This window comes from Acipenser ruthenus, chromosome 18 (assembly GCF_902713425.1).
Source record: "Acipenser ruthenus chromosome 18, fAciRut3.2 maternal haplotype, whole genome shotgun sequence".
Classification (NCBI taxonomy): Eukaryota; Metazoa; Chordata; class Actinopteri; order Acipenseriformes; family Acipenseridae; genus Acipenser; species Acipenser ruthenus.
The window spans coordinates 17000599-17233594 of record NC_081206.1 but is presented as its reverse complement, the minus strand read 5'-3'; the positions used below and the strand labels follow the sequence as shown (position 1 = coordinate 17233594).

The 232996-nt window shown below is 39.1% G+C and overlaps 3 protein-coding genes across 8 annotated transcripts; 1 reads left to right on the top strand and 2 right to left on the bottom strand.

Annotated features, from left to right (window-relative positions):
• Nucleotides 1–906: 906 nt before the first annotated feature.
• Nucleotides 907–11950, bottom strand: LOC117424506 (DDB1- and CUL4-associated factor 4-like). Of its 3 annotated transcripts, none has more exons than XM_058991343.1 (14): nt 11715–11787; nt 10187–10286; nt 9834–9922; nt 9501–9658; nt 8674–8756; nt 8023–8125; nt 7235–7378; nt 7021–7070; nt 6271–6350; nt 5687–5779; nt 5274–5371; nt 4774–4950; nt 2446–2560; nt 907–2052 (listed from the first exon to the last, which is right to left on the bottom strand). In XM_058991343.1, the coding sequence occupies exons 1-14, from the start codon at nt 11734–11736 to the stop codon at nt 1826–1828; spliced, it is 1539 nt and encodes a 512-aa protein (XP_058847326.1). In that variant the 5' UTR covers nt 11737–11787; the 3' UTR covers nt 907–1825. The 3 variants fall into 3 exon arrangements, 2 of the variants coding, with proteins under 2 accessions (XP_058847326.1, XP_034783185.1); XM_034927294.2 differs by lacking the exon at nt 11715–11787 and adding an exon at nt 11846–11950 and having other exon boundaries at nt 908–2052; XR_004547904.3 differs by having other exon boundaries at nt 1917–2052; nt 4728–4950; nt 11715–11795.
• A 917-nt stretch (nt 11951–12867) lies between these two features.
• On the top strand, nt 12868–66682 carry LOC117973864 (zinc finger protein DPF3-like). Of its 2 annotated transcripts, XM_058991341.1 has the most exons (10): nt 12868–12982; nt 35601–35761; nt 36425–36532; nt 40683–40810; nt 42692–42787; nt 43086–43158; nt 45857–46000; nt 52291–52419; nt 61186–62035; nt 66221–66357. In XM_058991341.1, exons 1-9 carry the CDS (start codon nt 12951–12953, stop codon nt 61347–61349), a joined length of 1035 nt encoding a protein of 344 aa, XP_058847324.1. In that variant the 5' UTR covers nt 12868–12950; the 3' UTR covers nt 61350–62035; nt 66221–66357. The 2 variants fall into 2 exon arrangements, with proteins under 2 accessions (XP_058847324.1, XP_058847325.1); XM_058991342.1 differs by lacking the exon at nt 61186–62035 and having other exon boundaries at nt 66221–66682.
• A 20520-nt stretch (nt 66683–87202) lies between these two features.
• Nucleotides 87203–215271, bottom strand: LOC117973932 (regulator of G-protein signaling 6). Of its 3 annotated transcripts, none has more exons than XM_058991338.1 (18): nt 214954–215271; nt 211028–211128; nt 122899–122998; nt 114061–114111; nt 113045–113151; nt 111419–111470; nt 110039–110103; nt 107689–107765; nt 107464–107545; nt 106366–106440; nt 105384–105482; nt 98659–98720; nt 97697–97807; nt 95410–95535; nt 94548–94734; nt 93593–93682; nt 91093–91146; nt 87204–89668 (listed from the first exon to the last, which is right to left on the bottom strand). In XM_058991338.1, the coding sequence occupies exons 2-18, from the start codon at nt 211109–211111 to the stop codon at nt 89618–89620; spliced, it is 1473 nt and encodes a 490-aa protein (XP_058847321.1). In that variant the 5' UTR covers nt 211112–211128; nt 214954–215271; the 3' UTR covers nt 87204–89617. The 3 variants fall into 3 exon arrangements, with proteins under 3 accessions (XP_058847323.1, XP_058847321.1, XP_058847322.1); XM_058991339.1 differs by lacking the exon at nt 214954–215271 and adding an exon at nt 211717–211823; XM_058991340.1 differs by lacking the exon at nt 91093–91146 and having other exon boundaries at nt 87203–89668.
• Nucleotides 215272–232996: the final 17725 nt, after the last annotated feature.

Here is a 232996-nt window from a genome sequence, read left to right as displayed (position 1 = left end):
TTTAACCGAAACACTTAACTGAGGATATTAAAATGTGGCCCTATATTAAATACATTTTCTGGCCACATATATTGTAGACTAGGGCATTTTTTTATTTTACTTTATCCTCAAATTATTGTAAATTACCAGAATCAACAACATACTAAGCCCCTTTAACACTGGCATGCTCTACCCGGGTCAGGACCCGGGTAGAGCATGCCAGTGTCATGCGGGTCGGCTATGCGATTTCACACTGCTTTTGATAAAGCAGGGTTGACCTGGGTGACAGACGCAAGTACACAATGTGCGTATCAATGCGCCGGAAGCAGCTAGTTACGGACACTTCCATCCAAGCTTCTCTGGATTGAACCGTCGGCCCAAATGTTGATTAGAGCAAATTTTTCTTCATCCCTGCTGCAATCTGGCTCATGCTGTGTCTTAAGCAACAAATATATGGTCTGGACCCAGGTAGGAGTGCCACAAGAAAATGTATCAATGATAGGAGGCCATATGTCCCATCATTGCTTCCTAATAATGGGTTGATCTCAAAACAGTGTCTAGTCAGGATTTTAAGGAACCCAATGATTTTGTATCATGTTGATTTTGATTGAATGTTTAAATCCTGGGGCATGACCCCATCAAGATGGATCACATTGAATAGGGTGGTGAAAAGATGACACTACTGAAACACAAACTGATTGTCTAGAAGTGGTGATAAATCAGAATCAGGTCTTAGAAAGTATGATCAAGGCTTTTTTTTATTGTTATAGTTAATTTGAAGAACTGGTTGCAGCACATCTAAAACCATAGGGTGTAACTGCTTACAGGCTTTACTGCAGGTCAATAGAGGTTTTGGCTTCAATTGACATTACTGATTCAATGAATCCTTGAGTCACATTAGACACACCCCATTTACACTGTATCGGACGTATTATTGAAGCATGAATTCAGTGCTTGCACCCCACTCACAGCCTGTTACTGGAATTTACTCTTCACCATTTCCAGTAGCTCTGCATCATTTAATTGGTCATTTCACTGAGCCGCAGCTGTAGTTTTGCACATTAAAAGCACTTTTAAATCTTTCAGAAACATTAAAATTAATATGGTTTATTTATCAACTGATTTGTACATGGGGGGATGACCATACTGCATGAAACATTTTATTTTGTAAAACAATTGTATTATTTATATAAGGCCAGATAAATGCACTACATTGCAGCCTCTACCCAGTTAACATTGCTGTGAATTGTTGCTAATAAAAGTTACATTTGTCCCATCTGATCAAACTGGTTCTTGTAGAGCACCAGAGTATCTCCAAGGCAGCAGTATCACACTGGATGAATGGGAGATCAAAAGGAGGAGAACATTCTTGACATCCCTTTCAGCTGTGCTGGGTTCAGCCGGCACTGAGAAAGCATCTTTGTTCTCACAACATCGCTTGAGTATGCTGGACAGTCATCAGAACAGGGTGCTCAGAGAACAGTTTCCAGAATGGGATGTTGGATAGTGGAAACGCAGCAAATAGGGAAGTGGGCTAGCCCTGTATCTCTCTGTAAACTGCCAGAGTAAAGGGGACAGGAGGAGTACTGGAGATATCAGCAGCTCACTACAGGTATCTCAGGAAACCAGTTACTAAGGAATTGTACCAATACTTCCAGCTGCAGGTTTATCAATTAATTTAGAAGTCTTTTATTTCACCTGTAAAACTGAGACACTGCTTACTGTAAATCTGCCAGAGCAATGACCAACCCAGTGCCTTCTAGACATCGCAATAAACAAAACCCCACATCCATTTTTTTCTTTAACAATTTATTTATTATTTTTTTTAAAAACACAGTCCATTTCATTAAGCGTCTGCCCCTCGCTGCTCCTGGTAGTCCGAGTTGTATGAGAAGTAGTAGAGGTCCTGGCTCACTGCCATGAGCAGCCCTGGCAGGCCCCTGCGGCCCCCGAGCTGTGAAGAGAACACCACACTGGGCACAGAGTCCTTGCCAGCCGGGTGGGGAGACGGGATGGTCCGCAGCAGCCGGCCATCTCCAAGACTCCACAGCCTCGTGTAGCAGTCCTGACCAACTGCAGAGAGCAATCAACAACAGTAACACACACCATCCTGTCAAATTTCCATGACCTACATCCACAGTACGTAAAAATGCAAGTGTATGGACAGGACCCTCCATATTACACCAATTTTATATTCTACCAGTAACTTGTATTAAATGCTCCCTGGTTTTATTGCAATTGTGTAAGTGGCTATCTAGATAGATGCAAGCGTGATACTGATACATACTGGCGTCTCTACAATATGCATCCCCAGCTAATCATCTCTGAACCTCCAACCATTTATCCTGGATGATTTAAAAACAGGTTCCCATCATCTCCACAGACAGATCTGAGTGCACTGTTGTTCTGTAAACAGGAATATTTCCTGAAAAGTGAAGCAACACGGCCGATGTTTGGGGTCCTCACCTGCTAGAAGCAGCCCCTCTTGTTCGTTCACGTGGACGGGCAGGTAGGCATGCTCATTGTGATGCCCTTCGTACTGCTGCACTGCTTTAGCCATCCGCAGATCCCAGAGCTTTATCTGAAAAATTAGAGAGCAGGAAGAAGGACAAGTAATTCAATGGCTTCAACCTTGAGTTCCTGGAGAACACTGGTTTACTTTCAGAAAACTGAGTGGAAGTCTAAAAGAATAGCATGTCACTGAAATACATGCCTCAGCTGTAAATATAAAAAAAAATGAATGAAGATGAGAAGACAGACAGACAGACAGACTTCATATACCCTAGATTATGATAACACCATAACTAAACAACGATCTTAGCATGTTTATCAAAATTGGATAAGCACTTCTCTAAAAGTAATAATGTGGGATAGATGGAACGGCTGGAAGGAGACAGCCAGCCTACATAAAGCTCTATGTTTTGATACTATCAATAAAGTCTGCTAAACAATGCCCTTGGTAAGTTTCATCGCAACTGGATAAGCATACAAAAGCCTCCTTTGTATCCGTTGACAGTGACATGCATCTAGAGCAGGGGTACTGTACCTCCAGTCTCCAGATTAGCCAGCCTCTAAACATTCACAGACTTAATGAACTTATAGTTCAGTGCTGTCCATTCCTGAAAGTTAGACATAACACTGATGAAGGAGGCACTGCTAGAAACGCTTGTCTACTTATTAACAATCGTTAAACCAGGATATATCCTTGGCTGAAACATCTTTACTTTGTGTCTCATGCTTTTATCTTAGACAAAAACCTCCAAACGTAGTCACAAGCTTTTCTGAAACCCTTGCTAATAATCGGATCCGATTTCTGTAGAAAATTTGCATTGCTTTCACGTCCGTTTGTGGTCTTCATTTTGTTCTGCTTCAGAGGAAATTAAACCCTGCCTTTGCAAACCTTTAAGCTGCAGGGGGTTTGCTTAGAGGAAAGGTTTCCGCAGCGAGGGAATGCAAATCACAGATTGCAGTTTGCTGTGTGCCAGCAGACTATTCAACAGATACTGATACTACAGGAACTCACAGAGCCCCTTATTTATGTGTTTGGAAAAAAATGGATTCAATCAATTTAACAGTCAGTTGCTTTTAAAAGCATCAAGTGACTGCTGTAAAGTATCTGGCAGACACAAACAGTTTGACGAGGCTTTGGAAGCAAAATACACTCACTCATCTCCAGTCTTGTTAGTTTAATAAGAAGGTTCTTCTCTGTCTTGACGGCTTTGTGATCCTACTGAAGAATTGGAGCTGATCAGGAGGGAGAAGGCATTTTAACCCTTCTGGACCTTACAGCTTAACCTGACCATGTGACTGTTAAATGCACACCAGTCCCCAGTGGCCTGCGTTAAATATGTAAAATGTACTGCTACACACACACAATTATATTATATATATATAATTACACAGAACATTTTACTAGTAAAACTCAGGGAAATATAACATATCATGTCCAAATCTAAATAAGGCGTGAGCAGGAGAGCATCTTGGTAACATGAATCCGTGCGTTTCTGCACTTTTGAAACACACATCAGCGAGTAACCAGTCAGCAGGAACCTTTTTATGAAAATACATGTTCGTGAACCCAGTCAAAAAGATATGCTGGGGAGCTGTGACTTACAGCCATTCTGAGAATGTGCACACATGCATATGTGAATAGAACAGAACACAGACTAACGCTCATATTGTGCACATGCATTTGTTTCAAATTTGTGCAGTTTCAATAAAGCCAGACCTTAATGATCTAATAATCGAAGTGCCCAACGACACTGCTGTTTTCAATCTAGAACTCATACACGTATTATTGTTCTAATGACTACAGTATTTTTTTGGCTGCTTGACTGCATGTACACTTCCTTATTGGAGGAAGAAGTTTCAAAGTATAGGCTTGGCAACACACGCTTTCAATCAGAAGTCGGCAGGGCCACTCTTTAAATGAAATACTGTTTCCAGGTTGATTTCTATTTTAGGTTTGTGTACTGTACAAGAAAGTTTATTTTTGGCGATGTACCGGACTGCTTTTTTGATGTAATAAAAACAGCTTGACTCAGTCGTGCGTTAAAGAATTCCTGACAACCGGCCATTTCAATAAACAAAAGTTTCAATAAACAAAAGGGAAGTTTCTAACCCTGAAAAAATGTACCAGGAAAAACATATGTGGGTAAGGGTTATGCAACAAATGTGCGCTATTTATATCCTCTAAAAGAGCCCTGCTGCTTGTGTACAAACGTTAAGAGTATCCCCCACTTCCTTACTGTATTTTTGCCAAGTGTGTAAGGGTCCTTTCTGAAGGGGCCGTACCTTCCCCAGCATGTCGGCTGCGATGAGGTAGTTGTCGTCCTGCAGGATGCGCACCGAGGTGATGGCAGAGTCCTGGTAGAAGCGCACCCCCTTCCAGCCGTGCCCCCTCCTGGCTCTCTGCCGCAGGTCAATGCTGAAGATCTCTCCCGTGCGACAGCCGTTGTACAGCACCGGAGCCTGCAGAGGCACAGACATGCTTTTATAACGAGAGAGCAAAAACAAAGACTCCCTCACAACACCACGCCACACTGATTCAATTTACATTACAAATAGTTTTTCAGAATACAGTTAACTTAAACGCTGTTAAAGGTCTCATTGTACTAATTAACCTATGTCGACAATGAATAATCACACTATTTTTAAGGCAAATTAATTTCATGAGCGTATTAATAATGACTAATACACATCTAGTACTGGTACACTGAAGTAAGGCATTCAGCTGTTACACCCGTACAGCCCAATGTGTCCTGTTCTGTGCAGTGCCAATGCCAGTCTCTTACCCGCAGTGCAAACTGCTGTGCCAGCACGTCACTGTTGATCCCGTAGGTCTGTCTGCGGCCCGTCACAGCGTCCGTAACAATCACCAGTCTCGATAAACCTGAAAGAGTTTTTAAAAAAGTATACTTATGGCACTCATCCATCTGCACCATGAAACCTGTCTGTAAAACCTCATCTTGTTCTCGTATCAAACTGGGGCTGCCGCCAGTTCCATCTGCAATCAACAAGACAATCTGCAAATCTTCAGTAGGTCACTTTCTCATTCTAAGAGAGCTGGAGAGATTGATTCCTGCCAGCAAGTGAGCAGCACTCCTGGAAAATAACTGGACTCATTTAAAAATCGTTCCCAAAGGTAGATGGAAACACAGCATAGTTTCCAGCAGAGGGCATGTGAAAGGGTTTCATCAGTTCTCACCTGTGCTGAAGTTCTTGTCTGCCTGTGGGTTAAGGCACCAGGCACAGGACCAGGCTGTTGAAATCTTAAAGCTGCAGAGCATTCCCGGCTGATCTGAAAGACAAAACAACACACTCTGACACACTCTGACCCCTTGCTTGCTCACTATATCCATGAATTGAAAATCCTGCTTTCCAAATCAGGTAAAATACATCAATGAGTAATCTGTCCCATAAGTCTAGCGGTACCCTGAAGATTGTCAAATATCCAAAGGATCAAAGTCCATTAAAACAGGTAGGATTTATTCACTCATTTCACCCCTAAGAAAATGTATTTTTTCAAAAGGCGACTTCCAAAACATTACCATATTGACTTACCATTTTTGAAAGCAGGGTATAAATGCCCCACCCTAGTTTATATGCATTTTTTCATCTGCCTCAATATGTTTGTGCAAATAGAAAGTGGTTTCAGGTATTCCTATCAATGTGAGAGCTTCAGAAGATCTCTGTTTTAGCACAATCGAATCCGCACATTTCAAAGTAAACCAATCGCAATATGTAAAATCCATAGCAGAGCTGCTTAATGTGTCTCTGGACAGCACTTACCTGGATTGGAGTTGCTAAATAAGGAAGCTGGTAGCAGGCTGACACAGCCGGGGGTATCTGCGACGCCCACCAGACAAAGCCTACAGGGTGAGTTAGGGAAAAAAGACCTTTCACAATCTCTGGCACTAGGGGGACCTGAATTTGGATGTATTGCACTGTAGTCTAAAATGTGAAACATCCAAAAGAATGTTAACTAATGCAGGATCTAGAGAATAAACATCACCTCTAATTGATAAGGCGAAAGGCAACTGACACGAATTATCTGACACGGCTGCATAAGCAATGAATATAGCAATATTAATTTCTATGTACATCCAATTTAAGGGATTTTTATTTTGGTAATCTCAAATCAAATTAAAAAAAAGCAATACAAACAATATGTGCACATTCTGCTTTCAAATTAGGTTCCAGGTCACTTATTTCTAGTTTTGAATCCCTACTAGTAAGAACATACTATAAGAGCATAAGAAAATGTACAAATGAGAGAAGGCCAGTCGGACCATCTATGCTTGTCCGGTTCTTAGCATGTTTAATGTCGTAGATAAAAAAGGCAACAGATCTCCTGGTTCTTTGCTCGTCTATTTTTGTTTTGTAGATTTTTTTTAAAAAATACATCACAATAGATTAAAAGTGACCTACAACATAAGAGAACCTACTGTACATATCCTGAAAAACAAAAAACAAAAAATCTTCAGGACAACAGAAAGTGGGCTGTGACACTGTGATACTGTTAATAAACCAAAAGGATACAGAACGTGGGAGTCAGGGTGCGTTACTGATGCCCAGCAGATGGAATTCACCTAAAATACAGAAAAGAGTTAAACCCGTTCCTGACTGCAGAGATGGAGGGACAGAAAAACAGAAGAATGAGCGACAGATATGGAGGTGAGAGATATAAAACAGAGAGATCAAGAGAGAGGCAGAGACAGAGATAGAGACAGAGATAGAGACAGTGCAGAGCTACCTTGCGGTTGGTGAAGTAGAGGTTATCACACATCTCCACGGAGAGGGAGCCCTCACTGCAGCCCTTGAAGTTCATGATACCGTACTTGCAGCCCCCGTGCTCCACGTCATTCACAGTGAACACGCGTTCGCAGGCAGAGTCCGCCTGCAGAGAACAGAGCAGCTGCTGTCACACAGCAGCAAGCAGCACCACACTACTGCTGGGCTAAAGAACATTCTGAGAAACTGGCCTCAAAGATCGGATTGACCCGAAACTTACTGAATTTGTACGTAACAGCACAATTATGATAATTGTATATGTTCATGAAAAGAAAGATTACAAATCCCTTTATAAATCCCTTTATAAAACAAAAGAGAACAAAGACAGAGCTGATCATATTTATTACATTAACTGTGATATACAAACACTAACTAAACTTGTTTTAATAAAACTAATTATTTTTCTGTAAAAATATCTAATCTCATAGTTTCCAAAGATTTTGTTAAAATTTGTTTTGTGAAAAAATAAGTCTGGCAGTGAAAGATGTATTTATATATTTATTTATTTATAGAAATAACAAAAGATTTCACACAACAGATTTAAAATCTTTATAAACCACTTGAAATTAACAGTAATAAAATGGTTGGTCTTTCTTTGTTTTACATTAAAAGAATATGTGTAGCATTAGTTTATATGGGAGGAATTTGATTAAAAGATGGTTTTACATTGCAAGTGCATTACTGTACAGTGGGTGGTGACCCGGTCACAGAAGGGGCTTTGTAAATTGCTGCTGTTGCTTATGAACTCACCACGATGAGTTTGAAGTTGTCTGTGTTGGGGCTGCTGGAGTCTGAACTCTGCACCTCCAGCTTGTGCCGTCTCATGCTGCTCACCTTCAGTTCATGGATCAGCCTGAAAGCAGAGGTTTAAGGCAAGGAGACCACTCTTAGAGACAATCAGGTCTTAATACTGCAGTCGCCCTCTTACTCTATGTTAATTAGTGCTGGAACAACTATTTGAAAATTCAAAAGAAACATTGCTTGAAATATATTCAGTGGAAGAAATGATCATGTTTGTATTTGTATCGTATAACAGAATTTATAAATAAAGCATAAATAAAGTCTGAAACAAATAACACACATTCTACTGTATTACGGCATGTTTTTTTTTTTGTTTGTTTTTTCCCAGCTAATTGAAAACATGATAAGCCCATGTTGATCCTGGCACTATTTTTTATCCTGCTGGCATTTGCCCCCTAGCCTGGGTGACAAGCCCATTGTTAACAATACAATCACACACTGCTAAAGAATTCTCATCAAATTCTAGTACTTCAGCGCCACACGTAGAAACATGCTTTTAAATGTCTGCTAACCAAGAAGTATTCTTTACACCTTGAAACTAACAAGAGTTCTAATAATTACAGACATATACTGGTACATGTAAATATCCCCGTTTTTTACCTGCAGTACGAGGTCTCTGGTACTAAACCCAAGTGTCTCTTCTGTAAAAGTATTGTGGAGTTCAAACCAGCCCGGGAGCTTTTCTGCAGGGCAGCAAGAAAGAAAAAATAAAATAAAACAGTGTTAGTGACTTCATCTATAACTATAAAACACTCAGAGGTATTGTAATTGTAATGCTAAAATAAACTTATGACAAACAATGACAAAGGATGACTTATGTCTGTAACTTACATGCTGTATCCCCCACAGAGTACACATAAAACCTTACATGGTTAAGTATCGTGAAGAAGGAGGTCATGGCATACCCATGCACAGCTTCATGAAAAGCAGACAAATGGTTTCCAAGACACAGCCTCACCAGCTCAGCTAGTCAGGTTAACTGTAGGTGTAGTGAAAAGTTGGGCTACGTAGCTATACCAAGCTTTGATGTCACCATATTTTGATAATGTCACTGCATTTGACTCACAGCTGCATGGCACAGTTACATAGGGCATGATGCCCCTGTAGCATGATGTCATGTCATTCCCCTCATAGCAACCTCGGTGTCTCCACTATATATCCTCCTTGCTATGTATTGTTCTCTTGGAAATCAAATGTAGTGCATAATTAATTAGTGAAAAAACAAAACTGAACGTGACAAAACAGAATATTAATAAAGTTATAAAAGTGAGTAAATGTGCTCAAAATAACCCCTACAAATGTGTATATGTAACTTTGTCAGATCAAATGACCTGCATTTTAGTAGGTCATCTACAAGGCTTCATCATGTGTTGTGAACCATCAGGCTGGTAAATACTGCTGTAGTGAAATGCCCCCTCTCCCCTCACCTTCCTGGGCTTCTCATCCTCCTCCAGTAGCCGCATCCTGCGCCCCTCCTGCTCCTTCTGCTGGATCCCCTCCCTGGTCAGAGGGTTGCAGTTGTTGTGTCCTGGGAGAAGGCGGAAATAGCGATTCTTCTCAGGGTCAAAGTAAAACCCAGGGAGCTCTGGAGGATTACAGAAAACTCAAAGATTAGGAAACAATGCGCTTGATTGTTTAAGAGAAATCTTGGAAACAGCTTTAACAGGAGGCTGTTGCAATGCGTAGCAGTGGTCCTGTCAAAATAAATGTACACTGTGTAGGGGAGAAGAAGAAACAAAAAAGAAAAACAACCACCTTACCTGGTGCCGGTGAGCTCTGGGACAGGCTCGGGGAGGCTGTTTCAGGAGAGGGTTCATTCTGGGACGTCCCAGGACCACCGCGCTCAAATCTTAAGAGAGTCAACAACAAAATGGATGAGATGAAGTACCCTAAAAAGTTCACGATTTGCATGCATAATAGCCATGCAAACATGTTAACAGTGCTGATAACTGGCTTGTGACAGAATTGTTTCAGAGAGGTATAACTAGCGTACAAAAATTGGGACGACACAAAATGTTTAAATGACAAAACTTTTTTTTTTTTTTTTCTGGACGTTTCAGACAAAAGCCCTTCAGCTGTGTGTACACACACACTGTAGCTGTATTCCTCAGACCTGTGGCTGGAGCGTTCCCTTTGCCTGCCTGGATTGTGATGTCGTCTTTGATCAGCTCTTCCCCAGTCTCCACGACCCTGCCAGTTGCCTCTCTTCATTCCTGCACAAACAAGATTAACATACCAGGGGGCTTTAGAGGCTCATGCATCTTAATTGCAAATTGGCCACCTCCTGGAATTAGACTCATAGAATAGTTTACCAGGTATTAATAGATAAAACACACAAAACACTAAAAAAATAATTAGTTTCTGCCATGGAGAAGATGGTGTGTGAGCAAAGGAGTATCCTCCTTTGGCCCAATAGTCTCCTCTCGTTTCCAGATCTATCAATCAAACTATTTTTTTACAGCGCCTTTCATGGCAAGCCACCCCAAAGCATTTCACAATCAAATAAGTAAAAATGCCTATGAAACAAGACCAAATAATAAAATAACACATTCTAAAATGATGTTCTGATTATTTCATGAAACTTAGCTGGTGCATCATCATCTTTCCAATAGTGTCCAGGGGCAACATTAAGAACTGATCCATAGTAGTGCACATGAATGACAAACAACCATAGCTGGTATTGATAAAAACAAGTCTAAAAGTCTAAATGACAACACACTACCAGAGCACAGCCTAAACACATCCATGGTATTTACAAGCAGCAGAGAGACACCAGACAACAACAGTTGACAAAATGACTGGAATCCACCATATGTAGTCAATACACTTTAAAATGAGCCTTTAAAGTTGCCAACGTTGGCACACGGTTGTAGTACCAGTTTGACATGTTACTATACAGTAAGACGGTTAGACAGACGCACAACATTTGAGTTCATATTACAGTATAATTATAAATAAGTACAATAGTGGCCACAACCCACAAGTAATTTGAAACGTGTTTATCAATCTCCACCACGTGTATTTACTGATGGGGAAAAAAGACACTTATTTACAAAAAAAGTCAAATGTTTGGAGTTCGTTTGTCCTCGAAAGTGTGAATATTGTCAATTTGATGGTTACAAAAACACAGAGAAACTCGCTGGTTTATCGTAACAGAGGGCTACACACGGTATGTATGGTATGTATACCTCAGCTTGATTCTGAGTACGATACAGCATTAACTAGTATTTATGAAAACAGAATGCCAAATCTGTTTTCTAGTGTAGGTGCATAAATTCGCGGCAGGAGACTGGCACAGCGTTTTGTGACCAGCAGCCACGGTTTGAGGCGGAGAAGTGATCAAAACGACGGTCGTATAATAAAATTGTTAAAAACACCAAACACAAAACGTAAATCACAAACAAGTCAAATTACATACATCTCTCACAAAACTACCGTACTTTTTTACTGCAACACATAAGTAAGACGTGTGATATATTAATAAACATACATAAACGCTAAAAGAAATGTTAACCAGACATATATTTGCTTAACACTATATTATTGATATTTTGTAAGTAGTACTACACGGGATGAACAGAGCTTCCCTCCGTGTTTATTACATTATAAATACAGCCGTTTAAATTAATTAATTAACTCACTAAACGGACACCCCATAAACATTTAACTTTAACGTGTACAACAATGAAAAACAAGCATGAGCAGTGTTTCGATAAATATAATAAAACAAATAAATACTCGAAACACATTAACAGCTGTTTTCCTGTATTACCTGCTACAACGCTGCATCCACGTGACTATTAGTCCAGCCTTTGATCCCTCATTGGTCCAACCTCAGGGCTCTCTGGCATATTCTGGCTCTGTGATTGGTTCCAACTGGTAGCAATTACAGCAGCGACGGACTGGTAAAGTTGCTACTGTCAGGGCATATTAGATTTTTTAAAGGAACAGTAGCCTGATTTATTAAAGGTTAATGTACCTCATGTCAATGGGCACCAATCTCAATATCTATTAGCAGTCACTGTAAACTTGTATTATTGTTTTAACAAAGGACATTTGGAAATCCGGAGAGGGTTTTTATGAAAACAGCACCTCATGTGGACAACCTATTTATTGCATGTGCGAAATGCATTCAAGTGTGTGACATATGCGTGACATATATTTCTGATATTGATAATAATAAGCTAATGTGACATTTTCTTACACGCTTTGTATTAGACATATACGCTGCACTCTGTATCGAAATGATTGATTGAAGAACCTCGAGTTTAGTAGTCACGGGTTCTACCACTTTCATATGACAAAGCAACAAACGCCCTTGTTCCTGACCAGAGGGTGTTGTAAATTGCAGAGTCTATTGCTGATGAGCAAACATACTTTATTCACAGACTGTAAACAAGAGGGATGCACCAGCATTTATTTTTTGTTAGTTTGTTTAAGTTTTCACATTAAAACACATGTTGGAAACAACTAGAGTATTTCAACCAGAACAAAAATCTACGAAACCTATTTTTTTTAAATATGTAAACAAGTAGATCTTTGTAATTCGAATTGGGAGGAAAGGTTAAAAAAACAAAGAACAAAAACAGACTGGTATTTTGTTATCTTGTCTGTGATCTTTATGGCAGTGAAAAGACAGCAGCGAGCAGTAAAAATTAGCACCTTGTCACTTTAAGAGCCGTACATTCAGTCTGCTTTATAAAAGCAGCATCCCCTTGAAATGGGTTTGACAGCTTTGCCTACAGGCCCCGCCCTATCTTGATATACCTAACCCCAATTGGCTAGTGGGCCGGGTTTTCCGTTGCTGGTTGGCTGGCCCCCTCGATGGGCTTCTTCAGAACTCCGAGACACACAATATTGGGTTACAGTGTAGCAAAATGGCGACTGTCATTCACAATCCCCTCAAAGCGTAAGTAATTCTTACAAATTAATACAATAATTATTTTGAGAACTTTTCTGTTTACGTGTATGTACAATCTTTAAAAAACAAAAGTAAATTTTATTTTAGCAATCAAAACAGCAGTCGAGCGATAGCATTTTATGTGAACGTCTGAATGCATTTTTGTGTGCATCTGGACAAATATATATTTTTTAAAAAATATATTTTTAAAATACTTTTTAACACTAGGTGCGCTAACAATGAACAGCGTGCTCAGATGTTACGCATGAAGTTTGCATACTTTTACAGAACTTCATTAGGTTTTTGTAATCTAATATAAATATTTAAATGTGATATATAAAAAAAGCGATACAGTTATCTGCTATATAACTTAAACAATTCTGGTTGTTCTTTGCTGGTTTGTTTTTTTACAAATAACGTCATGCATTGTACATCCATTAAGTTAATACACACACTGTGATTGCTTTTAAATCTGTTTTATCTGGTGTTGTTTTCTAAAGTATAATTATGAATCCTTTGCATTAAAATACCGATTCACTTTTATGATACGGAATTTGGGCAGTTCTTTAGTGCGCTAAATTATCGCGTTTATTTCAAATCAATAATGCCGTTTAAACGCCAGCCTTCTTAACCCACTGTTTCATATTGCAGGTCGGAGTTATAATGTATCTTTATCCGATCCGTGGATCAGTGCGGCGTTCATTTCTAAAAGGTTTACAGTGAATAAAAGTTGAAACGGCACCAGGTCGGGGATATTACGAGTAGGGGCACTTGTAAAGAAAGATCAAATGTTAACAAAACTGGTACTTTTGCACAACAGTACATATCGATATATATTCAGTATATTAGCAGTTTAACTATCTCTACATACAAAGAGAGGGAGGGGGGTAGTCAGCGAGGGGGACTGTTCTCTCTGTGTGTGTGTGGGAGGGGGGAGGTGGGATATGTGAGTATGAGATATAGTACTGCTTTAAATATGTGTGCATGAATTATGCATGCTGTGTGCTTAATATTGAACAGCCCTTCACATGAAGAGCATTATAAAGCTACTTAAATTAATATTAAACAAGGCACGAGTAGATCAGTTTCCATCCCCTGGAGTTTACTGTGTGGTGACTGTGTGGTCCAGTGGTTAAAGAAAAGGGCTTATAACCAGGAGGTCCCCGGTTCAAATCCCACCTCAGCCACTGACTCATTGTGTGACCCTGAGCAGGTCACTTGATCTCCTTGTGCTCCGTCTTTTGGATGAGACATAGTTGTAAACGACTCTGCAGCTGATGCATAGTTCACACACCCTAGTCTCTGTAAGTCGCCTTGTATAAAGGCATCTGCTAAATAAAAACAATAATAATAATAATATTGTAATTTATTTATACTATTTTACTTTTTGTATTTTTCTGTACATTGCAATGAAAGGATTGCCTGAGGTTCTTGACAACCCTTTATTTAATTGTGACAAAACTTGGTTAAGACAATCTTTAGCACATGTTATTGAGAGTATCAGCTTCCAGGGGTCTATATTGAGTACAGTACATTTTCGGAACATTTGCACATTGTAATGGATCTCCTCCTAGCCACAATACTACTGACATCAGCATAAGGCATGTACTTGCCTCTCCACTACAGCTGAATGGTAAGACTTTTGCCTTTGAACTTGAGATTCCGTCCAGCCCTTCCTTTTCCATTCATTTCAATAGGCTGAGATGCCAGTTGTTTTCAGTGGCGCCCCAGATTGGACTAAGAGGAGATCCATTGCATTACTACAGATTTTGGAACATTTGAAATGTTCTGGTTTATTTATTAAACTGATATACTGTACCAGCCTCTTTATTCATCAATCGCTTTATTTGTTGTTGCTTGAATAGCTTATTGCATTCTGTATTCAATGTCAAATGTGGAGCACCTCTTTAGTAATGTAGAGGTTAATTACACGATTTTCTGAAGGTTAGTTTTGCTCATTGCGTGAGTTGTTTCCCTGACTGTGCTAGGGTTTGCCTCAGTCAGTAAAGCTGCATTTCCATCAGCCACTGGCATTGCCTTGAAAGCAATGTGAAATGGACTTGTTCATTTCCATCAGAGTCAGATTAAGATCAACTAGGACTCTGTCAGCCCCAGTTAGGATTGTGGGCTGGCAGAACTCAATCTCTCCAACTCGCACTGATGGTGGAAGTTACCCAATAAGTGTCCAATATGAAGGGCTCAAGAGGTGGGAGTAAATCTCTGACTGCAGAACAAAACATGTAGGCTTAACATGAAGGCTGTGACTATTATACTGTCAGGGAAATGTTGGGGATTGGTGAAATAATTTGTAAATAGCAATCACACAAGTCTTTCAGCTGTTTTTGATGTCCAAACGATTTTCGGTGAAACCAAAATGAAAGATTAAAACCAAAAAAACGAACGGCTGAATGGGACTTACCATTATTACGCTGTGATAAATAAGCTCAGTACAGTTTTACTGCATCATGAATACCAATGTATTCTATAGTTAGACAATGTAGCAAGAATAAAATAATGTATAAATAGACATTCAACTTAATTTAACCCCATTGTCACCGCGGTCAGTTGTAAGTGGCAAATCACATTGGAGTAGAACTGCAGCTCATGTGATATATATATATACAGTACTGTGCAAAAGTTTTGGGCAGGTGTGAAAAAATGCTGTAAAGTAAGAATGCTTTCGGATGGAAGCGGCTGCTGTGCTAGTTTGAAAATTGGACTGAGATGAGACTGAGTTGCAGATGGAAATATGTCTGGAGTGTATGTGGTACAGTTTAGTTTACTGTACCAAGCCCTAATAGAACCATATGCCTAATGTGAGGAATTGTCAGGACCACAGGGTGTCAGCTACAGCACTGTAGTTGTTCAGTTTTAAAGACCTCAAAGGCTTTTGATTTGGAAAGGTATATTTCATCTCCCCATTGTATGACATGCACATTGTTACCTCAATTGTTGATTCACAATTCAGGTCCGCAGAGGCTTCTAAGAGCCAAGGTTTTGTTTCAACCAAATCCAAAAACATTTTTGAAAGAAATGTATTGAAATTTGATGCACACAGAATAATCTCATCAGACAAACTATAGAGAATAAGTCAAAATATTTAGGTTGTGGTTGAAACTAAAACCAAACTAACTGGTATCCCAAAGGATTAGATGTGAGAATTGTTTTCCCTCACAAACCTAAAACCGAATCTCGCATATAAAAAGCACTGTAATTGGTGTTTTACAAAGAAAGGTCTCAGCTGTCAGCCAAGTGCAGCATTTTATCCATGATCAAACGCTTCAGAAGGGACATCCTCATCACAAAATAGGCAAAGTAACTGTCAGAACTGCTTGAGGGGTGGAGACAAATAGAGGAATGACACAAATAGAACTTTCCTTTTGTATTGCATTGCTGAGGAGAAAGATGCATTAATTCTGCCTGTAAATACGAGGGTCAAGGGGAGTGGATCTTTATGCTTCAATTGCTGTACCCGAATTGTTCTGATTTATTATCATTTTTTTCTTCTACAGATCTTTGAATGTTTGTCCAAGTGTGGTACGGCATGCTTTATTTCAGTGCATTCATGTTTTATTAGTTTGTATTGGAAGACAGTGGCGTACAGATTGAATGAATGTGGTGTTCTTTCTGTTATTGTCCCCTGCTGGGGGTGCATATCCCTGGTGATATAGCTGATGCACCCATATATCAGTCTGTCTGTCCATCTTGCATAAAGGGACACTTGTGAAGTTGTGGATTGTCAAAATATACATAGAGGCATCAGTCTATCCTACAGTATATATAGAACTGCTTATCCAATTGTGATAAAACTGCTTGCATTTTCTATACAGCCTTGAGAATATCAGCCATGTCTGTGGATGTCACACTTACATTTTAGTTTACACAGTAGTAGGGGTGTACATTTTTTTGAAAAAAAATACACACAAAAGAGTAGAATATAAGTTGTAGGATTTTGGTTTTATTTAACAGTGAACACAATCAATCAATCCGTGATTAACAGGGGCGGATCTAGCGTTGTAGCTTGACTGGTTCACTAAATTCTTCAAGGTGCACAAAAGGTTCCCTGTGACCCCACCTCACCTCAACAAATTTATAACATACGTTAAAGGGTAAGCTTCACCCTATATACAAACTTTTGCGTGTTGCAAGAACTCAATATAACATTTTCACTGACAATATTTTTTTAATTTTTTATTTAAATGACTTGTGGTGATCAATATAGAATGACAATGCCTGAAATTGATCAATAATTCCGGAAATTGCCGAGCACGCTCCGAATGCTTACAACGTTTCAGTGACGTCAATTTGAGTACGCGACAGACAAGGAAATGGAGTCCAATACAGAAACTGATAGCAATACCAGCGACAGGTATTCAGATTACACGAAGATTCCCAAATGTCTGAAGATGGGAGAAATGGTAATGGAGCAGTACCTTACCGGTTTAAACCGGTAGCAAGGCCAAATGTTTACATCGATAATGTGCCAGTGAGAAATCAACCATCACCAGACTTGGTAATAATGATTGGTAAGCAACGGCACAATTTCAAGTTGTGGTATCACGTCAGACGGAAGCTGTTATTTTAAGATATGTTAATTGCAGGATGAGATGTTATGATTTTTTTTTTGTATTTATTTTTAATTACCGCATTTTTAAGTACCAATGATAAAGCGCCTTCTAACAATCTGAATTAGATCGCGTCTCTGCCCATTTCACACATTTGTATGTTTACCATACGTAGCTAAACAAGTGACAAAATAGAATATTTAATCTTGTTTTTTATATCCACAACCCCTCCAGCTTCAGCCCTGATCATGAAATAAATTATCCTAAATGTGCAGATCCGTGATCTACTCATATTAAGACGGTTTATCATTATCATTTTAAAGGAGAGATTAGAAAACAATGAGAATGAAGGACAGTGGCTCCGGGTCAGCTATGGCACAGACCCCTAGTTTTTGTTTGAGATATTCAAATTGTATATTTCATGTATTTAATTACCTTACCCGGAAATACGTTTGATTTATTTGCAGAACCCCATTGAAAATTGAATGCAACTTTTAAAACTGTCGGGCGAGAAATGCTCTCTTGTTGAGAGATCTTTCAGAAATGCATGGATGCTATGTCCAGTATTATAAGAGTTCCCACAGAACTGAATAACAAACCGAAAATGCTTTTGTACAGTACAGAGCAAAATACCTTCACCGTTTGATAAACAAGCCGGATCTAATGCACGCATCTGCAGTACACAGCTTGTTTGTTCTCAAACTGATGTCACTGGCAGCAGTTGCCAGATCACGTTGTTTTTTGGTTGGGCTGCTCAGGAGAGACTTCAAATCCATTTTTATCAGAAGTTAAACAAAAAAATATAAACAATGTATGCATTTTTAGAAAAGTATTATAACATACTTTATTTATATGTTGTCAACAAAAAAATGTATTTTACATGCTACTTACACTAAGGAAATGTTCCTTTCAATGCAGTTTGGAACACATTTATTTGCTAGTAAATTTAAGGAACATACTAAGAGTACAACTATAATAAGAAATTACTGGAGTTATTGAAATATAAAAATAACTTCTGCCTGTTTTTTTTTTTTCCCTACTCTTTCTCTAAGTTGAATTCAACTCCTGATGTACAGGTGTTTTAGTTTGTTGAATCACAGAATCACTGCCAACTATTACTGCTGCTTTGTGGAATTCAGATTTTTCTTGATGTTCTTTCAGTTTTGTAACTGCTGAACTCCAGGATTTTGAAGGATGTGTACAACCTGTCAAGTTTCTCTGCATTTCTTACTGTTTCTCTACCAAAACACATGCAATATTTACAGTAGGCGCCATGAAATTGTGCAAAGACAAAATATGTTTTTTTCTTTTTTCTATTTATATTATATACTTTTTTTAAACAGTGTACAACATTTTATGGCTATTTTTCCTCATCTAACATCTTGTCCCATGATCGTAACTGGAACCCTGCTGCAGCAGGTGATCCTGGTTTCATACCCTGATGGGTTTTTTTTTTGGGGGGACGGGGACGGACAACATTCTTTCCCTGCACTACTCTCACTGAAAACGATAGGTTGCGGATGCAACCCCGGTTCCCTGAAAGAGAAAATAACCATCAAGGTATGGGACATTGCCGGCCAATCCCTACTGCCTGACGGCAATGTCCCATACCTTGATGGTTATTTTCGACTTGAAAGAGAACTAAATACATAAATGAATTCATACATAAACACATTGCCATGAGATTTACAGTCTGTATTTTATTTTAAAATGAAAATAAAATACTGTACAGATTACCTCATATATAAGCATTGCATTTCTATCATTATAAACAGATTTGACAATCTTCATGTTTCAATAGTTTCACAAATTGATGGATTATGCATGTCCAACAAATAACTAATGTAGCTTCTATTCAAATCTAGTTTAAAAAAATGTATATAGTATAAATCTTAAATATGTAAATATGGCAACCTAGGTTAGCAACACTAAAATCGAAAGAAAATAAATCATTGCTAGGGAAAGTTTGTCTTGAAATGCTTCTAAACAGTAAACTTCACGTTTTTTTTTAATTTTTTTTTTTTTAACATCCCAACAAGTCTGCGCTTGACCACAAAATAGATTTATAATGTTCTAAATTACACAACACATTTTTTTGTAACCAACTAATACCTTAGCGACTAGGGTGTTTTTTTTTGTTTTGTTTTCTTTCAAACTTTACTAGATTGCTGCATTTAAATGCCAGGTTCATGTATTAAGAAAGCAGTATCACTTATTTGCTAATTTACAAAAAACATGAATAGTACCTTACATTTAAAAGATTAGCCTGTGCATTACCTGAGGCTCTCTTGGCAGCTATTTCTGGGTTTCTTGGTAACCAATAGAAGATCAGCTTTTTTCCACAGCTAGCCAATGAGAAGTGATAGGGTGGGGATGTAAACACTTTTTAAAATGGTTGTGTGTAGGTGCTAGATTTCTGCAATTCAGTTTATAGAAACTTGTGTGGGTCTCTATAAATATACCCAGAGTGTTTATCTAGCAACAGCACGAAAATATGAAAAATAAATAAATAAACACTATCCAACGGGCAAAGTATAATGGCAAAACTTGTTGTCCTGGGCGTCAGGCGATATGAATTGCACACCTCTGCAGTAGATTTATGTCTACTTGTCTGTTGCCAAATAGCTCACATTTTTGTATACTGTCATGGACAGGAGGCACATTCCTGAAGTATTTTAGTTGTGTTTATAGCACACTGGGGGGGGGGGCATTCCAGTCACATGGTAATAACAGTTTCTGAGCTCAGTGCAATGTCTTTTAACCCATGTGATGATTTGAAGCAATGAGCGCTTGCAGACCTTCATCTAGAGCTGCAGAACTCTGATCGGTTCATTGAGGTCTCTCTGCGTGCTGTATCCTTCTTAAAGCTGAAGTTTTACATCAATATATACACCATATCATTCATTTTCTGTATGTTTGCAACCATTCCATTGCTCTTGAAGTCCAGTTTGATACATTCCCACATGGCAGTTTCTTCTCTTGGAGGACAAGCATCCTTCCCCGTGCTTGTGAGAAGTAGCCAGGCTCCTGCTGCGACTTGCAGCAGCCGGGTGTTATAAATGACATCTTCTAACTCTGTTATAGTCCTGAAAGCAAAGGGGAAGTTGGGAATTGTCTGTTTTGTCTGATGTTTTTGTTGTAGATAACAAGATGTATCACCCATAGCTATTAAACACCCAGTTTGAATTCCGAAAGAAACTTCATAAATTCATTGGCAGACATTTTGGCTAGAAGTCTTACGGGATTCAAAATGATAAATAAGGTTTTCTTGCCTCTTATTAGCACTAGAAACCTTATCACTGCCATCTTTTTTTATTGTGCTGAAGATCTGTTGGCTCTTTGCTTGTTTTTGATACTTTGCAGTAATAAATGAAAAAGTTGCTGCTGCTTCCCTCACCTAAACCCTTTATGTGTTGTAGTTCAAACTCACTGCAATGATATGTGACCTACAGCAAAGGCACCACGATGCAGCAGCGCATCTGTACCGTTACACTTGAAATCCTGAATTAACTTAAATACAAAGAAAGAACCAGATGATTCTTAGCTGATTTTATAATTGTATGAGATCTTTAGTTACAGACTGAATAATAGAGGGAGTTGACAACAGGGGCACTCTGAGAAAAGATGGTTTCATGAAACACCCCCCCCCCACACTGAGATACTGCAGCATTGCTGGAGCTCAGGCCGGTAGCACAGTGGGACTGCGCTGAATATTGGACTCCTCACCCGTGAACTGTCGGTTTTATTTAATGTTCGCCTCAGAGATCACTAGCTTACTAATACTGGGTTATTAGCAGTCAAATTCTGGGAAAGTGTTTCCTGCATTTGTGGTTGATGATAAATAAACCACATGTGAAGTGGAAAATGGTGCCAGGGCAGGTGTAGTGTGCATGCAGAGTTATTCATGCACAACATGGTGAAACTGTGTCTGCAACAATGCCCATTTCAATTAACTATTTGTTCTTCTGGTGGGTGAACAAAACACATTTTAATTAGTATAATTTTCAAGGTTATTTCAAGAGGTTTCCAGGGGCACAGGGCAAATGAATAATGTAAGTCATTGAAGAAAGGGGTCCACTTGGGCTAGAGTGACTTGCATACTTACTTTACGCACAAGCACCAATGGAAGAGCCCATCTTGTGAGGACAGCTTATAGCAAAGAAAATGGTGGATCACCTTATTCATTTTTACTACATTAACTGCAAGTGAAGAGAAAAATGGATTCTGTAGTTCCAAATCCAAAATGGTAACATTCCGTTTTCTCTTTTGAAATGTAATCAATACAGTGACACTGCCCCAGCGCTGGATCTAAATGTGGGTAATTTGCAAATCTTTTAAATAGTAGTAAAACCTAAATAAAATCGAATTTAACTGAAAATCTATTTCATTTTTTAAAGAAGGCGCACAGAAAAAACGGAACCGGCTTGATATGTTAAGTCATTGGATACCTAAATTATTCCTGTTGGAAAGTAGTATTTTTCTCATAGATTATAATCTAGTACAGAAACACATTGAAACCATGCAAGTGCTGCCCCTTTAAGTGAAAGAGAAATGCAGATTAGCTGTGTCCCAGGATCTGCGGCCCATCTGCCCAGAGACTCTGTGAATTGATAGAGGTGCTGGGCATTAGCTTGGCTCCCATCTGCTCTGTGTCTGGGAGTGTGTGTATGTGCGTAACTCCCCCCTTTTTTATTAGCAAAGACCTTTTTTTTTTTTTTAAATCACCCACATTTAACTGAAAATGTCTTAAGCTATATGAAGCGTTGGACATGAATGCATGAGGGTTGCCCACTGTAGAATTTATAATTTTTATATAGGCGTTTGCTACGCTTAAACAAAAAAAAACATAAAACATAATACTTCCCTTAACAACCAAACATTAAGTTACATTTTTACTGTCTTCTGCCGTAGCAATAGAACCCTTGCTGTGATCAGGGCTTTAAGATTAAACATGCACACAATTCAATTTACTTTTACAACTACACATTAGGCTGTTCATTAAACATGTAGGCTCAACTCAAGAAATGTCAGCAACTCAATTAATTAAGCAGCTTATTCATTTTCTGCTGTAACTTGAACAGTTTAATGTCATACGCTCTGTGTTGCTTACTAAATGGGGTGTTTGAGCAATGTAGAATTTATTCACATGGTTTGTGAATGCTAATTCACTTTCTGTGTGAATTCAGTTGGTTCCTTCCTTCATTGTGCTTCTTTGAATCTGGCACAGTCAGTGAGTCTCTAAGTGTAAACAGTACAGTTGAGTTTGTTGTCATAGCCACCTTACCAATGTTGATTGAAATCCAGTGTTGCTTTAGTTTTTAGTGGTATTAATACAGGGATCAATAAAAATCACTGTAGTTAAAGGGTCTAGCGATGTTTAAATAAACCAATCACTGCTTCTACATTGTTTGTTGTGCTTCATAGTGGTTGCTATTCCTTTTGCACCAGGCTTGATCATTAGAAGTTCTGTAACGTGTGAGAAACTAAAGTGTTGTGCTTTGCAGAAAACAAGGTTGATCTGGTGCATTTTTGGTTTAATTAATTACACAGTTTTCTGTTCTCGTGAGCGCTGGGAGACAGATCTCATCAAGCGGTCAAGTGCAAGCAGCTGGGCTGTAACAGCAAAGCAAGTTGATACTGGAAACAAAATGGCTGTGCTGCTGTGACTCCTTCAGCATGGCTTGTTTCAAATTCTAGGGGAGAAATCACAAAAAAAGCACACTGTTTTTCAAATTTTAATCAATAACCTAGAATTTAAATGGTCAGGTGTCAGATTGTTAAGCATTCTCCATGCCTCCTAAAAACCATTCATAGACCATGCTTTACCATACTTGCTTATATTGCTGTTTTTTTTTTTCTACTGATGGTTAATCAAAGTATATAGGGCACATGAGTGCTGTTCAGATCCCCTGCTTTCCCCTTCCCCCTGCTATTTGTGTGTGAGCTGAGAGTGCTTGTCAGAATTGCCTGTCTGAATGGGGTGCTTCTGGTTAAACTGAGCTCTAAGCACTGAGGCTGCCTGGGGCTGGCTGTGCTGCTGTAGGACTTGTGTGCGTGTTCACTTGAATTAGAGGTGATCTTCCATATTAGCGGCTCCAGTTTGCATAGAGACTGGATTTGAATGAATGGGACTCTGTGCTGTTTGAGATAAAAGGAATGTGGCTTTCTTTGTGTTCTCTCTCGTGAAACCTTGCTCTGTCACAAAGAAAACTGAACTGAAGAGACCAGAGGTGCAATGGAAAATATGACAGTCACCAAGTTATCTTTTGAACTACAGAATTATGTTAGTATTCAAGATGGAAATAAGTATGGCTGGCTATTGCTGTATAATCGGTGTATCTGTATAGCTGTCCCCGCCTCTTACAGAGTCTTCTTGTGTGCAGTTTGGTGTTCACAGGAAGACCCTTGACCAATGCAACCATTGGAGCTTGATATTGCCAAATCTCAGAAGCAAAGCAAGGCTGGGCCTGATCAGTAGTACTTTGATCGGCTCCCTCCATAGAAAGCACTGAACTTGGTAAAATCATTTCTATGTTGAAATAGCTGACGATGATCTATTCTGGGGTACCAAGATATTTAGTAAGCAAACGTTCTGGGTGGGGCAGAATTGGCAACAAATGACCCACCCTTATGCTCCTCAAACCCACTGTGGTGCTATTCTATGAGCCCTAAAGCGAGCACTTTGCAAATCTCAGGGAGCTAAACAACAATCTGTTTCAAATCTAAAGGCTGATGTTTTACAGTAAATCAGCTTTAATTGCAGTCTGCATCCGGTTCGTTGGGTGTTGCCTAGATTAGGTACTGTATGCTGCTGCTGCTGTTGTTTTCTTCTCGTCTACAGCAGCTGGGTGTTTCAGTTTAGGCTCAGTGTTATTTTGCTGCAGATTGCTAGTTGTGGCTTCCTGGTCTTGGCTTTGAACCGTTAAATGAGAGTAGCAGCTTCAGCCCTCTTTCGTTTCCCCTGCCGGCCGGGGAAACAGCAGCAAACACACTGGGCTGGCTTTCAGCAGACTGCTCCCCCACACAGCCCTGTGTTTCTCTCCCTACCCTTTATGGAGTGCTTACTGCCTAATGGCTGAGGCTTCTCTAACCTGGTCACATTTAAGAGTGTGGAAGACAAAAGTAGTTTTAATTTGCACTATTTGAAACTTGTTTTGCTTAACCGCATTTACAGTTGCTTAAAAAAAAAAAATCCCCCCTACACACTGATCTCCCTCACATGGATGTTAATTCAACTTTTTTTTTTGATAATTTAGAATGCACAATTATTTTACGCCTGATTTTCTCCCCAATTTAGAGTGTCTGATATTTTTTTCTCCTCCCATATTACTTATTAGAGACCAGCCTGAACGTGTTTGCCAGAGCTCACTGCATGCCTGGCCAGTAGGGTCCGCTGTAGCGTGATGACAGTACCTTCCGGTTTTGCCTTCTTAGCCCGTGCAAGCGCCAGCGCTAATGTGGCAGTCCCTCCAGAATCCCCAGCAAAGACCGGTGACTTTGCACAGCCAGGACACGATCCTGCGCTCCCCTGACTCAGACTCACACTGCACGCCAATGCGGACGTGCTTTTACCAAGTGAGCCACTGTGTGCAACAAAGTGTCTGAACTGTAAACTGTGATCCTGGGTCTTTGTTAGCAGTTAAACTACCTGCAGCTTGTTGGGTGCAGTTAAGCACCTAACAAGCAGCAAGCAGTGGCAGTTCCTGAAAATGGGGCAGTGATGAGAAATATCTGAGGGAGTTGTCTGGGGACGCAGAACATGTCTTCTGATGTGTCGTGTTATTTGACTAGCTATAAGGGGCAGTGGCCTGTTCCTCTTGGTTTTTCCCTTAAGTTTTCCTTGAGTTTAAGGGTGTTGCAGAAAGCTGCTTAACATATTTAAGTCAGCACCCTTGTTGTGGGGAAAAGTATCCTCAAGTGTTATGCTTAAAAGCAAATTTGAAGGTGTTTTATGCAACCAGCCCCAGATACTGACTCAGCTTGTGCTAGAGGGTGCCAGGATACTGTATGCTGAGCGAAGTACCCTTGACAACTTTGATTGTCTCATCCATCAATACAATCGCTGGATTCGCATCTCCACTCGCCCTCTGTGACATGCATTAACCCATTTACGGGAATCCTAATCGATGAAAGAAGTGCACTTTTCTGATTGATTACCTGCTATTTTGCAGTAGCACACTGCAGTTGCTTTTATTATATATGATATTATGGTTAAGGCTGTAGCAGTAATAATCAGAATCCTAGACTGCATAGTATTTTATTCAATATTTAGCCAGACAATTAACTGTTTTATGAGGAACTTGCTTAGATTTTTCACTCTTTAAAAGTATCCTGAGGCATTGCAAACCACTGCATTTCAATTCTGCAATTGAAAATAAATCCAAAAGGAAGATACAGAGTAAAAAACTAAATCAAGTCTAATTTTAATCTTGAGAATGTGTATCTGATAGTTTAAATGGTTAATAACCATTTCTAAAGAAGGTTTTATATATTAAACGTAGATTTACAGCCTTATTATGGTACACAGTTCAAATAAAGATGGTCTATAGAGAACCCTGTTGCAGGTACGCAGGGTTCTTGTGTTGTTCGTGGTGACATGTAACCCACACTGATCCCCCAGACAAAGGCTCAGCTATGACCAGGCCTTCCAGCCAGGTGAGCTCTGTGACGCTAGTGGCGTGTAAAGAAAAGAGATCACAAATCAGTATTGTTTGGGAGGCTTTATCCCAGGCAGTGGGGAGTCTCGGAAGAATGCCCACGATTTCATAACTGCACTTGTAATCTGCTTGGGAAACTCTCTTTAGGCTTGTAACAGACAAGGAAATGTAAAATTGCTACTGATTCGTATGCTTGTTAATGTGACTGGTGCACTGCATGTTTCTTCCCTTTTATCTCTTTTACACGCTTTTGATGTATTTAGCCAAAACCAAACATGATTATCGACACCACACATGGTGCAATAAAACCTAAGCCATGCACAAGATGGCCAATGTGGCTGGCTTAATATTCTTTAACCTTAGTGAGTCTGCTCTCAAGAATAGCCTACAGACAGTCATTGCAGTTAAATACTATTTAACTAATAAGGAATGAATAGCCACTATAAGCAGAATGTAATCAATGCTAAAACATATTTATCAGAGTCAAGTCTCATTGGTGCATTTACCCAGATCTACAAACGATGGAATAATACTGTCTCTTAATTTCCAGGTCTTGTAAATGTAGCCTGCAGTATATACTTTACTATACAATAGTTCTGTGTCGAACACGTGTTTTTCATTGTATGAAAATTATTCAAATATTCTTTCATTTTGAATGAACTGGAAAAAAATATATAATTCATACCATACCACAATCTGTCAGAAGTACCCCAGTATTACCGATTTAAAGAAAGAGAGCTAACGCTCTTCTGTGCAGTAAGATGTGTGATATTTATTTCAGACGTCATTTATGCATTGGTTTCCTTTGCCTCTTTCTGAAACTGTCATTTATAAATTCATTTAAATGAATGAATCCGTACGTGGTCGTTTTCGCCCTCAAATACATTTCAAGCAGTGTTTGTTTGAATAGTCAAATATCCCAGCACTACTATACAAACAAATAAGAACAGCCCCCGAATGCTGAGAAACTGAATCCAGCCCCCAGAGAGGCAGAGGTCTGGCTCTGTGTCGCCAGAGCCTGCAGAGTCATACACCAGCCTGCAGGGTCTGACAGCAGCACTAAATAATTTAGTGTCAGGAGAAGTAATGAGTATGTAATGAGTCTGTGCAGTGAAGCACTTGTTCACAAAATGCTGAGAGGTGCACAGAGCACCCCCCCCCCCCCCCCCCCCCCATACAAATAAAGCCCCCTGACTGTGATGGATTAGTCTGCTTCTTATTTCCTGTGACATTTACATGTTTTGTTCGCAGTTTTAAGAGTGTTTCTGTGTCAGCCCCATTGCATATTGAACCATATTTTTTATTCCATAAACAATATAAATCAGTCATGCTTTATTAGCTTGTGATGTATGTATGTAATCAAATACAATATACAGTACAGTGCTCCCCCTTTTAAGAGGCTCCTTGTGAAGAAGATCACCACTCTCTGCTTGTTTATTTTACTCCGGAGCAAATTGTTTGTTTTAAATTAAAATGCCATTATTTACAAATTGCTGTTGCCTCTTGGGGCCTAATTTTAGAAAAATTATATCAAAGGCTTGGTTTGGGCATCTTTTAAAAGGGGGGGGGGGGGTCCATGTTTCTGGTGCTAAAGTAATTGTTACAGTTCTTTTATAAGGGGGCTAGTGAGGATGAGAGTGCTTTTAAGCAAGGAACTGGATTTTAGCACTCCTTTAAAAGGGGAGGGGGTTGTGATATTGTTGATAGTTTTAGAAAGAGGTTAGAAAATTGATTTAAAGCTTTGGTTAGCACTTTTGAAAGGATGGCCAGTGATTGATTGTTTGGGTTTAGTAAGATAACTGATTTTAAAGCCATGGTTAGTTCTCAGGATTCTTTTTTTTTTTTGTTGGTTAGCACTACGTTCAATGTGGCCAGTTGTGAATGTTGATCATGCTAATCCAGTAAGTAATGTCTTTTTATCAAAAGTTGGGAATGCCTTCTTGATGCTGTCTGGGCATGTATACTTTGTCCTGTAAGCCCAGGGATTGAGGGATATTTAATGCCTGTACCTGCAGAGAGCGGAGCAGAAGTCTAGTGATTTATAGACTTGCCCAGGAACACAGTCAAGTCAGGAACTCGGGCATTTTCACACGATTGACTCCAACTGAGCTGAAAAAGAGGAGGAGCAGAATAATAGATCAAAGAGAAAGAGAGAGGGAGCAGCTTTATCTGAGAAAAATCTGAGCTTCAAATCCCATTTTAATGTTTCCTTTAATTAAGGCTTTAAATGTTCAATTGAATACAAGTTTAAACCTTTTGTCTATACAAGTCATTTACTTTAACTATTATAAAATGGCTTGGATAAATTAAACTCTGTGATTGGCTGAACAAGATCACATGACCGTGCAGTGAGACAATTCTTACTAGGGGTGAATCACATGTTCTGTTTTTTAGCTGTCTTTCCTACTGTGGATTCAATGGCTTGTAGCCTCCGTTTATGTAAAACACTTTCAGTATGTTTGTCACAGCTTTCTTTTTGTTTGTAATCCACAGGAACATTACGTGCTGTACAAAACTGTGCCACCACTTTCATGAAATGTCCCCTTTGGATATTTTTCACTTCTCTGCTTAGCAGTGATATTTGCCACTTTGCTCACACTTGCTGTCGCCATTTTTCAACTAATTTCACTCCACAAACTTCCACTCCACTCATTTGCACACTTGGTCGCTCTGCTACAGATCTTATTGACTGACCTACATAGCTACACGTGAATGCAGCATGCGTACACAACCAAACAATTTACACATACTCGCAGGTTTGTATTTTCAGTGCATAACATACTGCGTTCTAAAGGAAATAAAGGAAGTGCCTAATCAAATGTGTTTTTACATCCATTTCCAAGATTTCACTGACTTATTTCAAATTCACAATTTCCGTGACCTCCGTGACAAAATCCTAGCCTTATGCATGACTGCCTCACTGACTGTCTGGGAGATTCTGGAGAAGTTAAACTAGGGTGGAGAAGTGACACAGGCAGCATGTTTGGAGGAATACAAAATAAAGGTGCAGTGTGCGATGCATTGTACCAGGGGAAGTGGTTTCAAATGACAACTTATCAAAGTGTATAAAACATGTAAATAAGCAGTTATATTTTTAGTTTTTCTTGTTTTTTTTCTAGTTTTCCTCTGCAGGAAAATAATACATCCAAACTGCACTTTGAAAAATAACCATGAATAGTAACAAAGAAAATATTATTTGCTTGTAAAGTGATTACATAACTGCTAACGTTTAGCAGATTCTTCCTAAACCAGATCAATAAAAAAAAAAAAGAAAAAGAAACTCTTAAATTACAAACCTACAAAAGCTGCAAATGTGTAGCTTCTAAAGACAAACATAGGAACAATTTTGCACTAGAAGTAAGATACGTGCAATAAAATGAAGTTTAAAATCTGATTTGTTTTCTTTTTATAAAATCAATATAGAGTGATTTTTTTAAGCACAGTAACCCACTCCAGAATGTGTAGTAAGACCCATCTTGCTGTACTTCTGCGTGGTTGAAGGCATTCAGCCTTTGGCCTCGTGCCTCACAAAGCACCCAGGCGTGTGTAAGATATGTCTTGCCACACACTTCGCTGAAAATGTGTCAAAGAAAATTGCCAACGAATCTACAGTAGTATGCAACTGCTCCTTTTGCTATGTGAAAGTCAGTTTAATTGCTGATACTAACATGGCTTCATTGTTAGGAAGAGGGGGACATGGCATTTTGAATTCATATCAACCAGATAGGAAATGTTTTGAGTGTAAAACCTTTTTAATTAGCACAGCTTCATTCAGTAAGCAGCTTGGATGCAAAAAATAACAAGTTACTGAGAGTTGGGGAATGTACATGCATGTAGGTTATTTACTTTTCATTACACTGATGGCTAGGAGTTTGTCTTTCCAGAGATGTATGTTACATTACATGTTTACAGAGCAGACCCAGGATTAGACCAAAACTGGAACCCCTTCAATGTGTAGCACATGACTGATTCAATCACAATACAAATTATAGTGTTATACATAAGAGCTGCTGTGTTTTCACTTTTGCAAGTCCATATAAACAGCAGATTGAACCAATAGGCTGTGTCATCAGCCAGTAGATTTCCGTCACTAATTACCCTGAAGGAATTAGAGCAGATAATCAGGGGTGACTCACGCCCTATTGACAGTGTTAGATGTAGTGTGCATATAGTGTGCAGATCTGGGTTGAATGTGACCTCTGAATGCAATTATTTCATGTCTGAACCAACCATTGCGTGAAATTGTTTAAAAATCAGACAGGTTGTTCTCATACACTCACAAGGCAATTGCGTATACTTCTAGCCTGTTCAAATAGATTTTAAAATAAATATTATTTTAAATAACGGTTGTCAACAACACCTATCCCAAAGACTTCAGAAAAGCAGTGGGATGGCACAGTGTTCAGTGAGTTTCTACCTGGACAGGAAGAAAGCAAAGGCAAGGGCTGCTCTACCGTGTGGTTCCTTCAGAGGCGTTTGATGGTGAAACAGATGAGAAATTAGAACTTCAACTGTTCAATGACGAGGGGAGAGGCGAATATGGCACTGCACTGATGGCATTAACAATTCAATGTTTGTTCTGCTAAACTTAGTTTCCTTAACTTGGAAATGGTTAATACTGAGGCAAGACGTCTGACCATGTGTGAGGCTGATTGAGACAGAGCCTTTGCAGCAAAGATTCTGCAGTCACTGTAGCTTATGGAATCCAGCATTGCCTGCCAGTACAGCCAGCATCATCAGGAACTCTGTGTCTCAAGATAATCCAGAGGAAAAAACCTGTCAGTTACAGAATTAATCGCAGAGCGATTCCCATTTCTGCTGCTTGTGTTGTCATTGGAATAGGCACACCAATACAGACCTATAGAAATGTATTTCTATAGGTCTGTATTTTATAGTCATCGCAATGCTATTGCCAAATGTAAGCAATATTTCTATGCAGTATACATACTGAGATGATATACATTTAAAAAAATGCCTTCATGTTGTTGATAGCGAATTCTAGCAACAATCTGAGGACCTGTAAGGTTTTGTACAAAACAGAATTACGGGCGCAAAAATGCAGCGATGTCAAAGTGATTTCTAGTCCAGTGGGCAGGCAGCAGAGATTCCTATTGAGTAATTGAGGTACTGATGTGATCTCTGCCCAGGGCCTGACTGGGGCCAGCCTGAGGGCAGCAGTAATTTTTTTTAGCTGTCCTCAAACCCTCCTTTCCACATTTAATCAAGCACATACTGTATCTCTCTTTTAATCTCTTTGTGCAGATTTATTTCCCTACTCTATTTAATGCAATTACAGGGTATTTGAGTAATGCAGAGGGGAGTCCTCCAAGAAGCTGGAACAGAGACAAAAGAGAGCCCTCCCCTGCACGGTGGAGACCCCTCTGCTGTGGGTGTGCCGGTTCCAGCGAGAGCAGTGGCATGGAGCTTAGCAATAGGAACATGCAAAAAGCTTAAATAAAGACCTTCCTTTGAGCACCCTAGCTATGTAGCACCCTTCTATTGAATTAAAGGTGTAGTACGGGCTCCAATCCCTAACTGTACAAAACTAGAACCATTATTAGGTACCATAGTATAATTCAAGGCCTCTCAAAGCTTAATATTACATTTTGGGAATATTTAATACCTGTTTAGTAAACTTTTTTGTCTGTGTTTTGTAATCACAACTTAGAGCAGTTGCTTAGTTCAGGTCACTGTGCCAGAGACACTGATGGCTTTCAATGGAACACAGACTAGCTAAAAAAGTGACCTGCGTCCAGCAAATTCTGCAAGTGGAAATGGGCGTGTGTCGTCCAGTGTTGCAGGTTTCTGATTGGGCCGCTCTGCAGCACTAGTCTGTTGCTAGTTGCAACACGTTTCACACGTCTGCAGACTTGCGATCGGAGTTGTGCTTGCTTTCTGGTGCTGGTTCCTGCAAACGCTGACACGTTGATCAATGCAGACACTGTGCTGAGGGCCGAGCTTGTTGCACAGGCCCCTACTATCATGCCCCTTGTGAAGTGACTGAAATCATTCAGGTTTCCTGTTGTTGTAGCTGAACAGCTCTTGCATAGTTCCAGTGGAACTTCATCTGTCCCAATACTTGTTTGCATTCATTGCAGACTAGAGATTTTTTTTCTATTTTTACTTACGTTCTCCAAGCAGATTTTTTGCATATTGAGCTCCCTTTTAGCACTGCAGCAGGTTTGGTGTTTTCAATTAGTATTTAAGGCCCCTATAAAAATAGTTTCGTTTCACATTGGGTATGGCAGAGGGGTTTCATTATTATTTATTGGTGTTAAACAAACAGAGCCGCTGCTTCAGTGTAATGGTGTGGGAACAAACAAGAATGAACTACCATGAAGAAATAGCAGCCGTGAATACAGCAATCAACTACAATCCACTACAAAGCAAACAAGTCTTGCATGTACTAAATTGTACTTTACAGTAAATATTTGTTAAGCTTGATACTAACTTAGACATTGGAAGCTCCTCCTGCAGCAGGACTGTGTCTGTTTGGCTTTTACTGTAAAGTGTAGCTTTTATAGCATTGTTTGTTCTGAAAAGAGAAAAATACCTAATACTAGAAATAAACAATTACCAGCTGACAGCACTTGAATTTAAATTCCAGAGTTGGAAATTTAATTCTGCATTCTCAGAAATATAAAAGTAAATTACTAAAACTATCCTTTCCCTTGGAGGGGTATTTCTCTTGCCCCTGGAAGGCAGTGTCTGCCCTGGAGCCCTGCGTGGTGACAACTCCCTTCCCTCTCCGATTCCCTGGGAGAACACTGCAGCTCATTGTGTCTGCTCTGACCTGGAGGTTGGCTCTTTGTCCGAAGCGACATTCCAAACATTTCTGTGCATCTGCAGGAGCAGGGAAGCTCAGATCTAATCAAGGCGAGGGAATGGATCTCTCTCTCTCTCTCTCTCTCTCTCTCTCTCTCTCTCTCTCTCTCTCTCTCTCTCTCTCTCGTAATGTATAAAACTACGGATATTAAAACTTAGTGTAAGTGGCTGCATACAGGTACCATATATATTCAAATTAACGCCACCCTTGAATAAACGCTGCACTCAGTTACCAGATTTGTAATAGATGCCACACTCTACAAGTAACAAATAAACAGGAAACAAATTTACCAAGGTCACCACCCTCGAAAACAGTACTACTGCCAATAAACACCACCATCGAAAACCGTACTATTTCCAGTAAACGCAGCCCTTGAATAAACATTGCAGCTGTTTTAGGCAATTTAAAATTTGAAGATATTCAGTATGTTTTCCCCTGCCCTGCTATGAAGTGCCACCCATCTGCTCCCCGGCACAGACCCAGCCCCCTCTCCCAGGAGATCCCTTCGAGAGCCCTGCGCTCTCTTCTCCTTTCAGAGCTCTTTTATAACCACTCCTCTCTCGCCCACCAGGAGAAATGATTACAGCAGCTTTTGTTTCAATAGCAAAGTAATTAAAAGCAATACATTAAAACAACAAAACACATTGTAGTTTAGTATGTGTGTGAAGGCAGTGAGTTTGTGAAACACAACTGCTGTCAAACCAAACAGAACTGCTCTTCTGTCAAGGAGGTAGTGGAATGGCTTTGCTTTAATTTAGAAATATGTAGTGATAACCTAGGCTTTAAATGCAAAGGGTGGCAAGTTTAAAACATTACTGCCTCAACTGGGTTTAATATATGTGTATATATTTGCTATGTGACTAAATTAGTTCAGTAGGTTTTTCATCTGCTTTTTTGTTGCAGATTATTTGCCTACATTCTGTATTGCTTACTAAATGTGTAGTGCTGTTGTAGTAATGTAGACTTAACTAATTGTAGCTATAAAAATAATTCCATGAATCTTCTCCAGTTTCCACTTCCATTAGCTACATACTGTTGGTCTCAAATGGGCAGTATTTAAAGAAACCCACGTTATTTTCACTTTAAAACAGACATCTGGTACTACACTAGGTTGAAGAAAGTTAGTTTGCTTTCCCTCCTTGTTCATTTCACCCCAGCAGTGTCTTCTGGGTCAAAGCATGTTATTGGCTGAAAGCATGTCAGTCAATACAGGGGAAGCAGCTGGTTGGTTATTGACAGGAAAAAAAGCCAGTGAAGGTATGTGGACAATTTACTGTCCAGATGAAATGACCCAGGAAGTGCAAGGCAGTTAGAGATTTATTTAACCTAGTGTACCACATTTCATTAAAGTGAAAAATACATTTTGACTAAAACATGTGTTTCTTTCAAAACTGCACATGTGAGACCTATGTAATGAATGGATGGCAGTGGCAGAGAAAATGTATAGAACTATTTTGTTAGCTACTTTTGCTTTCAACTGCAGAACTAAAGTGTAATCTGTACAGTTTAGTTTAATGCAGGTATTATACAACTTTACACATGTTTCTAAACATGCCATACCATATTGTATTCATAATGTTGTGTGATACAGCCCTCTGAAATTTCTGTGTATCAGATAGTTTGTATCAACTGTGTGCAGAGCATGGCAGCTGAAAGCCTTGATAACACTGCTCTTTAATCGAAATCTACGAGACTGCCAGCAGGCAGCCAGGGACATAGGGAGTAAGAAGCTCAAATAAACACACCCAAGGCCTTATAAGCAAAGAATAGTTCAATTGATCCCTCTGAGTCATAGGTCAGTTTAACTACAGTGGTCTAGCTGCAGTCAGGCATGAGATCAACTGAATTATAATTACTTTAATTAAGAAGCTGAAGATTGCTGCGATACGATGGCTCACACGAAGTAAGAAAATAGACAGCTTCACCTTGAAGCCCAGAACCTCAGGATAGAAGGCATCTGGTGTTTTAAAATTCAGCCACAGTGTCTTTTACAGTCAGTCTACAAAGGCAGGCAAGAGCGCAGCAGTGTCCTGAACCTGGGGGTAGCTGTGTCTGTCTCCAGCATTCTTAAATACGCAATTCTGTCCACCCCCCACTCGCACAGCAAGCATCCCACCAAGGAAAACACACTCCTCCATCTGCAACTATTCCATCTGATGAAAAGAAAATACATGACCTTGTGATTAAATCTGAGGGACTGGGAGAGGGAGGGAGGGAGGCAGTGTGGCCTAGTGGTTGGAGCGGCAGGACTGGGAGGGAGGCAGCGTGGCCTAGTGGTTAGAGTGGAGTGACTGGGAGAGAGAGTGGAAGGCAGTGTGGCCTAGTGTTTAGGACTGATGGACTAGGAGGGAGGCAGTGTGGCCTAGTGGTTAGAGCTGAGTGATTGAGAGGCAGTGTGCTGTAGTGGTCAGAGCCGAGTTACTGGGAGGCAAAGCAAAGGTGCTTTAAACTTTAGCGACAACTAAAGATAATAAAGTTACCGTGTGTCTACTGTGTGTGTTAAGAACTGAATTGCCGTGTCTAATAATCTAATAATTAGCATACTGATTTCCATTGTTGACTGTTTCCTCTCTCTGCAGCCTGGGTGATCAGTTCTACAAGGAGGCTATTGAGCACTGCCGCAGCTACAATGCCCGTCTGTGTGCAGAGCGCAGCGTGCGGCTGCCCTTCCTCGACTCCCAGACCGGGGTGGCACAGAACAACTGCTACATCTGGATGGAGAAACGTCACCGGGGACCAGGTGTGCACAAGGGAAGGGGGCGGTGTACTTACTCCTCCTGCTTCATTGTTAGGGATAAGCTTACCAGCTGTTTTCATAAGAACAGAGACTAACAGTTAACCGCACGGATGAAGGCAAACTCTTGTCTACCTGACTTGATTATAAAGTCGAGGTAAAACTAAACGTAGACAAAAGGTTCCATAAGAACAAAATGTTTGTTCTGTTGTTTATTGAATTGTGTGCGTTCATTCTTTAAGTTGACATAAAAAACAGGGGCTGGGTTTAAAGGTCATCACATGGCGTTCTGGAACGAGGTCACCAGAGATGGAACAGACAGATAGCATTCCACTACCAGCTGGGAATTTATCTGAGAGCTAGTTACCGACAGGGGAAATGATTGAAACCGCACACAGAATGACATCAGAGGTTTTAAAAAAAACAACAACAAAAAAAAAAACACTCAATGGCATTTTGAATTCTTTAATCTTTTATTATAGCAATTAGCAGAAGCATGACTTGTGTGGTATATATTTTTATATTATATATTACTTCATCAGCCCAAACACTACATTTTTCCATTCTGGTATTGAATAATTACCAGCACTTCAATGGTAATATAACAGCAGTTTGAAGCTCACATTGTTGGTCGTGTGTGTGTGTGTGTGTGTGTGTGTGTGTGTTCAGGTCTGGCGTCTGGACAGATGTACACGTATCCGGCTCGCTGCTGGAGGAAGAAGAGACGATTGCACCCACCTGAAGACCCCCAGCTCCGCCTCTGTGAGCTCAGACTGGGTGAGTGAGGGGGTGGGGGACGGAACGGATGAGGGAATGGAAGAGAGAGTACCAGGCAGAGCAAATAGGTGGTAGAGCAAACATATACACTAGAGTAACTAAGTTGAAACATGTTCCACCCCCTCGATATAACTCTACAGGTGCACTCCGCTTATAACCAGTGAATTCTCTTTACAGTGTATTCAAGTGAAAAGCACCTGCATTTCAATGGGAAGTTCTTCTGCTTAAAACGGACTCGCTTATAAAGTAAATGCTGTATTTTTACTGCCTGTAACGTGCTGCATCTTGGGACAGTAAACAAGTGGAAAAAAAAAAAAAATGAAGACAACCGCACAAGCTTGTGTTGTGAAAACGCCTCTGTGCAAACGGTTAGAAGCTTAGACACACGCATCAATAGAGAGAGCAGGACAGGGGGTTGCTGTAGAGAGGCCCAGTGTGCAGGCCTGCCCCAGTCCCTCAGACCACAGGTGAAGAAAGGGCTACACTTTGATGTGACACACAGCACAGTTAGACCAAACATTTCCACATAGCTTAAAGGGAAACTCAGTATTCATATGAATATTGGATCTTAACTGATGTATCATTCTTCTTGTTCAAGAGTAAGAGGTACCACACTGAGCAAATGTAGTATTTCTTATCATCTGGGGGTGTTGCAGGGGAACAGGTTAATGGTGTGCTGGGGCTTTAGAAATGATTCTGAGAGCTCAATTTAAGGACACAGGAGTGCTTTAAACTTCTTAGTTTTAAAAAGTCACAAGGATGCGATGACTGACACAGAAAATGATACAAAATGAATTTTTTAAACTGCAATAATATTTTACACCCATACCAAGTTACTCTGTAAAGGTAGTACATATTTCTAAGAAACTTCACTGATAAAATAGTTTAATAAGACAGGGTCTGGTTAACTGGTCTGCCGTGTCAAGTGGATTTATTTTTCCTACACTGCACTAGTAGTTTGCAATTTCTTCCATCTAGCTACAGTGTATGTAGAAGGCCATTTTCAGGTGGGCAATATGGGCAATGCCAGATTTGCCCAGTTCTGTAGGCATCCTGAATCTTTTTGGATTTCCTGGGTGGCTAAAAGCGTGTTGGCCACTCCCCCAAGCTTTGTGCTGTCTGCAAATTTCACAATCTAATGATCCCTTTGTGAAGCTTTATAAGGCACAGTCGTGACACTGTTTAATGCAGTAGGAAGGGTACAGCTTGAGAGAGGTTGTTTATAACACAACTGAACCTATTCAGTATAAAAGTGGAGATATTGAAACATGCTTGTTTTTTGTGCTGGTGTGTTTTCTTATTTGCAGTACTGCCCTATTCATGAGGAATGTGTACTAGCGGTTTGCTTGGCCCTGCAGCTCCAACATGACTCTTTTTCTCTTTGTCCTGTCTCCTGTCCTTCAGATAAGAAACTCGAAGCAGCGGTTGTAATCTAACCTTGAGTCTGGGTGATACTGCTAGAATCAGGAGTAACACAGCTTGCGAGAAGCGTTTATTTTTAAATTTAAAAGCATCAGCTTTTTTTTTTTTTTTGCAAATTAGAAACCTGGGGAAAACCTGTGGGAAGTCAAAACAAATATTCAAATATTCGAACAAACACTGCTTGAAATGTATTTGGTTGCAAAAATGACCGTATTCGTATTCACACAAGAACAGAATTCATGAATGACTATATCACAAAGATAGCATGGAAAGGAAACCAATGTGTAATGTGACATCTGAAATAAATAACACGCATTCTAATGTAGGTGAAGGGGTGTTGGGGTTATTTTAATCCCAAGAGCAAATTTATGCTTTTTTTCCCCAGCTAATTCAAAATTAAAGAATATTTCAATATTTACATTTTGAAAGACCATTCATGAAAAGCCCATGCTCATCCCAGCACTAACATAGACAGTTTCTCTCAATGGGACCAATTAAAGAAAATGAATACGTAGTTTTTGGGGCCATCTGGCTCTGGAGGCACCTGTCTATCAATAGGTATTGCCGATACTTTTTTAATGATTGCTCTGATTTTCTATTCACAGCCTTGATAGGGGAATTGTATGTCACCTTTATTATGCCAGTGTTACTGGGGTGTTTTAATAAAAGATGCCTGGGAAACACTGTGGAGCTAACCTTGTGTGATTGTGGAATCCGTTGTGCTGGAACAGTCTATTTTCAGATTGATTTCCCGGGGGAGAGCTGTCTGGTCACTGACAGCTGAAAGTCAACGAGCACAGACACAATAGCAAGGGCTGCTAGGCTTCAGTATGGCTGTGCATTTAATAAAGAACGCATACTACACAGGCCAGTGTGTGTTGAAAGGGTGTATATCTTCAAATGTCATTTTATTAAAGGGATTGTTGCTGTTTTCTTTTAGCTGGTTATTCCTCTAAGTTTATATATCCCACAGGGTATGGAACTTAAGTCCCACATAATTAAACTGGGCATCAAAAAATAATAAAATTAAATTGGGCATTGGAGAATTATTTCAATTCAGCAACACACACACACATTATTGTGGTAGAGAACAGTGTGTGAGAGAGACGGAACTACTAACTTAGCCGATAAAAATGTTGAATTATTAGATTGATCTCTTAATCATTTTTTTTTTTACCTTTATCTTCCCCTCTTCCTGTTGTTTGCAGTCATTACGTTCTGTCACTTCAAGATTAATTATATTCATTATTATTCTACCTGGGTCTAAAAAGTCTCTTGTAATTCTTGTTTAATCGGGAAGCACAGACTCAGAACAAGCACTAAAGGCTGTCCAAGCAAGCTCAAAGCCAGTGGGTATTTATAGCATAAAAGCAATGATTGTGAGCACCATGAAAGAAATAACACCAACTTGAAAAGGGTGTTTGAAGCTACACCGGCACCCTTTCATAATACAGTATCTGCTCATTCACTTTGCCAGTCTGTTCAGTGGGGATCATTCACACCACAGCTATCCTTGCTGTTTGTACAGAAGCCCTGGGTTGTACTTGAATACTAATGCAGTAACCTTTCCCCTCTCCAGCCCACGGCAGGACACAGAGGGAATTCGTTGACTGTCTTGAATCAGATCTCAGTCCCCTGGGGGTGGGGTGCAGCTGTCTGCACCTGGGCCAGTCCTAATAAAATGACACATACACACATGCACAAGTTTAAACATGTATGAAAAATTATGTTTACGCTACATGTATTTATTAATGTGAGCGCCATCTTTAAACAATATCATCTTTTAATATTTATCACATCTCATAATTCTAAACATACTGAAGACCTGAAGTCGTTTAAAAGTGCCGCTCACATTAACAAAAATGGGTGCAGAGTAGGAACAATTACCTTAAAGGGGAACTGTAATGCAAATGAATATATAACCATTTCAATAGAAAACATGTTAACTAAAGCTTTTGACACATTTTCAGCCTCTCCTTGAGCAGTATATCATAAAAACCATTAAAATAAATTTACATTGAATGTATTGGAGCTCTCTTCCATCATGCTTTGTGTGACATCCTGTCGTTGACTCGCTCTATAGTCACACATAGTATTCTATTGAGTGTATGTCCTGTTCCTATATTATGTAGCCATGGTTTTGTTATGGCTGCCCTTTGTTGGTTTAAAGGCTTAGGCACACAAAAATACTTTGTTACTGTTTTTCCTTTTGTTATTTTTATACCCGAACGCTTTGCATTCCAACATAATTCACCCGGCCGACGTTCACTGGTGTGGGGGGCTGTCAACGATATGACGGAACAGCGGCGCCAGAAAGGATACAGTATGGCGACAACCTGCATTTCCAGCTGACCCAGAAAGCTGACAAAAAAATTGAAATACTGGCCAAACGCTTAACTTCACAAAATTGGCACAGCGAGACGTATTTGTTATGTATACAGAGCATTTAGAGAGCCTTGTTATTTTGAGTACAGTTCCCCTTTAAAATCAGCAAACTTGTACAAGTGGGTCTCTTGTAATTAGAGAAACATGTGGTAAAAATGAGAATGTGGCAATAGACAAATTTAATTTCTGCAAATATATCTTATGGCAGTTCAGTTAAAGGTGAAACAACTTCCCTTGTAAATATTTCTTGTCCTTTGGCTTAACTTCGAACTGGGGCCCCTAATGTGTGTTTGCTGTGTCTGAATGAATCGGTAGTGGTTAGTTTCCTGCTGCTGTATTGCAGAGGGAGAGCTGCCTCAGAGGAAGGAGGGCCAGCCGGCTGAGGGGACCACACTGGAGGCCCTGCTGAGGGGAGAGGGGCTGGACAAGAAGAACAACTCCAAGGACGAGGAGAGCCTGCTAGAGATCCAGGTCAGACTCCCCAACACACTCCCACACACACAACAGAGACTTGGATGATACAAGACAGGAACTTGCTAGCATGTAATTCACCTCTCAGAGCTGTGAGGGGAAACTCTCATGGAGCCTGCCAGCCTCTTCGTATTCCTGAATAGACCACATTGCATGTGTTACAGCACCACGGTACCATTGCACAATACTATTTTGAGGAATAAAATGAAGAACAAATGTCCCACCTGGCCATTCTGTATTGGTTGTCAATAGAACACATTTTGGGTGATATGTGGTTACAATGATCTGTTCAGGTCCAGGATACCAAGCACTCTAATAAGTGTGGTAAGACCCACACCCCAGTTATGGGGTCCCTACTTGCTGTAGGTTAAATACAGTTTTGTGTGATAAACAAGTTGGGAAAATGAACCTTTTTTTCTGTAACTGTTGCTGGCATCGTGCCAGGCCTGCTCTATTTGCGCCTTGTCACTTTGAGATTATATTACATGATCAATGTAGCGTAACAGGACACACATCTTCACAGAGTGCTCTCTGGAGTGGTCTGTCCGACAGGAGTCCTGTCATGGATATAAAATGTAGCCTTATCGCTGTGTAAACTTTACAAAATACATCGTCGGGATCTGCTGGGGATTCATACTTTGCTCTTGGTTTTTTTTTCCCTTCGTTTTTAGTTTTCTTTTTTTTTTTTGCTGGCAAGACACTACCGTGCAGCTGTGCAGTAGATTGTGCTGGCACTTTGACCGATCTAGCCTATGATACATATGTCTATGGCAGGCAACTAGAACTGAAGGCAGCTCCTGAAATTGTACTGAAACTATTTGTGTAATTGCCGTAAGAACCACAAAAAATGATTGCAAACATTATACAAAGTTAAGAAACCAAGACATTCACTGAGCTTTACTACATTAAAAGTTTAAATCAAAAACACAAAATCTTCTTATCCAAAATAAGTACCATGCTGGTCCTTCCAGCACGAGTAGCAATTGTGTTTTGTTTTCTTTCTTTTTCTCGTCTCTCTCTCCCACACGTTCCTCGTCTCTCAACACCCACCACCAACACAAACAAGTACAATCTTGTATACATGTGGCCATGGCCGGAGGACACTATGAGGACACTGAGATTGTGTTCTCGGCTGTTTTTTTGCATCATTAATGCTGATGCTCATGTAAGAATTCTGGTAAAGTACGAAAGACTCCTTAATTTTCTCTGTTGGTTTGTAGTGTAACATAGATTTGGAAGTTGAATAGTAAATACCAAGCAGTCATATAAATACTGCCATCTATAGCTTAAATCCTAAGTTTGACTCGGTAAAATATCAACTGTGGTTGTGACACAGCATGTGGCCATCTCGGAACTAGCCATCATTTAATCAGTTCGGAGATGGCCACATTCTGCACGGGAGTTTTAGTTTGCATGGTCGACAGCCAATTTGTCAATAAATCATTAGCCGCTGACCACGCATTCTCATGGGATGTAGTCTGGCAGAGAAGAGCTCCAAACATCACCCCTGCCAAACCACATCAAACTAACATGATAATAACACATTGTGTTTTTACCCCAAACAACACCTTTATTTTTAAATCATAATACAACAATAAACCATTCTTTTTTTCAACCCATAACAATACATATATCAGCAGGGCTCTGCCCTGCCTTATATTTACATGCAGGGCTCTGCCCTGCCACACCCCTTCTAACATGTTTAAAATAGATACTTAGATAGGAAACGTAACATGGTACAATTATGCAAGCAGTGACTGAGGGCGTATGTGAAATATAACCAGTGTATGTTGTCAAGACTCAGTTTCAGGAGGCTGTATCACGGCAGGAGAAGTCATTAGTGTGGCACTGTGTAACCTCGCCCTCCTTTACTCCCTGCAGAGGGTTCTGGAGGCTGACGAGAACGGAGATGGTTACCATGACGACGACGATTTTGAAGTTGACACTCCAAAGCGAAAACACAGGACCAAAGGACGAGTGAGTATTACCTTGAGAATGAGCCTGCCTGCCTCAAAGACCTACTCTGGGTTGTGTTTCAGTCCCCTTCTCAAAAGGTACCACTAAAGGAAGCTATAACATGGCGCCTACTCATAACCTAAAAGGAGCTCTAACAACAACACGTTGTCTTTTACTTTATTGGGGATGTCCAGGTTTTTCAAGCACCCCTGTAGAGTCAAGTTAGTGTGCAGTGCGCTGTCCTTGCTGTGAATGAGAGAGGTAGAGCTCCCTTCAGTATAAGCGCTGGTGAGCTGAGAGCTGGTGTGTTGTTTTGCAGGGCCGTGGCTCAGGCAGGAGAAGGGCGGAGGCTGCAGTCATGGAGGACCAGGACAAGCCCTACGTGTGTGACAGTAAGTGATCCTGCACAGTGCTGCTGAGGCCAGACAGGGCCATTCACACTGCACGGCACGGCACAGCACTGCAAACAATACCCTCACTGACACAATATGGAAAACTACGTCTTACCATTACTAAATAAACAAATAATTATCCTGCCTCAGTGGCACAGAATGGGCTGGCTGTAGCTGGGTTAGAAACTCAAACTAGCCCTGCACTCAATCCTGGGATTCAGATTCAGAACTCTGCTTGTTCTGAAAGTTCGGAGATATATATATATATATATATATATATATATATATATATATATATATATATATATATATATATATATATATATATATATATATATATATATATATATATATATATATATATATTACTGAATCACCTATCAAACATAAGAAAGAAAATGAACCAATAGTTCAACACTTCACAAAAAATAAACATAACACGAATGACCTAACATGTTTAGTTTTAGAAGAAACACCATTACATAATGTGCAATATAGAAGATATAGAAAGGAATAGTAGATTGTTACATCATTTAACTATGAAGTAAATCGCATCACAAGCACATTAATAGATTTAATTAGAGAAAAACATTATTGTAGTTATCATGGCATCAAAAGCCTATAAGGACCTCTACTGTTTGTTTTCAAAGACATTATGTTAAACATACTGAAATGTTGGGAAGTTGGCTCATTTGATATAATATTTATTAATGTTAAACATCTTTAACATTTTTTTATTTTTATTTTGCATACTTTGATCTCAATCCACATTTCTGTAGTATATATCAACTGAAACTAAATACACCCTAGGAAACATTTATCTTTGTCACCATTCATTTAACAGAATCGCTTCTCATGCAGGTGTTGAATCTGTGTAATGTGACTCTCTCTATTCTGCTTGGATTTTATAAAGAAAGAGAAGGAGGAATAACATCTCATGTATTCCTGGCGTGGGGCTACACCACAGGGGAGTCCGGCTGTTCTTTTCTATTGCTCAGTCTGCTGTTCTGCCATTCTCAAAATATACATTTATATACAGTGACCATCTGACTACAATATCCAATTGGCATCGCCGTTCTGCCTTGTCTGTGTGGTTTCTGGTAAATGCTTTTCTGATAAAACTATGGTGAGGCTTTTACACCATATGTTAGAATTGTCATTTTCACAATTTTTACCATCTCCTATACTGTGTTTAATTCAATACAGTTTTCAGTTGTTGCCTCTCATTATAAAGACGTAAGAAGCCGTTAAAAACATATATAAATATTTTCTGCTGTTTAACAAAACTAGAAAAATAAGAGAGAATGCAGGAGGCATGCATAGCCAATAGGATCTATTAGTACAGGAGGCATGCATAGCCAGTAGGGTCTACTGGTACAGGAGGCATGAATAGCCAAATAGGGTCTACTGGTACAGGAGGCATGCATAGCCAAATAGGATCTACTGGTACAGGAGGCATGCATAGCCAGTAGGATCCACTGGTACAGGAGGCATGCATAGCCAATAGGATCTACTGGTGCAGGATTTAGGGATTGATAACCCTTAATAAATCTCTGAATACCCCTGGATTGTTTGGAGCAGTGTCGGTTTATCCGCCAAGGGGGTATAAAAATGGGTTAAACTGGTAACTGAAAGGTCAGGCTGAGGGGGGTGAAGTGGCTTTCGAAATAGAGTTGGCATTTTTGGATTTGCTTTTTTAACACATTTTCCCCTGTTGTCGAAGTAGCTCCACCCTACCCTACCCTATCTTACTCTACCCTATCGTTCTCCTAACCCCGGGCAGTCAAGATTGTTAGTCTGAGCACAATAAGCATGCATTGATTTAGATTTGACCTACTCCACCCCTATTTGTAGTCCCAGCTGTCTTAATTGGGTAGCAGCCAGAACATATAAAGAAGGTCATTTCATCTGTCAGTAATCATGCAGAAATGAGTTAGAGAGGGTGAATTCTGTAAGTGATTACTCAAAAGTGTTCCCCGTCTCCTGTTTCCAGGTAAATGGGACACTATCTGCCACGTCCAGCTTGCAAAAACTCCCACTAACATCTAGCCTGCAAAGCCAAATCATTTGTTACCTGAATTACATCTGACATTTTAAAAGTTTGCAGAATAAAAATGACTGGAATATTTCCCTGTTTTCTTAATGATTTGTGTAGTTACTCATGTGTCCCTGCATGCATGGTTAGAGTAAACCACTGCCATATAGAAGATATGACTGAGCCCCTGGGAACTGTCCATTGTGAGAGTTATTATTATGCAAAAAACAATTGTAGCTCAGCAAGTGGAACATCATCATCCCTTGATATTGTACTTGCCTATACAATTTTTTTAAAGTGACAGATTCCTACAGTCCCTTGGTTCCAGTTACAGTATCTAGGAAGCACTGCTGCTCAAGACAATCAGAAGTTATACTTTTGCTATCCATTATTGAAGTCAGTGAGTCATGCAGGCAGGGTGAAGACTCAGCACTCACATTACTGCTATATACAAAACAATCTACATCGTTGCACTTGATGTGTCCTTTCAGGACAGGTCCACCCATTATCATGGGAAGGGGACCATGGGTAGTTGGTACACATTTTGGTACAATCCAAGCTCAGTTGGGCAGGTGCTGTGGCACTACAACCAGGGATGGACACAAGTTGTGTTTGTGTTCGCTGTGCAGTGCTGACGACCCCCTTCCTCCCCTTCCTTTGCAGTCTGCGGGAAGCGCTACAAGAACCGCCCGGGTCTCAGCTACCACTACGCCCACACCCACCTGGCAGACGAGGAGGGGGAGGTTGAGAGAGACGAGGAGCCAGCGCGCTCCCCGCCAGCCCCTAAGCGCACTGACAACCACAAACGTAAGAAACCCCTTTACTGAGCCCCTCGCGCTGGGAGGAACAGGCTCAGCCGTACCCCCTGTTCTCCAGGGAGGCCAAAGCAGGTCCATAGAGCCTGAAACACTGGGGACAACCAGAAAATGGATCAACCTGCACTGGTTTGTGGTGCTGTGATGCCTGTTTTACTCCACTGACACCAGTTTCTTAACTAAATATACCTGAATTGATTCTTTTCAAAATATTCAATGCAAATAATTTGCATGAGCAAGCTATCTCACTTTGAGTGTGGTACCAGTCTTGCTAAAAACCAGGGTGAAATTAACCCTTCTGCATTTCGAGATACCACTGCACTTACTTAAGTCTTTTGCCTGTTTTTGAAGAGAGGACAGTTATCTGTTCAGGGATACCAAGATGTAAGCAAGCAAGCAAGCAAACAAACAAGCAAGCAGCAATTGCAGAGTGGGGTAAAAACAAGGCTTTACATTTTTTTGGTAGTACTCAAGAGGTTGCTCAAGTGCTTCTGTTGGGCTATGGAATGGCTGTGGAAGTGAGGATGCATTGAGACTTTCTCACTGTAGACAAGTGGCTGGATACCGAGCTTGTCTTTCATCAACAGTGCAGATCCATAACCAATCAGTGTAAAATAGAGCGAGAATGCACTCTTAGCAAAGTAAGAGTTGCTTCTTGGGTGGGTGGGTGGGTGGTGGGGGTTACGTGGCATCAGAATTGTGCCCCCTTGTGGCCCCGAGACTCACTATGTCTTGGTAGATCAGAGCAGACTTTTTTTGCAAGCGGTCATAGACCTGTATTATAATGCGTTAATCTATGGACTGCAACCCATAGGTGATTTTGCAACCAAAACCTATTGTTAAGAAAGGATATGTGATTTACATTATGCTAAAAAATGATACCACTTTTTAATTTCATTGAAATGAAATAACACAATGAAACAGAAATGTGTACTGGACAGGCCTTGAAAACTTGTCTTTGGCCACCTTGGATCTTCCAGTTCATTGTCTTCTTCTTCTGTTGCTTTTAACCTGTTGTTGTTGTTGTTATTTAAAGAGTAAGCACTTTCAAATGTCCTTTGACTTGCTGTTTTACATTCTCATTTTTGATCAGCCTTTACCTGGCATGGAACTTCCTTTGAGCTTGTCTGGAGAATCCTTAGTGTCTGGCCTGAACAGCCTTCCTCATTACAATCTGACCATGTGACAATGTGACTTATCAACAGTGGAGTTGAAAAGTCACACTGTCACATGATGTGATTGTAATGAGGAAGGCTGCAATTAGGATTCTGCAGACAAGCTCCAAGTCAAGTAAAGGCTGATGTAGAGAATGAGAACTCCAGAACCACTCAGAATGATTGCAAACTCCATAATGAGGACATGTAAAAAAGCAATTCAAATGACATTTGGTGCTGATTACTCTTCAGGAGTCTGCTGAGGCTGTGTACAGTCTGACAGGTGCTGAGTGACTGGAGCAAAGTTTTACTAGAACTGAGAGATGCCTTCAGTCTCACATCTTCAAATCACTGATAAATAAAAAAAACCCTGCGCCATACTTACAAAATATTTACCAGTGTCATGAGTTTAATGTTACAGAAGAAGCAAGAAACAACTAATGCCCCATTTCCATTGCCTGATGCTTCCGGCTACGGGTGACCACGGCAACCCAAGCGGCTGAACCCAGCTATCTGCTCAGGTTCTGCATCTCATACTCGATGTAGCCAATCTGGCTGCAAAGGAAGTGTGTTATCCGGTAGCCAGGAGGTACATGTAGAGAAGAAACCGACAGGGAAATCACTACCATGGTGGCTGATTTAACGCAAGCTGTGTTGCATTCACCGAAAGCAAAGAACTTTGTTAAATTGTGTCAGATTTTGTCGGTTTCTTCAAAACAAAACGCAATGCGATCCCGAGTGACCTTTGGCACACGGCAAGAATTTCCAAGGTTGTCCAGGTTTGGGGGGAAAAAAAAGCACTTAAACGCCCTTTTGATTTCGGCAGCTAGCCAATGAGGCATAAGGTGCAGGCAGGGGCTCTTCATTTCACATCAGGAGCTGCATATTTAAAGCTTTTTAACACTTTACAAAACTGCTGTTAATGCTGGTAAAAGCTTTGTGAATAGTGCCCGGGCTGTCTTGGCATAACTGTTTTTAGATTATGGATGTTTTGAATTATTTTGTGTTGATCTCGTGTTTGTAGGAGTGTGTGCATGTATTTGGTATCCTGTGTGATTTCTTGTGTGTATAATATGCTTTTATTAATTGCTTTTGTGTGAGTGTTGTTTATAACTTATTGCTTGCTGCTGTTTCCATGGGACCTCCTTGTAAATGAGGTGGAGGTCATTCCGGTGAGTGGAATTTTAACAAATAAAATAAGTATTGTACCAAACCTTAACACCTGGTGATTCACTTATGTGGAGAGTACGTGTGCTTGTATGTCATTTTTACACATCTGAAGAACCACTCCAGTTGTGGTTTATATCTGGTAATGACATACTCTACCTCAAGTGATTGGAAGTGGGGGATCAATGCAGGTCCTTACTGGACTGGGTATGGAGATCACAGGTTAGAAAGCTGTGCTGTTTTGTCTCTGCTGTGGATTTGCCAGGCAGCCTGAAGCAGGAGTGCCCTGGATAGACCATTGTTAAGCAGTACTGTCACTATGAATAGCCTCTTCAGTTTACACCACTTTCTTAATTACGGAGAGCTTTGTTCGAAACGTACAGTGCCGTTTTATCAGTGATACTACATTATTTTTATGGTTGCATTCAGTCAAACTGTCATTGGAGGGCAAGCGCCGACTACACACCTTGTTAAAAAAAAAAAAAAACGCTAGCACAATTGGACTTGTGTAACATTCAATTCCAAATCTGTATAAAAGTATCCAGAGGCCACAGTGACTTGGTGATCATTTTAATCGATATGTTCAGCAACTGAAGAGACAGTTGTGATGTATTGAGTCACAAAGACACCAGCACAGCAATCCCAGTACTCGTTTCTTTAGCGGTTTACATTAAAGAAAACCTTCTAGAATTGACATTAATACAGAAATGATGGAGAATCGTATTTAACATAAAGCGTCCCATATAAAAATAGTTTGACAGACTAACAATGTTTAAATACATGCATTATATATATAATATATATATATATATATATATATATATATATATATATACACAGTACTGTGCAAAAGTTTTAGGCAGGTGTGAAAAAATGCTGTAAAGTAAGAATGCTTTCAAAAATAGACATGTTAATAGTTTATATTTATCAATTAACAAAATGCAAAGTGAGTGAACAGAAGAAAAATCTACATCAAATCAATATTTGGTGTGACCACCCTTTGCCTTCAAAACAGCATCAATTCTTCTAGGTACACTTGCGCACAGTTTTTGAAGGAACTCGGCAGGTAGGTTGGCCCAAACATCTTGGAGAACTAACCACAGTTCTTCTGTGGATTTAGGCAGCCTCAGTTGCTTCTCTCTCTTCATGTAATCCCAGACAGACTCGATGATGTTGAGATCAGGGCTCTGTGGGGGCCATACCATCACTTCCAGGACCCCTTGTTCTTCTTTACGCTGAAGATAGTTCTTAATGACTTTCGCTGTATGTTTGGGGTAGTTGTCATGCTGCAGAATAAATTTGGGGCCAATCAGATGCCTCCCTGATGGTATTGCTCGATGGATAAGTATCTGCCTGTACTTCTCAGCATTGAGGAGACCATTAATTCTGACCAAATCCCCAACTCCATTTGAAGAAATGCAGCCCCAAACTTGCAAGGAACCTCCACCATGCTTCACTGTTGCCTGCAGACACTCATTCGTGTACCGCTGTCCAGCCCTTCGGCGAACAAACTGCCTTCTGCTACAGCCAAATATTTCAAATTTTGACTCATCAGTCTAGAGCACCTGCTGCCATTTTTCTGCACCCCAGTTCCTGTGTTTTCGTGCATAGTTGAGTCGCTTGGCCTTGTTTCCACGTTGGAGGTATGCACCCAGTAGATGGGTGTACCAGGGTCCCACTGTTTTCTGCCAATTCTGAGCTGATGGCACAGCTGGACATCTTCCGATTGCAAAGGGAAGTAAGCATGATGTGTCTTTCATCTGCTGCAGTAAGTTTCCTTGGCCGACCACTGCGTCTACGGTCCTCAGCGTTGCCCATTTCTTTGTGCTTCTTCAAAAGAGCTTGGACAGCACATCTGGAAACCCCTGTCTGCCTTGAAATTTCTGCCTGGGAGAGACCTTGCTGATGCAGTATAACTACCTTGTGTCTTGTTGCTGTGCTCAGTCTTGCCATGGTGTATGACTTTGACAGTAAACATGTCTTCAGCAACCTCAGTTTGGCTGTTCCTCACCCAGTTTTATTCCTCCTACACAGCTGTTTCTGTTTCAGTTAATGATTGTGTTTCAACCTATGTATTGAATTGATGATCGTTAGCACCTGTTTGGTATAATTGTTTAATCATACACCTGACTATATGCCTACAAAATGCCTGACTGTGCAAGTGTACCTAGAAGAATTGATGCAGTTTTGAAGGCAAAGGGTGGTCACACCAAATATGGATTTGATTTAGATTTTTCTTCTGTTCACTCACTTTGCATTTAGTTAATTGATAAATATAATCTATTAACATGTCTATTTTTGAAAGAATTCTTACTTTACAGCATTTTTTCACACCTGCCTAAAACTTTTGCACAGTACTGTGTATATATATATATATATATAATATATATATATATATATATAATTATAAAAAAAAAAGCAGCAGCTCCAGTCCACTTCACTGTACACTTCACAACTGACACTTCAGAAAGCACAATGCTTGAGCACTGATAAGCTGAAACTGTTCCTTTTCAGAAACTGCTCTCCTGTAGACATCTTCAGGTGGCCATAGCTGGGTTGCGGTTGCTGTGCACTGGTAATTTAAAATCCACTGCAGACAGTGTCTGTGGTAATATACCTTACATTCTGTATTTCACAAGGTAACTGCACTCTTCTATGTGATGTTAGGTCCCCGGTATGAAACTCTTTGATCTGTGTAGTGTTGCATAATTACTGAAATGTTGCAGACTGGAGATGGGGGGGGTGGTTCTTCCCCAGCAACATTTCATTTTGAACTCGACTTCAGAGAATTGAGCAGGAATGACAGGGAGTCGCTCGTGAAGAGTCATGAAGAGTTGCTGTACAGTACTCTGCTACATGGATTTGGTGTTTGTATACACTCCTGGAGCCTACTGGCAGTTCAAATGATCCAGGAACTCAGAAGGAAGTAATATATGAATGGCAGGTATTGTATATAACCCATAAAAACATGACACAAGGACTTAATACAAAATGCGTGCTGCTCTGCTTTCACCAGTGAAGTCACTAAGCTGGTTTGAGGGTGTGGCGGGTGGGGGTTCTGCAAAAGCCTACCCCCTCAATTGAATGAACTTGTAGCAGTTGTCTAAAAAAATCTGTAGTTACGGTATACCTGCTTCTAAATATACTGCAATTAGGGGTGTTAACTAAGATTAAAGATTTGCACATTGTCCAAGTGTTAAATGAGCTAAATATCACCTAGAATTTTTATGATTATAAATGTTGTACACATGTCTTCTAACAGAGATATTAACAGCACTCTTTTTTGAAGTCCTGCTCGTAAGGGGTTTTCTGGTTGATTACAAGCATTATAATGCTCAATTTTTATCATGTTTGAGAGTCCAACACCCCTAACTGCAATGCTTTTTAGACCTGATTTAAATCACAGTGAAACAGAACAAACAAACAAAAAAAATTGGCTAACCCCTCATAACCACAAGGCCAACCCGCCCTGCCACAAAACCAGCGACGCCACTGTGTGTAACTAAGGGTGATTTTATAATAAGCTGGCTATAGAAAAAACAGGCTGCGCTCAAGGGAGTTTCATAAGTGTTTTATGATATCTCACAGACAGGGAGGCAACGCTCCATTGGTCTCCATCTCAAATAGTCGCAGAGTAGCACATTTTCCCTGTTTTTGTGGGCCCTTTTTAAACGTTGCAGTACAAACTGTGATGAGTTAAGTGACACTCTCTTGTGTGCTGGCCATTGCTATTCATCACCAATGATACTAAGCAAGTTTGATTGTCGGATCTGCATGAACTGATTTGTGAATGAACTGGTGCGCACAGACTGCTTTTAACTCCCGATGATTCGTTAACATGTCCAGTTGACCCCGGTCTCTTATGGCTTGGATTATGGAGCTGTCTCATTGCCCCACAAGAGACTGGGTCGTCTCTACTGTGGGTCCGATAACAGAGCACCCCTCTCTGTCTCTCCCACAGCTCAGAAGGGCCCAGACGGGACCATCATTCCCAATAACTACTGTGATTTCTGCCTGGGGGATTCCGGCTCCAACAGGAAGACTGGCCACGCGGAGCAGCTTGTCTCCTGCTCTGATTGCGGCCGATCCGGTGAGTCCGTCCTCTTCACTCCCTCCCTCCCTCCCTCCCGCAGTCTCACAGGGGCTTTAGGAAGAGCTGAAACTCTTAAACGTCAAACTTCTTCTGAATTTCACTTCACCGTTTAACCATGGTAAAGCACGAAGGTTAGCCTTAATTTAAAAAAACATGAAAAAATACAGAGCCCACATATTCATGGCGCTATTCTATGGTGCTATTCTTGGTGCTATTCATTCAAAATACCAGACATAGCGGAGCTCCTCCTAAACTTCCCACTTTGTAAATGCATGTTCATGTTCAGTGAGCTTTTAATTTAAAACACATTCATTTCACTCCTCTGGAAAGTTTCTGAAAATGAAGTTGTAACTTTTTATTGTGTCTACTGTAGTGTACTGTATGTGTAAAGAGTACAGCTATTTTTTATGTACAATAGTTTTCTATATAAATGTTGGACAAATAATGTAATCGTTGGGTGTGTTTGGTTTTAAAAAGGACTCAGGTCTACTTTTCACTAGAAACACCAAGTAAGAAAGGGCATGCTGTATAATCAAGATACTAGATCAGGTTAGAGATCGGACAGTTGGAGGGCTCTGTGATTAGTTGCAAACACTTCTAACATGTTGAAGTTTGAGTGTTTAATCTGGAAGGTCCTACACCTCTAGTATATTTAGTGAAATACCAGTGTGGGGACATGTTTAAAATGATTTCAAATTTAAGATGACTGTTGCTGCTATTCTTTTATTTCTTAAAAGCTGATAAGATTTCTATCTGGCACTTCACTAGAGGATAATTCTGGAGCAAAATAAAATTCTACCTGACACAACAAAGGAGAGAACAGTAGAATGGGTTTGATTTATTCTGGATGATTGTTAATGGATGCATACATACAGTAGAAACATACAGCAAATACTTTTTTGATTTCTTTGCATCTCTTACAGGCATCAGTATAAAAAGGCAAACTAAGTTAATGATAATTCTTACCAGCACCAACATTGCCATATTTTCCAGCAATGTTTGGTCTACTGCTGTCCCATGAGTGTGAAGTACAGTGTATTCCCGGGGCTGCAGCAGTATTGTTCTGCAAGCTGCAGGGCTCAGGGGGCAGCTCACCGCTGTTTCTTAGTGCCCTTTGATTTTGTATCGGAGCCAGCTGAGCAGTTTTGAGCTGTTCTGCATTCGAATCAGGAGGAATTTAAATAGCAAGATGATCAGACACTGGGTAGGTCATAAGGCTGTTCTGGTTTGAGTGTTTGAACAGGAAATACAAACCCTAAACGAGATAGCGCTATGTTTCCGAAAATGTCCTGTTTTATTAGGATCTTCTTTTTCCAAATCATTTCTGCATCGATTGCATTGTAAACCACTGTAACTGAATACTGTAGATCTGACATCCTGGCAAACTTTAAAATAGAAAAGCTCAATAAAAAGTGTTAATTAATTAATACTAAATCAAGTACAAAACTGCTTTTTTCATTGATAGCGTTTCTGATAGTTTAAACGTTTAATCTGTTAAAGGTAGATTTACAGCCTTTAATTCAGGAACATGAATCAAGTGGTACGTTTGTGTGGCATAGACAAATTCTAGTGTTCTCTGTTAACACAATGGATCAGATTTCTGTAGTTTTCCACAAGCTCGCTGTGGTGTTCCCTCTGCTTTTTTGTTTTGGTTGTTGTGGTGATTGTGATTATGAGGAGACTAATTATATGTTTTTGCTGATGGCTTTTTCTGTATTTATTGTAACAATGTTAGAACCAACAGTGAATTTGGAGTTGACAGTGCTGGTAATTATTTTCCATTTTTAGGCGTTTAACTCGTGGATATAGCTACATCTGAAGAGTACAATGAAAACTAGATTAGTGCAGTACAGTCTCCTGCTTATATTATAGATAACCACATTTCTGAATCTGATTGTCCAGTAATTGGATCTGAACAAGATTTAATGGACTGTGTACTTGGATTTTATTTAGTCCTTGTACAAGGTGTGGCTAGTGTGATAATTACTGATATGACAGAGATAGAAAAGTTTTTTTGTTGTGCTCAGAATAGTGTTGATTATATTCCTGCTTCAGATTTGTGCGTTTGTAATATTTATCTATAACTAGTACACACACGTTTGTGGAGTTGTGTGCAAGACGGCCCTTTGTGGCAGGGATTGTAAGTCTGCTACAAAAAGCAGCATTGAAAGAAACCTGGAACATAAAAGCTCTGTATGGTCTTTCATTTGGACCCACAGGACTGAAACTGACACGGCAGCTTTACATGCAAACATTACTGTTACCTGATTGAACAGGCTCTGTAAATCTCTATCTAGAACCAGTAAGACAGTGCTCTTTGTTACACCTGGAAACGGTGTCTTACCTGTATTATTCACCACATACACAACAATCAGACTAGTGCTTATTTATTTTCAAAGGAAATACAGTGAACAGGGAAACCCTGCTGATTATAAGAACTTGGTGATAGTGAGTTCTAGTACTGCTGTGTGGATGCTGCCCTGATTTTTTGATCTGAAGGCAGCCCCAGCCTCTCTTTTCCAAACGTGGCCAAGCTCGGAAGTTGTCCTGCATCAAAAGGTGTGTGGAGGGGGAGAGGGAGGGGGGAGGAGGATTGTGGGATAGTATTGTGCTGTGTTTTATGGAAACCCCTAAATACTACATTCAGAAAAAAAAAAACACTGTCCTAGCAGTGGATGCTGTAATTGAAAGAACGTTTGTCGCTGTCTTTATTTTCGCTCTACATACAATCCCGCACAGCACCCAATAACAATTTCTGGATTTTAGAGTTAGCTTAGATTTGTTAAAAGAATTTCCGTTTCTATGTTCTCTCACATGCCACCTCGATGATCTTGTTTGTCCAAACTCTTCTTGACAGCCATTGCAGAAGTGAAAAATCGCTTGCAACGTGTAGCTCTGTACCCTTGTCAGCTTTTTGTCCCGCACACACCTCCCTGCTGCATGATCAGGTAGTACCTTTGTGGCCAGGTCTGGCCTTATCGGGTACGATATAGCAAACCAGGCCAGAAAAAGCGGCCGCGGACGGCCAAGTACGGTATGGCCAACAGTGGAAACACACTATTTTAAGCTTGTGGAAATGGTGGTGTGCTTGCTTGCACTGTTGCAGTTGCTGCTGTTTCATAGAACAACACTGTAGGCTTTGTCCAAGCCAGACCAGTTGACCCTTTTCAGATTAGTGGTTTGTACCATACTAAAATGCCTTGAACAGTCTTTCCTTACCTTTTCTCAACAATGGGTAAGAACTACTTCAATAAAACAGAGGCCGCTGTAAATGTTTTACTTATTTATGATAGAATTAGAACAGTGAAGTTTCGATTCTGCAGCTGCTATCGGCATGCACTATCTTGTGACAACATAGTTTGGATTGTAGGATACTTTGGACTATGCGGGTGGGGATTAATGAGAGCCTATTGTACACAATATAGATTAGATATTTGCCCTGCCATGTATTGACTAATTAAAACAAGGGCTCTGGTTTAGAAAAGGGAATGTGTTGTAAAGTAAGAGGAATATTCCTTTTCAGTGTGTTTATGGGGAATTGTTTTAAATACAGTCCATAGAAGCACAGTTTGATCTATACAATGCCAGAACTTGTGCACAGTCAGGACAAGAGTCCCTTAGAGAAAGGAAAGCTGGGGAAGTTAGTGGATTACGTTACTCTGAGGGCAAAAGGAATTGAATACAATTTGAAAGACGACAATTGTGAAGTAAATTGACATGAAACAAGTGCAAAGGCAAGAGAGGAAAACAATAATTGTAATGATATAAAACTAACAAGCAAATGGATTATCTACTCCTATACACTTCAAAATAGAAACCGTAGTCCCTTTATTGGGGAAGTCACGGCTACGCCTTGGAGTGTTTTTGAACAGTCAATACACAACAGCTCCTAAAAGGACTGGCTTGAACAAAAATATTTAACTTATTTAACTTATTTTATTTTCAAGGGAACTTTACTAGCTACATTAATACCCCACAAAACCTCACCTGTAAACATTCAACAGGAGTAAAAAGTTTAAACACGTTTTATTGTAGTGAAAAAAAAAACAGCAAGGAAAATGTCTATAGTTTGTTTTTCTATTTCTTAAATGTGTATTTGTTTAAACGCTGCACCATAGCCCCGATTAAAATTTATTTTTGGCCTTTATTTATTTCTGTTTAGTTTCTGGTTTTCTCTCAGTTGTGCACTAAAGATGAAATGCACAGTCCCCCATCCCCTATAGATCCTGCAGTATAGTGTACTGGTGGCCTGGCTTACACCCTGCATACCTTCCTCTGTACATGTGATAAGCCTGCACCAATTTCCACAGGAGACTGTGAACTGAGATGAGAGAGCAAGAGCTCACGTGAGTGCAAGACAGCATGTTCCCTGGGAGACGCTGTGGTTTTCCTGCTCACCTCACACTGCTCTCCAGCTACTAACCTGCTGTGAGCCTGCAGGAAGAGAGGGCGTTCCTACACGATAATATAGGTCACGACCGCATTTAGATTCAAAGCTGCAGGTGATAGAGACACACTGTACTTGTACAAATATCATATAAGTGCTGATAAAGTGTCTGCCTTGGTTTCTGATCTACCATATACAAGTGCTTGTTATTTCACAATTGGATCACTCACTATCAGGCCGCTGTTATAAATATTACATGTATATTATTATTTAAAGACCCTACACTAATCTAGATAACAAAATAGCAAATAAGGGTTTCAGGTTCTGAGCAATAAAACACTCCACAGCAAATGAAACAGATGTGTGTGTATAAAGAAAAGTAGAGGCAATTAGTTATTTTTAGTTCACTTACCCCATTGCAGTGTTTAGCTAATAGACACCCTCTGTTATTGTTACCCCCATGTGAAGAACCTGTTTCATTTGGGCATAACACAACACACACAGATTTCCATGTACGAAAAACAAAAAGAAGGAAATGAAGAAACCCGGAATGCAAATGTTTATCCACGAATCTGGTTCTAAAAGAGCTCTGTTTTGTCTAAACACCGTCTGGTGGATATCTTCCGCTACTGCACCTAGCAAAGGTTCAGTACGATTTGTATAATGAAACCGAGGATAAGGTTTCAAGCACTTCACACCATTCACCAGCTTGTCAGTAGTTTGCTTTGCAGAGGTTTTGCTAATACATTCATAGGGTCCAGTGCAAACAGGTGTACAGGAAACCATTTCCATCAGAAAACAGCTCAGCGGAATGAAAGTGGTCCATTTAGCTTGATGCCTGCAAAATACAGTACAAGCAATGCCATTTGCAGCCCCCTCTTCACAGGAAAGCATTACATATGTATTATCAATTAATACTATTGCAAGTACTTCCCACTCGCACTCCCTTGCCCCAAGAAAATAAACAAAACATTCAAAAGTGAATGATTGCTGGTGTTTGCCCTTTTTTGGTTCATAATTCATAATGCATTGTAATTGATGAAATCATTGATATTACATATTAAAATCCTGCAAATAACTGAGTGTATTAAACAACTTGCACAGAAATTAGGTTTCATGTGTCAAGTTAACAATTTGAGTCTCAATCAGATAACTGTTTTCTCAGTTTAAAAACTTGAGACTTATCAAATATTTCTACTGATTGCTTCAGTTATGCTTGTTTCAGCATTCAAGTAGTTGAAATCAAGCTGAATGTACCAGATCCATTTCACTATCAAATATATCTGTTTATTTAATGTAGCTGCCTGCTAGTGTGCATGTGTATGTGTCTTTGTGCCTGTGGTTGTGCCAGCATGCACACAGGGATGATTTGTCATGTTGCAGTGCTGCTGTGGAAAACCATTCCCAACCCATTGTGAAGGATGCTGTCTGTCATGTTGTGAAAATCATGCATTCTGCTGTTCATAATGTTCATAAACAATTCTGCTCTTCCTTGAGATGAATGATGCCCATATTACGCAATTCAGTGCAAGAACGCCAAACACTTCTTTTAGACTTGAGGTGCACTGCAGTGTTCTCTCGAGTCTGAATCTTGTTGCATATCACTTAATGCTTCCAGCAGACAGGTTTCTGTGCTGTGACTGACTTACTAGCCACACATTTTATACAGTATGTTAGTATCCTACTATGAAACAATGAAGGAAGCAGGTGTCATTTTTCATTATATCTAGGTCTGAATCGAACATGATGCACCCATATGTATGTATGTACATGGCGTGTATACAGCAAGATTATTGTCTGTGCATGTCTGTGTGTCTGTGTGTGCCAGCTTAAAGCAGCCCCACTGACTTTACCAATGTTTACAGGGGGAATTTAAAATGGAACTGCATTGTTCTTCAGTTTACATTTTATTTAAATGTTTTGCAAATCACTCATTCACAAACAAATATCATTGTTCTTTTCGTGTTTCTGTTCGTTTTGGTATGGAAATGAAAGCTTGGTATTTTATTAGCTTTTTTGTTCTCAACAGCAGTAGGGTATGGTGAAAATCAAATGAATACAGAGTCTCGGAGCACACCAGGCAGCCTGTCACTTAATGCGGTTTGGAACTTGCTGGGGCGAAAGCAAAATCTACTCTAGCAACAATTAGTTGAACTCTTTTTAAAAACGTGATAAATACATAAAGACCTGAGACGTGTTAACCCTTCTTCTTAGCGTTAGCAACATGATATCCGATTCATTGATTAATTCATTGAATATCTCTTGGTTCTTTTGTTTGATTTTGATTTATATGCATATGTACTGTTGCTTCCTAGTAGATAATCACTTCTGGTGCTGTGTATAAAGATTCATTCCAGTGTGACCTGCCGTAAAGGTATTGCATTGTGTTGGGAAAAATCTACACGTGTTGAAAGTCAAGCAGAGAAACAAAAGATCTTCTGTGCAATAATGTTGCTATTGTTAATAAGAAAATAGATTTTATAGCATGGGTTAGGACTCTTTTAAAACGGCAGACAGACTGGAAAGCAATAGAGGCTTTACTCAGGGTTAAAAAAAAAAAAAAGTAAAAAATGTGGGTTTGGTGCTCTGTGTTTCCAGTTCAGAAGGGACTAGCGTATTACAGTTCTGTGTGTTTCTAGCCCTTTTTCATTCTTTAATTGGTGTCTGTATTTATGTGTGATGGGGAGCATGTCCTTTGCTTATGGAGGTGTCTGGGCTGTTACCCTGTAGAGCACAGCAGCCACTTGTGCAGTAGATAGAACGAACAGCAGTGACTGGCGGATTCACTGAGTGATTGACTGTTTGAGTGAGACCATGCTGTAACACAGGTAGCACCTAATAGGGTAGGGTTGAGTGCAATGACTCGTTTTTAGAAATCCAAAGAAAAGCAATTGCTTCCACTGATGCAGAGCTGCATTGTGACATGAGTTGGACAGTTTAATGTTAATACAAACCATGAACAAAAGCCATAATAGTAGCACAGTATTTAATGTTGGATTTGGAAATGTCACATTTTTTCAATTTTTGTCAGTACTGTATATGGAAAACTACTAAGTGGTTTGTAATTCAATATGTTAACATTATTCAGCAGGTTTCATTCGACTTTATGAAACAAAATGTGTTCATTGTATAGGGTGTTGTGCAATACAAGCTGGTATCCACTCCACTGTAGGTCAGTGACTGGCTGAGTGGTGTGAAATGAGCTTGTGTTTTGCAGCACTGTGTGCGATGTTTTTTATAATATATAGTTAAAGAAGAAAAACTAAACAGTATCTACTATATATTTTATATTTATTATTACCACAAAACGTACGCATCTCAGCAAATTAGTACAATATAATTAAAACCCTTTTTAAAATTGTTTATGTACTAAACTATATATAAAAAAAGTGAAAATCCATGCAAATCCTTAAGTGGCCTTTTTTTGGGGTAAATATATGAGGGTGATATTAACACATAGGCCTATCAATTGTCTGAGTGACTGTGTAAAAGGGGAGAACCAGACATAAACAGAGACCAGCAGGCTTGTGTGCATCTGCCTGTACTTTATTTAAACAGACAGCCTTGTATTGCACTAATTCATTATATATGTAAATAGAGCTGCCACGTGTAATCTAATACAACATCACTTACTTGTTAGCCTTAACTAGCACGGGCAACATGCTTGAGTGGGCTAAATTGCTATATCCTTTGCCGGTAAAATCTGTAAAACTTTAAAATAAAGGGCCTTGAGTTTATTATATGTTAATGTGTGTCTCATTTTAGAGCTTTCTGCAACATTTCTGGGTGTGCCTGACAGTTTATAGAGAGATTTCGCTGGCTTGTTACGGCATAACACTGATGACTACAAAGATTCAGGGACAAAGTCTTTTGGTGTGTGTCTTTTTTTCCATCTGCAGTATCATGATTGGGGAGGGAAAAGGGACAGCGTATATTGTCTGATTCTCTTTTTTATCAGCATTCATTTAAAAAAATGTAATGGCACTGTGTTATTTTTTTTTTTGTTTTTTTTTTTTTTTTTTTTAAACAAATAGCAATTACAATATTTGGCCATCTGGTGGCACTGTGTTCTATTAAAAAACAAACGGTTAAAGTTAAATATAAACATCTCGAAGGGGAAAATTGAATAGAAATATATTTCTTTTTTTAAGATTTAAAAGAAACCATTGTTTCAAGTGTTATTTTTGAAACAGTCCATCGTTTTTTAGTTTGAGAATGCTGCCCCGCTATCCTTGTTGTCATCTGCGTTCCTGCTATTGCAACACCAAGCATGACTGTTGGGTGCACCGTGAGCGATCAGGCCAGGTTGACTGCTTTAGTAGCTAATGCTGTGTGTTGCTAAACCCCGGTGCTGATATATTCATCATACATGTCAGCTGCCCATGGCCGAGGGACAGAGGAGAGGAAGACGGGCTGCTGCACGGAGGACTTGTTTGGGGCCACCTCGGAAAGCGACACCTCCACGTTTCACGGCTTTGACGATGAAGATTTTGATGAGCCTCTATCCAATGGCAGCATGGGCTCCCCCAGATGCAGATAGAAAATAAACGGAAAACAAAAACTCTGAAAAAGTCTGCTGCTGCTTTTTTTTTTTCTTTTGAAGAGAATGCTTTTTTTTTTTTTTTTTTTAGTGGACAATTTATGCTGCTTTTTTTTTTTTTTTTTTTGGAGCCTTAAGCTTTTTTTTATTATTATTTGACTCTGCGGAAGCAATAGAGGGACTGAACGCCACTTTTGAGGAATGATGATCCGCAGCCAGTTTATTTAATTTAATGTAATTTTATTTAATACAAAACATCCTGATGCTTTTAGTTTGAGTTAAATGACATTTAAAAACTGAAACCCTGAAAATGTGGATTGATTTGTACAATATGTTGTGGTAGAGAAAGCAACCAGCCTGTGTGAAAATTAAAAGAAGAAAAGACTTGTTAAAAGACACGGAAACTAAATTAAATCTGTTCCATTGGATATTTCTGAAAGAAGGAGAAAAAATAATAGCCTTGGCGATCCCCACTGGCAATACTGCAAGGGGAATTGGATTTCAGGAATTTAACAAAAAGGTTAAAAGAAGATTCACCACTAGAAAACCCACTTGAACTCTGTCCGATTGTGACCACCTAGCGCAGCCACAGAGGATCCTAGGAGCTGGGGATGAGGGGAGTCGGGGAGGGGGGGTCAGGAGACCCTCTGGCACTGTGCGGGGAGCACACTCTGGAAAGCTGAAAGGTAAGTACCATTTACAGCTGTTTTTGTTCCTTCAACCAATAGTGAAACTACACTACAGGGCACTACACATGGCTTTGAAACCGGTTATGCAAGATAACTGCCCCACAGAGTTTTCTGTTGACATGCCTGTGTATCAGCCTGCTAATTGGGGTACCTTGTATATGAATTCTGGTACCTGCAGAACAACCAAATTCAACCAATCAGAGCAGGGCAGTCATCATGCCACAGGTGAAAACTACCAGGACTTTAAATGCCAACTCGCTTTAAATGCCAACATTAACACAAGCATCTGAAGTGATCCAGGTTAAAATAAAACCTAAAAAATGTCATCTTAAACACAAACATTTGTTCGGTTTGGGACACGTGACTGTCGCTGTGGTCAGTTATCTAACAGGTAACGACCACTGCATTGGAAATCAATGCTTAATAGTTTCCGGACTGTACTATAGTATTTTGTGATATGGATTGTCCCCACTCAAGTGTCCCTAAAAGATCTTACTGTTGGGTCTGCAAGTACCAGAAGTCCAGTTAGCAGGGAAATACTCCACAAATATTGTTATTGAGATAATTGGTGACACTGTTTCATCAAAAAAACAATTTAAAAGACTGCAGACTAGCCTATATTTAAATTTAAGATACCAGCGTGACCACGTCTCTACCTTGGGTTAGATTCCAGAAACTTCACATTCAACTTTCAGTTTAGGATCCTCGAATTTAGAAATATTAAAAGAAGTTTAATAAACTCAATGACAAATGTTTCAACTGAAAGTCTTTTTCGATGTCTTCAGCACAGTGAGAGAGACTTCTAATTCAAGCATTTGTCATGGAATTTATTAACCGGAATCACAGTAGTGTTCTAAAGCACTGTGAAACCCAAACACATTTTTCACACACCTCTAGTTCCCTTACATTACAGGTGAAACACAAGACTGCCTTAGACTGATTCCCTTAGACTCCATGCTTCCATGCTGTTATCATTCAAACAGTAATGTCCTTACATTTACAAACTCCCTGTAACCCATACCAGAGTCCCAATTCCAATTCCCATTTACATTCCCTCTTAATCAATTACAATTACAATTCCATGTCAGGTCCTTCAAAGGAATTCCTTTGGAGGAATTTGAATTTGAATTGATAAAAAGGGAATTGGAATTGGGAATTGATTAAAAAAAAAATAATAATTGGAAATGGAATTTGAATTGGAATTGAACAAAATTAATTGTCTCCAAACCTGACCCAGACCTTCCACAATATTATTATTGTCACTTGGGGGGGTAAACAACACTGGTGGAGAAAAGGTATTAGTCACAGAGCGAAAGAGCTCTAGAGTTCAGTTGGCAGACGATGCTCTTCACTGTGTCCCATAGGGGGCGCAGTGCGAGCTGCATTAGCTTGTCTCTGCGCTGTATAGAAGGCTGTTCTTAGTGCATCATTATTATCCCAACAAGAGCAATGCTGCTGCAGCTTTAACAGTTTATTGACATGTGTGCAGAATTCCACCAAGCCCGTCACCACTTTACAGCTTCCTGGAATAGTCTAGAATTGAAGCAAATGGAAATCCAGCAAACAGCGAGTTAAAGCAGCTGAATGGTAGAAAACAGCGCCCCTGCTGGCCACAGTAGTTGTGACAATGTGGAGCGCGGATTTCATTGTGACTCATGCCTTGTTCCCACCCTTGCTGTTTAACCGGATTAGCATAAAGCTTTTGCTACTCATATCATTAAAATACACCCAGCTGTGAGGAAGTGCCAGTGCTGTGCATTCACACACTGCTTAATCAATTCAAACTGAACGGATACAACTGTTACACCTGCTTCTCATTCACATTAGCTAAGGTTCTCTATAGCTGTTGAAGGCCATATACACTACCCTACCAGCAAAGCAATGAAAGTCTTTGGTTTTAGTCTATTTCAGAATGCGTGTTTCCTGGATGAAGTCTTTACACATTTTATTTGCATATAAACAGCTACACACTCTCAAGTGACTCTCTGAATCACCACTAACTACACTTTTCCATTTATTTTTTTATTATTTTTAAAAAGTGTCATTTTAAGCTAAACCATGTGAATGTGAAATTAAATGGGGAGATCGTATTCTACAGGGGTCTAATCTCCCAGCCTTGCTTTGTCAGGGCTTGAAATAAAGTAAATCAACACTCTTTCTACACAGTAGATCTTCACGCAATTGTTCTGCATTACTGTATAGCAGTAAGAAAAAGGAGGGTTTGGAAAAGGAATGCAAACTTGCAATGCCTGGAAAGCCTTTAAAGATGAATGCTAGTTTTCCTTTGTCAGTTCCAAACTACACATGCCAGAATGCCCTCCATATATATATATATATATATATATATATATATATATATATATATATATATATATATATATATATATATATATATAATATATATATATATATTTACCATCAACGCAATTATTGGCTCTTTACAATTTTGTTGTGGTTTTACAAATGAGATTATTAGAACTCAAGATTAATGTTCCAGGCAGCCAGCCAGCGATACATGATTGTGCTGTCCCCCTGTAACTGTGAACCCAGCCTTTTTTTAAAAAGAAACCCCTTTTCAGAAAGAATGAAAAACACCCCAATTACACACGAGGACATTGTGGTGTTTATTTTAATAGATTCCATTGCATTCCTTTTCGTGGTAACCCTACATTTACATAGGGACATTTACACACGTTTCCATGATGTTGGTAACTTATTTCCTTCATTACCCTGTTCTATAGCAACACTTAGTTAAACGTTTCACTCACTGTATACTTGTGTTTTAAAGAGGAAGCTTCAAATTACTTTTTGATAGTATTTTTTTTTTGTGGTGTTTGCAATTACTGAGTGGAGTTTTCTTCCCCAACTTTTTGGTATAGTCTGTGTTAAGGTGCTGCTCCTCAGTTCTAGACATACTGTGTGTAACCCAGGCTAGATCATCCAAGTACCACTATAGAAGTAAGAACCAGTGACACAGTCTAGACCACCCAGATTGCCGCTATAAAAGAGCCAGTAAAGTATAAAAGCTAGGCTAGAGCACCCAGAGTGCTTTATAGAAGCAAGAGCCAGAGTGCTGTGAAGAGAAGGAGTCTGTAAGGATCTTTTTTATATTGCTGCCACACATTTCAGTAACGTATAAAGACATGATGGCTGATCTAGCCTGGGTTACATATGTCCATGGCAGACAACTAGAACTGAAGAGCAGCTGCTAAAGTCAGGTCAAAGCACCTTGACACAGAAAATATCATGCACAACATAAGCACAGGAGACAAAAAAATGGGATTTGAAGCTGCGAAATAAAATCAAGTCTTAAAGATGCTGGCACACTTTTTTGAACAGTTTGATTGATAGCGCTGTAGAGCAGGGAAGCAGCACTGTGAGTTTTGATTGAATTCACACCTTAACTATCTCATGCATTGTTTATTGTAAAAACAGATCTCCCTCATTCCATCTACACATATCTCTATCAAGGGATCATGTAAAATCTGTTCAAGAGGTCCAGAAACATAAACGCAGGACCAATGCTTAAAGTGTTTGTAGTTAACCAAATCATGTCAGAAATCTTACTTCATGCACTTCCGTTCACTTTGTTGGTCTCAAATGTGCAGTTTTGAAAGAAACACATGTTAAAGGAAACAACTTTGAAAACCAAAATGTTTGGTACTACACTTGGTTAAAGAAATCTCAATGTTGCAAGCTATGCTTTCAGGTAGTGTTGCACTTCCTTGATCATATCACCTGGAGAGCTAAATTGTCCTAATCCCATCCTTTCTTGTTGTTAATCAACCACCTGCTTCCCCTGTTGACTGACATCCTTTCAGCCAGTAACATGCTTTGACCCAGTGGACACTGCTGGGGTGAAATGACCTGGAAAACGCAAGGATAACAAGGCATGGAAACAGAGAACTTTCTTTATCCTGGTGTAGTACCAGGTATCAAGTTTTAAAATGAATATGTATATTTGATAAACTATGTTTCTTTCAAAGCTGCACATGTGAGTCCTATGTAAAAACTGAAAATGCATGATTAGTAAGATTTTAGAGTCATTTTGTGGAACGTGTGTATTCTTCTTTCTGAGCTAGTGGAAGCTGTGAGTTCAACACTGAACCCTCTCTGTTGATGGTTTGATTGTGTTTTTACTGTTTGCCCATCCAACGACCATCATCCCCCTTCACTCCCTAGGATCCAGCCAGCTCCAGGTTCCAGCCCCCTTGCCACAAGACGGAGGTGCAGCCCCCCGCTCTCCCCGCCTCCCCCCCCCCCACCCGGACCAAGACCCCAGGGAGGAAGACAGCCGTCCAGCCAGCCCCACATAGCAGGCGGACCTGCCCGTTTGACTGCTTCAATAGTGCAATACAGCCATAGGCACCACTGAGGTTTCAGGAGGACAAAACCAGTTGAACTGGGAAATTCAAAATCTGGAATAATAATAATAATAATAATAATAATAATAATAATAATAATAGAAGAAGAAGAAAGAAGTTGCAATTTATATTTTGGGTATTTAATTTACATTTTAGAAAATGTGCTGCTTAGGGCAAATAGCTTGTTTTTATTTTTTGTTTTTGATTTATGTTGGTGGTGTACATTTTCTGGGTTTTTTTGTTGTTTTTTTAAAGGGAAAATAAATTAATTTAAAAAAGATATACTTTGTAAGTTTAATAAAGGACTGTGCCTAGGGTCAGACATGAAGGAGGGTTCAGCCCACTTGTTGTTTTGCTGATACCTGTACAAGGTTGAATACTGATTCAGTTTATTTGGCCTGTGTTCATCTACCTGAAGCAAACAATGCAGCATCAACTTGGTATACAGAACAAGTGATGGTGTAAATCCTTTAAAAAAAAAAAAACAGGACACATTTGGAAGTTGAGGCAGATTCAGGTCAGAGGGTAGGAGACACTTTGGGTGTCTGGAATGGGTTGCTGAGCCATAGCCGTACCGCTGATTCACTGGGATGCGTCTGGATGCAGTCCTGGGATCAGTTAGCTGGAATGGGCGTCCGGTGCCCCCTCTTGTTCACTTTTTCAAAAGCTACTAGTAATAAAGCAGCTGTGGGAACTGGCATGTTGGAATGGTTTGAGATCCGCTCACTATACTATCTTGGAGTGTGGACTCCACTCCCTATTGATAAGAGTGAATGGTGTCTTAATGGTCACATTAAGAGGACTGGGTGTGTGCTGATTATCCATGAATGGGACATGAAGCTTTCACAGGTGTGAGTGGCTAGTCCGTCACGTAGGCAAGAATGGAAAAGAGAAGAAGAGAAAAGAAAGAAGTAGTTTCTGTCAGTATTTCTACATTTTACAGTGTTGTTTAATAGTTTTGTGTAAATGCTGAACGTTGGGGATCCTTCCTTACCGACCTCTGTTATGGCTACAGAATGCAGGGTGTAGTATTTGTGCACACTAGTATAGGACAGTTTTTTGAAATTAATTATAATTCACATTTTGCCAAAAAAAGAGAAAAAAATCAAGATCCATTTTATCCAGGTATTAATTTCTGATTCATCCATCTGACAAGGTTTATTCAGAGCGAAATATTACACTGCAAGGATCATTTTCCAACACTGAGGAATCAACCACCTCTCCCTGGTTCTCCCCTTTGATGCAGCCGTATTTCCATTATTATTATTTTTTTTGGTGTACCTATGAATGGCCATTTTATATATATATATATATATATATATATATATATATATATATATATATATATATATATATATATATATATATATAATGTACTGGTATGTAAATGAGGTAAATATGACTGACGATAGACAATGTGGATGAGGACCAATTCATTGTTGTGTATTTATTGACTTGTATTGTTATGTGAACTGCTTGGTGTATTGTTATATGTATGTTGGGTAGTTAAGTCTGTACCTTTTAATAGGGAGCTTACCTGTTAATACAGGGAGGGGCTAGAGAGGTAAAAGGCAAGTTTGCAAACTACCTGTGTCAATAGTTGACAAGTGACAAGTAGGTCAAGTGACCGGAGTTAAAAAATAAAATAAAAACACGAACCTAGACAGTTAAAAGTAAGTTTATTTTTTTTTTATCATGTATTGTCTGCACTGTATATACCTGCTTGGGGATTTCATTGCAACGAGAATAAACACTTGAATTTTAAAAAAACATAAAATACATCTTGACTGAACTTTTTGCTTGTAATCTGTGTGGTGACGGCTTGGAGATACGATTCCCCTGACAAATTCCTTGGTGCTGGAAAATGAACTGTGGAATAGAGATTAAAGTGAAAGTTTGCTCTGCGTAATTCGTATCATGAATTATGTTCTGTTTTTTAACGCATAAACGACAGTAACCTAATTATGTTCCCCCGGTAGAGTGCTCTCGGATTAATCATGCCCTTGGCTATAACGTGCATAATTAATGTCTCCTCATTTTTTTTACAGTTTTACAGCTGTATAGTTACTTTCTGTGTATTGCATTCCTGTATTTGATTTGCTGCACCATGCTCTCTCTGTTATCCAACGCAGTAAGCAAACAGCTTGCATAATCTAACAGTGTGATGCAACTAATCAACTAAAATGTAAACAGAACAGTAAAAACACACCTTCAGTAACAGGTACACCATTGACAGCCAAGAGGCTTACTGTTTCAATTAAAACAAAGTCTCATTGACTCAACACAGCACATTAAAGCACAGAAACAAAAGAACAGCAGTAACACATTAGAAATCTAGATCTGTACACATGCACGCAGGCAATGCGTTTTTTATTTTATTATGTACAGGTTTGCACTATTACAGTACCGCACCAAATAGGATTTTACATTTAAAAATAAGCCAGGGCAGGCACTACACATGACTGTACTTTGCATTCATTTCCCACCCGCTGTATTCTGTTTATATCAATGCATATGATTGTCCTTTTGCATTTAATATTTCAGTTTTACAGTACTTTTTTTTTTTTGTTTTATTTCATACACAGGGTATTTGGTCCAGTGTTCAGTAAATGTAATCAGTACCATAATGTGCACTGTGTTTGTTTTATTTATGCCCGATTATTTTAGTATAACGCTCCCCACAGTATAACTTTCCCTGCCCCCTTTAAGCAAGTTTTATATATAGAGGATATGCCATGGCCCAACTGAAAATATGGAATTTACACAGGTCGAAGAGGCTGATGAGTAAAAATAAATCTGATATTTTCAGTTGGGTCATGGTATATTAGATTTGTTTTTAAATTGGGACTGTGTTGTGTCCTGCAATGATTGATTTGTATTGGTTGTGTGACAGAAAGAACTGTGTTTCCCGGGGGCATGGTTGTGGGAATGGTGTCTTTTTGAAGCTCAGTTGAGCTGCGGTGGTTGAGAAGGCAACATGCCCTGTACGAAGTGGTGGATTTGCTCACCCAGGCCCGAATGATGTAAAAAGACGTGTATTTCTAGGTCAGGTTGCTCTGCTTCACTGTGGTTGTTAGGCATGCTGTCTACTTTTGGAGCTGTACTACTTTTAATGTGGTTTGTGTCTTCAAAAGGGTTCAGAAGTCTTTGTGAGGGACTGTATTGTTTGTTCTCGTTTTGGAGTGAATCCTGTGATATTTTAAGTGGTTCAGCCATAAATTTCCAAACTGGCTGGTTTCACAGACCCCAATTAGCAATAACCTTAGACTACCTCACCAAAGCTAATCAGGGCCGGTGAAACCAACATGATGAATTCTCTTTATTGCCACTCACATCCCTAAAACTGTAGCCCCAGGGTTTGGGGGAAAAAAGTTGAAACTTGCACGCCAAGGGCAACAGTTTTCCACTACAAGGTAAAAACTCCAGTCAATTTCTGTTTTAATAAACCTGTGATGTTGAATTGAGTAACAATTGAGTGACATCAGCAGGCAATAGTTCTTAGACTATTGACTGCTAGAGTGGTCAGTTTGTAACTTTGTAGCAGTAACTATTTTTGACCATGTGACCATGCATTAGCCAATTGGGGTGATTTAATAATTTGTGCTATAGCCCAATAATCGCCAACGGTCAGTAGTCGTAGTACTATTGACGGCTTATGTCACAGGTTTAATAAAACCCATAGTTACATTATAGTGAAAACTATTGCCCCTTGGGATGAAAAAGTGACATCCAGTGGCATATATATTCTTCAATAAAACCTTCAAGTCAGTATTTGTATATTAAACACACAGTTGACGTCTTTTTTCAGATTTCAGTAAGATGAGATGAGGTTAATAAATGTGATCTGGGCTTCCTGAGCGCATCCTAGAAGCACTTCTATTGCATACCTGCTTTGTTTTGGTGTCTGACACATTTTTGTTGGTTTTATCAGGTCCTCAGCTTGGAGTGAGTGGGTGTATGAGTCTGTGTGTGAGTGTTCGGTGGGGGGTGGGGGGATTAGTTAAACACTGTAAAGCATTGCTGACACAATTCAGTAAAAAATTAAACTATTTAAGACTTCTTACAAGCCCATAAATGTGATATCCAACTTGTTTATTTCTGGTTTGTCTTTTTTTTTTTTTTTTCTTTGGTGGAAAAAAGAAAGTGCTCATGAGTTCTGAGTATTAATGTCTTTTGAGAATCTAGCTCATGATCTTTTAAATAAAGCAAGTTGCTGTGAATGTACCAGTTTTAGGAACTAGATGTGGCGCTCCATCCCAGAGCTTGCCTTGTTAATGTTTGTGATTTAATATCCCAGAAGGATACAGCAGTAGTACAAAAACAGTAAGGATTTAGACTGTGAGTCTTTGTCATTGTCTTTTGTGTTAGGGATATGCAAAGAAATGAAAGTGAAGGGTTGGAATAATGCTAGGTTAGATGACCTTGGGAGGTCTAGTATAACAGACTATGTGAAAGCAAGGCAAGCAGACTGAGAGTTTATTTAACCTCTGTTAAAGCTGCTCAGCGCTCGCTGTTTCTTCCCTTTGCAGTAGCTACAATACTGCATTCTGTTGGTCCAAAAAGGTCCTAAAAGTACATTTTACTTCTAAATGTGCATTTCAGTGTGGTTTAGGCAGAGTGCATAAAGCATAAGAGATGAGTATAATAAAGCATTACATTATTGATAAAGCATAGAGCACAATTAGCTACATTCCCTACTCCCCTAATTAAACTGTATTGATGACCCTTCATTTAAAGTATTTAGAGCTTATCAAATAATTCCATAATCCTTACATGTTGTGCACTTCCATTTGCTGTGTAGGTGTAAGACAGACATAGCAAACATGAAAAAACTCTGTTTTCTTGCCTTGCATTCACATAGTCTGTTATACTAGACCTCCCAAGGTCATCTAACCAGGAGAGTAGCATTATTCCTACCCCTTCACTTTCATTTCTTTACATATCCCTAACACAAAAGACAATGACAAAGACTCATAGTCTCAATCCTTACTGTTTTTTTTTTTTTTACTACTACTGTATCCCTGATGCTAAACCCTTGTGTGGTCTCTTTTTTATGGCAATTCAGATTTAATAAAATGCCTTTTAAGACCTGCATGGAACCCCAACATGAAGCCCTTGAGTTCTGGAACTACTCCATTTTCTGCACACACTTGTCATACAGGAATCCTAATACAGCACAGCTTCCTTTCTCTGCTGCCAGCTGGCTCCCCATTGCTTTTTGCAGAGTTGTGGTTTACTGTCTATCTGAGCAGCAGGCAGGTCTAGTGCTTTAGCTGCTTTCCAGAGCCTTGCTGACTGTGTGCTGCACAGCGGGTCGGTTCAGAGTCGCATAAAACGCACATGCAACTCCCACCTGAGATACGGTCATTTCTGTGCTGCTGCTTCCAGTCAGGCAAACACCAAGCGGCTTTACTGTAAGGCTAAAACAATATTTAGTATCCCTGACATCAGCAGGCACGTGTAGGTTTTTGGCCAGTGGATTAACAGCAGTTTTGTAAAGTGAATGGGACTATTACGGAGGACCAGGCTCACAGTGTCTACAGTCGGCATGCAAGCTGCTCTTTGAAATGCACAGGAACAGGAAGTAATGCACAGCAAGTACAGGTGTGTTGCTGCTTTTGGTAACAGAAATTTTAGCAAAACATTTGCTCTCCTTCAAGCAAAAAACTCGCTGGCTGCTGTAACTAAATGTGTTTCGAGCAGGCTGTGCCTATTATACTCACAAAACCCTTTTTGTTTTGATAATTTTGTTTCACGTCTTCGTCTTCACTTATGACCCTGCTACAGCACTATAAGTTTGACTAAAGCACTTAATTACTTTTCCCCATTAACTTCCTGTGAATGTGTTACAGGTAATAGGACCCCTCCTAAGCCCAGTTAGTAGAGAGTTATATGAAACTGACTGTCGATGTTATGTCTACATACTTGTTTAATGCAAACTGGAAAAGTCTTTGCGTGAAAATTTTGTTGTAACAAAAATAAAGAAAGAATGAGTCTCAGTTCTGTGGCTAGAGGATTGATTGTTTAAGAAAGTAACTGGATAGCTGCACCATTGACTGCTTGAGAAACTCACTTCAGTAGAAATATCGGAGTTGCGTCATGTTCTCACTTTGATAGACGCATGCGTTTGGTGTGTGTGTGTGTGTGTGTGTATATGTGTGTACACTATGCATGTGTTTATGTAACACACAACAGCTTGTATGAATCATCACAACAATCTCACTTGCCCACACGTTGCATTGGTGTAAATACCAACATACTGTATTTTTAATATATAAGTGAATGTGCTGGCTATAACCAGGAAACACCTAAGGGCTAGGCATTTCTTTGGATAGGCGGAGGGGTTTCACACAAATCATGTGTTGAGAGGGTTCAGAATGTGAGTCACGACCACACTGACTGCAGCTGTGAAAACGCACAAGTTTTACTCAGCTTGTCGTTGGACTGTCACTACAGTATATTTGTAGAGCTGGAGTACTCAAATATGTTTTTACCACCTTGGACGCACTGGCACATACTTGTGCCTATCTGCATATCCAAGTACACTGTACAACACACTGAACTAGATATACAAGATGGCTGCCAATCTTGCAAAATGGAAGCTTTTTCACAGTGACCAATCCTGTCTAGCATGGTGTCGTGGGATGAGATTGCTAGTTCCTGTACTTGGCAGTCATTGAGGTGATGCATCTGTCTCTCTGTGATAACAGTGATTGTAATGCTCTGTATTCACATCCCGGTCACACTGGTTTAAGGATCTGTTTATTCTTGGAATAACAGTTTAGTACAATACCATTTGAAAGACACCAAGCTTGTTACACAGACATTATGAGATACATGCCTTGGGAAGCCCTTTTCATAAAACATAAAAATGAGAATAAACCAATGAACCCTCTCTAAAACAACAGTTGAAAGAGGTGAACTGCAAACTTGATTGAATACATCAAAATTGGCTTAAAAAAAACTGTCCTTAATAAAACCTTTCTTAGTTTTGTGAACATGTTTTTATAACACCGTATTGGTGTGCTGCTATTTATTAAGCATGTTACTATTAAAAACTCAAATTGTTTATAACATTCTTTCTAACACATTTGTAAGTCATGTTTGCCACCATGTCACCATAAAATAGCACCATAGAAAGACTGGAAAATGCCAACACCAAAATCTACTGCAACAGAGCGATTTCGATTAGCTACAAAGGTTGTTTTGTTGTATTAATATTGTTTCTTTATAACACATTTATAGATGCGTTATAGTTGTGTTATTGCCAAGTACTGCTAAAGCCTGATTGGGATGAGACTAAAATGTACCACTTAGTCACAGACTACCCATGAGAAACTGAAACCAAAGTAAACAAACCATGTTGGTTTCTCACTGAGAAATTACACACAACTGCCTCCGCTAGACTGTTACACTAAGACATGCTGCTGTAAGGAAACAAAATTATTTGCGTGTTTCTCTGTGTGAAGGAGTGCACACAACAATAATTTAAGCAGACTTTAATAACTTTCCATTATTGATTCCAATAATCAAAAGTCACACTTTTACAGCTTAATCATTATCATTATACTCAGTAACGAGGCCACTAGTTATTAACAGAAAATATCAGTTACCAATTTCTGGGAGGCAGTGCTGGTGTGTGTTCATGGAGGATCTTGATGCTTCTCAAATGTATCTCCAAGTGTTTTATAAAGTTTTACACCTCTTGCATGCAAAGCTTAGTTCCTGTCCTCTCTCTGTGTGTCAGCAATGTCTTGACCAGACAACTGTCACTTGCACCAGATCAGGTGAGGTCAGTTCTGCTCATTGTATTGCTCCTTTTTCAGACAGGAATACATCTTAGCAGCATACACTGCCCACATACAGCTGCGCCCTCAGTCATAGTTTTGTACTTCTAATCTTTTCATTGCCAACACTGCCCCCTCTCCCAAACATGCTCCGTGTAGTTCAACTGCAGATAAACACGCAGGTTCACAGTGAACAGTTCATTCAATGCAGTGAAGCGCCCTCTTTGTCAACGATTTCACAGACAGGAGTGAAAGAAAAGCCCATATGAAACTACAAAACGATATCACAAAAGACTACCGGAAGCCATAATAGTAGTACAGTATTTCATGTTAGCTTTCGAAATGTCACATTTTTTAATTTGTCTGTTTTCTGTTAAGTATATGGAAAACTACAAAGCGGTATGTAATTCAATATATTAACGTAACGTTATTCAGCAGGTTTCATTTTACTTTATGAAGTAAAATGTGTTCATTCTATAGGGTGATGCAAAACGTCTGGCCACAGCTGTACACAGAAAGTGTATTCAATAGCAATATCTGTTTATTTTCATAGCCTCTAATGTGTAATTGCTGCCACTTAAAATGACTGTCCAATTTTTTTGGCTTCAAGAGCCATACTGATAACCAGGGAGTTCTTACAGGGCCATACAAAAAAGTAAATAGCTAACTGTAGCAGCAACTCCACTCTTAGTGCTTCAGGGGTTTTCTGCTTGTGAAACGTCGTAAGTTCATTGAAGGCTACAGATTGTCCTTGTCGTCTTTTCAAACCCGTTAATAACCTTAAATGGTATACTTCAAAAGAGCAGTATTGTGGAGCCTTTGCGTACACCCTAGTCTAAGAGATCTTGGTCTTAAACTGTCTGTGATCCTGCTCTGGGGTAGAAGCCTGCTCCTACCTGTCCCCCAGCAGTCAAATGGTTCTCTTTAATGGTTTCCTGTGTTGGTTTCTACTCTGCTCTCCTTGTTTGCCCCCCTCTCACCCCAGGCCACCCCACCTGTCTGCAGTTCACTGTGAACATGATGCAGGCCGTGCACACCTACCAGTGGCAGTGCATTGAGTGCAAGTCCTGCAGCCTGTGCGGCACCTCTGAGAACGATGTAAGGCGCTATATACAAATATATCTGTTCATTTTTACAAATTGTTAAAGACTTTTCAGCTAGGGAACACAGACAAATTGCGGCATACTATCCCTGGATTTTGGGCTGAGATTTAAATTGTTCAAGCTAACAATGACCTAGAAAAGTTTAATCAGAACAGAATTTAAAAAATACAGTCTTTTTAAATATCTCACGAGTTAAACAGTAAGTAACTTATTTTTTGTCCTTTTTATAAATCATTTTGAGTTGTCAGAAAAATCTATAAAACAGACATTTTTTGAAGTTTTTTGTGTTACCTGTGAAAGTGCATTGAACAGCTTTGCAAATGGAGTTCCAGTAGTCTGGACTCTGCTGCTAGCCATGGAACTCCAAGAGAAGTACTGCCATCTTTACACAGTTCAAAGCACTTTCCCAGGTCATACAATCAATAAAACTCATCATTTGAGCAACAGGATCATACAGACGTGCTCAAATTTGTTGGTACCCTTACAGCTCATTGAAATAATTCTTCATTCCTCCTGAAAAGTGATGAAATTAAAAGCTATTTTATCATGTATACTTGCATGCCTTTGGTATGTCATAGAATAAAGCAAAGAAGCTGTGAAAAGAGATGAATTATTGCTTATTCTACAAAGATATTCTAAAATGGCCTGGACACATTTGTTGGTACCCCTTAGAAAAGATAATAAAGAATTGGATTATAGTGATATTTCAAACTAATTTGTTTCTTTAATTAGTATCACACATGTCTCCAATCTTGTAATCTGTCATTCAGCCTATTTAAATGGAGAAAAGTAGTCACTGTGCTGTTTGGTATCATTGTGTGCACCACACTGAACATGGACCAGAGAAAGCAAAGGAGAGAGTTGTCTGAGGAGATCAGAAAGAAAATAATAGACAAGCTTGGTAAAGGTAAAGGCTACAAGACCATCTCCAAGCAGCTTGATGTTCCAAAGGTCCATGGAACTGTAGCCAACCTCCCTGGGCGCAGCTGCAAGAGGAAAATCGACCCCAGATTGAACAGAAGGATAGTGCGAATGGTAGAAAAAGAACCAAGGATAACTGCCAAAGAGATACAAGCTGAACTCCAAGGTGAAGGTACGTCAGTTTCTGATCGCACCATCCGTCGCTTTTTGAGCGAAAGTGGGCTCCATGGAAGAAGACCCAGGAGGACTCCACTTTTGAAAGAAAAACATAAAAAAGCCAGACTGGAATTTGCTAAAATGCATATTGACAAGCCTCGATCCTTCTGGGAGAATGTCCTTTGGACAGATGAGTCAAAACTGGAGCTTTTTGGCAAGTCACATCAGCTCTCTGTTCACAGATGAAAAAATGAAGCTTTCAATGAAAAGAACACCATACCTACAGTGAAACATGGAGGAGGCTCGGTTATGTTTTGGGGCTGCTTGGCTGCGCCTGGCACAGGGTGCCTTGAATCTGTGCAGGGCACAATGAAATCTCAAGACTATCAAGGCATTCTGGAGCGAAACGTACTGCCCAGTGTCAGAAAGCTCTGTCTCAGTCGCAGGTCATGGGTCCTCCAACAGGATAATGACCCAAAACACACAGCTTAAAGCACCCAAGAATGGATAAGAACAAAACATTGGACTATTCTGAAGTGGCCTTCTATGAGTCCTGATCTGAATCCTATCGAACATCTATGGAAAGAGCTGAAACTTGCAGTCTGGAGAAGGCACCCATCAAACCTGAGACAGCTGGAGCAGTTTGCTCAGGAAGAGTGGGCCAAACTACCTGTTAACAGGTGCAGAAGTCTCATTGAGAGCTACAGAAAACGTTTGATTGCAGTGACTGCCTCTAAAGGTTGTGCAACAAAATATTAGGTTAGCGGTCCCATCATTTTTGTCCATGCCATTTTCATTTGTTTTATTATTTACAATATTATGTTGAATAAAAAATCAAAAGCAAAGTCTGATTTCTATTAAATATGGAATAAACAATGGTGGATGCCAATTACTTTTGTCAGTTTCAAGTTATTTCAGAGAAAATTGTGCATTCTTCGTTTTTTGTGGAGGGGTACCAACAAATTTGAGCACGTCTGTAAGTATCACAATGATGCAAGGGAAAGTAAAACACACTTACAATATTATTTGAAGCTCCTAAAGCTGCGTGATTGAGACTGACCTGATATGTCTGTTCCAGGATCAGCTCCTGTTCTGTGATGACTGTGACCGTGGATACCACATGTACTGTTTGAAACCCCCCATGACCCAGCCTCCTGAAGGTACGTAACCACATCCAGTTATATAAAAAACCTTGCTGGTTTTGGTGGGACACACCATAAGCTTCCCTAACCAAATTATAAGTCATGTCTTCACCTACACCCAGTCAGGGTCTGGAGTCCTCCCAACCTGTGCCTAAATTATTGAACTGAACCAATGTAACCTTGCAGGTCATTATTTAATAAGACATGGAGGACTTGTGCACCCCTGATCTGCACTGATCATGTTGCAGAGTCCCCTCCGATTTCAGCTGACCTAATTACAGTATATTCAGAAGTGATTGAGGATAAGTAAGGGTACCTTTGATACACAACACCACCAGGTACATCAGCCACTATCTCAGTTCAAGAACATTCCACACAACATAATGAACTTTAGTTTAATAACCATGGTAACAAAACACGACTACAAGGGTATAGTAATAATGTGCTTGTCAATGCAATGTACTGGTGAATAGGCAATGGTTATTGTGGATTGACAGACCCACCCCACCTCCTGGTTTTCGTCCTTCAGGCCACCAGCATAGCCTCAGTTTGCTGGTACATGTAGGCATGCATATTATGACTGAATTCTAAACGTTTAACACATTAAACATGCTATAGGTTGCCAGATTATACATTTGAAAAAACACTTTTGTCAAAATGATGGCTTAAGATATTATCTTAGTCACTGATAACTGTGAATCCTCACATGCACCCCTCACTCTCTTGTATACAGTGCTTCCTTGGTAACTGACTATCTGACACAGTTGTTCTAAGGCCTGGTCAGTCAGGCCTGTACGAAGCCAGCCTCTAAAGCAGGGGTGGCTAAAGTTGACCCTTCCACTCCTGGTCTTTTTTTCCAGGCCTGTTCTAAATTGTTCAGCTGAACCAATTAAACCTCCACCCTAAAGTCAATAATTCTTTCTTTGTATCTGTTAACCCTGGAGTGGAGTGACCCTCCATGACTGTGATTGGACCTCCCTGCTCTAAAGTGTGTTTGTTTGTTTGCCGGTGTCTCACAGGGAGCTGGAGCTGCCACGTGTGCCTGGACCTGCTGAAGGAGAAAGCCTCAGTCTTCAATGAGCAGCGTTAGACACTGAGAAGACCACTACAGCCAGTGCTACCCAGGGGTGGGGCGACCCTCCACAGAAAGCATTCCACTGCAGCACTGGCAGCACACTCACTCTAATAAGAGCATCTCTCGTACACGGCTGCATCACACTCTCCATCCTGATTCTCAAGGCTGCTATCCAACTTAATTCCAGTGCTGTCTGCCCTAACCCTGGCTTCTGAGGTTCAGTTTGAATTCTGCCATCTCTAGCCTTATAGCAGCTTTAAAGATGTACATTGACTTGAAAAATAAAACTAGTAACACATAGCCCATTGAATTAAGAAAATAACACCATTATACCAGAACATATTTTCCAGAACATATTCTCCAGCTCTTCAATTCTCTGCTGTTTTCTCATTTCAATCTTTACCTTATCCACTTACAGAAGTATAAAAGTCCAAACTCATTTCAACAAAGTCTTTGAAAATGACTTCTAGTCAAAACCTTTGTCACTGAATTTATGAAGTTTCTTTTAGGAATTATAGTAGTGACTGGAAAATGTATTCATCCCCCACTGCTGGTTTGCGATGCTTGGGTATGGGATGGTTATTGTCTGTTTTACACCTCTTGGACTGTTTGTTTGCTCGAAGTATATCTTGGTATTCTTAATAAGATAGTTGTCCACTCTTCAAAAATATACAAGATATAGGATTGGTGACTGCAAAGACTTGTACAGTATGTCAGACAAACTGGCTTGGCAGTCACCATTGAAGAAACAATTTTTTGGGGGGTAAAATTATAAACAAATATCTACTGACTGTGTTTTAGGAGGTGACAGTTATCTATTTAGGGGTATCTAAGACAAATGTCCCTCCCTCAAACATTGCAATCCAGCACGGGTGGTTGAATTCTTTTTTGAGTCACTGAACTGTGACATAAACAAAAAAACATCTTGAATATTTCTGCAAACTGTAAAACTGCCAAAACACAATTATTGTGCATTTGGCATTTTGTAATTTGGTACTTATGTACGTAGAGTTGCTATTAACATATCCTAATTGAAATTGAATTCCAGACCCAGGCTTTCAGCTCCAGCACCGTTCTCGCATTACAATGACACTGCTCAACACGTCTTCATTTCAAGAGGGCTTTCAAGTTTTAAAAGGCTGCTATCCGCTCTCTCGTGTACAATCTCTCAGCCTTTGCTCCATCACTGCCTCTGGTATGCCTGTTAAAAACTTTCCTCTCTGCTTATTCTAACCCTGTTGCAATAAAACTGCTCTTCTTGCCAACTTCCTTGTCTCGGGTATAAGGCTATGCATTCCACTGCGGGACTAGAAGACAAGCGATCCCCTGTAGCTTTCAGAGCGCAGAGGGTGAATAGAAGACGAGCGATCCCCTGTAGCTTTCAGAGCGCGGAGGGTGAATAGAAGACGAGCGATCCCCTGTAGCTTTCAGAGCGCGGAGGGTGAATAGAAGACGAGCGGTCCCCTGTAGCTTTCAGAACGCGGAGGGTGAATAGAAGACGAGCGGTCCCCTGTAGCTTTCAGAACGCGGAGGGTGAATAGAAGACGAGCGGTCCCCTGTAGCTTTCAGAGAGCAGAGGGTGAATAGAAGACGAGCGATCCCCTGTAGCTTTCAGAGAGCGGAGGGTGAATAGAAGACGAGCGATCCCCTGTAGCTTTCAGAGAGCGGAGGGTGAATAGAAGACGAGCGATCCCCTGTAGCTTTCAGAGAGCAGAGGGTGAATAGAAGACGAGCGATCCCCTGTAGCTTTCAGAGAGCGGAGGGTGAATAGAAGACGAGCGATCCCCTGTAGCTTTCAGAGCGCGGAGGGTGAATAGAAGACGAGCGATCCCCTGTAGCTTTCAGAGAGCGGAGGGTGAATAGAAGACGAGCGATCCCCTGTAGCTTTCAGAGCGCGGAGGGTGAATAGAAGACGAGCGATCCCCTGTAGCTTTCAGAGCGCGGAGGGTGAATAGAAGACGAGCGATCCCCTGTAGCTTTCAGAGCGCGGAGGGTGAATAGAAGACGAGCGATCCCCTGTAGCTTTCAGAGAGCGGAGGGTGAATAGAAGACGAGCGATCCCCTGTAGCTTTCAGAGCGCGGAGGGTGAATAGAAGACGAGCGATCCCCTGTAGCTTTCAGAGAGCGGAGGGTGAATAGAAGACGAGCGATCCCCTGTAGCTTTCAGAGCGCGGAGGGTGAATAGAAGACGAGCGATTCCCTGTAGCTTTCAGAGAGCGGAGGGTGAATAGAAGACGAGCGATCCCCTGTAGCTTTCAGAGAGCGGAGGGTGAATAGAAGACGAGCGATCCCCTGTAGCTTTCAGAGAGCGGAGGGTGAATAGAAGACGAGCGATCCCCTGTAGCTTTCAGAGCGCGGAGGGTGAATAGAAGACGAGCGATTCCCTGTAGCTTTCAGAGAACGGAGGGTGAATAGAAGACGAGCGATCCCCTGTAGCTTTCAGAGCGCGGAGGGTGAATAGAAGACGAGCGATCCCCTGTAGCTTTCAGAGAGCGGAGGGTGAATAGAAGACGAGCGATCCCCTGTAGCTTTCAGAGAGCGGAGGGTGAATAGAAGACGAGCGATCCCCTGTAGCTTTCAGAGAGCGGAGGGTGAATAGAAGATGAGCGATCCCCTGTAGCTTTCAGAGAGCGGAGGGTGAATAGAAGATGAGCGATCCCCTGTAGCTTTCAGAGCGCGGAGGGTGAATAGAAGATGAGCGATCCCCTGTAGCTTTCAGAGTGCGGAGGGTGAATAGAAGACAAGCGATCCCTGTAGCTTTCAGAGAGCAGAGGGTGAACAACAGCACCCGTCTTGAACATTAAAGGAGTGCTGCTAACCAAAGGGTTAAAAATTATTTTCTTACCTTTTATAAATGACCCACATTTCCACTGGCCAGTATACCTGGACTGTAGAAGCAGCATTTCAACTTTGTATGGTATGGTATTTGAGAAATGTTAAAATTGAAAGTAAAAAAGATCTTTAGGAGTAAGAAGTTGGGGACCAGTGATAATGGTGTGGGAGGTTTACAATGGATTTTAAAGCCTGGAATAGCACTCCTTTGACACATGTTGTAAATGCTGCCTTGGGTCTGAATAATAACCCTCCGTGGCTCAGTGAGGATATGGGGGGAAAAAACAACCAAGATCTAGAGATACAAGTCTTGTGATCTCAGCATTACAGAACTGAAATAGTGAGATTATTTTTTCTTAACACTAAAAGCTGAACAGATAGTACTATAGGCCAATTCTTTTATTCCAACACTGAAAACCAAAAGTGCTTTTCCAGGATTTCAGGACTTGTCCCGGAGGTCCAAACTTCCAGGATCCTGTTGTTTTTTTGTTGTTTTTCTGTTTTGTTTTTGTCGGCAGCAGGCGATTCCACTGCTGCTTTTTAACCTTGGTGCTAAATCTTGAATGTCACCACCATCAAGGATGGATCACTTAATCACTTAACTTTTTTATATAGCTGGGGGGTAGGGAGTGAGAAACTTTATTTTGTATTTACTACAATGTATTTATAAAGGACAATAAGCTATTTCTAGGCACATGCTACCTGCCAACGTCTAGAGGCTCAAAGTATGTGTGTGTGTCTGTATATCGAAACATTATTCAGACTGTTACTATAAAAACAAAGTAGCCATAGTTACAGTAAGGTTGAGTTGTGTAAAAAAGAAATATCTTATTCCTTAAAAATAATCTTTCAGCCAATATTGAATAATATTACAGGTACATATTAAAAGTGAGTACAATGTATTCCTTAGGGCAAGTTTGTGAGAGTATCGGAATATATTGAGGTGCCTATTCATCTGTCTCTACTATGAGAATCGCTTATCCGATCGGGATGAAACTTGGTAAGGACATTCTTTAACAGAAGTTACTGATGGATGCAGATCATAGTGTCACATCTAATTTCGTCTATAATGTTCCTAACATACTTGAGTAATCTGTCTAGCTATTTATAAAGCAAGTTTGAGGGATGTATGAGGAATGGTCAGTACAAATATAGCACTCTACAGCAAGAAGTTAAGAGGGAGTGACACTGCCAAAAGCAGGAGGAAGGCTATAGCACCACACAATAGAACCAAACTGTGATGTACTGTATGCACAGCTCTATGGCTATTAAGACTCGGGGTAACTGTCTGAATAATATAGGTGTGGATCTGTGATATATTCCAGTTAAACCGATTATTATCCGAGTCTGTCTTCAGTGTTACCAGAAATCATTTCCCTTTCTATTACCCTGAAGAAACCACAGCATTACCAGGAAAACCAACACTAAATAGAAGTCAGATGTGCACAATAGTCCTGATGTGATGATACACCATGTGGTTCAAATACGGTAATAGTTTAGCAGTGTGTATTCACTCATAACATTTGTATGTGCAAATATAAAAGTTTCACTCTGTTCTCACAATGGCCTCCTATTGTAGCTGCCTTATACTTGTGCTACCATCGCAACAGAACCACTGCAGTGTCCTCTTGTCTGTCTGCATCAGAAGATCACTTAGTATTTGATGTGAGTTTTCTGTAATGTAACACTGAAGAGTGAAACGTGGTAATAATCATAATCAGACACACACACAAACACAGTCGAAATGTAAAACAAATCAAATGGAGTGTGTATTTAACAACAGTATATGATTCTTGCAGCTTTTTTAAAAATATACTGCAGTTTTATATAGCTATGGTACTATAACACTATATTAGCCAGTATATACTGTATAACCCAGTTATTCACCCATGCCTGTAATCTTATGTAGTTTTTAGCTTTGCATTTGCTGTGTAGTCGTTTGTATCTGTTTTGTATTGTAGAGGGAAAGGGATTGACACAGCCCACTATTATATTATCTGCTGGCATATCATTCAGTTGGGTGGAGGGTTTTATTACAGTAAATAATATATGATAGGATGCATTCAGCATTTTCAACATTAAGAGTGTACAAACTCATTGAATGCAAACACTAAAATACCACCGTGAATGTTGCAGTTTTCTGCATGTCCTAAAAACATACACTAGACATGCCTCCACCCCAGCATATAATATCTAGCTGTGGTGTCACTAGAATGTTTGTTTATTCTGTGGGGTGTATTGATTCCCACAACCCTGCAATAAACAAACACCCATATCTTGGAGAGCCTGTAGTCTGTACTGTTCTCTTCCAACATGCTGCCTCACGCTTTACAGTATGGGCATGCCTGCCAACCTGTCTGCCAATACAGAAAACAACCCTTTTGGCACTATCTTGCAGACCAAAATCTATACATGTAGTTACGATGAATAGAGTTAAAGGGTTGCATTCTGTACGATGTACCCCAGTACAGTTCAGCTGCAGGTCTTTCCCACACACTTCCCTTGTCTTTTTATGTCTTTTTATTTTAACCCTTTGGGAGTAAACTAATTGAATTTTTTTTTTAATCTTTTGGTGGTCAAAATCATGTATGTAATGTTAAATGTCGTTTTTTTATTTTTTTATTTGCCTTGCCGTATATTAAAGGAACATTTTTGTTACAGTTGCAAACCCAGAAGCCGAGTTGTCTTTTTTATCCCACATGTGTTATTTCCTTGTAGCTTCTTTGCTGACAGTTGCAGTGCGATGGGCTAGTTTAGTTAGTTAACTGCTGCCTACAAGATAAAATGAGTTTTTTACATTACATGGAAACTCACTCTCTTACCTTTTATACTGCTTTCACACTGGTGCTTTAGAGTGGTGTTGAGTGCTCTGCACTGCACAAAACTGCACTGCTGAGTGAACTCCAGCTTTAGTGTATCTACTCTGAAGAGAAACCAAACTGCATCAAATCTGGGATCAGTTTCTAGTGGGGACAGAACAGGGAGCAAAACCGCATTACCTACTCCCGGATTTGAATTAACTAGAAGTAGTTTATTTTTTTAAAGAAATGAGTATCAGGGATACAAGGAAAAAAATCATTGGAAACCAAACAACATGAATGATACGTCTGTGAGAGAATGGTTTAGTTTCGTACAACCTATTTATTTACTTTGTAGAATAGTTTGACTCAGCTGGTTGCATCAGTGCTCCACTGAAATCATTGTGACATAAGAATATATAGAAAACACAGGGAACACAAAAGCAACAATGATTCCTACAAGAGCTGAAGAGGCTTCAACATGACAGTGTGAACAATAGCCTGAAGAACACTGGTGACAGCAATACTCAGTGCAAAGGACCCTTATACATGTGTACCATAGCAAAGTGCAATAAAGTATAGTGAAAGCATGGTAAAGCATAGCAAAGTATGGTAAAGCAAAAACATGGCAAACTATGGTAGACATGGCAAGCGTGGGAAAATTCTATAAGGGGAATGAAAATAAGAAATCAGTGAATTGGAGAGATAATTCAGGTAGATATCCCCAAAAAATCTGTATATCCCAAATAATAGGAACAACTAGCAAATAAACTAAATATCTGTCAACAGAAGATACAAGTGAGAATGCTAATATGGGGGAAGAACATGCATTTTAAATCCTTTGAAACACAGGGGGAGCAAGTGTTTAGTGCTTCAGACAGATGGAAGGGGCGTTTTGTTTCCTTATATCTTATCAATAAAACACACAGTAGCGATGTCTCTCTCAGTATATATATATACCATACATCTCTCAATGTCTATTTATAATTCTCTCTCAGTGTCTTTAATGACAGTTTATTTTAGTATTTCTAATTGTAAATCACTGTTTGCTAAACATGAAAAACCCCAAAATGACTGGGAGCAACAGGGTGATCCTATAATCACCTTTATACCTCAAGCATTTTCAATGAATGACTTAGCTTTTCACCCTGTCTATCCTATAACAAAACTCACTGAATCTTGACTGGATGTACCCAGAGCAACTTTGAAATATCACCGCTGTCCAAACTAATGTATTCCTCTTTAGATTCCCTGCTGACTTTGTCAAAGCACCCCTGTGGGGGGTGCAAACTAGACAGAATAGCAAGTGTACAGTTTAACAGGGTCCCCCTTGGGTCACCAGTGGCCACACGTGGGCCCCGCGGGGCACAGTTATGAAACCCACTTCTATAAATAACATGTCAGAATTCAGGAGTCAAGACAAGGGACAGTACAGTCTCAATACAAGTCAGAACCCAACAGTTTATTTGGTCACTACAACATATTGGGCTTGCTCATCCCACCAGCAATGATCCTAACCTGGTCTTCTATAAGTCAGGGAAAGGTATTGTACATATATTACATGCATAGTAGTTCTGTGTTCCATAGTAGTATTGTGCTTTGAGCAATTATTAACAATGACTAGCATATACAGTACTGTGCCCATTTATTAGAACACATCAAGAGTGTTATTTATGTCCTTTGTACCTACCTCTGGGTGTGAGAATTTATTTCAATTTTCTGTCAGTAATCAGTAATATAGAAACAATAGGCACTTGTGTGAAAATGTTAGACCACACTGATAAAATGTCTCATACATTTTACCATTTGTGGCTATATGTTCCTTTTCTCTCACTCTTTTAAATCAATTACATGTGCAGCCTATTAAAGTCATCAATTAAATTAGACAGCCACTAATTTGCCTATTTTGACTATTTTCCAATATTTTCAGTTAAAGTGGTTTAATATCATATGCACAACAAATCAAAACAACAAAAGCAATGGGGTGGTCTAATACATGTGCACACTACTGTATATATGTCATTTTTTTCTAATAACATAGTCTATAGTTAGAAATAACAATTATTATTATTATTATTAATAATAATAATAATAATAATAATAATAATAATAATAATAAAGGGAGCTGTACAGTGCATTTTTTTCAATAGAAAAGAGATACAAAATGCAAAGTAGCTCTTTTTGTTCTTGTCTGTTTGGCATGCTCTGGAATTAATAAAATCAACAGCCTCAGGTAGCCTTCCACATTTTGCTGTGCCCCGTCGACAAATTCCTTTGCTGTACTCTTTAGCAAGAGAAGACTGTAACCTAGCAACTTTGGTAGGAACCACTTCCTGGCTGCCACAGGAAGATGTTCAGGTACTGAAGCAAAAACATGGACGTGATGTATGGGTTGCAGGTTGAGTCATCGGGCAGTCCTGTGAAATACCAACAGTCCTTTTTTTCAGCCAAGGTTGTTCGTGTGGTAGTCTTTGTAGATCAGGGGGCTAGTTCAGGTATCTTTTACCGACCTATGTGCTGGCAAGCCAAGCTCCAGGCTGTACAAGCTCCCAGTTGGAGCAGGTGAGGTTAGACCTCAAGAATGAGCTGCAATCCTCCACGTCGACATCTTTGGAGACAGTAAACATGCACGCCCAACAGGGCTTCTTTGTAAATGAGCATGCAGGCAGAAAGGACTACCCATTAGAACTATATTCAAATACTGTACAGTACACACATTTCATTCTCAAACAAAGGATGGATTTGGTTAACATTTATGACATCAATAAAACAGTGGATCTCTGTGGCATCTCTGTATTAATCTTGCTAGTGTTTTCCCCAATACATAAAAAATACAGTGAAAACAGAGATCCCCGATGAGCAGAGCTAGGATATTTAGGACAGTGGTATCAAAATCACCCTACTTCGTACCCTGCATGGATTGTATTTTTGTTGTTCAAAATCAGTACACCAAATACTATTGAGACAGTGTCGTCCCCCCCCCCCCCCCCCCCAAGTTTTAATACCATTATACAGTATATTATAGTTCATCGCAGTGATTAATATACCTCTGAACATAGGTAGCCAGGCTATTCATCTGACACTGCAGTACGGTAATCATGACATGCTTTCTTCTCAAGCGTACAACTAGCTTTTTGACTCTCCAAAGGTCACATCAGTTAAGAGTAAATATCTTCAAATATCATTATCCCCTTACCCATTTATAATGTTTCAGATCATTCGGAGTGGTTTTTATTCCATGTGTTTTTGTGTGTGTGTTTCTGTGTAATGCAAAACATAGGCGTAATCAGGCCAGGTGTCTACAGTAGTAAGAGACAGCGCCATCTAGTGATCGCCCACTTTGGATGAAGTTTCCTTTTGCTTTGCTGGCAATACACTGCTATGCATGAGATGGTGCTGCCAATTAATATGTCATCAGGTCTAGCCTTTATTAAGAATGTATATCGTAGGACAATAAACTTTTTTTTTTTTTTTTTAAACTGCCCATTCAGAGGGTTTAAAGGACTTCCTTTAACAATAACGGTTTTGTTTTTCTTTCCCCAGTAATGTTGATAAGAAACTTATCATTCTGTATCACTGAAAAAAAAAGCTGGAACTGCAGATGTGAGGATGCTCACTGACGAGGGCCACTTGTACATTTTGAGCACTTTTGTCATTTTCTTAACTGTTAATAACTAGCTAGTTAGTTGTTACCGGTTAGTTAGAATGTTAACATTTGTTTAAGGCAATTTTGAAAACAGTTATTTTGAATTGTTTATAAGCAGGTTCCTATATTTTAACTAACCATTAACAGAAAAAGAACATTTGTAAGCATGTTAATAAGCCATTTGTCAACAACAAAGGCCCTGAAAACAGAAATGTCAGTATAAACATTGGTTCTGAGCTGAGCAGTTATCATCCCACAGGCAGATACGCTCCAGAAGCTAACAGATCTTCACAATCTTCAAACTCGCGTTAAACTGCCAGTTTTATTATCCCCACCCCTTCGACCAGCTTCTTCTTCTATTGACTGACATGCTTTGCAGCCACTAACACAATAGCTTTAATTGCAATATAGAGTGCATTAGAAAGGCTCTCTCTATCTATGAATGTGAGTTGTGAGATAAAGCATGATATTGTACTATGGAGGCAGGCGGGTATGTATTAGAATTAGCAGGGCTGTATCTCTGTCATCTTTAAATGAATGGTTTTGCAGTGCACTGACAAGTCAGGTTTTTAAGCTCTTCTTTATGACAGCCTCACAGTCATGTGCTAAACGCTCCTCTTTTAATCAACAGTGTAGAGATGATGAGATGATTATGGGTGAATGGAAATAGTTTAAAATGGGTTATTCTCTTTCCCACATGTCCTTCATTTTGTTTGGTTTCCAATTCTTGTTTCTGTTTTTCATCACATCATTTGAGACTTCATTTTAACCCATTATGTACCTAATTATTTTCAGTTTCTTATTTTATCTTGAGGAGTCAAAAAAGCATCTGAAGGGCTATTTTTGCAGAATTAACAGTTACATTTAGACTTTGCGGCTAACACAATTAGTTATCATTACAATGTAGTTAAAGAGAAAATTTAAATACTGGTAACAGGTAGATTCTAGTTAAAAACACACCAAAAATTACAAAGTAGCCTGTCCTCAAATGTGGACAATGGCAATTAATGGGTTAAGTTTAAGTTCAGGTTGGTTCATAGCCACAAGCCTAGCTGCTGAAGACCATTCCAAGAAGCCTTACTCCAGTATTATAAAAATGATTTTAGCAACGTATTATATTTTTTAATAACTTATTTAGTAACCTATAAAAAAAGAAAGTGTTCTGCGCTTTCCAAGTTTCAACTTGTGCCCTAAAAATAACAAAACTTTCTTTGCGTTTAGTATTATACATACCGACACCCCACCATAAATACAGAACCTTCTGTGCAGTAGGTGAAGTTAGAGTCTGGAGTGGAAGTGAACATAAACTTTGGCTTTATTAGGGCTAAGAAAATAAGCCATGGTACACAAGCTCTGTGATGTGTGCGTGACAACACTAGTAGAAGTTAACCCCCAAACTCTAACAACTACGAAAAGTTTTCAATTCTCTGAGATCAACAAGGATTCAAATAAAAACCCCACAAATTAAAATGAAAAACAAATAAATAAATGACCCCCAGAGGAATCTCATTTATCTACACTTTATTGACATCAATGTCATGGTGAGCCCCCTAGTGGAGTACCGTGGTGCTGCGCTGCTCTCTCTCTGTACAGTGGGAGGAGGGGCAGGGGGAGGGGAGACTGTAAACTGACTGGCGGGAGGAGATTGGTCAGCTCTGGGTTTCACCACCCCCCTCGAGCCCTGCCCTGGATGCCCCTCCCCTGCTGGGCTGTGACTGGAGGCTGCTTTCTTCTGCTGATTGGCTCTTCGCTCTGTCAGGAGGACTGCATCAGGCCTGTCAAGCGCTTGCCTGTCAATGACTTTCCCTGGAAAGAGAAAGAGCAGAGTGTTTTTACCAATGTAGCAGTATTATATTTTGAGTTCAGAGACGGCCATATTTATTGCTTAAACACAGTGTTTTGATTCTTATTTTGCCAGGTTATTGGTGCACTCCTGATGAGTGAACTCTGTTTATTGTCAGCATTTTAAGTCCCTTTAAAGTGATATTCAATCTGTTGGGTTGTATTTGTAAAGTGGACGATTGATTATCTATTCAGGGACATTTTAAAAGCAAGCAAGAGGTCTGAGTGGGGTAAAATGGGCTACAACTGCCCCGCCCCCAAGCCCAACACACCAGCAAGGTTTTTCATTTTCTATGTGGCCGTACATAACAGCACCCACCCCTTGCTCCAATGGTCAACTAGCATTACACACTTAGTAAGATGTGCTGCTATATGAGTATTGAAATATTGCACCACTGTAAGATTCAAACCCATCACTCTGCTGACAGCATGTCTGTATTGCTGTAGTGAGACAGGCCTATTCCCTCACGCCGCAGGGATATGTGGTGATGCCTGTCCCAGTGCAAGAGCAATGCATTTCCCCATCAGTCTGAATTGACATGAGGCGTTAGAGACACAGTGAGAGATGCTAAGTCTCCCATTGCAGTGAGATAACGCAACACAGCTAGCATCAGTACTTGTCTGCATGAAGACTATAATCTGTCTGAACTGAAGAAACATTTCTTATTTGATGTGTTCTTATTTTAAGTGGTCTCGCAAAAACTCAATAGTAACTGCAGATAGTTGTATTGATGTTGTAATAGTAACTGGCCGAGGGATGGATTCAGTTGTAATAGAGAATACAATATCTCTGTTCTACAGCGCTAGTCATTGGAGCATTCATGTTATATTTTCTGCCTCACATGTCAGTAGATACTACACCATCTAGCGGTGAGTGACCAATATAAATTACAAAAACTGAACAAAGCTTTCCAGGCTCTGCCTTGCCTCAACTATGCAAAACTAGAAACTGGAGTAGAACATTTTAGTGAACAAGGTGGAGATAGGGAGGGGGTTATAGATTTCTGGTTAATTGGGGGAGTGACGTGCTGTGTGGTGGGCCTGTACCTCCTCAGGAACCTGTTCAAAACTCTCAAGAGGATAGTATAGTATACTTCATTAAACCCTTAGATATAAATTAGAAATGTATCTGTGATTATTGAAAATCAGTGCAAATAATTCAAGATATAAGATAAATAAGCTTATCTGCTTCTACTGGAAATGCTAAGAGGCGTCTGACTGACCGTGTAAAGCAGGTGACAGAGTTACTGCACCTTGATGGATTTATTTTTTTGGAGGGGGGTTTTAAAAAGGCTGCCATTTGGAGCATATGAACCGTTCTTCACTGAGTAATACCCTGACCCCTGAGCACAGCTCGGCATCACAGTGCCGTTTGAAAAGGTACTCACCACACTGCGAGTGAATTTCTCTAGGGAGGTTCGGCGTCCCTGCTCGTTCTCAAGCTTTGAGGAGAAGATTAGGGGAGAGACAACAAAGGGAAGGTCAGCTGGACGCAGTGAAACTAAGGGGGTGCATAGTGACCACAGCCTACCACTGAGGGGACTGTGAGAGCAGAGAGGGGGAAGATACAAGCCTACATTGTATTGCTGCTGAAATCAGACAGAGCAGATTTTTAGTATGCAGCGGTTAGCAGCCTAAAGATCATTAGTTTGTGTGCTCACTTATGTGTGCTGGGTTAATGGTTTCTTGTATTGAGAAAAAGGAACACAACCACTATGTTATCAACCAACAGCGATGAACCCTCATTATGCTGCAGGCACTGTCAGCTGCACATGGCTGTGGAACTGGTAACATAGCATGCCTATGAATCCCCCTGCCAACTGACAGGAGTTTTCAGTACAATAGTGTATATTGGGTTTGTGCGAAACCTAGCAGGGAAACACATAAGCATGCCAACAGAAAATTGTAACTAGGAGACGTTTTGTAACTAGGAGACGTTTTGTAACTAGGAGATGTTTTACTTTTCAATAGCTTCTTGTTGGAAACTGTTGTCTGCTTGTGTTTCCTGAGGTCAATTTCATCATCACTTTTCTTACCGGTGACTCGTTACTCTGCATAGTGAAAGATCTCAGCACAGTGAAAGATTCAATCCCAGTTGCTTCTCACCATCCTGCTGGGTTTTCCCCAAATTTTGGACAGGATTAAAAGCCAATGACTTTACCATCCGGAAGCTGTGTCTTAATCTGCACCCTACACATCAGGAAGTGGACTTTTCTGGCTACTGTATATTGTATGTGTGTCACACCCTTCTCCTGCAGTACTGAAGACTGCGGTGAATATGCAAACTTGATTCCAATACATGGTGAATTGATGACCACAGCTGCATTTCATAGATGCCCGATGCTGCATAGTAACTACACAAAGTAACAAACCTGTACTTAATCTTAAATTATTTAATAAATGTACTGTACTTAGACTACAATGACAACATCGGGACGTCCCATTCTCACTACAACAGAATTGTGTGCTAAGTGCATGCAGTAAATATGAACTTGTAACGACAGTGTAACTCCTTGTGGTTAATGTACCTGTATTTTGAAAAGAAAAGTGTGCCCTGAAGTGAACAATATTTAGCTCACTATCCTCTCTTGTGGGAGAGGGACAGGCATGTAGGGTTTAAATGACAGTTCAAACTGAGACACACACCAGAGTGACAGCCTCTCTGACTCACCAGAAGCACATACACAATGCAACTGAGGGAAGACAAGCAGTGGAATGGTTCGAACAGGAAGATATTGGAAAGTAAAAGTAGTCCTGAACTTACTTCCATATCTAATATAGTAAATACTTTGGTGAGACTCTGTTTAAAATATGATAAAATCTATGCATGTGTTATTAAAAGTTTTGATGATTATTAACAAGGAATAACAGGTTATAATATTGTGATAACACATTACTCAAATATTCATGCCATGTTATGAATAGGATTTTCAGTTAAAACTGATGAAACTTGATTACACTCCACCACAAGGAAAGTCACTGGATTATATTGAAGATGCAACTATGAAAGAACTATACATGTACCCTCCGTCTTCTGATTACAATCTGTATTTTGTCTGCGGTAGCGATTGTTTATTCATGCTTAGAAATAAATCTTTATACAAGATAGAACCTACAGGTTGTAACCAATTAATCCAGAATTTTATTAAAACTGAAAATAAATATTTAAAAAAAATACAAATTCTAGTTCTATGGTAATTATAAATGCTTGAGTTACGGTAAACATTCTTATAACTTTGCATTGCTAAAACAAAATATTATTATTATTATTATTATTATTATTATTATTATTATTATTATTATTATTATTATTATTATTATTATTATTAATGGTATAACATAATTTATAACATATTTATAGATGCATTATATACTTTATAAACAGAAGTATAACCACTATATTTGTGTATAAATTCTGCAGTTATTTCATCAGCTGTACATCCACATATTCTTCCCTGGGGAGACCCTAAGCAGTGTAACATCAATTAAATTCCAGAAGGATCTATAACTCTGTACCCCATGAAAGGGAGGGGTCCGCTTGGTAACGCAACCCTCATGTATGTATTAATGCGTTGCTAATCTCAGCAAAATAAAACCACTGCTTTGTTAAACAGCTAAGCATACTTAATAAATAACACACAATAAATCAATAAATTCACTTCCTTCCTTTGAGCAAGTATTTGGATCTCACAAGGTAAGCTTCACACTAGGAGTCAACTGTACTGTGTATTGAGTTCCAGTACCTACTGGACAGGAAGGAATCTTTAGATTGAAATTGGCTAAGCACATCTGAATAATGTTGCTATGGTACTGAGTGACAGGGAGACGGCTCTTAAAGGGCTGGCTATCTGTCCTCCCAGTGGGGGGTTAAGTGTTATAAGGAGCCACCTTCTTTTTGGCCAGCAGCAGGTCCTGGTAGGTGCTGGAGCGGAGGAAGCGTGCATAGCTGTCGCTTTTCATCAGCTTGTAGATGTGTTCCTGGAACAGACAGAGAGCAGGCAGTCAGACAGGACAGGAAATCAGTGCTGGAAGAAGATGCAGAGAGAGCACAGCATCCCAGACACAGACAGGAGATCCCAGGCTGCCATAGAGGTACAGTAAGGGACGTGTGGACAGCAGGTCACTAGGGAGTAACAACAGCACAATGCAGAATAAATAGGGTGCAACTAAGTCATGTTCTCACCCAAGTATCATTCACGTTGTTTTGTTTCCATTTTTCATTTCATCCTTGACATTTATTTAATATGGTTGTTGTTCTTGCTTTCATCAGATGGGTCAATTTGTTTTTTATGACACAGTACTATAATATCAATGTGGAAAGCATACTGGACAATACTCACTATAATTATCAGCCACAAGAGGGAGACATTGGCCTGTTTGTATTATTGAACACTGACGTGAGAAAGGGGTGCAGGAAATTAGAAAGATGAGAAATAACAGCCTTTTCAGAATTGTAATGATTCATTTTTGGATGTGTTTTCACAGACCCAGATTAGCACTAGTGCTGGATTTGCTAATGTTATCTTAGGCAAGGAAGTCCAAGAATAGTGTGGATCTGTGAAACCAGCCTAATGGCTCTTGAGTTATCAATGCATTTCATACTTGGCTGGCTGTTACCGTTAAGTAGGTTAGCACCAGGATTCTCCAGTTATTGCTGTATGTAGCTACTGAATGGAAAGTTGACAAATCAATCTTGGGATGTATTTTAACATGCTGGACACATTTAGGATGAAAATCTAAGAACTGAACTATAGCTTTTGTAGATTTTTTTTAAGTATCAAGGCACATACAGAAGAAAGAAGCACTGCCCCCTGGTGGTGGCAATGGGAATAGCTGCACTGACCTGGGCGTCCTCGAAGCTGTATCTCCCTGGATCCTTCATGTTCTGGCTGGTCCGCTCGTAGCTGTGAGAGTCCAGGTTAATGGCGCTGGGGGCCCCGGGGGCCAGGAACTCCTGCCAGATCTCTTGAACCCGAGCTGAGACGGCCTGTAGGGGGCGTCGTTTCAAATCCTGCACTGCCAGCCAGAACCTGCAGGGGACGAGGATGTCCTTTCCAGTTCCTCAGCTCTAACCATTAGGCCACACTGCCTCCCTCCCAGTCTCTCAGCTCTAACCACTAACCATACACTGTCTCCTCCCCAGTCCCTCAGCTCTAACAACTAGGTCACTGTTTCCTTCCCAATACTCATCTCTTACCACTATCCCACTGCCATCCTCCCAGTCGCTCATCTCTAAGCACTAGATCACACTGCCTTCCTCCCAGTCGCTCAGTTGTAAGCACTAGACTACACTGCCTTCCTCCTAGTCGCTCAGCTGTAAGCACTAGACCACACTGCCTTCCTCCCAGTCGCTCAGCTCTAAGCACTAGACCACACTGCCTTCCTCCCAGTCGCTCAGCTCTAAGCACTAGACCACACTGCCTTCCTCCCAGTCGCTCAGCTCTAAGCACTAGATCACACTGCCTTCCTCCCAGTCACTCAGCTCTAAGCACTAGACTACACTGCCTTCCTCCTAGTCGCTCAGTTGTAAGCACTAGACTACACTGCCTTCCTCCTAGTCGCTCAGCTGTAAGCACTAGACCACACTGCCTTCCTCCCAGTCGCTCAGCTCTAAGCACTAGACCACACTGCCTTCCTCCCAGTCGCTCAGCTCTAAAGAGGAGTGGATTCAGTCACTGTCTGTATGCAGTTCTGTCACACACTACCTGAGGTTCTCTGAGCTGAATTCTGACTCCACGAACTTGAGGAACTGGTCCCGCCCCACAGGATCCATGAGCGCCTCGTCCAATGAGAAGCCCCACCTCTTCACCCTCTGCTGGCCAGGTTCCTTGCTTTAAAAACCAGGGGAAGACAGAGAGCGCAGACAGCATTAGACAATGAATGTTTGTGTTGTACGGCCATGTTCCTAAACTATGAAACACCATGGTCAAATTGCAGGCCATAATAACCTTTGCTTTCACCATGATTACCTATAGTCATAGGTCACTTGCACATTCAGAAGCTGTATAAAGGCCTGGGTACTTCTGACAGACTGGTATCTATAACAAACCTATACTGTACATTTGTGTTTGGGTGGCTTTGGGATGAGTAAGTTTATTCTGATTGAAGGGTTTATAGAGGTACTTGCATTGCACTGGAAGACTGTTGCTTGCAAGCAGACTCTATTAGTCATTATAAGGGCTAGTTTAAATAAATAGCTGAAATTACATTTACCATGGTTAACCACTGCAAGCCCACATTTTGTCCTGCGTGTGGCCCCACAGTCAAGCCATGTCCAAACTGGCCTCATAGAAATGGGCAAACATGACCCTGGTGTCTCTGAGAAAGAGCACCCATGCTTAACCGTCTTGCACGGAAAACTTATAAAAACCATGAATTAGACAAATATCTTCCTATTCACAAAACTTTAAGAACTGTTTTAAAGAATGTTTTGTCAATAACTGTTTTTTTGATGCATAAAATCAAGCTTGCAAAAGAAGCAATGTTTAACCTCTTCAAAAACAGTCCTTAAAATAGTCTAAAGTTTTGCAAATAGGGTCTTCTATTACACAAGACATCAGTAAAGTCGAGGATTCTGTTTGAGCCCTTATATATATATATATATATATATATATATATATATATATATATATATATTGTTATTGTTATTGTTATTATTATCAAGGATACAAAATTCTTAGGAGGCGAATGTGTATATAAACCAAAACACAAAGGAAAACAATCAAAGATGCAGGGGTTTAATTAAATTACATTTTTTCAAACAGAATGACTGTTTTAAAACTTTTCCATCACTGGTTGAGCTACTAGATTGGAACTGTAAATAAAAAAAATGTTTTTTTTATGAATTTAGTTCTGAATAAAATATTTTTCCACAGAATGAAGTGTAAAACACTAACTAACAGTAGCTCACGGTCACTCTTACATGGTCTTCTGTAGTCATTTCTTTGAAATATTCAATGTTTTTGTTCCTTTTTCCTTACCCATGAGTTGTCTGCCTGTGCTGCAGAAAATGTATTGTGTCCTAATTTGATATTAAAACTGTATTAGTGTTCCACTGTACTGTATACACAATATAATATAAACTGTATACACACTGACAAACAAAGGGTTTAGATGCTAAAGAACAAGTTGCAGGTGTATCAGTACTTCATGCCAACCCTCTCCAGGAGAGCTCAGGCACACTTGCTGTTTATTTTATTTCAGGATACAAATGGTAAATACTTCAAGGTCTTGTCCTCCCATAGGGTGTTGCTAGGCAGGCTTTAGCAGCACAGCAAAGAACAAGAGAAAACGTTTCAATAAGCTTGTTTACAGACTGTAAAATATGAATTAAATATGATATATTTGCGGTTAAGAAAATAACTAATTGTTATCAGCCAGTTGTACCCTATCAATGAAATATTGACGAGATTGAGAGAGAACCTACGAGGTGCTTTAAGAGACGCAGTACTGCTTGCTGCACTGAGAGAATACAAACTTGTGAGTGTGAGAGGGGAGGTACTGGCCCTGACTGTCAGGCACATTCGAGCCAGCTGGGGGCGCTCTGCAATGCAGGCGTATCGTTAGTACAGCTAGTGACCAGTGGTTTCCCAGGGATGCCTATCAAACAAAAAGGAGTAATCCCTGGGAAACCATTGGTCTCTGTGTGTTCTACCTGCGGATCCCATCCCCTTTTACAGTGCGGATTTCAACTACCGGAGACGCTTTCCTAAAGTTGTGCTTCCAGCTTGTGAGCCATGGCTGGTACCGTGGACACACACTGCAGCCAGGCTGTTTCATTGTGGCTGTTTGTTAACATTAATTGAAGCACTTATATTAGCCTTAGTTATAAATGTGGATAATAGCCGGTGACTTACCTCCCTTCAAAAGCACAATTACAGCCCTTTATAGAGGCACAATTGTTCACACTGCCAATATAAAAAATAAACAGTGTCAATGTTACCCCTTAGCGGTTCTGTCTGGTTTCGAGTGCTGAACAGCAGGCTCCATTACCTGGCCTCCAGCTCCCAGAATGTGATGTCATCGCTGATCCATGGGTTAGATGGGTCAGGCATCGTCAAAAAGGGATCGAAGTCCAGGAACTGCTCTGTATACGTCATCAGACTGAGAGACAAGGAGTGAGCAGCCAACATTCAGTCCATGCTTCGTTACGCAGTTATTACTAATGAACATATGTTAATAAAGGTGTAGGTTTTCACAAAATGTAATTCTCAAATCTGTGTTTTATATGAGTAAAATAGAAAAGAATGGTAATGATCTAATTATCTATGCATGCCTGATTCTGAAACTAATTTCGGTTGAATTTCTAGTTATAATTGAGGTCAAACTTATTCATTTATTTGAACATGAAATCATTGAGTATCTGCAAATCTGCAATTAAAATGTGAGAGACAATATTTTTAATAGCTCAAATAATTCATTTTTGCAGAGATTAAGTAAAATACTATTTGTAAAACCATGTGTTTTTTTTTTATTTTATTTTTGAATTTCCTAAAAACATGCACATATTTTAGGACCTGAAATTTAAATGTTTGGTTTACGTTTGCGTTTACTATTTTTGATACTGCTCAGATTGCTACCCCTGTGCTAATACACAATATACTTAATGCTAACATTAGTCCTGTCAGAGTAGTCCTTTAAGTCTTATAAGACTTTATAGTGAGACCCCATGATACAGGGAATTAAATCTAGAAATTCTCTCTCTCTCTCTCTCTCTCTCTCTCTCTCTCTCTCTCTCTCTATGTATATATATATATATATATATATATATATATATATATATATATATATATATATATATATGCTGCCAACCTTGAAACACTTACATTTAGTAGCACAAAAAACAAGAATTAGACATGTTTTAAAGCAAAGTCTTGTTTTTCTCTAATTTTGGTATTTATTTAGAAATTGATGTCTCCCCAAAGTGTGCCAGAGGAATTAACAGACCCACTCACCTTTCAGCTACTTTGGACATTTTCATACAGTGCCTGTCCAGCTGTGTATTTAGAAAGGTGATCTGGGGGAAAAAAAGCCAGCTGACACTAAAGAATGGGAAAGTTGAATTGCAGTCACGATATTGCATGTTAAAACCTAGATGTGATTTTATAAGGTCTGTGACAGAGTATTCTGGCTTTCACTGAGGGCTGAAGCTAATACAGTCTTACACTTAGATGCATTTTTCATAAGATGAACTCAAGCGACCTAAACCTAAACTAAGGAAAAAATAAATAAATATATATTTACTAGGCAAACTTTTTTTTCTTTTCTTTTCTTTTCTTTTCTTTTCTTTTATTGTATATACTGAAACACAAAATATTGTTCCTGGTAACACATTTTCACAGAGAATCTAACTTTGATGTTACAGCGATACAAACTCCAATTGTAATTTCTACTGCTACAATTGAATGCAATTAGAGTTTGTGCTGGATGGGGCCTCAGTGAGTTATGTGTTGGTAGAATTTCAAATATATACACAATATATATATATATATATATATATATATATATATATATATATATATATATATATATATATATATACAGACGTGCTCAAATTTGTTGGTACCCCTAATAGAAATCAGACTTTGCTTTTGATTTTTTATTCAACATAGTATTGTAAATAAGAAAACAAATGAAAATGGCATGGACAAAAATGATGGGACCGCTAACCTAATATTTTGTTGCACAACCTTTAGAGGCAATCACTGCAATCAAACGTTTTCTGTAGCTCTCAATGAGACTTCTGCACCTGTTAACAGGTAGTTTGGCCCACTCTTCCTGAACAAACTGCTCCAGCTGTCTCAGGTTTGATGGGTGCCTTCTCCAGACTGCAAGTTTCAGCTCTTTCCATAGATGTTCGATAGGATTCAGATCAGGACTCATAGAAGGCCACTTCAGAATAGTCCAATGTTTTGTTCTTATCCATTCTTGGGTGCTTTTAGCTGTGTGTTTTGGGTCATTATCCTGTTGGAGGACCCATGACCTGCGACTGAGACAGAGCTTTCTGACACTGGGCAGTACGTTTCGCTCCAGAATGCCTTGATAGTCTTGAGATTTCATTGTGCCCTTCACAGATTCAAGGCACCCTGTGCCAGGCGCAGCAAAGCAGCCCCAAAACATAACCGAGCCTCCTCCATGTTTCACTGTAGGTATGGTGTTCTTTTCTTTGAAAGCTTCATTTTTTTGTCTGTGAACATAGAGCTGATGTGACTTGCCAAAAAGCTCCAGTTTTGACTCATCTGTCCAAAGGACATTCTCCCAGAAGGATTGTGGCTTGTCAATATGTATTTTAGCAAATTCCAGTCTGGCTTTTTTATGTTTTTCTTTCAAAAGTGGAGTCCTCCTGGGTCTTCTTCCATGGAGCCCACTTTCGCTCAAAAAGCGACGGATGGTGCGATCAGAAACTGACGTACCTTCACCTTGGAGTTCAGCTTGTATCTCTTTGGCAGTTATCCTTGGTTCTTTTTCTACCATTTGCACTATCCTTCTGTTCAATCTGGGGTCGATTTTCCTCTTGGGGCCGCGCCCAGGGAGGTTGGCTACAGTTCCATGGACCTTAAACTTCTTAATAATATTTGCAACTGTTGTCACAGGAACATCAAGCTGCTTGGAGATGGTCTTGTAGCCTTTACCTTTACCATGCTTGTCTATTATTTTCTTTCTGATCTCCTTAGACAACTCTCTCCTTTGCTTTCTCTGGTCCATGTTCAGTGTGGTACACACAATAATACCAAACAGCACAGTGACTAATTTTCTCCAATTTAATAGGCTGAATGACAGATTACAAGATTGGAGACATGTGTGATACTAATTAAAGAAACTAATTAGTTTGAAATATCACTATAATCCAATTATTTATTATCTTTTCTAAGGGGTGCCAACAAATGTGTCCAGGCCATTTTAGAATATCTTTGTAGAATAAGCAATAATTCATCTCTTTTCACAGCTTCTTTGCTTTATTCTTTGACATACCAAAGGCATGCAAGTATACATGATAAAATAGCTTTTAATTTCATCACTTTTCAGGAGGAATGAAGCATTATTTCAATGAGCTGTAAGGGTACCAACAAATTTGAGCACGTCTGTATATATATATATATATATATATATATATATATATATATATATATACAGCTCTGGAAAAAATTAAGAGACCACTGCAAAATTATCAGTTTCTCTGGTTTTACTAATTATAGGTATGTGTTTGGGTAAAATTAACATTTTTGTTTTATTCTATAAACTACTGACAACATTTCTCCCAAATTCCAAATAAAAATATTGTCATTTAGAGCATTTATTTGCAGAAAATTACAACTGGTCAAAATAACAAAAAAGATGCAGTGTTGTAAGACCTCGAATAATGCAAAGAAAATAAGTTCATATTCATTTTTAAACAACACAATACTAATGTTTTAACTTAGGAAGAGTTCAGAAATCAATATTTGGTGGAATAACCCTGATTTTCAAGCACAGCTTTCATGCGTCTTGGCATGCTCTCCACCAGTCTTTCACATTGACGTTGGGTGACTTTATGCGACTCCTGGAGCAAAAATTCAAGCAGCTCGGCTTTGTTTGATGGCTTGTGACCATCCATATTCCTCTTGATCACATTCCAGAGGTTTTCAATGGGGTTCAGGTCTGCAGATTGGGCTGGCCATGACAGGGTCTTGATCTGGTGGTCCTCCATCCACACCTTGATTGACCTGGCTGTGTGGCATGGAGCATTGTCCTGCTGGAAAAACCAATCCTCAGAGTTGGGGAACATTGTCAGAGCAGAAGGAAGCAAGTTTTCTTCCAGGACAACCTTGTACTTGGCTTGATTCATGCGTCCTTCACAAAGACAAATCTGCCCGATTTTCAGCTTTGCCCAACACCTGGTCGTCTAATGGTTAGACGGAGACCTGGAGAGGCCTACAAGCCACAGTGTCTCGCACCCACTGTGAAATGTGGTGGAGGATCGGTGATGATCTGGGGGTGCTTCAGCAAGGCTGGAATCGGGCAGCTTTGGCATGAATCAAGCCAAGTACAAGGTTGTCCTGGAAGAAAACTTGCTTCCTTCTGCTCTGACAATGTTCCCCAACTCTGAGGATTGGTTTTTCCAGCAGGACAATGCTCCATGCCACACAGCTAGGTCAATCAAGTTGTGGATGGAGGACCACCAGATCAAGACCCTGTCATGGCCAGCCCAATCTCCAGACCTGAACCCCATTAAAAACCTCTGGAATGTGATCAAGAGGAAGATGGATGGTCACAAGCCATCAAACAAAGCCGAGCTGCTTGAATTTTTGCGCCAGGAGTGGCATAAAGTCACCCAACATCAATGTGAAAGACTGGTGGAGAGCATGCCAAGACGCATGAAAGCTGTGCTTGAAAATCAGGGTTATTCCACCAAATATTGATTTCTGAACTCTTTCTAAGTTGAAACATTAGTATTGTGTTGTTTAAAAATGAATATGAACTTATTTTCTTTGCATTATTCGAGGTCTGACAACACTGCATCTTTTTTGTTATTTTGACCAGTTGTCATTTTCTGCAAATAAATGCTCTAAATGACAATATTTTTATTTGGAATTTGGGAGAAATGTTGTCAGTAGTTTATAGAATAAAACAAAAATGTTCATTTTACCCAAACACATACCTATAATTAGTAAAACCAGAGAAACTGATAATTTTGCAGTGGTCTCTTAATTTTTTCCAGAGCTGTATATATATATATATATATATATATATATATATATATATATATATATATATATATAATCCCTCTGCTGCTGTACCCTTGAGCAAGATACTTTACCTAGATTGCTCCAGTAAAAACCCAACTGTATAAACCCAACTATGTATATACATATACTGTGTATATATATATATATATATATATATATATATATATATATATATATATATATATATATATATTGTAAGATAGTGGGTTGTGAGAGACAGCAGGGAGGGGGTTAAAACCTCCCTGCGAGAGAAACCTGTGTGGAATGCACCTTTTTGTTTGATTTGTATTGCTTTATTGTTTCATTTAATTTGCTAATTGATTTGTTGAATTGTTTTGTTTAGGTTAATTGTTTTATTGCTTAATTATTCCCTGCACCTGGAGATCGTTATTTAAGTAGAACCAGGTGCAGGGTATAAAAGAGGAGCAGTCAGAATGCTCAGGGCTGCTGAGTAGAAGGAGGCAGAAGAGGTGCGCTGTCTCTGGGTAGCCAGAGTTAAAAAAAACAAGTAAGTGTTGTATCAAACCTGTGTTTTTGTAAGGATGGGAAAACAGCATAGCTGTCCCGTGTTAGACAGTGTGTTCCTGAAAGTTGAGTTAGTGCTCCAAGAGGAGTTAGGTGTTTATTTTTATTTTGTATTTGTTGATTTTGTGTTTATTAAAATATAGCGTGTCAGTGCTTGAAAACGCCATTTCTGTGTGCTGGGTCGTGTTTTTAAAGGGGCAACGAACCCGAGTGAGTGCCGCTCGTTTACAATATATACATATACTGTATGTATGTGTGTGTATATATATATATATATATATATATATATATATATATATATATATATATATTATTCGACCCATCAGTGCTCGTCCAGTTCCTAGTAGCTGATTGATCTCAAAACCTTGTTAAGTTGGGTCTTAAAGAATCCCAATAATAAAGCATCAACAACATGGCTAGGTAACCAATTCACCACTCTGTGTAAAGAACTGCCTCCTTCCTTCGTCATAAATCTATCTGCACTTCATGTCCCCTGTGTCACTGGTCCTGGTTTCTGTGATGCGCTTAAAGTATTGGTTAAGATGATCTCTGACGACTCGTTTTAAGATTTTAAAGACTTCAGTCAAGTCCCTCCTAATTCTCCTTTGCTCTAGGTTAAATAAATTCAGTTAATTCAACCTATCTTCATAGCTGATGCCAATAAGCCCTGGGATTATATATTAAATATATATGAAAAGCTGTCTCTTTGAGCAAAATACTATAACAGATAAACACCAAGCATTTTCCTGCTTGATTATTACTTGTGCTCAGGTCATCACAGGAATGCAAATGACACAGAATTCAATTCCTCCTCTGGGGATGTCATTGAACACAGCAGCTGTGTTGTTGTGCCTTTGTGGTAACTGATTGTCATTCATTCATAATTCATTCCATATAAGCTTGTACATTAAAATACAATCATGCACATAGAGATGAAACCGATATGACTGTCAAGGGTTAGGTAGCATAAGCTTGTTAATTCATCAATGCAATAGCTTCTCTGCCTCCTGGGGATCAAAAAGGGTTCAGGAGTCACATGGTAAATGAGAGTGGGGGTCTCTTCCTGGGCTCACATTGGCGTAAATCTTCTTAGGGGGTCAACACACTACCTTCAGGAAGCGGCAGTTTGATCACAGGAACATTTTTTTATTGTAATATGCATTTTAAAATCCATTTTCTTACTACCTTTTGGCATTAGCAGCATTACCACTGCCCTCCCCCACCCTCCTTTCTTGTGTTGAATGTTTTTTGTTTGTATTTTATACTTCAATGTGGAATATTTCCAGAGTGCATAACTAAGGCTGCATTTTTTTCACAGTTATCACGGATTTCATGATTTCCGTGAAATGTACCTATTGCCCGGTAATCCAATTTCTGGAAGAATAGTGTAAATATTAATATTTTTATAAAAAATAAATACAGCAAGTGTTTGCCTTATTGACTGTTACACTGCATTTAGGAATCTGGCAGCCAGTTTAGTTTGCTTCCAGTAAGGTGATTGAACACACTGCATAGAGCTGCACGACTTCTTTAAAGTGTCTTCAACGAAAAAGACACCAGCTGCATCAAAGATCAGAAATATTAATACTAAAGATTGCTCTGTCCAGTACAAGAAGTCGCAATTGCCGGCAGCTTTAGTACATCTCATTATAATATTTGAGAACCCCCTTTTTGTGGATTTATGCAGGAACGGCCATAATTACATATTCATCTAAGGTCAACTGCAAAGAAAAACTGCTGCCGCAAAGCATTACTAAAGAGTCGCTAACAGCATTGCGCTTGTTTAGTACATTTCACCCTAGACTTCCGACTCGTTTGCAACTGGTCTGCGACTATTGCGACAGGCACAACACTTTAGTACATCTTCCCCAATGTCTTTAAAAAATAGACATAAAAACTAAACATTCTATAATTTAGCATTTACACAAGAAATGCATTCATTAACAACCTCATCGACTCAATTTCAAAGCATTACCGGTTTGATTTAATTAACACTTTTCATTTGAAAATCACTTGCTACTAAAGCTCTCAATACTATACCACGAGTTTGATACAATACCACAGTTTTTTGAAAATCCTGCCCATTATGTTTAATCTTGAAATATTTATTTTTATACCATGAAATGCAGAGAAATAAGCATTTCTTTTCCCATGAAAAAAATACAGCCCTTGTGACTATGCCAGGAAGAAAAGGACACATTTTTTGATGTCCAGCATTCTGTATACTAATCTATATATTCTGAATGAAATAGAACCTCAAGATCTTCAAAACAAGAAAGAGGGACCAGTCATTCTACTGGAATGTTAATAAGAGTTTAGAAAATAAAGTCTGAAACCTTGAGATTCGTACTCCTTTAAGACCAGTTGCATCATCTGCTTACCTAAAGGACTGTGTGGCTCTGCAGCAGTGCTAGGGGGGGGGGGGTTACCTGTTTTTGGACATCCTCTTTCGTGGTTTTCCTCTGGGGCTGGACTGGCGTGTGTACTGGACTCTGTGTCTGGGAATCCTCTGTGACTCCGTACACTGACTGCAAACCGGAGAACAGGGAGGAGAGGTGAGCAGCACCCAATCAACAGGTCACACAAGCATTTAACACACCCAGCTGAGCCCAGTGCTTGCAGCCCTTGTCCTTACGTTTCTCAACAAGGAACAAATATTTGTTTTAAACAAGCATTGTTTCATAGTGCACAAAATACTATCAACAATATACAGCAGCGGCACAAATTATGGAAAGAACAAATTATTTACAGCAAGACTAGGGGTGGGGATTTAGTGCCCATTTTTCCTCACTCAGACCCCTTTACTTACAGTTCTAAATACCCTGGTATCTCTGAATAGAATCGTCTCCTGTTTAAAAATATGCTAAATATTTTAATGAGCAAGACATCCCACAAGTAGAATGGTACCCCGAAATGTTCGCCTTTCTCTAGGAAAGCAGTACACCTGGGGATGGGGAATTGCTGGATAACTCCATTTTTTTCAAGACAGAATGATCTATTCAGGGATACCAAGTGTGGTAGAGTAGGTGGTCCTGACCCTAATGTGTAGGCTTTAGTCAAAAAGCATCTGAAGGGCTATATTTGCATAATTAATAGTTACATTTAACCTTAACTTTTGCAGTTAATGAAATTTGAGTAAGTTATCATAACAATATAATTAAAGAAAACAACAGGTAGATGTCAGTTAAAAATGCTCCAAAAATTACAAAGTAGCAAAGAATAGTTTGAAGACAATGGCAATTAATGGATCAACGTGCATTCCATGTAAAATGAAACATGCAGTAAATTCAGTGACGCTGATGGTTTCAACTGGACAGTATAAATGAAATGGTAAATGTACAAAACAAAAATGGCATTGCAGCCCATTCTGCGGAAATCTCCTATAAGAGGGAACTCCTGTTCACCCCTCACCTTCTTCACCTTCTGTGGGTTCTTCATCCTGCGGCACTTCCGGATGTCCATCTCGGTGGTGTTCACACAGCCAGGCTGCAGGGAGAGGGGGAGAGGCCGAGTCAAGAGGCAACGGGGAGGCCAGCTACTCCTTAGTGTGACCCGTCAATACAAAATCAATCAGGTTAGCACCACTGGAAAGTGCTAGTTATCTGCTTTGAAATGACTTAATAAAGAGCCGCTCATTATAAAGTTATAAAGAAACAAAAAAAGGTGCTTGAGTTTTCTGAAGGGCTACAGTGTGAATAAATATTGAACGCCAGGCAGCAGTGTTTTGTTCATCGCAATGCATGCTGTCATACAGTAATACAAGTCTCCCATACACTGCCTGAGCAGAAAAATACTTTTGGTGCCAGACCAGTTTTTCCAGCTGTTGCCAGAGCCAACATTTTCATTTCAAGATTAGAGTGGAATAGGAAATGATTATAGGAACCCTAGGGAGAAGCTCTCAAATCCAGTGTGTGTGTGTGAAGTCCCCCTAGAGATTTCATGGAGTTTGTAATCTTATTTCTACAAAGTATAATTGTATTTAAACATGTATTAAATCTGTTGTTTTACAAAACTATATCAGCAATCACAATTTATTTACAAGCAATAAAGAAGCGATGTTTTCAGGAGGTTGTTTCGACATCCGATTGATTTTGTAATCATAGGCTCAACTCTCTAAGCTGATTTCGTCAAAATGTCATTAGCACGATATCTTCAGATAGTAAAAGCAACTCATACATTTTATTTAGGATCTTGTGAGTACTTTTTTTTTTCCTTTCATGCAAAATTAATGCTAATGGCAATTTGGAGTAAATAGCTTGCAGAATCTAGTTCAGGCTTTTCAACTGGTAAGTGTAGTCCCACTGTGAAAGGTACCTGAGACAGGTAAAACATACCAGAATGCATTTGCGAGTTGAAATGCCTGAACTGTCCCAAACTGTCCTAGTGTACATGGAGTCATATGGTAACCCTACCTCGATATCGACCAGATATTATACAGCATATGTGGATAAACCAGCCCTGTGCAGTACATGCCCCTCCCCCGTCCTTGTCCTAGTCCCATAAACTCACAACAGGCCGGTGCACATCCCAGAACGCTCGTTCCTGGCTGTCCAAAATCTTCCTCTCAGTTTTGTCCTTTTTTCTGTCGACCCTAAACAAAGAAAAAGCTGAAAACACTTACCAGGGAGTACACATCACACCGTTTAGAATAAGTAGACAGCACAGGTAAAGGAACCCACCGCAGCACGTTTGGTCAGACAGTATTTCTAAAGTGCGCTTCCTGTAAATACTTACTTGACTTGGGCCTCAGCTTGCATGAAGATGAACTCCCATTTTCTTGCGAAGGCCCTTTGTAATCTGGCCAGATTTTCCTGCAATGGAAAGGAAACAAAACAAATCAGCAATATATATGTTTCTGTCTTGGCCCTCGAGTCCTCAAGCTCCAAACATCCTTTTTCACACTCAATGAGAAGAAACTATGGTAAGTCTGCAAACATTTCAATATGCTTTACCATACCTCTCTGGAAATAGGGAAGTAGGAAATATGTATCCTTAACTGGTAGTGCTTTTTTATTCCAAAAAGGATATGTGTGATAAGCTGTAAAACGGTACATAACATATTGGGAAAAGGGTCAATTGTTCTATAATTGTTTACGTTTAGTCAATAAAAATAAACACCAAACCAAATGTGGTCTATTTTGACTTCTATCACAATGCTAATACAGATGAGACAGGCAGTAATTAAAATGATGCACATGATTTTACTACACATAACTGAGTTGTACAAACAATTGTCTTGGTAGTCCTTACATCATATATGACTACTGGTTTACTAAGATATACAAACCTACGAATTGCTTTTCTCCAGTATATTTTCGCTCTACCTTTCACTCAGCCTCAATCAGTCTCAGTCTTTTCAAACTAAGACATGTGTGGAGTTATGGATTTGTCTATGCATATGTTTTTGTTGTAACTTATTGTATGAATGTGCAGCCTCCCTTGTTCCAGGTCTCTCTTGAAACAAGATGTTACCTCTCAAGAGATTACCTGGTAAAATAATTTGGTAGCAATCACATACATGTGTTATAACATGGTAATACATTGGTAATTACAAACACATTCTTACTGTTTTATAAGTGCATAATTACAGCACAAGGGACTGACATATACCATGTGCATTAGCTTTACACCTAAGCCCATTCAATTGCCTTACCATTCAAATAAAGAGCAAGCTCAGTAGTCGAGAAGTATGTGTCTTATGCTAATGTCAGTATTATAAACTCTGCTAGGAGGAGATCCATTACACATGGTGCTACTATGTAATAACAATGTATTACACTGTAGTTACCATGTGATACCAAATGAATGTGGTAATCACACAGTTGTTACAATGTTATTCTGTGTTTATTTAAGCCAAAGTGCTATCAATAATTTAAACAAATAAATACATTGGATTTACCACACTGTCGTACCTGCATGTGATACCAAGCTTTTCTTTAAAGTGTTCTTCTGCTAAATCCCAGTTTCTCTTCACATAACAGCTAACTGATTAGCTGATGTCACTAGAACACCATGACAGCTTCACAACAGATTCTGGTGTTGGCTTCGTTGCTGCTTGCTACTCATCTCATGTTTTATCTACAGATTCATTAAGAATTATTGAGCAAAGCCTGCTATCTGTGGAAGTCTGACCTGAGTGTAAAGGACTGACCTGGCTTGAACTCTCTGATAGCACATAATGGCTATCGATTCCTGCACCTTTCTTGTTAAACACGGTCAGGTGTTAAATTGTCGCAGGACCCTGTTCGCGTTTGAAACACTGCTATCAAATATGCAAGTAAACTGTTTTTCATTATGTCTTCATTTCCAAGCCATTCTTTTTGTATAGATAGCTTCAGCTCAGAGTCAGTGCTGGCGATACAATGTCTGCTTGCTCAATACCAGCCAATCATATTTGACAGTAGTGTCACATGGTAATAAAAATGGTGATGTGCTGATTTGGAATAAAGGTTAAGTGTTTTTTTTTTGTTTTTGTATTTCTTTTATTTCTTTTTAAGACATCCAAATCACAAAGAGAAATAAATGAAGTTACCCTTCAAATGTTATGCAATGACTTTCCTGTTCTATGGTAAATAACATTTGTTTAAAGCTTAATAGGTATCACAGTCCTATTACATACTTGCATGGCTTACAGTATTACATCCAATATATTTTATACTCAGAATACATTGCCTCAGTAACAGAATACTGAGAATGAAAGCATTATTTGAAGCAATGTGTAGGTGTTAGGCTATGCTGAAGCTCCACATTAAATTTCTAAAATATACGACCAATGCCAAAAAACATTTTTTCTTCTCTCCCCCTCTTTCTCTTCCACAAACTTTGCCTGTGTTAGAGAAGCAGCAGCCATCCTTCCCTTTAACACAGCAAGCTTTATTCATGTGACAATTATTTTTAATTATGATTGGTTTGCATTGTTGCCAGAGTTCTTCCAACTTGTCCTGTGTCTTTTGGGACCAGCGCATTTACAAGCAACACATGTCTCCGTCTTGTGGCCATCAACAACAGTAGCTTGTTTGACTGAAGTTTAAAACTTGTGGTTCAGGTTTGTTATGTCAGCAATGCCCATATATCCTGTACTTACTGCTTCATAGTCAGCTAGCTCCAGTCTTGCTTTGTTCTGCATTGTCCTCTTGCACAGGTAGATGGCTGTAAACAGAGCAGAAATCTTCAGAAGAGTAATATAGAGCCCACAGCTTTCATACTGTAATGAATTGGCATCTCAGCCCATTAAATTGAATGGAAAGGGCTGGACATGAACCGCAAACCATAAGGTTCAAAGACGAACCTCTTACCATTTAACTAGAGAGCTCTGTTGTCGAGAGGTAGTGTAAGCATGTGCCTTGTTATGTTAATGTCAGTATTATGAACTCATCAGCCGCTAGGAGGAGATCCATTACAATGTAAAAACATCATGCATCTTAACAGTACAGCTGCCACATGTAAAGAATAAAACCTTCAGAAAACTTGTATTGAATCCTCATTCAGCAAAATATTATTTTAACCAACATTACTCCTGCAAGAAACCTTACAAGACCCAGGACTGAATGACAGGCAGGGAGTGTTCAGGTCAGGATTGAGGTGCTCTCTCTCTCTCTCTCTCTCTCTCTCTCTCTCTCTCTCTCTCTTTCTCTCTCTCTCTCTCTCTCTCTCTCTCCTCTCTCTCTCTCTCTCTCTCTCTCTCTCTCTCTCTATCTGTTCAAGTTAAAATACTTTATTGGCATGACAAGTTCAAGAAATAAATAATAATAATAATAATAATAATAATAATAATAATAATAATAATAATAATAATAATAATAATAATAATAACAGTATTGCCAAAGATACACTGCATTAACACAAAAGAGCAGACATGAAATAAACCATTATATTTGTGCGTCGGGCTCATCTATTATGTGTCTCTGGCCCTGCGGCAGGATGCTAGAAACTGCAGCTATTATTGCTCCCTCTCTCCTCTGCCCCAGAAAGACCTTCAGTTTCTCCTCTTGGCTCTGGAGCAGAAAGCCTCTTATTCTGTCTGCCAGCCTGAGGGAGTATCGCTCTCTCAATTCTATGTACCTCTCTCAGTGGGTCTCCACTGTGCTCTGTGTCTGCCCGTTTCGATTTGTGGTCACTGATTCTGTATTTAGTTAAATTAGTCCTCTCTCTCTCTCTCTCTCTCTCTCTCTCTCTCTCTCTCTCTCTCTCTCTCTCTCTCTCTCTCTCTCTCTCTCTCTCTCTCTCTCTCTCTCTCTCTCTCTCTCTCTCTGCTTTCACAAGCACAAAATTCCCAATTTAAAATAAAAAGAAGTTGAGTGTAAAATTGGAGGTTCTGCTTATTAGAAAGTGTAAAGAAAGTGTAAGGCAGTCCTTAGTCAGTTAGTCTGTGAAAACAGTTTGATTTCTCTTTTATTAGGTAAAGTGAGGTTCATTTTCCTCAGCTCTCAGGTGAAATAGAGTGCAAAGAGAAAATAGTTCTTACCGTAATCTGTGTTCTCTGGCTCCCAGCAGTTTGACGGCCAGAAATAAGGAGCCTGGAGAGAGAGAAACCATGGCACTGTCAGTACCAAAAAGACAGTGTGCTATTGTATGAGAACCAGCGGGCAATACGTGTTCCAAATCCATTGGTCTGGTTCTTCTAGGGTTTCTGTAGGGTAACACACTGGGATTATAATGGGATCCCAATGGCATTCTGGATGTGGGACATTTATTTCCCCTTTTATCCCATTCAGACCCTTACGTACTGGTATCTCTGAACAGATAATCATCTCCACTTTAAATATATGCAAACCAGTTTAATGATCAAGCCATCAGTCCAGTCCAGTCACAAAATGTTATCAATCTTTAGGAATGTAGAACACCCTGTTTGCTCACAGGCCCCTTGGTCACTAAATATCTTGAAATCTCAGATTTTATTGTTTTTGTTATGTTCATGCAGAAAGTATATTAATCAGTTCATTATATTACACACAAATCATTTCTATAATACATTTGTACATTTTGTGTTTGAGTGTATATAATACATCTGACTTCTTACAGTAATGTAAGGCCATATCTCATTGATTCAATCTTTTGGCCACTCCCTTATTCCTGTTCTACAAATTAAAACAATATGTATCCACCTTGGAATTCAAAATATATTTTTGTATGGCTCAATCATTCATCTAATAGGTAATCTTTGGTGTGTTTATACTCCATTGCTTTTGATCCACACATTATAAAAGGATTAGGTTTGTCACTGCTGCCATATCCTATTGTTTATAATCACTTCACTTCTATCAGATGATTCCACCAGTAACAGAGGGAGGTTTTGATTCCTTCCAGTGACACAATTATTTTCTTTACCGATATGCTTGCAGAAAGTATTACCCTTTGTTTGTATTTTTTAATTAAAATCTTTAGCATATATTTAAAGAGGAGAAGAAGAATGTATAGAAGAGCTCAGGTAGGAAGTCAGTAACACAAGGGGCAAGTGGCAATGTAAATTCTAACTTTCAAATTCTCTACAAGAAACCTTCTCTAAAAAAGAGATGGTGCTACCCGATTGGGACATGAGAATAATAGAAAATCATTTTTTCCCTGTAAAGCCTTGTCAGTGATTTATCAGCACATCACTATTTTCAGATTCGCAGCAGGCAGTGGTGACACGGTTGCTGTAATTGTTTTGCTTTGTTTTGTGTCTTGTGATGGCACATCTTGAAGCATTTTTATTTCATGTACATCAGTGACTCATTTTGATGGCCTCTTTCCTGGCTTAGCTGAATCTTTGATTCCGTCTGGGCCCAAGCCAATCAGATTCTCAGTGAAAGGTGAGGGAAATGTAGCAAATTCTGTGCAATAATTACTGTGGTTCAATTAGCATATCAATGTTGCTTTATTGAATAAGTAGTTTCAAATTACAATTTCTTTTTTTTACTGTTCTTTTATCTTTTTATTATGTCTGTAATCAGATTTTTTCCTAAATTTAGAATGTCCAATTATGTTCCCTCACTGCAGCAATTCCCCACACAGCTCAGGAGAAATGAAAGTCAGTGGGCGTCCTCCGATCCCACGACTGAGCTATGAACTGATTCCCCCCTGTGTCATATTGAGGCCTCACTTGACTCACTTGAAAGCGGTAAAAAGTCCCATCATCCTTCAGGGTCAGGACATGGTCTGATATTGGGAAAAGGTAGCCCTGTGCAGCAATTAGACTTCCTAAGTGGATTGCTTCACCTGAAAAACAAAGTTCGCTTTGCTTTAGATTATATTAACCTCATGAGAAGTGGATGACAGCTTGCCAGTCCATTTAGAAGCTTGATAGAAACTTTTCATCAGGCAACTGGTAGTTAATAAATAACAGTTGCAGATATCTATAAAGAAAATGAATGAATGTATTAAAAAGAAACACAAATAATAGCACCATATCTGTTAAAACAGTATTATTGTTACCTATGTTAAAGTCTAATCACATATTATTATTGTTAATATCAAATATAAAATGGGATTTAATCCACCAGTATGTAAATATTTTACTTTTAAATTTTTGGAATTAAGCATTTCATTTTTTTTATTTTTTGAAAGCTAAAAAAGGTTCAACCGAATGAAAGAAATTGGACAGTTGACAGTTTGTTTATTTAGCAGACGCCTTTATCCAAGGCGACTTACAGAGACTAGGGTGTGTGAACTATGCATCAGCTGCAGAGTCACTTACAATTACGTCTCACCCGAAAGACAGAGCACAAGGAGGTTAAGTGACTTGCTCAGGGTCACACAATGAGTCATTGGCTGAGGTGGGATTTGAACTGGGGACCTCCTGGTTACAAGCCCTTTTCTTTAACCACTGGACCTTACAGCCTCCAGGTAATATTCACTTCATTCACTTCCTGAGTCGGGTGTGGTACTATTACCTATTACCTTCCTCCAGGAAGGGAATTTATTGTGTTGTGTAAAATCATTAATGGAACTGAGGGTCTACAGGAATCTTAGAATTGTGTGTGTGTGTGTGTGTTACTCTATATGTGTAACTGTGTGTGTGTGTGATTCTGTGTGCGTGAGTGCGACTCTGTGTGTGTGTGTGTGTGTGTGTGTGACTATCTCTGTGTGTGCGACTCTATGTGTGTCTTTGTGTGTGCGAGCGCTTACCTGGGTCTTCAATGATTAGGTTTTTCATCAGCCACTGCACAATGTCAGCACCTAATGAAAAGAAATCAAGACTCAAATATTGTACAATTACAACATAAAGGGAGCAAGCATGTCCATAACAAATATGTTGTGTGTCAAACTCTGAAGTGTGCCACTTCGTGCATATTACTTTTATCTTTTACCTTAGATTTTCCCAGTATTAAAATGTTCTTCAGCAGTTGCAATGCACTTCCAGTGAGAAGGTATTGAGTGACGCTCTGCTGCTCAGCGCGAATGAAAAGAAAAATTGAATGTAACTTTTACATCGATGTAACTAACACATGTTTCATAAGCAGGACGTATGATGGCAGGGTATTGAGCTGAATGTAATAAGTGGTGGGGGTTGAGTTTTAGAAAATGGGACTGGAGACCAGAAAACGAAGTGTATTTTATCATAATATAGTCATTTTTTGACTATAAATATTTTATAAGAAAGTTACACGTATGTTGAGCATAGAAGCATAGCTACCGGTTAGCTACAATATCACAACCACTGCACTGTGCAGTATTTGTTCCAAATCCATTGTGTTGCCATTGCTGGTAATCCTGAGGTCTGCTAATGGTTCATGAAACGCTGGGATTATAGTATAGTGTGATCTCAGTAGAAGTTAGTTTTTGGTTTTTAAATTTTTTTGTAAGTCAGCTATAGCCCCTCGTCTTTCATAAACATTCACATGAAGTTCTCTGCAAATCCCAGAATAAAAAATAGGGTATTTTCTGTAACCTTTCCTAGCAGTCATTTTAACTATGTACCAAACATGAAATATATTCCCTGTCCTCGTCAGTACTCCTGCCAAATTACAATAAGGGCTGAGCAACTTCCACAACTATATACAGGATTAAACTTTATGGGAAAACTAGAGCAACACACAACTATCTCAATTGTTTGAATGACATTCTGCTTGTTTCTGTACATACTCAAACACCACATGCAAAACAAAATATCTGTTAATAAATTAGGAGATATACCGTGAGCAGTCAAAGAGGAGGTAAAGCATATCGTAAAGGAAGATAGATTTCATAGGGATTAAGATGAACTAGGAAATACAACTTAAACTCTGTAGAACATGTATTACTTTATTTAAAAATAAAACTCCATTCCTTTATTTATTAAACTGGGTAAACAAAATATAGACAATTTGCATCGCCTAATTAGAGTTCTAATGCAAGTTTTAGTCTCTCCTTGAGTATGGGGTCACAAAAGTTAATGATATCAGACCAAAAAAAACTATAGCAGTTTTATCACGGGTGGCCTCATACTGTGCAACTCATTAAGACAAGAAGCACGGGTCCTGGTGAAAAGAGACACCTGACACCGCTGGCTTGACATTGAATGTTGATTGTGATTTCGATGTGAGGGATAGATAGCACGTCTTGTAAGTAAGCAGTAATGTGATACCCTGAAGCAGCCTGACAGCCCTGGTTAGCCTCCCCACACTTCATGAATTACACTGAAAGCTCAGGTTGAAGGCGCACAGGGCTATATAATGAATACTTAATCGTGCATCAATTTGTGGCCACGCTCTTGCAGCCAACCCTGCTTGCAGTGAGCACACAAAGGAAGTGATCTTTATATAGCTATGGCCAAAAGTTGTGCATCACCTTGAATTTCAGGACTGAGACAATTATATATGTGTTATATATATATATATATATATATATATATATATATATATATATATATATATATATATATATACAGACATGCTCAAATTTGTTGGTATCCCTCCACAAAAAACAAAGAATGCACAATTTTCTTGAAAAATAACTTGAAACTGACAAAAGTAATTGGCATCCACCATTGTTTATTCCATATTTAACAGAAATCAGACTTTGCTTTTGATTTTTTATTCAACATAATATTGTAAATAATAAAACAAATGAAAATGGCATGGACAAAAATGATGGGACCGCTAACCTAATATTTTGTTGCACAACCTTTAGAGGCAAACACTGCAATCAAACGTTTTCTGTAGCTCTCAATGAGACTTCTGCACCTGTTAACAGGTAGTTTGGTCCACTCTTCCTGAGCAAACTGCTCCAGCTGTCCCAGGTTTGATGGGTGCCTTCTCCAGACTGCAAGTTTCAGCTCTTTCCGTAGATGTTCGATAGAATTCAGATAAGGACTCATAGAAGGCCACTTCAGAATAGTCCAATGTTTTGTTCTTACCCATTCTTGGGTGCTTTTAGCTGTGTGTTTTGGGTCATTATCCTGTTGGAGGACCCATGACCTACGACTGAGACAGAGCTTTCTGACACTGGGCAGTACGTTTCGCTCCAGAATGTCTTGATAGTCTTGAGATTTCATTGTGCCCTGCACAGATTCAAGGCACCCTGTGCCAGGCGCAGCAAAGCAGCCCCAAAACATAACCGAGCCTCCTCCATGTTTCACTGTAGGTATGGTGTTCTTTTCTTTGGAAGCTTCATTTTTTCATGTGTGGACATAGAGCTGATGTGAATTGCCAAAAAGCTCCAGTTTTGACTCATCTGTCCAAAGGACATTCTCCCAGAAGGATTGTGGCTTGTCAATATGCATTTTAGCAAATTCCAGTCTGGCTTTTTTATGTTTTTTCTGTCAAAAGTAGAGTCCTCCTGGGTCTTCTTCCATGGAGCCCACTTTCGCTCAAAAAGCGACGGATGGTGCGATCAGAAACTGACGTACCTTCACCTTGGAGTTCAGCTTGTATCTCTTTGGCAGTTATACTTTTTCTACCATTCACACTATCCTTCTGTTCAATCTGGGGTCGATTTTCCTCTTGCGGTCGCGCCCAGGGAGGTTGGCTACAGTTCCATGGACCTTACACTTCTTAATAATATTTGCAACTGTTGTCACAGGAACATCAAGCTGCTTGGAGATGGTCTTGTAGCCTTTACTTTTACCTTTACCATGCTTGTCTATTATTTTCTTTCTGATCTCCTCAGACAACTCTATCCTTTGCTTTCTCTGGTCCATGTTCAGTGTGGTGCACAATGGTACCAAACAGCACAGTGACTACTTTTCTCCATTTAAATAGGCTGAATGACTGATTACAAGATTGGAGACATGTGTGATACTAATTAAAGAAACTAATTAGTTTGAAATATCACTATAATCCAATTATTTATTATCTTTTCTAAGGGGTACCAACAAATGTGTCCAGGCCATTTTAGAATATCTTTGTAGAATAAGCAATAATTCATCTCTTTTCACAGCTTCTTTGCTTTATTCTATGACATACCAAAGGCATGCAAGTATACATGATAAAATAGCTTTTAATTTCATCACTTTTCCGGAGGAATGAAGCATTATTTCAATGAGCTGTAAGGGTACCAACAAATTTGAGCACGTCTGTATATACATATATATATATATATATATATATATATATATATATATATATATATATATATATATATATATATATATATACAGATAGATAGATAGATGAACATAATTTAGCTCTATTGTTTAATATCATGTAATCAAAGAAACTACAAAATGATATCGCAAAAGTCTACCGGAAGCCATAATAGTAGTAAAGTATTTCACGTTAAATTTCAAAATATCACATTTGTCAATTTTGTCTGTTTTTCGTTCCGTATATGAAAAATACAAAGCGGTATTTCATTAATTAAGTTAACATAACATTATTCAACAGGTTTCATTCGACTTTATGAAGCACAATGAGTTCATTCTAGGGTGATGCAAAACTTTTGGCCTTAGCTTACATGTGATTAAACATTATTACTGTATTTGAAAAATGTCTTTTTGTGCTGGCTTTTTGTGTCCCCATATGTAGTTGAAGAACATTGATCAGCCAAGATGAAATGAAAAAAACAAGTAACTGGTGAATATCACTGTAGTGGTCTCTCATTGTGAGTCAATTTTAATGGTATTGAATGTTGCCGCCTTGTTGAAATCTTAATAAAAACTCACCCTGATCCTACTGATGTATACATACATATAGTGTATGTGATGTTCATGTTATGATGCCGGCAAACTACCAGCCCCTGGAAGAACAAAGGCCAGTAGAGTCCACTGTAGCCTGCTGAGGAGAAACTGCTGTTTTTGCTTCCCTAACCTGTGGGAATGCTACAGCCAATGTTCCCTGTGGACTTCATACAGCCAGGAACCAGTGCTCCCCTGACTGACCCTGTACACCACATGGCCATGCCTTTAGAACTTCTCATAACACAGTTTGATGGATGGAATAGTACTTCTGCAAGCTTGGCACATGCATAATAGAAAGCTCTATAAAAAAAACAAAAAGCTGTTAGATGACTCTTCTCAACAGGAACAAATGGTTTATTTTTTGTTTTATTCTGGGGTTGTGAATTCACACTTTTGATGCCAGACTCCAATTCTTTCACACATACACAAAGAAAAAGCAAGAAAAACACCTGCTGTGTGTTAATGAAACCAACAACAGCCTGGAACCGTTACAATACATGGGACTTTATTAAATCCATCAAAAAGACTCATTCAGGAGGTCATAATCTTGAGTTCTTTCACGCTCTGAACATCAATTGATTTTTACTGTGTATGGGGTTAGATAAGTACACCATACTGCACATTACGGGCTTGTAAATGACTGAGGTTTTGAGATTTGAGGCAGGTTACTGAATTTTCCAAGCCAGGACACATCAGTCCATTTATCTATTTGGCCAGTGTCCATTTTTAAATAAAACTGTGCTTAAAAAAAGGTTATTTTTGTCCAATATTTACATGATAAAATGTGCTTCCATTCACTATATGGGTCTCATGATGTGCAGTTTTGAAATACACATGTAATATCTCAGACATGTGTTTCATTTTAAAACATGACATCTGGTACTTCTCTAGGGAAACAAAAGCTCTCTATTTGCTTGCTTTGTCTTCTTTTAATATAGCGTCTTTCATAGTACATACAATAGGACATTGATTTAACATCTCATCCGCAGGAAGGAGCACAATGAGATTAAGTGACTTGCTCAGGGTCACACAGATAGGATTTGAACCAGTGACCTTTTGGTTACAAGCCCTGGACTTTAACCACTGGACCACACTTCCATTTTCTAGGAAGTCTGTTATTGATTTACTTCCTGGTAAAAGCTTACTGGCTGCAAAGTGTATCTGTCAATAGGGGAAGCAGCTGGTTGGTTGTATTTCTTTAACAAAGTGTAGTATCAGGTGTTATAAAATGAGACCTATAGAAAATAAATGTGCATAGCATGGAAAATGAATGGAGTTATATTAGCAGCAACAATCACTTTAATATTAAGATGCTAATCAAAATATAGAACTTACACTAAGGCTCTTTCTCTCTCATGCAATGCACTCAAAGGATTTTTTAAGTTGAAAGAAATACATTACATTTAGACCAGAGCACTGTGACACTGGATCAAGCAACTCAAAACGCATACTTGACATTGATACAGCTAAACTGTGTTTACATTTCACATTTTGCCATGTCTGGCTAAGAGGGTGTCTATGAATACCATTGAAATGTAGTTGAACGTTCTTGAGTGAAAAGTGCCTAACTCAGTTTTGCATATGCAATAAACACACGTTATGCTGTCCTTACAGCGTGCCGAGTGGGGGACAGCAGCTTGGAGGTTAATGGGTTTCACTTTAATATTTTACTTTCATTTTCCTCTAATACTATAACAAACATGAATCGCCTGTTCTCTGACTGCCCATGTTTGGATAATAAAATGTAAGTCACACTTTCCCTAGACGCTACTGAGATCATCATCACGGTAGGACAGCAATATGAACAATATCATATTTATGTTTCCCCTGGGATATGTGTGCATCACAAACTCTGGCTGGAATGAAAACAAATACACATTTTTTTTCCATAAATGCAGTTTTGAGCCAAAAAAAAAATGCATTTCATTGTGCTTCTCCCAAGCATATTCCATGTATTTATCATGGACATCTTTTACCAAAACATAATAGGGATTTACCAAGTTTTCCTGTGCTTTACCACACTTTACTATGTTGAATTCTCCAAGCTCTTCTAGAATAAAAACTTGATCCTGTGTGCAGTGGCGGTGCTAGCTGATTGGGGGCCCTAAGCAGAAATATTTTTTATTACCCACTCCTTTACGTTGATAAACCTGTAAATTGCAAAATGAGTCTTGGACTTGAGTATCTGGGTGTCTGGTGTGAGATTTGTGGCTGCCAGTCACAGTATGTCCCGGAGATGGGCATCGGTTAGACTTGATCTCAGGCGATTCTTGTTTATGTTCATTATAGAAAACGTCTTTTCACATATATATGTTGAATCAAACAAACTCATCGTCTCAATTGGAGGAAACAGGTCTTGTCCAGACACTTGTAAAATTCTTGATTTGCGACTGTGAAGCATGTTATCACACTGCAGTTAAATGAGTTCCAACTGCAAGTTCTCAGGTGTTTGATCAATATTCACTGTGAAGAGAACATCTGAATGTTCTTGCCAATCACTGAAAAGTCTTTAAATTGCTTTTTGAACTCTGCAATCAAGGCTGATATAATCAACACATATTTCCCCATTGATTTGCGGATACTTTCATTGGAAAAACTGTCAATGACAGCTTTTAATGACAGGACGTGCACAACATTGTGCTCTTAAGCGTGCTTCCCAAACAGGCAGAGTTTCACTACAAATGCTCACCGATCATTGCTGGGGCACCATCTGTTGTTTCACCGCATAACGATAGGTTACGGATGTAACCCCGTTTCCCTGAAAGAGAAGATGACCTCCAATGATACTTTTGGGATATGCCTGCTTGCATGTATTCGCTGAGCATTTTATATCAAAGCTGCCGATAGGCTCCTCCGCGGAGTGACGTCCTCGGTCCCACCTCACCGAGGTAATAAATAGTCACTTAACTTTTAATTTTTTTTCTTTTTTTTCTGTTAATTCCAATTATGCCTCCTATTAGGCTGTCTCCTGCGATCTCTCAAAATGGTTTGGTTTTATGTATAGGAGAGTGCCGCTTTTAATGGTTAAATTGCATTGCGCCGGGGGCCGGATGAAGACAGCTTGCGCAGGCTGTAGTTTGGACAGCCCTGCTGCACATTGTGCATGTACAGTACTGCCCTGTGAAGACCCTACTGTTTGTAAATGTATTTGCCAAAAGTTTTCTGAGAAGACATTATAAGTAAATACTTAAAAAACATAACTAGTTAAATTTGTGTACCAGTCTATTTCCTCGTGAACTCATAAACACCCTCTTTTTCATGAATAAACTTGTCCTCAGTGAGGACTAAAAATGAGGTTTCTGTCACTGCCAGCTTAGACGCCCATCTCATTTTGTTACTAGATTTTTGTTTCAGGATCGCGTTCATCGAAAAAAATACATAGTCTATTTTTAAATCAGTACAATACTACAGCATTCTAAGTTCTGGTCAATAAAGAAGTATAATCCCTCTGAATCGGGGCCCCCTTGGACTGCTTGGGGCCCTAAGCTTTTGCTTAGTCTGCTTATGCCTAGCGCTGTCACTGCCAGTGTAAAATTTTAGTGATCGTTGGTATTTCTTCCACGCTCAAGTTCGTTTCAGCCAATCGAAGGACAGCCATTCATTCGAACAGCACAAACCCAACCCAAACCATGTTAATATGCCCTCAACCATGCAGTTATACTGTGTGAGATAGAGGGTTGTGAGAGACAGCAGGGAGGGGGTTAAAACCTCCCTGCGAAAGAAATGCATATTTTGTTTAATTGTTTTATTGTTTAGTTAATTTGTTTATTGATTAATTATCACCCGCACCTGGGTACAATTGTAAATTAAAACCAGGTGCAGGGTATTTAAGACGCGCAGCTTGTCTGCACAGGGCTGCTGAGTAGAAGGAGGCAGAAGGAGGGTGCTCTGCTTCCGAGCAGTCGTAAGTGTGGTGTTAAACCTGTGTGGTTGTGGTTTTTACTAGCAGGTAAACGGCTTAGCCGTCCTGCAAGGTAGTGAGGGAAAAACCTGTTTAGTTAGCGCTCCAGTGGGAGTTAGGTGTTTGTTTATATTTTGTTTATTTTTTGTGTTTATTAAAATAATAGCGCGACTGCGCTTACAAACTCAATTTCTTGTGTCCTGGGTCGTATTTTTAAAGGGGCAACGAACCCGAGTGGGTGAGTCGTTTCACAACTGATAAACATGTAATTATAGCCATGCAGTTATATTACAGCCCCGAACAAAGCTCGCATCTCAATTGAAATAGAAATGTATGTGCCATGGCTCAGTTCAAGCCCATGTCAGTTTAGTTATTAAAGTTCCATACAGTGGCACCTCCTTCAACCTGAGCTGACGACTGTACCTACGCTGGAAAAGTGCCGCTGTTTATTATAAGACCAATCAGATAGAAGGAACCATAAACTTGAATATCCAAAGCGCTGCATCTGTAATATATTCAAATGTCAGAGCTTGGTTACCGAGGGAATATCTACACAGGGACAACATTATAAAACACGAGCCATAGGCTGACCATGCATTGAATATTCAGCTAGAACTTGCATGGTTTTGAAGAGTGTTAGTATTAGTATTATTATTTATTTCTTAGCAGACACCCTTATCCAGGGTGATTTACAATTTCTACAAGATATCACATTATACACATTATAAATTATTTCACATTATACAGATATCACTTTTTTTTTTTTTTTTTTTTTTTTTTATACATAGAATTACCCATTTATACAGTTGGGTTTTTACTGGAGCAATCTAGGTAAAGTACCTTGCTCAAGGGTACAGCAGCAGTGTCTCCAACCTGGGATTGAACCTACAACCCTCCGGTCAAGAGTCCAGAGCCCTAACCACTACTCCACTCTGCTGCAGTATAAACTGCTAGGACCTGTATGTACCTGTCACTACACTGGGGATCTTGGACAGGAAGCTCTTTACCGTCCGGATGGGCACTCCCCCAGCCTTGTCATCCTGTATCCGGTAAATGATATCCTCGATCTGCAAGAGAATGAAAAGAGAGAGAGAGGTTTAGAGAGGGGAGAGACAGCATAACATTAAGGTCACATTTAGTTGATTGGTTGGTGATTTTGGTGTACTGAAATGTCTGAAACTTGTATCTGGGGGCATTAGTGATGTCAGATCCAGACTCTAAAAGTTTCACAGGCAATTTTGCTGGCCAACCGAACATGGGTTCACATTCTGCTCAAGGCTGTCCACAACTAATGCAGGGCCTCAATGGCATCTCCCACTGCCAAGTCCCTCCTATCCAATTCTACAAGTACTGAGCAGGCCTGGCCTTCTGAGCAGCTGACAAGATCAGACTCCAAAAGGCTTTGCAAGCTGAACACTCTAATGCGGGACACTGTAGCTTTAACGCTTGCTAGCTGAACTTGATCAACTAAGGGACACTGTGACCTTTAAATTCAGAGAAAACATCCAGGACAAAATAAATATACACAAGCAGCATCTCCAGGGAAGTAGAATATACCTACTGAGTCAGTCCTGAGGAGTGTTGTTATCCAGTCAGCGTACTGCAACCCCCCTCTCCTCTCCATTCGCTGTGGGGAGTGCAGTGCGTTTCCCTGCCGCCCTAGTAATCAGAACAAGCAGTCCCTGCTCTTTCACTTCAATTCATTCTGCCATTTATCATCACCAAGCGTATCATTAAAATATGCTTTATTGCACTTAGCGACCAGAGGGTTCGCTTGCCAATTACTTACAATTACACACTTCCAGCAAATTGAATTATGATGGCTTTTATTAAATACAAAATTAAAACACACAGACAACACACTTTTAATATTGACTGGGAAAGGTGGCTATTCTATTACCAGTAGTAAGTATATACCCATTCACCAATACAAATCTAAACTTTCACTAATTATGGCAATCAAGTCTCTCTGAACTAGCTCTCCAAATATACTTCACAAGGCTCAACTAGACAATGGGATCCATCTACCTCGCAACACAGCTAACAGTTCTCACAGTCCAAGAAGCCACAGAACAGAGTTCCGACTCCAGCTAATCAAACTTACACAACACGCTCTAGTAGCCACGGCAACCAGGCAGCAACAAAAAGAGTGATGACAACAGCTACAACATCAAAAAATAGAAGCAGAGAGAGGTCAGATAGCCGTCAATCCCATTCCCCAGAGGCAGAGACACAATCACACCTTCCAGTGATGCGTCATTACCTTAGATAGAATCTAAAATTAGCATCAGAGTGCGAGACAGAAGGGACAAGGAGAGTACAGGGAGAGGCGGAGAGGAAGCAATACCCTTATAAAGGTTTGCCACGTCATTTTACAGTTTTACCATGCTTCTCCCCCCCATGGTTATACAAAGCATTTACCACAGCTTACAATGGGTTTTAATATGCTTCACCATACCTTTCTGCGCTTTACCATGCTTACCTATGCTGCACCATTCTTTCACTGTTCTTTATTACACTTTGCTATGCTTTCATTATGGTAAACATTTATAAAGGTAGCTGACTAAACCATGGAGCCTTATACCTCTCATAAAATGACTTTTATTTGATCAAATCCAATGACTGAATGACCAGGTGAATCATGCTGTTCCAAATCACAACACATGACTAGGCAGAGCTTAACACAAGGAAAGTAATTCAGCCGTTTAATTTAGGTTTAAACTCTTTTCCAGACATTGTATTTGTTATAGAAACAGATTGTTCCATGGACGTACATTTGAGGATGGCTGTTAACAAAATCGTTATTTGCGAAAGAACGCAGTAATCCACTATACAGTACATATCGGTAAACATCATTTGAATTGAGCTGAAAAAGTACTGTTGTTGAGATTTCTTTTATTTGCACATACTGGAAATAGAATCCCACCTGAGCCACACTCTCATTTAATGCCTCCCATGTTTCAGGAGGTAGGGGCCTATTTCCTGTACCACAGGAAGTGAATAGGACAACAAAACATCACAAATTATAGTGCAGGGTGGCACGGTAACAAAGCAGCGAGGGGCTTTGTTATACTAATGCCAGGGAATGTTTTGAAATAAAGTCTTTTCAGCCTTTTAATGAACGCAGCTAAAGACAGAGATGTGACTGCAATATGTAGACACTGATATCAATAAAATGACTCCTGTCTTGGAAGCTGAGTGCCTCAGCAGGATGATTGCTGTTTTTATTCCCTTGTGAATGAAGTGAAAATGACGGGGCAATTTCTCCGTACTTACTGGAGACAGCTGCATTTAGTCCTGAAAGGTGCAATCACTCAGCTAGTGCCTGCCTGCCTGCTATCCCAATTGGAGTCAATACAGCTGTTTGAAAGAGCAGAGAGGAGAGAAGAGAGGGGCTCACACGGGGCGCTAATGTGTTTTATTTAATTTCTCTTCTTTTATACCCATGATGTGAAATAGTGTGGGAATAGGGGGGCTGGGCTATTAAACATTATGAACATTATGAGTCATGCCTTCAAAGCTATTTTAGATTACAAAAATGTATATGAAAAATGAAGATTTTTTTTTTTAGGATGGGGGAACAATGCTTACACATGCTACTGCAAATTTTCATTTTTTTTGCATGGCTAATTTTAAAACATGAAATCTGTACTACATTAGGTGGAAAGAAAGTTTTCAGTTTCCATGCCAGGACATTTTTTACACTTGGAATTCCTAAGTAGGGTGACCAGATTTTCAAAGCTCAAAACACACTGTTAAATAATTGACAAGACTAATTAAACCATTTAAATATAGGCTATTTTAATGGTTATTTAAATAGCCATCCTCTCACTCTTAGTGTTATCTTTTTTTTAAGCAGCTAGCTAATTTCAGTACACTCCTGGGTGTATAATTTGTAGATAATTATTAGCCATATTCTGTTATACGTATTGCTTACTTTTATATTGAGTTCAATAATAATAATAATAATAATAATAATAATAAATTAAATCATTAAAAATACATTTACGTTTTGGCATTTTTCTTTCTTTTTTTTACTGCGTCAGGCTCTATTTATTGACGATGTTGATGTGGTTTAACCTGGTGGATTCGGATGCTTGCAACCTCTCGCTGCTGTGTCTGGGCTAAATCCCGCCAGAACTGAACAGCTACAAAATTACAGTATTACGCACAATTGTAGATTCATATTGAATATAAACTGAATTAAAATACATGGCGCACTGAGGAATAAGCATGTATTGTGTTAATCACTTTAGAAAAATAATGTTCTTGATTACCGGAACCTTGCTTTTTTTAAAATTTATTTTATTTTGTTTTCAACGCAGGTGCCATAAACTAAAAACGTTTTACGTTATTTTGACAAACAGTGTTTAAAGTGTGTCGTGCTACATGAAGTGGCTGAAAACCTGGACTTTTTCAAGATTTTTAGCAAACTGTCAGGACACCGGGACCTTTGATGAAAAACCAGGACGTCTGGTCACCCTATTCCTAAGTCATTTCACCTCAGCAGTGTCTTGGGTCATATTACTGAAACATGTCAGTCAATAGGCAAAACAGCTAGCTGGTTCCTGACAGGAAAGAAACAGTTGAAGGGGTGGGTACAATTTCACCCTTATGTGAAATGACCAAGGAGGTGCAACTATAACAGGGTGAAGGCTGGGCACGCAAGCAAGCATCTTAACCACAATGCAAAAGAGCCGGGCTCCTCCGCATTCATGGTTTTAGAGCTATTATTATTATTATTATCATTATTATTATTATTATTATTATTATGAGTCATTTAGCAGACGCTTTTATCCAAAGCAATTTACAGGGACTAGATGGTGAACTTTGCATCACAACTGCTGCTGCAGAGTCACTTACAATAGGACCTCGGTTTTACAGGACAGAATCCGTAACAGCAGAGTATCACACAACACTGCCCATTACACAAAACTATCTGAAAGCTTGAAAACAGATATTTATTTCACCTGGTGTAGTACCAGATATGTAAATGCCTACTATAACATATGTTTCTTTCAGAACTTTTATAAGGAATGGAAGTGTTAGGTGGCCTTTTCACTGAGGGGGCCTCAAAGTAACACTTTACTGTTTAGTAATGTAGGATTGTGTGTTGATGTATGTGAGTGCAAGCAGGTGCAAGTCTAGTTCCCACATGTGCCTTACTGTATCCCGACAGGCTGCAATAAAAAAGAACAGCAAGAAACAAGCTCAGGATCGCTCATCTCGACCTCCGAATTCAAAACATTGGATCCCTGCGTCGCAGCTACCGGAGCGAAGGGGTTTAAATAATAAATGACATCACACATGCATGCCTCCACTGCACAGCAAGATAAAAAAAAAAAGTGCGAGCGCCTCTAAATAATTAATCCCCAGCAAGGATTTCAGTTGGGAAAGACGAGGACAGAAAATATTCTTTTTTGTATTACAACTGATGGAAAGAGAACCGAGAATTGAGAGAAGGGATACATATTTCAAGGTGCAGTGTGATGAGACGGTGACGCAGCTGTACTGACGTCAAGAGGCAATCTTTGAGCCGCGGGTATCCTGCCTTTAAAGGCATCTACATTTTCCTAACATTTTCCTATTTACATTTTCTTTGTTTTGCCCCAAGACATGTTCATGAGGGTTACAGTCATTCTGAGTGGTTCGTATTGCAATTACTCAACAACTGTGCTTTTCTTTTTTTTTCTTTTAGGTGCTTTGACTATGAGTTCAGGAGGTGCTCTTCAGTTCTAGTTGTATTGGCTGTTGGGGCTTTACTAGCAGATGTCACTATCTTCTTACTCTTACTAATGTTTAACCTAAAAACAATGATGTATATGTAATAATTTTTACTGTAGTGAGAAATATCTCTTATGCTATTCAGAGTTGACACTAGCCAGGAAGACACAGGCAATAATGTCAGTGCACTGGTTTGTATTGTGTATAGATGGTAACTGGGGTTTGAAAGTTCCGGGCTATGTTCAAAACAGAAATAACATAAAAAGAACATGACGTCAAGTATGCTGTGTATAATGTTGATGAATCCTCTCGCAACGCAGTGCCCTGAGGCTAGGTGCAGTTACACTGCTAGGGTTTGTGAATGTAGACACAAGTTAGTGCAATGTAATACCTTGTTTCCATGCACTACTCAACCCAGGTTGAAAACCCTGCTGCCCCTGATACTGCGTTTCCATGTTGATTTAGCTGACCCGCATTGGATGCAAATCCGAGCTGCCCCGGATTTTTTAATGATCCTTTCCCAAAGCAGCGGTCAATCCATGCTCATGGAAACGAGGTATAAGTGTTGGGCAGCACTAGAAAGATGAGTGGAAACGTGCCTAGAGAACAGCCAAAGAGCCAAACAGCCTTTATATTAGAAAGTGCCAGCCCCATTTATAGCAATCCTGTGCATTGCCAGCAAAGCAAAAGGAAACTTGAGCCTATGACTAGATGGCGCTGGCTCATAATTCTTTAAAGACACCTTGGCTGATCTCACCTGAGTGTGCTGTATCTATGGCAGGTAACTGGAACTGAACAGCAGCTCCTGAATTCAGGTGAAGCAAAAAATGTGAGTAGTTTCAATGAGAACTATTCAAATGATTGCAAATGAAATGAAATGAAATTTGAATGTATTCCAAATGTGATTTTAGCACACAAACACCTGCGGCAGTGAAGGGGTTAAGGGTAAACTCATTATAGCCTGACACATATCCCTAATATTTATAATCCCTAATATTTGATCATTGACCAAATCACATTTTTAAATTAGCCTTGTAATATCAGCATTTGCTAAATAAAAAAAAATTAAATGAAGCAGTTTTTAAAGTTGGCAGAGTCTTTACACTTTAATCTGGTTATCTGTTGAATGACTGCCATTCTTAATTACACCCTACTCACATCCAAAGAAAGTAATGAAGCCAGGACATTCTGGTCTATGTTATTTCCAGTTTATTACAGTTTAGGGCAGTTAAGCAAAACTGATGGTTTAATAAACTGCAGAAACCTAACAGGGTCTTGGTGGCGTAATAGGTTTATGCACTGGAGTAAGTGTGGTTCCACCTGTCCAAGACAGGCTTGAGACATGAAGACTGAACTGCTCCCTCCCTCGCCCTCCTAAGCGATAGGGTGCTCCCTCCAGTCCAGGGCAGCCTTGAGACATGAAGACTGAACTGCTCCCTCCCTTGCCCTCCTAAGCGATAGGGTGCTCCCTCCAGTCCAGGGCAGGCTTGAGGCACGGAGACTGAACTGCTCCCCTTTCACCAGCTAAGAGAAAGGGTGTGCCCTCCAGTCCAGGGCAGGCTTGAGGCATGGATACTGAACTGCTCCCTTACATACGAAGAGAAAGAGTGTTCCCTCCAGTCCAGGGCTGGTTTGAGGCAGAGGCTGCACTGCTCCCTCCCTTGTCCTCCAATCTGGTACAGCGTACAGTACAAGAAAAGCTGAAATGATTTTCATCACGATTAACATGGGAAATTGCTTGGGCTTTAAAGCTCTGGTTAGAACTCTGTTAGAGCTTTCCTGATATCCCCAGGCAGAGCTCTCTACAGAGATGCCGCAGACGAGCTAAAGGAGAAAGCGTCCTTCAGAGTAACTCTTTTAAGCAGTGCTGTGGCATGGAGGCCTGCGTCACTGACGAAGCCGTGGAGAACACAGTATAAAGGAGGTCAGCAATTCAGACCAGGACTTCAAAGGGCTTTTTTTTTTTTTTTTTTTAGGTCAATAGGAGATCATTCAATATATTACTGTACATCTTTAAGGCGCTAATATTCCCCGTGGAGAATAACACCAGTAGTCTCTTTTAAGAGTTTGCTGCAGCACAACTTTGGTAAAGCATAGCAAAGTGTAGAGCAAAGTGTAAAGTATAGTGAAAGCATGTTAAAGCACAGTTCACTTCTATGAAAAGGTCCAAGGGCTGCATAAAATTAGGCGGTGTCTAGGAATTACTAGGAATTAGGAGGTTCTATCCTGGCAACTGAGATGACTTCATAACCCACCTGATTTCCCACTGAGGTCCCCCATCCAAGTACTACCCAGACCAAATCTTGTGTAAGACCGAAATGTATAGTTTATTTTAGGTCTGAGTTAGGACTACAGAGTTTGAACTAGTGGGTTTCCCGTAGTTAAACCAGGAACAGGCCATAATAGCAGTGAGTGACTTAGAGAACTGGAGAGCAAAGGAGAATCCACCATTAGGCATTACATATATGTTAGTGTTCCTGTTTTCTGTGTTCTTCCTGATTAAATATATAAATATATGATTGTTCATCTTGAAGCTGGACCTGTGTCGATCATTTCAACATGTACTATACTGGTAATATTACAGTACTGCACTTGCTTAGCTTATGAGAACTGCCCTTAGCAGACTCCACAGTGACCGCAATTCATCTGGTCTGGATTTGAGACATTACATAAGACGGTTTCCAAAAATAAATGTTTGTCATTGAATGTCACTGAAGTTTCTTTTAGTATCTCTTAATTTAGCACTATTGAGTGTTTAATAGCTACGGGTGATGCAAAAAGAAAATGCTACAAATAACAGAACTTTTGTAAAGAGTGGGCAAAGGATTCTGATTTGCGACTCCCTTTGTGTTACAGAACAGCCTGCTGCAAGAAATGCATTTGTTTGCCTTTGGTGGATCGTGGATTTTGATAAATCAGCTGGAAATAGAATTCTCAAATTGTGAGAAATGTAATGGTGTACAGCAAATATAAAGCAATGTGTTATTTTGTAAACACTGCAGAGTCTCCTGTAAGATTCTCAATTAAATAAAGTAATCTGATTACTAATTTCCATTCTGACTTGAACAACCTTCTCTGAAAGAGCAGATTGGAAAATGATCATGATATTTTGTGAAGAAACTAATCCTCATTGCAATTATCAGGGTTCTCTTTGTTTTAATTAAGAATCCATGTTGCCTCAGCTGTAAGTGGGGTACTGTTGTACCAAGGGCAGCCCCCTTACAGAAAACTGTTTTACCATGGTAAACTTGGACCTGGCTCTGTTTTAACATTGTCCCTTAGTACAGAATTGAGATCAGTGTCATTGAGGGCACTTTAGCTTAAAATACGTTTTGGGTGTTGTGATGTCACAAGAACATTCTATTGCTAGTTTTAGTAGGCTTTGTTTCTGTATATTTCATTGGTTTCTGTTTTCAAGCCTTCAGAAACTACAGTTTTCAAGCCTTCTTTTATAATATTTCTGCTGTTGAGATTCCTGCAGTCCTTGTGGTAAAATAATGCTGACAACAGAGAACAATAAAGAGCTATTGTGGAGAAGCAATGTTGTCCCCCATCAATCCAGCCCCTGTAGTATGTAGAAAGAACCCATTCTGGAAGCTAATCCTTACCTTATTAAAAAGGACGTTTGTTTAATTCAGCATTGGTTCATTCTTTCTGCAGGAGCGAAACTGACCATCCCTTACACTACTTTACTGAAAGCAATAGACACTACAATAGACACGAGTCTGTCGCGTAAGCCACTAATCACAAAGATGCAACCTCTAAAGATGCAACTAAACACAGAGAAAATGCTCTTCTCTGCAATTGAATCAGGGATTGGTATTATTCTAGCACACACACCGGAAAGCAGAATGATCAAGGGGTCTGATAGCCAGTGCCCTCCACAACTGGCTCATCCCAAATCTATTCACATTATGGGATTTACATAAGAGCAGTGAAAAGGTCAAACAAATTGTACACCAATGCTGAGATTTCTGTTAGAGGTGGCTCTTCAGTTTACCTTTTTACTGGTCATGTCAATACTATTGTAGCATGTCAACAGGGTTACCCTTCTTAAGTGTTTCCAGTGATGCGAATGGGCAGCAGAGCTGAAGCCAGTCCCTGGGGACTGTTAGAGGGGTGGTGTGTGTCACTGGGTTGGGATCATATATGTCAGTATTGAAGGCGGGAGTAGGAGTGGTTGTATAAATATGAGCTTTGAGCCGGGTTCTGGACTGTTGCACCCATTTGAGGCTGCCAATACATACGGACAGTTAGCCACTCTGCCCTTCCCTATCTAGGCATAGTAAAGTTTCTGTTTCACCCTACCTGGAGAATTGAGATGAAAATTAGCCTTTCCTTCCTTTTATTCATCTCCATGCAGCACCACCTGACAAGCTGCCCTGAGTTTGCTTCAATATGAATAAAGTATATTTGGTTGGAAACAAATACGTTTCTCTGCTCTTTTCTCCTGCATTACACTGTAGATCAATTAATTAGATTCCCCAAACAAACCTCACAGTATAGGACTTACACAAGACCAGTGAAAAGGTAAAAAAAACCACCATATTTTTCATATATTACAACATAATGGAAACTATAAGGAAGTTCAAAAGAAATAAAACACCTGTGTATTCTTTTTTTTAAAATATGTAATTTACAAGGAATTTCATTTTGCAGAATTGCATCGCAGAAACAACACCACACTTTCCCATTCATCAACCACAAACAACGGCTGAACTTTATATGTCTTTGTTTTATATTTTATTTGGTTCTCAGACATAAAAGTAATTAAAAAGAAAAAGCTGACAAACAAGTTGCGTTCAGGTTGAAAACCCAGAAAAAAAAAAAATCTTGAACGCAGTTCTCTACAGCAAGCCCCAGTAGATGAAAGAACTGTTTAGTGTTCTTGACTGGAACGGATTAAAAAAATGGAAATGTATCCTTAACTCCTTTAGGACATTAAAAATAACCCATTATCAGGCTCCTGAGAATGCACAAGAGGCCCTTCGCAGTGATCTGAGAGCGGCTGGTAATTGAAGGTATCAGCTAATTGCATTTTTCGTAACACACTCGTTCTTTCAGAGAGGAGCATTCCTGCTTGGTGCTGATAAAAGACTCACCCAGTATAAGAACTCTATACATGGTAATCAGGAGGACCTGCTCCTGGATTGCAGTCCTTTGTTAGCCCCCTCCTTATCTGTGTGTAGTGCTAAAGCACTGTTAAAGACAACACTGTCAGGGCATGCTGCTACACAACCGCAATGCAGAGCATAGCGCTTGAGAGACCAGAGTGGGGAGTTTATTTAATACTATTAGAAGAGATAATGGAGAGGCAGATTTTAAAATACTTGAGTTTGAAGTCATGTGTTAAGCACGCGTGTACTTGGTTATGAAATGTGACTAAAGGCTTTCAACAAGAAGGGAAGATGAGCAAAATAAAATCCAGATGTAATCCAGTGTTGAAAATCGGGAAGGTTATTTGGGTAAACTGATGTCCAAATATCATCAGACGGGTGTCTTGAACCATAGCGATTGTGTTGCCGTGACTATGTAGCTTTGTTTAATGCTGTAAAATTAAAAAATATGGGTAACACTTTACATTGTGTCTCTAAGTATGTGTATTTACATAGTAGTTATTTAGTAAATACATGTGTACTTACACATAATTACAATGTTATTATGCATCAATGTACTTAATGTGTACATTTTTTTTAACCCTAACCCCAACCTAATTCTAAACCTAACCCTGACCCTAACCCTTTTCTGATACAATTGTCTACTCACATATATTCTAAAAAAGATTTATATTGTAACTATGCATAATAACATTGTAATTCTGTGTAAGTACACATGTATTTACTCTGTAACTACTATGTAAATACACCTAATTAGAGACACTTAATGTAAAGTGTTACCAAGAAATTATCTTGAAATGAGGCTTTGATGATAAGTAACGTATTTCACCACTTGTTTGTTATTTCACCAGAAGACCTTTTAAGCATTGATTTCTGATGCAGTGGTCATGAACTGATAGATAACGAAACACAATGCTATTTATCAATGAAGTTTAAAAATGACTGATGTTTTTAGTCACTCCGGGACAGCCATATATTTTTAACCATGCACATTTACCCAGAACTACTGTATGACATCACAAATACCTGACTTATGCACTGAAGTAAAACACCCAGCTAAATCTCCACTTTCATGGGTATTAAATTCACAAACACCCAGTAAAGAAAAAATAATGCTTAACAGGTGTGCTAAATAACATGAAAGGGCCTATTAATAGACTTTTGAAAGGTTGAAAAAAACACTTCGAGCCTCAGGAAAAGGGGGATTTTCAGGGTTGCGATGCTGAAAAACCAAAGAACATTAAGTAAAAAATCTCATCCGTCTTTGGGGGTGACATGGGGCATACAGAGGTAAACAGCAGGAATTTGAATGTGGGCTGTTTGTGTTGTGTGATACACTTATGAATTGTGTCCCCTGTCAAGGAGATGAGATGAGGTTAAAAGCTCGGTAATCACAGATGCAGACGAGCCCGGCTCTTTTGCATGGTGGTTGGGACTCTGGCTTGTGGTGTGCAGATCCGCCGGATCGCTCCCAGTCTCCATTCTGTTACATTCCCCAGTTGTGAAGTCTCTGTGGGTGGGAGTCGTCCCTCTTTAAAGCAACACACCTGCAGACACCATCACTGCTTTCAACTACACTCCCTTCCGCCCAGGGCAGCAACTGAACTCTACAAAGCTTTCATAACCCGGGCCATGCAATGCAATTTACAGGGTGAATTCCTGTGTTTTTGTTTTTCTGTGAAATCAAGTTGTTCAAAGCTGTGTAAATCTGGAGGCCCGTTCAGCATTTCAAGCTTTGCTGCTTTTTGAATTTTTTGATGTAGTATTACTTTGAACTTAGGAGCCTTTGCTGTGCTATCAAAGGCACTGAACTGAAATGAAAAACATCTAGATACTCTTGAAAAGCTTGTATGCTGTGTTATATCAGAGCTACGTGAACCAACAAAGAAATAAATAAATGGCCACTTTCACATGTGACAAACATGGGTTTGTCAACGGATCTACGCCGTGGAAAAAAACAGCAGTCACAAAAAAAAAAGTAAAATCACGATCCAAAACATGAGCGCCCTCTTTAAACAATATCATCTTCTACATTTTTATCATGTCTCATAATACTAAACAAGATAGTGAAGATTACAGTTGCTTGCACTCCCATTAAAAAATGAATGTGTAACCAGCGACACTGCAAGCGTCTTAACCACAATGTAAAAGAGCCAGGATAATAATGTTTTTAACTTCATCTCATCTCACTGACAGGGGACATAACACTGCCCGTTACAAATGCAAAAATTACCAGAAAATGAGTAAAACTGCACAAGTGGGCCTACATAGTGTTTGCAAATATACCCATTGGTAGTTCCATTAAAGGTGAAACAATGTCCACAGTAAATATTTCATTTTTGGTCGTCATTTGCAGGCAATATTCCCATCTTATAGTTCCTTTTCTTTTGCCTTTGCATGTTCTTCGAAACTGTCCACGTATGAAAGAAGGAACTACAACAGCACCTAAAATATTGCCAAGCACATACCTTGATAAACAGCATGCTTACTCTCAACGTATTTCAAGCTTGTACATGCTGTGTAATTCAATAAGTCCCCTTTGGAATTTCAATGTAAAAGGAATGGGGGGATAACAACATTATTCATCTTCATGGGGGGGTGACAAGAAACAGCAAGAGCTAAGTACAGATTCTCTAGGGCCTGACCTAAAAGATGGCATTAATCTTGAGTGTGTGTGTATGTGTTTTATTCTTTGCACTTCAGAGAACAACCGTGACAGCTCTTAATTAAACCACCAGCCTGAACTAAATTTCAGCACCATTCACTAATTCCCCCAAACTGCTGTATCCACTAAAGCAGGATTTTCTGTCTTGTTTTGTGTCTTTTTATTAATAAAATGTTTCCCCACGCAGATCTATATTTAACTCCTCTGTGCTTTAGTAAAACCAAATCCTAGTTGTAACATCTTTGAGATAATGTTTCCCTGCCTACCTCCACATCGAGTATTGATGCTGAAATCAGACATTATATCTGCAGGCAGACAGTCAAAATCGTAAAAAGAGGATTGCAAATAAAGCTTATGAGGTGGTCTATTCAATTGGCCGAAACGGTGGTGTGCTTAAATACTGCCTTTGTATAAATCATTAAAAGAAGGAAAGAACATCTCTAAGAGTGTGTGTGAGTCGCTTCAGTGGTATTTGAGTAACCCTTTAAATGAAGTGTCTCTAAATGCACAGTATACACTGTAGTTTTGTATAATCATTACACATGTGGTTGTGTAGTTACAATGCAGTTACTATGTAACCACATGTGCTTGTATAGTGTAATTACAGGGTATTGAGAAACACTTTTTCTGCAACTGTTTGGAGAAATCCAATTGACCCCAGTATCCAGTATAATAACCTCAAAGCATGTAACCTTTATGGCTAAAATACGAATGCCGAAAATAAAATGTTTATTTCTGTGTAACTGCGCAAACAGACTCTTGTGCGCATACATGGGTACACGCTGTTTTCTGCTAGAATGCAGTCACTCCTTTGATTTATTTTATAAGCTTGCATATAAATCACCCCCACAACTCAAGATAAGTGCAAATGCAAGATGTGGGGACTAAGATGCTTATAAATATGGATTATTAAACAACAGCATAGTAACATTGATAAAATACCATATTAAAGCCTTTGTGGGTGGATTTCTTATAGTTTAATTTTCCCTTTTCTAAAACGTATGTGCTTATCTTGTGTAAACTCCAATCCCCATAATGTATATATGTGCATGCACCTTTTGCAGGATTATACAGTACATTTGATAATTTTAAACTTTTTTACTTAATTCCTATCGAACTTCAATTTTTCTATATGCTGAAGTATATATATATATATATATATATATATATATATATATATATATATATATATATATATATATATATAAAAATCCCTGACAGTATCTATTATTGGTTATTTCTGCCCTTGTGTTTTTTCGTTGTTCGTATTGTTAGGTTGAGAGACCATTTTCTGCGAGCGAGCCATAATCCTATCCAAGGACTGATTTCAAATCCCAGTGACAGGTGAACAACAATGTCTGTTGATTTCTGATAAAAGTAGAGAAGAGGGCTAAATAGCAGCATCATGTAATAATACATTAATAACTCTGTAACTACCAGTGGTTCATGCTCCTAAACTACCGATGGAATAATAAGTGTGTAACTACATAGAAATGGCCTGTACCAAGATATTGTTCACAAGGTCATTTCCATGCTATTATGCAGTAGTTACCAAGTGAGCACAGATAATTACATCATTATTATAATGTAATTACATTGATATTCATGTCCTGTAATGTAAAGTGATATCGGCTAAACTGTGTAAACAGACACCAGAGATGTACAGGTATACGTTAAGTACCTCATGATTTAATGTAGGGACATCGTAGACTTATGTAACACAAGCCGTTTCCCCATTTTAATGAGAAAATGAGTCTCAGGTTTGTTCGAGTGCATGTGGGTTCAGGACTGAAGTCTCTCCCTGTGGAGCTGTTTCAATCTGTCACACTTCTCGTTGCTTTTATCTTCACTCCTTCACAACAAGAGCACTGAATTATTGACACAGCCTCAGAAAGATCCTTTTTTGTTTCAAATATAGACACACACACACACACACACACACACATACAGTGGACAAAAAAAAAACAGTAACATCTGCTATAACGCTGTCACTAAGGACTACCTCTAATACATTCAGGGAAGAAAGAGTTTAACATTTCCAGAATGGTCCATTTTCTTCCTACAGTATATCTGACCAAAATATTCCAAAGGTCAAACAAAACAAATGCAATTGGATATGAAACAGGTAATAAATGTAATATTGTAAACATGTAAATGGTATATCCCTTTCTTACAATCATGAGTTTAGTTTTTTTAAAAATCAGCATTCATGCAATTATAAAACCACAATTTGCACCTGCTGGCACAGTCTTCTTTTTAGACCTATTTGCCATATGTTTTTCGTTATCTTCTATTCCTTTTGTATATTTCTTATTGACCTTCCCTGCACTGAGCTTTACTTCACCTCTTCAGGTCTTTAACACACACAAGGCTGCTAATAGGTGTTCTCAGTCTGGAAGCTGACAGTGCAGTTCTCTTTTGTTAAAGCTGTTTTGCCAGTGCTGGCCAGGCTTCACTAATCTGTAAGCAGTGCTTTCACTCTGCCCCCTCTAAACAGCCCCCGGAATGCCTCGAAGCTGGGACAAAAGAGAGACGAAGAGCTAGAGAGTACTGTCGAGCCCGAGCTTGATGCAGAAACACAGAACACTTCACTGTTGCAGCTCCTGGAGCTAAGAGAGGCCAGTGGGTGAAGCTGAAGGAGGGCTAACCAGGTCTTTACAATGAATTATATTACCTCCTGTTAGCAGTTGTGTAAAGCTAAGGGAACGCAAAGCCACTTTCAGCACAAATTCAGCTTTTAGGAGTCTTTTCAGAAGCAGTCCCTGCGATGGCATTTGTAAAATAAGCCTGGTAGATAACGATCAAAGCAGATGATCTTTGTGGCAGGGCTGAGGCCTGCATTTGTAAATAGTGTACTTTCAGTTGGGCTCCTAAATAAAATATAGTTTGGTTTGGTCTGTAAATAAAAATGTTTAACGTTTGTAAAAACAAAGTGTGTGCTGGGATGGCAGGGCTGGGAGGTTAGACCTCCCTGCCTGCCTAATTGAAGTCCAATGTTCAGCAGGTGGCCAGGTGTCAATTGCATAATTGATTATCAATTAGCACTGGTCATCTGCCTTTAAAAAGAGGCTGAAAAGCCATTTTTTTGTTCTTCTTTGTGGTTTGTTTGTTCCTGTCCCTGTGTACCAGGGTGAAGATTCATGCTTGCGTGGATAACCAGGGAGAGTGAACCGGATGGACCAACCACAAATTATCACTGCGTGTTTAACCAGGATAATTGCTACCACTATAGGACAGGGATTCATTTAGGGGATTTTAATCCCACCCCAGTTTATTTGGTTTGTGTCAGGGAGAAGGTTCCTGAAGTGGGACCTCCCTTTCAGAGGGAGAAACGCTGATCTAGTGGATGGCAAACTTTTTAGCTTTTTAGCAGTTTTTCTTACTATGTTTTGTTTTTACTTTTTGCCATAGACATGTTTGTATATGTCCTTCCGCACTAGGGATACCATTGCTGGTACCCTAGTGGCGGCCACCAATCACTGCAACTGTCTGAAACCCCTTGTTTATTAATAAAACATGGACGCCTGAGTGGTGTTTTCAATCTCAAACCCTCTCTGTCTCTGTCGTCTCTCACAATAACATAACACCCCTGTTACAATCATATGTGTATATATATATATATATATATATATATATATATATATATATATATATATACACACTACCGGTCAAAAGTTTTAGAACACCTCCATTTTCCCAGTTTTTATTGAAATTTACGCAGTTTAATGTCTCAATGTACTCTGAAATTAAAGCATAGAATAAATAAACAATTGGAGATAAAAAAGAAATCATGGAATCGTTTTGTTTAACAAAATTTAATCAAAATTTTTGACTCAAAGTAGCCACCTTTTGCAGATATAACAGCCGAGCACACTCGTGGCATTCTTTCTACAATGGAAATCAAATATTGTTCGGAAAGTTCTTCCCAACACTGTTGCAGAAGTTCCCACAAATGTGTTGCACTTGTAGGTTGCTTTGCTTTCACCCTTCTGTCCAGTTCATCCCAAACCAGCTCGATGGGGTTTAAGTCTGGAGACTGTGCTGGCCATTCCATGATTTGAAGCCTACCGTCTTGATCTTTTCTTCTAAGGTAGTTCTGACATAGCCTGGAGGTATGTTTTGGGTCATTATCTTGCTGTAGGATGAACCCCTGACCAACTAGGCGTATACCAGAGGGTATTGCATGGCGCTGCAAAATGCTGTGGTAGCAGTTTTGGTTCAGGGTGCCACTCACTCTGTGCAAGTCGCCGACTCTGGATCCAGCAAAAGAGCCCCAGACCATCACGCTTCCTCCTCCATGTTTGACAGTTGGTGTCACACACCGAGGAACCATCCTTTCGTCTACTCGACGGCGTACAAAAACCCTGCGTGATGAACCGAAGATTTCAAATTTTGATTCATCGGTCCATAAGACCTTCTTCCAGTCTTCAGTAGTCCACTGGCGGTGCTTCATGGCCCAGGCAAGCCTCTTTTTCTTATTTTGTCATCTTAGCAATGGCTTTCTTACTGCCACTCGACCTGTCAAACCTGCAGCTCGAAGTCTTCTCTTCACAGTTGAAACCTGAGACTTGCTTACTTCGACCAGTGTTAAGCTGTGCTTGAAGCTGTTGTCCTGTGAGCCGTCTATCACGCAAGCTGTTGACTCTCAGAAACTTGTCTTCTGATTCTGTTGTGGCTTTGGGTCTGCCAGACCTCTTCCTGTCAGAGTTTCCTCCAGTTTCCAAGTGCCTTTTGATGGTGTAGGAAACTGTACTCACTGACACCTTGGCTTTCTTTGCAATTTCTCTAAAGGAAAGACCTACACTTTTAATGGTTATAATGGTCTGTCTGTCTTCCTTTGTTAATTGACTTTTACTCACCATTATGAGAGCAATATACTACTTCCTACAGTACAATACTGTCGAACTAATGCTTAAGAGGGTGTAGTAACACAGTCTGTTCCAACACTGCTTTTATACAGACAGAGAGTTTGTAAGTAATCAACAAAAGTTGGGACACCTGTAGGAATTGTTAGCATCAACTTTCAAGGCTTAATTTACTTCCATTGCTGCAGAACAGCTGTAAGTTGTTAACCCATTACTTGTTCCCTGAAAAAGGCCTTTTTGTATAACTCTGAAATGTACATTATTTTTCAGTTTTTGGTAACCTAAATTTTTTTTTTTAACCTCTGGCAGTTTACCGCTTACCTTTGTACCATTTCAGGTTATTCATTGGACTTGAACTGCTTAAATTGAAATAAAAACTGGAAAAATGGGGGTGTTCTAAAACTTTTGACCAGTAGTGTATATATATATATATATATATATATATATAAATATAAGCAAATACTAGAAATAAAATCTTCGGAAATGTAGATGAAGTATATGTGAAGTATCCCTTTGAGGTTAGTATCCAGGATGTTCTCATCTGCACACATTTTAAACTGTTTTCAAACACTTTACAGTAAATCGTTTTTAAAGGAATTCCTTTTCTATATAATGTCACATAGTTATGCCAATTGCTGTAGATTGATAACGTATTGAAAAAAGGGTTAGAGTTAGGGTTAGTAGGGTTAGGGTTAGGATTAGGGTTATATCATGCAAACAAAAACATGCACATTAATAACATTGTAACTATGCACAATAACATTGTAATTATGTGTAATTACACATGTATTTACTAAGTAACTACTACTATTATTATTATTTATTTCTTAGGAGACGCCCTCATCCAGGGCGACTTGCAATTGTTACAAGATATCACATTATTTTTACATACAATTATATTATTTTTTACATACAATTACCCATTTATTGAGTTTTTACTGGAGCAATCTAGGTAAAGTACCTTGCTCAAGGGTACAGCAGTAGTGTCCCCCACCTGGGATTGAACCCACAGCCCTCTAGTCAAGAGTCCCAAGACCTAACCACTACTCCACACTGCCACCCTATATAAATACTCAGTAATTAGAGACACTTAAAGTGTTACCCTTTTAGCTAGATTGTGCTGCAGCACATGAAGTAATAGGGTACGGCAAAGCAGCAGTTTATTTTAAATCTATAGCTTAATTGTATTTAAAAAAATAAAATAAACAAAGAACAAATTTGTAACTTAGTAAGGTACCAATGAGGGGTTGCGGAGCTTTGTGCAATTAGGAGTTGGTTGAACACCCCCTCTGAAGGCAGATAGCCAGGGAATGGAGAGGTGGATAAATAAGAAGTAGATCAATCTGCTGCTTAATTCAACCAGGCATGGGTTTGGTGTACAGACGTGAAACTGACGTCTGACTTGAACATATGTCAGTAACATATACCAAATTCAAATTCAGAGCTATCAGAATACCAAAAAAAGTAGATGGTACATGGTACAGTAGTAGCTCGGGTTGCAATTACTCAAATACTGTATTTTTATGTATCTATTTGATTTATTTGAAGCCTGTGTAAGCTGCCTTTAATTCTAGTTAACTGCCATTGAAATACATAACATGGTCTAGATCTGACAAAATATATTTATGTTAGTTCCAGAGCCAACTAGTAAACAGCTGCACGTTTCCTACTGTATTGCTGGCAATACACAACTGTGCACTAGAGATGGCGCTTGTGCTTACTGATATAAAGACCCTTTGGCTGATCTATATTCAAACATAGGCTGATCTGTGTATAGCTGAGGGAATTATATAATTCCAAGAGCTCACTCTTTTGGCAGCATACATGTCCTTTAGGTATTCCTGACAAGATACTAATCCATCAGTAGCCTCTAATATTATTAAGCCTTTCTTATTATCCTTGAGTTTAAAGAGTCATTTTGAGCTGCAGAAAAATACCACAGCGCAACCTGACCTCATTTTAAAGCACTGTGTTCGCCTGTGTGTGTACTTACATAATCATCACAACCGTTAACTCAATTTCCATCTGACTAATCACACTGGAGTTTTCCGGCTGAGCATTCCCAAAAGATACCAATAGAAAAGGACTCTGTGTTCCGTCACATGAAATAAACTCCTTCTGTCCATCCAGTTTATGAAATAAGAAGCTATTGGAAAAATGTGCCAAAAGTGATACTTCAGTTGACTGGTAATTAAATCTAACAGATATTCCAGGCGCTGATACAAACAAAAAGAATGCATTAGGTTTACTGCGCAGAGAAAGCTGTCACTGCAATACAATTTAAAGAGCAGCTTGGTACGGGGATGAAATACCACAGTTTTCTTAACTTGCTGTTTAGATTGACTTTGGGGTAACACTTGAAAATAATGGCCGCAGATTCATAACTGTATTCCACAGGTATAACACCTGAATATCTTATGCACTTCCACTGAGTTCTGAAGTACTTCATTTTGAATTCAGCCCTGTTAACTCATGTGGATTTGATTCCCCATATTCATGTCATGTTCCTTTGTAACAAATGATGTTGATGACATGTATAAGGCACGCATTCACACCCTCTTACTTGCCCACCAGGGGATTGTGAGAAATGTTCATTCATGCATGAATTAACACATCTTCTCTCCAACCACTTACCCCCAGCGAATGTAAGAAATACTACATTTGTTCTGTGTGTTTCTATTGCTGATGTATTTTTATATTCATTAGAGGCAGAGCATTGCAGGGGGACAGGTTAATGGTTATACTCAGGAGTTAATTTGTAAACAAAAAGGTACCCGATCTTATAATTAAGGAAGAAGGATTTGCAGTAGCTCCCTGTGACAGGGTGGCTGAGACGTGACGTCAGGCCAGATGCAGGAAGAACACACACAGGTAACTGCAGATCAAAATAAAGAGACGCGGGGCGCCATTTATTCAAATAATACAAAAATAAATAAAACATCTAAACACAAAACACTCACAGAGCAAAACAAAACAGGTAAACAAAACAAATCTCGAACACAAAAAAATAATAAATGATCTAGGTCAGGCTGGGCAGTAGCTTTTACTGAGCCTGGATTCTCCTTTAGTTTCGTTTTCTCTCACTCCTCGCTCGTTCTCTCTGCTCTAACACCCAACTTGAGTGCAGCAAGCTGCAGGCTTTTATGCAGGTGACCATCTCCCGATTAGCAACTAATTAAATCACTTAATTAAATCGGGAGATGGCCACCTTCTGCACGAGGTTTTTAATTTATTCCTGGCAGAGGACCATAACAAAACCATAATACAAAACAATAAATTGCACAGGGGCGGAGGTGGAGACCCCGTTCTAAAAATAAATAAACAAAACACTGTACAGGGCTCCTCGCCCTGTTACACTACTATATATTCAAGTTCTGATGCTTGTGGATCTGGGCTGAGTGCCTTATTGTTGGTGTGGGGAGCTGCATGCCTACCTTTACCTAGCTGTGTTTAAACATAATCTTCAGGTTTGAACAATACCAGTGGCAGTTTACTTAATAGGATCGATGACACTGTTGTCGTTGTAGATCTCACATTTTTAAATAGATTATTACACTACACTTTTGTAGATTGTTACCCTTGTCATTCAATTAATGGAACAGGAAAGCATTTTATGTGTATAGAGTTTTTTTTCATGCGGTTCATCATTTAAAAACTGTTTTGTGAGACAAAAAATTTCCGGATCTCAGATCCGGTGCGATCTGGCACAATACTCGGGTTATACTCGGGTAAGCATGTTTATGAGCCCTTTTGGATTAAACATTTTTAAAAAGTCCCCAGTTGGGATGACTGAAGCACAAAGCAATATACAAAGCTAATCTAGACAAGAATAAGTGTGATATCTAACAGGCAACGGCATTCTTTGTTAGAAATACGATTAATTTATTTGTTTGCGATTTTCTTGCCATTGGATTAAGACAGATTAAGACAGCGCCGAGTTTTAGGGAAAACAAAAACACAAAACATTTCTCAAGATATAATGATGCCTGACGAGATGACATGTGGGTGTTCAGCGTGGGACTGCTGTTGCTGTTTTGTGACACTAACACCGTGGGCTGTGAATGACTTGGTTCTATCGCTATATTTACTCACATGGAGATAAGAACACATTGACAATCTGTGAAATCCTGAACATAAAAACAAGCGCACCGTACAGCAATTACGCAACCCTGCATTACATACAAATGAAATGAGGTCTAATAAAAAAATAGGAGATAATCAAATAACACTTTGTATATCATCATAACAGTTGCTTACCCTTAACTGAAGGAATTAAAGCCTTATTATTAGTTGGATGTACATAATAATAATAATAATAATAATAATAATAATAATAATAATAATAATAATAATAATAATAATAATAATAATATCCACCCAACTGTGCATAATAAATGTCACTGGACTGCGATAGAATTATAGCCTTATACGTATGTAGAGTTTTGGTGTGTATTATTTGTTATAACACACGGTGACATAGCAGACAGAAATTGTAGAACTAGCAGTGTCTATCTTTAACAATTGAAGAAGTGTTGAGAATAATTTTGGAAAACAAAAGTAAATTAAATGTAAAACAAGTTTATTTTTTAACAATGAATTTCTTCAGGAGCGGGGGTGGAAAACTACATATATTATTACTAAGAATCAGAGTAGAAAATGTGCTTGGCTTATTTGGAGGGCGAGTTAAATGATTTCCTCTTCATTCAAGAGCCTCTGCTTTCTGAGGGCCAGCAGTCTACACTGCCTAACATCCCACGGAGAGCAGGTGGCTGAGGTCATTTCTTACTAAATTGATTTGACTTTCACAAATGTCTCCCTGTGTTCTGCGGATGCATCTTGAAATCAGCAGGCCATTGTTGTTTGTCTTGATATTGATGGTGTTGTGTTGTGTTCATGTACTGCTGGTAGAGTTTGTTTTTAAAAATTGAGGGTAGCACTTTGATTATATATAGGTCTTGCGCCACCACCATGTATAATACTGTAAGACTGTAAAACACCAACACAAAGCTTATAGGAAAATTATCATTCACTGTGTATAATAATAATACGCTATAACAGTACAGTGTCATAAAACATTCACTATTATACAGTAGGAAACCTTATAACTACTTTATAACATGCTGCAAAGCTTTTCACTAATAATGGGCCCTTAAACTGTTTTTGTAATAAACTGTTACTGTACTGAAGTCCTTATTAATAATACTCAAAACATACAGTGCAGCCCACTGAGCCATGTCCCTATGTCTTGTTGCCATTCATCTGGTGCGTTGTCACAAATCCCTTCGTCTTAGTTGCCATGTTACAATCACATGCGGTCAATAGGAATGAAATATGAATCTCCCCGGCTCCCCTTCAAGAGAGCTTTCATGACTTGAGCAATTTGCTCTGCTCTTACAAGATGTGCCGCTGCCTCTGGCTTGATGTTTATTGCTTCTGTCACGGACATTCAAAATTACTTATTCATCTGTACAATTATACAGTAGTATATACAACCCAATACTGGGGATCTGAGAGTCAGCACATTCAATACAGTATTTGGAACTTAGTACTGGGTATCTGAGAGCCAGCACATTCAATACAGTGTGATATAGAGACAGTAACAACTAAGACCTACAGGAAGCTATTGTTTCATAACCTAATTCCAGGTCCCCTTAGTGTTACTTGAACATCATTGTATTGTGTAGACTTAAGTAAACTGATTAAGGCACTAGTCTACTTAGTTTCCTATAGATTCTACCTTAAATTTTGCAGAATTGAATCAGGCACCAAGTTCTTCACCATAGAACGCATTGCCTCTTGATCATCAAGACATATCTAATCAGAATAAAGTCAAGCCATTTGATCTTTATATTGCTCTTTTTCAAATGAGATCCCTGAGCAACTGGTTATTCAAATAGAAATGTATGACTTCTATGGGTATGCTGTTTGAACTTCTGGATTTTATGTATTTGTGCTGTGTGGTAACTGTCCCCCCAGAGCTCACTGCAAACGAGACTAGCTCAGTTAGTAATAAACTTGGTAAAACCTGTAATAAATAAATAAATAAATAGTGCATAGCCTAGTGTGGCACTAATGTGGGGCCTGATTTTCCACTGTGGCCAAAAAATATGCCTTGTTCTCCGGTTTATCTTCATAGGTACTTGGCCACGCTAAAGGGGATAAATAATAAGACACACGAGTCAAACTATAAAAGGGTTCAGAAAGACGTTTGTTCTAACTTATTTGAAAGTCCTATTGGTTTAATGTTCTGATCTGGAGTAGAACGATAACTGAGGACTGTTTCACACAAATGCACGTGTCTCTTATTGATCAGTCATGGAGTTTTACTATTCAGCAGTTGAGACAGGTCTCGTTGAAGATATCATATATATATATATATATATATATATATATATATATATATATATATATATATATATATATATATATATGGTATGGTGGTATGGAAAAAAGTTTATGGTTAAAAGATTACAGTGGTAATTTGTTTGTTGAGATATTACAGAGTGTACCCTTATAAAAGTTTATCACAGTAAATCTGCACAGTATCTTTGCAGTTTTAGCATGCTTTCACCATGCTACTGTGCATTTAGAATAGTTTGCCATTTAGTATGATTTACCAGACCTTTCTGGGCTTACAATGCTTACCTGTACTTTACCTTGCTTTCATTGTTCTGTATTACATTTTGCTTTTAATAAGATAAACTTTTATAGTAGTAAACATGCATTTATTTTGTGTGCAAAGTAAGAAATACACCTATTAAACTTATTTTTAAAAAATGATGCTTTTAAAATGTATGCTTTACACAAGTAAAATGATAATGTAAAAACTACTATATGCCCAGTACAAGAAGAGGACATTTCACGTGTCTGTTGTTATTTTTACATTTATTTATGTTATTATGTTTGATAATTCACTGGTGGTAAAAATAGAATGTCTTTAAAAGGTGGACATTAAAAAATGAAATATTATCCAATTTAGCATTTACTGATTTTCAGGTGAGCATTCAAACATTTGTTGTATAATAACTCTAGAGAAAATTATCAATTTTGACAATGCTATTTTATCTGCTTTAATAAATATTATGTTTACTCGTGAAACATTTTGAAATACAGCCATATCTAGAAGACATATGCACAATATCAGATTATAAATAGTTCAAATAAACAAAGAAAAACTAAATAAAAATATCAAACCCTTAATTATCCTTATTAGTGTGACAAAGCCATATAACCACCCCCATGCCCCCCACTGCATGCTTCAAAATTACAAACACACCAGAGACCTAAAAATATCTCTGTCTCACAGCTGGACTGATTGTTCCAGTGGGAGTCCCCCCCTCCCCCCCATTCTGTGTCTCCGAGCTCTTTAGATGAGTAATACATGTGTTGGACTGTATCACATGCGTTAGGTAATTGCAGGATGTCCCCAGACTCAGACCCCTTACACTCAAAATAGCTAATCGTTTGGTGCACCTGCACCTGCAGTTCCGTTAGTGCACATCCAACACACTTGTGACTGCAGACTGGCACAGTGGATATTTTTCTAGTTGAGAAAGTCAATTGCTCTAAACCTGTCACTTTTTATTATTAGATCACTTATATATAGTGGGGTTTGTGTACCAAGGGGATACACAGCAACCCAACCCATGGCTGGTGTGCTTTATGTTACTGCATTTACAAGCTCGTCTAACCTTCTAATGAAAAAGAACACCTTAGAAATGTGCAGCACTGCAGGTTATCTGAGCATGCACTACAAATGACACAGCCTTAAGAAACACCTGTTATATTATACTAACCGTCCCTGAGCTTACAAAACTATTGGTCCCTTAACACTTTTTAAAAACCATCTGTCAGCCAGTTTACTTTGTGCCTGGACCTAATGGCAGGGCAATTTAGTCACTGCCTGAGCATGATAAGTGTTGAAATCATAGCAAATTTCCAAATCAATCTCTACACGTTTGTTGGGCTGAGATGACCGGAGTGCTATAAAATAAAAAAAGGGCAGTAAGTTGTTTATCAGACATTTTAAAATATACTGTTCTACTGTAAGGGTGATTCTGAAATTCTTCAATGGCCCTCATTATAAAGAATTTGCATCGATTATCACTAATTATCATCCGTTGCTGATCTCTAGTGCAATCATATTTTAACCCTTTCATGCATGCTGACCTTATATGGGGACGGATAAAAAAAATGATTTTCTAGTCTCTGTATGGGGTCATATGGAAGACGCAAGTGTATGATGACCTCATATGAGGATACCATTTTTCCCCCATATAAAGCAATTGAAAACATTTTCAATGAAATATATATATATATATATATATATATATATATATATATATATATATATATATATATATATATATATATATATAGTGTATTATTTGACATACCGGTATTTAAATAGTGTGAAAAAGACATGATCCCATCAATGAATAGTGTATTGCATATTGCCCCTTTAGCAATGCTCATTCCTGTGCTAGGCTTCTAGGTTTTGTAACTGTTTTAACACCAAGTCCCTTTATTTTGAGGCAACATACTTAGAACTTTACATTAAGTGTCTCCATTTTAGTATAATTACTTAGTAACTACATGTGTACTTACACATAAATACAATGTTATTATGCACACTTACAATGTACTTAACTTGTATATCTTTTTGCCGGATATATGTAAGTACACAATTGTATCAGAAAATGGTTAGGTTTGGAGTGTAGGGTTAGGGTTAAGGTTACAATTAGAGTTATACACATGCATTTGCTATGTAACTGATATGTAAATATACAGTTATTAGAGACACAATGTAAAGTGTTACCAAATTCACTAGGCGATTTTTTGTTTTGTAACTATTATAGTACAATCAAAAAGCAGTCTCTAACCTATTTCCAATAGCTGTGTTAAAGGCTGTCTGATGGCCAGGGCAGACAGGCAGACAGCTGGCAGGAATTACACAAACACATGCGTTTAAGTGCAGGGTGGCAGACGTTTATTTACTAATCCACACACAAACTAAAAGGCAACTGCATTGTTTCTTATGAATCTACAAGAGGACACCAACTATTGTCCTCTCCCGACAAGTTCCCCTTCTGAACAAAAGCAGTCAGTCCTGTGCTTTTATACTTCAAATGAGCAATAAAATACACAACCTGACTGCTAGCCAGACATCCAGCTAGGACAGGGGTGACAATGAAATTGATCTCTACCTAGCGGCTCATGAGCTGATAATACTAACATCAGCATAAGAAACATACTTGCCTCTCAGCTACAAAGCGTGCTCTTTATCTGAATGGTAAGACGTTTGTCTTTGAACAAAGACCTGCGACAAGTGCTTTAGAATAATCCTAATGGAAGGAAACAGGAGAATGTTTAATGTGATCTTTTTTCATGCATCTCCATAGCGATAGTACAGTGTAGCTTAGTTATAAAGATAGTTTTATTTGCTCAGCAGTTGCTTAACAGACAAGCTGTGCACACAGAGACACAAACACACATTTAGCACAGTAAACAGTCTCTACAATCCCCCTCAGATCCATCACTCAGAAAGCTTACAGATTGCACAGCATCCTCTCTTATCGCTAATGCATTCAAGAAGTCACAGGACCTAAAAAAATCCACAAAAACCAAGGCAGTGTTCTGTTCTCCACCTACAATTACCAAACAGTGCTATTAACAAGGATAGAACTGGGGTGCCTTAATGGTTTTCTGAAGCTCAGCAGCACGTACAGAGACCAGCTGAGACTTTTAATTAAAATGGGCAGCATTGATTACCAAAGCTTCGTGTACCAGATATGCCTATATTAAACTACATTTAAATCTCCTGTGTAGACCAAGAGAATGTTTTTGGAAGCGTTTGTCATTTTTACAGCTTAACGTTTTGGTAGTACCTAGGTTTTTATCTGTACTGTTGTTACAAATCTGTACCAGCCCATAACTTTGGTAATTTAGGGCTTTTATGAAACAAAATGTCTTTGTTAATCAGGATATTTATATAACTTAAAAGCTTAAAAGACCTTTGATAAAAACCTTGGTTTGGTTTAAACGTTTAACATGAACGTGTCAAATGTCAGGAACAACAACAACTACTACTACAAAAAAATACATAATAGCAGCTTAAAGAGAAGGAACAACACTGCAAGCAATTTGCTGTTAAATTCTTCATAGTGGTTTGGACTATAGGGGACAGGGTACAAATGGCTAATACACTCTCTCGGCTAATTTAATAGTGTTTTACTTCCTGGAGGTCTGATTTCAAATGTGGTTGAGATTAAATGAGTTTGGCTGTCTCACCAAGCCCCCAACACAACACTCAGTCCAGAACAATTTAGCACAATTGCCCAGGTCTCTCTCTCTGTCTCTGTCTCTATATCTATATCTGTGCTGTACGAAATAATTTCTTTGCTCTAACATCTACACTGATATTGGCTCAGAAACTGATAGATGAAGTTGTTACCAAGAAATAAAATTAGCCATTAGACATTAGCAGACATGATAGTGATCAGAATTAATAGTTTTTCAGCTTTCCTCTGTGCAAACTGCATTTCTATGTTAGCTGGTCCTCTGTTTGCCTTTTTAACTGTGCTGCTTGTTCAAAATCTGGCAGCTCTCATTCTACTATTGTACACCGAACCACATCAGCTTCTTACTGCGGGTGCTGCTTCAGAAATGGTGTCACTCCCCCCTGACTCACTGTTCTTCAGTGGCCTGCTCTCTCTAACTATGCTCTGGGACTGCCTCCAGAGCCATCTCAACTGAATCTGTCCCGGGAATGTCCTTTTCTCATTGCATGCCAAGACTCGGGGGATGGGTAATTGAAGAGGCTGCTTTCTATCAGGAATTTAAACCGTGGAATTATAGCCATGCAGTTATACCAGAGCCCCGGATGAAACCTGCACCACAATTGAATTAGACGCAATGTAGGTGCCATGGTTCAGTTCAAACACAGCACATCTCGGTTTTGTTACTAAAGGTCTGTCTGCCGCAATGTTGCTTCCTTCAGCGTAGGCTACTGTACCTGCCCTTGACTAGCCACCGCTGAGTGCACAACATCGGTCCTGTAGCACTGCGTTAAATTAAATAATAAGAACATAAGAACATAAGAAAGTTTACAAACGAGAGGAGGCCATTCAGCCCATCATGCTCGTTTGGTTGTTAGTAGCTTATTGATCCCAGAATCTCATCAAGCAGCTTCTTGAAGGATCCCAGGGTGTCAGCTTCAACAACATTACTAGGGAGTTGGTTCCAGACCCTCACAATTCTCTGTGTAAAAAAGTGCCTCCTATTTTCTGTTCTGAATGCCCCTTTATCTAATCTCCATTTGTGACCCCTGGTCCTTGTTTCTTTTTTCAGGTCAAAGAAGTCCCCTGGGTCGACATTGTCTATACCTTTTAGGATTTTGAATGTTTGAATCAGATCGACGCGTAGTCTTCTTTGTTCAAGACTGAATAGATTCAATTCTTTTAGCCTGTCTGCATACGACACGCCTTTTAAACCCGGGATAATTCTGGTTGCTCTTCTTTGCACTCTTTCTAGAGCAGCAACGAGGTGACCAGAACTGAACACAATATTCTAGGTGAGGTCTTACTAATGCATTGTAAAGTTTTAACATTACTTCCCTTAATTTAAATTCAACACTTCTCACAATATATCCAAGCATCTTGTTGGCCTTTTTTATAGCTTCCCCACATTGTCTAGATGAAGACATTTCTGAGTCAACATAAACTCCTAGGTCTTTTTCATAGTTCCCTTCTTCAATTTCAGTATCTCCCATATGATATTTATAATGCACATTTTTGTTGCCTGCATGCAATACTTTACACTTTTCTATATTAAATTTCATTTGCCATGTGTCTGCCCAGTTCTGAATGCTGTCTAGATCATTTTGAATGACCTTTGCTGCTGCAACAGTGTCTGCCACTCCTCCTATTTTTGTGTCGTCTGCAAATTTAATGAGTTTGCTTACTATACCAGAATCTAAACCATTAATGTAGATTAGGAATAGCAGAGGACCTAATACTGATCACTGTGGTACACCACTGGTTACCTTGCTCCATTTTGAGGTTTCTCCTCTAATCAGTACTTTCTGTTTTCTAGATGTTAACCACTCCCTAATCCATGTGCATGCATTTCCTTGAATCCCTACTGCGTTCAGTTTGAGAATTAATCTTTTATGTGGGACTTTGTCAAAAGCTTTCTGGAAATCTAAATAAACCATGTTGTATGCTTTGCAATTATCCATTTTCAATGTTGCATCCTTAAAAAAGTCAAATAGGTTAGTTAGACACGATCTCCCTTTCCTAAAACCATGCTGACTGTCTCCCAGGATATTGTTACCATATAGGTAATTTTCCATTTTAGATCTTATTATAGTTTCCATAAGTTTACATATAATAGAAGTCAGGCTTATTGGTCTGTAGTTACCTGGTTCGGTTTTGTCTCCCTTTTTGTGGATCGGTATTACATTTGCTATTTTCCAGTCTGTCGGTACAACCCCTGTGTCAAGAGACTGTTGCATGATCTTGGTTAGCGGTTTGTAAATAACTTCTTTCATTTCTTTGAGTACTATTGGGAGGATCTCATCTGGCCCAGGGAATTTGTTTGTTTTAAGAGCTCCTAGTCCCTTTAACACTTCTGCCTCTGTTATGCTAAAATTATTTAAAATTGGATAGGAACAGGTCGACATGTGGGGCATGTTGTCCGTGTCCTCCTTTGTAAAAACCTGTGAAAAGTAATCATTTAATATATTTGCTATTTTTTTTTCTTCATCTATGATTTTGCCATTTGTGTCTCTTAGACATGTAACCTCCTCTTTGAATGTTCTCTTGCTGTTATAATATTGGAAAGACATTTTGGAATTGGTTTTAGCCCCCTTAGCAATATTGATTTCTATCTCTCTCTTTATTATTATTATTATTATTATTATATATTTCTTAGCAGACACCCTTATCCAGGGCGACTTACAATCGTAAGCAAATACATTTCAAGTGTTACAATACAAGTAATACAATAAGAGCAAGAAATACAATAGCTTTTGTTCAAGCAAAGTACAAGTGTGACAAACCACAATTCAATAATACAGCAGATAATAGTGATAGTTACATCAGGATATGATTAAATAGTGATAGTTACATCAGGATGTGATTAAATACAAAGTACTACAGGTTAAACACTTGGCAGATTACAGTATTCTGAAGTACAGGATTAAATGCAGTAAAATAGGGGGCAGATAAGAGCAAAATAAAGCACATTTACATGAAGGGTGATAGTGTCCCAGGATACAAACAGAGGAGTTCTACAGGTGCTCTTTGAAGAGGTGAGTCTTGAGGAGGTGCCGGAATGTGGTCAGGGACTGGGCAGTCCTGACATCTGTAGGAAGGTCATTCCACCACTGCGGAGCAAGGGTGGAGAAGGAGCGGGCTCTGGAGGCAGGGGAGCGTAGCGGAGGTAGAGCTAGTCTTCTAGTGCAGGCGGAGCGGAGAGGTCGAGTGGGGGTGTAGGGAGAGATGAGGGTCTGGAGGTAGCTGGGTGCAGTCTGGTCAAGGCATCTGTAGGCTAGTACAATAGTCTTGAACTGGATGCGAGCGGTGATCGGGAGCCAGTGGAGCGAGCGGAGTAGTGGAGTAGCGTGGGCGAAGCGAGGCAGAGAGAACACCAGGCGAGCAGCAGAGTTCTGGATGAGCTGGAGCGGACGGGTGGCGGACGCAGGGAGGCCAGCCAGGAGGGAGTTGCAGTAGTCTAGGCGGGAGAGTACCAGGGCCTGGACCAGGAGCTGGGTAGCATAGTTGGTGAGGAAGGGTCGAATTCTTCGGATGTTGCTCAGGAAGAATCGGCAAGTGCGTGCCAGAGTGGAGATGTGCTGGGAATAAGAGAGGCAGGGGTCCAGGGTGACTCCAAGGTTCTTAGCTGAGGAAGAGGGAGAGAGTGTGGTAGATTCCAGAGGAACAGAGATAGAGAGATCAGAGGAGGGGGAGGAGGAGGGAAAGAAAAGGAGGTCAGATTTAGAGAGGTTGAGTTTGAGGTGATGCAAGTGCATCCAGGAGGAAATAGCAGACAGACAGGTAGAGATACGGGAGGAGATGGTGGAGTCAGAGGTGGGGAAGGAGAGGAAAATCTGAGCATCATCAGCATAGAAATGGTATGAGAAACCATAGGATGCGATGAGGGGGCCCAGGGAGCGGGTGTAGAGAGAGAAGAGGAGAGGACCCAAGACTGACCCTTGGGGGACTCCAGTTAAGAGAGGGTGAGGTGTGGAGGTTGCTCCACGCCAGGTTACCTGGTAAGTGCGGTTGGAGAGGTAGGAGGAGAACCAGGCCAGAGCAGTGCCAGAGATCCCCAGGTCAGCAAGAGATGATAGTAGAATAGAGTGATCAACAGTGTCAAAGGCAGCAGAGAGGTCGAGGAGAATTAGGACAGAGGAGAGAGAGGCAGCTTGGGCACACTTAAGTGAGTTGGTGACAGACAGGAGGGCGGTTTCAGTGGAGTGAGCAGAGCGGAAGCCAGATTGGAGAGGGTCAAGCAGAGAGTGGTTGGACAGGAAAGCAGAGAGCTGGCGGTGTACAGTCCGCTCGAGGGTTTTGGAGAGGAAGGGTAGGAGGGAGACAGGACGGTAGCTCTGGAGGGAGGTGGGGTCAAGGGTAGGTTTTTTGAGGAGGGGAGTGATAGAGGCTTTTTTGAAGGCAGAGGGAAAGATACCAGAAAGTAGAGAGGTGTTGAGAAGGGAGGAGATGAAGGGGAGTAGAGCAGGAGCAGCAGCTTGAAAGAGGTGAGTGGGGAGGGGGTCCAAGGCACACGTGGTGGGTTTGTGACCCTGGAGCAGGGAGGAGAGGTCAGAGTCTGAGAGGGGCAAGAAGGTGGAGAAGGAGGGTGAGTTAGTAGGGGTTGCAGTGGGTGTAGGAGTTGGAGCGGGAGGGGGTGCGGGGGAGGGAGAGGTGTTAAAGAGTTTGCGGATATCTGAGATTTTAGAAGAGAAGAAGGAGGCAAAGTCATCAGGGGAGATAGAGGAGGGAGGAGGAGGGGGGGAGGGTTTAGGAGGGAGGAGAAGGTAGAGAATAGTTTACGTGGGTTGTTAGTGGAGGCTTGGATTACAGATTGGAAATAAGCACATTTAGTAGAGGAGAGAGTAGAGGAGAAGGAGGAGAGGAGAGTGCGGTAAAGGTCTAGGGCAGCAGGGAGTTTGGTTCTCTTCCATTTCTTTTCAGCAGATCGCAGTGTGATTCTTGCCGAGCGGAGCGCAAAGGAGAGCCAGGGATGGGGAGGGGAGGGGCTAGCAGGACGGGAGGTGAGGGGACAGAGGGAGTCGAGGGAGGAGGTGAGTGAGGAGAAGAGGGTGGCTCTCTTGGCTTTTCTAACTTCCTTTTTGACTTGTGTTTGCAGTTCCAAGTGCTCTTTCTGTGTACTTTGTTTTTGGTCCCTTTTAAACGCTCTGTAAAGTGTCTTTTATCGCTGAATATTTTTTTTTAATTGATCTATTAAACCATTTTGGCCATTTTGTTTTAGATTTTGATTTGTCTACTTTTGGGATGTAATTGTTTTACGCCTCTAGTACTACATTTTTAAAAAAACAGCCATCCTTTTTCTGTGGATGTTTTCTCTATTTTACTCAAATCTACTTCTGTTAGTCTCTGTTTCATACCTTCATAGCTTTTCTAAAATTGTAAACCTTAGCTTTAGTCATTACTTTTGGGGTTTTAAAAAATACTTCAAATGAGACCATGTTGTGGTCTGAGTTTGCCAATGGCTCTCTGACCTCTGTTTTAGTTATTCTGTCTTCATTATTTGAAAAGACTAAATCAAGGCATGCCTCCCCTCTAGTCGGTGCCTTGACAAATTGCGTTAGGAAGCAGTCATTTGTCATTTCCACTATTTCAATTTCGTCCGTCGTGCACCCCACCGGGTTCTCCCATTTTATATGGGGGAAGCTGAAATCCCCCATTAGTATGTCTTCTCCTTTTCTACACGCATTTCGAATGTCATTGTATAACAGATTATTTTGCTCAGCGTCTGAGTTTGGCGGTCTATAGCATGCTCCTATTATTATGCCCTTTGAATTTTTGTCCATTATTCTGACCCATATTGATTCTGCTTTGTTTTCTTTGTCCTGATTTAACACCTGGGCTTCAAGACTATTTCTTATGTATAGCGCTACCCCTGCACCTCTTCTGTCCTGCCTGTCTTTCCTATACAGTGTGAACCCACTAATATTATATTCGTCTCCATCACTCTCAGACAACCAAGTTTCTGTAACACCTATCACATCGTAGTTACTTGTTAGTGCAGTAGCTTCAAGTTCTAACATTTTGTTTCTGAGACTTCTAGCATTAAGATAAATACATTTAATAGTTGTCTTACCTGAGTTGTTGCCCTTGTTTTGATGTGGTCTCCCTTCTGTTTTTTTGTTTTCTCCCCCCTTCCTTTCTAGTTTAAATGCTTCTGGACCTCCTCAAGGATCCTTTCTCCGAGTAGATTGGTTCCCTTTCTGTTTAAGTGCAGTTCGTCCCACCTATATACAGACGTGCTCAAATTTGTTGGTACCCCTCCACAAAAAACGAAGAATGCACAATTTTCTCTGAAATAACTTGAAACTGACAAAAGTAATTGGCATCCACCATTGTTTATTCCATATTTAATAGAAATCAGACTTTGCTTTTGATTTTTTATTCAACATAATATTGTAAATAATAAAACAAATGAAAATGGCATGGACAGAAATGATGGGACCGCTAACCTAATATTTTGTTGCACAACCTTTAGAGGCAATCACTGCAATCAAACGTTTTCTGTAGCTCTCAATGAGACTTCTGCACCTGTTAACAGGTAGTTTGGTCCACTCTTCCTGAGCAAACTGCTCCAGCTGTCCCAGGTTGATGGGTGCCTTCTCCAGACTGCAAGTTTCAGCTCTTTCCATAGATGTTCGATAGAATTCAGATCAGGACTCATAGAAGGCCACTTCAGAATAGTCCAATGTTTTGTTCTTACCCATTCTTGGGTGCTTTTAGCTGTGTGTTTTGGGTCATTATCCTGTTGGAGGACCCATGACCTACGACTGAGACAGAGCTTTCTGACACTGGGCAGTACGTTTCGCTCCAGAATCCCTTGATAGTCTTGAGATTTCATTGTGCCCTGCACAGATTCAAGGCACCCTGTGCCAGGCGCAGCAAAGCAGCCCCAAAACATAACCAAGCCTCCTCCATGTTTCACTGTAGGTATGGTGTTCTTTTCTTTGGAAGCTTCATTTTTTCATGTGTGGACATAGAGCTGATGTGAATTGCCAAAAAGCTCCAGTTTTGACTCATCTGTCCAAAGGACATTCTCCCAGAAGGATTGTGGCTTGTCAATATGCATTTTAGCAAATTCCAGTCTGGCTTTTTTATGTTTTTCTGTCAAAAGTAGAGTCCTCCTGGGTCTTCTTCCATGGAGCCCACTTTCGCTCAAAAAGCGACGGATGGTGCGATCAGAAACTGACGTACCTTCACCTTGGAGTTCAGCTTGTATCTCTTTGGCAGTTATCCTTGGTTCTTTTTCTACCATTTGCACTATCCTTCTGTTCAATCTGGGGTCGATTTTCCTCTTGCGGCCGCACCCATGGAGGTTGGCTACAGTTCCATGGACCTTAAACTTCTTAATAATATTTGCAACTGTTGACACAGGAACATCAAGCTGCTTGGAGATGGTCTTGTAGCCTTTACCTTTACCATGCTTGTCTATTATTTTCTTTCTGATCTCCTCTTACAACTCTCTCCTTTGCTTTCTCTGGTCCATGTTCAGTGTGGTGCACACAATGATACCAAACAGCACAGTGACTACTTTTCTCCATTTAAATAGGCTGAATGACTGATTACAAGATTGGAGACATGTGTGATACTAATTAAAGAAACAAATTAGTTTGAAATATCACTATAATCCAATTATTTATTATCTTTTCTAAGGGGTACCAACAAATGTGTCCAGGCCATTTTAGAATATTTTTGTAGAATAAGCAATAATTCATCTCTTTTCACAGCTTATTTGCTTTATTCTATGACATACCAAAGGCATGCAAGTATACATGATAAAATAGCTTTTAATTTCATCACTTTACAGGAGGAATGAAGCATTATTTCAATGAGCTGTAAGGGTACCAACAAATTCGAGCACGTCTGTAGATAGTCCTTGTTGTAGAATGTGCTCCAATGTTCAAGAAAGGTGAAGCCTTCCTGTGTGCACCACGATTTCAGCCATGCATTTTGATTTTGAATTTCCAGCTATCCATATGGTCCTTTGCAAGGTGCCGGCAGTATCCCAGAAAATACCACAGTTTTGGTCTTGTCTTTTAATTTCCTTCCTAGCTCTCTGAATTTGTTTTGCAGGGATCTTGGTCTGTCTCTTCCAATGTTGTTTGTACCGATGTGGATGACTACTACCGGGTCATCTCCTGTTCGTTCTAGGAGCCTGTCCACGTTCTCAGTGATGTGCTTGACAGAGGCTCCTGGAAGGCAGCACACTGTTGTAGTAAGTGGGTCCAAACTGCGAACTGAACTTGCTGTGTTTCTCAATATGGAGTCCCCAACAATCATGACCTCCCTTCTTTTTGCTGCTTGGTCAGCACTGTTTATAGGGTCCTGGATGTTGTTTCTTTCATTCTCTTGATGTTGGTTTTGGTCATCTAAATGTTGAAGTGGCTCAAATTTGTTGGATGTCTGGATTTCTGGTGGTTGTGTTTGACGAAGTTTCTTTTTTTCCCTGCTTCTGCCTATCTAAACCCAGCTGTTTCGACTCTCTTCCATCTCCCTGGTGGCTTTCAGTCTGCTAGGGGTGCAGACTTCCATGAATTGTGGGTGTGTCAGCTCCTCAAGCTCCTGTTGCTCTCATTTCCTCCAGCTCCTTTTCTACCAGGCTTAATTGTTGGAGCAAGTCCTGGATCGTGCGGCACTTTACACAAACTTGGTTGAGCTCTGTTGGGTTTTCTCGGATTTCCCAGAAATGAAGCAACACATCACCTGGTAACCATGGGAATGATTACACTTGGCCTACTTGATTGTTCCAAGAAAAGCCCAAATTCAATGGACTGTTTTGAATCCACTTTTAACTTGGTCCGTGAGTCGCTGATGGAGAAAGAGGAGCCCTGGTATCTGAGATTCTGAGATTAAAATCCTGGTTTCTCAAAGTTAACTGCCCTCCCCTCCCTGAGCCCACGCTGAGCAGATTGCCTGGTTAATTATATTGCCTGCCTGCTTCCCACCATTGCGCTCTGCAGGAAAGAGGGGGATGTGGCAAAATGTAACTAAAACAATATTAAAGACTATTACATGTTGAGAGATGGAGGTGGGGGGGGGGGGGGGTCACAGAGATACAGGGTGAGATAGTAGGAAGGAACACATGGCATACATGCTATAGGAATGGAGGAATCTGGAGGAAGTTTGTAATCTCAACAAATACAGTATATACTCTATTCATGCTACCTTAATGATGCATGATCATTACATAAGAACATAAGAAGATAAGAAAGTTTACAAACAAGAGGTGGCCATTCGGCCCATCTTGCTAGTTTGGTTGTTAGTAGCTTATTGATCCCAGAATCTCATCAAGCAGCTTCTTGAAGGATCCCAGGGTGTCACCTTCAACAACATTACTGGGGAGTTGGTTCCAGACCCTCACAATTCTCTGTGTAAAAAAGTGCCTCCTATTTTCTGTTCTGAATGCCCCTTTATCTAATCTCCATTTGTGACCCCTGATCCTTGTTTCTTTTTTCAGGTGGAAAAAGTCGTGTTAAAAAAAATTATGAATGGCAATCACATGGTTTCAGTATATATTTCATACAGATATTTGTTGCTTTTTATATATAGGATAATATATATTTCTATATAATTGTGGTATATTCAAGTTTCTCAATACATACAAATGTAGTGTGATATTCATAAAACTGTTATAGACTGCTGGCTTTCATGAATATTGCAAAAATAGAATTATTTAATTCTGTTAGCTTTACCTCAATTTATTTTGTACAAAATACATCTCAGCCTTTTTTTGTAGCCCTAATAGATATTACTTCCTAAACCATTGGGGGTACAGTTATAAATCTGAGGCTACATGGAAAAATACACTGGGTATTAAAACTGAATATTTTTGGTGCCATATATATTCATACAAAATAGGAGAAAAATCTATTTTACACTCCTAATGTGTTAGAAATCATTTTCATAGTTCATGTTCTGTGATTCATGTTGACCTTTATCCTGTGTTCCCTTGACAGCAATATAAATCTGTGTGCCCCTTCTGTACACATTATAAAGAACCTCTCCCATCTTGACAGCTTGAGAGGTCCTATTGGAATCACTTAAATTATGTCAGTCTCCAGTCGGTTAATATTTAAATTCCTTAACCTTTGGCTAGAATCCCTTTCACCCTTTGGGATTCCCCTTGATCAACTGTCAGGAAATGCAAAATGCAATTGGGATTCCTTCACAGGGATGAGAGATGCTTTGGCCATGAAGGTGGCTGAGAACCCACCAGCTCTCATTTAGTCCTTTCATATTAACTTTCGGTCCATTTATTGACCATGTAGCTTTTCTGTTGCTAAGGGAATCCTAAATGCTCTGCTATTACCCGCCCCTTCCACAAAGAAAGACAGTTAATCTTATAAATACAAAATATAAAGTTACATTTTACATGTTAAATGTGACGGATTTAAAATGTGAAATGCAACTTTATATTTGTGTACTGAGAGTTATAAGCCATCTGGCTCACACAATAAAGATTCAGTACATAACCTGTATTTACCCTTAAGAAATGATCTGCAATAGCAATGCAGTAAGATCTCCTCTTATAAAAGTTTCCCATAGTAAAAGCACCGCAAAGTGTATTAAAGCGTGTGTAAAGTGAAAGCATGGTAAAAAAATAGGTAAGCATTGTAAAGCACAGAGAGGTATGGTAAAGCATAATAAAAACTATAGTAAACGCATAGTACAGTATAACCATGGGGAAAGCATGGGAAAACTGTGAAAATACTGTGCAAATTGAGCATTGTAAACTTTTATAAGGGTCTTGTTAAGCTGTTTAGATAACAATAACTACCTAGTGTACTTATAGTTTATCTGGACAGTGCCGGATATCTGAGTGGAGTAATATTACTAAACTGTCTGTGTCTTGGTTTGTTGTTGTTGAAAGATACTGAGCTTCAGTCAAGCTGACAAGCTGTGATTGGCTGACTCAGCAGTTTTGAGTAGAGCACTGGTTACTTTTTTTGGTGAAAAGATGATTGGCTGGTTTTGGTGGATAATAAAATATGTTTGGACCAATTGTGACTTTTGCTGTCCAATAGATGTGAATTGAGCTTTTATTTATTTATTTTTATTCGTTTATTTATTTTTAGATCGGGGTCTCCCCCTCCGCCCCTGTGCAGTGTGTTTTTGTATTTATTATTATTATGATGATTATTGCCTTGGTTAAATGTATAGATGACGGCGAGCGCCGTATGTTTTGTTATTGTTTTGTTTAAATGACGGCGTAGCCGAATGTTTGTTTATTTTGGTTAGTAGCGTGGATGGGAAACCCCATCCACAGTAACTGAAAAACTTGTGCAGAAGGTGGCCATCTCCCGAATTAATTAGGTGATTTAATTTGTTGCTAATCGGGAGATGGTCACCTGTTATAACAGCCTGCAGCTCTCGGCACTCTGGGTGGGGGGTGTTAGAGAGGAGAGAGCAAGCAGAGAGACGGAGAGCGAGAGAAATTTATTTAAAAATTAAACATAGGAACAGTGAAGGCAATCTGCCCAGCCTGACCTGTATTATTATTTACTTTTGTGTTCGAGATTTGTTTTGTTTAAACCTTTTATTTTGCTCAGCGAGCACACAGTGTGTTTTTGTTTAAATATTTTATTTATTTTTGTTTTGCTTAATAAAAACGGCAAACGCCACCTTAAACTGCAGTACTTGCCTGGTGTCAGTTTTCCTTCCTGCCTGACGTCAGACCACTCGTCCAGCCTGTCACAATGCTGCATTATTATATTATTATATTAACGAGGTAGGAAACAAATGCCAGTGCACTGGCGATGTTTTGGGAAGCAGACCAGAAAGAGCTGGAGCTCAGCCAAAAGCACTCAGTGAAAGAGACACCGCAGCAGAGAGGATGCAGAGTCAGGGGAAGCAGCCAGCCACTGTGCCTCTGGGTGAATGTTAAATAAGCATGATTTTGTACAAAGAAAGGGAAAGGAAATCCTGAGTTCAACCCACACTGACAAGCTGCCTCGGAGAAGGGGCAACTGTCCCTAAGCACCTCCTTGATGAGTCACCCAGCTTAGGGAGAGGAGAGGTTCTGCGTGTGCTGGGGGAATGGGATCAGCAGCCAGGAAATGCAGGGAAGCAAGTCACTTTGTTTATGTTTTACTGGTACAGAGAAACTTGCTTAATATCACTCTTGTTAAAGTGGTTGTGGCTGACAAAATACTTTCACTTTCATACCTTAAATGTGCTTCCATTGACTAGGTCTCAAGTGAGGAGTTTTGAATTAAAACACAAACCGATCATCCGGTACTATCAGTTTGCTTTCCCTTTCAGGAAATCAGTTACACTTCCTACTGTAGGTCATTTCACCTCGGCAGTGTCTTCAGGGTCAAGCAGTTTAATGGCTTCAAAACACGTCAGTCATTAGGGGAAGCAGCTGATTGTTTTTTTTTTTTAATTTTGTTAAATTTAGTCAGCGGCAGTGATCCCCTCGAAACAAACATTTAATTGAGAAAGTTATCTACATAGATGTGTACAGACTCAGGTCCAACAGGACTATGCATGACCACCCAACACTAATTGCTGTGTATCTTAACTATACAGTAACACATAGCTTACAGTTGAAGGATATATGGCAACCTCTTAAAGGGACAGGATAAATCACAGTACATGATCGCTGACACATTAGACACTCACTATGAACAGAAGCAAGCTGCTTTTACCATTAATGGGTTGAAAGCACAAAATCGTATCCAACCACTTTAAACATCACCCCCAATATTTAGCTGGAAAGCTGGTAAATTAATTATTTGCACACACACACACACACATATATATATATATATATATATATATATATATATATATATATATATATATATATATATATATATAATAAACACAGATACATTTGAATTTAAAATAAATAACACAGGCAATACAGGACAAAAATCAAGAAATGCCTGCAGCCTCAGGTCACTTGCTTGTGTTGAGGACTGACATCCGCTTCAACTGAGAAGTGCCACTTACACTTTTACAAAGCATCCCAAACCAATTTAGTGTCGAGAGAGAGACAATTTCATTTCACGTTGAGTGTTGAAATGGAAGGAAAGCCTATAATAAAGTATAATGAGTTTGCCAAACTCGGATAAAAATATGTCTCCGACTGGCTTAAAGTCTGAATGGCCTGCCACTGTCCTACAGTGTACTTGTATTGGCTCACTGAAACCCTAAAAGAGCACCATTAAGAACACTGCCATTTACATTTTCCTCTAATTTAATTTCTTGCCTGTTTAATAAATATGTATTTGTATTCGGTATGATTCTCCATTGTTGTATATAAATCATTGTTGACCGAGCTTACTACCTGGTATACAAAAACTGCTTCTGAGGAAGCTAATTGTGAGGTGGGGAAGCATAATAGTGTTGCGCTGTGCAGTGAATCCTGGGTAACATTGATATTCTTCCCTAACGTATCGACAGTCAGCTTTGAGGAGTCTTTCCAGAAGCTGGAATAGCAAGTAAGCCTGGTAAATAATGAGCTAAGCACAAACATGAAATGCTAGAGAACATTCATTATTTATCATGTAAAAAAAAAAAAAAAAACATTAAATATTTCAATGTTTCAATGCTCAGTGTTCATTTTACTTTAAATTCATCACAGAAATGAGCAAATGTAAAGTGAGCAAATGTTTAGAACAGACGGTAAGAAGCATTTGATTTTTTTTTTAAAGCATGGAATAGTGTACCAAAGCAACAGCTAAAACATAAATTTCTTCCACACTTCCAGATCAACGCCAGTCTAGTTTCATCCACAGTTTCAGCTCAATAGTCTGAGCACTGAACCTCACAAAATCAATCTGTGAATGAAAAATAGCAATGAGGGAACAGGTAAAGGCAATTAACAAGGTAACAGTACTGTACCATACTGTTGCACTGTAACATACTGTTGCTGTGATCTTTCTTTATATCTCTCAAGGTAACAGCACTGTACCATACTGTTGCACTGTACCATACTGTTCCATAGACAAAATCGGCAGTGCCATCCACAGGAGACAACCACGACCAGCCAACCTTCGCCAGCTGGCTGCAGCTGCACAGGAAGAGTCGTGGAACATCCCACAGGCTGATCAGGTCTATGCGTCAATGCTGCCAGGATTGTGATAATGCTCAGGGAGGTCATACCCGATGCTAACTTTGTAATGTTTTCCTTTTGACAGTGTGCCATGTTTCATACTGAAAACTTATCATTTCTTTGATCTGTATTTTTGTTCACATTTTCTGTGATTTTATTTTATATCTATGTTTAAAATATTTGATTAAATCCATTAGACAGAGTGTTGTGTTTCTTTTGTGCATCAGTATATATCCTAAATACAGTACCTGTTCACTAGATGGCGCTAGCTCTAACACACTGTATGGGTTACATATGTCTATGGCAGGCAACTAGAATAGAAGAGCAACTCCTGAGCTCAGGGCACAGTACTTTAACACAGAAAAAATATTTGAATAATTGAAATCAGAATGATTGCACAAGTCATAAAAAGGCAAACGTAGCTGTAAAAGTAAGTAATTGAAAGCTGCATTATTTACTCTTTAGGTCTGGCAGGTGCTGAAGAATGCCCTTACCCGGTTCCATCACAATTGCCAAAGCGGTTCTCTAGCTTTATGTAACAATGTGTGTGACATACACACAGATGGGCGCCTCCACTGACGATAAATTCAGCCCCTGTGAAGATTCACATCCAGCTCACAGAGATGGCGAGCAGATAGGTACTGCGCTGATCCCAGCAATGCCAACAAACAACCACAGCGAGGGCAGAGCCTGAGAAATGAGCAAACACTCTGGTGGTGGGAGTGTAGACAGGCCATTAGCGTGAGGGATTGAGCGTTATGGGCTGTGACAGGCTGCTCAGATCATCAAGAGACCCCTGTCTTCCTGCTATTTCCATTCATCAAGGCATCTGCATCTGATGGTAGGGTGACAGCTGAGCTCACAAGCCCGAGGTTATGTTATTACATTGATCGGGAGATGAGGAATTAATAGCACTGTTTATTTATAAAGATTTCACAATGTAAGCCAATTATACAGCAGCTCTCCATAGTTAAAACCCACCAAGGGGCTCATTACCCCCCCCCCCCCCCCCCCTCATCCTTACCCCCCAGAGCGTCCCACCAACTTGGTCCTCACGGTTAGTTCATTAGAGACCCTCACAGCATGCATTACAAAGCAGGGGGAGCAGGGGGAGAGTTTTTATAGATTCTAGCCAAGGTACATTGCCTTGGAATTGTGGTGTTTCTATCAATAACAGTGTCCTGCCTGGCAAGTGCAGTTGTAGGGTTTAGTAAATCAAAACCAGCCTAGAGGGATGACACAAGCCAGTTCTGCACGTAAACACACTGAAAATAGCACCGTTATATCATGCTGTCAAAGTTAAAAAGAGAAGAGAATTGTATTTTACCTTGCGAAATTGGTCTGCTGTTAGCATAGTAGTGAGAACAAATCAATTCGCTGTTATATATTGAGTTTAAACTATAAGACAAATGTTTCAGCTAATCGGTTCCCAGTGGCTAACCTAAAAAAAAAAACAGTTTGGAGTGCACAGGGAGTCAAGGCAGTGTGGTTTGAATCTTGTACTTCAAATTTCCATATTACCCCCGAGGAGATACACAGGTAGAAACAAAGAACCATGGATATACTGCTATTAACATTTTTTCATTGTTCTACTTAAATATAGATGGATTTCCGCATTGTATGTGGACAAAGATCTATTGAATGTTCTTAAACAAGAAAAATAAATGTTAATGCAGAGGTGTGTGAGAAACATTAGTTTGGCTAAACATGTTTAGCTAACCCTTTTTAGCCCTGCAAGTATGACACCTGTGTTTAGAGTGTGATTCAGCAGTAGCTAAATTATGCAGTACAGAGGAGCCAGACTCTTGTTTACATAGATTTCCATGTGGACGCCCAGCCTCTACTCTGTTACACATGCAACTTGCGGCTCAATTCAACAGTTAAGAAAACAACAACACTTTATAATAATAAAGCTTTTACATATTTTATAGTTGTCCCTGGCTACAATAAACTTATATGAGATTTGTAATATGTCAATACGTTGTGTCGCATGAGAGACATTATTTTGCACAGTTTGAGAAGACTGTAACCATACTGTCACGATGACATTACTAATACAATAAGAGACACCACACACACACAACACTTTAACTTATATCAGATGCAGCCACTGCAGTTATTACTTTTACTGTCCCATACTAAAAATATATATATTTTAAATATATTTTTGTAAACATATTATTCATATAAAACAAATAGTCTTTGGGAATGATAAAATATATGGAAAAATATATGTATTATGTATGTAATGTTATATAATATATATTTAACATATTACAAAATTGGCCCGTTTTCATCATATGGAAAATGTATTTACAATGTATTTGCTTAAACATATTTTAAATATATTTAAAATATAATTTCAGTAACAATATATCAATTATATTGTCCATGTATTTTTTAGAAATGTATTATTCAATATATTTACTAAACATGTATTATATAATGTATTCAAAATATATTACATAATGTAAAGTGCCTGGACACACCGTATTTTGCATGTGTTCCACCAAACAGATATGAAGCAAATAAATAAGAAAGGAATGGAATTCCGCAGTTTCACTTAAAAATAACTACTAGCTTTAAACATAACGGAATATATCAACATTTTGTAAAAATTCAGTGTATATAACACTCAAGTACAAAAATGAAAAGCTTTCAACATATGCTAAAAGGCTGTTTGCATTACAACAGGTGTTTGGGCTGCTTCTCTGTAGACCTGCTAACATTGTTCTTCTGAAACTATGAGACGTTACAAAAAACTGTTGCTTCCAATTAAAAATTAATTAATAGCTATGGAATTGTTGCTGAAAATAGAGCTATAAAAGTAAAAAAAAAAAAAAAAAAAACTAATAAACTGGAAATACATTTTTACAATTTCATTCTTTTTTTCATATTGGTGGGCATACAGTTTAAATATAAGGTGACTTAAAATATGAACAGCCTATTGTGTCCTTGATTGTTATTGACCTCTCTTTTTTTTTCTTCTAAATACTAGGCTTAGCCCAGTTATTTTTTATGAGGTATCTGTAACACTTCGGTATCTGCAGAAAGATTGATTAATAACCATATTTGTTCCGTCAAGAATAAACTTATTTACCAAATTAAAATCACAGTGTCTGTGTTTTTATCTGCTGTACATGGATAAACTTATGAAGCCTTCTTGTTTTAAATTTAATGCTGCCTGACCGTCGCAGTCTCCCATTATATGCAATATATAAATATATTGTTTGAAAACACTGCATACACTTTTAAATATATTAATGTGAATATATTTATTTGCAACATATTTTACAATGTATTTTGAATATAATTTAGAAAAATAAAATGTATAAATGTGAATATGTTGATTTACAAAATACATTTATAGTATATTATAAATATATTTAAGCAACAGGTCATGTTTAAGAAAATATATTATAAATACATTTCAGGTTTAAAAAATATATAATTCCATATATTAAATATATTTATTTTCTGTATGGGGTAGTAATCGAGAACTATTAAATTATATGATGTTGAAGCTTTACAGTAAAAGTGGTATGACAACATGTTCTGAATCCTTCTGCTTAATGCTATCAAACATGATCACTAATGCTCTCAGACAACTTGAGCCTTTCATATTAGTAGCTGTAAAACAAACTGAATATGCATCCATGTTACCTCTGTGGAGAAACATGGAAAAACACTTAAGAAATACAGAAAACCATGTAAAGACTGCAGAAATTAACAGATTTACAAGGCACACATTGATTTGTCATTGCACGGCTATTTAATTGCATCCATAGGACTCAAAAGCTATTGAAAACATACCAAGCTGCTGTTTTTTTGTGTATAAGATTGTGTATAAGATTCACTGTTTGTACAGAGGAAGTCCTCTTATAATGCTTGAGGTTTTAGTTTTTTGGGGCATAGCGGGAGAGCTAAAAATAAAGTACCTAACTTTTGATTTTCAAAGAACTTGACATTTCTAAAGTAAACAGAGTGCGGTCTGCTTAATGAGCTGAGCTCTTCACTGTTACTGGGTTCATCTGACATCTACGTCTGAGGGAGATGGCTTGTTATTGCTGATGCAGTCCCAGCAACTGGAGCTCGCCTTGTTTAAGTGGATGATGCAGGTGAACAATGCACCAGCCCAGGGCACCTGGGACATACTGGTACTGCAATGCCTGGGCACCAGTCCAGTTACTGTCCACTGGCACTTCAATAAACAACGTCCTGCAAGTCAAAATCTGAAGGGCATTTTCTTTAATTAAGAGATAGCAAGAAATAATAAGACTGTTCCTTTCTTCCTTGTAGCACAGTCCTACCAACAGGACTCAGTATAAACCCAGTCTAATACCCTGAAGAATACCCCTTACCTTACCAGCAATGGCAACAATGTTAACAGCGTTTTAATCCAGAACTTGTCATCTCTTATTCTCGACATACAAACTGTTATAGATTTTATTAAGGGATAAATTAGCTTGGAAGAGTATGACATTTTCAGGCCTCGTTTTATATAATATATACTGTATATATATATATATATATATATATATATATATATATATATATATATACACACACACACACACACACACACACACACAGACACAGTAACTGTTGCTTGGTTACCAAATTTGAATATAAAATATATATATATATATACAGGCTCCCTTGAGAAAGATATGTACAACATATCGAAACGATGGGGCAGCTGGCTCTTTGAGCTAAATATATATATATATATATATATATATATATATATATATATATATATATATATATATATATATATATATATTCATTAAACTACTTCAGCAAGAGGCAGAAACAATAGGTTAACAACCCCCCCCCCCCCCCCCCAGTAAAGGTGACATTGAAATTAGGCATTTGAAAATTATTATTATTTGTTTATTTAGCAGACGCCTTTATCCAAGGCGACTTACAGAGACTAGGGTGTGTGAACTATGCATCAGCTGCAGAGTCACTTACAATTACGTCTCACCCGAAAGACGGAGCACAAGGAGGTTAAGTGACTTGCTCAGGGTCACACAATGAGTCAGTGGCTGAGGTGGGATTTGAACTGAGGATCTCCTGGCCCATTTCTTTAACCACTGGACCACACACCCTCGCATGGGGGTAAAATAATTGGCTACTCTGAATTAAAACACACAAGGGGCGTTCTGAAGCAAAAGGGGGCGTTTACATACAAGAGGACAGTGGGGGGGGGGGGCGTTTAAGCTATAAAAAAGGGGGGATTGTGTTTCCTTATTTAAAATTAAGGAAACTTATTTCAAAATGTACTTTTTCAAACTACTTACACACAATGTGCCAATGATGTACTCACTGACGTGTGCACTATAAGATAGTGTAAACATCAAGTCAGAAATGTGTGTTGCTATGCAACAACGTCACTGCCAGTTAAAACCAGTTAATGCTATAATAAATATTTTGCAGACCTTTTGTTCTAAGTGTGAACGTGGCAATTATATTTATCAAATGTATTTTTGACAGAAATGAATGTTTTAATTATCAGTTTTACTACAAACAGAATAGTTCTCACTGGAACCAGATCTCAGATATTTGTGTCTGGTTCCAAAGCAGGAACCGGGCACCCCATTTCAAAGGAGTCGGTTCGCATATATCTGTTGCACAGCATGGCGCAAGCAAGATATGCAGGCAATATTCTATAATAGTACACATTTTATGTACTATGTATCTACATGTTGATTATACCAGTAACTGGGGTTTAATTTTTGTTTTATGAATTGTTTCTCTGTAATTCTCGGAACTAGAGGAATTAAATGTAAATAATAATTGATGTTAATTAAACAGCATTGTTAATCGACAATAATTCTTAATTTTTGTCATTTTCTATGAAAAAGGTTGAGAAACATTACTCTAAAGCTTCAAATTCACACTCTAATACTGTAATACATTGTAAGAGCATTCTGCTGTTTATTCCAGTTTTAGCCGACTTGTGAACCCAATGAAATGTGTACAAAATTGTACCTCCCTAAGTTACTAAAGACTCAGCTTGCGCTTTCTAAACAGCTTCAACTTCTCCAGAAACAGGTGGAGACTGTGCTGGGGTATCTGGGGGAGGGGCCTCCATTGTGATGTATTTCCGTTGTGAAATGACTTCTGTTGTCTTGTGGGCTTTAAATCTTCGACATACTTCTTCTTCTTCTTCTTCTTCTTCTTCTTCGTCTTCGTCTTCGTCTTCGTCTTCGTCTTCTTCGTCTTCGTCTTCTTCTTTGGCACGCTACTCCTTTTACACCGTTTAAGCTAGAAACGCGATTCAAACTTTAAAACGTGTAGACCAGTCTGGAATAGTGTGCTTGTATACAACTTTTTGATATATTTTATACTTTTTAAACTATTAAGCTTTTTGTCCTTTTTTTGTCCATCTTCATTCACTTTAATGGGACTTTTTTCAACATTTTAAAGCTCCCCATTGTTTAAAAACTCCTAGACTTCCAACATTCTATTTACTGTAAACGATGTAACTTTTGACACAAATCTGCTACTTTGACCATTTTCCCAACAAGTAAGACAAAAAGTTAGAGCATATGGAATATTCCTCTGAAATCAAAACAGAAATAACTTTTACCAATCAAGAAGTACAGCTGTTTTAGTAACCGCATCAACTAAATTTTCTAAAACTTTTTATAAACAACTGAAATTTTGACCACTTTCCCAACAAGCTAGACAAAAAGTTAGAGGGTATGACATCTTCATCTACTTCTCTGCTATTCAAATATGAAATCAAAACAGAAATAACTTTTACCAATCAAGAGGTACACCTGTTTTAGTAACCGCACCAACTACGATCTCTGTGAACTTTTAGAAATAACTGCCGTTTTGACCACTTTCCCAACAAGTTAGATAAATACTTAGAGCAAATGAAATCTTCCTCTACTTCTCAGCTATTCAAATTCAAAACAGGAGTGGCGTCTACCAATCAAGAGGTACAGCTGTTTTAGTAACCGCATCAACTTCTTTCAGTAGGCTACTTCCCACTGTTGAATTAACTGTCATAGAACTTTGAGAAATTTCAAATTATAGCACATTCTAAGCATGAGACAATTAGTAAACAATGTGACTTTTGACACAAATCAGCTACTTTGACCACTTTCACAATAAAGCAAGCCCCACAACTTTACTTGTAAAGTTACCATCTAGTTGTATTTGTGTTTTCAGTTTTACAATTTGCATTTCTAATTTTTATTTGCATGTGTGTTTTTTAATTTGCATTTGTTTTTCGATTTGTATTTGTTTTTGTTTTGCACTTCAGGGCCACAGTACCAGAGAGGTATGGTAAAGCAAATTCAAAAAGATGGCAAACCATGGTAAACTATGGTAAATGCATAATATGGCCATGGGAAACTGCTAATTTACTGTGATAAGCTTTTATAAATGGTAAGTGTTTAGTATTAGTTTACAAATTATCGTTTTAAGGGAACTTTTTCTTAGTTTATTACCAACTGGCTTACTCACATGCAGTTTGTGTTAACAGTTTTTGTTTCAACATTTTAAATTTGTACTGAACTGCTTTATTTTTTCCCCCTAAAACAACTTTGAAATAATCGCTTTCCTGAAGTAATTCTTTAATATTTTGCCAACACCCCTGGCTTTCACTGTCATTCTCGTTAAATCAGGTCACCAGAATTTGTTGCTTTTCTACAGCAAAATTTAATCCTTGGGGCATTCTATAATAATTCTGCACAGCTACAGGGTTTTGACCTGTAGCTAATAGCGAGTGACACCTTCCTGCTGCATTGAAAGAGTCAGCTTCCTGTTAAATTAGGTTTCTCAGGCTTCCCTGAGTGTTTTGTTTTCAGTCGAGGGATGGCAAGTTGCCAAGGAACACAAGAAATCTGCATTTATATTAGCCCCTGACAGCTCATAGATTTGCAAGCTCGTCGATTTTCTTTATAGAAACGCCACGCAGCCAGCCCACGGGTGCGGCAATTCATTTACCATGTGTGTCACTGAAAGCCAATTCATTTCGCTGTGATGTTTCACGGGTCTTGCCTTGCTTTGCCATTTTGTCTGAGACCTGACACCCGGGGTCTTTCATTATCTGTATAGTGGTGTTTTAATTAGGGTGAATTACAGCAGAGGTGTTTTACCAGAGCTCTTTATTGGAATCTCACAGAGGAAAGGGAGTTTTATGTGATTTGTCTTGTCTGATAATCAGCATTGTATTGCTATAATTGTTTGTCTTACTTTTAGCTGATGAGAATGGAGGGTTTTGACTAGTGCTCATTATTAGGGTGCAGGGTAATGACAGGAATGGAGTGTTTTAAATAAAGAGGTGTCACATGTTGGATAGGTACAACATATTAGCTGTTTTTTGCAATGACAGAGAATTTGAAAGCCTTGGCTTCTTTTCCTGAGCATCAATAACATTGTTCTCTGCACCTCCTACGGATTTGACACGCATAGTACAGAATTTCCCTGAGTTGGCACTTACTCAACAGGAACATTAATATTTACATCAAGATATTTTCTCTTCCGCTTTTAGGACTGGGGAAAGCTGTTATCTATCACTCACCTCTGGTTAAATTCCTGCATTATTCAAGACTGGAACAAGCACAGTACTTGCAGTTTTGTGAATTATAATTGATTCTCTCTCTCTCTCTCTTTCTATATATATATATATATATATATATATATATATATATATATATATATATATATATATAATTTCCAATGAAACTAAAGGCAAGTCATATTTTATGTATGTCTTTGCACTGCCAAGTCTCCTAGATATGAGAACACAACAATATTCCTTAGCAAAATAAAATAAAAAGTTGTGAGTAGTTTTGAAAGAAACAAATGTTATAGAAAACACATATTTTTATTTTTAAGTATGATAACTGGGACTACATTAGGTTAAAGAAATTTTTCAGTTTCTATGCCTTATTCTCAGGACATCTGATATGTTTGCACTTCCTTCCTCAGTAGTGTCTTCTGGGTCAGAGCGGAGTACTGGCTGAAAGCAAGTCAGGCAATAGGTAAAGTGACTTGTTGGATAACGACAGGAAAGAAGCCGTTTAAGGGGTGGGGCCAATCAAGGTGAAATGACCAAGGAAGAACAACACAAGCATGGCTTACAAACAAGAAAGTACCAGATATCATGTACCAGTGTCACGTCTTTTAGCCAGACAACTTGTCTATGAAACAAGGGCTTTCTCCAATACGAGCAGCTAGCTGGCGTTACCAATTCCCAAACAAATATTAACTGTGAGCATCAAGCTCATACTGGCACAATGCTGGTGCACAAGCTAGCAAAGAACCAGGGTATACACTTCTGGATAGCGCTTCAAGTCTGGAATTGGGTAATACTAAAATTAACCAGCTAATCTTAACCTAACAGTGCCTTTGATGAGAGGTCTCGCCGTTTTACTGTCTCACCTAATGTGACAGTGACGAGAGGTCTCGTCATGAATAGATGGTTTAACGTACAGGTTTTATCAGGGTGCAAGCATGTACATATATGACTTCTTGTGATGTAAAGATGCATTTAAAAATGTAACTGTGACATACAGACGGATTGATGGAAATACCAAGTTTCATCATAATAGGATAAGTGGTTTACCAGATATATGGAAACATGTTCTATAGTTTCATTCAAGCAAATTATACAACTAGCTGCTTTGTATTTTAGTGACATATGTGACAGCGACAACACCAATGCTTATAGCCAAAAGTTCTTGCATACAGTTGTCACCTTTATTGTATAGATCTGAATTTTCTTTTTAAATTCATTGTTATTAAATGGGGCCAACAGTTATTAAGGATAAGCACATGATCTAAAAATATTATGTTTTCAATTTTGGTTCAGCCATGACCCAACAATACTGAGAGAGAGAAATTGTTGTATGCTAAATTTACTTTAGTGACTTATTTTGTTGCTCTGATATATATTTGTATTCATGATTATTCAACCTAAAGTTAGCCAACCACTTGAATGTACACATGGGTATTTGTTTTACCATTGCCCCATTATATACTATACTTGCATGAAGTTTAAACCACATTAATTCCTCCCAATGCTGACGTCCTTTTACTGCAGTAAGATGAACCACTTAGATTTGGTGTATTGCCATTGATATATGAAGTCTTCAATTCCATTTGGCAGGCTACAATAGCAGCATTCAGTTCAACTTGTGCCTGGTGTACAACATAAAACATCAGACCTATACTTAAAATGATCTGGAAACTGAAAATAAAATATCCACTGACGCTTTGTTGTGCAATGACATCCTCCATGGTTCGCAATGTCATCCCCAGATAGGAGTTTAACAGCTGGGTTGGGAGAAGTCCAATTGAAGAAGCCACAAGATAGTTTGGAAAAGGCACATCTGTGAGCTGTTCTCCTATAAAGGAAACCCGGCTTCATTAGCTTCATTCTGCATTGCTGATTCTATAGAACTACCACAGGAGGCTGTGTGGTCCAGTGGTTAAAGAAAAGGGCTTGTAACCAGGAGGTCCCCGGTTTAAATCCCACCTCAGCCACTGACTCATTGTGTGACCCTGAGCAAGTCCCTTAATCTCCTTGTGTTCTGTCTTTCAGGTGAGACGTAGTTATAAGTGACCCTGCAGCTGATGCATAGTTCACAAACCCTAGTCTCTGTAAGTCACCTTGGATAAAGGTGTCTGCTAAATAAACAAATAATAATAATAATGTTCTAACATTTTAAGTAGAACTCTGTGTTATAGAACTACATTAGTACAAGTACAGTCGCTAAAACAACTATGCAACATTTGTTACAAATTAATTGCTGGTAATGCTGTGGTCTGCTAGCTAGGGTCTCTTCAGTGTAGTACACCGGGATTATAATGGGATCCCAATGGGAAACTTTTCTCCAAGGTTACTTTAATATTAACTGATGTTCGGCTGCTATTTGCTTTTCCACCCTCATTCCAAGACCTTCCAATTACAAGATATTGTTGAGCTTAAACCAGAGCCCCCTCCTCCCCGCAAGATGAAGTGATGAGATCTGTTCAGACAATGGTACAGAGAGGGAAATGGCAATAGAAAAGGCTCACAGAGATTAGCTGAATTAACTGGTGATCAGCCTGAGGGAAAGCCAACTGAATGGAAGAAAACAGGCTCTTACTTCCTCTCTCACTGGTAGTTTTGTCAAAGCACTACACCTGCTAATGGATTCCTTGAAAGGGGTGTTTCCACATCTACCTACATTACATGTTCACTTGGTGAGCTGGACGTCCTCTTTGGAAAAATACAGGGTCTTACGCAATACTTTTTATTTCTTGAAGACTTTCATTCGTTGTATTCTTGTTGAAACATTTGATCAAATAAGGGGTTGATTGGATCAGCCTATAGGTCACTGGGTAAAAAACAAAATAGTCTTGTTATTTTGCCCCATTATTCGATGCCTATTTTTCTCTCCATTTCAGAATGTCCACAGCAGCTCCCCACAACAGCTCAGGAGAACAGGTCAGTGGGTGTCTATCAATCCCACCACCAAGCCAATCGCCTCTTTACACCCAGGTGCTCGATAGTACAGTTAGATAATTCAACTGTTGCCAACTGTGCCCATCCAGGAATCAAACCCACGCTCCCCAGGCTATGTGACTCACCCTGGAGCCACTTGGGGATCCAGTCTTGTTCTTTTTTAAATTAATTTTGTAATTGGTGTTATTCAGAAAATGTAGTAATAAGAATGTGGTGTAAAAAGCCCATGGTGTATTAAAATGTTATTTCTGTATACAGCAAGTTACTGTATATAGTACTGTGACTTACTGTAACTGGCGCCATTCCAGCCTATGCAATGATAACTTCTAACACCTACAAAATCTGCACACGCACTTTCCTTATAATGGAGATCCTTCCCACTTGGGGGTGGAGATCACATAACCCAATAATATAAGTATGTGAATAAAAATAAAATAATAATATATATTTTTTTTTAACCATTGAAGACACTAGCATTTTTAGCCAAATATTTGTCACTGAATTTACTAAGTTTCTTTTAGTATTTCTAAATAGTAGCACATATAGCAACAACAAAATTACCTTTGACCAAAATGTACTGCGGTGAGAGGGTTCTCTATAACACCATGCTAAAATGCCTCTTAACCTTTCCAGTGCTAATGAGTCTTAATGCATGCAGTGAATAAAGAACAAGTTTTGAGGCTCCACATCATTGCTGGTATAAAGGCTAGCTCCATATCTGGAGGGAATGTGCTGTCCCTTAAGAGCTATCCGCTCAGTAAACATCAGTATTGCAGACATCCAGCAGGGTCACTAAGAAATAGCATAGCTGGGGCTCCTTGGAGCATCCCATCCATTTACATACCAAAGAAATTGCCGGCTCTCACAGTATTATGGGGGGGGTCATCAAATTAACGACTGAGAAAGTTAATTCATTAAAATGTTTACAACCTGCAAAACCTCCTCTGTGGGCTATCAGAATAAATATTTCATGTCGAAACAGGAAACGATCTTGTTTGTTAGTTTTTATTTTGCATCCTGAAGCTGAGCCTAGTGATGCTTCTTGGGATACGGCTGGTGGTAGCTTTTTATTATTTATTTATTTGAATTGTAAGTGAAAGGTAAGGGGCACAAGCCACAGTTAGGAAGAAGATATCCCTTACAGCTCAGTAAACAAGCTTACCTCGACCCTGTCCTGAACACCCCCTGTCTGCCCTTCAGAGTGTGCCAGACAGATCTCAACCAAAGACTCAATGTGAATAGCAAGTAAATTAACTAAGCAAAAATACACAACAGGGTGTGCAACTACTGCTTACCCTGGGTGTGTGTTAAAAAAACATGCATTCAGTGTTGACTCTGATTAAACAATTAGATCAGAACTGTGCGGTAGTGCAAAAATGCAATCAGAGCTCTTAGTTTATCTGTGACATTTAGTATCTTTTTTTAAAATTATGATAAATGCCTTATCATTTCTAGAAAAGCACAAAATGGCAACAATTAAAATGTTGTAAACACTGTAATTGTAATAAAACAAAAGCTAAAAAGTGTTAAAATAAATCAACATGAAATACTTAAATGTCTGCTAAGAAATAAATAATAATAATAATAATAATAATAATAATAATAATAATAATAATAATAATAATAATAATAACACTATGTAACACAATTTTTGTTCCTGGGTAGTAAGTGTTATTTCCTAATTGCTTATGCCTCAAAAGTATAGAAAATGGCTATTATTCCCCACAAACTTTGCTTTTGTGACCAGGACAGTGATATTTTGAAATTTACCTATTTCCAATGAGAAAATGGGCGAATTTGTGTCTTTTCGTTCACATAAAGTCAGGAAAAAACAACATATGAATCCAAATTAACATGTATTTATACTAAAGAAATACAAAAATGACTACAAAAGATTTAGAAGTGAGTAGTTTTTCGAGATTTATGATTATACTGTAAATCACTTTCACGAATCAGCCCCCAAATGTAGTCTCCCATCATGTTCTCGTTATACTGTCCTTGGTAGCGGAGTTCAAAGTCCAGTATATCCTGGTGGAAGCGCTCGCCTTGCTCCTCCAAGTACGCTCCCATGTTCTCCTTGAATTTATCAAGATGAGCATCAAGGATACAGACTTTGAGGGACATCCTACAGCCCATTGTGCCGTAGTTCTTCACCAGAGTCTCAACCAGCTCCACATAGTTTTCGGCCTTGTGATTGCCCAGGAAGCCCTGAACCACTGCAACAAAGCTGTTCCAAGCCGCTTTCTCCTTACTAGTGAGCTTCTTGGGGAATTCATTGCACTCCAGGATCTTCTTTATCTGTGGTCTGACGAAGACACTGGCTTTGACCTTTGCCTCAGACAGCTTAGGGAAGAAGTCTTGAAGGTACTTGAAGGCTGCCGACTCCTTATCTAGAGCTCTGACAAATTGTTTCATAAGGCCCAATTTGATGTGCAGTGGTGGCATCAGCACCTTCCGGGGGTCCACCAGTGGCTCCCACTTGACGTTGTTCCTCCCCACAGACAACTCGGTCTTTGGTGTCCCTGCTGTCCCAAAGGCAAAGATAGCAGGGAAACTTGGTAAAACCGCCTTGGAGACCCATCAGGAATGCCACCATTTTGAAGTCTCCTATGACCTTGATGCCATCTCAGAAAAATGCAGATATGTATCCACTTAGGCAGCTGGAACTAAACTGAACTGGTGGGCTTAAGGCCCCTGTATTTATACTACTATTTATATTACTGGAAAGTTCTAGAAAGTTCTAGAAATTACTCCAAGTTTACTCAGCACTGAATCTATCTGGAATGTTCTGGAAAATAGGTAAATTTCAAAATATCACTGTCCTGGTCACAAAAGCAAAGTTTGTTGGGAATAATAGCCATTTTCTATACTTTTGAGGCATAAGCAATTAGGAAATAACACTTACTACCCAGGAACAAAAAAAAAAAAAAAATGTGTTACACGGTGTAATAATAATAATAATAATAATGCCATCAGCATCTTTGTTTCACTGTAACAGCAATAATACGAACAGAGACTACTGAAAAGTAAATGTTCCCGGTAAAAGGATTCTGCTGGTAATTTCTGATGAAGGAATCAGCTGAAACATACAGAGGCTGCTGCAAGAACTCTTGTAGTCTATCAGATTTATAGCACAAATAATTAGGAATGATCAAATAACATTCAGAGACATGCAGTGCAGAATGAAATAAAAAAAGATTGACAGGCATGAAATTAATAGAACATGAGATTTCAGGATGTAACCTATTTCTAGCACATTTTAAATTAAGTTCTCTTTTATGTATTATTCATAAAAGGCTATTGTTTATTGCTTTGTGTTTGTTCTCTGCACTGTTTTACAATCATATTCAAGTGTGATTTAAATTAAAAGAGTAAACTAAGGCTAGAGATCCGGCAACGTGGTTTGATTGTATTGACAAAACCATTCCACCGCAGTATAAAATACTTTTGTGAAATGGATTTTACTTCATGTGGTAAAAATGTGTCTACTTGACATAGGGGTTGATTTGATTTGAATCTACACACTAACGGCCACAGGTGAAGTTTTTAAAAAGTTTTTAACAGTAAAGGTGCCTTGCGCCACTCGTTAGAATCTGGTGCTGGACACAATCCCTGACTTCTATGTGTTGTAAATCCTGATGAAGGAGCACGACAACGAAACGTTGATTTGACTTGTTCGCTTTGTAATCTTTGATGGTGAAAGTATTTAACAGTACCCTAGAATCCACCTGGATTATATCAAACACATTCTTTGGGTTTATCCTGAGATAACCACAGAGAGCTGGTTGATGCAGTCCAGGGTAATTCCCACATAAAATGTTCTAAAAAAAAAAAAAATCCTGTTGTAATTTATCCTGGGGTGGGATAGACAGGTTAATCAAATTAACCACGTAAGTTCTTATTGTTTAGATACGTATTTCAGAGGAGGATCTCTTTTTATTAGAAGAGATGTCATGCAGTTTGGCGAGAGGGGCTGGCGAGCTAAGCTGGTCACTTGATTTTCATGGAATGAGAAATCTGTTCAGTGCAGGCACTTTCTCCAGACAATCTCAAAGCAATTTCAAAGCCAGGTAAAGGCAGAGTTAGCGAAAAATGATAACTCTCTATAGCAAAACCCATAAAGTAGTAAGGGAAATAAAAAAAGCAACATTTGAAGGTATTTTCTGTTTAACCTTCTACTTACAGTATAATGTGAGATTACAAAGTACAATATTATTGTACCTTTCCACTTGAAGTTGCAGCAGCAGGATGTTCTGTGCCCTTTGTTTTCTGAAACAGGGGCACACATGGAAAGCTTTGATCCTGTGCAACAATACTGCCAGCCAAGGCTGTGCTCAGCTCAAGCTGAAGAAGGAGGGTTTTTATTTTTTTATTACAATTTCAAAACACACAGTGATTTCTCCCAGGCAAGTTGCTCCATGGCGCCTCAGGGAATGTGTTTGAGTTGCCAGGGCCTGTAAGGAAATGCAATATAATTGTACAGACCCTCCACAGAAACAGACAGGGGATCAGGTTTGTTGAGGCCTGCTTCACTATTACACAGGGGATGCAAAATTAGACCCCACAAAATCCTTTTTTCATTTCTGATATTATTTTTTTCTTATTTTTTATTTTTTTTTATTCCCGTTGAAACTGTTTTTTGGGGGGATTTTATATGATATATCAACGTTAGTTATATGATGTATCAACAGAATCAAAACAAATGAATGTTAAGAAACAAATTCAAGTTTCGGCATGTACACTGAAGATGCACTGGTCAAAACGTCTGTCTGCTTGACATTTCACATGTACAAAAACAGGCAAGTTAGAAAAAAGGGACCAGCCTCACAAAGATCTACAAGGGGCCAAGTTACAAAAAAGGGTCAGTCTACAAAGATCATTGCAGTCAGAACTAATATCTACATGAATAACAAAGTGGGGGCCAAGTTTGCCCCAATTGTGTCTTGTTTAAATTAGTTACTTTCACATACATTTTTTACAGGGCTGATCCTTTTGTGTACACAGATTTGCTCCTTTTGCAGATATCACATCTTTATATGGCAGGTCCATTAGTTCAAACTTTGACGTCTTTGTACCTGTTGAATGTTATTTTGTTATGGTTCTGAAACGACCGGGATAGCTGTGGCAATACCCTAGATTTCCCATGTAGTTCGGTCCTGTGTAGGTAGTCACGGTAGTGTCCCTCCATCATTTATTCTAACTTGGCTGGAATAACTACCGTGACTCCCAATGATCTTAGCTCAGGTATAGAATTACCCAACGTCTTTCCTGACATTTAAGAAGCTGTATACACACACATGGCCACATGTCAGTGATTTACCAGAGCATGCAACAAATCACACACAGTTGTGACCAGCCTAGCTGCAGTGTTACCACCATAGCCCTGCTATTAGTGCATATTCAAACAATCCAGTTTCCATTTTAATGTATACTTAGATTACAAAATGGCAGTTCTTCTGTTAATTATTTTATAGGGGCTATGCAGGCATAGAAAAATGCAAGTACAGTACATGCAAGAAAACACAGGGATTTCTGCAGTAGTGAGTGCTGACTGCAATGTGGATCAGTGTTCTTAATATTATATAGAGGGAGGATTCATGCTCCTTTACACCAGCGCACTGTTTTTCTGTCTGTCCGTTGGTCTGTTAGTCTCCCTTAGCGGAGCTGACAGACTTTATATCACTCAACTCGGTCAATGCCAGGAGTGGCACCTTATTGTACAGCCGTCCCAAATGCAGAAACTTTATCTCAGACGCTATTCATTCAGAAGATGATTTATCATTTCTTACACATGATGCAGTCTCTGGTTATCGCTATTATATGACAAATGTTTTGCTCTTCACTTGATTTAAGGTTAGTTTAGTGTTTGAGTTGGACTCATTTGGCTTGGCGACAGACTGCTGTCACTATCCTGTCAATGGACTCATTATGACATTTGTTTATCCAAACTGTACAGTGGCATGTTATCACAGGATAACAGGACTTGGAATCCCAATCAAAGTGAATGGCACAGAGATAAAGAATCAATGTTGCAAGCAGGTCTTCTGCAATGGTAATAAACAGAACATATCTGTGGTTATCCTGGGATTCAAAATAAGTGGTTGATACAATCCAGGAGCATTGTGAAAAATAATCTCCATCTCTCGCTTATCCTGTCAGTGTAACCCCCTAAATCCAAATACTCACTGTGTGACCCTGAGCAAGTCACTTAACCTCCTTGTGCTTCATCCTGCGGATGAGATGTTAAATCAGTGTCCTATTGTAAGTGACTCTGCATATAATGCACAGCTCACAGCCTGCCTCTGTAAAGAGCTTTGTGATGGTGATCCACTATGAAAGGCACTATAAAAAAAAATAATAATAATAGAGGCACATCTTTTGACTGAGCTTTTGGTCTTACTAGGGCGCCTGCCATGGCATGGTAAAACAGGCACGTTCTGATTTTTTCACGTTCCAATACTTGTTGGGGGCCAGTGTTTACGTGGGGGAGTATGGCACTGCGCCAGTCTCACCTCCCTTTGCTGCAGATGGACAATGGCATTTCATTTGGCACAAGTCAGAAATGAGCCCTGCTGATGACAGACACAGTGATGATATACACAGTTACAATGTACTTAATGTGTACAATGTTTTGCATGATATAACCCTAATCCTAACCTTTACCCTAACTCTTAACCTAACCCTTTTCTGATACAATTGTGTACTTACATATATCGTGCAAAAAGATTTACACATTAAGTACATTGAAACTATACATTAATAACATTGCAATTATGTGCAAGTACACATGTATTTACTATGTAACTACAGTACACGGTCCATTATCCGATAAACCGTACTGTCTAATCAACCGAACGCACTTGTAATCGGGTAATGAATTACGTGTGGTGTATTTAGTGGTTGCAATCCTGGGAATCTCGTATGGTAAATGCAATAAAATATTAAACAATGCTATTAAATGCCAAAAGTTTTACCAGGATCTCACCTGTCCACGACCGCATTTTTATTTGATTTTTTCATAGAAACTTTAGCAGGCTGGGCTTTAAATTGTTGCAGTTAAGCAAATTAAAACAGTCACCTCGTTCTTGATTTTTCTTCTGTTTCGTCAGTAAGGGCTGGAGATCACGTCTATGTTATTGTGCAGCTAAGAAGTTTTATTTTATTAATTTCAATTGCATGTTATTACAATGCCTTAACAGCAAGTATCAAAGTATAGAAACATTTTACTGAATTTCTAAAAAGTTTAATGATTCCTAAAGTTCTGTAATGTGTCAAAGTTGTACTGAATTGTATTCTTTGATTTTCAAAGTTTGGTATATGGTATGTTTAATTACAGTATTTCATTACCTGAACTGTAAAGTTTTACTGAATTGCATTAATTTAATGATTTGTAAAGCTTTGTAATGTTGTATGCTTAATGTGATTGAATAGTTTACTATTTATATATCATCATCAGTAGGTATGTTAACTTTATTCTATATGTTATTAAAGGTAGAGTAATTGTTATTAATACCTGTTCGATTATCCATACAAATCGATTATGCAAACTAGTATCGGTCCCAATTAGTTTGGATAATCTCTACTCTGTATATATATGACATAAGTAAATAGCCACCCAAGTTTGAAAGAGCACCTGTTTATTCTAGAGCCATACATAACACTGGCAAAGTATGAGTGGGGTTAATACTGTGTGGTGCAGTAATGTGCATACAGAGTGTGTGGATGAGATCAGCAATCCTGGTGTGTGTGATTGCAGCCCATTCCTGGCACAGAATCTGTGTTAGGAAGTCCCAGGATATATGTTTACTTGGTTGATCTGTGGTTGCTTTTACAGATCCGCTGAGAGCAGAACCCGACACATATTTCCACCAAAAAACTGAGCAGTCACTGATCTAATGCTAAAAACTTGCCTGTGTGCCTTTTTAAAATGCAGTGCACATTAATAAAGAGGGCACTGCCAGATACCATTAAGAAAGGGATTTTAGTCAGCAAGGTCAAGTTCAAGTTCAAACTTTAAATTAAGAGACAAGTTGGCTGTATTTATCTGAAGAGAAGGGACTATATTTTAACCCAAAGAAGAACTAATTGACAGAGCAGGTGTTGTATATCAAAAAACACCTCGTAATAATAATTTTTATCGTAGTAATTATTGGAACTACATGGTACTGAAAAAATATGTTAAAGGGTCTGCTTGAAATTACCTCACATACTTAGGGGTTAGAAAAATAGAGAGCATGAGATAATATACTATTAATTTTAAAGGGGTAACTTGACAGTATAAAATATATTATTCATTTTAGCAATAAGGGCTGCCTAAAAAGACAGATGTTTTAAGTTTAATTAAGCCTTATGACACACGAAGCAGGGAAAAATAGCTATAAATGTGAGGGCAAAACTGCAGTTTAGCTATCAGTTGAAAGCCTGGTAAAACAAGCTGAAAACTGGTTCATACCTTGGAGAGCTCTTCCATGAGTCTGACCGACTGAGGCGTTGCATTTAGAACCTAAATTTACTTTGGGGTAAGCATAACTTTTGCTTTTGTGTCTCTATGTTGAAATATGTAATAATAGAAAATATTTTTATATTATATTTAGTTATAGAGAGTTGGTATATCAGCTGCTTTAGGATTAGCTCTGGGTGCTTTCGGCTAAAGTACTTATTTGTATCCATTTTGCAAAATAATATTGATGCTGTTAGTGTGTAAAGACACTGGATTGCTCAGACTGTCTGTGAGCTAGGATATGACGTGGTCTGTAACCACTCGATCCATTAGTAAACATTTAATAAACTGAAGGAGTACATATAATATATATATATATATATATACACACACACACATACATATTATTATTTATTTCTTATCGAGGGCGACTTACAATCATTACAAGATATCACATTATTTTTACATACAATTACCCATTTGTATAGTTGGGTTTTTACTGGAGCAATCTAGGTAAAGTACCTTGCTCAAGGGTACAGCAGCAGTGTACCCCACCTGGGATTGAACCTATGACCCTCCGATCAAGAGTCCAGAGCCCTAACCACTACTCCACACTGCTGATTCGTTAAACATCGAATAAACTGAGTCTGTGTGATTTTTCTTGATTGATTAACTGTTGACTGGGTATGCTAATATCTGTGAGTCTGTACACGAACTCTCCACATATAGGACTTCAAAACACCTGTATGTCCCGCCTGACGTCTCCCCTGAGTTTCTGAGTCTATCAGAGAATAAAAAGAAGTACGCAGTGTGCTTCAGTCCCTGGCAGCTTGGCAGAGATACACATCCTGACCCCCCAACTAGAATGGGAAGCTGCAAGGTTGAGCTTTCATTCATTATTCATTAGTAATAATTAGAAAGAAAATAAAAAACAAACAGAAAACAGCTGCGCTTTCTAAAGCCAAGGTGCTAAGGTGTTGATTTTACAAGGACCCAGGTGGCGATCGTGTAAAGCATGCTGAAGAAAAGGAATAGCAATTTGATTCTGTTTAATTCAAGACTTTATTATTTAGATCCCATGGAGGTCTGCATCTCATTCCCCTGGGGGCCCTGAGAGAGCGGCAACAGCACGATTGCACTAAATTACAAGGACAAAGATAAGAACAAAACTGAGAATACATAACGAACCCAATCTAAAGCGTTTTACCCGAGGGAGGCTGATCATGAAGTATGATGTGGAGTGTGTCCAGGGTGCTTATCAACTGACTTGGTACTAAACAGAAAGAAAGGGTATATGAGAGAGAGAGGAGAGAGAGAGAGAGAGAGAGAGGAGAGAGAGAGAGAGAGAGAGAGAGAGAGAGAGAGAGAGAGAGAGAGAGTTTCTGAGCCACCATCAGTGTAGATGTTGGAGCAAAGAAATTATTTCGCACAGCACAGATATACAGCTAGCTTACGTAATTTCCTTGACCACATTTCCCTATTTCCCTAGCATGATGCATAGTGTGAGACAAAGCACATTAATAGTTAACATCTGCATCTTCACTTCACCATGTTCAGCAGAAACCCAGATAACAATAACAATGCTATGAGTTTTGCTCAATTCTCACAGGCAGCAAAGCGCTATACCCACGCATCACCAGGTCGAGCGACAAGGCTGTTGATTGCAAACTACTGATGTGCACCAGCTATGTACAGCTTGATTTTAAGAGTTCATTAACCATGCATTGATTCAGAACTTACATTAAACACAGGAAAATCACACAATGTTTACAGACAGTTTCAATGATTTCTCACTTCCTTCATCATTTACATGGGAAGCATTAGTAACAGGTTGTATAATGAAAAGGAACAAAGGCTGATGAAACAACAAGGTGCGTGGTTATCAGAAAAAGCCTACGTGTATAGTGTGTATAGTGTGTTATTATGTGTTCTGTGACACTTCACTAAAGTTACAGCATGTCACGTTTAATTGGTTTAATTATGGTCTGTATATAGGTTCAAAACAGCTTTCTAAGCAGAACTTATGCGACAGCTGATCTGAATCGCAATTTAGAGCTTGTATGAACTGGAAAGCATTTTTTGAAACCCTGTTTTCTTTTTTATTTTGTAAACAAGTTAGCAATAACAAGGCATGTTAATAAATGTTATATTTTATTTATTCAGCCGAAAATCATGATTATCATGATAATTTACAGCCGATAATAGGTAACAATTGCATTATCATCCAACACTACTGTATATTATATTCCGGCAAGCAGCATTAATTCTGTGTACATAAACAGGGAATTTTATTTTTATTTAAATGATAAAAACATGATTACTGTTCTGTATAACGTATTTTAAAACAATACGTTCATTTTTTATTCCATTTATATGGATTACCTGTAAAATAACAGGATTTTCAATCAAGTATATACTAGTAGCTATGGTGACGTCAGCATTAAATTATGCCAATTAGTACTAGCGAAGGTTTGAACATTCCTTCGGTAATGTGTTCCGAACCTTCGAAGGTCAAAATGTACCCTTCGTTACAGCTCTTTTACCATTGTTTACCCTGGTTTTCTATATTTATTGATATGCTTTACCATACCTTGCTATTCTTTACAATGCTTACCTATGCTTAACCAGGTTTTCACTATGCTTTATTACACTTTGCTATGCTTGTACCATGGGAAACGTTTATGAGGGTGTGCCCTGCGTGTTAGAACATCTGTATCCCAGCCTGCAACTCCATTGAGAAATAAAGATGTCACACAATTTTAGAGAAAGGTCCCAGAAGACAACTAATTCAGTTTACCTGCAGTCAGAAGAAATGTATACCTCATATGGGAAGACAAAGTGCTCTCTGTACTATTAAGGGCTTACCTGTTTGTATATAGTGTGAATTTGTAGCCTTACTCTGTCGTACTGTCATAGAATTGATGTGTGTGCTGTACTAAACATCTCTTTTTCGTGGACTACCGTGCCTGTCACTGCAGGTGTGCGAACAGCTGCTCATTATAAAGGAGAGCTCTGTATTTACATCTCATTGTAAACAGGGTGTCACGGATTGCTTCTGTGGTGATGTCAGACCAGGAATTGAATGGCAAGTAAAACGTTTAAACAAAACACAAAACACTCTACAAAACAAACGGCACGTTGGCCAAAATAAATAGACAGACAAAACAGACAGTGGACAGACCCCAAACAAGTAGCGTGCGGGTCCTCCTGCACAAGTAGCAATTGTTATTTTAATTTCTCTTAGTTTTTATTTCATCCTCTCTCTCTCTCCCATTTTCCACTGTGAATACACCAACTCACAGTGAGTGATCCATGCATCTATATATACAGCTGTGCCGGGATTCAATTGCTAATTAATCATTCAGTTGAATCCCAGCACGTGAACTAATTTATGCCATCCCCGTGCTCATACTACTACATATTTTAATCTGCATGTGAAATGATTGTTCAATCCATGTGCTTAAATACAAATATATAGTTTACATCACTCATGCTACATATCCCACATTATATCATGTGCACCAATATATATACACCAACAATAACACACCACTACAACACAAAACACAAAATCAGCACAGGGACGGGGAACCCTGCCACACAGGGTTACAACACTCTCGCACATCAGTGTTTAGAACTCCTGGCAAAGTTAAATGAGTTCCGCATACTGAACACAAAGAAGTAATATCATTTACGAGATAAGGGTTCTGCAGACTCTAAGGCAACTATGGCTCCAGTCAATAAAAAAGGAAAGCAAATTTCCAGATTGACGTCATTTATATGTTAGTTTTTGAAATAGAAAAATGAAACCAGGAAATATAATTTAACACTGCCCAGAGCACAAAAAAGAAAGAAAGGAAACATGGAAAGAAATAACAAAAAAAAAAGAAGGCAGCGGAAAATAAAAATCAAACAAGACAAACTGGAGGAGGACCATCAACAAATGACACCTGCAGAAACCTGGCTGCAGCTGCACCTGTAGTATTGTCATAGTGGCAGCTACACCAGGGCCAGGCAGATGCAAATTGAACCAGCAATTCAGAAGAAAATGATAATACATCAGGGTTAAGTACGACGATTTAATATTATAATGAGATTCATAGGACATGCATACATAATTAATTTGAAATGAACAGAAACAACAAAATCACCATAGCAGGGATGAAACTAAGATACGGTAGTGAAAACAACTTTAATACCTCGCGGGGAGGTCAATGAAGTTAAAAAAAAATAAAAAATATATAAAAAATAAATAAAAAAATAATAATGCTACACAGAGCCCAAAGGCTGTAGAGATATCAAAACAAAAAAGAATGAAATGCCTTCATCGGTGCTCAGTTTCAAACATTGATGAATATCTTAGCCAAAAATCTACTTCTAAATTTGACCTCATTAATGCCTTACAAATTGATGGCAAGTTTTCATGAGTGTGTCAATCAATACACACAATAACCCAAACACTGAAGGCAGAAAGATGAGCCAGCTCTATTGACCAGCACAGGCTGGATTTCACCCAGTAGAGAGTGGGTGGTCACTGGATCATTTTTATTGCTAATAAAGTGACCACACCTTGTATTACAAGCATACAGTTCTCTGTTAGCTAAATAAAGCAAATAAAGCCTCTGTGCTCTCTCAGTCTTCAGACTGGTTTAGAAATACCACCAGCACGCCCGCCTGCCTACCTTTTAGAGAGAGTTTGCAAATACTGTAATATCAGTTGTGGTCTCCTGTGGCTTCTACTGTAGATTAAGCCGGCAAAAGCAAGTATATACTGACAGTGATGAGTGCTGAGATCACAATACAGATGAGATCACATTTGACCTGTAGGAAGTATTTGGCATTTGCAAAGTTGCTACATTTAATATAGAACATACTGTATAGATACCGTATGAATAGAAATACAAGTTCATGTGGTTTATTCCAAGAATGCGTTGATTATTGACCCATCATGATCATTATCCCACAGGTACTCTAGATGTCTCTAAACGCCAATGGGAATCTTAAAACTGGCTTTACTACATAAAGTTAAAGCAGCCAAAACAGACCAGTATAAAATATATACTGTAAACATAATTATATGAGTTAACCTAAAACAAACATGTATTTTCATTTTAAAACATGATATCAGGGACCACACTAGGTAAAATAAAGATCTCTTTGTAAGTCATGCTTTCAGACTGTACTTGCAATTTCTGGGTCATTTCGCCTGGAGAGTCAAATTGGCCCCACCCCTTCATGGTCTTCTTTCCTTTCAAAAACCAACGAGCTGCTTCCCCCTGATGATTGCTAAGCTTTGAAGCCAATAAGATTGTGACAGGACAGCGTCACTGGCAATGGTGTTAGACCAGGAAGGAACTCAGACACAGAAGGTACAGTGAAGGGCCAAAATAAAATGCTATTCAAAACACAAAAAACGTAAACAAGACGAGACAGCACGAAACACACAACACCTCCACCTCTAACACCAACATCAATCCTAATCAAACCCTGACCGCACCCGTGATCATCCTATTTATACACCTGTGGCTGGAGCCTTAACTCATTATTTATCAATTTTAACTCAATGTATTACAATTTAAATATATATTTGCTAAAACATGCCTTTCATTCAAAACGGAATATTTGACACATATATTGTGAATAAAGAGCATGACAGGTAAGATTTATGAAATTATTGCGTTAGCTACAACTGCTTTAATTAGATAATTAGTTTTCGTCTTGGGCACCTACCGGTAAATGTCACTGCACTTATCTAGCAGTTAATGACAGTTACAGCGGACACGAATGCCCCTCTATACCTCCTACTCCTGAGTGTTACCCCATCCAGCACTTAACAGGACACTCCCATTAAAACCATGCCTTGCCCTTCTTAAATCCCACAGAGAGCACTCATGTATTAAATCTCCAAGGTTCAAGCAAGCTTCCCAGCTTCTCTCTGGCATAACGGAACACCCATGTTCAGTTAATACTTCATCTCACTCCCCAGTTTTTAGTATATGAGGAGATGTATTAGATTTCCAAGCAGAGCTGACAATTATATTAATGCAGCATTGAGGAAGTAGTTTTTTGTTTGTTTTTTAACCAAGGAAATACATCATTTTAATATTTCATAAGAATCTGCTCCAGGGTGCCCTAAGAGAGTGCTAAACCAAAGCCTAATTTTTCTGAGGGGATTAAAACAATTGTAGGCAACAAAGCAGCATGAAACAGCTTAGTTGCAAGGAGAGCAGGTCAATTATTGTAGGGTTTTTTGGGGGTTTTTTGCCAGCCGTATTCCACTGTGTTTTTCTTCTGTGAAATGTTACCACTTCAGAATAAGGCTACAAATGTTTAAATTATGTTTATTTGGGGGAAAGCTCCTAAAAGGAACAAAATTGGTTTTCAGAGGATGAATTTATTGCTTGGTCCAGAGGGCTCTCTGTCTCAACTCAATTGATTGCCTTGGCAGTGTTATGAAACCCTAGGGCTCAAGAGTCACTGAATGATACGAGCCAGGGGTCTGAGGTCAGAGCACGTTGCAGAATTTCTATAAAAATAACAGCATTCTGATATCACTTCCTGTCTGAAAAACGATATGGGCCATAGCAACAGCACAGATGCAAAAGAAAAATAACCCTTTCCTTGACCACCAGATTCGTTGGACCACAGGTACACACCAATACCAGAAGTGTTTTTCTGTCACTAATCATAATTCAGTCACACTGACATTTTACATTCCCAACAGGGTTCAGAGAAGGTATATTAATGTTCATGTGTATCGGCGTCTACATGCAGTGTTTGTTTGTCCCATAATGACACTTGGAACCAGGGAAACTCAACCTCAGGACTAAAAAATGTTATCTCACAAAATGGTGGTGTCAGCAATTGATTGAGATTCTATTGCTACATCTTACACCGGACCAATTAAAATAAAATACAGTTCTGTCTCTTGTAACTTTGACAGCGTGATATAATGGTGCTACTGGGTTATTGTTTCTGTGTTTCCGCTCTGGGGATGCACACCGCGAACAGTCCAGTAAACCTACATTACTGTTCTAACCACAACGTTACAGTGACGGAGAGTAAATGCGTTAGAGGCACCCCTTTCAACAGATAGCGTTTTTTTTTCGGATTGCATAAAACTGGGTCGGGGATTTGTTCTTCAACTTCAATTCAAATTCTTCCGCCAATCCAGTTGTCAAGCCAATCGTATATATTTTACTTGCCAAACCTAAGCAGACCTATATACTTATATAACCTATATACTTTTAATGTATCTGATCAATACAGAAATGAGGTTTGATAGAGGGCTGCAAACTTTATATAGTCGATTCAATCCAAGCACTTGTACTGCTGGAAATTGTTATTCACAATTCCCAACGCAAAATAATCTGCTTTAGTTTTGCAGCTAAAAGGTAATCTGATTTGTTATAAAGATTACGAAGAAAGACAGGCACTACTTTAAGTTGTATCTCTGCATTGTGTCTCATGATGGCTGCACAGAGCGGCCAGAAAGCTTCAAGGAGGGAGGACGTTTGTGACTGCAGCTACCTTGGGGAATGTAAACCAACTGGTAAGCCAATAATGCATGATTACAAGGCTAAACTATGGAAGAGTGCACAAAACATTCACTTTTTGTGTAACATTTAAGAAAGTTATTCATTAAGTTACAAAAAAAAAAAATTCAAGTAAGCAATTCATTTCCAAAGAATTACATTCCAGTGGGCCAAATTAATTCAGCAACATAAAAACAGTTCAGAAAACCTGGCCCTGAATCATTTGCTGGTAGAGCTGCAGAAATCCGGTTTCAGGAGGGGAAGAGAATAACAAGATGTTAAATAACTTCAAAGTGAAAATAAATATTCCCCACAGAGAGAGCGGGAGAGGAGGATTAACCCCTACAGAACATCCGTCACCCCCAGCAAGCAGGGTCTCTACTGCACTGCTGCTCAGTGAGCAATGAATACAATGTCTTTGGTGTCTCTTTATTAGACTATTTCATAGTTCACCCATCCTGTGCACTCTACTGTCTTTCATCAAATACAGACCTTCAGTAGTTCTAAAAAAGTTTGTAATGTTGTTAAACAAACACTTCAACAAGACGTCTTCGTCAAAAGACTTAGACAAAGTGTGCATTAAGTAACTGAGCAGCTCAGAGCGAGAATTTGTCCCCTCACTCAGATTTCAGATGAAACCTGCTCTGTAGCGTTCCGAGCTGCTCAATAGCAGCGTGACTGAGCATGCCAGTAAGTGAGTTCTTTCACTGAGCTGCTCTAAGCGGCTCCTTTATTTAACGTACCTAAAGACTACAAGATTTCTGACAGCCGAACACCTTTGTAGTTTAGAACTGTTCCACCCCATGTCTCTGGTACAACCACTTTTGGCTCCCAATGTAATGTTCTTTTTCTAGAATTTTGATGTCATCATCCCATTACTGTACTATACTTTTCTTGAAGGTAGACCAGTGCCAGTTTGGTACTATTAACATTGCCCCATGAGTCAAAATGCACCAGATTCAAGGGACACACTGAAGAATCACACTTATATGTGGTTTCATTAAACAATATGTCTCTCTTGTAGTATCCTATTTAAGGTTTTGAATGGGTTGAAAAGTCAGAAAGTACTGTACAGAAAGTACTAGTCTTAGGTACAGTCAAATGCGACATATTGATGTTGAGTTTTAAACATATTTATAATGAGCAGAAAACTACTGCAGTGGTGTCTGAGTGTAGTTTAGTAAGCAACAAGTTTGTATTTGTATTTTTATTTTGGATGTATGGCTCTATAAGAACTCCCTAGCTCTTTTAGCCATAGAGGTTGGACAATTCTGTTTTATATCATCTCCATTTTCCAAATATTAAACTTCTTACTTATTTAATTTCCTATTACGTGTGTTTTGTATAATTGTGCATTGATGTTTCTGCTTAGATCTTTATTTACCAGACTTACCAGCTAATGTTCTCAACCATGTGGGCTGCCTGCCCCCTCAGCAACTGTGACTTATAAATGGAAAATCTGGGAATCAGCCATTGCTTTCCCAATTGTCATATAATTATAATAATAATAATAATAATAATAATAATAATAATAACAACAACAACACTACATTAAAACCATAATACATCACTCTGCTTTTGCAAAGTAAACATATTTTCAGCCTCAGAAACCTGGAGGCTTACAACTGCGTTACAATTTACCAGGTACTTCTCTCTCTTTTTATCTTCGTCTTCACTTTGCAATGCGTGCCTATGGAGTTACATGCGGGACAGAACTGCTATGTCATACTTTGCATGATATGCTCAACACAGGGGGCAAAACGAAAGGGCTGGTCTCCACACTTTATACTCACCTATTAAAAGCCTTGTATAAACCATTGGTGGTTGATGCTGTTTTGGTTAGGGACATATCTTCTGCAAATTAAGACATTTGCTGGGATACTGTTTTGAATAATTTAAGCTGTGCTTCCAAAAATCCTAATCACCAGCCGATGCATTTTAATTTTATTCCTAGAATATATTTAACCCCTCCAAGATGATTTCAAATGAAACTCTCCCTACCTCGATGTGTGTGTTCTGTTCCCAGGGAGCAGTGAGCACCTTTTTTGATATGGTTTGGGAGTGTCCGGATGTGGCTATATTCTGGGATCTGGTTTGTTCAACTGTATCCACTATTCTCGAAAAGAATATTCCTTGCTCCCCTATGGTCCTTTTGTTGAATGATGACTCATCACTTGATCTGTCTCTACAGCAGAAACGGATTTGGCTGGCTGGTCTTATTGCTGCCAAAAAGATGATAGCCCTGCGCTGGCAGCCTCTGCATTCTCTTCCCTGGAGCCAGTGGACCCTCACATTCCTTGACATTATTTATATGGAACTCTCCATTGCTCTGGTTCATGCAGCCAGGGAGGGGAGTGTACAGGCCTGGAGGGCGGCTGCAGATACCATTAAATTACTGATAAGCCCATTCCCAGCTACGACTATTTGATATGGGATTTCAGGGTCCTTTTTGGGGTGGACTGGGAGTGGGGGGTGTTAGTGGGGGCAAAACATGGGGAATGTTCTTCTGTACTGAACTGTTGTATTGTTTTTTATGTTCCAATAACAATCTGATCACCAAAAAAAAAATGAAACTTGAAGGCCTGGGAGGGTGACAACACGAATTTCATATTACATATTATCTGGACATATTACAACCACCAGAGAGTTAAAGAAAAAAATAGTTGTAAGGTAATTTCAGCATTTTCTCTAGCAATTGTTGTTAAGGGATTATAATCAGCGCAGTAAAAAGCAGTACGGATTGTATTCTCATTTAACCCTGTGATTAGAAAAAATGCACATAGTTTTAATGAACTGTAATGTCATGTTGTTTAAAATTAAAGCAATCTTGCACTTGGCAGACACAACAACAGTTACCATACAGAATTACAAGAGTTTTCATAAAGCTTTTTCAGATGTATGGGCTTGGAGGGAAATACTGGTATCATGAAAAAAAAAAAAAGGTTTTAATATTGTACATATGCTTCTGCAGTAAGGTGCCATTATACAATATTTTATATAATCGGCTTTGTTACCGTGACAACCTTTATGACAATAAAAAAAAAAAAAAAAGTTATTCCCAACATGAAGGGCAATTCGAACTGCTAGTGGTAACCATAACGTTGCTTATTGACTGAAACATACCTGAACAGACAATGTCACGTCAGCCTTTCTCTTTCACAGTTTTGATTACATGTGTCCGTCCATCCTTCTCTGCCTGTCACACTCTACATGGTGAATACGATAACTGGCACCAATCTTCACCAAAGTTTTATCATATATTTGGCTATAATCCAATACATTTATATACATCTTTTAACAAGTGCATGCATGTAATTTTATGAACTGCGGACAGCAGCTGGACTTGTTAATTTACAGGAGGGAAAGCCATAATAATGACCTTAAAATGACCACAAAAAAAAGATATATATGATGTAGTACAAAAAACACTTCATCAAAGTGCTATTTCAAAAAAAAACTTGAAACAAATTATTTGACATTAATACTATAATATATTAGTGCTTGTATTTCTTGTCAAACGAGACGCATTCTTGCAGAGCTCCATACGTCACTCGGGTCTAGACAGAATGTGCTCTGCTCTGAGAAAAATAGCAAGTAAAACAGCAAGTAAGAGACAAAAAGTGACATCCAAGAAAAGGTGAAATGTGCACAAAATAAAGATGAGCAGATGGACTTTCAGACCTTTCAACATTCCCTTTAAATACATTACCACAATGAAATGTAACGGGTCCAGAGTAGGCCTTTAGGATGCTGTGTGCTGTGAAAGGTGATGTTATTGCTTGTGCTTTCAAAGGAAACATCCTGATGGATTTGTTCACTGTTAATATTTCAGGCCTGCCCAGGGGAGTCCTTGTAGTGACTGCTCTTCAGACAGGCTGCTGTTGCAACAAATAAACATTTAGCTTCTCAATCTAATGAGTGCATGTGGGCTTGCTTTACACCGAGGTAATAAAGTCATGCTAGGCACACATTGACTGGGGACAGGGCTTTTTTGGGATCAGGTTTGCATGTTTTTATGCCGAAGCAAGTGCAAAGACAGAAGAAACATTTCTGAGAAACGTTACAAAGACTAGCAAGAAATGTTGCTGGAGAGAGGATTTATATTTATTGACTTACGGTGTATACTGTACCTGATAAAATGTCTAGAATAACACACACAAAGATCTTCATATTAGCTCAAGTGGACCGAATTTTAGAAAGGTGTCTCCTCCATTTATGATTGATGATAAAAAAAAAATGGTGGAGAATATGGTGCCAGTGCAGGTGTAGTGTGCATGTAAAATAAAAGCTGTGTAACTCATACCCCATAAGGCTAGAAAGTGTCAGAAGGTTGTAAAAAGGCCAATTTTAAGGTAAACAACCGTGATGTGGAATTTGCAGGAGAACACAATTAATCACTACATTGTTGTAATTAGGTTAGGAGCAGGGAGCTTACATTTTCATTTTAATTGCTTTTTTACATTTCCTTGACTTTATTTGCAATCAACTTTACCCACACCGACTCTACATATAAATAAGCAGAGAGCAGGTGGTGCTGGCAGAGTTGAAAAGTGTCATTGTCATGATTTTGTTACTATCAGGGCTCAATTTGTAAACACAAAGGTACCAGATCTTATAATTAAGGAAGAGGGATAGCATTTTTTATAGATCTATAAAACAAATTATTTGACCACAGTACTGTAATATATTAGTGCTTGTATTTTTTGTCAAACAAGAGCTCTGCATGTTATGTTTCTAGAGCTATTTTATTCAACTAATTATTATTATTATTATTATTATTATTATTATTATTATTATATTAATTTTTTTCATAAGGTTCATCATTTGTGTGTAATTCTCACCTGTCAGACAAAAAGGTACCAGACCTAGGAACTAATTAACCCCTGGTTACTATGGAACGCAAACAAAGGGTTTTGAAAAATATTTTTTATTTTCAATAAAACAGGTTAAAAAAGGAGAATTAATTAATTGGTCAAGAGGCACAGACAATCAAACTTTTTGAGAAGCAAAAAATGGTTAAAACAGCATGTCTTAAATTCAAAGGAATATGGTAGTTTAGCTCCTTCATAACAAATGCCAGGTATCTCAATGACACTCTGTACAAATATAATACATAAAAAATGTTAAAAAGGCATTGCTTTACCTGGGATGTTTTCCAATGTTAAAACACAAGACAGACCTGTCTCAAAAGCCCATATATACCGATATGACCTTTCCTTAGTTTCATCAATGGAAGTTCCCACTCTTCCAGTAGGAGGTAATACTACACCCTGTCTTTGCTTAGGGTAGTTCATTTTTTTCAGTTGGCTACAATTTGACTAGAATGAGTAAGGCTTTTCAGTCCTGGAACTTAGGATTCTCCAGGTAAGATCAAATCAGATAAAGGCAGATTTAGAGACACATTATAATAACTCAATATTGGATGAACAGAACCACTCACAATGAATGCAAAAATAGAAATGTAACAAAGCAATGTAAATGACATTTGAAGACACTGGATCAGTATAACAGTAAATGTCAGAGCTCCTTTGCAGTATTTCACAATGCAGCCTGGAGCTTCTCCAACCAGGAACGTTTATCAAAGCAAGGCACAACACAACAACCCCTGGGGCGAGAGGCCTAGTACTCTTTACTTTTCTTGAGGGCCTCCTGGGGCAGGCAACTTACAAATGCTCATCAAAAACTCTGCATCTTCTCACAGTCCATGTCATGCCTGGTAGAAATACTTGTCTAACTCCTGGCCCTGTCATCGAAGTCACAGGGCAAGACCAATGCTAAGCCAACTCATGTGTGCTTCACTCGTGAGCCCAAGCAACCCATAACAAACAAAAATGTAGGTGATTCAATTTAGCCGGGCCTTCCCATGATTATATGAGCCCAGTCACTTGTTTATATATAGCTCAGCAGTGTTAGTTAGACATTGAACAAAATAGAAAAAATGGCACAAACCAAAACTTAATTGGACGGGAATATTTATTTCACAAAACAAACAAATAAAACTTGAAAAAAAAAAAATTATTACAGTGCTTACAAAAGCATTTAAAAAGTCAGTTCAGCTTTCACCAGATTCGTCGTTTGTGGAGCAATAGAGGTTTTATCAACAGCCCACTCTTTCACTACAGAGCTCCCTGAAAATCATCAAACACTGGCAGCGGCCTGCCTTTTATTACATCTGCAGCAATTAAGCTCAAGGACTTTAACTGCTACAGATCAATAAATAAATCCGAATTAGTCACCCCCCTGTTTCAGCCAATTTAGAATTGTATTCCAATTACAGACACATTGACCAGGTGTCAGTCTTCAACTGGAATATAAAACTGATATAGAGAAAATAGATATATAATACCATACTATGTAACGCAGTACAACACATCACAATAAACACAATATAAAAACACTTCAATAAAAAGCAACCAATTCAAATGAATATGTGACTCCACAGTAGGCCTTAGTAGACAGCCAGAAACTAGTGCAGTGGTGCCCAAACGTTTTAAACTTGACGAGTCAACATTTAGCTGACACGTTAAATCCGGCCTTCTAACAAATAAATCTGTGAAACATTATTGTTTAGCAATTAAATCTGAAAAAAATAAATCTGTGTTTTCACAAAATAAATATGTATTTTGCTGCTAAATTGGAAGCTAACATGCAAATGAGCCTCCGCCCATTGAAGCTTTGATTTGTCATTGTATGCTGCAGCGCTGCCCTTACACTCTGCATACAATGGCAACATTTTTTTTTTTTACAGATTTCAAAACTTTGAAGAATGTGTTTTTTAACATTTATGTATTTAGCTAAATCTGTGGGTAAATCCAGGAAAAACACTTATTAAAATCTTTAAAGGACCTGTGAGAAGACAGTGCTCAGAACCCGCTCTTTAAAGGACCTGTGAGAAGACAGTGCTCAGAACCCGCTCTTTAAAGGACCTGTGAGAAGACAGTGCTCAGAACCCGCTCTTTAAAGGACCTGTGAGAAGACAGTGCTCAGAACCCGCTCTTTAAAGGACCTGTGAGAAGACAGTGCTCAGAACCCGCTCTTTAAAGGCAGTTTCCAGTCCTGTTTAGGGATCTATCAAGTTCAGCATCCAGTGCATTAATCTGTAGGGACTGTGGTAACACACAGGCTTCATGTTATTAATACTCCAGGGGCATGCCTGCATACATCTTTCCTTCTAGGAATTCAGAATGCATGAACAGCAGGGCAGCGATGCATAAATACATTAAAATTAGACTGCAAGGCAAACCCAATTGTTAGAAAATAATGCACTACATTCTGACAGCCCTTTTATTGGCATTGTTTTTCAAAAAAGGAAGACCAACCGCTTAACAAAAGCAGAAATAAATAACTCTGGAGCTTGTGAGTAGTCTTGTTTTGAATAGTTTTAGAATTATAGTTGGTATGCGGTTACCAATTTTGAGTAAAAGGATTTAAGAATCTGTTTGAGTGGCAGTGCTTTGTAAGATTTGTTGTTTGAAAACCCTCAATAGCTGTCTATTAATATTCCACTAAAAGATTACTGAACAGAAGGTCGGGTTTGCAACAAATCCCTTTGTTTATTGTTGCTGCCTGTGGTGCATTCCTGAAATTTATTCTTCAGCATAATTGTGATTGTTATGATATCCCCCCACCTCCCCCCCACACGCACACACGCGCACACACACACACACACACACACACACACACACAGTACCCAATCCCATGTGTTTGACCACAAGTAACCTTTTTCTCTTTTGGTTATATTTTTTTAGCCCTCAACAACAACCTCAAAATCATAAGAATGGCTTTAGAAAACGATATGGGGCTCTTCGAGGTTCACAGTAAATCCTGGGTTGTCTCCAGCAGCTCTGTGATGGAGTCTTGTTTCTATCCCAGCGATTGCTAGGCTGTTGCCATTGGCTTCCATTCTGTTTTCAGTTGGCAGCTTCTCACAAACAATCGGTTGCTGTGAAGCTGACCAGTGTCTGCGGGCCTTCACACCGCTTAATAGGGAGGCTGGCAGACGCATATTGAAAGGGTTCACGGCTCAAAGAGTTTGCTGAAAGAAACATTCCTTAACCCTGCACCAATCGAATGGACCCAAATCAAGTCAAAGAGAACAAAAGAGAACTGAGACTGTGGTCAATGACAGGCCCACTTGAGGCTGGCACAGATGTATTTAACCATTTGCATACAGCTTGCTTTTTTTAAAACAAACTTCTGCAGAGCTTTCAGTACTGTAATTTATAGTGTAACTTCCTTCGAATATTGCTTTGTGGTAGCTCTTTAGATTACAGGGCATGAATAGCCAGGCAATTGCACTGTAACAACTGGGTAGTTACCAAAGGTTTCTGCTCTTGCATAATGTAATTACATGGACTTATGAACAACATCTTGTTACCTGATGTTTCCATGGAAATATACCCTTATTCCACTAGTAGTTACCATGTAAGAGCAGACAACTATATTTTTCTCTTACTATTGTATGGTGTTTGCAGTGATTCTGAACGGTTCTTTCTGCTCCAATATAGCTGGCTTTCAGCTGGTCTGAGTACTAACAGTCTTCCTCATTACATTCAAATCATGTGACAATGTAACCTTTCAACTCTGTCAGCCCCACCGACTATAGAGTTGAATGGTGACATTGTCACATGATTTGAATGTAATGAGGAAGACTGTTAAGTCCTTAGGATTCTCCAGACAAGCCAGGAAAAGGAAGATTTAGAGAACACTTAATAATAAGTTGAGCAACAGAACCCTGAAGCACTCAGAATGATTGCAAACGCCTCACAATATTAAGGGGAATGTAACCAATTTATTACAATGTAATCTGAAGCTACATACAGCACATGGAAACTCTAGAGCTTTGAAAAAACACAGTAACCAAGCATCTCATCAATTGTACTGCAAGCATCCATATTACTGTTTCGATTTGTTGATGCATTGGTGGCTTGTTGGAAATAAAACCTGTTTCTGCACAAACTTCAGTCTTTATTCATAGACACAAAAACAAATTAAGTTTGGTTTCCTCATCGATAGAATTTGATCTAAATTTAGAGCGCATACTCTTTGGGTTAATTGCTAACCATCAGAGACAAACACACAAGACATTCAAATTCAAATTGAATTGCAGGAGAGTGAGGGTCAGCTGGTGTTTGGAAAAGGGGAGAGAGAGAGAGAGAGAGAGAGAGGTGGAGGGGGGGCAAGAGCGGAGAGTGAGAGACATTTAATATTTTAACAATGTATAGCAACAGTGTAAATGTTTAATAGATGAACCACATTTATTGTGTTGCTATTTGTATATTTTATACATAAGAGAATTGTTAAGTTGTGTGGCGCAGTGTCCCGCCCCTGTGTGTATTTTTGTGTTATATGTTGCATGTTGTGTGTTAAATGTTGGTGTATAGACATTGGTACACAGGATATAAACAGGTCTGTGTTTCACGAGTGTTAGTAATATAGATTTGTATTTAGGCACGAGGATTGCACATCACTTCACGTGCAGGTACTGTGTGATCACGGGTAGAATGCACAGTTTAGTTCACATGCAGTTGTACCGAGATTCCAAACTGAATGATTGACTAGCAACCGGGTCTTGGTACAACTGCATAAAAGGAGCAGTTTTCACTCACTCGGGGTTGGGGGGTTCGTGTTGTGGAGAACTGGAGGAAAAAGGAGTTTTTTGTTTTTGTAAAAGTAAGCAACTGCTAGACGTGCGGGTCCTACCAGCACAAAACTATTTGTTTATTTATTTACTTGTTTGTTTGGCCCTAGTGCCTTTTTGTTTGAGTGTTTTGTTTAAACTGTTTATTTTATTATGATTTAATAAAGAACCGAGCACAGTCGCATCTCGGTTTACACCGCAGCAGCTTGTCTGTGTATCCCTTCCTGGTCCGTGACGTCACTGCTCGAGCCATCCTGCCACAAGTTGTTATTGTGGGTTCCGCTAGGGGGAATCACTGTACAGTAGAGCTTTATTAGTTCACTGCACTACATATGCAAGATGTTATTTCCTTTTCCTGTTTGTTCTTCTTCAGGCGAAGAGAGTTGACATGGTGATGTATCTGTAAAGCTGGACTGCTGCAAGATACGGTGACTGTACCATAATAAAAACCAACATCAAGCTTAGCTGAATGTCAAATCAAAGTACCAGTACAGTATCCCGATACATTAATATTAATATTATTGTTATTTTGAAATTATACAAAAAGCGGTTTTGAAAGTGCAAGTCTGTCTCAGTTTTATCAAAATGACAGATATTGAAAGTTCAGGTCGGTGTCATTTTTATTCAAGCGGAGCTGTGCTGAGGTTTGAAAGGTAAAGTATTAATTATGTTGGGTTTACCGCAGGACATACAGATTTTATAGCTAGTGGTAGGATTTACCGACTTGGAATCCATATGGAAGTAAGTGAGACCGGTAAATCTACTATTATATAATTGAAGAAAACAAACCTATTCTTTTTTAATGCAGTAATTTTTAGAATACAACCTGCACCCCATGTATAACATGCAAGACAGACCATACTAGTTACATCCCTTATATAATGTGCACCTCTTGTATTACCACAGCAAACACATACCACCGAGTATATACTATATGGAAAACTATATCTTAGATACCATGGACAACCCTTTTTTAAAAGTCTATTTTGTAAAAAGGTCTGTGTTATACTCTAATAATTACGGTAATTGGATTTTAGGAGAAAAATGTAAATACATTATTTTAATAAACTTTCGTACTTTAGTAAATTAGGAGTATTTATTTCATGAGTGGTTCTGGGTTCTGTTGCATCATTTTCCCTAAATTTGGCTTTGACCTTATCTGGGGATTAACAATCACCCTCATTCCATTCACATCATGGGACCATGTAACCTTTCAATTCTGTCTGCCCCACCCACTCTTTACGTGTATATAAGGAAAGTAGGTAATGCTGAAACAGTTGGGTCACATTGTCACGTGACTTGAAGGAATAATTTCATCAGAATGCCTATAGATACTTCACGGTCTCTGGCTAATTGACAGTCTTTATGAACATTGAATTTTGACTTTACAATGTCAGGACAGAGAATTACAACCTTTTTCTTGTGTCAGGCTTCAAATCTAAGTTGCATCATATAAAGATGAATGTGATTCTGTAAGACAGCTCTATTCATCCCGCCACCCCCGCAGTCCCTTGTGTCGTTAATATTTTACACAGATGATGGCTTACCTTCTGCTTTGAAGCTCTGAGCAGCCGCACACTACCGCACACTCCCACACACACACACACTACCGCACACTCCCGCACACACAAGCACACACTCCCACACTCTCCCGCACACACATACACACTCCCGCACACACACTCCCGCACACACACTCCCACACACACACACTCCCCCCACACACACTCCCCTGCACACACACACACTCCCCGCACACACACACACACACACACACACACACCCTCCTGCACACACACCCTCCCGCACACACACACACACACATACACACTCCCGCACACACACACACTCCCACACTCTCCCGCACACACACACTCCCCCCCCCACACACACACACACACTCACATACGCACTCCCGCACACACACACTCCCGCACAGACACACTCCCACACACACACACACTCCCGCACGCACATTCCCACACACTGATGCAGCTCTGGGTTTCAAAGCAATGCAAATTGTTACTGTAGAAAATTCTGAGCGTCCTCACAAGACACACGCCAGTATTGGATTAGAAAGACACATTTCACAGGGACATGCTTTACTAAGCTGGGTAGAGACACAGAGTGAGGCCACCCCTGTTCTCAGCTTATTCATTACAACTGAAAAATGACAATTTCAGCAGCTTTTGAAGTACTGGCTGTTGAATCTCTGCCTCTCAATAAACAGCCAGGCCAAACGTGTCTTCCCACCAACTAAAAATAGATAAATAATCTGCACAGTATCTCCACCAATGTTCATTGAGTACAGGGGCTATTTACATGAGTGAGAATGGCCGAATAACATACCTCTTCCCAACAAAACTGGTAACTAAATTTAGGAATCTGTTATAAGTGATTTAATACAATCTATAAACATTTTCTAGCTAATAAATTAACAAGCAATATGAGTGGTATAAGTACATATTATCACATGATGTGTTACTGACGTTTGCCTCTTAGTCTTACAAAATAAATAGTTAAGCATAACTCTAAAACGTAGTACCAGAGTTTCTTTTGGTTTATTTGGACTTGTTGACAAACACAACACCGAGAAATCCTAAGGAGTAGGAATCCAGTTGATTATTCACCAGTCAAAAACTCGCAGTGCAGGTGAGTGGATTCAACTGTACGTTTTTCTTTCTTTCTTTTAAATTTAAAACCTGGACTTATTGGTCACATGTTTCTAGCAATCCCCAGGCAGTATGATCCATTCTCTAGCTACCGCATGCAGTATATTCACAATTAACCATTGAAATGCTGGGAACCAACGAAGTACAAGAAGCTTGATAACATGCAAACTCAAGCTGTGCAGCAAAATTTCTATGCATATTCTTTATGAATTCAGTTTAAATATCATATCTAAATCATTTTAATGCGTACGTAACAGGTGTGTACTGATACGTGTGGGTATCCGCTGAGAGAACAAGAAAGACAAAGAGGGTTTGAAGTCAAAACGCCGCTCAGGCGTCCAGGTGTTATTATTTACAAGGGGTGCAGTTGCTGATGGCCGCCACTAGGGTACCTGCAATGGCAGTCCTAGTGCAGGAGGAAATATATCCAAGTGCAGTACACAAATAACAAAATGCAAACACAAAACACTACAAAAACAACTAGAAAATAAAAAGAGGCCAAGCTTGGGCCAAGTGCTACTCCCACTTCAGGAACCTTCTTCTCCCTACATAAACTAAATAAACTTCAGTAGGATTACTAAATCCCCTGAAGTAATCCCTACCTATGGTCTTAAGCATCCCGTTTACACCTGCAGTGGTCTTTAGCTCACCCTGGTTCCATACTCAATCGTGAGGGTTCTCCTCCTTCACCTCCAGGCTTGCAAAGCAGAGACCAAACACCAAACAAACAAACAAAAAGAACCAAGAAACTGGCTTTTCAGCCGCTTTTTAAAGGCAGGTGACCAGGTTTAATTAATTGTCAGATGTTCAATTCACACCTGGCCACCTGCTGCAGATTCATTTCAATTAAGCAGGGAGAGAAGTCTCACCTGCAAGCCCTGCCATCCAGCACATACTTTACATTTACAAAATTAACAACAACAAAAAAAAACCTTTAAAAAATCAACACAAATCCCACCAAACCATATTTCTAATTAAACACAGCCCTGCCACAGCATAAACCACCCAGTGCACAGCTTATCTGGAGCGTTTAAACAGTAGTAATCATAGATGTAGTGCCTGCTGTATTGTTATTATTATAATAATTCATGTGAATTCAGAAAGCAGATGTTATTGATATCCCTCATATCCCCGATGCTTCCTCGCCCCTTGAACCTTCCATGTCACTCTGTGAGCTGAACTGGCATGCTCCTGCTACCAGCAGGTAGTCCTGTAGGTGGTTATAAATTACAACTTTAGTGTTTAGAAAGCAAAATACACATTAAACATGGGGTTGGTGTTTTAATACTAATAGCATAGGCATTTACAGTATGTGAAAACATATTCAACTTAAAATAACAAAATACAGTACCTTTCTGACATCATATATGATATAAATAGCTATCTTAGCAAAATCACCCTTACTTGTGAATTATGTGTTTATATCAATTTCAAAGACAATATAATAAATACATGATATATCTGTTCATATATATTAAATTGAATGCATAAAAAAGGAAACATTTTAACATTTAATTCATATTGGTCAACCCTTTGCTTGAACACATTACAATTCATAGCAATATAGAGTTAATATAAATATATTATAAATATGAAGGCAGTAACATGGATTATTCATAAATGTAGGTGTTAGTAATATAAATTGATGCATTATTACCATATGTTTTTTCAATAACAAATTCTCAAGTTTGTTATTTAAAGAATAGGAGATTTTGTCTAGGTTTATATTATCTAACAATAAATTCTTCCATAGTTGTAAAGCAGGTGGCTTGGAGTCTTTCCAGGGAAGAAAAATAGCATTTTAGGGACCAAAAAAAGAAGAAAGTGTTAATTTTTGAAGCAATTTTGTATGTGAAAGTAGAGAGGTGCAACATCACCCTCAGAATTCTGCTCTTTCACAGATCATTCTGCTGTACAGTAAAGTCTATTTGAATTACAACTGACTCTCACAATGCAAAAGATTAAGCACGAACTGCGATGAATGTAGAATTGAAAGCAGAGATAAATGACACTCACCACAGTGATTTCAACACAGGGCCCTGGATTTAAAATGAGCTTTAATAATTGAAGGCCGAGTCTGACGCAGAGAGGGGCTGCTGACTCCACCCACAGCTGAGCTCTGATATCAAGTCAAACAAAACCCTCAAAAAGAAGAAGCATGACTCCTCCTGATTATCGGAGCCGCTCTCCATTATCAGCAGCTCTCACACCTGTGACAGTGAGTCATGCTATGTTGAAATAACCCAACAGCTTCTTTCCTGACACGGAATCGTCAGGCATGTTTGTGAAAATTAACAGTCATTACATAGTTGGGAACTCTGATTGAAAATGAAACAGTCAGAGTATTAAACCAAAAAAAATTCCTTTTATATTATAATTTCTACTATATACACTGCAATTGGTACATCTTTCACCCTCAATATTAAGGCCTCTCCTCTATTCAGAATTAAGCCTTTTGCAGTGCCAGGTGTATTTTGGAATAAATTGCCTCAAAACTTGGATGCATTGCAGGACAACTCATTTGCAGATTTAAAAAAAAGACCTAAAACGACCTATTTGAATCTGAAACTGAAAACTGACTACAACAGTGAATTAGAACATTTTGCATGAAAGAAAACTAAATTCTGAACATCCCCCAGTGGTGGCAGGATTAAAGAATGAACCAGCATTTAGTCACTTTGTTCTATTTCTGTAACATTAACAGGTTTATTACCTTTCACAATACAGGACTGAAAATATGGCCCCAGGTGTTTTGTTATGAATATTTATATATTTGGTATCCATTACACTGATTTACAAAGTTGTAAGCAAGCTGTATAGAGCCTATATTGATCCACTGTGAGTGTGTGTGTTTGTCTTCAATGTTACATATAAACAACTGTTCAGGGACGAGGAAATTAGTTAAACCACATAATAAACACAACCCCGTGCAGTCCTCTCCTTCACTCCCAGTTTTTATCTACCAGAATATGAAGCTGCTGACAGGGTTTCGTTAACAATCCAATTTACATTTGGTGCACTCTGTCTTTACTGCTTTATTAATGCCTTTGAGATGCTCACACTAACAGCCACACAACCTCCCACCCAGTCCATCATCTCCAACCATTCGACCACACTGCCTCCCTCTCGGTCGCTCAGCTCTGATATCTAGACCACACTGACTCCCCTGTCCATCAGCTCCAACCACTGGACCACACTGCCTCCTTCCCTGTCCATTAGCTCTGATCTCTAGACAACAACACTGCCTCCCTCCCTGACCATCAGCTCTAACCACTAGACCACCCTGCCTCCCTCCCTGTCCATCAGTTCTAAACTTTAGGCCACACTGCTTCCCAGTTACTCAGCTCTAACCTCAAGGCCACACATCCCTCCTTCATCACCTGCCATCACTACAAGTGTTAGCTAAGCCCATCGCTTACCCTCACCAGTACCACCCAGCACACACACTCTCTCTCTCTCTCTCTCTCCCACACAGTCTCGCTGCTTTGATTACATTTTATTGCTTTATTATAGGAACTGCTTTCCTCTAGTAGGATCACCCTGCTGCACAGAGGAAGCAGAGAGCTCTTTTAATAAGCGCACAGTGCTCCGATTGAAGCCCAGGATGTTTTGGAAACAACAGAAGTGCCAGAACACAAGCTGTACCACCTCAGCTTTTCATCTTGTCAGACCTCAGAAGCTGTGGGGCCAGCAGGCTTGGTCAGTGCTTGGAAGAATGTCAGTTCCTGCAGAGTAGAAATAGCAGGTCCTCTCTCTCCCTCTCTCAACTCTGAGTCAACACTCTGAAACTTACGGTACTACTAAAACTAGTCGCCATGGTTGTCTTGCGCATGGTAAACTACAGACTTACCAAATATAATGGCATTAACTATATATTGTGTTCTTTTCTTTTAAAGAAACAGCAGGCTCCTCCCTACAGCCCAGAACCATTCTGCAGCATCCCCAACCAGGCCCTGGTTCCACGCCTCTTCATAGCGGGGGTCTCCATAGGGCAGCCCTCCTGGTTGTGCCCAAACTCTCCACATGCACCTCACAGGGGAGCCCCTTCAGTCCTCCACTGCTACTGTTCAGCTGCCCAGTCCGGGACCACCACCTACTCCCAGGTGCCCCCTGTTGCTGCCTTTTTCTTCCCATCCTCTTCCTTTCCTCCAAAAAGTATTAAAAGAAAAAAAAATTGCACCTGCAGTACCTGCTCTTGCCTCTGTCCAGGAGGCGCTAAATCCCATTCTGAACACCACGTGTGACAGGACGGCTGAGGTTGGTGACGTCAGGCCAGAAACAGGAACTAAAATACACACACTCAGGGAGGAACTCGGGTGCAAAGCGCACTGTGGTGCGATTTTATTTCAACAAACAAAAATAAAAGATTTGTAACAAAAAACCACTGCTCACAGAGTGAAAATAAAAAGGCTTAACAAAAACAATTCTCGCACACAAAAAAACTGACACCAACTAAACAAGTACGGTGCTGTAGTTTCCAGCAGTCATGGCAATTGTTTTCTTACTTTCTGTTTACTTTGAGATTCTCCGGTCGTGCTCGTTCTTGTTTTCCACTTCCTGAACACCCACCCATTGCCCCTCAGCACAGAACAGTAGCATTGCCATTATAGTGCCACTGTCCGTCTGCATTGCAACTGGAACGCATTGGGAGACATTCCTAACAGAAATGAAATCCTATACGTATATTAATAGCCTGTATCCAGTACATGCCATAGGCTAGCCATTATCTTTGAATGTTATTAGTACAGATTAGCTCTGGGTTTACTGATTAAATGAATTCAATGCTTCTGCTTGTTGTCAGTCTTCATTATTATTATTCAGCTGAAGTGGATTTGTTTTGTTTTGTGTTCTAAGTCGATTGTTATCTGAAAATTGACTTTATGGATGTTGTCTTTGCACCATGACCTGATTGGTAATATTTATGAATGTTTTTATTGATGCGTGGAATCCACAATGACATTTACAAAAAAAAAAAAAACACTGAAAAAATCCTTTCCCATAAACTAGAACAAAAGCTTTAGTCCCCTGAACCATTCACTATTTACAGTTCTCTGGCAGAGAGTGGGTGAAAGAAGCCTGTCATCACACACTTCTGCACTGCCATTACTGAATTCATTTCGAAGGGCCGTAAGAGCACTTTACTTATTGGGTTTAAATAGACGTCTTCAAATGGTGTCTACTAACAAAACACCCAGAATGTTTTCCAGGCTTGACTGCATTTCTAAAAGAAAGGGCTCCGTTGAAAAAAAATCCAGAAACTGGCCTCTAAATAAGATGGCGATCCCAATGGAGAAAGTGTACAGTAGTAGCACCTACTGTATATATCTTTCAACCCTCAATCATAAGATAACAGTAACACTAGGTAAAGCACTCAGTAGGCTAAAACTATTTTGATTGTTATGCAGTATTTGATAATGAGGTACAACAAAAAAAAAAGGTCAATATCCACCATGCATTTCACACTGCCTCCAGGCAAATTAGCACAGCCGGCAGGCCCAGGGGGTGTTCAGGTCAGAACTGAGATGCTGTCTCTCTCCCTCTCTTTCAGAGCTGTGAGGGTTCATGCTGTATCTTCCATGTGTCTGCTTGAGAGAGGCTCACTCGTGAATGGCAGGGGGGGTATTTAGGTCAGGATTGAGTCAGTCTCTCTCTCTCTCTCTCTCTCTCTCGCTCTCTCAGAGCTGTGAGGGGAAGCTCTCAAGGTGCCTGCTAGCCTGTGCCAGTGCAATTGTCCCTCATTAGCATTAATAAGATCTTCTTGGTTACTTGACCAGTAAGAAGCCTTGGAGAAGGTCATGTTAGAAGTGAATATTATTTGCAAACTTGTGATCCAGAAACACCTGTGCCATGAAATGTTAGTTAAAACTAGTCCTTAAACACAACCCTTATAACACAGATTGCTTGATTCATTTTTATTTGTATTTTTTTTTTCATTTAGAGTGTCCAATTATCTTACCCCCATTTTGCACTGCAATTTAGAATGTCCAATTATGTTGCCTCACCACAGCAACGCCTCACAACAGCTCAGAAGAGAACTAAAGGTTAGTTTGTGTTATAACAGCCCCAAGAGGACAAAGGCCAGCCCTGCAGGTGCATGCTTGAGCTCAGGAGGCACCAGTAGGGGTCACTGTAGTGCTGCAATTTGAAGCAGTCCCTGACAATTTTACCTCCCCAACCTGAGCGAGTGCTAGGCCATGATCGTCAACTTTGCACAGTCAGGATGAAAACATGTGCTCACCTGACTGCAGGACTCATGCTGCACACCGGACTGCCTTTATCCAAAAATCACAATGCTTGATTCTTGAGCAAAGCATTTTCAGAGGAAACTATTTGTGGAAACTTGCCACACACTAACCAGTCGAGGACATTAAAAGATAATCAACAAGACAAGACATTTAGGTATGGTACAGTGAAAATTAAACATCAATGTATGCATTCTGTTGATTTTAATCCAGGACTAAAACGCTAACCAGCAATCCTGCAGCTTGCAGGCAGACACTACTCAACACTGAAATGAACCAAGCTCTCTTTGAAGTATAGAGGGATTGTATGGACAAATGTGCACTGGGAGCACCACAAGATCCATTCCCAAACCAGTATGATGGTGAAATAAACCCTGACGCTCTTACCTTTCTGTAGACAATCATGTTTGGAGAGTCGTCATCGGGATCTGCAGTCCCCACACCTCCTTGGTCCTTTGGTCCCTGGGCCATATCTGTACTTCACTGGGCTGTAAAAGAGTGGGACAATTATATTAGAGACTGCCTATGTGCCTGCTGGGACTGATCTAGGTTTCACAGACTAGCCTAATGTTACCTGAGGTAAGGTTGTCCAAGATTAGTGCTAATCTGGGTCAGGGTGGAGAGAAGGTCTGTGAGTAGTATTGTGTTACATTATTATTCTTAAATGGAAGTCTAGTATTTCAGGGTTTCAATTATTACTAGAATAATAATCGCATTTACTATAAACCTTTTCTAGATATAACTCTCTGAAAACGACACCAGATTTACAAGTTTTAATAAACTATTACACATAGCGTTTGTTACACAAGTGAATACTTACTAGGAATGTATTCAAAACAATGAAACATGCAATAACACAATATGTTCAGAAAATGAAACAAAATAATTACACAGTCAATATTACACCAAAACAACATTACAATTAAATCCAAGGCATTAGGAAACAATTAATAAATTAAATGATAGTTAAATTAGCCTTAGTATATACTGACGATTAACAAAGCATGCACATATTACACCAAAAACCCACGATAACCTAGCTAGTCCCGAATGCAGATAGAAATTAAGAATTATACTTAGTTAAGGTCCGAGGGGACAGTCAAGGGTCTGTTTATTTGGCACAGTTAATGCCAGGATTGCAGCAATCTTAGTAGATCGTTTCTGAGCGAATATGACTCGGGATGCTGAAGCTTTTAAACTATTTCAAACAAAGAAATGAGTTTATCATGGTGCATTCTTATTGGTTAGACTTCGTTTGGGGCTTGTCCTAAGACTTGAGGCGTTAACCCCGCCCCATCTTCCGGAATGCAGGAGATGGTTATAACTGCAGGCTCAGAGACCTTGCTCGTGCTGGCCTATGGACGCATGGGGTTGTGGCTTTCGATAGATGTGACATTTGAGATGGAAATAAAATCAACAGCAGCACGCAATGTTATTCAGACCAACTGGAGAAGAGAAGGGTGATAAATGCAGTAAGTTTAAATTCGTCCCATGTGTTGAATAATGCACATTATTAATTAACAAAATAGTTGTGAATGACCTTAAAGGCCTAATTTGAGAAACATTTAATGTAAGGACAATCGTATATAAATCTTATTTCTATTCATGCACAGCCAAAAATATAATTTAGTAATAAAAAAATGAACCTAAATGTGTTTATAAAAATGCACAACAGCATTCGGTAAAGGTGCAGGATGCGCCCTATAGTCTGGACGTCGCCATTTAGAGTCCAGGTTATTCCACTGCCAACCGTGGACGGAGCTTCAAGGGGGTAGCGCACAACTGGCCGAGCGCTGCCCCCGGGAGGGGGGGAGGGGGGGGGGGGGGGGGGGGGGGGGGTGGCTTAGGTACCTAAATGTGTTTATAAAAATGCACAACAGCAAAACCATGTGTGTCATAGCATAGGCCACCACAGCTAAGCCACCACAGGCCACCACAGTTATGCACTCTTGGAATGCAGGGCGATCATATTGGTTATAGACAGAAAACTTTTAAAAGTATATAATATTTCCTATGAATCTCTGCTATGTTCCCTGAATAAAATCATTTTTTTAGACACTAAAAACATGTCAGAGAGTGTTCCTGATTAAGGTTTTAAGATTTGGAGATGCAAAATATTATCTGTTTGTTGGGGATACAAGCATGAAATTCTTATATTTCACACTCGTAGTGATTTTAAATGGAGGTAATTCCTTGCCATTCACATAGATTTCAGCACTTTATTGTAGTAAAAGCTTGACAGATCAATCAATCAACTTTTTGCACCTCGTTACTGAGCGATTACTCCTGTATTGTACCTTGGCTATTTAATCCCTGTATGCAGTGTCGGGTTTACAGTTTGAAAAAACAGCACTGACTGCAACATAGCTGAAAAGAGAAAAGCAATGAACATCAACACGAAAATTCAGTGTAAATAAAATGTTTGTTAGATGCTGTGCACTTGCTAACGCATGCTTGGAACTCAGCAAACAGTGCAACATTGTAACATTGCTTCAAAAAAGTTTTTTCTGGGTTTTCTGTAGTTGAGGAGGAGAGTGCTGACGAAAATACAACCGAAACTTGAAACTGACAAGACCAGAGTCAAAGGAAGAGTTCTCAGCGGTGTCACCTTAGTGATCAGGACGCTCTGCCCAAAACAGACACCGATGATATAAGCGTGCGTGCTGCGCTTGTAACACTGCAGCGTGCAATGGAGCAGCATCCGGATACAGAGCTGAATTTGAATTTTTTTAAAAAGTTCTTCGCTGGAAGCAATTTGCAGTAATGTGGCCTACCTGTACTGTACATTTCTGCACTTGCATTACTTTTTTGCATTTTTTTATTACATTCATAGGTTTTAATACATTTTTTTATTAGTGTAATGAGTGTCTTAATAAAGATTTTTAACCACATACACGCTTGTGGGAGTGTATACCTTCCATCGCTTAGTTTTATAAGGATTCATTGGAACTGTGTAATTTGTGCGCACACGAGGGTCCCCCTTTGTCTTTTTTTGGAATGAGATTCATCAGTTTGCCATCATCATTCTTTGATGGAGATCTGCCTTTGCTTGGTATGCGTTTGTTTTAGTGGAGGTGTTACTGTAAGAAGATCATCTTCAGACGAAGCGGCTCTTTCTCTGCAGGGGGCTTACTTTAGTTGAATGGATTTAGCAGATTTTGCGAAATAAAGCTGTATGAACTACAGATCAAATACACAAAGGCTACGTGATGATTATAGTTCTGCATAATAAATGCAAAACGAATCCATTTCTTATATTTAAACATTGCTTTTATATAGAGTAGAAACATATTAACATACGCAGTAGATGATCATGATTAAGCATAATTGTTTTTTTTGTAATTTAATTAGGTACTTCGCTTTACTGTACTACAACCTCATCTTTAAAAATGAGAACCACTTTCCTAACATCAATCAAACGAAAAACAAAACACGACTTTCATTACCTGGCCTTGAATTAAACCTGCTCTTGACTCGCATCAATCAAAACCAAAACCAAAATAACCTGGTCTAGAGAACCAAATCAACCTTAAATGGATTAAGAGGAACCTTAATTGTGTATGCAGGCATGTGAGTCTATCCATGTATGTACACACATATCATCCAGAACTATTAAACACTCATTAAGCATTTTAGTTCAGTGACAGACATTTCAAATTTTGTGATATAGGCATACAACTTTTACTTTAAATTGTGTCATTTCATTGCACGTCCACAAGCAGTTACATACACAATATATCATGCACATTAAATAATGCACATATACTGTCATCTCAGATCCCGATGGCTCTTATTAATACTGTACACTGTCTCCCCATTTCTTCCAGAACACTTGTTCTGTTGAATGTTCTGAAGCTAGCCCTTCTCAGCCAGATAAAAGCTGTCTTCTACACACACTGGTTAAGTACATTCAGAAAAGCATGTCTTTCCCTTCACAGATATGTTGTATACCACATTTCCACTCCACAGTCCCAATTTATATTGAAAAGGTGACAACTGAAAAACCATACTGTATAGTACATACAGGCATACATGCACCCATACAGCTCTGCACATGGAATAGCTAAAACAAACACAGAAACAGCTCTTTCTGAATTGAACAGCAAACAATAACCAGTGATCTTGATAACATGAACTTGACACTTGAAGACTATCACTACTCAGAGAGAAAAGGAGCTTGTAGTTCCAGAGCTGCCTCTTTTCCCATTGCGTTACCAAGCTTTTAAAAACAACACCTCACCTCAGAGCACAACTGTGTGTAATTCTGTATTTTGGGAAACATTTTGTAACATCTTAAATGAAGCATCCATTACCTTAGCAACCAAAGAATGTCTGGTCCTTTCCTCTTTATTTTAATTTGAATTTCCTTTGCAACAGCAGGAAGGTAGTTTCATGGTAAACAGAACATTTGAATGAATAAATAAATGATTAAATTAACACAATTAAAAAAAAGTGGCTGTTAGCCTGTGGTAGTATCATCTCTAGACTCCGTCCAGGTTGTATGTGGTCTGTGAGTGCCTTCAGTAGTCAGCAGGTAGATAGAGTGTGACAGAAAGAGAGAAACAGAGCAAGCCGACTGAAGTAAACCTCCCTCAGTGTGTCTCTCTAGACCAGGCTCACTGTCTTCATTGGAAACAGAATTTATACAGCAGAGAGAGAGAGAGAGAGAGAGAGAGAGAGAGAGAGAGAGAGAGAGAGAGAGAGAGAGAGAGAGAGAGAGAGAGAGAGAGAGAGAGAGAGAGAGAGGGAGCAGGGAAGCTGAGGGAAAAGAAAATGAGAGCAAGGTTTTTGAATGCATTACAGCAGCGCCCACTGATGCTGAAAACAAGAATTTTTGCATCCTGAATAGAAGGCAGGATTGAAGCTAAATGGAGCATGGAGGCCCACTGTTTGAATAAATTAGAACAAGAAATGATTTTTGACAGGACTAAGTTTTTTTTTTGTTTGTTTGTGTTTTTTTAACCAACAGCTCTTATATCTTTCTTAAACACATACCATGTAAAAACATTACTACAGAAAATGTTGAAATTGAGCTCCATGGTTTGTATACAGGAACACTAGGGGTTTATTTGATCAACCTCTACCCTGATTAGGCACAGCTGTTTAATATTTTTTTAGAGAGTGTTACAGCATTGGGGAATCATCCTGGATTGCATCAACCATCTGTGGTTATCCCAGCAGTGCCCCTAAAATGTTGTGGTTTATCCCGACAGGTAATAGATTGATCAAATCCACCACTTAAGTCCACATGTTCAGGGACAGTGTGTACACTCGTAACCCTGAAGCAAAATGAAAAGACATGTTCTGTAATATTATTTATGAATCACCCATTGTGTGAGTGTTATATGTATGCAGTTATGCCCGTCAGGGTGTCCATATACGTCGAATATACAGACACCTCAGGGTTGAGTGCCTCCAACCCCCAATTAGTCAGTGTATTTGACGTATACGGATACCCTGAAGGGCCTTATTGCATTTATAATCCAGATCAAATGGATTTGAAAAAAAAAAACAGAAGTAATTTTAAATATTCTTACGCCAATAAAGGGACCACAAAAGTAGTCAAATTTATAACTTTGAACTACACACTAAGTTAAGCTGAGTAAATTGATTTAATGAAACATGCAAAAGTAAGTAAATATATTTATTTTTGATGTGTTGAGTCTTACATTGCCATTGAAAAGATCCACCAGGAGGCGGTTGAGACGGCATTGAATTCATTTTTTTCCTGTGCGTGCAAGACGCTGTTGCTTCAGCAGAACGGCAGTACAAAAAATAATAATAATGACGTCTCAGAATTCAGTAATTTTTCAAGGTCGCAGAGGGGTGGATAATGTGCAGAAGTGTATTTTTTTGTTTTTCTGTAGCATTTACAAACCGCTAAAAAGATATAATTAGAAGTGACAAAGTCAGGGTGATTGAGTACAAAGACAGAATTTTTAATTTTTAAAAAAAAAAAAATTCTGTTTTGCATCTTTCAGTTCATGTAATTGTTCTTCATCCAAATCGCCTTGTCTTCTTACTACTTTTGGAAATGTTTTGCTGGTAATTGGTCACTGGTATTATAATTTCTGTACATCTGTAACTGTAAACACGATGGTACTTAAAATTCTGTGAGGCAGCGCAGTGATTTTGAATATGTGACAAGGCTCCAACTGTCAGTATCCATCCAATATATGGACAGCTGGAACCTTGCTTGACCAAACACATTGCTTGTTTCACGTTCCATTACCAGCCCAGGATTATAAATTATATTATATTATATTGTAGACTAGACCCGGATATTGATGTGAATACAGCCATCCCGTTTCTTTATATCATATCAGATAGCTGTTAATTTACAGTATATTAGAAGATGTCACTTTAAGATCAGCTATACTGTTTAATTATTATTATTTAACCATATGTTATGATTTGTCATTTAACTTGTGACCTAGGGGTTCCCACGTGACTCACCTGGTAAAAGCACAGCCATGCGGTCTGCAGGGTGAGTCATACAGTCAGGGGAGCGCAGGTTCGTGTCCTGGCTGTGTAAAGTCGCTGGTCTTGGCTGGGGATTGCAGAGGGAGTGTCATACAGGCTCTGCGCTCCGCCGGGGACTGTTTTTCCTCATCGCGCTACAGCAGACCGTGCCGGCCAGGTGCCTAGTGAGCTCAAGAGGACACCTGCAGGGCTGGTCTTTGTCCTCCAGGGGGCGGTAGCTCACTGACATCCACTCTCAAGTTGCTGGGTGTAAAAGAGGAAATCGGCTTGGGCATGGGTTTGGAACATGACCACGGACTTTCAGTTCTCCTGAGCTGTTTTGTGTCTGGAATTGCTGCAGTGAGGTAACAGAATTGGACATTCTAAGATCCTCACAATCATGTGGTACAGAACGTGCATAAGCAAATATTAATGAACTGCAAATATAGTGTAACTACATGTAAGTAGCTGTATATTGAAGTTTATCCAGATTTGATTTGCTTTAAAAAATAAATGGCAACAAATGGCAACATGGATGAGCAGTCACAATAGTTTAGTGCTATCGGCAACCGCCAGTTATTTCAGGTCCTGCTACTGTTAGCTGTGCTGTCAGTGACTGTGCTTTTCATTTGTGGATTGATTTCTTGGGGTGAAGCACTGAGGCTTTGAGTGTCGTCTGAAACCAGGGCCACTCTGGCTAAAATGGAAATGACCACAATCTTATTTACGTGCTGTATAAATCTGTAAAAATTGATTTTCAGCTAACAGAGAGAGAGAGTGAGAGAGAGAGAGAAAGAGAAAGAGAGAGAGAGAGAGAGAGAGAGAGAGAGAGAGAGAGAGAGAGAGAGAGAGAGAGAGAGAGAAGGGAAGCTGAGACTCAATCCTGACCTAAATACCCCCTTTGCCATTCACTAGTGAGCGTGGAGAGTGGAGCAATTATAATTCACAAAACTGCAAGTACTGTGCTTGTTCCAGTCTTGAATAATGCAGGAATTTAACCAGAGGTGAGTGATAGATGACAGCTTTCCCCAGTCCTAAAAGTAGAAGAGAAAATATCTTGATGTAAATATTAATGTTCCTGTTGAGTAAGTGCCAACTAAGGGAAATTCTGTACTATGCGTGCCAGATCCGTAGGAGGTGCAGAGAACAATGTTATTGATGCTCAGGAAAAGAAGCCAAGGCTTTCAAATTCTCTGTCATTGCAAAAAACAGCTAATATGTTGTACCTATCCAACATGTGACACCTCTTTATTTAAAACACTCCATTCCTGTCATTACCCTGCACCCTAATAATGAGCACTAGTCTAAACACTCCATTCTCAGCAATCAAAGAACATGCCATTCCTGATGGAATTACTCAGAGAACGGATGATCACATTACAATCACCCAGAGATCTAGGTGTTCTGGATTTGGCAGGGCTTATCATTTCAATATTTCTTAACTCCAGAAGATTTTGATGCCCGTGACTTTGTTAGTTGATCTTTTATGTTGCATGGGATGTCATTATCACGTATCAAAGCAGAATTTACTTCAAAAGAAGTACCTCAAAGACAAATGGTCTCCACAGTGAATTCAGCCACAAAGATTTCCACAACAGTGTACAGAGGAGTCAAATAAGTTAAGCAACTAACTTCTTCATTTGATACCACTGGGGTATGTGTCTGGATTGGGAATATGCTATTTAAAAAAAAAGAATTAAAAGCAATAAGAAACTTATTTTACTTTTCTGTTTTAATTCCTTGTTGAGCCAAATGTTTAAGACATTGGCTAGAATTTCTTCATTGATTACATCAGGATTGAAAAAATTGAAATATTTATATTGTATTGGCCTTTAGTGTGGAGAAAGGGGAACGGTAGTTATATATAAGATACGGTTAAGGAAATATTTAAATGACAGGTATCTCTTTGTTACAGTTATTTTGCAGAAAATAATTCCGGAAGAAATATCCTGAGGAAAGAGTGATCGGTTTAAGTACAGAAGCACTGAAGACACCAATTAAGCTAATTTTAAAAGTTTCCTTTTTAGCGTACCATATTGAAATATATTGTGGGAGCCACTGATGAAACACATCGAGACAGAAAGTGGCAGTAGAAACGTTGGTGTTGGTAGCTTGGCATAATTTCACACAAGAAAGTGGCTGTGATACTGTGAATGTGGGCACACCACACTGGTATTTTACACAAACCAGACTCTCACAAAACAGTCAGTACAAAATAGTTTTTTCAAAATATCCTAACAAAATTGAAGTTTGCTGTACAGTAGCTGTGCTCCATTCACCTTGTGGAGTCCCAAACCAGTATCTCTACACTGACATAGTCCTATACATTAGTGTGAAACAGTAAGGATAAAGTAAAAATAACGATTAACGATACTTGATTTGTATCTGTTGAACCACAGTAATGGTAAAGTTAAGGTGTTACTTAGCAACACCTACTAACTATATTTGCAGTAACCACTGCACCTGTGTGGTGGATCTTTTCTTATTATAATCTTAAGCATTTATATAAATTGGTAGGTTGTTTTTTTTTAGCAGAGAGCATACCAAGCCAAGGGTGTAGTGAAGTAGGAACAGCAGACTGAAATAGATGAAGTCATTTCTTCCCTGAAGAGAGGTGAAGAAAAAATCATTTTTATTAGAATGCTTCCCCCTTCCTAGAAAAACACACACACACACACACAGCTAGCTATCACCTGCCTATCAGAGAGCAGACAGGACACCGGCGTCTCTATGTCTGTGTTTAAGTGCGTGTGTCAGCAGTCCATGTGTCACTGTGTGTGTGTTTGAGTCTTTATGTCTGTGTGTCTATTGGTAGGTTTGCATCAGTGTGTTCATCTGTCCTTATGATTTGTGAGTTCAGCCTCATTGCAAACAAGGTTTTCTTGGTCTGTTTGTGCTCTGAATGTTACAGTTGCTGTCTTGTCCCAGATTTGATGCCACATTTCTTAGTCCCTGTAGAGAGAAGTCGAGAGGGTGAGGTTTTAGTCAGTGCAAGATGCTGACATTAATCAATCTATCTTTAATTGATCATAGGCTCTAATGTTAATGTTTTATTACTAAATGATCAAAAACAGCATGCGTGTTCATAGTAGTTCACGAGCACAATCTTTACAATAAGTGTCTATTTACTCTGTATTTACATAGTACACAACTACAACTTTATTATACATAGTTACAAAGTACTTAATGTGTAAAAACTTTTGCACGATTATATATATATATATATATATATATATATATATATATATATATATATATATATATATATATATATAATATATATAAGTACACAACTGTATCAGAAAATGGTTAGGGTTAGGGATAGGGTTATATCATGCAAAAAAATGTACACATTAAGTACATTGTAACTATGCATAATAACATTGTAATTATGTGTAAGTACACATGTATTTACTAATAACTACTATGTAAATACACAGTAATTAGAGACAGTTAATGTTAACCTTCAGTTTTGTGATTTAAAAATTAATACGTCATGTGTCTCTTATTATAGTGCCTCGTATTATAGAATAGTGTCTCGTATTATAACACAAATCATTTTGCACTGTTTGATTATCTTTAAGCCCAAATTGTTTTTGTCCAGCAGTATGCAGTTAAAGAAATAGCATGTGATATCAGACAACCCAGTCCCACCTCTACTGAGATAAATAGGAGTTGGTCTCTACTACTGACCAGTACAAATACATGTATTTACCAGTACAGAGCAATACATCTGTATTTGAAAACGACTCACCAGCCAGGTGAATGCAGGGCTGCTGGAAACTAACAAATCAACACTAATAGATCTCTGACAGGCTCCTGCAATGCATATTTTGATCAGATATCATTATCTGCTGTTATTGTTATTATTCATACACAGTATTTTAATAGGAATTAATCTAATTTCTTTTACTATATTATGGTATTTGCGTCATAGTTCTGGTTTCACTTGATAAATCATTTTTCTCAGCACTTAATAGTCATTTTCACATTCCAATCATCTGACTGGGTGAGCCTTCAACTCTTTAAAAGGGTAAATGTAACAAGAAAAGTAGCTGGTAGGTGATTGTAGCTAAGAATATAATTCCATGAATCACCTGTACACTTCCGTTCGGTAAATAGGTCTCACATGTGCAGTGCAGTTTGTTGTAGTAAATTGCACATAATTCATGAATTGCCTCATTCCCACAAGTGCCTTCAGATGTCCCAGCCCTGCATTCCTGAACATTGCAATTATGTGAAACTACACCTGTATTTACTAAGTAACTATTATTATTATTATTATTTATTTCTTAGCAGACGCCCTTATCCAGGGCGACTTACAATCGTAAGCAAAAACATTTCAAGCGTTACAATACAAGTAATACAATAAGAGCAAGAAATACAATAACTTTTGTTCAAGTAAAGTACAAGTTTGACAAACCACAATTCAATAATACAGCAGGTAATAGTGATAGTTACATCAGGATATGATTAAATAGTGATAGTTACATCAGGATGTGATGAAATACAAAGTACTACAGGTTAAAAACTTGGCAGATTACAGTATTCTGAAGTACAGGATTAAATGCAGTAAAATAGGGGCTGATAAGAGCAAAATAAAGCACATTTACATGAAGGGTGATAGTGTCCCAGGATACAAACAGAGGAGTTCTACAGGTGCTCTTTGAAGAGGTGAGTCTTAAGGAGGCGCCGGAATGTGGTCAGGGACTGGGCAGTCCTGACATCTGTAGGAAGGTCATTCCACCACTGCGGAGCAAGGGTGGAGAAGGAGCGGGCTTTGGAGGCAGGGGAGCGTAGCGGTGGTAGAGCTAGTCTTCTAGTGCAGGCGGAGCGGAGAGGTCGAGTGGGGGTGTAGGGAGAGATGAGGGTCTGGAGGTAGCTGGGTGCAGACTGGTCAAGGCATCTGTAGGCTAGTACAAGAGTCTTGAACTGGATGCGAGCGGTGATCGGGAGCCAGTGGAGCGAGCGGAGTAGTGGAGTAGCGTGGGCGAAGCGAGGCAGAGAGAACACCAGGCGGGCAGCAGAGTTCTGGATGAGCTGGAGAGGACGGGTGGCGGACGCAGGGAGGCCAGCCAGGAGGGAGTTGCAGTAGTCTAGGCGGGAGAGTACCAGGGCCTGGACCAGGAGCTGGGTAGCATAGTTGGTGAGGAAGGGTCGGATTCTTCGGATGTTGCTCAGGAAGAATCGGCAAGTGCGTGCCAGAGTGGAGATGTGCTGGGAATAAGAGAGGCAGGGGTCCAGGGTGACTCCAAGGTTCTTAGCTGAGGAAGAGGGAGAGAGTGTGGTAGATTCCAGAGGAACAGAGATGGAGAGATCAGAGGAGGGGGAGGAGGAGGGAAAGAAAAGGAGGTCAGATTTAGAGAGGTTGAGTTTGAGGTGATGCGAGTGCATCCAGGAGGAAATAGCAGACAGACAGGTAGAGATACGGGAGGAGATGGTGGAGTCAGAGGTGGGGAAGGAGAGGAAAATCTGAGCATCATCAGCATAGAAATGGTATGAGAAACACAGTAATTAGAGACACTTAATGTAAAGTGTTACCCTTGAGAGACTTTGCTACAGTACAACAGAACACGAAGTTAAAGAAATATCTGCTTGCAAGACATGCTTTCAGACAGTGTTGCACTTCCTTAGTCATTTCAGCTGGAGGGTGAGACTGTCCCCACCCCTTCAACGGTGTCTACACTGTTATTAACCAACCAGCTGCTTCCACGATTGACTGACATGCTTTCAGCCAGTAACACACTTTGACCCTGAAGACACTGCTGAAGTGAAGTGACCCAGGAAGTGCAAGGAACAGATTTCCTGAGAGTACGGCATAGAAACTGATAAATGTCTTCAAGCGTATGTAGCACCAGATATCATGTTTTGAAATGAAAGTGCACATTTTAGACTAATGGAAAACAGGTGTGATTTAATGAATTATTTTGTTCGCTGCATCACTTTAAAGTAGATTAACATCCCATTCACGTGATTTTTTTCAGAAAGAAACATTTAATATGGTTGCTTGTAATCAGTTTTAAGCCGTTTCTTATTCTAGAATTGGTATTTTTTAGAAAAAAATAAGCTGCTTTATCAGACCAGATAAGATATTTTAGAAGGACTTTTAGTATCCTGTTTACACAAATAAAATAAATCTTCCTCTGGTGGAATAATGGGCACAGTAAGTCTTCTGGTTGGGGTGTAGTGCTGAAGTGAGATAAGCCATGCCACTTTGGGATCAGGTTTCTGTGGTGCTGGTGGAATTGAGACAGCCTGCTCTCAGCTCCTAACATGAAAACAACTGGAGTTCTTACCAGACAACAGCGCTAATGATCTGTCGACACCGCATTTGACAGGATTAGCTGCTCTCCTCTTGTGTGTTTAATCATTTATTTATTTAAATGCATTTGCTGGGAAAAACAGATTAAGACACAAAGAGCCAGATTTATCAAGGTCTTCATACCGAAATGCAATCATTTTCTACGAAAGGAAAAAAGAAATGCTAACGTGTACGTTAAAACAGCTTGTGTAGGGTGTCTCTTCTTAATACAAGACATGTCATTGTGTGCAGTGGGCGAGGTTCTCAAACTGCTCAAACTGTGAAAAAATAATTCTGTTATAAGACATACTGACTTATTATAAATCACAAAAACAAAGATTGTATTCATTAAACATTGTTTTAGTTTTTACTTTAGAACTATGCCCTATTTCTCCTTTACATTTTGCTGTAAAAACCAGGTCTTAAAACTTCAAATTGTGAAAAGCACCAGGAAATACATAATTTACAATAGTTTGGTGTATTTATAGGGTGTGTCTGTGCTTTCAAATTGTGACCTTTAGTATAATATGTCAATTTTACAATACAATGTAACACGCTAGTGAAGACCATTTGGTAAAGGCTTGCATTGAAGCTCGGAAGCAGCAGCCACTGTGTTTCCTGTAACACTGCCAACGCAAAATAAAAATTAAAAAATATGCTTTAATCGCAATTTTTGTAGCGTTGCTCATAAATTAGTGAACCTTATCTTACTTTAAAAAATATGTAAGAGTGATTGCTGGCTGCTGCAAAAATGACTGGACTATAGATTGAGCCTCGTAAAGTGGGACTGGATCAATCCTGTACAAACCACAACCACCCAACATTGTGCGTCTGAAAGTTTAAAACATACATCCTCTCTCATATCTGTGAGTTCAGCAGAATGGGAAGAGAGGACAGTCAGCAAATTCAACACAAACAGAGACGCTTTTAGGGATCGACGGCTATATTTTAATGCACTGTCCAGCCACAGCAACAACCACGCTTGGAATCCAGCCCAGAGCGAAGTGACAACGTAGCCCCACTCTGAGGAGAAAGAAACTCTTTCGGTAAAGTTCCTGGCCGAAGACGTTAGATGGAATTAATGGGTTCAGGCGTCATCTCCTTTGTGATTTTTGCTACCTGCTTAGAAACAGAATTAATGTTATTAGTCTTACATTGCTTTCTTTTCATAAGTATGGATCATTAATTGAAAACAGGAATAGGTTACGTTTCATCTATGCATAATGTCCTAGTATTTGAACAAATGTATTATTGTTTGATGTTCAGATCAGTGATAACATCCTGCCAAGCATGAACAATTGAAGCAAATGGAAATCATATATAAAAGCATATGGATTGAAGTATGGGAAACAGCCCGGTCTGTGGGCCACAGTAGCAGTTCTGAGCACATCCCTGCTTATATTTCAAATGACACACCTTGGTACATTAGCACAGAATCGAGTTTCCATGTGTGAAGGACACAAACCTTTCAGCGTAGCAAGAACTTGAGTGTGAGAAACTTCAGACACTCAGGAAATCCAGGGGGGAAATAAAATCAGGAGCGGCAGCCATCCCAGCTGCTCCTTCAACTCTGTGACTCGGATTATGCTGTTTCTAGCTGAGATGACAAGCAGCTTACAGCTACAGTTTCATGGAAAAGCAAGAACAGTGAGCTAAGAGACTGAGCGGGGAAAGAAACTCCTGTGGGATTAAAAATAAAACAACAAGACACACAAATTAATGGAATTCATTAAATGGAACTGCATCCGAAGTGCTATGAATAGCATTCTCCCTTCATTGACTCACAAATGGCCCCCCAAAGCTCAACTCACAGCTATACCAGCTCCATTTTTATAAGCTGCAAACAGTCATCACTCCGAATATGGAAACTAATCAACAACAAGCTCCATCCATGCGATGGAGGGTCTCAGACTGTGGGGCAGATTCTTCAGACACTTCGTTTCAGTGTCCCTGGTTTCACATGGTATTGTTCAGCTGTCTAAAGAGCAGGGCCCTTCCTCCCAGGCAGTACCCTTCCTTCAGTGTATTCTTTAACCTCGGGTATTGCAAACACTGTCCCGAAACCTGAATTGCTGACAGATAATTCAATTGACACTAATTAGTTTAATTAGCACAATTAAAGTGTTCTTTAACACAGTTAATAGGATCTCTAGAATCATTTATTTTGTTCCATCTCCAAGTCGTGTGTAAATTGTATTCAATTAATATTTATTTTATTTGTAAAATTTGATGGTTTCTGGACATCTTTATCAAGCATTACATTGTATGTCTAACATGTATATGTTAATGCAACTGTGTTTACTTTATTTGCATCATTTACACATTTAAAGAGAAGTTCAGTTTAGTGAGGGATAACTACGTTATTAATAGTTTGAAGAAAAGCTAAAGTAATGTGGGTGTGGCAATGTGCCCCGTCCCTGTGTGCATTTGTGTGTTGCGTGCGTGTGTTAATGTTGGTGTATAGATTGGTACACGGGATATAAACGGGTCTGTGTTTCACGTGTATTTAAAAAGTGTAGATTTGTATTTAGGCACGAGGAGAGCACAAATCACTTCACGTGCTGGTTAAATGTAATATGTGAGCACGGGGTTGCACAGAATTAATTCACGTGCTGGGATTCAAGTGAATAATTAATTAGTAATTGAATCCCAGCACAACAGTATATATAGGTGCACGTTTCATTCAGTCAGGGTTGGGTGTTCGGTGAGTGGAGAACGGGAGAGAGAGAAGGAGAAAAGTAATTGTTAAAATAATCGTTAAAAGAAGCTCACCGTGTTTTGTCTGTTTGGTCCGTTTTTGTTTGTCTTTTTATTTTGGCGTATAGTGCCGTGTCCTGTTTTTGTGTTCCAACCTTTTATTTTCTGTTCTGTTAATGATTAAATGCTGAGCGCGATCACGCGCTCAGCTTAACCAAAACTCCAAGTCTCTGTGTGTTACTTCCTGGCTCTGGTCTGACACCACCCACTCCGGCTGTCTTTGTGACAGTGGGGCACTGAATTGTAGACAGTGCAGTTCACAGTAGAGGTGCCATCAGGGATAAATAAAGTGGGGGGCCACCAGACTAATGCTGGTCGAACAGACCTGTGCATAAAGACCCTTCATTTTATGATGTATGTTGCAAAACATAAGAGCAGCTCTTACTTCTAGTAACATTCTATAAAGAGGTCAATGTAAAGCACCTGACTTTATCCTGAGCTTCTATTACTATTACTTTGTGTTGAAAGAGTCATTCTTTTTATTGCTAACACTAAAACAGTAAGGAGAAGCACAAGTAAATACTGCACTCTACTTCCTGCGTCTTCCAATGAATGCTATTGCAACGTGCGCGTGTATTTTACTTCCACTTTCCTATGTGATCGTCTTTTTCAAGGAATACAAAAACACTAACAGTATTATTTTACATCTCTATTGATTACCAATATAATTTCCAATCAATACTCGGCAATAGAATAAGCCGTCTAAGGGGGGTAAATGGGGCATCAAAGACGTGCCCCCATGCATTCTGTATTGGTTATAATGGGCTACAATTTGGGGTGCTGCTGCTAGTGGGGTATGGCTTGCTCACTACAATCTTTAGTGTTTTTGCAAAGAGGAGACGATAACCTATCTAGGGATACCTCGATATTTAGTGAGCAGGGCGTCTAAGGGGGGTAAATTGGACATCAAAGACATGCCCCATGCATTCTGTAATGGTCATAATGGGCTACACTTTGGGGTGCTACTGTTCGTGGGGTACTGCTCGCTCACTAAAATATTTAGTGTTTTTGCAAAGAGGAGATGATAACCTATCTAGTGAGATATTTAGTGAGCAAGGCGTCTAAGGGGGGTAAATGGGGCAAAACAAGCGGGTAATATAGGGTACCACTATGTTGCTGTTACAGATTTGTTATTAATATTTTCTTTTTCTTTTTTTTTTTGAAAATGAGCGATTATTTTTTAAATAGTAGCAATATATTAATTAAGCAAGATGTGTAAGTGAGTTCAAACACACAGAAAAAAGGACGCACTGCTTTGTCAACTACGCTGCAAATAAGGAACCGGGAATAAGTAACCAACTTCCAGGTGGTGTTGACAGGAGACAGGGTTCATTCTTTTAAACAAATACATGTATTTACCAGTACAGAGCAATACATCTGTATTAGAAAACGACTCACCAGCCAGGTGAATGCAGGGCTGCTGGAAACTAACAAATCAACACTAATACATCTCTGACAGGCTCCTGCAATGCATATTTTGATCAGATATCATTATCTGCTGTTATTGTTATTATTCATACACAGTATTTTAATAGGAATTAATCTAATTTCTTTTACTTGCTGTTGCAAGGACTCTGAAATATTTATCATGCTAGAATTAATCCCATTTGCAATGAATGCAATTATCCCCAGAGGAAACGTTTGTTACAAGTATAATAAATACTGACATTATATATGTGGAAAATGATGAGATAATGCATACTTTGGCCCATTACATATAATATCGATAGACGGATTCTGTAGTGTTATGCAGACCTAAGCTTTCCCAGCTTGCTGGTGGACTCCTTCCAAACACGCATCATCCAAGCAATCTTTTAAAAAGATTGTTTGAATTTCCATTCACCTAACTCTGCTATATTTGTTAAATACCCTGCTGGGATTCAGCCCAGTCCAATTAACTCTCCTTATAAATATGTGCAAGTGCCTCTTTTCCCGTTAAATGGTGCTCAGAGTGCTTTACCAAGCATGGGAAAGAGTATGTTAGACATTCAGCAGCTGTCAAATACTTGGTGTTCTGCGTTTGCGGTTTATTCCTTAATTTACCTAAAAATTACAGGATTTTTACTGATTCATACCCGATTTTTGTCTATTATTCAATATTTTCCCGGTACTATTTTCTAGGAAATATTTTGATTAAAATGCTGTTTTATTTTGACTGCCATTGTAATAAGCAGACCTACACTGTATACAGCAGACGTTTTGACGTCAGACGATCAAATAACGTTCAAACGTGGTTCTCTGTCACTTCATAAACACATTATTTGTTATGTTGGCCAATCAAAGTCTGATTATTGTGTCAATTGCTGGGCGTAGTAACTACTAGCTTGATCAAAAACTAAATTGAAATATAAATTGAATATACAAAAATATAATATATACTATATGAGGAATGGGGAGAAATTAGTTTATGAATATTCAAAAGAAAATGAACGTTTCGAAGTATACAAAAAGCAAAAATAGCAGAAGTGGGTCAGATGAGGCAGAGGATGCATAGCGCTGCAAATACGGCTGCATTGAGGTACATGTTCGCACTGACAATAAAAGAACAAACTGAAAAATAAGCGACACATTAAACTAAAACAAGAAAGTGAACTGAGAGACAAGCAATCCATTTATGTGGCTTTTACACGCGCTTTTATAAAAAGAAAGCACAGAATGACTGTGTTAATGAGTTTGTCAGAGCGCTGTGCTTTGCTGGACAGCCACTGTTTATTGCAGAGAGGTATGTATTGGTGACTTCGTGCGAAAGTACTGTCTGTCCATCAGCTAAAACATTGCCTAACGCCGACAAGGTGATGCTTTAGTTGGTAAACTTATATGGAATGCATTGCTGTAAATGTACAGTGTGATATTTGATGCGTCTCCTGATGGCTTACACCACCCTGTTCTGTCAATTTTCTTTTCTTTGTATGATTTCAAGGTGAATAAACCTGGCTTGTTTTGTGCTGATGTCATGTTCATACCTTCTGTAGATACTACTTCCGTCAGCACAGCGATTGCCCAAACGTTTGTAAAGTACCAGCTAACTTGGGAAAACGTAGCTTTGACTTGCTCAGATTCTGCTTTATCATACATGCCAGGGACATTATTAATCAGAAACCAGAACTGCTATGCATCATATTCCACATGTAAAGTGTGTACACTGAGATTCCTCCCCCCCATTTTTACCGATGTTTCAATTAAAAACATTTTTTTCTTTATGATTTTATCCTTATTTTAATATATGTAAAATAAACTCAGAACAATTCCGTAATTTTTTTAATTTTTTTTTTAAAGATAAAAACCGAAAATGCAGAACACTACATATACTGTACAGTGAGAGCTACCCAAAACTACATCTAGAATGAGCCTAGTCCAAGAATCAAAGGTTTGTCAGCGGTCTTATTCAGGGCTTTCCATTTCCAATTTCTTTTTAATCAATTCCCAATCCCAATTCCCATTCCCCTTTAATCAATTCCAACACGTTATTTGGACAATTGCAATTTGCAGTACCGGTATTCTGTTAAAATTAACTGCTGGCTATTTCTTTAATTGCACATCCTCCTGCTGCTAAAATTAGAAAGAGATGCATCACAGGAGTGCATAGAAATAGATGTAAGTGTCACGTAAGTGTCTGACCTAACCTTTGCCCTGCTTAAGGATGACGTCCTAGTGCTTGAGTTAATTAAAGACAACGTCATTCTCGACTGCTAGGTCATGATCCACACTCCCCCAGCTGGCCTGTAATCAGAGGCTGATTTTTCTTCACACAAGGGGGTCTGTTGCTAAGAAACAAGACAGAAAGTTAGTGTGCATTCAAGAGTGCCTACTTCTCCTTCCATATGCTGTTCTCTCTGCAGTAAGCTTTCTCTTCTATGAAGCCTGAGGTGTAATGGCCGGTGCTGTGTGATACACTGCCGTTAAGGATTGTTGGTGAGATGAGGAGATGGGGTTGAAAGCTCTTTTGCACAATGGTGAAGCTGCTTGCCAGTGGTGTGCGTGATCACCAGATCGTTCCCGGCCTCCGCCCTCTTGCAGAAGCTAAAGATGAAATAACAAGCTAGTCTGCATAAGTCCATGAAGGGCTTCACACCTAAAATTTGGGTAATAAGTGAATTGAGCCTGATGGTTTACAGTTTATGGAGTTTCTAAAGGTTTATTACTAGCAAACTAAACTGAGGCTTTTACAGGTTTAAAAGGTGGCAGCCTTAGCAATTATGCACACTGGAAATTCCAACAAATCCTCCAGGAACATATACACATCCCGTACACATAACCCTAATCCTAACCTTAGACCACAAACTTAATTCAAACCTTAAAAAGTCAGTATAAGTTTGCAAAATTTTCAAAGTGTGAATGAATCAACAACCTGCCCTTGTCCCAGCGAAGTCTGGATTGTGTTTCTCAAACGGCATCAGAAGAAAATGATGGCAAGGTCACTTTCGAAGCTTTGAGTTTAATCATGAGAACAGATATGTAACAGACTCATTTAGTGGCATTCCTTTGTGAAACACGTTTTTTTTTTTTTCACATGACAAACCTGACCAAAATTGTATTAAGATATCTAAAATCGCATTACAGATATCTTATTTAAAAGTACATTTTAAGATATCCAGAAAGTATTAAGATATCTTAAATTCTAATTCTTATTTGAACGTATTTAAAGATCTGTACATGATTAAAATATTTTAAGAGATCTCTAAATGACAATTTGGCTTGCCATAGTATATGTGAATGAACCTTCCTTGACCCTACCACTGCAGATTAGTATTGTGTTACTGTACTATGAGCACTGAAAAACTTGTTGCATTTCAGCCATCTTGTTTTCCATAACATACCCTTACTCTCGGGTCCTTTAGAAATAAAATGTCTGATGCTCTTGCTCCAAAACTAATGCTGTTATTGTTACCATAAAAAAAACAACACACACACCATTGTGATTACTGCAGTGAAGACTGGATCATCTCAAAAGGCCGTGGTTCTCCCACTCTCACTGTTCAGGTCCATTAGCCGTGTTAGTCCGACAGCGCTGCTTTCTTGACAAAGGGACACTTCATTAGACTGTCACTGGACTGTGTAACATCCCCTTTCCCAGTGTAAGCCAGTCTCATTAGTTAAGCCTGAAATATTAATTGCAGCCCCATCTCAGGATGGTCAGCTTCATTACGGAAGAATGCGAAGTAATGAGGAATGAATTAACCTCTGCCCCGCTTTCCTGCAAATAATGGCATGTCACTCGACCAAGGCGCGTTTCTCTGCAGTGTAATTAGAAGGGCTGTCCCTCGCTACGCAGTGTAGATTGATCACATTTGAATATGCTGTGATCAGTGCTCTCATCTCTCGTCATTATCATCATGCCATTTTTTACATTTTGTGACCCGGACTGAATTGGAAATAATTGCGCTAGTCTTTAAATTACACTCAATGAAACAAACTGGCTGAAGTAGCTGGGAATACAGCCCATCTGTGTTGCTCTTAAAAAGCCTCTGCAGTCAGTCAACAGCATTAGAAATAGCTGCCCAAATACTGACAATTTGGTGTTGGGCCAGCATCAGCAGCAAGGTCAGGTAGCATAGCACTGTTGGGTGGACTTGATCCACAACAATGTTTAAGTAAAGTACAGCATTTGGCCGGCTATCCAGAGTGGTCAAGGGACCCAGGATAGATCAGTGGAAAATGCTCCGGGGACAATGCCAAATTCAGTCGAGGAGACAGGTCCTAATAAAGTGGCCAGGCAATGTTACCATCAAACAAGTGGTGTGATGGACTAAATGAGCTTCAATGGAGTTGAAGTGTGGAAAACAAAAGGATGTATTACATTTAACCTACTTGTTTTGTAATATTAAGATATTTTTTTTCTTTTTACAAAACAAAATGGTGCAAGTTGAAAGGTGAGCCACACAGAAATGGAAAAGCAAACCAATCCCCTGCTGATTATTTAATTAATGTTGCAAGGTGTCTGAGAAGCAAAAGATAAGCTTCTTACATGAACTTATGGAGGGGACTGATAGAAAAAGCAAGAATCAGAGACATGCTATTTAGTAAAGATTGCTCAAGTCATTGGTGTTTGGAAGCAAATGAGTGTCTGGTTTGAAATTCTCCCCCGCAGAGGAAATAAATTATTTCAAGGACGATAATCAAACACAGAAGACTGAATAAAAATGAGTTTATATACCATCCTGATTGAGATTGGTGTGATGATGCTTGGACAGGATAAAAAAATACAACAAAATACATTTTCTTAAAGAAACTTTAATACTGTGATCACTGCAAATTGAATTTGTTTTTGTTAACCTCTACATTTTACAAAAAAAAGATCATAGAATATGTAAACAGTACTTTTGTTAATTCAATTCTTTAAATGTGCATATAATCCGAACAAGATTAAAGACATTTTCACGTGGAAAAACAAAACCAATAAAATACAGACCAATAACCAAGGCAGCATATATTAGAAAGAAAGCATCATTTAAGTCACAGAGACTCTGTAAAGATGCAGACTTCTCTGAGCCACAGCAAGGCCAAAAACTCAGTTACTCCTAAAAAGCCAAAGTGGTTCCACAAAACCATTTTTATACAGAACGGACCATGTGCAAAGGAAAAAAAAAATCATTAATTTTAAAAGTCATTCATATATATTCATATATATATATATATATATATATATATATATATATATATATATATATATATATATATATATATATATAGAGGCAGATTCCTTTTGCATTGGAATTGGATTCTGTTGGAATAAAACATACATGAGAAAGTGCTCAAGCATACATGCTCAGAGAATTTCTAACAAAACCACTTAAAATAGTGAAGCTTAAAAGTAAGGTTGGGATATGGTACTTCTG

Bases quoted from the DNA above. Each gene is read 5' to 3' on its own strand.
- LOC117424506 (XM_058991343.1), bottom strand. From the start codon at position 11,736: ATGTTTATGGGGTGTCCGTTTA. The intron at 6,351-7,020 runs GTATCCTTTTGG...CTCACCCTGTAG, and splicing joins CACCCTGACTCCCACGTTCT to GCTTTGTCTGGTGGGCGTCG. The intron at 2,561-4,773 runs GTACGGCCCCTT...CTAATTTTTCAG, and splicing joins CAGCCGACATGCTGGGGAAG to ATAAAGCTCTGGGATCTGCG.
- LOC117973864 (XM_058991341.1), top strand. From the start codon at position 12,951: ATGGCGACTGTCATTCACAATCCCCTCAAAGC. The intron at 42,788-43,085 runs GTGAGTATTACC...GTTGTTTTGCAG, and splicing joins AACACAGGACCAAAGGACGA to GGCCGTGGCTCAGGCAGGAG. The intron at 43,159-45,856 runs GTAAGTGATCCT...CTTCCTTTGCAG, and splicing joins CAAGCCCTACGTGTGTGACA to TCTGCGGGAAGCGCTACAAG.
- LOC117973932 (XM_058991338.1), bottom strand. From the start codon at position 211,111: ATGGCCCAGGGACCAAAGGACCAAGGAGGTGTGGGGACTGCAGATCCC. The intron at 95,536-97,696 runs GTAATGGAGCCT...TGGTTTTTAAAG, and splicing joins TTCTGGGAGCTGGAGGCCAG to CAAGGAACCTGGCCAGCAGA. The intron at 93,683-94,547 runs GTCAGTGCAGCT...TGTCTGTTCCAG, and splicing joins ACAGCTTCGAGGACGCCCAG to GAACACATCTACAAGCTGAT.